Genomic DNA, 288,358 nt, shown 5'->3' with positions numbered 1-288,358 from the left:
GATAAAAGAAAAGAGATGGTAAAAACAAGATAAAAATGATGTTAAAAAAAAAAGCTACTATTGGTGTTACACACAGATCTCAGTTTCAGAGTAGCTAATAATCATCCCTAAGATTTATTGAGCACTTCCTAAGTGCTGGGTTGTTCTGCTTGGGTTGTCATAGGAATAAACTCCTGTAATTCTCACAGCCGCCTATGAGGTAGGTTCTAGGATGAATTGAACTGACTTGGCCAAGGTTAGGCATTGTTAAGTGAAGTCTGGCTAACGTGGAGAAATCCTCCCTTGCCTCAGACGAGGGAGCTGATGGAAGATGTCCAGTTCTTCTCTTAGCGCTGCTCCTGTGGAGACTAGTTCCTAGTCCTTGGCTTTCCATGTCTCAACTGCTGGGACATCTGATGGTCTAGAAGGGCATTTAGGAGAGAATGAAGTAAGGATTCACTCGATCTGCCATTCATTCCACAGGGTCTATTGAGAGCCTGCCAGATGTCAGCCACGCTGCTAGATGCCAGGGAAGAAGAAGAGTAAAATACAGCCCTGCCTTCAAGGAGAGGACATAGTGTTAGTTGTGTAAAAAATAATGACTGTAATATGATAAACACCATAAGGAAAATCTACATAAGTACTGTGTCATTACACAAATGACAGTGAGACAGGGAGAAAATCAGGGAGAGCTTCCAAGGGAGGAGATATTTAAGTTAGGTCTTACAGGATCTATAGAAGTTCTGCAAGCCAAAAAGGTGCAGAAGTCATGAGCTTTTCCCAAGCACAGAACTACCCCAATCTCACACCAGAGCAAACTGACAGGAAACTCTCTCCAGTCACCCCCGTATACCTCGCTCAAAATAAAGACAAAAGTGATGAAAGCCTCTCCTTTTCTCCTGTCCCTCTCGGACACGGAAAGATGCTCCCTGATTCATATCACAGAGAGAATAAAATTCTACCTACTTAGGAGAAAATCACATCTCAGGGCAGCTTCCACAACTGAAATGCTTGTTTTTTTTTTTGTTGTTTTTTTTTTTAATGCAGTTCTTCTGTCTTGTCTACTATTTCCGTTACTTTCCTCTGGTATATTTAGACATTTTTCCTCCATCCTCTCAACCAAAGACCTTTGTCAAGCACAAATTTAGCGACATCCTGAGAAAGTCCTCTATGGGGAGCTATTTTTATTTTATTGATTTTATTTTGGAAACTCATTTGTCTCCCTCCTTTCTACTTCCAGAGAGTAATCAAAACCCTATAAATCATAAATAGATTATTAACACCAACTCACTAAGACTACACAAGAAAGTACTTAGTGCCAAGGTTAGGAAAACTGCACTGCAAGCACCTTAAAGGTAATGGAAAAATGAAACCACCCTTTCTTTACTGATAAAGAGTTGAGCCCTTGGCCTAAATATTATCATGTGAATAATTACTATGACAACAGATGTCAAATTCACTCACCCAAGAAGCATTTACTGAGCACCTACTATGCACTGGGCACAGTGTAACATGCTGGGCTAGTCACTGTTGGGTGTACGCACCAATAGGACAGTAAGATTCTGAGTGAGTAGCTGAGAAGAGTTTTCTGTTCTACCCCCTTTGTCTTCCCGAGGAAAATAAAACCACCTGAATGTCTGCCAAGGCCAACATCTCAAACTAGCCTTGTTTCTCCAACAGCTGATTCCTGTTTTAGATCAACAAAAAGTTCAGCAAACACATGAAGGCTTTATGGGATAGATCCCTGGAGCTAGTCTTTGAGAAGAAATCGGAAACCAACCTGCTATCGAAGGGACAGCCTTGCTGTAAAGGTCAGGGAGATCTTCCCAAAGTCTGATCATTTTCCACAACTTGCAATGGCATGTTTTCAAGTCTGTGGATTTATCTCTGACCTTCTTTCCTCAGCATCTTCTTTTCCTTTTTTCTCTACAGCCTCACTCTGGCCTTAGCAAAGGAGGCAAGCTTGGTCTTCTTGGTCAAGTGGACCCTGACTAAGAACTGAGCAGGAATTAGGAGTTAGGAATCAGAAATCCTGCTCTGTAAACTTGGGCAAGTCATTTTGTCTCTCTGACCCTCAATCTCTTCATCTGTAAAATAGAGGCAATGCCTAGTTCCTGGGTTGTTAAGAGGTTAAATGAGATCATATGTGTGAATGTGACTGGTACCTTCTCTGGCGTGTAGTAGGGACTCAATAAATTTCATTTCTTGCTGCCACCTTTGTAGGCTTTTTCATCCTTAATGACAAATCCTGTTTCTTAGCCTTAACAACTCATGGATATAATGGGAATGTGGGACACATAATGTGTCATGTTGTTATCTTTAAGGTTAAAATGAATCAACTTTAGCTTGGTTTTAAGAATTTCACACCTGGGTGGCTCAGTCGGTTGAGAATCTGACTCTTGATTTTGGCTCAGGTCATGATCTCACAGTTTGTGAGTTCAAGCCCCATGTCAAGCTCTGCACTGACAGTGCCTGCTTGGGTTTCTCTCTCTCTCTCTCTCTCTCCCCCTCCTCCACTCATGCTGTCTGTCTGTCTCTCTCTCTCTCTTTCTCTCAAAACAAATAAATAAATTAAAAAAAAAAAGAATTTCACACCTGACTTTAAGATAATTGAAGATCCCAGGGATGCCTCAGGGGCTACAAATCAAGGCATTATTTGTTCCTTACTACCTCCTGGTCTTAGTATTAAACTAAGAATAACTAGGAGATTATTTCTGTAGTAAAAAAGTCTTTAGGAGCACCTGGGTGTGTCAGTCAGTTAAGTGTCCAACTTCAGCTCAGGTCACAATCTTGTGGTCTGTGAGTTTAAGCCCCGTGTCGGGCTCTGTGCTGACAGCTCAGAGCCTGGACCCTGCTTCGGATTCTGTGTCTCCCTCTCTCTCTGTGCCTCCCCTGCTCTCTCTCTCTCTCTCAAAAATAAATAAACATTAAAAAATGTAAGTTTTCGACTTACATTTAAATGAAATTTGGTGCTGGATACTAGCTAGATATTTATGACTGCTATTTCAGATAATGTATGTAAGAAAGGACAAGGGAATGTACATGATATGGATTTGAAATTGCACTGTTCAGAATTAAGAAAGTTTTTTTCCATTTTTTTCTTAGTCACAGATTAACTTTGATATTTGGCCCTGACATACCCCGTGCTCTCCCGTTTTCTGCAATGACACAGCTCTCAGCCTGGGAACTGACTACTTCAAGGTAGAGCTGATGTTTGTAAAGGGCTTTGAGAATCTTGGCCAGGTCGTGCTATATGAACATAGGATATTATTTCTAAGCCCTTACTATAAGAAGGGAGAGACAGGAGATTAGTCTCCAGTTGCCCCCAGGATTTCAGACAGAGCAGGAAGTGACCAGAAAGCCTCAGACCTCTCTAGCAAGATAGAGGACGGGGGGGGGGGGGGGGGGCTCTGAATCCTCACCCTGACACTGCTGACTCAGCACATGTCTTCTTCTTCCTGGGGCATGGGGCACTGTCAGCATCGTGATGGACACACATCTTGGTAGAAATCCAGGGAACCTCTCCAGATGGATGTGTCAGGGAGAACATTCTGATTTCCCAGGTCTGGTTACAGAAGGACACCCCGTAAGGGGTACAACCAGTACAGGACAGTACAAGTGGAGGATTCAGGGCTTCTGACTCTAGTCCAGTGCTCTTTCTCTTCCAGATACTCCAAGGTAAGCAGTCACCAAGAGTCCCAGCTAGTCCCTTTCTCCTTACTGGTCAGAAACAAAACCTAAATCACTGTAGATCGCTTTATGTGCTCCTCGAGGATTCAACGCATCCCTTACTCATCGTTCGTTCACCCCTGCCCCAGGTGGGAGCCCACACCCTCCTACTTCTCCCTAACCCACACCACCACTCACGGCTGCTCCCTCCCTTTCGGTCTCAGCTTTAAAGGTGGTCTGCTCAGAACTGCCTCCCCTGTCCATCCTGTGGTTCGCTATCATTATACCCAAACGGCAGTGCCTTCTTGTGTGAGGCAGCCCCAGGCCGGGAGCACATGACAGTGGTGTGTTCAGCCTTGGGTACTTGTGGAATGCATTAATTCCCCGCAAACTGTGAGCCCAATGAACCACTACCACTCTGTTATCTCTGGCCACAGATGTTTATCTTGTGGTTGGAGGTCCAGTTAAGCAACACAAACCCTTCTGACTGAAAAGTCCCTCACCCTAGGGCATGCCCCAGTTCCCTTAGAATGGTTTGTAAAACCAGTTATTTGTTTGGTGGGGTTTGCATGAAGGCAGGGGCCCCAGAATTGTAGCTATCCACCTTCTCTGCAAAGTGGAAGCGGGCATAAGAAAAGACAGCTGTGCCTGGAGGAGAGAGGAACCTGGATCCAAGAAGCAGGCAAGTTTGTTCCCAGCAATCTTTATGCTCCAAATGGAGGAAGAGTGAGATTGGACTTGGTGGCTGAGCTCACCAACATCGTCCACTCAAGACGGAGCTAGCACGTAAAAGCACAGTCCCAGCCAATCTGTCTCTTTGTGTCTGTCCCTGGGACTCACTGCCTGCCTGAGACCTGCTCAGATTCTCCCAGGATCACCTGAGAACCTTTTAGTTGCAAGTGACAGAGAATGCAACCCAAACTGGCATAAGCAAAAATAGAACGTATTGGCTTTCACAACCTGGAAAGTCCAGGGACAAGCCTAGCTCTACATGCAGCTTGATCCAGGGACTCAAGCAATATTCCTGGGGCCCAGCGTTCCCTCTGTGTGTCTCTGGGCTCCTCGTCCTCTGGGTTGACCCCATTCTCATCTCAGCCCTCCTCTAATGGCAGCAAGGTGGCCATATGAGCTCCAGCCTCAAAGTGCTTCCTGTGTTCAAGTTCAAGTTCTCTTTCAAGAAAGAGAAAGGCCAGCCTCTTTTCCAGTGGTTCCAGAGGATGCATGGTATGTCATTGTTTCCAACTTGGTTACCTGCTGTCCCTGATCACCGTGGGCAGGTGTGAGGTACAGCCCCATTTCTGGGCCAGAAAGAAGAGTCAGATCCACCCCCAGCTGGTGGGTGACAGTGCAGTGAGGTGGTTCTCCATGAGGAAATGGGGGGTGCTCTTACCGGGAGAAGGGCAGGTGAATTGGAGGCAGCAGGCAATACATATCGACTTTATTTCTTAGTTCATTGTTCTCCTCTTTCTGTGAAGATCTCTTGACATGCCACTTCCTCCTCGAACAAAGCCTTGCATAAGTAGAAGTCAGCCAAAGGCTTCTGTTATTACAGTTCATCTTCATTCCATAATTTCTCTCCCCGTTTGTCACCCAACTTGAACACTGTGTAACATGCTTATTTGTATAATTCCTCCACCTTTTGTCAGATATTTTACCAGTAAGGCCAACTTTTCTGTTTTTATTGTCTTCATTTTCTTTTTTTACCAGAGGAAAATATGGAATAAAGCTAGTTTTAGCCTGAGTACAGAGTCAATAAGCTTTATAGCTATCAGCTATATATCTCTCTTAAAAAACAGAAAACAAAAAAAAACAACCAAAAAAATGAAATACTTAGGTATAAGTCTAAATATGTATGGGGTCTGTAAGTTGAAACTACAAAACACTGATTTAAAAACATCAAAGAAGACCCAAATAAATGGAGAGAGAAATGATATTTCTGGATCAGAAAACTCATATTATGATGTCTGTTCTCCCCCAATCAATCTATAGATTCAAGTCAATCATAATTAAAATTTCAGAAGGATTTTTCTTGTTGATAGCAACAAACTGATTTAAATTTTTTTAAGTTTATTTATTTATTTTGAGAGAAAGAAAGAGAGAGAGAGAGAGAATGAGTGGAGGAGAGGCAGAAAGAGAGGGGGACAGAGGATCTGAAGTGGGCTCCGTGCTAACAGCAGAGTCCAATGCAGGGCTTGAACTCACGAACTGTGAGATTATGACCTGACCTGAGTCGGTTGCTTAACTGACTGAGCCAGCCATTCAGGTGCCCCTGATTTAAAGATTTATATGGAAAAGCAAAGGAATTCGAATAGCCAAAACAATTTTGAAAAAGGAGAATACAGTTGGAGGACTCACATTACATGATTTCAAAACTTACTAGAAAGCAATGGAGATTAAGAGAGTGTAGTACCAGGGAAAGGAGAGACACAGATTAATGAAATGGAACAAAGAACTCATAAATAGACCCATGCACATATACAGTTAATTGATTTTTGACAAATGTGCAAAGGTAATTCAATAGAGAATGTTTAATCTTTTCAACAAAAGGTGCAGAAGCAATTGGACATCCACATGTGAAAAAACTCAAAAACCTCATTCTATATTCACATCACAATAAAAAAAAATTAACCCCAAATAAGGATTTAGATCTAAATGTAAAACCCAAAAAACTGCAAAATTTCTAGAAGAAAATATAGGAGAAATCTTTGTGAGTTAGGCAAATATTTCTTAGATATGACATAATTCCTAAAAAATAAAATTGGTAAAATAAGCTTCATCAAAGTGTAGAACATCTGTCTTATGAAAGACACTGTTTAGAGAATTAAGAAACCACAGACTGTGGGAAAATATTTGCAAATCAAATATTTGATGAAGGGCTCTTATCCAGAATATATAAAAGAAGTCTAAAAACTCAGTAATAAGAAAACAAACAGCTTGATTAAAAAATATGCCAAAGATTTAACAGCCACTTCACCAAATAAGATATATGGGTGACAAGCACACGAAGAGATGTTCAACATCATTAGTCATTAGGAAAATGCATATTAAGAACCATAATGAGATACCATTTCATAACTATTATAATCAAAATAAAAACTGAGGCAATACCAAGTACTGGAGAAGACTAAAGAACTAGAACTCTCATACATTGCTAGTGGGAATGTTAAATGATACAGTCACTCTGAATATATATATATATAAATATATATATATATATATAATACATATATAAAAATATAATACTCTTATTATATGGCCCAACCATCCCACTCCTGGGTATTTACCCAAGAGAAAGAAAGAATGTTTTTCACTCAAAAAACTGCACAAAATATTTATAGGGACTTCATTTGTAATCATTAAAAACTGGAAGAATCCAGGGGCTCCTGAGTGGCTCAATCGGTTAAGCATACAACTTTGGCTCAGGTCATGATCTCACAGTTTGTGAGTTCAAGCCCCATGTCAGGCTCTGTGCTGACATCTCAGAGTCTGGAGCCTGCTTCAGATTCTGTGTCTCCCTCTCGCTCTCTGCCCCTCTCCCACTCACCCTTTGTCTCTGTCTCTCTCAAAAATAAATAAACATTAAAAAAATTTTTTTTTTAAACTGGAAGAATCCAAATACCCTTCCTGGAGAAGGATAATAAATTGTGGTATTTTCATACAAGGGAATACTACTCACTAATAAAAATGAACAAATCACACACACAAAAAATGAACAAAGCACTAATATAACATAGAAGAATCACAAATACATTATGGTCAATAAAAGCAATCTGTATTGAAAGGCTCTCTCCTGTATGATTTCATTTATATGACCACAGGCAACATTATAGGATCAGAAACTAGATCTGTGGTTTCCAGGGGTTGGGAATGGGAGAGTGGATTACAAAGGAGCAACACGAGTAACACTTTTTGGGCAACAGAGCCGTTCTTGTGTCTTGATGGCATCAGTGATTATACAACTGTTTGCATAGAACACCATACACAAAAAGGGTGAATTTTATTGTACGTAAATTTTTGAGAAGTAAGCCAAGTGAGAGGGAAACAAAAAAATGCTACTCTGGGTTCCCTTGAACATTTCTGAGATTCAGACCTGCTGCTGGTGGTACAAGTCTCCTTAGCAGGAGACAAATTATTCATAGGAAGGAAAATGCACTTGCTTTTCAAAACAGGCAGAGGAAGAGTAAAAAGAGAGAAGCCTGTGAGTACCAAGTAAACATGGTAAATACTTTATTAGTTTGGGCTCTTAAACTGTCAATCTTCATATACATGGGTTTCCATAAATAGTCACGCAATCTTTTATCCTTTAGCTTGTAGCTTTTTAATGAGCCATATCCTTTTAAATTTGTTTTCCAAGGATCAAGCCTCACAAATATTGTCTCAGATAGACAATGTCTCACCTGGAGTGTACAGTCTCATACTTTTTCAGGCATCATGCATATTTCAATATGTTACCATCTAGTGAAGTTGCCCATCTGCTGTCTCCTGATTTTTTAATGACAACATTGGCATCACTGGGCTCCAGGAAGCCTCACACTGGGCAGGCACACCCTTGAAATTTTCTGAAATGTCGTTTCATATTATCTGAAATGTCGTTTCATATTTCAAATTTCATTACTCAACTGTCTACATGAGGGACAATGGGATAGAAGAATTTAATTTTCAGGTCAGATTTCATAAGATTCTGGATCCAAAATCTTTTTAAGAAAGTCCACTTCTGCTGTAATTGGATCATCCATACATCATCCTCTTGACCTTCATAAGCCAATCAATTAATGGTCAGGTTTGTTAATCTGGGTCCATTAGCTCCTGTAAAGCATGCTAAATGATTTCATTGTATTATGAGGAAAAATATGTAAGTATGTGAGGAAAAATATGTAAGTATCTGGAGGCTAACAATATTAGGAATATAATTTAAAACTGTAATTGAGTGGTCACAAAATAAATTCAGATCAGAACTTAAAAGGAAATTCTTGGAAAATATATTTTCATTGGGATACAGTTATGTTATCAAGACTAATCAGTGGATACTGGATGTTTCATATTAACATACTGGGTGGATGTTTGTCCAAGACTCGAGTGATATTAAAAATTGTTTGTATCCATTTTCATGAGATTAAAATATTCCTGGGCCAACTCTTCTAGAATAGACTGAGTTAGATCTATCATTGCTTTTCTTTTGTTTCTTAAGAGAAAATAGGCTGAAAAAATAGATCACCAATCAATGGTGTTTGTTGCTCAGACTCTCCATTGGGAAGTAGATATGGCAATTTTGGAAATCCCAGGTAGGAGGGCTGTGTGGGCCTGGGCAAGATCAGAGGTCAGTTGGGCTCAACCTGTATCTTGAGCTACAGATAAGGTCGTAAGATCTAAAATGGATGAATTTCTCTGTTTTAAATAAAGCACTGGATTAGTAAATTCACATAAACTTGAAGATTCCAAAGTCTAATACACTGAATTTTCAGACTAAAATTTCGGTATGCTAATTTAATGCAGGAGTGGACAGACCACAAGTTACGTTGGAACCCTGATGAATATGGTGGAATTCGTTCAATTAAAGTTCCATCAGAATCTCTCTGGCTTCCTGACATAGTTCTCTTTGAAAAGTAAGTATCCCAGAAGAAACATACACTGGTCAGATTAGGACTAGAGATGGCAAAGCCTGATTCTGGCAAAATGATTAAGAGAAACGTACAGATTTAAGAAGAGAACTGATTCTTTTTGAAATATTGTTTGACACCGTAGTAGTAGTAAAGTAATAAATACAAATAGTAGAGGGGTGGGCAAAACCCCAACTCATTAGTGTCCAACTGTTTTTACCACAGTGCAGATGGACGTTTCGAAGGCTCCCTCATGACCAAAGTCATAGTGAGATCTAATGGCACCGTCATTTGGACCCCTCCAGCCAGTTACAAAAGTTCATGCACCATGGACGTCACGTTTTTTCCATTCGACCGGCAGAACTGCTCCATGAAGTTTGGATCCTGGACTTACGATGGTACCATGGTTGATCTCGTTTTGATAAATGAAAATGTTGACAGAAAAGACTTCTTCGATAATGGAGAGTGGGAAATACTCAATGCCAAAGGGATGAAGGGCAACAGGAGAGATGGCACCTACTCCTATCCGTTCATCACTTACTCCTTTGTTCTGCGCCGCCTTCCCCTGTTCTACACCCTCTTCCTGATAATCCCCTGCCTGGGGCTGTCTTTTCTGACAGTGCTCGTGTTCTATTTGCCTTCTGATGAAGGAGAAAAGCTTTCGCTATCAACCTCTGTTCTGGTTTCCCTGACAGTTTTTCTTCTAGTAATTGAGGAAATAATCCCATCTTCCTCAAAAGTCATTCCTCTCATTGGGGAGTACCTGCTGTTCATAATGATTTTCGTTACCCTGTCGATTATTGTTACTGTTTTCGTGATTAATGTTCACCACAGATCTTCTTCGACTTACCATCCCATGGCCCCCTGGGTTAAGAGACTCTTTCTACAAAAACTTCCTAAATTGCTTTGTATGAAGGACCACATGGATCGCTACTCTTTCCCAGACAAAGATGAGAGCCAACCAGTGGTGAAAGGTAAAGTTCTAGAAAAAAGGAAACAAAGACAGATTAGTGATGGAGAAAAAGTTCTTGTTGCTTTCTTGGAAAAGGCTGCTAATTCCATTAGATACATTTCAAGGCATGTGAAGAAAGAGCATTTTATCAACCAGGTGAGTACGCTGGTATTCATTACACTGCTGCCATTGAAATGTGCAAGAACCAATATTCTCACATCTATTTACAATAAAATACTGTCATTTTTAAAATGTGACATTATTAGCTGTCTGCATTTCACGTGTAAAATGTAAAACAAGCCCTGACATGAATAAAAATTTTAGTATGGATCTTTAGGAAGCAGTTCACAGAAACAGAATGGGCAAAAAAGAAGCAAGTATAGATTAAGCACCATCCCTTATAATTAGACTTGACTCTATTTAAAATAATGTTTTATGTTTATTTTTGAGAGAGAGAGAGTGAGCAGGGGAGGGGTAGAGAGAGGGGGACAAAGGATCTGAAGCAGGCTCTGTGCTGATATCAAGGAGCCCAACTCGGGGCCTGAACTCATGAACTGTGAGATCATGACCTGAGCCGAAGTCGGACGTTCAACCGACAGAGCCACCCAGGCGCCCCTATTTAAAATAATTTAATTTTACATTTTAAATTGGTTATCCTGGTCTCTGGTAATTTACCTCTCATTTTTAGTTCAATGGTGGTTATTTCTAGCCATAGTATTTGGAAATAAAAGAACAGAATTAGACTTCGGGATTAATGTAAATATACAATGTTCCAACAGATATTTTGGTGAGGGAAAAGGGTGTGGTTATTTGGCTAACATTAAAAAAAAAAAGTGTGGCACGAGTGTGGATTTCATACTCAAAACAGTTCTGGATTCAGATCTTACCTGATGCTTAAAACAAATTTTAAGACAATTTGTAGGGTTCAATTATTTTACTCTAAAATAAGTGCAAATTAGTGCTAAGAGCCTGATCCCATAAACAAAATTATGGAAGACATTTTTTAAGGAAACATGTGTCTATACTTCATCTAGATACTACCTAGCATATTCTCTTACTATTTGTTGTGTTTTTCACCCATTGCTATAGAACTAACATTTCAGCTATTCTTTTTTTTTTTTTTTTTTTTTAGAGAGAGAGAGAGCACATGCTTGCAAGTGAGCACAAACAGGGGAGGGGTAGAGGGAGAGAGAGAAGCTTAAGTAGGCTCCATGCTCAGAGTAGAGCCGGATGTAGGGCTCAGTCTCACAACCATGAGATCATGACCTGAGCCAAAATCAAGAGTTGGAGGCTTAACCGACTAGCCACCCAGGTGCCTCTTTAGCTATTCTTAAGGGTTGTTCGTTGTTGTTTCTCTATCTTTTAAAAATTTGAATTCAAAGACTCAACTAGCTTTTTTAAAAATGATAAAAGTAACACATGATCAGGGTACAGAATTTGGAAAATACAAAAAATATAAACAGATTTAAAATAATTAATAATCCCACCACTTAAGATCGACACTTTAAACACATCTTTTTTGTGTTTTTCCCCAAGGTTTTATTCCTAAACCTCTATGTGTGCAGAATGCATTCTGGTTCTACATCAGTACCTATGTTCCCTCTCTATAAGTCCTGTTCTAGTCCATCTTCAAAAAACCCCATACAGTAGAAATGTGACATTTCTTTTCCTTCAAAAGAGGAAAACTGGCACCTGTCCTTCAGACCTCCTTGGCCTCTCAACTTGTTGCTGCTTTGACCTTGCTCTTATAGGCTTATTCCCCACTCTCCCCCAACTTCCCTTCCTCCAAAGGGACTAGATCTTCCCTCTCCCTTGCAGATTCCTGTCATCTCATGGTCACTTCTCCTCCACGCAGTTTTCTGGCATTCCAGAGATAATAGCAGCCATACCCACATGTGGAGTGGAAGAAAAGAAGGCTTATAATATTTGGCCATGAAAATTCTTAATTTATAAGCTTATGATTCATTTCATATATGAGGTCAGGAAGATCCTAGTAAGAGATACTGGCTTTTTATTTGTGGAAAAATCAGTCCTTTCCCATTTGGATCAATATTGTTCTACAAATGCATAAATGATTCAGTTGTTTCTATTTTACGTCTTCTATGTTGATGAAAATGTTCACAGGCTGTTTCCTTTGGGCACTGTTATTACGGAAGTCACGGGGGAGAATCTGAGCCTATGTTGCAGGGGATGTGTTAGGTGAATTTGAAAAATGAAGTGCTGTAAATCCAAATATTACTGTTTTTCAATCCCTTGAAATGAATTCAGAACAGTTGCCCTGCATATTGAATGGAAGGCATCTTTTTCTCTTTTGCAGGTAGTACAAGACTGGAAATTCGTAGCCCAAGTTCTGGACCGAATCTTTCTGTGGCTCTTTCTGATAGTGTCAGTTACAGGCTCTGTTCTGATTTTTACTCCTGCTTTGAAGATGTGGCTACATAGCTCCCACTAGGAACACATCTCCAGAGCAATCTAAAATACCATAAAGACAAAATCACACCTTAGAACTGACATCCAGCTAGCATGTACATACAGTACCCAAATGCATGAGCTTTTTGGAAGGGTCAGCGCCGTCCTCAGGGAAACTGAACACTGGTAAATGTGGGTTTGCCCACAGTAAATTCATGATTGCCACTGGAGGGAGTTGGGTTTAAGTAAAGCAGAACCCCCTCAGGTCCCTGCCTTGGCTTCTCCAGACGTTCATGGAGTCATATGGTCCAGGTCTGACATCACAGCCAGGACATGCTAGGGCTGCAGGACTAATGCCCCCAGGAAGCAGGACCAAGGATGCACACCAGGAACTCAAGGCAGTCTCTGAGTCAAGCTGTTTGTGTGCACAGACCTGGGTCTCCTGAATCTACTGGTGTCCTTGGTGGTTTTGCCTGAGTTTGCAAACTGGTGCCGTGTGTTATGCCTTTGTAGCAATGTGTATAAGCAAATCTCAACAACCCTCTGGGGAATCACACTGGTCCAACAGGTCTGGCACAGATCGCTTGTTATCGCAAAGATTCCAAGATGCCTGTTAACTAAAGCCCCTCCCCTTCCCCCCAACAAATGTGGTATTTGTTAAAAACAGTCTCTTGAATGTGGTAACCTTTAAGGCAGGTGGTATTCGTGACTTATTCATAACACTGTATAGTTTTTCTGATGGTGAAACTAGAACCTACTGTGAGTTGTGACTTGCTCTAAGGGCCATATCAAAATAACTTACAATAGAAACACTGTTATCTGTTGCCAAGAGTGCAGTCATTAAAATGCATTATCTTTTCCTAGAAAATAGAAGTACTGAACATTCTCTGATAATGGGTTTTTATGTCCTCACAGCCAGTCTAATCCATTTCAACAGTACTCTCAAGGCTTTCCATTCTGCTTTTTTTCTTCCTTTCTTTCTCTTCCTCCTCCTCCTCCCTCTGCCCCCTCCTCCCTCCTCTCCCTCCTCCTCCTCTTCTTCCTCCTCTTCCTCCTTCTTCTTCAGAACATTTAAGTTCTACTCTCAGCAAATTTTAATTATACAATGTAGTGTTATCAACTAGTCACCATGTGTTACATAAGATCTCCAGACCTTATTTATTTTATAACTGAAAGCTTATACCCTGTTGCCAATCTCTCCCTATTTTCCCTCCCCATCAGTCCCTAACAACCACTTTTCTAAGTGTCCACATGTAAGTGAAACCATGCAGTATTTGTCTTTCTCTGTCTGATGTTTCTCTTCTTAGCACAATGCCCTCTGCGTTCATCTATGTTGTTGTAAATGACAGAATTTAAGGCTGAATTATATTCCTCTGTGTGTGTGTGTGTGTGTGTGTGTGTGTAATCACATTTTCTTGATCCACTCATCCATCAACAGACACAGGTTGTTTTCATACATTGGCTATTGTGGATAATGCTTCAATGAACATGGGAGTGCAGATATTTCTTTGAGAAAATGATTTCGTTTCCTTTGCATACACCCAGAAGTGGATGGATCACATGGAGTTCTATTTCTTGAGAAACCTCCATAACTTTTTTTATAGTGGCTGTACCAACTTAAATTGCCACCAACAGTGAAAAGGGGTTTCCTTTTCTCTACATCCTTGACAACATTTGTTATTTCACATCTTTCTTATGGCAGGCATTCACACAGCTGTGAGGTGATATCTCACTGTGCTTTTGATTTCCATTTCCCTGATGTTGAGCACCTTTTAATGTACCTGCTGGCCATCTGTATGTCTTCTTTGGAAGCATGTCTATTCAGATCCTTTACCCATTTTTTAATTGGGTCATTTGGTTTTTTACTGTTGAGTTATATGGAATTTTTGTATAGTTTGTTAGTTTGCATACTAACCTCTTATCAGATACATGGTTTCCAAATATTTTCTCCTATTTCGTAGGCTGTCTTTCCATTTTGCTCATGGTTTTCTTTGCTGTGGAGAAGTTTAGTTTGATGCAATCCCACTTGCTTATTTTTGCTTTTGTTGCCTTTGCTTTTGGTGTTGAATTAAAAAAAAAATCATTGCCAAGATGCCCTCCTTTGTTTCCATGTGTCTCCCTGCCCCTCTGGGAGCACTCGTCACCCAACTTGCCAACTCCCTCTTGAAGATTCATCAGGAAGAGTCTGTTCAGATGCTTTTTGCCCTCCAAAATTGTTGCTGCCAAATTCTGATTTTAACTTGAAGTAATTGTTCTTTTTTCCAAGATTTAAATCTTAATCCATTCTGGACTATTTGGTTTGGGGCATGTTTCTCATAAACAGTTTACAGCTGAGACTTGGGGTTTAACCTTTCCACATGTATTGTTACCACCCAGATGGTTAGTCTTATTCATGCCATTTTGTTTTGTGTTTTCTGTGTAATGTTTTCTTGTCCTTTTTTTTTGTTGTTGTTCCTTTTCAGCTCTGACTGTATTTGTCTGTTCCTTCCTCTTTACTGGATTGAAAGTTATGCATCCATTTCTATTAATTTATTAATAAACATATTCAAATTTCTTTAATTGGTGTTGGGATTTAATGCCCATAGCCACCACTCTTGAAATGAAACAGTCCCTTTAGCACTTTCCCTTCCCCTCTTCTTTTATCACCTTTTATGTTTTGCTAAATCATCCAAAATTCTAATTCCAGGTTATTAATTTTTTATGTTATGTGTCTCTTTCCTCTGAATAATTTATTGACAATACATTTTGTCCACAACCACATTATAAACAAGTAATTGGTTTACTCATTTCTTGGTTTGCCACTTTTTTTTCTCCTGTTTTCCTCTTTACCTGATTTATTTCATTATCTCAGAGGAATACATCTCCAAGCAATTCTTTCAGAAACTTTTGAGAGTGGTTACCTTTCTGAATCCTTGCACTTCTGAAAGTGTAATGTATTCTGCTCTCATGGGTTGAGCATGGAATTTTGAGTTCAAAATCTTTCATCCTCAGAATTGTGAAGATATTATTCTACAATATCCCATGTTCTAGATTCTTTTTGTGAAAGTTGATTCTTTTTTTTTAATATATGAAATTTATTGTCAAATTGGTTTCCATACAACACCCAGTGCTCATGCCAAAAGATGCCGTCTTCAATGCCCATCACCTACCCTTCCCTCCCTCCCACCCCCCCCCCCCCATCAACCCTCAGTTTGTTCTCAGTTTTTAAGAGTCTCTTATGCTTTGGCTCTCTCCCACTCTAACCTCTTTTTTTTTTTCCTTCCCCTCTCCCCCATGGGTTTCTGTTAAGTTTCTCAGGATCCACGTAAGAGTGAAAACATATGGTATCTGTCTTTCTCTGTATGGCTTATGAAAGTTGATTCTTATTTATAGATTCCTATTTTTACCTTGATGAAACTCTTGGACTTTTCTTACTATCTTTGGACTTTAGAAATGTCACCTGAAATAAAAAAGAAAAAATGTCACCTGAATGCTGTATGTGTCTAAATACAGGGCTCTCTCTCTCTCTCTCTCTCATTCTCTCTCTTTCTCCCTCTCTGTTTTTATCTTGGCACTTGATGACTAATGTCTTTATTCAACTCATGAAAATTTTCTTCTCTAACCTCTTTTATTATTTCCTATCCTCTATTCTCTCTCTCCTCTCTTTTTGAAATTTCTAATAGAAGGATTTTGGTATTCCAGGATCTGTCTTCCATGTTTATTAATTTATTAACTTCTCTCATTACTTTTTACTTGTTTAATTGTTTACATTGTCAGCTTGATGATACCCCTGACTAATTTGATAGTCAGTCATTGTCTTCTCTGCTATGCAGCCCACCTACCAAGGTGAGGTTTTGTTTATTAATGGATGAATCATGGATGGATATTTGCTAATGGATGAATATTTGATTTCCAAGAACTCTAATTCTTATTTTTGGATGTCATATCTTCTATAATAACTTGGAGGGATACTAATTATAGTTACTTTAAAGTCTTCTGTTGTTTGTATTAACACTTTTTCTTCAGGGGTTACTTCTTCTACCTATACTTTTTATGCTTTTTGTGGTAGTTTTATTCCCATGTTTGTTGATTTTTGACATTGTTTGTTTACCTAACAGTGGAAATCATTTCTAATGACAGAATACCAGGCTCCAGTTGCTTTCCTTTACTGTCTATGTCCAAGAAAGCATTTTTCTAGAGTATGTGAGTAGCTCATCTAATACATTCAAGGAACCCTTTTCTTCATGCAGCCATAAATAATCTCGGGCTAAACTATTTCTAAACTAAACTATTTCACTGACTCCAGTGCTCACTCTGGTTTCTCATGTGTCAGAATGCCCACCAGATGGGACAGACTGTGAAAGCCACTATGAAAAGTAGAGTACTGCTACAGCTGTGCTTGGTCCTTTACTTGGTTACTCAACAATTATACCTGAAGTCTCCCCTGTGTATAATCTTAGAATTGTTAGAAAGAAAATAATTTCTTTGGTGGTCCCATCTTTCTTTCATGGGACCAAAATTCCACTGCTCTGTTAGGTTTTATCATAAACCTGATCTGTGCTGCATATTTCAGCTATTCTCCACCAATCTGGTCTGTGAAGATGCCTCAGCCAACTTTCCAGTGCAGTCATGGATGTATTCATTTTACATTTATTTTGATATATCAGTAGGATTTGGAAGACACACACACACACACACACACAAAATGAAACATATCAACCAGCCTTTTTTTTTTTTAATGTTTATTTTTGAGAGAGAGAGACAGAGAGACAGAGAGAGAGACAGAGCATGAGTAGGGCAGGGGCAGAGAGAGAGGGAGACACAGGCACTGGGCTCTGAGCTGTCAGCACAGAGCCCAATGTGGGGCTCAAACTCATGAACTGTGAGATCATGACCTGAGCCGAAGTCAGATGCTTAACTGACTGAGCCATCCAGACGCCCCCAGCCAGCCATTTTATACTGATCTTTTCTAAATCTCAATCCTTAATATATATGTCCAATTGTATATGGAGACTAGGACACTGAAAAATCACCACAGGTGACACTATGCCATGAGAAGAGTGTGGATCTCTTTTAAGGACTCTGATTAATCTTGACTTTACAGGCTGGTGGATGCTGGACACAATAGGAACTGGAGAGATGATTCTCTTAGGAATAAAATTGCTAATTATTGACCAAAAAAAAAAGTGAAGCACATCTTGAAGTCAGTGATCCACATATGTTGTTAGATTTGGCAGGATATCCACTCCAGTGGGGTTCTTCACGCCTTGCTGTCTATAATCTCCTGGACATTTGCACTGGTTTCCAAACTGTTTTTCCTGCTTCCAGTCAGATCTCCATCCTCTTCGTACCAAATAGCCCTTGCCCTTTTCAGACCTAATCTCTCCCTCCCTTGTGCCCTTGATCTCTCCTCCTGGATATGGTTTCTTTAATTACTCTGGCTGTCTTGTAAGGCTCCCTTTCCTAGGCCTAAAAAGTACCCAAATCTACTTTCATTTTAGAACAAACACAGGCCATAGTGAACCGAAATAATAGAATATTTTCAAATAGCCCGGACTGCTTTATTACAGAGATTCGTGCCATTCTAAAAACCTTCAAAAGTAGTTATAAATTCCAAAACAGAAATCACATTTATATATATTTTAAGTGTGTAAGAAATATTTAACACGGGCAGTTTATTTTTCAACATATACCAAATTTTATACCATAGAATTATATTTTTATGTGCTATGCACACACATTGTGGAACATGGGTTCCTTGCTTGGTCTACATATCTATTATTTCTCTGCACATTTTACTGGGTTTTTTAAAAGGGAGGGGCGCCTGGGTGGCTCAGTCGGTTAAGTGGCCAACCTCGGCTCAGGTCATGATCTCACGGTCCGTGAGTTCAAGCCCCGCGTCAGGCTCTGTGCTGACAGCTCAGAGCCTGGAGCCTGTTTCAGATTCTGTGTCTCCCTCTCTCTGACCCTCCCCCGTTCATGCTCTGTCTCTCTCTGTCTCAAAAATAAATAAACGTTAAAAAAAATTAAAAAAAAAAAACAACTCCTTCTTTAAAAAAAAAAAAAAAAGGGAAACAACATGGTGAGGTGGAAAACAAGACACTAGGACCCAAAGGGCTCTAGACCACCTATTAACTCACTCTGTGGGCTGTGGGGCCTTAGGTGGGTCACTTGCCCCCTCGGGGGTTTTAGTTTCCTGGTCAATTAATTAAAGGTTAAGACTCATAGTTCTCTCCTGCTCTAAAATTCTATACTTTGGAGATTTTCACAATTTTTAGAGCACACAACTTCTAATTAGAACTTTGTTTCTTTGGGAAAATGTAATCTTTTTACACTGCTTTAGAACAGGATTTGCAGGGATACATTGTGATGAAAATCAAGGCTTCCCTGCTTTAAATCCCTGACTGGATTGTGGATTCAAAGGGCAAATCACTGTTCTTTCCTTTATTGAGAACACTGTTGACTTTAACTCATTACTTAACTGTATCTAACTCATTAGTTTGCTAGATAAATGACAATACTAATCTTAGAAAAATGCATTTAAATTCAAATTCAGTTTTAAAGTTTGATAAATACTGCATGAAACACTTTCCACAGCAAGCCTCTTTCTGACCAGACACAAATACAGCAAAGGTCAAACATTTATATGTGTACACACAGCTTTTCAAATATGGAAAAGCATAAATATTTAGACACCTCAATAACCCAAAGATAGTAATGACAAAGGATAACTTTAAAGCAAAGAAATTTTAATTTCAAATGTATAACAAGAAAAATCTATGGGAGTAAAACCTTCCAGCTCTTGCAACCGGGGAGCAGGGGTACAAGAGCATGTGGCTCTGGGGGGCCCAAACAGACCAGCGTCAGTCACTCACTGCTGACAAAATCCAAAAGCAGAGAGACTAGTGGCGAAACCAGAAAGGAATGTATTTCCTTGAAGCCAACACCAGAAAGACAGCAGACTGATGTCTCAAAGACTGCAAAGTGCTGAAAATACGTTCAGATCCGTATAAGGAAAATGTGGGGCGAACGTCATGGGTACACGCAGGTAGCCAGTAAAGGTCAAGTGGACCAGTGTCTTGGAGTCTGTCACATGGGGTCTTGCTGGCCACAGAGCAGTCACCATTATTGCTTGAGGGACAAGAGTTTCAGTCCCCATCACGGATGCTGTGCCTGCAGCTAGGTCTTTTGCCTGAGTTAAGAGCTAGAAAGAATTTAATCAGTTAGAAAGTACAGACTGAGGTGAAAATGGAGGTAGATAGTTGAAGTCCCCCTTCACTACTTCCAACAAGTGGATGTTGTGAGACCCGTACAACTCTCCATCACAAGTGTAAGCGTGTGGGACACACACCTGCACAGACCCACAGAGAGCTGTCCTAAATTGTCCTTATCCTTCACATCTCTGCTCACACCCCACTTCATGAAGCCTTCAAAGAACACGTGGCCCAACTAAACTGCCTGTCTCTGAGAGCCTGCGGTGTTTTCAGGCTCTGCTAGAGAGTATAGAATGTAATTGTCCCTTTGTATCTTATCAAGTGAATTTTATTTCCTTAGTTATATCATAGCATATCGTTTGTTACAACCCCAACAGTCTCTCTAATAGAGCTGAGTACATGGTCAAGGCCTAATTAATATCTGTTGATTAATTTTTTTAATGTTTATTTATTTTTGAGAGACAGAGAGAGAGAGCACAAGTGGGGAAGGGGCAGAGAGAGAGGAAGACACAGAATCTGAAGCAGGCTCCAGGCTCTGAGCTATCAGCACAGAGCCCGACACAGGGCTTAAACTCACAGACCATGAGATCATGACATGAGCTGAAGTCAGAAGCTTAACGGACTGAGACACCCAGGTGTCTCATTCATTAATTAAACCAGCACCTAAAATGAGAGCAAACTTGTACTCTTCCTCAGCCTCTTCCAGTATTTCCAGCTGTGTGTGTGTGCTCTTGTGTGTGTAATTTTCAGTGTGCGCCTTAAAGAAACATTTCCTACATTAAAACATTTCTAAAATATTATTATACTTTGAAAAATTAATAATTCCACACTCAAATTTCTAACTAGCTGAAAAACAGCCTAAATTTGTAGCTAGCTTGTCTAAAGTAGCATTCAACCCATAGTGTTATGCCTCTTAAATCTATTTTTTTAATTTTTTTTTAACGTTTATTTATTTTGGGGACAGAGAGAGACAGAACATGAACGGGGGAGGGGCAGAGAGAGAGGGAGACACAGAAACGGAAGCAGGCTCCAGGCTCTGAGCCATCAGCCCAGAGCCTGACGCGGGGCTCGAACTCACGGACCGCGAGATCGTGACCTGAGCTGAAGTCAGACGCTTAACTGACTGAGCCACCCAGGCGCCCCCTCTTAAATCTATTTTAATTTCTTTCTTGTCACTGACTTGTTGAAAAGACCAGATCAGTTTCCTCCAAGAAAGTCTCATTTTGGGGGTTCGTCTGGTTGCTTGCCTCTGGTATCATTTAATGTATTCCTCTGTTTCCTATATTTCCTATAAATTGGAAGTTACGTTATAATTCTGGCTAAATAGTTTTGGCAGAAGACATCGGAGATTATACTGTGTAATTCATATTGTACCATGGGAGGATGGGAGGAGAATACTATTTGGCTATCTCATCATTAGTGTTAAGACTAATCTCTGGATCAAGATGATGACAGTCCGATTGCTCCACCTACCCAGTGGTAAATTTAGTAGTACAGCCTATGACAATAACACACAGCAAGGTTATGAAGTCTCTTACCTATGACCTTGGGCCCCTTAAAGTTGGTCTCTAACCAGCTACATTAGACTACAATTTCCACAAAGTAACATTTTTCCGCTGGCTTGAACCTTTTGGCTGTGTCATAATTCTTTCTCAGAGCACCTACTATTATATATTAAAGTGAAATCATTTCATGAACACCATGGTGACTACCATTTATGTTTAACCTAATATGAATTCTTCCTTTGCATTAAGACTTTCTGTCAATAAAATAATGGTGAAAATAAACGTATCATTACTTCTTTAGTTCATGGACAATCTTGGGTTTGGGAAAACTAGCCAAGAGCAGCAATACATCCAGTGGTGTATATTATCACACTCCAAGCAGAGTGACCACTATTGGGGTATGGCAACCTGGCCTGTTGTACAATTAGATGTGCCTCTGAGCTCAAAGGTAGTCTCAGCTTTGGGCAACAAAAGGAGATCCAGCCAGGCCAGAAGAATGCAGTATAAAAAGGGAAATCATATAAAAAAAAAGAATACACATTATGAAGATTAACTCAGGCAACCTTCTAAACAGCCCTCTGAGGAAAGCACTACCATCATCTCTGCTCACAGTTAAGGTCCTCTTCATGGGCAAAAAGTCAACCCTCAGGAGAAAAGAGTGCCAACAATCAACTTTACTCTTTCTTCTGCTGGGTGTGACAGGTGTGGTGTGTGACTGCCCCTCAAGAAGCCTGCTTAGCATATGCTCCAACCTAATGCCCTCAAGAGGGCTCTGATTTTTCATAGGCGGCCTAATGGGTATTTTGATAATTCTACATTGGCCTGTCCCACACATTGCAGGATACTTAACATCCCTAGTCCCCAGGCCTAAATGGCAATGGTCATTGCAACAAGCAAAAATGACCTTTTAGACATTTCCAAATACCAACTGGCAACAGAATGTGTGTGTGTGTGTGTGTGTGTGTGTGTGCGTGTGTGTAAATGGGGTGCAATAGCATTTCTGGTTCACAATGCTGGATACTGCTGAAGGGTCCAAATGACAGTTTAAGTCAAAAGGGGGGATGGGCAAAGAGAGGTGCTCAGACGTTGTTCCCCTGTTCTTGTTGGCCTATCCCCTCGCTACACACAAGAGGCATACCCTGGGCCCTGTGGAAGGATGGGGCTAGGTGAAGACATCCCAAGTAGATGCTCCCTAGGCCCTCAGGTGGTACCTCCATGCTTCTGAGTCCACTCCTTCCCTTCCCACTTCTCACACTTCCCCCCACCAGGACTTAGCCTCCTCTGGTATGACCTCAACCAACAGAAGGAATCAAGCACCAGTTTGTTCAGCCAAAGCTGCAAACTCATGTCCCTGCTACAAACTCCAGGCCCAGCACATGGGTCTTGTTTGGCTAACATGAGGACATTATTCTTGTTTCTTCATTTAGTTGCCACACTTTAAAACTAGGAGATTTTATATAAAAAGCTGGATTTTCAGCTTTTCTCAAAAAATCCAAAGTTAGGGGCGCCTGGGTGGCGCAGTCGGTTAAGCGTCCGACTTCAGCCAGGTCACGATCTCGCGGTCCGTGAGTTCGAGCCCCGCGTCAGGCTCTGGGCTGATGGCTCAGAGCCTGGAGCCTGTTTCCGATTCTGTGTCTCCCTCTCTCTGTGTCCCTCCCCCGTTCATGCTCTGTCTCTCTCTGTCCCAAAAATAAATAAAAACGTTGAAGAAAAAAAAAATTTTTAATAAAAAAAAAAAATCCAAAGTTCAAGCCCATACCTATATGCCCTGTTGCCATTAAAATAAAGCTTGACCTGACCTTCCCCCAAATAAGAGAGTATGTGCAGCTTCATCTCTCTAGCCTCATTTCCATTTCACTTGCATTACATGTCTCCCTCCTTCTGATTACTGTCCGTGAGAGAGGCTTTCTGCTTTGTAAGGCTAGTCTGGGGGTGTTGAGGGGAAAAGATGGGCCACCTCAGGTGAGTTACTATCTTTTTCTATTCCCTTCTCACAAGAGCGACTGAATTGCACTGGGGTCAGGGAAATCGTTTAAGAGTCAGGAGATGTGGAACCTATTAGCTGTGTGATCGTGGGCAAGCCACTCTACCTCTTGAGATTAAAAAAAAAAAAAAAGAGTTGAGTTAAATAACCTATGAGCTCCATTCCATCCCTAAAAGTCACTGATCTAATAGTTCAGATACACACTGATCTAATAGTTTAGACACTCCCATGCATGTGCACTTGTGTGAACACACACACACACACACACACAAAGATATTGATAATGAAATCATAACCAAGAAAATTCCAGGTCAATCCTAAAAGTCAAAAATCTCAGTTAACAAAGAGTTCTTTAATGTTTTACTGTCTTCATGACCCTTTATGAATTTTCAATCCTTGCTTCCCTTGTTCTTCTGAACAAATGCTGTGACTTCTCTCTAATTCACATGCTTATCTCATTTCTTTTGCATATGCTAGTTTGTTTACTTGTGAACACAAGATCCTCTCTCATCTGAGGATCACTGAGCAAACTCTGGAGAGTTGGGCTGGAAAGTCTGAGGTATGTTCATGTATAAAAGAAATGTAAAGAAGTCAGGATCAGGGTTTCCCTGCTCCTGGCTGGGAGCATTTTCCTCCCATCTTCCTGCTTTGCAGTTCTGGTAAGTCTTGTGTTTATATCTAATAAGAGGTTAATATCCAGAATATATAAAAAATTCCACAACTCAAATGCAATAAAAACTAACCAGATGTTTAAAGAGGCAAAGGACTTGAATACACATTTCTCCAAAGAAAATATGCAAATGAGGAGGAGGAGAAAGAAGAGGAAGGAGGAGGAGGAGGAAGAGAAGAAGAAGAAGAAGAGAGGAGGGAGGGGAAGAGGAAGGGGAAGAAGAAGAAATATAAATGGTCAAAAAGCACATGAAAAGATACTCAACATCACAATGATTAGGGAAATGCAAATCAAAACCACAAAGAACTATGGCCACTAGAAGGGGGAAAAAAGTAGAAAATGGCAAGTATTGGTGAGGATGTGGAAAAAATGGAGGCTTTGCACACTGATGGTAGGGATGGAAATGGTGCAGCCACTGTGGAAAAACAGCATGGCAGTTCTTTAAAAAATTAAACATAGAACTACCATATAACCCAACAATTCTACTTCTGGGTATAAACTCCAAAGAACTGAAACTCAGAGATTCTTGTATGCTCCTGTTCATAGCAGCATTATTCATGACAGCCAAAAGGAAGAAGCAACTCAAATGTCCACTGATGGATCAGTGGGTAAACAAAATGTTGTAAATACATACAATGGAATATTATTCAGCCTCAAAAAGCAAATAAATTCTTTTTTTAATTTTTTTTAATCTTTATTTCTGAGAGAGAAAAAGAGAGAGCAGAGCATAAGCAGGGGAGGGGCAGAGAGAGAGGGAGACACAGAATCCTAAGCAGGCTGCAGGCTCTGAGCTGTCAGCACAGAGCCCGACGCAGGGCTCAAACTCATCAACTGGGAGATTATGACCCGAGCTGAAGTCAGATGCCCAGACAACTGAGCCACCCAGGCGCCCACAAATAAATTCTTATGTCAACTGTACTTCATTTTTTAAAATTTAATTTATTTTTTTAATTTACATCCAAGTTAGTTAGCATATATTGCAACAATGATTTCAGGAGTAGATTCCTTAATGCCCCTTACCCATTGAGCCCATCCCCCCTCCCACAACCCCTCCAGTAACCTTCTGTTTGTTCTCCATATTTAAGAGTCTCTTATGTTTTGTCCCCCTCCCTGTTTTTATATTATTTTTGTCTCCCTTCCCTCATGTTTCGTATCTTAAAGTCTTCATATAAGTGAAGTCATATGATATTTGTCTTTCTCTGACTAATTTCACTTAGCATAATACCCTCCAGTTCCATCCACGTAGTTGCAAACGGCAAGATTTCATTCTTTTTGATTGCTGAGTAATACTCCATTGTATATATATACCACATCTTCTTTATCCATTCATCCATAGATGGGCATCTGAGCTCTTTCCATACTTTGGCTATTGTTGATAGTGCTGTTATAAACATTGGGGTGCATGTGCCCCTTTGAAACAGCATACCTGTATCCCTTGGATAAATAGCTAGTAGTGCAATTGCTGGGTTGTAGGGTAGTTCTATTTTTAATTTTTTGAGGAACCTCCATACTGTTTTCTAGAGTGGCTGCACAAGTTTGCATTCCCAACAGCAGTGCCAAAGAGATCCTCTTTCTTTGCATCCTCACCAACATCAGCTGTTGCCTGAGTTGTTCATGTTAGCCATTCTCACAGGTGTGAGGCAGTACCTCATTGTGGTTTTGATTTGTATTTCCTGGATGATGAGTGAGCATTTTTTCAAAATGAATTTCATTTGATTTTTTCAAAATTCAAAAAATTGAGCATTTTTTCATGTGTCGGTTGGCCATCTGGATGTCTTCTTTGGAGAAGTGTCTATTCATGTCTTTTGCCCATTTCTTCACTGGATTCTTTGTTTTTTGGGTGGGGAGTTTGATAAGTTCTTTATAGATTTTGGATACTAACCCTTCATCTGATATATTGTTTGCAAATATCTTCTCCCATTCTGTCGGCTGCCTTTTAGTTTTGCTGACTGTTTCCTTTGCTGTGCAGAAGCTTTTTATTTTGATGAGGTCCCAGTAGTTCATTTTTGCTTTTGTTTCCCCTGCCTCCAGAGACGTGTTGAGTAAGAAGTTGCTGCGGCCAAGGTCAAAGAGGTTGTTGCCTGCTTCCTCCTCAAGGATTTTGATGGCTTCCTATCTTACATTGAGGTCTTTCATCCATTTTGAGTTTACTTTTGTGTATGGTGTCAGAAAGTGGTCCAGGTTCATTTTTCTGCATGTTGCTGTCCAGTTTTCCCAGCACCATTTGCTGAAGAGACTGTATTCCATTGGATATTTTTTCCTGCTTTGTCAAAGATTAGTTAGCCATACGTTTGTGGGTCCATTTCTGGGTTCTCTATTCTGTTCCATTGATCTGAGTGTCTGTTTTTGTGCCAATGTCAACTGTACTTAAATTCAAATTAATTATTTTTTTAAAAGCAAAGAAATTCTGACACATGCTATAACATGGATGAACCTTGAAGACTATACTTAGGGAGATAAACCAGTTACAAACAGACAAATAGTGTATGATTTCACTCATATAAGGTACCTAAAATACTCAAATTCATGGCAACAAAGTAGAATGGTGGTTGACAGGGGTGACAGGGTGGGGAGAGTTGGGATGAGAAGTTGCTATTAATGGGTTCAGATTTCCAGTTTTACAAGATGAGAGAGTTCTGTGGATGGATGGTGATGAAGGCTGTACAACATGGTGAATGTACTTAATGCCACTGAACCGTATCCTTAAAATGGTGAAGATGGTAAATTTTGTTATGTGCATTTTACGATAATTAAAACTTTTTAAACAATGATATTAAATATTGATTTGGCTTAATACTAAGAAAAATGTATGAAGTAAACCAAACCCATTGTAAGAAAGAAAGATAAAATATAGATATGATCACAAATATGAGAGGCAGTAAACATATTTTAAAACAGAGTTCCAGCTCAAGTTCAAGACCTCTGCCTGGTACACCACAGAGAGCCTTATGCTCCTGGATAAGGTAGACAAGGAAGAACGAACATGAGGTAATAGAAGTTATGGAGTATCAACACAATGGAGATTATGCAATCATAATAAGTATACTTCAATGTAGAGGCCATTTTTGGGCAACGGGCTTGAGCAATGGAAACCTAAGCAAGGCAAAAGGGCCCATGAGGACTGCCAGCCATTAAGTGACCCACCTCAAAATGGCCATAGGCCCTAACTGACCAATGGGCTACTTACAAATAGGGACAGGTACCAAAAAAGAGAAAATTGCATATGTTCCCCATACCTCCTCATCTTCCAGCTTTAAATATGGCCTCTACCCACTGCCTCCTTGCAGACAGTCTCTCCTCTGCTGTCCTGCTCCCTGGCCCTGTATTCAATAAACCTTTATCTCTGTTGTTCTGCCTTGGATGAAAATTCTTCCACTGCCTGCACTGCCAACCCCCACAAAGTCAAGACACCCCACATTCAAGGCTACGTAACATCTTGGAAAAATGTCGCCTGACATGTTTTGAGAAAACAGCAACATACAAAATTAGAAGGTAAAATTGAAGTGTAAAATTATGGGTGCACAGAGAAGAGGATGAGACGAGAAAAGGCAGAAATGAAATTAGTTTCTTTGTTAGAGTAGATTTATTTTTTTCTGCTTTGAAATACATCTTTAAAATTACAATAATATTTATACAACAAATATGAAGATAAATTAGAGTGGAATAAAACAGAATTCCCAAGGTGCTCCTTCTCAGAAACGGTATTGCTCCAAAAAGGTACAAGATCACAATTTCTTGCAGAAGAAATAACTTTATTTGCAGTCTCAGCTACAATGAACATATGGAAACTGCTGGCAAGAACAGACACCTCTCTGACCTGCCGCAAAGCCTGCTTCATGTTTGCATGGCCATACCACATCATGCTCTCCTTATTTTGGCTGCTTTAGTTACATTCCCATGATACCTGGTCTTGGAGATCTTTGTGTTTATGACTTTTCCTAAAAAGCTGCAAGCACTTGGGGACAGAGCCCATTTCTGTTGTGCTTGCAATGCCTAGCACAGTGCTGGGTTACCACTCAAGCTGCTTGCCAGATGAATGCTAACTTGATGCAGCCTGCTGAGATAGACTCTGACTACCTGCTATTACTTTTTGCCAATTAATATATCAAAAAGTGTTGAAGTGTGTGAGTACATCCCAGAGGCACGTTTTAGAAAGCAAGCACATAACAGTTCCCAAGCATTGCAGATGCCAGCAAGGTACAAGCTCCAGAGTTTTGTGTCTGGCATGTGTCAATATACTGACAAGTAGCATAAACTGGAGGTACAAGAGAATGCCTTTTTAGCATGGCTTTGATGTTGATTACACGGCTTGTTGTATTATGGGTTGTTTATGTCCCTGGAAGTCAAACATGTACAGAGAAGAGAAGCCTGTGGGTGCCACCAATTCTGGGCTCCGGTGTTATCAAACATCTTAAATGTGCTCTGTGCTACAAAGGAGGGCATTCAGCCTCCAAATTTGCAATAAAGTCCTCTTTTTCCATCTAACCATCAGCTTCAGTAGATGGGGGACTTAGGTGGAAAGCTTTATGTCCCTTTCCTCATGGAAGGGAACATAGAACAAATACAGCATCTGTAAGTTTCAAAAGATAAAAGGAAAATACATCCTAAGACTTTCCAGTGTTCCCCAGTAGTGGCTGTAGAAATAGCCCTGCAGTTCCAAACACACAGACAATTATAAACACCCAAAGAAATACTCTGTCCACCACCATGGCTACGTATTTCCAGTCGTCTTCTACCTGAAAGGCAAACAAAAAGTCAAAGCAATGTTAAAAAATTGAAACTAGGTAATATGCTCTGTTTCCTAAATAAGCTGCTTCCTTTTCAAAGACTTCCTTGGCAATTTTTGAAGCAAATAGTGGTTTTATCATGGTTAACCCATGTTGCCTATACAGTTCATACAAGAACTTTTGTTTTGTCTGAAGAGGGTAGATACACATGCCCCTTTGGTGCCTCATACAGATGGCTAGAGAGTAAGCAGGATTCCACAGGTGACAAATGACTTTTCCTGCAAAAACCATTCCCAAGAATGCTGCTCAGACAGCTCAACTTTTGTCATTGGCACCACTGGATATTCTGACACCTTGGCAAGTCTGGAAAATGGGTTTGAGGCAGGGGGTATAGGACATGAGGAATGGAGGACACTTTATCAGGAATAGGCAGCCCTCTAGAGCTCAAAGTCATGCTGCTTGTGGAGAGTTCGTTGCATTTCTCACGTCCTTCCAGTTCCTGACCTCCAACTCATGCCTGAGACTTAACATCTCAGATTGTGTCTTGAGGGCCCTACCTGGTGGTGTTTAAGTCAACAACAACCTTCCCTCGATTTTATGAAGATGTTACCATGAAGGCACAGTTCTGGGCTCACTTGTCCCATGATGCATCCCCTCCAGCCCCTAACTTGTGACTTGCAGTCATAGTATCCTCCCCTGCACCAACGGTGTGGACTTCAGGTCCCAAGACATCCTTTCACCAGGAGATATGGATGCCAGCAGCTGCAGTATAAGGTCAAACCCAGACACCTGGCATAAGTTTTCAGATGCCCTCAGCTTAGGATATGGAAAATTGGCATGATTTTCTTGAGCTCTCTTTGTGGAGGATGGGAGACGTTCATGCTGCTATAGTTAGACTCTGGACAGCAAGAGCAGAATATGTTGATGCTAAGAATATGCCTGAGGTTCATTCAATAAACACCTAAATCCCTCTCAAGTAGAATAAGTGGGGTTGGAATTTCAGAGGACTCACTCTGCCTGCCCCCACCAGCCTCAGACTGCGGGCTGCTCTGCAGGAATTTCATCTGTCACTGTATTTAAGAAACAGTTTCATTAACCAAGCCTGTTTTGAATATTTATTTTAACTAGATTTCACCTGAGTTAACATTTCTGGAGGTGGAGATTTGCTCTGAGGCTATACTTTACTCCACCCAACCCCCAGGTCACTTCACCCATAACTGCATAATAATAGAGCTGGGTCTTAGAGTACTGTTCCCTGGCCCTCTTGTGAACAGAACTCCCAATGAAGATCTGATCTTAGGTCTGATCTAAACCAGCTGAGGGATGCCAGGCTAGAGGAGACATGCATTTACCTTCTTTGTTTCATTTTGGTTCTTCATGTTTTCTGCTATGAATTGTACACTGTTAATTACATCTTCAACATCAGACGAGTGCTCTGAATTTTCAGTCATCCATTGTAAAGGCTGATGACTTAATCTTCTCTTGCTGGTGGCAAGCTCACTTGATTTATGACAGTGGCAGCATTCTTTAGGAAGTTTGGTCTCTCTGCAATTATCAAAATTGACTTTGGTGGGCCTACCAGAAATGCCTTTGGAATTTTTATCTGAACTTGTCTCCTTCATCTTGTCCAGAGGCCTCTTCATCATCAAGATCTGGGGTAACAGCTGGAGGAAAACTGTCTTCACCCACTTGGGCATGGTGTGTGTCATTGGGGTGCGATAATGAATGTTCAACACAAACACAGTCACCACAATGGACAGGGTGACAAAGATCATGGTGAACAGTAGGTACTCACCCACCAGTGGGATCACAAGAGACGTGGATGGGATGGTTTCCGTGATTACTAGCAAAAACACAGTCAGAGAAAGCAAAACTGAAATACAAAGTGTCACCTTTTCACCACAGTCAGAAGGGAGGTAAAAGACAAGCACAGTTAGAAATGAAATAAAGAGACAAGGAATGATTAGATTAATGGTATAAAACATTGGCAATCTTCTAATGTAAAAAGAATAGGTTATATCTGTGTATATCTCCTCACAACAATTGTATTTTATGTCATGCTTGTAGCCAGAGGCATCAACAATTTCCCATTCGCTGTTTTCCCAAAAATCATTCATATCCACTTTAGATCCAATGATTAGAAGATCAATTTCGGCTTTGTCATATGTCCAGGAACCAAATTTAAGGGAACAGTTTTGATGATCAAAAGGGAAAAAAGTGATATCCATAGGACAGGAACTCTTGAAAATAGCTGGTGGAGTCCAGGTTATCATGCCATCATATTTAAGAAGAGCTTTTGTCTTGCCTTCAACTTGGAAGTCACCAACAGCACTACAAAGTAAACCAGACACCATTAGTAACACCCCCTTGCCTGGGTCAGCATGTACCAAAGGCAACTTTGGAACAAGTCTACTGCTGTCAGAACCCCATACTTGTTGTAGAGAACGATGTCAGGCTTCCATATCTTATCTGCAGGAACACGAAGAGTCTCAATGCCATCATATTCCATTGGGTCCCAGCGCAATTTATAATCATTCCATATCTAAAGGCAATAGAAGTCAGTTGAATAAAAAATTCTTAGTAACTTACAGGGAACTTTCTTCCCATGTTAATTCTATGTCGGTTCAGTGTTTTGAAAAAAAAATAAGTTCTTATTTAAAGAATACACTGGAGGACACCTGGCTGACTCAGTTGGTAGAACATGCAACTCTTGATCTCAGGGTCGTAAGTCCAACCTCACTTTGGGCTTGGAGCCTACTTAAAAAAAAATAAAGAGTGCATTGGTTTCTATCAAAAGTTGGGATGTTAAATCCATGAGGAATAGGGGGCTAGGCAGCTGGGCTGATTTTGGCAAATATAAATCATCTGACATTAGATAATTAACTATTGATTATTAATTAGCTGACCAAGGTTATAGACTCAACTTCCATGTTCCATAAACTGTATTCACACTGGAGTAGCAACTCATTTCTAATATTAAAAAGATAGTTCAAGTGTACGATAATGAGTTTGTTATAAATCTGTATAAAAGATTAAGACAAGAAGGAAGAATGAAGTGGTATAACTGATAAAAACAACTGGTGGGACTCTAACCCACGTGTTCTCATGCTCAGTTCCTTACTTCCCTTGGCCTGGTGCAGCAGAGTCAAAGACTGGGCAAGCTTCTGACACTGGGGCTCAAGTTACAGATAAAAATAGGAGACTTGAGGGCAGAAACCGGAAGGGACAGGTCTCTATGTCCCAGAGAACTTTATCACTATGTTTTTACACCTGTGAAGTTTGTATCTAGCAGCTGTCCCAGAGCTGAACTCTAGGCTTTGGAGAAAGATTATAGTTTATACTCTGTTATAAGTTGGAGATGGAAAGAAGTAATTCTAGTGGAATTTATCCATTAGACATTGTTAGGCTAACACACAAGTAAGACAGGTCCAAGAGAAGGACATGTGATGCAGACACATACGTGACGTAGCCACAGATTGGTTTCCATGATCTGGTTTACTTCATCCTGGGAAGAAGAAATAATATTTTTAGCCTTAAATGAACTTGCTAATAAAGGTGGCTCTTAGAACAAGAATTACAACAAAAGAGAGCGAAATCTGAGTTATTCATACTAACAGAGGAAAACAAAGAAGACTAAAAAGGCAACTTATAAAATGCATCCAGAAATATGATATTTTCACATCTGGTTCCAACTCTGTTGACTTTAAAAGAAAATGTGGCTTAAAAAAATGTCTTTCAAATCTTAATTAAGTCTCACCTCTTCAGTGAAGCCTTTCTGACCACTGCAGCCCATTAAAGGTGTCTGATTCCATGAAAGAAAGGAGGAAGAGAAGGAACAGTAGAAAGGAGACAGGGAAAGTACTGCAGATGGTGATAGGTATCAGAACTTGGTTCATTGTTTTACTGTATTCTTCCCCCTTCCTTGAAAACCTCCCTCTTCAACTGTGCTCACCACTCTCTAGGCTCTGAGTCCTGAGCCCAGTTGCCTTTTGAAATGTCAGCCTCTGCTCACCATGGAGTTTTCCAGCTGGAACCTGCCACTCCACTTCAACACATCTCAACTCTCATCTAAGCCATGCTGATTGCTTCAATTATTCATTATTCAAATATTTATTGAGTACCTACTATGTGCTCTATAAATTCTGGGACTACAGCAGTAAACAGGATTGAAAAAACCTCTACCTTCATGCATCTAAACTGTTAATTTGGGAGACAAAAATCAATAATAGATATATAATATAATGTGTGACAGTTATAAGTCCCTGTGAAGAAAAATAAAGAGAGATGGAGTGGTGTGTGCATGCATACACACACACACACACACACACACACATCTTTTTTAGACAGAATGATCAAAGAAGGCTTCTCTTAGGAGGTTTAAACAGGTACCTAAATGACTGAAGAGAGTCATACAGCTATCTGGAGGAAAAACATTTCAGGCCAATATCCCAAATACAATGTGTTCCTAAGCAGCTACCAGCCTTCAGTGGGAAAACTACTGAAGACACTCCAGAACCTTCAGCAACCTTACAGCACAGCAGCTTGAAAGCTATTGGGTGTTCCAGTGACCATCAGTGGGTTCCCCAAACTTACCAACGTTGCTTTATAATATACGTGAACACCCTCAGAGTAAATGAACTCAACTGTGGTTGACAGAGCCATGGCCAGGACTGACACCAAACTGCTCTTTTTCACTGAGCTGCTCTGTAGTTCTCCACTCCCCCTGCCAAGCTTCCTCCTTCAAATGTGTTGTGTCTAGTCATGGTAAACCCCAGGGTTTTAAAAGGTCAACAAAGGAGTTACAATCATGGTTTCTTATTAGTCAAGAAAAGCAAATAAATAAATAAATAAAATAAAAAGGCTATACTTATCCATTGGCCAAGTATTACCCAAGCCTAAGGTAATTGCCTTCTGCTCATGAGAGTGTGATGCTGTGATCTATAAATTCCAGCAGGGGCCATGTCAATAGATCTGTTGGCTGTCAATCAAGAATGGACTAGCTATACAGTCTTATGCATCCTCTTTGTATTCTGTGTTCACAGAACTAGTGTACACTGTTAACTAGTATTCAAAGAATTAAAATCTGTTGGCAATATCATCCTGTCAATATCTCTCTCTTTCCCCAACACTTCCACAGGCTGTTGAGGCTCAATGTGGTGTGGACATTCTAGGGGTTGTCAGCCAGCTTTATGGACCAGGACTTGGTCTGGCAAGTCTTGTTCTCCACGCAATTCTGTACCACACTGATGGTCATGAACACTACCATCAGACAACCCACGTGGAGGAAGCAGGGACCTAAAATACCACTCCACATTCCTGAGACCATTGCTCTGTATCTCCTTCTTGGGAAAATAAATTAGTTGGCACCCTGCCTGTATTAAAGGATTGGAGTTATAATTTCAAAAGGATTAGCTTCTGAAGCAGCAGAGATTGAGATCAGAAAGCCAGGTTGGCTACACTTTATAAGCCTTTAAGTTAGTCATTTCAGATAGTGAGGCCATCAAAACACTACACAGGGGCTTTGTTTTGGATCCCTGTTGGGGGGACAGCAGACATACTCTTACACTGAAAGATCATTCACCCAGAAAAACTTCTGGCCAGAGTCATTCTGTGTGTTTGCAGCAAACACACTTCATGTAGAGCAGCAAAAAAGGCCTTTGCTAAGGCCTTTGATAAGGGAGTTGGTAATTGCGCATCCTGACTGTCCTGCATCACAGAACCATCCCCAGAGCTCACCATGGCTCAATGACAATGAATATGACCCTCAGGGACTTCTGGTGCCCCCCATGAGAATAGGTAGCTTCCAATACACCAATAAGAATAGCTATATTAATACCTGACAAAGTAGACTTCAGAAAAAAATTACTGTAGACCAAGGACATTATATAATGATGGAAATATAAAATCACCAGGAAGACATAATGATCCTAACTGTATACACACCAAACACTAGTCTTAAATTACATGAAATAAAATTGATGAAACTGAAAGAAGGAACAAACTCCCAAATATAGTTGGAGACTTCAACACCATCCCCCTCAGCAACCAATAAAACCACTAGGGGGGAAATCAGCAAAATATAGAAGATCTGAAGAACATAATCAACAGGATCTAATTGAAATATATAGACCACTTCTTTCAAAAGCGCAGAATACACATATATTTCAAGAATGCATGGGATATTAACCAAGATAAACCATATTCTTACCATGGGCCATAAAACAAACCTCATCAAATTTAAAAGAACTGAAACCATACAGTGTGTTTTCTGACTATAATGGAATCAAACTAGAAACCAACAACAAAAGACAACAGGAAACTCTCTCAACCCCTAGGAATTATACAACACACTTCTAAATAATCCATGGGTCAAAGATCAAAATGGGCTTAAATCTCAAAGGAGATTTTTAAAAATACATAGAACTGAATGAAATGAAAACACAACATATTAAAATATGAAGGTCATTGCTAAAAACAATGTTGAAAATAAAATTATAGCATTATATGCTTACATTAGAAATGAGGAAAGGTCTCAAATCAATAATCCAAGTTCTTACTTCAAGAAATTAGAAAAAGAAGCACAAATGAGCCCAGAGCAAGCTTAAGGAAGGAAAAATAAAGATAAGAGTAGAAATCATGGGGCACCTGGCTGGCTTAGTCATTGGAGCATGCAACTCTTGATCTCCAGGTCATGAGTTTGAGCCATATGTTGGGTGTAGAGATTACTTAAATAAGTAAATAAGTACACTTAAAAAAAGAGTAGAAAACAATAAAATTGAAAAAGGAAAACAATAGAAAAAATCAATTAAATAAAAAGCTAATTCTTTGGGATGGGGACCAATAAAACTCACAAACTGTCTCAAGATCGACAAAATAAAAACAGAGAAAACACAACTCACCAACATCAGGAATGAAATAGGAGCTATCACTACAGATCCTGTAGCCATTAAAAGAATAGACAATATGATAAACAGCTTTATTATACAATCAAATTTTTAAAAGAAATAGACTAAAACTTCAAAAACCACCAAACTATCCAAATTCAAAGAAGATGAAATTGACAATCTAAATAGCCTATAGCCATTTTTAAAAATTGAATTTGTAGTTAAAAACTCCTGGAAAACAAATCTCTAGGCCTAGTAGGTTTCCCTGGAGAATTCCACCAACTATGAAAGAAGAATCAGTATCAATTTTACACAGTCTCTTCCAGAACATAGAAGAAGATGGAACAATTCCAAATATTTTTTATAAAGCTATATTACCCTGACACAAAATCCAAACAAGATAATACAAAGAAGAAAATTACAGATTAATGTCTGTCATGAACTCATCAATAAAATATTAGCAAAGTGAATCCAACAATGTACAAAAAGTTATACACCATGACTAAATGAGTTGTAAAGCTGTTCAACATTCAAAAATCAATCAATGTACTTTACCATATCAACAAGGTAAGGAAGAAAAATTATCTGATCATATCAATGGTTACAGAAAAAGCATTTGACAAAAATTCAACATCAATTAATGATAAAAACTCTCTGAAAACTAACAAATAAAGGAGAACTTTCTCAATTTGAAAACCTCTATAAAACACCTACAGCTATCATTATACTAGAAGGTGAAAGACTAAACAATTTTCCTTAAGATTGGGAACAGGGCAGAGATGTCCCCTCTCACCACTCTTATTCAAAACAGTACTGATAATTCTAGTCAATACTATGCAATCAGGCAAGAAAAAGGAAAAAATGGCATAGTTTGGAAAGGAAGAAATAAAACCATCTCTATTTGCATATGACATGGTTGCCTATATAGAAAATCCCATGGAATCTATAAAAATACTGAAACTAATAAATGATTTCAGCAAGATCTCGGGATACAACATCAACATACAGAAACCGATTGAATTTCTATATACTAATGATGAACATGGAGAAACCAAAATTAAAGTACATATTATTTTCAATTGCCTTAAATAAAACAAAGCACACATAATAGTACATGGACAATAAAACAATATACACATAATAATACATGGACAGGATCTGCATGCTGAAAATTATAAAATGCTGATGAAAAAAGAGCTAAATAAATGGAGAAATATCTGCATTCATGGATGGGAACACTCAACACAGTAAAGATGACATTTCTCCCCAAATTGATCTACAGATGAATGCAATTCCTTTCAAAATCCCAGCAAGCCTTTTTGTATACATAGGCAGCTTATTTGAAGGCATAGGCCCCCAGAACAGTGAATATAATTTTGACAAAGAAGAATAAGGTGGTAGGATCACTCTGGCCAACATTAAGACTTACTATACAGCTACAGTAATCAAGATTGTGTGGTATTGGTGGAAGGTTCATCACATAGATCAACGGAATAGAATAGAGGACCTGAAATAGACCTGAAATAGACCCATACAAGTATGCTCAACGGATTTTTCACAACAGTGCACAACCAGCTCCATGGAAAAAGGATAGCCTTTTCAACTAATGGTATTGGAGCAATTAGACACCTGTAGACCAAAAAAGGAAAAAGCTCAAGTCTCACATTTATACAAAAATTAACTCAAAATGGATCATAGTCTCAAATGTAAACATAAAATAAAACTTTTAGAAAAAATATATGAGAAAATCTCTAGGATCTGCAATAAGGCAAGGAATGCTAGGCTTAACACCAAAAGCCACACACATAAAGGAAAAAGTGATAAATTGGATCTTGTCAAAATTGAAAAGTTTGAGTGAAGGCCATGTGAAAAAGATGAAAAGAGAAGCTACACACTAGGGTAAAATGCAGCTGACCCTTGAACACACAGGTCTGAGCTGTGTGAGTCCACTTACATGTAGAATTTTTTACACTACAGTGCTGTAAATGTATTTTCCCTTCCTTATGATTTTCTTAATGACATTTTATTTCTTTTACTTTATTGTAAGAGTACAGAATATAACACACGTAACATACAAAATATGTGTTAATCAACTGTTGATGTTATCAGTAAGGCTTCTGCTCAACAGTAGGCTATTAGTAGTTAAGTTTGGGGGGAGTCAAAAGTCACATGCAGAATTTGACTATGCTGGAGGGCCGATGTCCCTAACCCTTGCATTACTCGAGTTAACTGTATTTGCAAACCACATACCTGGCAAAGCATCAGTATCTAGAATATAGTAAGAACTCTCAACACTGAAACAGTTAAAAAAAAAAAAAAAAATCAAACATCCAATTAGAAAACGGGAACAAAAAACATGAGGAAACATTTTACCAAAGAGGATATACAGATGGCAAATAAGCACATGAAAAGATGTTCTATATGATGAGTCATTAGGAAAATGCACATTAAAACTATAATGAGATATTATTATATACCAAACGGAATGGCTAAAATAAAAAATAGTGACAACAACAATACTGGTGAAGATGTAGATAAACTGGATCACTTATATATCGCTGATAGGAATTTAAAAGGGTACCTTCACTCTGGAAAGCATTTTAGCAGTTTCTTAAAAAATTAAACACACAACTACCGTATGAGCCAGCAATTGAACACCTGGGGATTTATCCAGGAAAATAAAGATTTACGTTCTCACAAAACTTGTATCCAAATGTTCACAGCACTTTTATTTGTAACAGAACAAAACTGGAATCAATACAAATGTTCTTCAACCAACAAAAAGTAAATAAACTGAGGCACATCAATACCATGGAATACTACTCAGCAACAAGAAGAAATGAGCTATTGATATAATCAACAACTGGGATGAGTCTTTAGAAAATTATGCTGAGTGAAGGCACCTGGGTGGCTTAGTCGGTTAAGTGTCTGGCTTTGCTCAAGTCATGATTGCATCTTTCATGAATTCAAGCCCCACATTGGGCTGTCAGCACAGAGCCTGCTTCGGATCCTCTGTCCCTTTCTCTCTCTCCCCCTCTCCAACTCGTGCACAACGTGCTCTCTCTCTCTCTCAAATAACATAAAATTTTTTTTTTCAACGTTTATTTATTTTTGGGACAGAGAGAGACAGAGCATGAACGGGGGAGGAGCAGAGAGAGAGGGAGACACAGAATCGGAAACAGGCTCCAGGCTCTGAGCCATCAGCCCAGAGCCCGACACGGGGCTCGAACTCACGAACCGCGAGATCGTGACCTGGCTGAAGTCGGACGCTTAACCGACTGCGCCACCCAGGCGCCCCATAAAATTTTTTTTTTAATTATGCTGAGTGGAAAAGCCAATCCCACAACGTTACATACTGTATCATTTTTATCTAACTTTCTTGAAACGACAAAATTTTAGAAATTGAAGACATATTAGTAGTTGCCACTGGGAAACTGGGCAAAGTGGGATCTTCCTATTATTTCCTACAACTGCATATGAATCTACAAGTATTTCAATAAACAAAAATTCAACTTAAAAAAACTACATTTCCCAAGTCTCCCTTACAGCTAGAAGTTGTCGATGATATAGGAAGCAGAAGATATTAGTAGGACTTTTAAGAAAACACCTTAAGGAAGTCACATATGTCTGTTATGTCCCCTCCTCCCTTCCTCCTGCTTCTTACGAAGGATGTGAATATGATGAGTGAAAATCAGCAGTTATCATGGACCATGAGACAACACTGAGGGAAGAAACCACATGCTGAAATAGAAAGATAGGAACCTTGCTCACTGTCACCATGTATGGTTTATGCTTTTAGCATCGTGGTCTGTGTGATTGGCATCCCCTGGAGTTTTGCAGTGCCCAACCTAAGCAACTGAACACAGTGGTACAATCACCAACACTACAAAGCCACCTGGCGTTAACCTTCTAAACTTTTAAACCTTTAGATTTCTGTTACACAAGAAAGAAATCAATTTGTTTTATTCAAGCCATGTTATTTTTAAGTCTCTGATAGCGACCAAATGCAAATGTCAAAATCTGTATTCCATTATCTCCACACACCATCCTGGAAACAATGTCCTGAAAGGGTGTATCAAACCAGGAATTTGAAGTGATGCTGTATAGTGAAATAGACTGACTTCAGGTGAAACTTACTTTATAATACTCCACAGCAAATTATGGCTCCCAGCCCAGTAGGAGACCAGTAATCAGTACAACACTATTTGGGGGTGAAAGGGATCAGATTAGGTACCAAATAAAATGTTTTTTAAAGAAATGAGTATATCCATCTATACAAAAGAAAACTGTGACTTTTTTATTTTTATTTTTTAAACCAATATGTACCAGTATATACATACTTCCACCGGGTCAGAAGCTAGAGGACCAGGCCAGGGTAACCTAGTCCACCAGGAAGCATGGACCGGAGAGAGAAACATCGTGAGCCTTGAGTTCACATCTGTAACTAAGGTCTTTCCTCCAGTGAACCTGAAGAACCACCACTATTTCCTACAGGGCAAGTCTGGAAAGACAGAAGGTTCCTTCCCTATGCATAGGCTGGGACTGATAAGATGAAAGGGCTCCCTTTGTAGTCTCAGGAGCTCTAGCATCTCTCTCTGGAGATGCTTTAGCCTGCCCCTACTTCCTGAGCCTGCCTATTCCTGGAATTTGGGTCGGCAAGCCAGTGCTGTCCCCTCCTATGCTTTTGAGCCCAAAACCCTGCTCTGTGTTATAAATACCAGGCCCTAATACCTCCTCTCCCGGCAACTAGGGCATGAAGATTATTCAAAGAAAGAACTGTAGTCACTTGTCCTTGAAACATAGTCAGCATAAATTTAAGAACTCCAAATTGCCATCTGTTTTCTCAGGGCTGGATGGAAGCTATATGAAAGCAGGTGATTTTTTTCTTTCTGCATAACATAGAATATTAAAGCAGTTCCTTTTCTTTTTTTTTTAAATTTGTTAATGTTATTTTGAGAGAGAGAGAGAGAGAGACAGAGTGTGAGTGGGGGAGGGTCAGAGAGAGGGAGACACAGAATCCCAAGCAGGCTCCAGGCTCTGAGCTGTCAGCACAGAGCCTGAACCCATGAACCACTAGATCATGTACCTGAGCCGAAGTCGGAGGCTCAACCGACTGAGCCACCCAGGTGCCCCAAAACCGTTCTTTTTCTATAGAGTAAAAAGAACATGAGCTTTGGAGTTGGACAGGCCCCGATTAAGATTTCAGTTCCACCATTTTATAATTGTATGACCTTGGGAAAATTCCTTCCTGAGCTTCCCTTCAGCTATAAAATGCAAATGACAGCCACTAAGTGTAGACACAGTGACTGGTGAATAGGTGCACCATGAAGTTAACTCCCTCTGTATTATCCCTTCAACTTCCCCTTCACCTCTCTGTTCATAAACTGGTTCTGAAAGCACTTCCAGAAAGACCCTGCCTTGATGTGAATAATTACAGCATCAATGTCTTCTTCCCAGCAGGAAGGCTTTGAAGAGCCAGCATTCATGGAGAGTGTGTTTGTTCATATTTTAAAATTTCTATATTTGCCACGTGCAATAACTGGGACAGTGTTCAGGAATTGCTCTGCCCGCACCCCCACCGAGTCAAGGGTTCTCCAGGTACACTGGTGAACTGCAGCACTTACCACATTGGCCAGCTGTGTGATGGCCACTTCAAAATGCACCGTGACCGGTTCAGAAACGTTTTCCACAGGCCTGATGAACTGGTTATAATGAGAAAACAGTTTGTGAAAGAGCCTCTCTTCAGATGCACAGCCTGCAGAGCCTGCATGGCCAAGCAGAGGAAGAGTTAGAGAGGCCAAGAGGGTGTTCACAGATGGGGAGGTTCTGGCAGCTCCCATCGCCAGGCCACTAGGACAGTGGGGTTCCCAGCCACCTGAGCTCTCCCGCCCCTGTGTTCTGTCCACCCACACAGGCTTCCCCTGGTGCCCCATTGTACCTAGCCTCTCAGAGCCCTGAAGATAAGAAGAGTAATGCCTACTCCCAGAAATATTAGGATATCAATAAAATACTATTGTAAGAGCACTTTACAAGTTCTAATGCACCACAAATACAAAGGGACAGCATGAGCTCCAATTTTTGCTTATGTCATTGAAGATAACTCACGATCTTACTGATCTGTTTTTAAGGAAGAGTCCTGCCTTTTCTGTCAAAATGCTGATCCAACCACCTGTTTCTACAACCAACAAGGTGTTTAGCTGGGGGACCTCCACCAGCAAACTGAAATAACTAGTAAGTTTATTAAGACCTTAGCAAGCCGTATTTCTTTTAAAAGCTGATTCAGATTCAATTATTTAGGAGACTTGTGTCAAGTGCAAGGTTTTTAAGGCAAACTTATTTAATTGTTTTAAAGAATTCATACTAGCTCTTAAATAACAGAGTTTTCAGTCACTAAAATCTACACAGTTTAATGTGAATGTCTGTATTTTTCCAAGAATGCATCAAAGCAGATACTTGCCTTCCTTTGACATTATTCATTTCATTAATACCCCTCTATATTTTCCCTTATAGAACTCAAATTTGACATCAGAAAAACAATTCTCCAAATTCCAAAAGGGATTTATATCTTGAAAGACAGAAGATTAAAGGCACTGAAAAACTTCATTCGGCAAAAATGAACAAAAGGATAGCTGTTATATTACTAAATAAAGAGTCGGTGACAAATGCACTTGGAACAAACTCTGAGATTTCATCAGGAAAAAGCAATTTTAAAATGTGAAATAGTACTCTTGCCACCATAATTATAATGCTAGAAATATTTCTGTGTAAATAGACAATAAAAAAATCTCTCCACTACTCCATTACCATTTCCCCCTCTTGAGATATTATAGATAACCCTCTGTGAATCTTGAAGAACAAGTCCCTCTGCAAAGCTAACATGGGAATGTGGTTTTCTGCAGCAGAACAGCACTTGTCTATTTCCAAGTCTTAACTTTTAAAATGAATTATCTTACTCTTAGGACACATTCCCGCATAGTAATATGACATGTTTCCCAAAACAAAGATGATTACCTTCAAAATGGAAGGGTTCATGGACTAAGTCTCAGCTAACAAACAAATCATAGTTGTAAAAAAAAATTAAATACAAATACAGATAAATCAGTTGAATAATCCATACCAGAGATGGATAGAAAACTGCATCACTATATTACCATATTTTTATTGGAACAATAAAATAAGATATGGTTTACAATGTTTCATTGTCTTCCCTGCACCATCTCCAAAATCTCATGTCAGTGTTAAAACCTAACCAGTAAGAAATAGGTTAATTAACAGTTATAACAGTAGTAATTCCTGTGGCAGACCCTCTACATATTTACACAAAGAATATTTCATCTCTGCTCAAACACAACTAGAAAAGAAGAATAAATGTATGTAGCTGAAAAGAGAATATGAGATAAAGCAGAAATAAAACCTACCTTTAAAGAAAGGTATGAACATACACAACCAGAGACACAAACCAAAGTGAAGGAATCCCTGGCCCTCGCTGGTCAGCATGATGAAACACACTTTGATTTCTTTTCTGGTCAAAGGATTGTGGAAAACAAAGAGCTACCAGACAGCCACAAGCATCAGACCTTTAAATCATCAGAGTCCCACTGCAATCCATGTGTGTCTTCCGTGAAATAAAAACATTCACAAACATAACACGGATGTTCCCAATATCAGAGACTGAGGCCAACAAAAGGGCAAATAAAAGGACTCCATCTGATGTCAGATGAATCATCACTTTCCTGTCACCCTAGATCTCTTTCGTGCAAGAACAGTGAAGAAAAGCAGTGAGAGAACGCTAAGCAGGCAGGACAGAGAGAGGACGGAAAACACTGCCTGCCTTTGATCTTCTGTAGTACAGTCTCAGCATTAATCCTTGGGAGAAGGAACACCCATTTTTCGACCTCCAAGTCCAGGTAAAGCACGTGCTAGGTCCCAGACAGTATGGTCTGATTCACTGAGTTGTCTAGTTAATCAAGGCTTACCCTTGTTATTAGAAAACTTTCTAAAATATGAGTCTCTTTTCCTGTCTTAATAGATGTGGTTTAGAGAGAACAGCACTCATCTGATTTTGCCGGACTCCAGGGCTCCTAGTGTCTTGTCTTTCCGAGGTCAGAAATCACCATCCAGGATTAGAGATTAAGTGTCAGAATGAGAAGGATGAATACCAAACACAGGATGCCACCTGGACAGCCCTATATTTATTTAAACATCCCTGTCACCAACTGGTTTTCCTAGAAGTTTCTTCTTGCTTCTGTAAGTTCAATGTCAATAGGATTCTGGTAAGATTTTGGTGTTGGTTAAAGAGAAGTTAGACGCACAACAAAATGAAAAGGCAACCTGCAGAATGGGAGAAAATTTGCAGCCATATGTCTGACAAGGAATTAATATCCAAAATATATAAGGAACTCAATATCAACTCAATATCAAAAAAAGTCCAATTTAAAAATGGGCAACAGACTTGTATAGACATTTTCTCAAAGAAGACATACATATGGCCTACAGGTATGTTGAAAGTGAGTCACTAATCATCAGGGAAATGCAAATCAATCACAATATGACATTACCTCACACCTATTGGGATGGTTATGGTCAAAAAGACATAAGGTAAAAAGTGTGAGGGTGTAGAGAAAAGGAATCCCTTGTGCACTGTTGGTGGGAATGTAAACTGGTGCAAGTGCTATGGAAAACAGCATTGGGGGGAGGTGTTCCTCAAAACACTACAAAGAGAACTGCCAGGCACACAGGGCCCGCCATTCGCTTGGCTCATGCCTTTGCAGCTACCAGAATTGCCTCTGCACCTGAGAGGAAGATTATGCGGGAGCCAGTGAGAACTCTCTTCCTGCTAAGATGTCTTATAGTGTGCTGATTAAAGTCCTACACGGAGGCTGCGGGTCATATCATGACATGTGAGACCAACACTGACAAGATGTATCATGGGAAGCTCAGTGGCAGGGAGGACAACATAAACTGCCAGATGGCCAACATCGCGGTCCCATACAGGGAAGGTCCAGTGGCACAGCTGGAGCAGGTGTACATCCGTGACATTAAGATCTGCTTTGTCAGACAGATACCATATGTTTTCACTCTTATGTGGATCCTGAGAAACTTAACAGAAACCCATGGGGGAGGGGAAGGAAAAAAAAGAAAAAAAAGAGGTTAGAGTGGGAGAGAGCCAAAGCATAAGAGACTCTTAAAAACTGAGAACAAACTGAGGGTTGATGGGGAGTGGGAGGGAGGGGAGGGTGGGTGATGGGCATTGAAGAGGGCATCTTTTGGGATGAGCACTGGGTGTTGTATAGAAACCAATTTGACAATAAATTTCATATAATAAAAAAATAAAAAAAAAATTAAAAAAAACAGAAAAAAAAAGATCTGCTTTCTCACTTCGCCTGACATGCTGACAAATGTGCCCATGTTAAAGAGCATGAAAAATAAACACCAAGGCTCAGGGTCTGGCCGAGGAAAAGCTGCTATGCTGAAGGCCCAAGTGGCTGCAAGAGGAAGAGGACGTAGAATGGGGTGTGGAAACGTCTTCCAGAAATAAAGATAAATTTATCTGTTAACAGAACTTTGTGCTATTTTTTCTTTTAGGTTTTCTGGGTTCAGGGGTGTGTGCACTTATGTATATATTCTAGGTTTTCTTTTTGACATCTTTCACTTTAGATCAGATCTAAATATATATGGTGATGATGGTTGGGTCGTTTTTAATATTTCAAAAACAATAATAAACATTAAAATTTTTTAAAAATTCCACATGATCCAGCAGTTTCATTTCTGGATATATATCCAAAGGAAATCAGTATCTCAAAAAGATATCTGGGGGCGCCTGGGTGGCTCATTTGGTCAGTTGGTTGGTTTCTGACTCTCAATTTGGGCTCAGGTCATGATCTCAAGGGTCAAGGGTTCAAGCCCAAGTCGGACTCCCCACTGACAATTAGGGCCTGCTTGGGATTCTCTCTTTCTCCTTCTCTCTCTGCCGCCCCCCCCCCCCCCGCCGCTTGTGCTCTCTCCCTCGAAATAAATAAACTTAAAAAAAAATTTAGAGAGATCTGCACTTCTCTGTTCATTGCAGCATTATTCACAATAATCACCGTATGGAAACAACTTAAGTGTCTGTCAATGGATGAATAGACAAAGATGTGGCATATATATGTGCATGTGTGTGTGGAATATTGCTCAGCCATGAGAAATTCTGCCACCTGAGACAACGTGGATGAATCTGAAGGACAGTGTGCTAAGTGAAATAAGCCAGACACAGAAAGCCAAATACTGTATGATCTCACATATGTGTGGAATCTAAAAAAGTCAAACTCATAGAAGCAGAGAGTAGGCTGGTGGACACAAACTTCTAGTTATAAAATTAATCAGTTCTGGTGATCTAATGTGCAGAACAGTGACTATAGTTATTACATATTTTAAATGTGCTAAGAGAGGGGTACCTGGCTTGCTCAGTTGGTAGAGCATGTGACTCTTGACCTTAGGGTTGTGAGTTCGAGCCCCCCCGTAGGGCGTAGAGTTTACTTAAAACAATAAAATTTAATTTTAAAAAATGTTTTAAGGGGCGCCTGGGTGGCTCAGTCGGTTGAGCGTCCGACTTCGGCTCAGGTCAAGATCTCGAGGTTTGTAAGTTCGAGCCCCACGTCAGGCTCTGTGCTGACAGCTCAGAGCCTGGAGCCTGACTTGGATTCTGTGTCTCCCTCTCTCTCTGCCCCCTCGCTGCTCATGCTCTGTCTCTCTCTGTCTCAAAATAAATAAAACATTTTTAAAAAATTAAAAAATAAAAATAAAAAAATGTTTTAATTCTTCTAAGAGAGGGATCTTAAGTGGTTTCCTCAACACACACAAACACAGTTGGTTACTAAGTGAGGCAATGGATATGTTGACAAGCTTGACTGTGGTATCATTTCATAATGCATATGCATATCACATCATCACATTGTGCACGTTAAATATATACAATTTTTATTTGTCATTTGGACCTCAATAAAGCTGGGGAAAAAGAAGAGAAGTTAGACCCGAAGATGATCCCTCAGGGCCTTCCCATCCAAACATTCTGTGACATCATCACAAATGTAGCACATTTTGCCATTGTGCAGAGTTCAGACCAATGACTTTCCTCAAAATTCTATTAACCTCGGGGCGCCTGGGTGGCGCAGTCGGTTAAACGTCCGACTTCAGCCAGGTCACGATCTCGCGGTCCGTGAGTTCGAGCCCCGCGTCGGGCTCTGGGCTGATGGCTCAGAGCCTGGAGCCTGTTTCTGATTCTGTGTCTCCCTCTCTCTCTCCCCTCCCCCGTTCATGCTCTGTCTCTCTCTGTCCCAAAAATAAAAATAAACGTTGAAAAAAAAAAACAGAATTGTGTCTAAATTTAAAAAAAAAAAAAAAAATTCTATTAACCTCATATCTCTTGACAGAATGAAAGAGGAACCAACATTTAGCACCAAACTTAGGACCAGGCCAGTGCTGGCTGACTGCTTCAGACATGTCATTTTAAGATGTCACTCAAGCACTTCCTTAGCAGATGGGCTTCTGTCCTTTGCTGAAGTATCCTGTGGAGTTTGGAGAGAATCAAAGGTGATAAAGAGTAGAAGCCTGGACACTTTACCATGAGGGGATAACGTGCACATCACACCCCAAAATAGCACAATGCCTCCCTCGTTTTTTAGAGTAAAACCCATATCAAGTTGGCTGTTTTCCAAAACACCAACAATACCCTCACCGTTTCTATTTCTTAGGCTTTGATTGATTTGTTCTTCACACTTTCCAACAGATGCACATGCAGTCTGTCAAGAAACTGTTGTTTACATCTTTTGTTGTATCCAACAATCCTTCTCTATAGCCATAACCTGTCACTTTAAGAACCACTCCAGGGGAGCAATTCCTCTGGGATGGGCCCCACATCAGCTCTGATTTTACAGGAGCAGTCTGTCTGTCCCATGAACCAAGTGCAAGAGTGGGCGGACCAGGGACTTTATGAGAGGAGGTCACAGAAGAGCCTCACTGGAGGTGAAGAATACAGAGGGAAGAGATTGGACTTTGGAGTCAAACAGACCTGGATTTAGATTCTGGCACTGATGCTTGGGGGATATTTAGACAAGTTATTTAAACTCCCTTAGCTCTGTCTTGAGAAAAATGTGATCAAATTCAGTAATATAAATCATTTAATCTATCCCTATCCATTTTTTCATGTAATTTTTGTTTTAAATAATTCATTTAAGTATCTCTACACCCAGCATGGGGCTTGAACCCAGGACCCCAAGATCAAGAGTCACACACTGCCGACTGAGCCAGCCAGGTGCCCCTCTTGCCTTTCACACTACAAACAGATTACACAATTAAGTAGCTCTTGGGCCTGAACTTGTAGGAAAAATTGGCTGTATTTTAAATGCTTATATAGAATATACATTCTCCTATGTCAAAGGAAATTTTATACTATCCTTTATCATCAGAAAAAATTTTAAGTTTTGTAATCAATTATGGGTTTGCCTCCTGCTTTACATTCTTTCTGAAAATTGCAGGGATCGAAGTTTAAAACAAATACACAGGAGAAAAAAAGTGCAATTTAAAAAAAATTTTTTTTTTTTTTTTTTTTTTTTTTTTTTAGAGAGAGAACGGAACTTGCATGCATGCCCTGAGAGGGAGAGGGGCAGAGGGAAAGAGAGAATCTTAAGCAGGCTCCACACTCAGCATGGAGCCCGATGCAGGGCTCAATCTCATAACCCTGGGATTACGACCCATACCGAAACTAAGAGTCAGACGGTCTACAGCTGAGCCACCCAGGAGCCTCCAAAATTTTTTTTTAAAATTTAATTCAAGAAACAAAAGAATTAAAGACATTTTATCTTTTCCTGGTGTTGCTGGTTGCCATTTCATGTTCACATTCCTGTAATTAGTTTTAGCTGCATTCTTGAACCAACCAAAAGTTTAATGCCGGTCATGGTTTTTGGAGATGAAAAGGCTGAGTGAGAGGTTACCCAACATGGGAAGAGTCCTGTCTTGCCCTCCCCACTCTCAGCCCCTTCATTCCTCTTAGCCTGTTCCAAAAGGAAAAAGGAAGAAGCAATGGAACTTTTTTCAAGGTCCATGAAAACTATGGACCCTATGCCTCTCCTCCATCCCCTATGCATACCAAACACAATTTGACATCTAATTCCTAGAGATTCCTAACCCTGGGGAGGGGGTAACCATAGCCGGTTTTATGGTTTTCCCACTTTCTGTTCCCAGTGACCCCACATCCTCCCTTCAAAAAATAACATTCTAAAGAGCTAATGTGTCAGGAAATTGATAAGCTTCAGAGACTAATTGTTGGGTTCCCTTTATTCGGGAGGGAGGTGGGGCACAAAGCCCAACTCAATCCTGAGATCAAGACCTGAGCTGAGATCCAGAGTTGGACGCTTAACCCACTGAGTCACCCAAGCGCCCCTAGTTCCTTTTTCATTTTTATCTGTAGACGCTAACTTCAATTTGGAAGTTTTTCTGAGAAAAAACCCAAACAAACAGTGATATTGCTTAATATGAAACTTTTAATTATTAATATTTTTAAGCACCCCCCAGTTGCTAAATTAAAGTCATTGCTTCGTTCATTCTAAAAACAAGGGCGACTATTTGAAAAACTCTATAAAATTAGTTATGTGCTTATTTGAAGTCTGAAGGGTTTATGGCGTAGAAATTGCACGGATGAACATTTTGTTGACCTTTCTCCAACTGTCAGTTCGCTTTAAACTCAAAACGAGAAGACTCTTCAGTTGTCCCTAAAGAAATGTAAAGGAAATAACACTTTAAACATGTATTATTTATAAATCCATTGCAGCAAAACATCATCAATAATTTAATGATCCCATATGCCGGTTGTTTTTTTTTAACTACTGTCATTAAAACTGTCACATGTTCAATATCCTAGTCAGTAGTATTTCACATCCACCTCACTTGACATTTCCCACACAGGAAAAATAAAACAGCAGTAAGGTAAGTATTCAAATTAGATGCTAATTTTTAGACCACGAAGAAACATTTAATAAATAGCTCATAAGAGAGACTCGAATTAATCCTTACGATACCTATGTTTTGTCCACCTGATTTTTTTTTTTTTTTTTAAAGAGGAAAGCCTTAGAACCTAGGGTGAGGTAAAGCAGTGAAAGAAAGTTGAAACTGGGTTGAAATGCTAAGATCGTGCATAGCAATGATGGATCCTTCTTAGCAGCCTACATGCCAATCAGCAGGCAAAGTAAGCCCTTTACATTCTCTCTTTTAATCCCCACAGTAACTCTAGGAAGTGAGATTCAATGTCATAGGTGAAGACAATGACACTCAAGCAGGTCCTTGCTTAAAGGTCCAATGGCTGAGTTAGGATTCCAATCTCAGTCTGTCTGAATCTACAGTTATGCTTTCACCTTAAAGCCATATTCAAGTGCTTTTAGATCTATGAATACCTTATAAGTTCAATATATTTTTAGAGGGTTGTTACTGAAATGGACCATGGTTAGCACTAACTTCATTTGCATTCGCCATGGATCCCTCACATAAGACAAAGTTAATATATAAAGGGAGTTGTAGTGGAGCACGTAATGCCAAACAGAAATGAAAGACCAGAGATTGCCCCACTTAAGTCACAAGCTGACATCAGGCAAGTTCCCAACTCTGGAAGCGTGGGTGACGGCAGCCACATCACATCTTCGGGGGTGCTGTTGCTGGCTGTGCTGTGAAGGTCGATAGGCCAAGCACTTACTGGTGAAGGGCATGATGGGCCACACTCTTCCAGCCAGAATGATTCCTACACAGACCTTTGGGAATTCTGTAACTTCCCTCCAGGCTTTCCTCTTCACTAAATGGGCAGCAATTATCTCTGGGTTCTTCAACTTAGAACGGAATGTGCTTAACTCATAAATCCCCTAAAAAAAAAAATCAATTCAAGGTTACCATTGTCCCAGAACCCAGCAGTAATAGAATTGTAACAAAATTTATCACACTTACAGTAGACCCAGCTCTATGGTGGTAAATAGGAATAACAATGCCAATTTGTATCCATTTCTGAGGGCTGTTCTAACAAATGACCACAAAGTTGTTGGCTTAATGCAACAGAAGGTTACTCTCTTGCAGTTCTAGAGGCTAGAAGTCAAAATCAAGGTGTCAGCAGGACCACGCTCCTTCTGGAGGCCTTCAACTGTGGTCTTATTGGGTAATCCAGGATGAACCCATCTCAAGATCCTTAACTAAGTTACATCTGCAAAGCCCCTTTTTCAAAGAAGGTAACATTTACAGCTACCAGGGGTTAGGGCACAGACACATGTATTTTTTGCCCGGGGTGGGGGGGCACTATTCAACCCACCACAGAATCTCACGGGATTGTGGTGAAGATTTAATTAGAAAGTGTATGTAATAGCAGCTACTGAAGTGCTATAGGGGCAAATACACATTCATTTTCATTTTCCAGAGAACAGTGCTCTGACGTGTACAACGGACTTTGCGGACCAGTGGGGAGGCCCAGAAAGTATGACTGCTTTTGAATAGAGTGGGAGATTCCTTGTTCTTTCACCGAAGACATTCTGAAAAGTCCTGATTTTCCTGATTAGTAGTTCAAATGTTAGTGTGCATCAGAATCAAGGGTATGAGGCAATCTTAAAAGACCAGTAGGTTGGGTGTCCAACTCTTGATTTTGTTTGGGTCATGAGCTCATGGTTCATAAGACTGACCCCCTGAGCTGCATGGGGCTCTGTGCTGACAGCGAGGAGACTGCTTGTGATTCTCTCTCCCTCTCTTCTCTCTTGCCCCCTCCCCTGCTCTCTCTGTCTCGCTTAAGATAAATAAATAAACACTAAAAACAAAACAAAACAAAAATAAATTAAAACAAAACAAAAACAAACAAACAAAGATCAGATTCTGGGGGACGTCCTCAGAAATCCTGATTCACCAGGTCCGGGATCTGGAAACCGCATTTTTAAAAAGCTCTGTAGTTGATCCTGACGCAGGTGGGCAGTGGTACACACGTGAGGAGCTCCTCCAGTGAGCTACGGGATTTCCACACGGTCCATCTACGGTGTGCTTCTGTGATATTATAGAGTTAGACGTTTCTAGGACATATGTGTCCCCACAAATGCATAGGTTGTAAAACAGAAATGTTAGAGATATTCTGAAGTTGCTATACAAGCACTGTGTTTTGTGTGGAGAAGCTCATTCAACATAGGTGTTTACTAAGTCCTACTGTGCTTTGGGCACAAGGATAGATGCTAAAACATAGCTGTAGAAAATTCACATTTATGTTTTCAAGTAGCCATGGAATATTTACAAAAATTGACCTCTTATTAGGACCAGAAAAAGTCTCACAAAGTAGCAAAGAATCTACCATATGGAACATTCTCTGTCCACAAAAAAGCAAACTAAAAATTCCAAGATAATGCTCCAAACTTCCCTTTCTTGAAGATGTCAAAATGTTGTATCAGTTTTCTCTTTTTCTAGGGTCAGGGAGGTAAGGCTAACAGTGGATGGGAGTCATGTGGCTCAGGTTTCAGTCCGAATATAACAAGGATCATATCAACCCTAAGGTGCTGATCACACCAGTTCTGCAGCATGCAGCCCCTTCCCAAAGATGCCTTGCTATTCTGGCTGCTGCCCAGGCCTCCGTGAGGCTTGCCTCTGCCCCCAAGCCTTCTTGCTACTTTGCAGAGCATGGCTGTCTTCCCAACATCAAAGCCTCCCTAAGGTCTGAGAGGTAGAGATGAGGAATGGGGGATGGGAGAGAGGATCTGGGCAGGGAAGAACCACAAAGAATCACCAACCCCACAAATCGTGAGGCTGTTTGTGCCCAAAGCCTTACCTGGACTTTATAAACATGACGTTAGGGGTGCCCGCTGGGCCCTCAGGTAGGATACAGTCTCCACTAGCTAAACCCTGCACTCTCAATGCACCCTCTCTCCTGGAGCCCCCACACCAGAACACCTCCTTCTTCCTCAAACTAAAAAGGCAGAGGCCCGAAGACTTACCTATGGATGTGAATTGCTGGGGAGAAGGTTGGCACCAGGAAGCTCCAACGTCCAGAAGCAGCAAGTGAAAGAAGGGAATGAGGAGAGAGGAGTGAGGCACTCCTCACAGGGGCCACTGGGGTGGCTCACTCTACGTGCTGTTACTCATAGAGTTACACGGGGAGGAGAAAGAAAGTCAAACTTGTGGAAAGGGAAGTGTACTGTTGCCTAGAGCTTTGCCTAGAGCCCCATGGCAAAGCAGAAAGTAGTGTGCCAGAGGCAACCATGGCCGTGTCAAGAGACATGGCTCTGCCTCCCCCAACACCTGTGCCCCGTGCACAGTAAGACCCTGATTTTACCTCTCCGGGCAACAACTTCTTCCTTCAAAGGAGGTGAAAGGACCAGAGGAACTCAAGGCCCCAGCTCTTCGTTACACTCAACGAAATATAGCAACATGAGCAGTGGTAGCCTACTGTGGGCAATGTTTTCTTTTTTTTTTATTATTATTTTTAATGTTTTTTATTTTTTATTTTTGAGAGAGAGAGACAGAGTGAGAATGGGGGAGGAGCGGAGAGAGAGGGAGACAAGTAGGCTGTCAGTACAGAGCCTGACGCGGGGCTCAAACTCACAAACTGTGAGATCATGGCCTGAGCCGATGTCAGACACTTAACTGACTGAGCCACCCAGGCACCCCACCAATGTTTTAATTTAAAAACTAGCCTAATATTAGAAGGTGCAGAGAGGTGCCTTGAAAGAAAGCAAGAAAGCATTCATTTAAATGAGATGAACTAAGGGGAGCAGGCAGGGCAGGGGGAAAAAAGAAGTGAGAAAGCAGGGTATCTAGAGATGGTTAGTAGATCAATTTGGCTACTCAACTGAGGAGTGATGATGCCATTGGATGGAGAGCTCGGAGCTAGATTTTGGAGGAACTTGAATGGTAAGCTAACAGATTTAGTCTTTGGGTAATAGGAAACCACTGGAAAGTTTGAATATGGGATTCACATGATGGAAACTGTGTTCTGAGAGCATTAACTTCCACTTTGTAGTGTTTGTTTTGATGTATCAGATTTTTGTTTTCAATAATTTATAAGTATTTTCTCTAGCATATTTCAAGGAATTGAAAAGGATTGAAATGCATTAAACTAATTCTCTTAAGACATCTTAAGACTTTAAAACCCTGTGTTCTTTTCGAGTCCAATGCTCTCATGACTTACAAGAAAAATTTTAGAATCTACTGCAAATACATACGCTACTACAGTTTTTACATTTTGTTTGGGCTTAAGGAATTTATAACCTAAGACTTGAATTATATAGTTTCCGTGTGCTCTCTAGAGAGTTCGAAACTAAGTAGGTTAATTTATCTGATATCTTATAGTTCAGTTGAAATGATTGACAAGGCCATTTTTCACTTTCCCTAACAAATATGAGGTTACACCAAAGGAATTCGGCTGTTTTGATCTGTTTTTGAGCCTAATTTTGTATGGCTCAGCCAATTATATTGTTATATGTTCTGTTATATGTTATATGTTCTAATGTTCTTTTTCCTTTAAAAGTGTCCATAGAGTATATATATATGTATGGCATTGGGGAGAGGGAGAGGTTACTGGGATAAATAGTAATAATCCTTACTCTCATATACCATAAAATCTAGAAGATTCTCAAACTTTCAAGTATATAAGAATTATCTGGAGATATTTTTTGAGGGGGAGATTTTTTTTAATGAAAATCCCCAGAAATTCTAATTTTTACCCAACACATAAAGTCAGAGTTCTCAGACTATCCTCTCTCAAACACTGATCTACAGAGAGAAGCATTTTAATGACTAATATGTGTGGGATGTGGGATAGCTACAAGTCAGAGGAGGACCATTTTCTCCCTGGAACTCTGAGGAATTCACACAACATTTAGAAGCTATTGTCTACTCAATGTCCTCCCAGAAACAGTCAGATGACCTTTGGAGAAAAGGATTAGGTAGAAAGAAGAATCAACTTTGCACTGTTAATATCACCTCCCTTGCCAATGGGTCTCCCAAGTTAGTAACAGTCTTGTTTTCAAAAATGGCCCAGAAATAGATCACTAATCTAACTGTCTCAGCTTGGTAAAAGTATTCTAAATGGCCAAACTTCTATTTTCTAAGTAGAAAGTTCAGATTAGAATTCAGTAGAAATTCAGAATTTTTATTTCCAGCAATATGACATACACTAAAAGTATCGGAAAGCTTTTGAGAACAGAACACTTAAAATGAGATTTAAAATACAAAAAAAAAAGGGGGGGGCACCTGGCCGGCTCAGTTGGTTGAGTATCAGGCTCTTGATTTAGACACAGGTCAAGATCTCATGGTTCATGTGTTCAAGCCCCATGTTGGGCTCTGTGCTAACAGTGTGGAGCCTGCTTGGGATTCTCAGTCTTACTCTCTCTCTGTCCTTCCCCCCATTATCTCTTTCTCAAAATAAATAAACATTTTTTAAATACCAAAAGAAAATCTTTTTAAATTTTTTTCAATGTTTATTTATTTTTGAGAGAGAGATGGAGACAGAGAATGAGTGGGGGAGGGGCAGAGAGAGAGGGAGACACAGAATCCCAAGCAGGCTCCAGGCTTTGAGCTGTCAACACAGAACCTGAACCCATGAACCTTGAGATCATGACCTGAGCCAAAGTCAGAGGCTTAACTGACTGAGCCACCCAGGTGCCCCGCAAAAAAAATTTTTTTTTAAATGTTTATTTATTTGGAGAGAGGAGAGAGAAGGAAAGCATATGTGCATGCGGGGTATGGACAGAGAGGAGGGGGAGAAAGAGAATCCCAAGCAGGCTCCACGTGGTCAGTGCAGAGTCCCACAGGGGGCTTGATCCCAGGAACCATGAGATCATGACCTGAACCAAAATCAAGAGTCAGATGCTTACTCAACTGAGCCACCCAGGTGCCCCCCCTCAAAATCTTTTTAATTCATGGATGAGATGGCAGGAAAGAGAAAATCATGAAAGTCACTGAAAGAGTGAGAGAAAAAGGAAAGGAAAGGAAAGGAAAGGAAAGGAAAGGAAAGGAAAGGAAAGGAAAGGAAAGAAAGGAAAAACATTACAGGCCCCAAATCCAGATAGGTATACCAGCCAAACAGGTAATGAAGCAATAAAGAGAATATTTGCCCTAAGGTAGCATCTGTTGATCCCTGGTTTCAGAGAGGAGACAAAGCTGTAGAGTCCCCACCCCCTCACACCATGAGTTTAGGGCTGGTGCTCACCCTATTTCAGTTACACAGGAAACCCCAAGGGGAAAATCCAGTTTAAAATGCACAGAGTGCACAGGTTGGCACCTGCCCCCTTCCCTGCAGGTACCTGAAAGAAGCAAAGCATATCTTTTTTGGATGCGCCCTTTGAAGCCCAATCCTCAAAAACTTCAGACAGATAAAACTCTATATAATATGAGGAATAGTTTTTAAAAAATCACAGACACATAAGGGCGCCTGGGTGGTTCAGTTGGTTAAGCGTCTGACTTCAGCTCAGGGCACGATCTCGCAGGTTGTGAATTCAACCCTTCACGGGCTCTGTGCTGACAGATCAGAGCCTGGAGCCTGCTTCAGATTCTATGTCTTCTTCTCTGTTCGCTCTCTGTCTCTCTCTCAAAAATAAATAAAAAACATTATTAAAAAATCATAGACGCATAAAAAAATAAGCCACTCTGAGTAGAAGTCCAAAGAAAAAGTAAACTACAGAATAAAGCTTGCAAAGATTTAGTTAAAAATTATTTATCAGATACAGATTCTGAAATATATTTTACATGTTTAAAGAGAAATAAAAGATGGTTATCATAAATACGATAAAGGAACAGGAGACTCTCAAAATAACCAAATGACAGATACGAAAAAGAATCATATAGAACTTCTAGAAAAGAAAAACATAATTAAAATTAGAAACTAAATAGATGGCTTAGACTGAAATTAGACATAATGAAATAGTGATTTGAAAAACTATTTAGAATGCAACACAGAGACAAATAAATGGAAAATATAAGAGATATTAAGAGACATGGAGGAAAGAGAAAGAAGGTCTAAGATTGATACATCTAATTAGAGAGGATAGGCTAGGATCACAAGGGAGTCGGTACGACAGGTGAGATAATAATGGCTAAAGGTTTTCTAGAATTTATTAAAGATATTACATTTATAAATTGGTATAAATACCAAGCAGGACAATTACAATGAAATCCACAGAGCAGTAAAAATACAGAATGCCATAGGAAAAAAAAATCTCAAAAGAAAGCAGGTAGGAAGACAAATCACATACCAAGATATGATTTAGACTGAATATAAATTTACCTATAGCAACAATAGAGGTAAGAAGGTGGCGGAATAGTATCTTCAAAGTGCTTAGAGAAAACTATTGTCAACCTACAACTGTGAACCTTATAACACTGTCTTTCAAAACTGGGGTGAGGGGCGCCTGGGTGGCTCAGTTGGTTAAGCGGCCGACTTCAGCTCAGGTCACGATCTCGCGGTCCGTGAGTTCGAGCCCCGCGTCGGGCTCTGTGCTGACAGCTCAGAGCCTGGAGCCTGTTTCAGATTCTGTGTCTCCCTCTCTCTGACCCTGCCCCGTTCATGCTCTGTCTCTCTCTGCCTCAAAAATAAATAAAACGTTAAAAAAAAATTAAAAAAAAAACCTGGGGTGAAATAAAGACATTTTCAACAGAGATAATACAACCTAAGAGTTAACTAAGAGACCCTCACTGTAGTACCTTCTAAAAGATGTACTTAAGAAAGAAGGAAAGTGGGGCACCTTGGTGGCCTAGTTGTGTAAGTGTCCAACTTTTGATTTCAGCTCAAGACATGATAACACAGTTCGAGGAATCAGGCCCCCCATCTGGCCTTTGGATGATGCCACAGAGCCTGTTTGGGATTCTCTCTCTCCCTCTCTCTCTGCCCCTCTTCCTCTCATTCTCTCTTTCTCTCTCAAAATAAATAAACATTTAAAAAAAAAAGAAGGAAAGAGATCATATTAGATTAGAGAGGAAAGAAGAAATAGCAAGCAGCATCATAAACATGTAGATTTGTAAACAAACATTACTTGACTATCGAATTTTTTTGATACTCTCTAAATTTTGTGTCCAAGGCAAGAGCCTCACTCACTTCACTATGCCCTGGGGGGGGATCTCATCATTCAATGGGAAGAATTTCACTTTATCTCCCTATTTTCAACATGGTACCTTCCTCCCAGCCTCATCCTTGGGCCAGACTCCCTTTGTTTCAATATCTCAAGATAATGAAACTCTAGCCCTCTGCTTGGAAGAAGAAAGGAGATCTGGGGTCCAGTGTTTATTATCATATATCTTCCTGTATTTGTCATACGCATCTCTCATTTCATAAGTATCCAGTGTTTCCAATTCCTGACCTTTCTGGGGATCTGCCAATCAATCGAGGGCTTTTGCCACTGCTGGCTTAGGTTTCAGCTTTCTTGGGTTCATGAAGTCCATTATTACTCATCTATCTCTCTTCTAGCTTCCAAAATTTTGTCCTTTTCTTCCAACATCTTTACCCTGTTTATTCCTAGCATTTTAATGGAGTTTCGGTTGCATGAGAGGCATTTTTCAATCCACCATATTTTAACTACAGCTTTGTCTCCTGTGACTCTTCAGAGAGAGAAGAATCCCCAGAGGCTCCACCAGACTTCCCTGTTCATCTCAACGGTCAGAACTAAGTCACACACCCAATCCTAAGCCAGTCACAGGTTAAGAGGAAAGAACTGTCAACGCTAATTCAAACCTTATTATCTGGGGTGGAATGGATGTTTGAGATCAACCACACCCACAAGAACCTTAATCAGGGAGTGGAAATACCAAAGTCCAAACCACTTACCCAAGCCAGAAAATGACCTCTTAAAGGTAGTGGTCATATTTTTACTCTTTACACCTTTAGTAGTGAATGTTGGTGTTTAGTTGACTGAGGGAATGATCTATTTCATAAATACAATGTACAGAGATCATCTTTATGTATAAAACCATGAGATGGTGAAGGCAAGATGATAAAGGTTATCCACTCAGAAAAGACCTGTAATCATGGAGTGAGGAAAGTTTTAGAGACTGTGATTACCTGCCTGAATCCTTCCAGGCTAACCAGTAACAGTGACTTCCTGTGTAAAGAGGCATTTTAAATGTCAAAGAGCTAAAAGACAGGATTATGGTAGCTCTCAAGCTAAACACAAAATCAAATTACTTCGAGGATTCTAGCCTGAAGGTCATATTATATAACGATGGCCAAATTAGACTAGACAAAAAGTTTGGACTGTTTTGTTTAATGTGGCTTATGTGTATATACATATGTGCATATCTGGAATACTCCCTGTTCTGCAAGGCATTAAAAGTCTCTAACAAATTTTATCAAGTGAAGTTTGGGTCTGAAATTAAACTTTGTCATAATCATAAGGTTTGGCTTAATATGAAATTTTAAGAGAAAGTCAACAATTTATCAGAAAATAAAAGACATGGTTGTATTGGTTGCCTAAAAAATAAGCAAAAACCATGACAAGTCATGTGTTCTCATAATTCTGAATTGTCTGCTACAAAAACCTTGTAGTTTAAGAAAGAATGTATGAAATTAAAGAGGTTTCATTTTTTGTCTCGTAAATGTCTTGTTAGGAGCTGTTTAAGTGAGGGGTGCTTGGGTGACTCGGTTAAACGTTTGTCTCTTGATTTCAGCTCAGGGCATTATCTCATGGTTTGTGGGTTCAAGCCCCGTGCTGGCTCAGCACTGACAGTGTGGAGCCTGCTTGGGATTCTGTCTCCCTCTCTTGCTGTCCTTCACTCTCTCTCTCAAAAATAAATAAATAGCGGCACCTGGATGGTTCAGTCAGTTAAGTGTCTGCCTTTGGCTCAGATCATGATCTCATAGTTCATGAGTTCAAGCCCCACATCTGGCTCTCTGCTATTTTAAAGTCAAAGCCTGAAAAGCCTGCCTCAGATCCTCTGTCCCTCGTTCTCTCTGTCCCTCCCCTGCTTGTGCACACTTTCTCTTTCTCTCTCAAAAATAAATTAAAATACATACATACATACATACATAAACTTTAAAAAAAAGCTGTTTAAGTGTGTTTGTAAATGCATATTTTGGCAAGATTTGGATGCATATTAGAAAAAGAACCTGGGGGTCTCTGAGAAAGATATTTATCTATACCGTTATTTGAGTTTATTGCTAATGCAGAAATCCAAAAAGTCACTGACCACTTCTAACTTCAAGCTGCTGAGCCACAAATTTTTGAAAAATGAAGAAATATAGAAACTACACAAGCACCTTTTAAAGGAGAGTGCACAGTGGATTACATTCAAATTATATACAAATAAGTAGTGCAAATACTTCAGTACTATTTTTTTAGAAATGTGCTTTATACTGATGATAACATTTCCTACAATATCAGTTTTTATGCGCTATGCATATGTGAAAAAATAATACATTTCTAAATATGATGTCCCTTGGGGCGCCTGGGTGGCTCAGTCGGTTGAGCGTCCGAGTTCAGCTCAGGTCATGATCTTGCGGTTGGTGAGTTCGAGCCCCTCGTCGGGCTCTGTACTGACAGCTCAGAGCCTGGAGCCTGTTTCAGATTCTGTGTCTCCCTCTTTCTCTCTCCTCCCCTGCTCATGCTCTGTCTCTCTCTTCTCAAAATAAATAAACGTTAAAAAAAATTTTTTTAAATATAAAAAATAAATAAATAAATAAATATGATGTCCTTTTCCAGTAAATTCATGAGTTTATGACATCATCATGGGGAATTCACTCAGTTTCACAGAAGAAAATATATATATAGGAAATCTTCTAAACTTTTGAAGTCCATGGGTGATATAGCTAAGAAAAGAAGAAAACTGCATCACACTGGTCTCTGATATTTAAAAAAAAAAAACAAAAACAAAGAATTTTAAAAAGGCAACAGAACTGCAGACGTTTGCAAATGCTGATCTGATATTCTCAAGCTGTTCTCATTGTGGATAATCGGGAGAAATAGGAGATGGTGGATGGTGTACATGAAATCCAGCTTCTCCACTGCCAGCCTCTATCCAGAAAGATTCACATGTATGGTGAATACCATACACGGAAATGTATGGTGATGGCGAGAAATATTTACTATTCTAAAAGCAAGCTGCAGCTTAAGACTGTTGCTCTAAGCAAGACCTGCCAACTCAAACACCTTTAGAGCCCAACAAGCATCGGCCAGGAGTAAAAGGGCAGGTGGGGGAAGTTGCCCCCTGCGGGGCTGCCACAGCCCTGTTTGGCTCCAGCACGTGTGGCCATGTGGAATGGCGTTGCCGGGATTGATTTCTCAAAAGAAACACAAACTTTCCATTATATGTGATTTCTCTTGTTTCTTTCTTCTTCACCTTCTCCTCCTCCCCCTCCTCCCCTTCTCCTTCTTCTTTTTCCTTTGTTCAAGTAATCTGTATGTCTAATCTGGGGCTCAAACTCATGACTCCAGGGGCGCCTGGGTGGCTCAGTTGGTTAAGCATCCGACTTCGGCTCAGGTCATGATATCACAGTCCATGAGTTTGAGCCCGGCATTGGGCTCTGTGCTGACAGCCCAGAGCCTGGAGCCTGTTTCAGATTCTGTGTCTCCCTCTCTCTCTGACCCTCCCCCGTTCATGCTCTGTCTCTCTCTGTCTCAAAAATAAATAAAAACGTTAAAAAAAATTTTTTTTAAAAAAAAAAAACCCTCACGACTCCAAGACCAAGAGTCACGTGTTCTACCAACTGAGCCCGCCAGGTGCCCCTTTCTTGATCCTTAATTTTAACAAATTAAAAAACATTTTATTTTATTTTATTTTTAAAATTTTGTTTAAGAAACATTTTTAATAGCTTGTGGCCCCACAAAATATGTCTGCTGGCTAGATTCAGACCATGACCTAGAATTTTCTAATTCTGCTCTAGAGGAAAAACAATATCTGTAAGTAGAGAATTGCAGTGCCCACTTAGGAAAATATGCAAATGGATCTTTTTGCTGAGCTAGTGTGCATTGCTTAGTTCATCCGCATAACAAAAGTAAGGTAAATGTGTAATTTTGGTGGAATTTGGGGGCCAAACAAAAACAAAATTTCTTGGGAGTGAGTGAGAAAGCAGATGTCAGCAGTATGGATGATGGTCTGCACTTAAGCTGAGGGAGATGGCAAGAACCCAGGATAACTGAAAATTTGCCCCGCGCGCTCGAGTTGTGTGTGTGTGTGTGTGTGTGTGTGTGTGTGTTAGAGAAAGGGAGAGAGAGAGAGAGAGACACTGCATTAACCCTCTACTACCACAGACCTTCAGGTCAAGCCTGGTTCACAAAAGCACAGCAGAGGTGGCACTCAATACAAGCCTGAGTTGCCCCACCGTGAAGTTAAGAAGTTTTGCAAGAAAGATCACAGTATAACTATTAAGGACAATGGCTACCAGAATGCAAGTGTGTATGGAAAAGGAAGACACTAGTTTTGGCTACTTCGTTTTAATTTGGAGAGTGACATGTGATCACAAGGACTTTAAAGGAAGCATTATTTTTCTGTGATTAGGGGGACGGAAGAACCTGGGTTTTTCCCTTTTAGACTCTTCAAATACCAAGCTTTCCCTGCCACCTGCTGGTTATTGGTTGCAACTTAAAAAAAATATCTTCTGAATAAGTCCTAAAGTAAAAAAACATCACCACAATGTGCCAGCTTAAGAAATAAAATAGCATCAATGAAGTTTAGAATTTCCTGTATTCCTCTCCCTGATTGCATCCCCCTCCTCTTCCTAAGTACATATCTTGAATTATATGCTTATCATCCCAACACACCTCTTTATTTTTCTGTGTATGTATCTCTAAGCTATGCGGGTGTTACTTTGCATGTTTTTAAAGTTCACCTAAAGAGTATCATTTTGTATAGAATTTTCTATATGAAATCTGCAGGTTACTTTTTTTTTTAAGTTTATTTATTTAGTTTTGAGACGGCTGGGGGGGGGGGGGGGGGGGGTAGAGAAAGAGAGAATCCCAAGCAGTCTCTGCACTTTCAACGCATCTGGTCTAGACCATGAGATCATGACCTGAGCTGAAATCAAGAGTAGAATGCTTAACCAACTGAGCCACCCAGGTGCCCCTGCAAGTTACTTTTTGAATTCACATTGTGTGTATGAGATTCATCCATGTTTGACCAGTGTATTTTCACTGCCATATAGAATTCTGTGTAATGGATATGTCATAAGTTATTTGCCCATACTCTTTTTGATATGTATTTAGACAGCTTCCAATTTTCTTACTAATACAAATGTTGCTGCTCTGATCATTCTAGAATATGTCCTCACATGTAAATGTTGAGTTTCTTAGTTAGCAATAATGCAATTGTTTTGTACTTGATATTGATGGGATTTTGGAATGATGGGGGTTCGATGCTGACAGCCAAGAAACAATTCTTAAAGATGTATTTGCTGCAAAAAGGTGATTTTATGAAAGCACAGGGACAGGACCCATGAGCAAGAAGAGCTGCACTGGGCTTGTGAAGAGTGACTGGTTACATACTATGGAGTTGGGGGAGGTAAAGTCAAGAGGAAGTTTCTTAAAGTGATTTCCATATGCTAAAGAAGACTCCTAGGATACTGGATGCCTTGCTATTGTCAAGCTGAGGTTGTTTTTCCCTCCAGCAAAGCAATAACATTAATAAGACAGTAGGGAGTTCCTAGAGATGAGGCTATTGATAAGATTGTCCTTTTCTTGTAATTTAACCAAGACATTTGTAAACTGATGGAGACTCTATCAGTTTAACCATTTGTTTTCTTTCCCTTTCCTTTGTTTTTGGGCAGGCAGGAGTGCCTGAGGGATGTCACACAGTTCCCGGGGGGGGTTGGGGGGGCGGTGCTGACTTGTGCTTTGCCCTCAGTTTGCCTTATGCTCCTCATCAGTATTGTCAGATTTCTGAATTTTTGTAGTTCTAGTGGGTGTGCAGTGATATCTCTTCGTGGTTCTAGTTTCATGTGCTTGATGGCCTTTTGCACAGGATCTGTGAATCAAGTTTTTTAGGGCATCTTGAATAAAGGTTTATAATTGCCTCTGTAAAGATCTTTCATTTCCTTTATTGGATTCATTCTTAAGTATTTCATATTTTTATTGTAAATGTATTGTTTTTATTTTTTAATTATTATTATTATTTTATTTTAGAGAGAGAGAGCATGAGCAAGAGAGAGGGGCAGAGGTGGAAAGTGAGAGAATCTTAAGCAGGCTCCATGCTCAGCATGGAGTCTGATGCAAGGCTCAATCCCATGACCCTGGGATCATGACCTGAGCTGAAATTGTTAGGAAATAAAGTTTTACACCATAAGATGGCCGACGGGACTAAAACAAGCTCTGGTCTCTAGCTTGGAGACCCCTCTTCTGGGTTCTTCTTGCCCTGTTTGCCAAGCGCGTGAAAACCCCCAGATATGGAAGCTGACAACTATAAATTACACTTCTCACTTGCATTCTGCACTCAGATCTTTGGAGAAACGGTCTCCTCTGAGCCTGCCACTGTTAAATAAATCTACAATCCACCAAGATCTCCGAGTGCCCCTTGGTTTTTCCACCAGCATTCCAGCCTGGTTCTGTAACAAAATTAAGTCAGATGCTCAACCAACTTAGCCACCCAAGAGCCTCTAAATGGATTATTTTTATTTTTATTTTTATTTTTTTATTTTTTTTTTAAATTTTTTTTTCAACGTTTTATTTATTTTTGGGACAGAGAGAGACAGAGCATGAACGGGGGAGGGGCAGAGAGAGAGGGAGACACAGAATCGGAAACAGGCTCCAGGCTCCGAGCCATCAGCCCAGAGCCTGATGCGGGGTCTCGAACTCACGGACCGCGAGATCGTGACCTGGCTGAAGTCGGACGCTTAACCGACTGCGCCACCCAGGCGCCCCTAAATGGATTATTTTTAAATGACATTTCCTAACAGATTTTTTTTTTTTTGGTACTAGGGTATATTAATGCAACTGATTTTTTATATTGGTTTACTGTCCAGTAACATTGTTAAGTGCTTTCATTAACCCCTAAGACTGTATTTGCAGATTCTTCTGGATATTCTATGAAGGCAATTATATTTTCCATGGGTTTTTATTATCTTTTTTCTTTTTTAAATTCTTGTTCTTGTTACCTGTTTTTCTGATCTTATTATACTGTCCTGGGATGTAGTACAGAGTTGAATAGAAATGGTGAAAACCAGCACTTTTGGATAGCCCATGATATTATCAGGAAGTTCTCTTTAGTCCTAGTTTTTAAGAGTTTACTTTTTGTTGTGTTTTTATCATGAATGTGTGTTAAAACTCATCTTTCTAGGGGCAACTGGGGGGCTCAGTCGGTTAAGTGTCCAACTTCAGCTCTGGTCATGATCTTACAGTCCTTGGGTTTGAGCCCCACATCAGGCTCTGTGCTGACAGCTCAGAGCCTGGAGCCTGCTTCAGATTCTATGTCTCTCTCTCTATCTCTCTCTTAGAAATAAATAATTAACTTAAAAAAAAAAACTTATCTTCTTAGCCCTGTGTATATGGATAATCTATTTGGTTTGTCTCTTTTGACAAAATTTGAAGTGGGATTCATGAGCAAACAGCTAAGAAAGAATTCTTGAGATGTCTTTGGTGCAAAAAGGTGATTTTATTAAAGCACGGGGACAGGACCCATGGCAGAAAGAGCTGCACTGGCGTTGTGAGGAGCTACTCATCATATATTTTTAAGTTTGTGGAGGGAGAGGGATGGAGATAATGTTATTTTTCAAGGAATTTCTGGATGCTGAAAGCAGGGGCTCACAGGACCCTGAAGATTTAGCTATTATGAAGATAAGATTGCTTCTATTTTTTAAGAAAGTGTGAACATTAAGGCAGCCATAATGTCTTGGGGAGTGTTACACGCTGCAGGTCTCTGACATCTCTGAATGGGCTGCAAGCTGGAATTTCATTTAAACTATATTTTTCTTAGCACTACAAGAAATTTATCCTAAGGATACAGGAGTGCTGATGCATAGGGGCACATGTACCCCGATGTTTATAGCAGAACTTTCAACAATAGCCAAATTATGGAAAGAGCTTAAATGTCCATCAACTGATGATGGATAAAGAAGATGTGGTTTTATATACAATGGAATACCACTTGGCAATGAGAAAGAATGAAATCATGCCATTTGCAGCAACGTGGATGGAACTGGAAGGTATTATGCTAAGTGAAATAAGTCAGTCAGAGAAGGACAGATATCATATGTTTTCACTCATGTGTGTGGAACTTGAGAAACTTAACAGAAGACGGTGGGGGAAGGGAAGGGGGAAAAATAATTACAGAGAGGGAGGGAGGGAGGCAAACCATAAGAGACTCTTAAATACAGAGAACAAACTGAAGATTGATGGGGGGTGAGGGGAGAGGGGAAAATGGGTGATGGGCATGGAAGAGGGCACTTGTTGGGATGATCACTGGGTGTTGCATGTAAGTGATGAACCATGGGAATCTACCCCCTAAACCAGGAGCCCACTGTACACACTGTATGTTAGCCAATTTGATAATAAACTATATTTTAAAAAATTTAAAACTACATTTTTCTTGCCTTTCTTTCCTTCATCATCTTTCATTCTGTTACTCCAGTAAATAACATTAGCAGATTTTTTCAGACTTAAGCCATTCTTGCATTTGGGGGATAAACTTAACTTGAGTTTATCCCAAAATTAACGAACTCAAGCCTGATATGTTATTTTCTTACATTGTCTGGTTCTGGCTTATTGGCCACATAAATTAATTGGGTCACATTCTCTCATTATCTTTTCTCTGCCAATGAATATTAAGACTTACTAGAAATATTTGTGCCTGAAATCTGAGGCATCAGTGGAAACATTTAAAGAATGCCTCACTTCACTTTGCAAATGTATAGTCTACTGTTAAAAAGAAAGCCACAGGCCCAAAATGGTGTCACTTAGGTTGAGGCCCCAGGTCAGTAAACCAAGATTTAATAGCCAAACTAGAGTTTCAACCCCCCAGAAATGTGACCGTTAGGCTGTCAACATGGGAATTTCCTGGTCAGCTCTAGGAAGTTTACTGATAGACCTCTTCCATTCCCCTTAGGGGGAGGGCAACCTTGCCTAAAACAATGCATTCTTTGCTAATAGTTTCCTTTTTACCCTCCCTATCTACCTTTAAAAATCTTTTTCTGTAGCCCTTTGGGGTTCCTCTCTACTCCATCTAGCAGATACTGCCAGATTCATGAGTCGATTAATAAAGCCAGTTAGATCTTTAAAATTTATTCAGTTGAATTTTTGTTATTTTAAAAATATTTGTTATTTAACAGAGCATATGTCAAAGATTCATTTAACTCCTTCACGAAGGAATCAGCAGCATAACAAAGCTGGTTCAGTGTTTGAAAAAATGAATAGGTACTGAAGCCAGATGTTGGAATATGATGGCTAGATTAGATTCAAAACAGGTTAATGTCTACACAGGGAAATAAAACTATAACCTTTGGGGTTATCTCTTCTACCAGATAGAAGTCTCGTGCATCCTTATTGGGCAAAAAATGTACAGGTTAGCCTGCAACTTCAAAGAGTCTTAGTCCTAATCACTACTACATAGTCAATCAGACAAAGGTATAGTTTTTTAGAGAATGAAATAGTCTTTGGTGAGCCTGTTAGATAATGCTCTAGTAAGACACTGAAGAGACTTGCAGGCATCCTTTGCCCTACTTCCATGTTTTGGCTTTGATTTCTTAACCATTGAATGCCCATGGCGGGCTGAACACCCTATTGGGGACTAAGGTGAATGACTTCAGACTTGTTTTCAGATATCTTACAGTCTAGCAGAGAAAGACAGCCATGTAAATGACTAAGTTCAATACTGTATTATAGGTTCTATAATAAAAAGTCTCCCAGGGCACAGGAGAGACAGTAAGAAGGGATAGTCCTGTGTTAGTAGGAGAGCAAAAAGGCCGGAGGCATTGCCCAGGTGCTGGGGAGGGAAGTCCATTCCAGGGAAGAACAAAGTCAAGAAGATGTAAAAAAACAGTCATTTTTCTTGTCATAACCATTGTTTATAGCCTCTAATTACATGCTGCCCTGAATTGTCATTCAGCTGCTTTCTGTAACAGAAACATTTCAGCAGTATCATATCCTCCTCATGGGGAAACACTGGACAGAGATGGTCATATACTTTTTGAAAAAAGCGAGAAGTCATGGGTAGATGATGAGATTTGTAAAAATCAGGAAAGTTGACATTTGAAACCCAGGTTCAAATCCCAGCACAACCATTTACGAATGCGAGACCTTGGGTAAATTAATGAAGTTCTTTCTGTGATTGCTTTGTGCAAAAGGGTCCCCAAACCACCTGACACTAGCACCACGAGGTATAAATGAAGGAGAGCATTTCCTTGGAAGCTCACAGGTAGAAAGGCAGCAGAGTCCACTCCAAAATAACAATCTAGCTATGTTCAGGGGAGGGGGGAGAGTCAGGGGGAACATTTAGGTGAAGCCATAATTACAAGAACTTCCTAGAGGAGGAAATGACCTTTTTAGAAGGATGAACTTCCAGAGGCGGCCTCTGGTTTCTGCCTATTGGATGTGTGTTCAAAAGTTATACCTGCAGGGGCGCCTGGGTGGCTCAGTTGGTTAAGCGTCTGACTCTTGATTCGGGCTCAGGTCATGATCTCATGGTTTGTGAGTTTGAGCCTGGCATATGGCTCTGTGCTGGCAGTGCAGAGCCTGCTTGGGATTCTCTCTCTCTCTCCCTCTCTCTCTGTTCCTCTCCCACTTGTTCTTTCTGTCTCTCTGTCTCTCTCTCTCTCTCTCAAAATAAACTTTTAAGTTAAAAAGAAATTACACCTGCAGGATTTTAATTCATGAAGGGCAGGACCAAGTGCCAACAGGAGAGGCCAATGCCAGTGAGAGAATTTATCACTTATATTTCCCAAGAGAAGGGGACACACAAGGCCACACAGGGCCACAGGGGAAAGCCAGGATTGGTCAGGTGGGAGAAGACAGGAGAGAGGGGAAAGCTGAGGCCAGAGGTTCTGTTGGGGTTTAGGCAGAAAAGGCAAGGCAGGGCTGGGTTTACAGGTTAGGCTTGGCTAGTTCAGACATGGTCTCCAGTTGTCCTATTTCTGGCCTGGGGGGATTTGGGGCTGGGGAGATACTGGTGTGCAAGAGTCAGAGAAGGGTCTTGGTCTCATGTCTGCCAGTCTGCACATGAAATGTGTATCCTAGGCAAGCTACTCGGGGTCCCCAGGAAGTTGCTAACCCTGGGAAGGGCAGTGTCTCTCCAGGACTGAAAGGTCCCCAAGAGATATCAAAACATAAGATACAGAAAATTAAAAAAGCATAATGAATAACCTGCTGGGACAGCTTCCTGCTAAACTACTCATGCACCTTCAGCATCACCTGGACTTGTCTGTCCTCACCTCATCTACCATACGGGAGCATTCATGTTAACCAACCTCACAAGGTTATTATGAGACTTATGTGTGGTAGCAGACACTTCATAAATGGCAGCTCTGTGACCTGTCTCACCAGCCTGAGCTTCCATATTGCACATCACTTTTTTATTGTAACAAAATATATGTAACATGATTTCTTTTTTACTTTCTGTAATTTATTTATTTTTTATGATTTACATCCAAGTTAGTTAGCACATGGTACAACAATGATTTCAGGAGTAGATTTTTAAGCTCCTTACCCATTTAGCCCATCCCCCCTTCCACAACCTCTCCAGCAACCCTCTGTTTGTTCTCCATGTTTAAGAGTCTCTTATGTTTTGTCCCCTTCCCTGTTTTTATTTTATTTTTATTTCCCTTCCCTTATGTTCATCTGTTTTATCTCTTAAGTCCTCATGTGAGTGAAGTTGTATGATATTTGTCTTTCTCTGACTAATTTCACTTAGCATAATACCCTCTGGTTCCATCCACGTAGTTGCAAATGGCAAGATTTCATTCTTTTTGATTGCCGAGTAATACTCCAGTGTGTGTGTGTGTGTGTGTGTGTGTGTGTGTGTGTGTATATATATATATACCACGTCTTCTTTATCCATTCATCCATCGATGGACATTTGGGCTCTTTCCATACTTTGGCTATTGTCGATAGTGCTGCTATAAACATGGGGGTACATGTGTCCCTTTGAAACAGCATACCTGTATCCCTTGGATAAATAGCTAGTAGTGCAATTACTAGGTTGTAGGGTAGTTCTATTTTTAATTTTTTGAGGAACTGCCATACTGTTTTCCAGAGTGGCTGCACAAGTTTGCATTCCCACCAGCAGTGGAAAAGAGATCCTCTTTCTCCGCATCCTTGCCAACATCTGTTGTTGCCTGAGTTGTTAATGTTAGCCATTCTGACAGGTGTAAGGTGGTATCATTGTGGTTTTGATTTGTATTTCCCGGATGATGAGTGATATTGAGCATTTTTTCATGTGTCGGTTGGCCATCTGGATGTCTTCTTTGGAGAAGTGTCTATTCATGTCTTTTGCCCATTTCTTCACTGGATTCTTTGTTTTTTGGGTGGGGAGTTTGATAAGTTCTTTATAGATTTTGGATACTAACCCTTCATCTGTTATGTTGTTAGCAAATATCTTCTCCCATTCTGTTGGTTGCCTTTTAGTTTTGCTGATTGTTTCCTTCACTGTGCAGAAGCTTTTTATTTTGATGATGTCCCAATAGTTCATTTTTGCTTTTGCTTTCCTTGTCTTCAGAGACATGTTGAGTGAAGTTGCTGCGGCCAAAGTCAAAGAGGTTGTTGCCTGCTTTCTCCTGTAGGATTTTGATGGCTTCCTGTCTTATGTTTAGGTCTTTCATGCATTTTTTGAGTTTTTTTATATGGTATAAGAAAGTGGTCCAGATTCATTTTTCTGCATGTCACTGTCCAGTTTTCCCATTTGCTGAAGAGACTGTCTTTATTCCATTGGATATTCTTTCCTGCTTTGTCAAAGATTAATTGCATGTAACATAAAATTTACTGCCTTAACCATTTTTAAAAATTTTTAATTTTTTTGTTTTAGAAAGAGAGAGAAAGAGAGCACGAGCAGGGGAGGGGCAAAGAGAAAGGGAGACATAGGATCCAAAGCAGGCTCTAGACTCTGAGTTGTCAGCATATAGCCCAACGCAGGGCTCGAGCTCACCAACCGTGAGATCATGACCTGAGCCGAAGTTGGCACTTAACTGAGTGAGCCACCCAGGCACCCCTACTACCTTAACCATTTTTAGTGTTGTTAAGTGGTACAAATATATTCATCTTGTATAGGCATCACCACCATCCATCCACAGATATCTTTTCATGTTGTAAAACTGAAACTACCTATTAAACAATAATGCCTCATTCTCCCCTCCCACCAGCTCCTGGCAACTACTGTCACACTTTGCCTTTTTTATTTTAACTACTCTAAAATACCTCATATAACTGGTATCATACAGTATTTGTCTTTATCTGACAGGCTTATTTTACTTAGCATAACGGAACAAGACTCATCCATTATAGCATATTGCAGAATATCCTTTCTTTCCAAAGCCAAATAGTCGTATGTCCATATCCCATTTGCTTCTCCATTCATACGTCAGTGGACACTTGGATTGTTTCTACCTTTTGCCTACTGTGAATAATGCTGCTGTGAACATGGGTGTACAAATATCTCTTTGAGACTCTACTTCTAGTTCTTTTGGATAATAACCCAAAAAGTGGGATTGCTGAAATATACAGCAGTTCTATTTTTAATTTTTTGAGGAACTGCCATATTGTTTTCCACAGCAGTGTTACCATTTACATTCCCCCTGACAGTGTGCAAGTTCCCCATTTTCTCCGCATCTTTACCAACACTTGATTTCTGGTAGCCATGCCAATGTGAGGTTATGTATATTGTTGTAGTTTTGATTCGCATTTCCCTAATAATTAGAGATGTTGAGCACCTTTTCCTGTGCATAGTGGCCATTCCTATATCTTCTTTGGAGAAATATCTATTCAGGTATTTGCCTATTTTTGAATTGTGTTGTTTATTTTTTTGTTATTGGGTTTTAGGAGCTGTCTATATATTCTGAATATTAATCACCAATAAGATACATGATCTGCAAACATTTTTTCCCATTCTGTGGGTTGACTTTTCACTCTGTAACTTGTGTCTTTTGATCCACAAAATTTCTGAATTGTCATGAAATCCAATTTGTCTATTTTTCTTGTGTTACCTGTGCCTTTGATGTCATAGTCAAGAAATCATTGCCAAATCGAGAGTCATGATTAGGTCTTACATTCAGGTTCTTAATGCATTTGGAGTTAATTTTGTATAAAGTGTTAAGTAAGCATCCAACTTTATTATTTTGCATGCATCTAGTTTTCCCAGTACCATTTGTTGAAAAGACTGTCCTTCATTGAATGGTCTTGGTACCTTTGTCAAGAGTCATTTGACCATCTATGTGAGGGTTTATTTCTGGGCTTTATCTTCATCCTATTAGTCTATATGTCTGTCTTTATGGCAGTACCATACTGTTTCTAATACTGTAACTTTGTAGTCACTTTTAAAATAAGGAAGTGTGAGTCTTCCGGTGTTGTTCTTTTTTTTTTTTTTTTTTTAATTTTTTTTTTCAACGTTTATTTATTTTTGGGACAGAGAGAGACAGAGCACGAGCAGGGGAGGGGCAAAGAGAGAAGGAGACACAGAATCGGAAACAGGCTTCAGGCTCTGAGCCATCAGCCCAGAGCCTGACGCGGGGCTCGAACTCACGGACCGCGAGATCGTGACCTGGCTGAAGTCGGACGCTTAACCGACTACGCCACCCAGGCGCCCCCCGGTGTTGTTCTTTTTCAAGATTGTTTTGGCTATTCAGGGTCCCTTGAGATTCTTTATGAATTTTAGGATGGGTTTTTCTATTTCTGCAAAAAAAAAAAAATCATTGTTTTGAGAGGGATTACATTTAATCTGTAGACTGCTTTGGGCAGTAATGACATTACAACAATATGAAGTCTTCCAATCCATGAGCATGGGATGTGTTTCCATTTGTTTATATTTTCTTTAATTTCTTTCTGTAATGTTTTGAAGTTTTCATTATACATGTCTTTTATCTCCTTGGTTAAGTTAATTCCTAAGTATTTTTTTTATGGTATTGTAAATGAAATTGCTCAACTGTAGCTTCCTGATCAAAGTGTTTATTGTTCATGTATATAGATACACAACTGATTTTTGCATATTGATTTTGTATCCTGCTGCTTTTCTGAATTCATGATTAGGGTTTTTTTAAATGTTTTTTATTTTTGAGAGACAGAGCATGAGTGGGGGAGGGACAGAGAGAGGAGAGGGAGACACAGAATTTGAAGCAGGCTCCAGGCTCTGAGCTGTCAGCACAGAACCCAACATGGGGCTCAAACCTATAAGCCATGAGATCATGACCAGAGCCAAAGTCAGATGGTCAATTGACTGAGCCACCCAGGCGCCCCATAGTTTTTTGTTTTTGTTTTTGTTTTTAGTTTTTTTTAAAAATGTTGTTTGTAGTTTATATATTTATTTTGAGAGAGAGGGTGAACGTGAGTGGGGGAGGGACAGAGAAAGAGGGATAGAGAGAATCTCATGAACCATGGGGCTCAAACTCATGAACCATGAGCTCATGACCTGAGCCAAAGTCAGACACTTAACTGACTAAGCCACCCAGGGCCCCAAGTTCTAACAGGGTTTGTGTGTGTGTGTGTGTGTGTGTGTGTGTGTGTAGTCTTTAGGGTTTTCTACACATAAAATCATAGCATCTTAAAACAAATAATTTTACTTCTTTCTCTCTAATTTGGATGCCTTTTATTTCTTGCCTAATTGTTCTGGCTAGCACTTCCAGTACTATCTTAAATACAAATGATGAAAGCAGGCATTCTTGTCTTGTTCCTGTTCTTAGGGGGAAAAGCTTTCAGTCTTTTACCATTGAATATGATGTTTGCTATGGGGTTTCCATACATGCTTTTTATTATGTTGAGGTAGTTTCCTTCCATTCTTTTTGTTGAGTATTTTTATCATGTGATGTTGAATTCAACATCACTTTTATTTCTGAAAGCAATCAGTCAAATCCACCTTGACCAGATTAGCAGAAAGCTCATTATCTCTTTCTTGTGCTGTCCTGCAAAAGCAAGAACTGGATGCAGGCCCTTGGAAGATAAGGCAGGCCATTACTAGCAGTGAAAATAGACCGCAGGGTAAAGGATGGTAATGGGCACTGCCAGAACAACATCTGTCAACAAACTGCTGTTGGAAGAGTCATGTCCAAAGCAAACTGTGGTGTCTACTCTTTGCAGCCCCCCACAGGTAGTACAAATCCTGTCCCAGCCCCAGTGGTTCTTCACATGGACAATCCTCTCACTCATCTGGTCAAGGCTGCCCCCACACACTTTCCTTTTTGCTCATGTGCCAGGCATTGCTGCCTGGGAACACCCACTGTGAGTTGAGGAGGATAGACCAGGCATTTCACACCCTGCCCTGGGCTTCCAGTCACCAGTCCAGATGAACTATTTCTTCATACTTGGTTCCTCTGGTTGGGGGGGGGGGGTTCCTTAGGGCCTTCCCTGCTAGTAGACATCACTTGGGCTCTCAGAAAGGTTCTAATAATATTAAATCTTCAAAGGGGAGTGCAATGTATCCCTTGAAACTGTCCAGATCATGAATAACAAAGGCTAAGAAACTGCTACAGACCTGAGGATAGTAAGGAGACATGACAACTAAATGCAGTGTGGATCCTGGAACAAAAAAGGACATTAGTGGAAAAACTGGTGAAATCTGATTAAGTTTGGAGTTTAGTTAATGGCAACATACTAATGGTGGTTTCTTAGTTGGGCAAAGGTGCCATAGACTATGTAAGATGAAAACAGGGGAAGCTGAAACTGGGCAAAGCTATGTGGGAACTTTGCAACTTTTCTAGAAATCTGAAATTATTCCAAAGTAAAAAATTTATTTTAAAAAACGGGAATGGCTGGGGTCCCTGAGTGGCTCAGTTATTTAGACGACTGACTCCTGATTTCAGTTCAGGTCATGGTCTCGCAGTTCATGAGATTGAGCCCCATGTTGGGCTCTGTGCTGGCAGTGTGGAGCCTGCTTGGGATTCCTCTCTTTCTCTCTCTTCCTGCCCATCCCCACTATCTCTCTCAAAATAAATAAACATTTTAAAAATAGAAAGAGGGGGTAGGGGATGGGGAAGAGTCAGGTCTTAGTCCCATTTCTCCCAGATGACTCCCTGGTTCTTACACAAATTTATTCACCTCTTTCTTACCCACAAGTTTCTCTTGAAAATAAAATTCTCGGGGTGCCTGCATGACTCAATTGGTTAAGGGTCTGACTTTGGTTCAGGTCATTATGTTGCAGTTCATAAGTTCGAGTCCTGAGTCAGGTTCTGTGTTGACAGCTCAGAGGCTGGAACCTGCTTCCGATTCTGTGTCTCCCTCTCTCTCTGTCCATCCTCCCCTCTCAAAAATAAACAAACATTTAAAAAAATTATAAATAAATAAATAAATAAATAGTTCTTTTGAGGTGCCTGGGTGACTCGGTTAAGCATCCAACTCTTGATTTTGGCTCAGGTCATGATCTCACAGTTCATGAGATCAAGCCCTGCGAAGCTCTGCACTGACCACATGGAGCCAGCTTGGGATTTCTCTCCCTCTCATGCCCCTCCCCAAAAGCATGTGAGCATCTCTCTCAAAATAAATAAAAACATTTTAAAAAATCTTTAAAATAAAATAACAATAAATTCTTTTCTGGCAGGGCAACCTGGTCAAACCAAAAACATGGATATGTTCATCTTTTGCATACAGTAATTATTTTTCTACTAAACGATGCATGATTCTTCACAGATCATGGAAAACCTGCTCTGGAGGACTAAGTAGCTGAAAACTCCTAAATGGCTCCTTTGACTAAGAAAATGTAATGTCTGGTAATCCCTCCTTACAGTAACTACTCTTATTGTTGATATTAACCAATGAGAATAAGATAATCACCATATATTTTAAAAATATAGTAAATGTATCAAGCTACTTATTTACAAGTAGTCTATTTACATCTTGGCCTATGGTGAAGTATCATTAGTATCTTCTAATTGGAAGACATTATCTAGATATTTCTTAGGATAAAATGACCCCAAAATGAGTTCCCCCATGCAGTGCACATGCATTATTTACATTCCGTGTTGGTGTCCTTTGATTGGTGGGAAACATCAAATGACTTAGCTGTAGGTAAGCATGTTAATAAAATGTTAAACAGCTGTCAACTTGACTGCCAACAGCTTATATCATAAGAGTGTGTTCAGTTGCCCCATGGTGGCCAAACTTGTAAATACGAAGGCATATTGTTTCAACTGAATGAATGAATGAATGTGAACAGAGACCTAGGTCCTCCAAAGTCTTACACTGACCTAATAGGGAATCCTGTGCCAAGTATACCACAGGTTCCCTAATGACAAATACTAAGGGGAGGAGAGAAAATATTTTTCTGGACATACATGAAAAACAAAGTTTCCAAAAGATTAAAAAGTAAAAATAAATTAAATAAATAAATAAATAAATAAAAATAAATCGGAGATTTCAAATAAATGACAGAGGGGCTGGCCAATAACCATACAGTCAGGTTGGTACGCTGAAGTCATCCCAGGCCAGAAGCTGATCAGTTACTGAACTTTTCCCCATGTCTCAGCAAAATTTAAGCAAGAAGCCTAAATTCCTATACCTGTTCAACAGACAGGACTATTTTGATGCTTCTGCTTTAGCCCCTGCTCATCATGGTTCCCCCAAGATGGAGAGTCGGGGCCCAGCTGGCAGCCAGGCATCCTACACTAGATGGTGAAATGAGAAAGGGATGGGGGGTGGTGCACATTAATTCCTTCTGAGCACCATATTCCCAAGAGCTCTATTTGAAGGCCCTAGCTATTATGAATGTCTAATTTGAATGTGTGAGTTAGGGAGTGTATCTGTTAAGGCTCTTTGTTTTAAACAAAGAGAAATCAATTCTGGTGAACTTAAGCAGAGATAAAATGACCATATTTTATTGATTCCTATACACATATTGTTTACTTTTAACATCTCTTGAAATCAGGAATATCTTTCAATAGATGGTGTCTTGTAAGTGCTGTTGGCCAGGAGGTAGTTATGATATAGTTGTCACTGCCTGAACACTGATGTTTCCATTGACATGATGGAAAAGTGCAATCCTGGACATTTCTGTCAACAAGTCATTTAAGGTCCATGTGAGGGAAGAACGTGAGCCTGCTTTTGTCCGACAATCTTCTATTAACATCTGTGGTGAGATCAAGAAAGTGTGAGCATTGCAGCTTGAACAACTGGTATAAGGGATGTGGAAGAACCTTGAGTGGACAATAATAGGGCACTCTTTTATTAAATCACCTAAGCTCTTGGTGACATAGAGTGTGCTGTTTTTTAAGGATTCTAAAAGGTCAGACTCTGAATGAGAAGATGTTTTAGGGATACCGTAAGCCATTTGATCTGCTAAGATTTTCCTTTTCATGTATCCACAGGTGATATATAGGAACTATGTCTAAATACATCCTTAAAAAACACCTTTGATGAGTATATAGATTTAACATTCCTGGTGACAAGAGGACATTGTGTCATCAAGGAATTGGCAACCGCTATGAAAGATAGTGGTACATGAACTGCTTGTTCACTGATCATTTGAAGGTTTCTTAGATTTGGTGACAGTTGAGATGGTATTGTAAATAGGAATTATGGAGAGAACCAGAAAACCAAATTGAGGTTAGAAGTCAAGAATAATGCTGAAAATCATTCCAGAAAAATGGTATGGTGTGAACACCGTTACTCCCCTCCCAAGCATGGATACCACAGCTCATACAACCAATAACCTTAGCGCTACAGCATCACAGCCAATGCTGACCAGAACTCAACACTGCTCTATTATAATCCCTACTAGAGACCACGTCTCACTTTTTTTTCCCCACCCCTCCCTTCCCTATGTCTCACCTTTTTGCATTATTAGCTTCTGGTACAAAGACTGAGGTGGGTATTAATGCCCTTACCACAGAAACTGGGAAAACAAGTATCTGGCATTTTGGTCCTTCATAGTAGAAAGTGGACTTGGTTTCTGGCCAGTACTTATAGATAAGAGAATTCTCCAACTGTAAAAACGGGATTCAGATGTGGGGCAGCCAGAAAGAATGACAAATATCCATACAGGGAGGATTGGGATAAGATCTACTGGTGAAATCAAAATGCCCTTCTATGGAAACCCATGGTGAAAACAAAATCATGCTTAATGCTAGGGAGAGGCCAGAACCACAAAAACTCTGATCCCACCCCAAAATCAAAGCCCCAGGGACACCAAGGATCCCCAGGGACTGCAGTTCATGTTTCAGCTTCATTGGTCCTGGTTCTTCCCTCCAAGATAGTAATAGACAAATTATTTCCACTTTTACTTTTGGAAAGCCTTTCATATATTTGAAGATAGTAGCTCCTTAGAAAACATTTCAACAATTTAAAATTTTAAGTTATGAGAAAATAGAAATTGAAAAACCCCAAGCTAGTACCCTCAGACTAAGACATTTTTTTTGCCTTGTATAAAACTTATTATTGCATATCAAGAAAAAAATAAAATTTATTATAGGGCTAAAAACTACCTTTCCAAGTTAAGTGAGAATTACATAGAGAAGAATAACATAAAATCTTTGTGATGATCTTTATTCACCATTACCTGAATCAGAATTTAACTTTGTATTTAGAATAATGTAAATCAAAATAGCCAAAACTTTTTTAAAACAATCTTTTTTTTTTTTTTTTTCAACGTTTATTTATTTTTGGGACAGAGAGAGACAGAGCATGAACGGGGGAGGGGCAGAGAGAGAGGGAGACACAGAAACAGGCTCCAGGCTCTGAGCCATCAGCCCAGAGCCCGACGCGGGGCTCGAACTCACAGACCGCGAGATCATGACCTGGCTGAAGTCGGACGCTTAACCGACTGCGCCACCCAGGCGCCCCAAAATAGCCAAAACTTTAAATGAAAAAGATCTGACTGTATGGAAGTGCTTTCTGCGTGAATAACAATAATAATGATAATAATTTTTAAAGTATTTATGCTGACTTAAATTCATTATCATGCCTTCTTTTTTTCCAGCTTTATGGAAACATAGCTGACATCTAATAGCTTGTAAGTTCAAAGTGTACAACATTGATTTGATACATTTATATATTGCAAACTGATTTCTGTGGTAGCATTATCTAACACCTCCATCAGGTCATGCAGATACATTTTTTTTTAATGAAAACATTTAAGATCTCTTAGCTTTCAAGTATGATATAGTATTATTAACTATAATCCCTATGCTGTACAAAAGATCCCCACACCTTATTGGTCTTATAACTTGAAGTTTGTTACCTTTGACCAACATCTTCCCATTTACTCTACTCCTCAGTTTTTGGTAACCACCGCTCCACTCTATGAGTTCAGCATTTTTAGATTCCATATACAAGTGAGATCATACGATATTTCTCTTTCTCCCTCTGACTTCCTTCACTTAACGTAATACCCTTAAGTTTTATCCATGTTGTTGCAACTGGCAACAAATATTCATAAGCATGTGAATTTCATGTCCTGAAATTTGTGCAAGTAAGTCTCTGAGGTCATCTCCAAATTGCTTTTAGTATTTAAAATACTTCCTCATGAGAGGCTAGAATTCAGAATGTTCAAAATGTGTAACCATTTATTTTTCTTAAGACTCTAGAACACTAGTCAAGCCCTGGTTTTTCAGATTCTTTGCTTTGAAAGGAATAGAAACATCTCTAAATAGGTGTGGATTTCTTTACCATACATTCCTCTCATCCAAAATTAGGACACTTTTTTACTTCTTAGGGAAGGCAATATATCATGATGGCTAAGGGTGCCCATTTTTGAGTCAGCTGCTAGAGTTCAAATCCTAGTCCTGCTTCTTTCTAACTGTGGGATTTCTCTGTCCCTTTGTGGTCCCATGTGTAATGTGAGGATAATAATAGTATCTCCCTGACTGATTGAGGTGTCCTGAGGATCAAATGGTATGAAGTGTTTAGTAAGGTGTCTAATGCACATTAACTGCTAATAGAGTAGCTATTTGTTGCTATTTTTTGTGTGTGTTTGGAACCTCAGGTTACAAAATTAACTGGTTGATCCTTTATTCATAACCCACTGTCATCATTAGTCCACATACAGTACTCTTGTTTTATTCATTTTATTTCATTTGTCGTCATTTTAATTTTTCTACCTTAGCTTGTTTAATAGTATATTAGATACATACCAACCCACTCAACCCCAGAACTATATTATTATCAATAACTTGCATCTACTTAAAGGCTCTCACCTTGTCCTCTCCTTTAGCCTCCCTCCTCCCAGAGATAACCACCATCTTGAATTTGTGTTACTCCTAAATACCTCTGTATTTATTTTATTTATTTTTTTAAGTTTATTTATTTTGATAGAAGAAAGAGAGAGAGAGAGCACTTGAGCAGGGGAGAGAGAATCCCAAGCAGGCTCTGCACTATCAGCATGGAGTCTGACACAGGGCTTAAACTCAGGTACCGTAAGATCATGACCTGAGCCAAAACCAAGAGCCAGCCACCTAACTGACTGAGCCACCGCCCAGGCATTCCTCTTAAATACCTTTTGAAGAAATAAGTTATATACCTGTATGGCTCAACAATATATTATTTAATTTTGTTGGCTTTGTACTTTAGAATAAGGATACAAACTATACATTGTGTCCTAAGATTTGCTTTTATCACACATTATTTTACTACAACAATTCATCCATGTTATTTCATGAGCCCTAATTCATTCATTTTCACTGTTATATGATATTCCAGTGTGTGACTAAACCACAGTTCATCCATTCCTATCAATGGGAATTCAGACACTTCCTTTTTCTTTTCTAACACTGCTTCTATGACCATTCTGGTGGATGCCTCTGGTGCATTATGTGCAACAATTTCTCTTGTGCATATAAGTATAATGAACGTGCTAGTTTATATGCCAAATTGTTTACCAAAATGGGTGTACCAGTTTACAGTCTCACTAGCAATATGTAAAATATCACATTGGTCCACATGTTCTCTAAAACCAAGTATTGTCAGACTTTTTTTTCAGTGACACATTTATTTGGGGGCCTTGTTTGAGAATTATACAAATAAGCAGTTGATTTTCTGTTAATTTGTTAAAAACAGAGAAGGATAGGGACGTCTGAGTGGCTCAGTCGGTTAAGTGGCTGACTCTTGGTTTCTGCTTGGGTCATGATCTAGCTGTTTCTGAGTTCAAGCCTTGCCTCAGGCTCTGTACTGATAGTGGGGACCCTGCCTGAGATTCTCTTTGTCTCTCTGCCCCTCCCCTATTTGTGGTCTTCTCAAAACTAATAAAATAAACACTTTTTAAAAAAATCATATTTAAAAAATAGAGAAGGATTTGAAAATACATATATGGCATTTCAGTTGCTGAGCATCAAAGTTGATCTTGTGTTCAACTCAAAAAGAATAGAATGGAAGCTGTTTTGTCTCAGCATGCTTAATTTTATGGTTGTTCATTCATGGGCTATAATTACACATTACGATTAAAATGTTAGGTTAAAAATACTAAATAATATTAATTGAATGAAAGTTGAATAAGTAAAGTCAACTCTATGTTTTTGTTTCTTGTAAGTTATGATTCAGATTGCTATTCAGTTAATTGACTATTCATTTAACAGATTTGTTTTTTTTTACCTTTCACTTCTTAATTCTTAACCATCAAATGAGTATGAAATTATATTTCATTATGGTCTCTATTTCCATTTCTCTAGTTATTGATGGGATTAAATATTTTCTTATATGGTTATTAGCCAAATGTGTTTCCAGTTCTGTGAAATTCCTTTAAGCAGGCAGTCATATTGGCATTTAATTATTGTTGGTTAGTCTAGCTAAAGTTTGTCCATTTTGTTGATTTTCCCCTACAATAATTTTTAGTTTTTCTATTTTCTCTCTCATTTTTCTATTTCATTAATTTCTACTTTAATATTATTATTTTCTTCCTTTTGCATACTTTAGGTTTAGGTTGTTCTTTTCTCAATGTCTTTAGGTGGAAGGTTAGGTTATTGAGTTGAAATCTTTTTTTAATTTTTAAAATGTTTTTATTTATTTTTGAAGGAGAGAGAGACAGAGCATGAGTGGAGGAGCAGCAGAGAGAGAGGGAAACACAGAATCCGAAGCAGGTTCCAGGCTCCAAGCTGTCAGCACAGCCCCCGACACGGGGCTCGAACTCACCAACCGTGAGATCATGACCCAAGCTGAAGTTGGGCGCTTAACCGACTGAGCCACCCAGGTGCCCCGAGATCTTCTTTTTAATTTTTATTTATTTATTTAATTTTTATTATTTATTAATTTTTTTGAGATCTTCTTTTTTTTTTTTTTTTTTAATTTTTTTTTTCACCGTTTATTTATTTTTGGGACAGAGAGAGACAGAGCATGAACGGGGGAGGGGCAGAGAGAGGGAGACACAGAATCGGAAACAGGCTCCAGGCTCCAGGCTCCGAGCCATCAGCCCAGAGCCCGACGCGGGGCTCGAACTCACGGACCGCAAGATCGTGACCTGGCTGAAGTCGGACGCTTAACTGACTGCGCCACCCAGGCGCCCCGAGATCTTCTTTTTTTAAATATAGGTTATAAATTTCCCTCTAAGCACTGCTTGGGCTGCATCCAATAAGTATTGATGTTATTTGTTTATTTTATCTATCCCACAGCATTTTTAAATTTCTCTTGTGATTTCCCCTTTGTTCCATTGGTGGCATAAGAACATGCTTTATAATTTTTACATTCTTGTGAGTTTATCAAATTTCTTTGTTAGTGATTTCTCATTTAATTCCACTGTGGTTAGAAAATATACATTGTATGATTTCAATACTTCAAAACTTATTGAGACTTTTTATGGCCCATCATATGTTCTATGTGATTTGAAAAGAATATGTACTCTGCAGTGGTTGGGTGCAGTGTTTTATGGAGGTCCGTTAAGTCTAATTGTTTATAGTGCTGTTAAAATCTTCCATATTCTTGCCAATTATCTGCTTAATTGTTCTACTGATTATTGAAGTCTTCAACTATTATTGTTGCATTGTCTATTTCTCAATTTCTGTCACTTTTCACTTCATGTATTTTGGGGCTCTGTTGTTAGGTGGATGTATGTTTCTAATAGGTATCTTTCTGATGGATTGACTTTTATCATTACCAAATATCCTTTTATATAGTAATATATATAATACACATTTTCTGTTTTGTCTAATTAGCATAGCCACTGCAGCTCTGCTGTGGTTGCTGTCTGCCTGGTATGTCATTTCCATCTTTTTACTTTCAACCTATTTTTATCTTTTTTTTTTTTTTACATTTTTAATGTTTATTTATTTACTTATTTTTTTAAATATGAAATTTATTGTCAAATTGGTTTCCATACAACACTCAGTGCTCATCCCAAAAGGTGCCCTCCTCAATACCCATCACCTCCCATCCCCCCCCCCCACCCCATCAGCCTCAGTTTGTTCTCAGTAACCTATTTTTATCTTCAATGTTAACTGTGTCTCTTGTAGACAGCATATGGTTGGAGCTTGTTTTTCTTATCTAGTCTGACAATCTCTGCGTTGTGATTGGATAGCTTAATCTATTCACATTTAATGCTATTACTGATATAGCTGGATTTATGTCTGGCATTTTGATTTTTGTTTTCTATATGTCTCAAGTATTTTTTCTCTATTCCTCCTTTATTGCTTTCTTTTGCATGAAGTGAAGGTGTCTCATTTAAAGTTTTAATTCCTTTAATGATTCTCCCTCTACACTTTGGAGTTATTTTTATTGGTTGCTATAGGGCTTGCCATATACATCTTAATTTATCATAATTTACTTCAAAGGTATACCAACTTAATTCCAGTGAGATATAGAAGCATTACTTTTATGTAGCTCTATTACCTCTTCTCCCATTTGTCTATTATTATGCATATTACCTCTATATATGTTACAAACCCAACAATATATTTTTATAATTACTAAAATGTATATATAATTTTATATCTTCAAAGAAAGCTGAGAGAAAAAAGGAGAGCAAATGTATATTTACAGTTTATTAACCTTTTAGTTATCATTTTGTTTCTCTACATGTTCTTATACATTCAAGTTACCATCTGGTTATTGCCTTACTTCAGTATAGCTTTCCCACCCACTTCTTATTGTAAAATTGATTACATTTCTCTATGTTATAGGCTAACAATTGTACACATAGATTTATGCAATGTTTTTTTTTTTTTTAACGTTTACTTATTTTTGAGAAAGAGAGAGACGTAGCATGAACGGGGAGGGTCAGAGAGAGAGGGAGACACAGAATCTGAAGCAGGCTCCAGACTCTGAGCTGTCAGCGCTGAGCTCGACAAGGGGATCGAACTCATGGACCTCGAGATCATGACCTGAGCCGGTGTCAGATGCTCAACCGAATGAGCCACCCAGGCGCCCCTATGCAATTGCTTTTTAAATCAGAGTGAAAAATGCAGTTATATTGTCTTTTATGATTACACTATTACCTTTACTGGCAATCTTTTTATTATTCAAATTACTGTTGGGTGTCATTTGCTTTCAGTGTGAAAAGCTTCTGGTATTTATTTTAAGGTGGGTTGGCTAGCAACAGATTCAGTTTTTGTTTACCTGAGAATTTTTACTTTATCTTCATTTTTGTAGAATTATTTCTCCTTTCAGTTGTGCCAAATTTTTCTTATATTTTGGTAGTCTATTAATAGGTATGTGAATGTTTATAATTGTTATATATCTTATTGCTGTGTTGAAACTTTTGTTAAGATAAAATGTTCTTTTTTGTCTCTTGTGAACTTTTTTATCCAAAGCCTATTTTGTCTGATAGCCACCCTTGCTTTCTTTTGGTTACTGTTTGTAGTGACTCTCTTTCTCCCATCCTTTCATGTTTAACCTATTTGTGTCTTTGAATCTAAAGTGAGTCTCTTAGGGACAAGCATATAGTTTGATCATGTTTGTTTGTTTAAAAAAATTTTTTAACCTTTATTTTGAGAGACAGAGTGTGAGTGGGGGAGGGGTAGAGAACGAGGGAGACAGAATCCAAAGCAGGCTCCAGGCTCTGAGCTGTCACCACAGAGCCTGATGCAGGGCTCGAACCTATAAACTGTGAGATCATGACCTGAGCCGAAGTTGGACGCTTAACCGACTGAGCCACCCAGGTGCTCCTGTTTGTTTTTTAATTTTTTTTTAATGTTTATTTATTGTTGAGAGAGAGAGACACACACAGAGTGTGAGTAGGAAGGGGCAGAGAGAGAGGGAGACACAGAATCTGAAGCGGGGTCCAGGCTCTGAGCTGTCTGCACACAGCCTGACTCGAGGCTAGAACCAATGAACGGCAAGATCATGACCTGAGCCGAAGTGGATTCTTAACTGACTGAGCCACCCAGGCACCCTTGTTTGTTTGTTTTTTAATCCATTCTGCCAATCTCTGTCTTTTGATTGGAGAGTTATTCCATTTACTTTTAAAGTAATTACTGATAGGGGCACCTGGGTGACTCAGTAGGCTAAGCAGCTGACTTGGGCTCAGGTCATGATCTGGCTGTTTGTGGGTTCGAGCCCCATGTCAGGTTCTGTGTTGACAGCTCAGAGCCTGGAGTCTGCTTCAGATTCTGTGTCTCCCTCTTTGCACTCCACTGCTCATGCTCTGTCTCTCTCTCTCTCTCTCCAAATAAATAAACATTAAAAAAAAGTAATCACTGATAAGGAGGGACTTACTTTTGTCATTTAGCTACTTAATTTCAATATGCTTTATAGCTTTTTTTGTCTATTTCTTGTACTATTGTCTTTTGTGTTACATTGAATTTTTTTATAGTGAAATATTCAAATTCTTTCTCATTTCCTTTTGTGTGTATGCTTTAACTATTTTCTTTGCAGTTACCATGGTGATTACATTTCACATCTTAAAGTTATAACACTATAATTTTAATTTATACTATTTTAACTTCAGTGACATAGAAAAACTGCTCCTTTACTGTTTCATTCCTACACCTTTCAATATTGATGTCACAGAATTACACTGTGTGAGTAAAAACATAAACTAATACTTTTGTTAATGTATTAGTCTCTTAAATTATGTGGAAAACAACATGTGGAATTACAAGCCAAAGTTACAATACCATCTTTTTCGCTAATTGTTTTTTTTGTTTTTGTTTTTTTTTATGTTTTCAGCATTTCTTGCAGGCAGGACTAGCAGTAATGAAGTCCCTCAGCTTTTGTTTATCTGGGAGTGTCATAATTTCCTTCTCACTTTTGGAAGACAATTTTGCCAGCTGCATAATTCTTATTTACAGGTGATTTTTGTTTTTGGTTTTGTTTTTTTCTTTTAGCACTTCGAATTTATCAGCCCACTGCTTTCTGGCCACTAAAGCTTCACCTGAGAAATCTGCTGATAATTTATTGAGGATTCCTTATATGCAGTGATTAACGTCTCTCCTGCTGCCTTCAATATTCTCTTTGTCTCTTGACAGTTTGGTTATAATGTGTCTTACTATGAGTGTTTTTGAGTTTGTCCTATTTGGAGTTTGTTGACTTTCCTGGGTATTTATATTCATGTCTTTCATCAAACTTGGGGGAATTTTCAACCATCGTTTCCTCAAATATCTCTCCAAACTTCCTCTTCTTTTCTCCTTCTGGGACTCCCACGATGCACATGTTGGTCTACTGATTTCTGTCCCACATGTCTCTTAGGTTCTGTTCACTTTTTCCTTCTTTTTTCTTTCTCTTCTTCAGATTCAACAATTTGAATCTCCCAGGCTTCATGTTTGTTGATTCTTTTGCCTGTTCAAATCTGCCTCTGAACCTCTCTAGTGAATTTCTCACTTCTGTTTCTTTTCAGATCCAAAATTTCTTTTTAATTCCTTTTTCGTTTTCTGTCTCTATTTTGTTCATACATCATTTTCTTGACTTTCTCCATGTCTTTCTTTAGTTCTTGAGCTCACATCTTTATTAAAGTTGTTTTAATAGTAAAGTTGTCTAGTAGGTCTGCCAACTGTTCTTTCTCAGGAATTTGCTTTCGATTTATTTTCTTCCTTTGAATGGGTCATATGTTCCCTTTTTTTTGGTATGCTTTATGACTCCTTTGTTGAAAACTGGAAATTTGAATCTAATAATGTGGCAACTGAGGAAATCTGATTTTCTCCCCTCCTCAGGGTTTGCTGGGTTTTGTTTTACTTTTTTTGTTGTTGTTGTTATTGTTGTTGTTGTTTTTATTGCTTTAGCCTATCTACTAAGACTCTACCAAGGGTCAGTATAAAGTGTGAACTTAACATCTTCTCAGGTCTTCCCCAAGATTTTATTTTCCCCTGAGTATGCACAATGACTAATGTGTGGATGTTTTAATGCCTCGGCCCCCAAAGGGGAGGGGAAAAAATGAAGTAGGGAGGGGAAGGTACCAGCCTTTTAAATTCCCTGAAGTCACTTAGGTCAGAGGAGAGGGCTTGGAGAGTGAGGGGGATGCAACAATGACTGCCTAGTCTGTGTTTTCACCTTTAGGATAAAAATAGTAGTCACCTTTTAGAACACAGATCTCTGATATTTGGAGGACAGGATCCTTATCGTTCATCATAGGTCTCACCAGCTGCATACAAATTTCTCCTGCAACTCCTCCACTGCCTGCATTGGGGCTGGGGGTGGTAAATGGGTCCTTGCCACTGAGCTAATAGTTGAAATTCACTGATATTAACCACAGTTTACCATCCAAACTTTCTTCTGGAAGTTGCAGGCCCTCAATAGATTCCAGAGTTCCAAATATTTATATCAGATAGATTATGTCAGTGCCAGCATGGCCTAGGTAAGGAGACAGATTTCCTGGTGGTTTCTACTGCACCTTCTTAGAAACCTCCTTCATTTTTGATAGTTTTGCTACATATAATATTCTTGGTTAACAAGTTTTTCTTTCAGGACTTTGAATGTCATCTCACTGCCCCCTGGTCTTATTATCTGATGAGAAATCAGATGTTAATCTTATTAGGGTTCCCTTGCATATAATGTCATTTTTCTCTGGTTTTGATCTTGATAACTTTACTATGATATGTCTGGGTATGAATCTCTTTATCTTCCTTAGTACTTGGTGAGCTTCTTGAATTTGTAGATTCATATTTCAACTGAGCCAGCTAGGCACTCCTCTTCAAATATTTTTCTGCTCCTTTCTCCCTCTCCCTGTCATTTCTATTCTACTCTCCCTTCTTCTGGTACTTCCATTATGCATATATTGATGAGTTTAGATGTATTATTTTTCTCTTGGGGCTTCTGGGTGACTCAGTCAGTTGAGTGTTCAACTTTCAGCTCAGGTCGTGATCTTGTGATTCACAAGTTGGAGACCTGCATTACACTCTGGGCTGACAGCTCAGAGCCTGCTTCAAATTCTGTATCTCCTTCTTGCTCTCTGCTCCTCCCCCACTGATGCTCTATCTCTCAAAAATAAAACATTAAAAAATATAAAATATATATATTTAAAAAATAGAGGTATTATGTTTCTCTGAGCCTCTGTTTATTTCTCTATTCCATTTTGTCTCTGTCTCTTGATCTATCTTCAAGTTCATTGATATTTCTTCTGCAAATTCAAACAATTGTTGAGCTTCTCAGGGCTCCTGGCTGGCTCAGTTGGGGGATTGTGTGACTCTTGATCTCGGGGTTGTGAGTTTGAGCCCCACGTTGAGTGTAGAGATTACTTAAAAATAAAATCTTTAAGGGCGCCTGGGTGGCGCAGTCGGTTAAGCGTCCGACTTCAGCCAGGTCACGATCTCGCGGTCTGTGAGTTCGAGCCCCGCGTCAGGCTCTGGGCTGATGGCTCAGAGCCTGGAGCCTGTTTCCGATTCTGTGTCTCCCTCTCTCTCTGCCCCTCCCCCGTTCATGCTCTGTCTCTCTCTGTCCCAAAAATAAATAAACGTTGAAAAAAAAATTAAAAAAAAAATAAATAAAATCTTTAAAACACAGAAATGTTATGCTTCTCTAGCAATTTTTTGGTTTTGATTATTGTACTTTAAAACTCCAGAATATCCTTTAAAAACAAAATTGTATCTCCTTGATATTTTATTTTTTAATTTTTTTTTTCAACGTTTTTTTTATTTATTTTTGGGACAGAGAGAGACAGAGCATGAACGGGGGAGGGGCAGAGAGAGAGGGAGACACAGAATCAGAAGCAGGCTCCAGGCTCCGAGCCATCCGCCCAGAGCCTGACGCGGGGCTCGAACTCACGGACCGCGAGATCGTGACCTGGGTGAAGTCGGACGCTTAACCGACTGCGCCACCCAGGCGCCCCGATATTTTATTTTTGATGAGATATTGTCATCATTCCTTCATTTCTTTTTTTTTTTTTTAATTTTTTTTTTTCAACGTTTATTTTATTTTTGGGACAGAGAAAGACAGAGCATGAACGGGGGAGGGGCAGAGAGAGAGGGAGACACAGAATCGGAAACAGGCTCCAGGCTCTGAGCTATCAGCCCAGAGCCTGACGCGGGGCTTGAACTCACGGACCGCGAGATCGTGACCTGGCTGAAGTCGGACGCTCAACCCACTGCGCCACCCAGGCGCCCCATTCCTTCATTTCTTTAAGCATGGTTTCCATTAGTTCTTTGGAACTACTATTTATATAGCTTATTTATAATGGCTGCTTTGAAGTCTTTAATTCTGATATCTGCCCCTGTTTCGCTTGCTTGCTCCCTGCCCAACCCCCTCCCCATGTATGAATTACACTATCCTGTTTCTTTGCATATCTCATAACTTCTTTTTATAACTGGACATTTTAGGGGTGCCTGGGTGGCTCTGTTGGTTAAGTGTCCAACTCTAGATTTTGGCCCCAGTCATCATCTCATGGTTTGAGATCAATCCCCTTACGGTTTGAGATAAAGCCTCATGTTGGGCTCCATGCTGACAGCATGGAGCCTACTTGGGATTTTCTCTCCCTCTGTCACTCTCCCCCACTCTCTCTCTCTCAAACGAAATGAATTTTAAAAACTTAGAAACAAAACACACAACATTTTAGATTATATCTGTTGTAGGATCTTTGGACCTTGACCCACCCACAACCCCCTCCCAGGCTTGGATTTTTTTTTTTTTTTTAAATTATTTGAGTTGTTAGTGAAGTTTATTTCCTCTCCAGGGTGAAGTCTCTGATTTCATTTCTTAGAAAGTGCAGCCTTGGGCATGAACATTGTCACTTGGAGTGACAGAGCTTTTAACAGGTCCTTCTCTATCTTCCTGATATCTTTGTTAAACTAGCCTTTGCTGGTACCAAACTCAGATGTTAGTTCCAACTGCCAGTTAATGGCTTTTTGAAGATGTCCTAGAGCTTATATTGCTCTGTAGCCTGATCCACTTAGATTCAGGCCTTTTGCAAGGTAGGTTTTGAGGTTGGTCTTCAAGGCTTGTTATGACCCCAGGAGGGCTCTTCTTTCCCTGTTCTCTCTGGTAAATTAGCTAGCCTAAAAATAACAGCTTATTACTCTGGTGGAGCTATTAGCCTCTTTTAATTTTTTTACCATTAAATTTTCCATTGTCCTTGAGAGTTCCCTTAGTCTTGAACTTCCCCAAACTCTTCCAAATAAAATTAGTTCTTTTGGGGTGAGCTTCAGAGCTCTCTTCTTATGGCCTTCTCTCCCATGGGAAAAAAGTCTATGCCACTCCACTGTAGTTACAGGTAGTAGATGACATGATCTGCTTCTTTAGGATTGATATGCTTGTTTTATGAGAACTCAGTTGGGATGGTAGCTTCTGGTCTTCTTGGCGTACTTCTCCTGGCATGAAAACCTTGCCCTATGAGCATCTAGGATGAAGGTGATCAGAGTCCTGGTACTCTTGGCCTGCTGCACCTAGGGTAAAGTTCCACCTTGTGAGTGGGAGCTGGGTGGAGGGAGTCCTGACCGTTTGGCTGCACTTACCTGCAGTTTAGCCTTTGCAACACAGATCTAGGGGTGTATGAGAAATATTGGCTGCCTGCTCTCCCTTGGGAAATACGACAGGACTTAATTGGGTACTGGGAGGAGAGTGACCATTGTCTTCTTGGCTGTATCCACTCAGAATGGAGTTCTGTAGCACTGTGCTGTGTGTGTGAGAGAGTGGTGGTGGACAGGTGGTTTAGGGCAAGAATAAGTTGTGGCATAAATGCCACAGACTCTCTTTTTTTAATGTTTATTTATTTTTTTTTTTTAATTTTTTTTCAACGTTTATTTATTTTTGGGACAGAGAGAGACAGAGCATGAACGGGCGAGGGGCAGAGAGAGAGGGAGACACAGAATCAGAAACAGGCTCCAGGCTCTGAGCCATCAGCCCAGAGCCCGACGCGGGGCTCGAACTCACAGACCGCGAGATCGTGACCTGGCTGAAGTCGGACGCTTAACCGACTGCGCCACCCAGGCGCCCCAATGTTTATTTATTTTTGAGAGAGAGAGAGAGAGAGAGAGAGAGAGAGAGAGAGAGACAGGATATGAAGCAGGCTTGGCACGGATGGCAGACAGCCTGACATGCAGTTCGAACCCATAAACCATTGAGCTCAGGACCTGGGCCAAAGTTGGACACTTAACCGACTGAGCCACCTAGGCGCCTCAATGCCACAGACTCTTAACACTCTTTCAGAGATTTAGATGTTCTTGAATGTTTCTTCATTTGCTGTATGCCCCTAAGACAACATGCAGAGAATTTAAATGGTTGTTTAAAAAAATTTTTTTAACCAATCACGGTAGTTAGGGTGAACATGTAGCCAGTCCAGAAGTCATTTGTCTATTTATTATTAATATTGTACAGTTTGTCTCATGAAAAACAGTTTAAAGCAAAGGAAGTTTATTCATATCCCTTAGGATATTTTAAAAATGAAAATTTAATAATCTCAAAACACCAAATAATATGAATTTAGAAAAGAATAAAAATTCCCAATATATTTTTTGAGCTTAAAAAATATTTATCATTCAGAAAAAAATCCCAATAGAATAAAACAACATCCCAGGTTAAAAAAAAAAAGTTATCAAGACATGGAATTGTAACTTTTTCTGTTATTTTAAGTACAATAATTATAACTGCTTTTTTGCTTGTTTGTAAATCATTGTTTGCTTTTTGACCACACCAAGAATTGTATTTTAATGCACAATATAAAACATAATGCCCAGAAACACCAGTTAACATCATCAATGCTCTTCATTCATTGGTTATCTAATTCACATGGTTGCCAGTATCAGGAAGAGTAATAGCCAAGCAGATTTGTAAGCCTGCTGTGATTCTTTGTTATTCATCGATGGCTGTCTTTTAAAAATCCTAGAACATAAACGGGAATTTTCTTTTTATAGATCATATGGACTTTTACTAATTTATGTTGCTTACCACTGACTTTATAAAAGTCATAGGTGTTGAGTATGTGTATGTGTGTATAATTTTGTAATAACTAAAGATGGCCAGAGAATATTAATTTCACCAGAAAACCCCGCATCAAATGAAACTTTCATTTGCTTTCACCCTTACTATTACACTTCTAAAAAAGAGGAAAAAAAAAATCTTACGTACTTGGACTTCCAAGTAAAAGTTTTGCTAATAATTTTAAACACCGCTGTTTCTTTACTGCAACAACAGAATTATTTTTAGTTCACAGAACAGGTATACAATTACTAAACATTTAAATTATTTTACAAAATTTTAAAACTTCTTTAACTTGGAATGTGATGGTTCAAACTATGCAGCAGTTCAAAGTGAAGTTTGTATTTCCACTATAAACAAGTAAAAAAGAGTGGTAACTAATTCTTTCCTAATCCAGAAGCCCATTTTAAAGAATCTAGTAAGAATAACTGCTTAAACAGAATAGATGACCACTTATCACGGATATTTTACAAACAGATTTCTGTAGGGTTTAGAGGTTAGGCTAGTGTTTAATCATGTCTAAGTCCCTTCTAATTTTAAAATTCTATGAGTCTATAGTTTTCCTAACAGTTCTATTAAAGAAGTTATTTCTTCTCACCATTATCGCCAGATTATGTCATTATACATAGATGGAAATTTTAGTATGTTACTGTATGTGCTTAAATGTCACCTTTCAGAATATGCTGCAGTTCACATGAGTCTTCCCCCTATTTGTTCCAGATTGAGACTTTGTCCATTTGTTTCAGACTGAGTTTGACTATACTTGAACAGGACCTATTTTAAGGACCAGTTTTCCTTTACTTGGCAATGTAATAAAATACAGTAGACAGAATGAATTTTGAAAGCATTCACCAAATGTTACATCTCATATTCAGAAATAACTACTTGTAAACCTCAAACTCCCTATGTTAAACTATGGTAATTTATTGAAATGCAAACAGTTAGTATACATGCTGCTTGCTCAGTTCTCTCCAAATAGGATTTACGTTTGTTAGGAAAAGAATGTAACTCCAGGTTAAATCATAATAGTAAGATGCTAAGTAATTAGGATTGCTACTTTTACAATTCAGTGTTGGATTCTTGACTGTGGGAATACACACGTACACCCACACCATACACACATACACACCCACACACACTTCCTTTTATGTAGATGACAATTTACATAGATTTATACTTTGCAAGATGTTTACCCATATATCCTCCAGGAATTGCTAGTGAGATGGAATGTAAAAACAAACTACTTGGAGATTTCATGGGTTTCCAAACCAGGGATGAGATTCATGAATAACTAGAGAAAGTCTTCTGATTCATTAGAGCTAGTTCTAAATGTTATCAGACAACATAAGGTCAAGTATCTTTTGATCATAATTTTCTATTTTTGAAATACTGGTTCATAAAAAATCACGGTATTATCCACTGGCAGGACAGTAGTAAATTACATTGGAATCCACATCTACAAAAGACACTTCTGAATGTCATTGTTTCAGATTTTTAATACTGCCTTAAAAAGGCCTGTTACTCTTCAACTATCTCAGTATACTTTTAAATATAAATAATTATAATTGGAACAGTTATTGTAAATCTAAGTAGATAATTCCTAAGGCAGTATTTGTTTAATCAGAACATATTTTCATTTCAAATATATAACTAAAACGTCTCACAAAGTCAGAACACAACTCATAGTTTGAACAGAAACTTCGTGTTTAAATCTCAACATTCAGTAAAATAAACACTACACATTAAGTTCCTCTGGAATACAAATCACTCATTTAAGTAAATGGGATATAATTTCTAACTTGTGTTAAAAGTGAAGAAATCCTTTTTTATGTGAAGACTTGACCAAAATCAATTAGTCCTATTACGGTACAAATCAAACTCTACTGACACAACACATTTTTAGAGATTTGGATACGGATATAACTACAGTTGGAAACTAGATGCTCCTTAGCTTGGGGCAGTGAAAGAAAAAGGCATACTATGGATCAGGCCCCCGTTTTATTACTTTATTAACAACAATGCTTACTTTATTTAATGAAGAATGTCTCTTCCACTGGAAATACACTTCTAATTTAATAATGCTAGACAGTGGGGAAAAAAAAGATGGACCCACTTTTTAAAAAATTCATCCTTTATAAAGTTATGTAACAATATTGATTAGGTATAGAATGATTCTTCATTTTATGCTCTGAAGACAAGCAATTTTTTTAAGTATTGACTTGTCAATTTATCTTTGACAAGTGATTAAGAAAGATAAACAAATCTTCTGACTTTACAAATAAGAATATGTGAATAAGAATATATATTCTGAGAAGTTATGTCCCGTGATCTGACTTATACTTCTGATTTATAATGTAACTAAATTCTTTTAATAAACTGCATTAATTTTACATTTTAAACTTAAATCATCCTTGCTGTACTGTTCTCATTCACTTTACTTTCAATTTTTGCATTTCTATAAATACTCAAAAACAAAACTCCTCAATTTGAAACCAACTTACATTGGAGTTCTGAGTTAGATTATAACTTTTAAGATATTTTGTTAAAATGTAAAACCCTGAAATTACAAACAAAAAATTTACAATTTTACAGTATATATCTAATTTATTTTTAAAAAAATATTCTGATTGTTTTATACAAGTAATCAAGTGTTATTTTTTCAAATTAAACTCCTTTATAGGCTAGAAGAAGGTATGTGGTTTTGCCCCATTAAAACCAATACAAATATCATTTTTTTTATGCTGGCACTTCAACTATTCAAAGTAGTCATTTGGTAGAATCACATAACCTCTCTCTGATATGTCGTCCTTCTCCTTCTGGAAGTGAACAACCTCCTTTAATTTTTCAAGTTGTCGTTCTTGTCTTCTGCATCGCTGCTGTGCGGTCTTAAGCTTCTTTCGGAGTTTTTCAACTTGTTGTTCTAGCTGATGAATCCTTTTTCTCTGGTGCATTGTATCCTCCACAGTATAGTTGTGGTTCACAGAAAACTGAGAGTTATCAGGGGTCTGAAGGGGAGGCATTAGTAATCCAATGCAGCATCAACCTGTGGAAATGGGAGGTGTTAAAGGAGGCGGGGGAAGCGTTCTTGTGGCTCCAGAAGGATCTTCCTTCTACAACGATAATGAAGAGTATGTTCAAGTTTAGTAACTACAAATAACAGTTTAAAGAATCTACCCAGGTGCCTGGTGCTCGTTGGTTAAGCGTCCGAATTCAGCTCAGGTCATGATCTTATGGTTCGTGTGGTTTGAGCCCTGCACGAGCTCTGTGCTGGCAGCTGGGAGCCTGAGCCTGCTTCGGACTCTGTGTCTCTCTCTGTCTCTCTGGCCCCTGCCCCACACATGCTTTGTCTTCTCTCTCTCTCAAAAATAATCAACATTAAATAAATAAATAAATAAATACATACATAAATACATAAATAAATAAATGAATCCACCTGTGGAATTTAAGAATGACTTTTACAAACTGGACAACCTAGAAGAAATAGATATGTTTCCAGAAACATACAGCCTTCCAAGAACAAATCAGAAGAAATAGAAAATCTGAAAAGACCAATCATTAGTGACAAAATTGAAAAGGTAATCAAAAAATTCCCAAAAGACAAAAGTCCAGGACCAGATGGCTTCACAGGTGAATTCTATCAAATACTTAAAGAGTTAATATCTAAAAAAAAAAAAAAGAGTTAATATCTATTCTCCTCAAACTATTCCAAAAAATACAAGAGAAAGAAAAGCTTCCAAATACATTCTATAAGGCCAGCATTACCCTGATATCAAAATCAAAGACACTACAACAAAAGAAAACTATAGGGACAATATCCCTGATGAATACAGATGCAAAATCCTCAATAAAATGAGCATATTAGATAATACACTAAATATTCAATATACATTAAAAGGATCATTCACCAAGATCAAGTGGAATTTATTCCAGGGATGCAAGGATGGTTCAATATTCATAAATCAATGTGAAACACTACACCATCAAAATAAAGGATAAACCCATATGATCATTTAGGGGTGCCTGTGTGGCTCAGTTGGTTGAGCGTGTGACTTGACTTCAGCTCAGGTCATGATCCCAGGGTCAAGGGATCAAGCCCTGCATCCGGCTCTGTGCTGAGCGTGGAGCCTGCTTAAGATTCATTCTCTCTCTCTCTCTCTCTCTCTCCCTCTGTCCCTGTCACCCTGCTCATGCTCTCCCTCTCTAAAATAAAATAAAATAAAATCATATGATCATCTCCATAAATGCAAAAACAGCACTGGACAGAATTCAATATCCATTCATGATAAAAAGTCTCAATAAAGTTGCTTTAGAGGGAACATACCTCAGGGCAACTGGGTGGGTCAGCTGGTTAAGCATCCCACTCTTTGTTTCATATCAGGTCATGATCTCACAGTTCATGAGTTTGAGTCCCACATTGGGCTCCAGGCTGACAGTGTGGAACCTGCTTGAGTCTCTCTCTCCCTCTCTCTGCCCCTCCCCTACTCACTCTGTCTCTCGCAAAATAATAAGTTAATTTAAAAAAAAAAGAGGGAACATACTTCAAAATAATAAAGGCCATATATGAAAAACATACAGTTGCTATCACACTCAGTGGTGAAAAACTGAGAGCTTTTCCTCCAAGATCAGAAACAAGACAAGATCCACTCTTGCTACTTTCATTCAACATAGTACTGGAAGTGCTTGCCATTGCAATCAAGCAAGAAAAACAAAAGGCATCTAAACTGATTAGAAAGAAGTAAAATTGTCACTATTTGCAGATGGCATGATAATACATACAGGAAACCCTAAAACTCCAACAGGGGCGCCTGGGTGGCGCAGTCGGTTAAGCGTCCGACTTCAGCCAGGTCACGATCTCGCGGTCCGTGAGTTCGAGCCCCGCGTCAGGCTCTGGGCTGATGGCTCAGAGCCTGGAGCCTGTTTCCGATTCTGTGTCTCCCTCTCTCTCTGCCCCTCCCCTGTTCATGCTCTGTCTCTCTCTGTCCCAAAAATAAAAAATGTTGAAAAAAAAAAAAATTTAAAAAAAAAACTCCAACAGAATACTACTAGGAATAATAAATGAATCCAGTAAAGTTGCAGAATACAAAATTAATATATGAAATCAGTCGTTTCTATACACTAATAATGAAGTAGCAGAAAGAGAAATTAAGACAACAATTCCATTTATAATTACACCAAAAAATTAAATATCTAGGAATGAATTTAACCAAGAGGGTGAAAGACCTGTACTCTGAAAACTATAAAACACTGATATAACAAATTGAAGATGATGCAAATAAATGGGAAGATATACCATTCTCATGGATTGGATGAAGTAACATTGTTACAATGTTTATACTACCCAAAGCAATCTACAGAGTCATTGCAATCCCTATGAAAATACTGACAGCATTTTTCACAGAACTAGAACAAATAATCTTAGAATTTGTATGGAACTACTAAAGACCCTGAATAACAAAGCATGCCTAAGAAAGAACAAAGCAGGAGGTATCACAATCCCAGTGTTCAAGATATACTACAAAGCTGTAGTAATCAAAACAGTACAGTACTGGCATAAAAACAGGCACATGGACCAATGGAACAGAACAGAGAGCCCAGAAATAAACCCAAGATTACATGGTCAATTAATCTACAACAAAGAGAATAAGAATATATAATGGGGAAAAGACAGACTCTTCAATAAATGGTGCTGGAGAAATTGCACAGTTACATGAAAAAAAAAATGAAACTAGACCATTTTCTTATGCCATACACAAAACTAAATTCAAAATGGATTAAAGACCTAAGTGTGAGACCTTAAACTATAAAAATCCTAGAAGAAAACATAGGCAATAGTTTCTTTCACATCAGCCTTAGCAACATTTTTCTTTTCTTTTTTAATTTTTATGTTTATTTTTTTTGAGAGAGAGAGAGACAGAGAGAGCGGGGGAGGGACAGAGAGACGGGGGGACACAGAATCTGAAGCAGGATCCAGGCTCTGAGCTGCCAGCACAGAGCCTGCCGCAGGGCTTGAACTCACCAACCAGTGAGATCATGACCTGAGCCGAAGTCAGACATTTAACCACCTAGGTGCCCCAGCAACATTTTTCTAGATACGTCTCCTCAGGCAAGGGAAACAAAAGCAAAACAAACAACTGGAATTAAACCAAAAGCTTCTGCACAGTGAAGGAAATCACCAACAAAATTAAAATGCAACCTACTGAATATGAAAAGATATCTGCAAATGATATATCTGATAAGGAGCTAATAATCAAATATATAAAGAACTTATACAAGGCGCATCTGAGTGGTTCAGTTGGTTAAGCGTCTGACTCTTGATTTTGGCTTAGGTCATGATCTCACAGTGGGATCGAGCCTGTCAGGCTCTGCACTGACAGTATGGAGCCTGCTTGGGATTCTCTTTCTGCCCTTTCCCCACTCATGTGCTCTCCCTTTTTCTCTCTCAAAATAAATAAATAAACTTAAAAAAAAAAAGAAAAAATTAAAAAAAAACCTTATACAACACCAAACAAACAATCCAATTAAAAAATGGGCAGAGGACATGAATAGACATTTTCCAAAGACATACAGATGGCCAACAGACACATGGAAAGATGCTCAGCATCACTAATCATCGGGGAAATGAAAATCAAAACCACAATGAGTTATCACTGTATCTGCCAGAGTGACTATTATCAAAGACAAAATAACAAGTGTGGAGAAAAGGGAACCTTTGTACACTGTTGGTGAGAATGTAAACTGATGCAACCACTATGGAAAACAACATGGCATTTTCTCAAAAACTAAGAATGGAAATACCATATGATCCAGCAATTCCACTTCTGGTATTTATCCAAAGAAAATGAAAACACTAATTTGAAAAGATATATGCACCCCTATGTTTACTGCATTAACATATTTTTTTTACAATAGCCCAGATATGAAAGCAACCCAAATGTCCATTAATAGATGAATGGATACAGAAAATGTTGTGTGTGTTTACATATATATCTATACATACATATATATGTACACCCACACACCCATATGCACAATACAATATTACTCACTGTAAAAAGAATGAGATCTTGCCATTTTGTGACACATGCATGGACCTAGAGGGTATTATGCTAAGTGAAATAATTCAGATAAAGATAAATACCATGTGATTCCACTTATATGTGAAATCTAAAAAACAAATGAAAAAAAAACAAACAAAAGAGCAGAAACAGATCCATAAATACAGAGAACAAAGTGATGGTTGCCTGAGTGGAGGGGATAGGGGGAATGGGCAAAAGGGTAGAGGGGAGTGGGGAGATACAGGCTTCCAGTTATGGAATGAACAAGTCGCAAGTATGAAAGGTACAGCATGGGACAATGGACAGTGGTATTTTAATAGCCTTGTATGGTGACCGATGGTAGTTACACTTGTGGTGAGTGTAGCATAATATATAGATCAGTCTATTTAGTATGCTTACATTTGAAACTAATGTAACATCATCATGTGTCAACTACACTTGGATTAAAAACAAAAGAATATTAGATTTTTATAAATCCTTGATATGGAAATATTCTAAAATAAGAAAAAAAGTTAAGTTCTAATAATTACACTTTTCCACTGGAGTAGAAATGGGATCCAAGAAAGAGAAAGAATGACTGGTGAGATTTAATAAAATACTAAGCACTTAAAACTGAGGGGGAAAAACTTTGAAACTGAACTGTCACTGATAAAGGAAACCCAAAACTTACTAACATATATGTAGGGGTAGAAAGTGATCTTCAAGTAAGTTACAAAACTAAATTGACTTCTTAGTGTGAGGACGTTTAACTTTTAATAAACTGCATTTTGTATTTTTAAATAGTATATCATTGCTAACAGTGGTTATGTACAAGTGATGGCTTCCAGGTAACATTTATTTTCTAACACTGATCTGAATTTTCCACAATAAAAACAAATTAATTTTATAATAGAAACCCAGTATTTTAAAACACATATTACCTTGTCATGTGGTTCAGTACAGAGAAATATCGTGGGCACTGCATTCTCTTTCAGCAACTTGTTGTTGCACTCCCTCTTAAAGCAGTCTGGAGTAAAGTGTTCTGAACAAATACTGCTATACTTGGTGGGTTTAAAGTTTTTTCTTCTGACAGCTGCCTCCCATTTTTACAAAGACTGGGTCTTGTAAGAGGAAACCTAAGAAGAAGAGATAATTCAGTTCTCTGACTTTACTTAAAAGAAAAAAAAAAGGCACATCTCGACTTTCCTGCTTAGAAAAAAACTATCTTACATTGGCATTAACAAACTAAGGGGTATTTGATTAAAACACTAGCTCTGCTATCTTTTCTTTTCTTTTTTTTTTTTTTTTGACAGTTTTAGTTGTGCTTTTATTCACCTTAGTTAAAAATGTACTTGTTTAAAGATCCTATAAATAAAGTGACCATCCACTAATGTGGGATGTAAACCACCCCTCCCAGCATGGAATTTTTGTTTTTTTTTAAAGCAGTATTTGTTAGGGGTGCCTGGGTGGCTCAGTGGGTTAAGCACCTGACTTTGGCTCAGGTCATGATCTTAGGGTTAGGGAGTTCGAGCCCAGTGTCAGGCTCTTTGCTGACAGCTCAGAGCCTGGAGCCCGCCTCAGATTCTGTCTTCCCCTCTCTCTGCCCCTTCCCCTGCTCGCATTCTATCTCTCTCTCTCTCAAGATAAATAAGCATTTAAAAATAAAAACAAAAAGAAATACGCTTTAAAAAAGAATTTTTTTTAAATGTTTTTATTTGTTTTTGACAGAGAGAGAGAGAGAGGAGCGAGCATGAGTTGGGAAGGACAGAGAGACAGAGAGGCAGACACAGAATCTGAAGCATGCTCCAGGCTCTGAGCTGTCAGCACAGAGTCCGACGCAGGGCGCAGACTCGGGGCTCAACTCGTGACATGCGAGATCATGCCCTGAGCCAAAGTCACACGTTTAATCAACTGAGCCACCCAGGCGCCCCCAAAAAGCAGTATTTTTTATAGGAATCTTTCGATCACAGAGTAGTTACGAGAATGTCAGATACAATGATGATACAATTTGAACAAGATAGGCTGATAAAAATTTACAAAATGTAAAAAGATGCATATTAAAAGTTAGCCATGCAATGGGAGGAGGAGATGATGGGAGGTCGGGGGTCAAGAGAAATATGTAGTAATATTGCTTGTCTCTCTCTGTTACAGTAAATGACTTTCACTAATTGTACAGATATTACACACACATCTAAATACACAAAGATAAATCATGTAGCTCCTCTCTCATTTATTAATGTTTAACTTTTTATGTCAAAGACACTAAGAGTTTCAAGTAAAATACATACTATGGGGTGAATTTGTTACTAATTTTTTTTAACCAATAAAAATAAAATTGCATGTTTATATCTACATACTGCAAAAAAGGTTTTAGTTCTCTTAGGATCAGTCTGACATAATGAATTAATCAAATCATAGTCAAATCATAATGATAAATACAAGATTTTATGTATGTATGTATGTATGTATGTATGTACGTATGTATGTATGCATTTGGAGAAGACTGGAACTGAAATGGGGTGGTCTATTAGTGTCATGAACTTGGATATCCAAGTTTCTCCCCAGGTTTGGGAAGTCTTTATTTTTAATTTTTAAAATTTGTATTTATTTAGTCTTCCAATTGTTTTTTAATTCCAGCATGAGAATATTATTTATCTGAATTTACCTTGAACTCAACTGGAATATGTCTCTTAGGCCCAAATAAGGAGGGTTAAGAAGAGTTTAAATTATTGTGATTTTACTTTTCCAAGTCAAGTATTTAGTGAACTGGGGAGACTGGAAAGAAGCCAAAAGATGTTTCAACTATATGTTCCAGTTTTCTCTTCCATGTAAGGTATGCTACAGCCTGACTCTGCTATATTCTGAAGACCTAACCAATCCTGGGACAGTTCTTCTCTTCGCCCAGCATAGTTGCTGCCACTGGGCCACTGTGTAGAAACTGGGAAAATAAGTACTCCTAGAAGATCCTGCTGGAAATGGCCTACAGAAATACAAACTATGTTAGCAATTACTGGTACAATTCAGCACCTTGGGCCTCCTGTCTCAAGGACTACAATGCTCGGGCTGTTTATGAGATTCTGTCAAGGTATTCCCATCTACTCTCAAAAAACCGTTCTTTATAGGTAAGAATGGGAGGCAGATCAGCCCTTCTTCTGATTCAATCAATTGTTTGACAGCCAGAAGAAACTATTTCTGATGTGTGAATGCCATCCCTTAGTTTCCAGTACCAATGAAAGGTTTTCCATATTTTTAGATTTCTTTAGATTTTAGATTCCTTGCATATTAAGAGGACTTTGTCTTACTTAGCCTTGTAACCCAGCAGCTTGCAGTGTTTGGCATAAATAGAAATGTGGTTGTGGGGAGCAAACTGTATGTAACCATGTCACCATCTTCTGACTTATTCCAACACTTTCAAAGAACCAGAAGTCAATTCATCAGCTTTCAGAATTCCAATAAATCAATTAAGTAATACCAGGAAATACTCAAGTAAATCTTGCAAGTGTTAGTGTTCTAGCTCCTCCTGGAGGTGGGGGCCAGGGATGTTGGTGGTGGTGGTACATCAACACTCAAGATCTTTCTATGCTGCAAAGCACTCATTTCTATAGGGTCCCTCTCATATGAAACATAAAAATGCATCTACGCTCTGTTAAACACAAAACGAATCCTACCAAAAATTGAAGGAATACTTAATTTTGCTTTTGTAATTATTTACCTATGAATAATTCCTATAATTGACCACTGGTTCTAGTTTCTTAGCTACCATCTATTCAGGGTGGGGAATTTTCGCAAAACAAAGTAACGTAAATATAATAAAATTTGTATTTGGCTGAATAAAAATACCATCGTGTCACATTTTGCAGACATCTGATTATCAGTAAGTCGTTTCCATTTTGCAGTTTTCTCTTCGTATTTTCAAAAGAACATTTTCCCCTCTAGGCCTCTAACTGCAGAGCTTTTTGGATAAAACAGCCCTGAAAGTTGTGGGGCAGGTTCTTTTCCAAGGGCTTCCTATAGGTGCCCATAAGAACTCATATTGACCTTTATTATGACACTTCATTATGACCTGTGTTATTATCGTCCAAGTTATCGTTATTGTCCGCTGAAAACATTAAGTATTCATCCTGGTAGTACCAGAAGCTTTCTCTAAAACTTAGGGGTCCTTAAAAGTTAGTTCCTAGAAACTGGGTGAAGACATCCTCCCTGAAATTCTGGCCAAAATCAATCCTTAATTTCTGTGATGCCGGCCTCCCATCCACAGCAAGAACGAAAAAGAGTGACTTCGGGATTTTAAAGGTTTTTGTTTCTATTTCAAATTTACTTCTAAGGCGTTATTACCACCTGGTTTCTCTATTACCCCAGGAGTGAAATCCAGATGCCTCTCGGCTTGGAGGACCTCACGACCTGCGCTGGGCCGTGAGACATAGCTCCGAGGTCCCGAACACTCCAACCGCAGGAGGCGGGCGAACCTCACGCAAGGGTTCCAACCCTCGAGCACGAGAAACGGTCGCCACGGCGACCTGCGCCGAGAACGCGCAGCCCAGGGCGACATTGCATGAACTTCTACCAGAGGCGGGCACACCCACCGCTCGCGGCCGGGACGGACTGTGAGGAAGATCCGGTCGTGCCCCGCCCCTGTCCCGCCCCCCTTATTAGTCTCGCGCGGACACGCGCCTGGCTCCGCCCCCGAGCCTAACCGGCCGCGCGCCCCCAGCCCCAGCTGGGGCCAGCCCCGCGAGAGGCGCAGGGTACTTACTTGTGGAAAGAAACGGGCTTATCCTTATCATATCGGTTCTTGCAGCCGTAGGCGGAACAGGACTGCACCATCCTTCCGGTTTTCAGTCACTTCACTTCTGCCTCTCCAGCAGGCAGGAGAAGCTATCAGTGTCGCCGCGCTGGGCTTTGACACCCTCGCTTCTTGTGTAGCTTTGGTCACCAGATACAGTGATGATAACCTCTTTCGGGTTGACTAATGTGCCCGTTTTGTTGTTTGCATTAGCAGAAGAACCACAGCCATCGCCCGTCTCCCATCTCCAAGATGGCGGAGGCAGCTTCAACCTCACCTCTCGCGAGGAGTTTGTCCCACTGTCTCTGATTAGCCCCGAGGTCAGAGGTAACGTTCCTTGGGAAGCAGGCCATTGGCTAAAGCCCGGCGTTGCGGAAGTGGGTGGGGCCTCCTAGCTTCCGGAAAGGAGAAAGGAGGTGCTTGGGCGAAGGGAGACATGCGTGCGGAGGAGTGGGGAGGGGAGAGCAGCGTGATTGTAGGGCCAGGTTTTGCAACGTGTTGGGTTTACTTGTGTAATATTTTCTGGGACGGTTTAGGGTGAGGAACAGTACGGTCTTTGGATCTGGTGGCCTAAAGGAGGACAGATGTAAAACTGAGGTCGTTGGGTAATTCTTCCCATTTCTTTAAAAGGGCAGCCACAGATGGTATATGATTTGTGAAACTTTGTGGATCCCTTTCCCACATCGCCAGTCTTCATCCCATTATCTGTCGTTCAGGTATCACAGGCTTTGTGAGAACTCAGCTGCCAGAATTTTAACAATGAGAAAACATTCATTCTCACTTCTGAAGGCTTTCATTGCTGTAATGATCTCCAGGTGCTGTGTTGGAACTCTAGAACTGGTGCAAGCTATTTTCACACCATTTGCCTCCTGTTGTGTGCCCTTCCTCTTTATGCAGATCAGTCTGGAAATCCGGATAGCGGGATGTTGACAAATTCCAGTGCTCTATTAAACTTTTTTCTCCCTCCCCCACCCCCGCCAAATCTTGTTGCTTCCCCAGGGTTCCATCCTCTGTCTTCCTCTCACTCAACACCCTGCTGCTTGAATTCAATAAAATGCTATGATCTACCAAGTCGTCTATTTCTTATGTAAAATTTTCTGCCTTCGGATTATGGTCTGAATTATCTATTCAGTTGCTTAAACCGGAACCTTAGTTTTCTCACCCTCTACATCCGTTTGATGACGAGGATAATATAGAATAAGTAAATAGTTATTAAATCCATCCCTTTCCGTCTCTCTTACTGTTCTTGATCAGGCCCTCATGGCCTCTTACCCTCAAAGGCAGTAATTTCCTCCATGGTTTGCTGTGCAGGAAGTATCAGAATGTGATAAGTGCTTGTGAACTGAAGTCTATTTTAAGAGTTCACTGAAATTCTTTACTCATCAGTTGATTCCCACAAATATTTACTGAACACTTGTTTTATGCACAAAGGGCTTGGGATACATTAGTGAACAAGACAAAGATTTCTGCCCTCATGAAGCTAATATTCTAGTGGAGGTTGGAGGAGGCAGAGAAGTCTGACCATATAAAATGTTGTAAGGTGAAGGGGGCTAGGTGGCGATGAGGGGATTGCAATTTAAATACAATGGATGGGACAGGCCTAATAGAAGAAGGGACTATTGAGCAAAGATGTGGAATGGGTAAGAGTTAGCTCTGAGGACATCTGGGGGAAGGGCCTTGCAGGCAGAGGGAATGGCTAAGGCAAAACTCCTGAGGCTCAGTGTCCCCAGCCTATACAAAGAACAGTAAAGGGTCAGTGTGGCTGGAGCAGAGTGAGCTAGGGGGACAAATATAAGGTCAGAGGAAACAGGATGCAGTCCTATGGGGACTTGTACGCGAGGGTAATAAGGCTTTGACTTTTACTCTGAGATGGAGAACATGCTTTAAGCAGAGGAGTAGTGACCCAGTCTTTTAAAACGATCACTCTACTGTGTTGTATATAGATATCAGGGGGCAACTTAGAGGCGAGGACACTGGTAGGCAGGCTTCTGTAGTAACCTAGGTGAGAGATGATGGTGGCTTACACCTGGGTGGTAACAGTGAAGGAGTAAGAAGTGATCTTGTTATCTCTTCCTTATTCCCTTCCATTTCTTTATTAACCTTTATTTATTGAGTACCTATTATGGTGGCAGGCATTATGCTAGGTCTGGGAATATACTGGTGAGCAAGACTAACATTACCTATCTTCATAGAGCTTATCCTAGTGAGGGGAAGCCATACAATAAAAATGTGAATAAAATAACATTGTGCTGAATACGTTACAATGTTATAAAGGTGAATGAGGTTAGAGGAGGGGTCACTACCTACTTTAGCTGGGGTAGTTAGGTAGTCTTTCTGAGAAGGGAACATTTTACTGAAAACCAAAGAATAGAAAAAAATCTAGTAATGTGAAGAATGAAAATAGGGAGGATGGGAAGAGCATTCTCCAGACAGGGACTGTGTACTGGGGCCTGAGGCAGTTGTGAGTTCAGTATTTCCTGGGAACTGAATGGAGGCTATGGTGTGAGCCAGGAGAAGAAGGGTATAAAATGAGGTTGAAGAAGTAAGTGTCTTGTTAGTTTGGATTTTAAGTGCAGCAGGACGTCAACAAACCTTTTTAGGCATGGTAGAGACCTGATCTAAACATTTTTAAAGGCCATTCTATTATGTGAAGAGTTTATCAGTGCAAGTGAGTAGCAGACCAGTAAAGAGGCCATTGCAGGCAAGTAAGATAAGTTGGTAACTTGGACTTAGGTAGTGGCAGTGGAGAAAGAATGACCAGGATTTGAGAATATGTTGCAGGTAGAAACATCAAAACTTGCTCACAGATGGATATGAGAATGAGGAAAAGAATCAAGGTATTAAGGTTGACTTGTACTTGAATTTCTTCTGGCTTGAGCATTTACTGAGATGTGGATGGCCTTTAAGAAAGAGAACAACAACTGCCAAACTACAAAAAATAAAAATAAATATATATTAAAAAAAGAAGAAGAGAGCAATGTAACCCCCACAAAACAGGAATTGTGAGATGGGAGCAATTTAGGAAGCAGGGTCATCAGCCATGGGGTTGTAGGACTGGGGAGTGCCAGAAGAGAAAGAATGTATAGTTCTCAAAGGTTGGTAATGCAAGTTACTAAAGAAGCATGAAGGATCACCAGCCAGTGCAGAGTGCCCTTCTGAGGTCTGTGATTTTTTTAAGTTTATTTATTTATTTTTGGGGGGAGGGGTAGAGAGAGCAAATCCCTGAACCCAAGAACCACGAGACCACGACCTGAGCCGAAATCAGGAGTCTAATGCTTAACTGACTGAGATACACACACCCTGGTTTGTGATCATTTTTAATCAGTGTAGAGTGAAACTAGTCAATTAATTATTTGGTTAGATTTCCTTCCATGAAGTTCTCCTTTGCTCCCCATTTTTTCTGTTTTCTTTCTTCTAGCTATCTATAATTTGGAAGTGAAATCTACATTTTTATTATTGAATATAATCCTCATTTTTCCTTACTTCAAAATGGTAAACTGATCATGTAAATTGTATATAATTTTTAAAATATTAATTGAACTGAATGTTGAATTTTTCTTTCTAAAACACCCCCAAATTAAATTTTCACTCTGCATGGCTTAAAAACTATTTACTTAATACAACAATAATTTTCACTTTTTCTAAACTAATTTACAACCATTGTCTGGTTTCCTTCTCTCCTTTATCCAGTTCTCAACATTTCCTAAGGCTCACATAACTGTTCTCAACTTGTCAAAGGGTGACTGTGAGGAAACATTTTTACTTTCAAAGATGACCATCTGCCTTTTTAAAAAGTTGATAGAAACTATCCAAATGCCTGTTAATAGTTGAATGAATAAATTGTGGTATAGTCATATAAAGGAATACTATACAACAGTCAAAGTAAAGCTATGGCCCACAACAATATGGATAGTTTTTACACCCATAATATTGAAGTCACACAAAAGTAAATATGGGATCCTATTTTTTTGTAGAGTAAAAAAGGTAGGTAAAAGTCAGTAAGTTGTTATTTGGGGGAGAGAGGCAATGAAAGGGGGCTTACCGGATGGTGGTAATGTGTGTTTTGACTGAAGTGGTGGCTAAATAGTGTGTTCACTTTATGATACTTCATCATCTGACCCTGATGATTTAGAAAATCTCTGGTGTTTATTCTACTTTAATAAACTAAAAGTTTATTAAGCAAACAAGGGCTATATAAAATATGTAAAATTGCCTTTCTTTTAGAGAATGGGAGATATTTATATGCTCATGTGATGTCTTCATTTGGCTCCTTACATAAGTATCAAAAATAAATTTATGTCTTAGCTTTATATGACCATTTAAGGGAATGAGAATAAATACAGGTAAGTTGAGGAAGGTTGGTTAGAAGTTTGATGTTTTTCAAAGTCTTAAAGGCCAAGAGCTGGTTCACTTACTAATAGGCTTTTTAAGGAAATAGATAAATACAGTTTTGTTTTTTTTTTAAATGTTTATTTATTTTGAGATTGGAAGAGAGAGAGAGAAAACAAGCCAAGGGACAGAGAGAGAGAGAGAGAGAGAGAGAGAGAGAGAGAGAGATGGAGGGAGAGAATCCCAAGCAAGACCCGTGCTGTCAGCACAGAGCCTGACATGGGGCTCGAACTCACAAACTGTGAGATCATGACCTGAGCCGAAATCAAGAGTCAGACGCTCAACTGACTGAGCCACCCAGGCACCCCGATAAATACAGTTTTTAAGGAAAAAAGAAAACCCTTGACATTAAAAGGATAAGTTGTGTCACAATTATTGTAGAAGGCTTAACTTTGTCTTCTTGTTTGATAAACTGGAAAGAAGTAAGCCACTTGTTTTGACATAAGGACTGAACATGTTTTAAACTCACTGATCTCAAACAGTTTAGATTTTAATTTCTATCTAACTATGCTTTCCTTTTCTATAAACTTTTATTAAAAATACCTAGCATTCATTCTCTCTGGTTCTCATTATCCTTATCTGTAGAATAAAAGCTATGGGACTAAATGAAGAATTTTTAATTTGAAATCCATGAATGCCAAGGTCTTTGAATCCTCTGAAAATGAAAGAAAATCATACATAGGTGTGTATATATGCATTTTTCTAGGGAGCTATCAGTAGCTTTCATCTGTTTTTGTAAGGTCCCTTCCACTCTGGTATTCTAGAATTAGTGAAACAAAGATTAATTTTCATGTAGATACACAGATTTTCTCTAAGACTGATTAGAAGGGTTATTAGTGTTTTGATCTGAATATCAGGTATTTCAAAAATTTGTTTTTAAACAAATTGAAATGTAAACTATTAGATACACGTTAAAAAAATTTTTTAATGTTCATTTATTTTTGAGAGAGAGAGAGAGAGAGAGAGAGAGAGACAGAGACAGAGAGAGGGAGTGGGGGAGGGGCAGAGAGGGAGTCACAGAATCTGAAGCAGTCTCCAGGCTCCGAACTGTCAGCACACAGCTAGATCATGACCTGAGCCAAAGTTGGATGCTTAACCAACTGAGCCACCCAGGTGCCCCTATACCAGTAAGTTTAAAACATCATTAGCCCTTAGCCCTCTCCTACATCACATAAACTATATTCCCCTCAAAAGGCCTACTACAGCTACGGGTGCCTGGGTGGCTCAGTCAGTTAAGCATCTGACTTTGACTCAGGTCATGATCTGATGGTTTACAAGTTTGAGTCCACTTCGAGCTCTGTGCTGACAGCCTGCTTCAGATTCTGTGTCTCCCTCTCACTGCTCCTCCCCCACTTGTGGTCTCTCACTCTCTCGCTCTAAAAAAAAAAAAAAAAAAAAAAAAAAAAAGGCCTACAGCTAAATACCACTAGTCTGAAAGAATAGGGACAGTGTCCAAACACATTCAATGTTTCTAACAAGGTGTTTACTCCTCTCGTGCACCCTTCTGGGACACAGAACAAGTCAGGAGATGCAGGTGGATGATAACACTTCAAATTTGCTTGCAGTCAGTATCTCAATGCTTAAAACAAATACTAATGCCATGAAGATGGTCTGGTTTGGGGAGAATAACAAAAGCTCAGTGATTGTCTTTATTTCTATAATATAGCTTCCTATCAGTAGCCTTTAGAGCCCACTGGCCTGACCCTGGGAAACTCAAGTCTTAGAGCCATAAAAACTTGAGTGCCCTTTCCTATTCTGACCCACTCCGAGGTTTTTGGGTTGCTGTTTAGCAAAATAGAAGAGCCTGGAGTACATCAGTACATTTAGTATTTCAAAGAGTGGTGAAGGAAAGTGTTGGTGCAAACATAAAGACACAGACTCAGAAAAGAACATTTCAACATCACAAGAGAGGACAAAAACATATGGATCATTTCAATAAATGTACAAAAACCATCTGGCAAAGTACAACATCCATTCATGATAAAAACCCTCAACATAATAAAGGCCATATATGAAAAACCCACAGCAACATACTTAATGGTGAAAAACTGACAGCTTTCCCCCTAAGGTCTGGAACATGATAACGATGTCCACTCCCACCACTTTTATTCAAAATAGCACTGAAGTCCTAGCCATAGCAATCAGACAATAAAAAGAAATAAAAGGCATCTGAATTGAAAAGAAAGAAAACTGTCACTTTTTGTAGATGACATATTACATATAGAAAACCCTCAAGACTCCAATATACTACTAGAACTGATAAATGAATATAATAAGGTTGTAGGATACAAAATCAATATACAGAAATCTGTAGCATTTTTATGTACTAATAATGAGGTAGCGGAAAGAAATTAAGAAAGCAATTCCATTTATAATGGCATCACAAAGAATGAAATACCTAGGGATAAATTTAACCAAGGAGGTGAAAGATCTATACTCTGAAAACTATAAAACATGGATGAAACAAACTGAAGATAACAAGTAAATGAAAAGGTACACCATTCATGGATTGGAAGAATTAACATTGTTACAATGTCTGTACTACCCAAAGCAATCTACAGACTCCATGCAATCCCTGTGAAAATACCAACATCAGTTTTCACAGAACTAGAACAAATAATACTAAAATTTGTATGGAACCACAAAAGGCCCAGAATAGCCAAACCATGCTTCAGAAAGAAGAACAAGGCAGAAGGTATCACAATCCCAGACTTTAAGATATACTACAAAGTTGTAATACTCAAACAGTATGATACTGGCATAAAAATAGACACATAGATTAGTGGAATAGACAGCCCAGAAATAAACACACGATTATATGGTCAATCTTCAACAAAGGAGGCAAGAATATGCAATGGGGAAAAGAGAGTCTTTTTTTTTTTTTAGTATTTATTTTGAGAGAGAGAGAGCGTGGGGGAGGGGCACAGAAGGGAGAGAAAGAGAGACCCCCAAGTAGGCCCTGTGTTGTCAGTGCAGAGCCCAATGTGGGCTTAATCTCAGGAACTGTGAGATCATGACCTGAGCCAAAATGAAGAGTCAGATGCTTAACTGATTGAGCCACTCAGGTGCCCCAAGACAGTCTCTTCAACAAATGGTGTTAGGAAAACTGGACAGCTACATGTGACAGAATGCAACTGGACTACTTTATGTCAATATATACAAAAACAAATTCAAAATGGATTAAAGACCTAAACACGAGACCTGAAACCATAAAAATCCTTGAAGAGAGTGTAGGCAGTATTCTCTCTGACATGAGCTATAGCAACATTTTTCTAGATATGTTCCCTAAAGCAAGTAAAATAAAAGCAAAAAAAAAAAACAAAAAAACAAAAAAATTATTGGGACTGTATCAAAATAAAAAGGTTTTTTTCTTTAAAAATAAATCTAACAAAATAATGCCCCTCTCCCCTGCTTACGCTCTCTAAAAATAATAATAAAAAGCTGCTTCTGTACTGCAAAGGAAACAACCAACAAGAAAAAAACCTACTGAATGGGAGAAGATATTTGCAAATCATCTATCCAATAAGGAGTTAGTACCCAAAATATATAAAGAATTTATACAACTCAACACCACAAAAGCAAATAATACAATTACAAAATGGGCAGAAGGCATGAACAGACATTTCTCCAAAGAAGACATACAGATCGCCAATAGACATGTGAAAAAATGTTCAACATCACTAAACATCAGGAAAATGCAAATCAAAACTGCAATGAGACATTACCTTACACCTGTCAGAATGGCTAAAATCAAAAGCCTGAGAAACAAGTGTTGATGAGAAGGTGGAGAAAAATGAACCCTCTTGCACTGTTGGTGGGAACGCAAACTGGTGCAGCCGCTATGAAAAACAGTATGGAGGTTCCTCAGAAAATTAATAGAATTACCATGTGATCCAGCAATTCCACTACTGGGTCTTTACCCAAAGAAAATGAAAATACTAATTCAAAAAGATATAGGCACCCCTATGTTTAATGCAGCATTATTTACAATGGCTAAGATATGAAAATAACCCAAATGTCCACTGATAGATGAAGAAGTTGCAGTGTGTGTGTGCGTGTATACATATGTATATGTATACACACATACATGTATACACGCACACACACACCAACTTCTTCAGTGTGTGTGTGCATATATATATATAGTGTATATATATGTACATATATATATATGTATACACACACACACACACACACACACAATGGAATATTACCCAGCCATAAAAAAGAATGAAATCTTTCCATTTGCAACAATATGGATAGATATAGAGGGTATAATGGTATGTGAAGTTAAGTCAGAGAAAGACAAATACCATATGATTTCACTCCTATGGAAGTTAAGAAACATCTAAGAAAGATACAGGCATCCCTATTTAACCAGAACTCTTAAATATTACATATCTATATAAAATATAGAGAACTGGTGGGGAGATGGGTGGGGGGATGGGTAGAATAGGTGAAGGGGATTAAGAGTACAGTTATAATGTTGAGCCCTGAGTAATGTATAGAATTGTTGAATCACTGTATTGTATACCTGCAACTAATATAATATTAACTGTATGTTAATTATACTGGAATTAAAGTTAAAAAAATAAGTTAAAAAAAAGAACCTTTCAGTTATCAAATATATACTCAAAAGAAACAGGAGTGGGGAATCAGGGTACAGGCCTAATTTCTAATTCACCTGTATTGTCCAGAATAGATTGTCCAGATTAAAGAATTTTCCTCAAGAACAAAACATTTCTGCTTTTTCAATTTAACAATATCTAAGCATAATTAATTAGAAATGTGATGAGGTACACTTGCGTGGCTCAGTCTTAACTCTTGATTTTGGCTCAGGCCATCATCTCTTAGATAGTGAAATCCAGTCCTGCATCAGGCTCTATGCTGACAGTGCAGAGCCTGTTTAAGACTAGCTGCCACCCCCCCCACCCAACACCTCCCCTCCCTGCTCTCTGTCCCTCTCTCACTTGTGCATGTGCACTCTTTCTCAGAATAAACATTTAATTTTTTTTAACGCTTATTCATTTTTGAGAGACAGAGACAGGGCATGAGCTGGTGAGGGGCAGAGAGAAAGAGAGAGGAAGACACAGAATTGGAAGCAGGCTCCAGGCTCTGAGCTGTCTGCACACAGCCCAATATAGGGCTCAAACTCACGGACTGTGAGATCATGACCTGAGCTCAACCAACTGAGCCATGCAGGCACCCCAACAAATAAACATTAAAAAAAAATAGAAGAAATGTGATGAGACATCAGACGTCCATTAGTGGAAAAGGAATGCTATTTCAGGAGTTCTGAATTTTAAAGCAAATATTAGAAGAAAGGAATATAACACAAGTTTTTAATTTTAGATATGTTGCTTTTATTCAAAAGAATATCCGCTTGACAACTTAAATCACAAAATTTGGACCAAACCACGAGTCTGCTGAAATAGTCCTGTGAGGTATGTATCTGCACAGCCACAGGGACTGACAAAGTCTTTTCGTCTCTTGTTGCTCTCAAATGCTGAGAACTGTGGTAGCTGAAACCACTGTTCTAGTGGACAGTTATAATAATTATTTCTTCATCTTGTTCCCTACAGAGCTGCCCAAAGTTATCTTCTGCTCCTGGGGTTGGACCGTGTTTTTGTGAAAGTTACAATATTGCTATTTACAAATATCCAAATAGTTCTTTTGATTTATATGATCTAACTCTGAATCATAGAAGTATTACTATGATGTTTAAAACACTGATTGACTACTTACTTTAAATACTCTCTCAGATCCCTTACATGTTTATTACCAGTGATCAGTAAAGAGGACATAATAAGCAGGTCTAAAATTCTGAGATGTCTACATGTTCCCTTTTTAGTTTAATAAGACTTCACTTTATATAGTGTTTTTGTATGTTACAAAGTTGGTACAATACACCTCTACCAGGAAAGTCTTAGAAGGAATTCCAAATATTACAATAAAATTGTAACTAGAAACATGACACACGAAGCAGAATACATGCACAGAAAATTAAATCCTTTCCAAAAAATGACACTGCTGTAGCCCTACACCAAATCTGTAATTGGTGAAAAATCCATTTCTAGTCTGGTAAATGGTAGTATAGCAACCTCTTAACTCATTAGCTTTTCAACTTGTGACTGCCGCTGAAATGTTTTCTATGAAGCATGCCACTGTCTGTATTAGACATTTGATTTGGAAGTGTAGAATTAGGATTCATGAAGTCTTGATATATAACCTTTCTAGACCTTTCCTTTAGGATCACCTAAGTTATGGTACTCCAATGTGTTCTGAAAGACTTCCCAAGGATCCCACTTTCTCTCCTGCTTCCCCTCTCCATAACCTTCAGATCTACTTGAACCCATACTAGGGAGTCTACTAAGAGTATAATACCTGCTCAGTCACTTATTTGTGTGTGGCTTCAGGCAAAAAAACTTTGACCTGTAACATATGGGTTTCATCTGTGAAAAGGAAGGCCTTCACATAACTATCCTAACGATAAAAGTATGCAAGAAATGCTTTAATTATAATGTGCTATATTTAAGCACTTTTTCTCTATGACAAGCAGCTTTGGCCTAGGCCCAAATTAGAAAACACTGTTACTGATACTTCATTCAGCATCTCATTAATTGATGACTAATTAGTCTGATGAACTTGAGAGAATGTGATAGATTTGGTTTTCCTCTCCCTATCACTACATAATGAGGCTCACTAATACATGAACGGACAGTATGACTATCAGTGACTGCAAGTAACAGATCCAACACTAACCCTTAGCATCAAGGACTAGTTCACAAATGAGCAGTTCACAAATGAGCAGTGCCACCTGAGGGAGTTACGATTTCATAACACTTGTGGCTTTGAATATTCTAAACCAGAAAATTGCAGATGAGAGCACTGGGGACTTAAGCTGTAGCTATCAAAAAAGCAAGATAACTTTCTTACTGAATTGCCTCAGACATTTGCGCATTCGGTTAGACCTGAGGAATCTGGGCTCTATGCTGCCATCTAGGGACAGTATTGCAAAAGTTTTCTGACCAGAGAAAAGCAAATTTGGCTGTTTTGTTGGTATAGCTCACCAGTAATTTCTCTTGTCAAATTTAAATAGTGTTCCTTTACCCTCCTAATGTCTTTAATGCTCATTGCCATGAAAATCTACTTTCCTTAGAAATGCATCAAACTACTATGTGTTTGCAGTATTATAGAGGTTCCTGAAAAAAATTTCCCTTTACAGTTACTTGTATATACTATTCTTATAAAAGGACCAAACTCTTGTTTAAATGTCATAAGTGAGAAAATCAAGAGTGCTGACTGGAGATAAACGTCTTATATCTTATTAATTCTTCTATTGATTAAGAAGTGTCTTATAAGCTAGTATATGAAATCAAATTATAAACTTCAAGTTTCTTCTTTCACTTTTAGCTGTTAGCAAACAATTATATCAGAATGGAAAAGCACAGCTGCTCCAAGTACATAAAACTTAGCTAGTACTGAAAGAAACACTGACTTTCCCCCAATATTGTACAATATTTTATTGTAACAAAAATATTTAAACGTATCTCATACCAATATATTACCATATAGGTACTCACTGAGAAGGATAAATTGGATAAACTGTAAAACAATATCTTACTATATACATCCAATTAATCTGAGTAATTTTTGGAAAAAAAAGATATAAAAATCATCCCTTTTTATATAATTCCATATTTTTTCCAGATACTTCATAGACAACATAGAATCAGCATATAATTGTAAATTATTATTATAATTCTAACCTTAATATTAGAACCTGTACATGTAAAAATTCCAGTCATATATTGCTAGACATTTGCCAAATGAAATCAAATGTTTGTCATACAGTGGTTTTACGCTCGTATAATAATATTCAAATGCCATATGCTGCCATGGGTCCTTCTGTTTGATTTCACGTATTAGCTGAAATATTTTAGTAAACTCACATTTTTTCACCTGTTTAGTCTCTGTGTTATCACCTCTCGATACATAATAGAGATGTAGATGAGCAACAAAAAGATGACAAAGAAATCATCTAGAAAGCCTAGAATTCCAAACAAGGCTTCAGGTACAAAATCTAGAGGTGATATAAGATAGAAAAAAGCTCCCATTAAACAAAGTATTATCCTGATGCGGAACATCCAGAAAAGGCCCCCGACTGAAAACATTTCCCTGAATGCATGCCTCAGTAAAGTAGGTAGATCCATAATTCTTTCCATAATCTGGCAGAGGAAAGAACAAATATGATTTGTCATCTAATATGTCAGACTTCAAAATAATATAATTTTCTTACAATGTGCAAACTCCGTTAACATGAGTTAGGAGTTTCATATATTTTCTAGTTACACATTTTACTTCAAACAGATCTTTCATTACTAGGTTCTTATAAAATAGATCTTATTGCAGATAACTGAAAGGCAACTAAAATGTCCACAAACTTGAAAATAGAGGATACAGTGAGGCAAAACTCAAGTCCTCTATTATTTGAATTAATAAAATAAACGAAATGAAGAACTTATCAAGTCTCAGCTCTAAAGTCAGACAGGTCTGGGTTTAAACTCCAAGTCAATCACCTTGGGGGAAGTTGTTTAACCTACTAGAGATCCAGCAACAACTAATGGAGTATGATATGCCACAAGGACTAGTAAGAACTAAAAGAGATATTGTATACAAAAGATCTTTATAAATTGCTAGACAATATATAAGTAGTATACGTTAAAGACACGGTAACTCGGAGGACTCTGACAGTCTAAGAACAGCAATGAAAGGGACTCCATCTTAGGATGTTTATTCGGCTTAACTTGAGTTTAAGTGAATTACTAACTGCCACAGTGATTTTTGGAAAGCCAGACCCTACCTTTCTGAAAATGATTAAGTTTCTGAATATGTACAGAAACATCAATTACTGGGATTTTACATAAGAGAGCATAATTTTCACAGCTGAAATTTTACAAATTATATAGATTTTTGAAAATTGAGGGATTCAGAGAAATTAGAACCCTCAGACACTACTGGTGGGAATGAATGGCCTCCTTGGAAACAATCTGGCAGTTCCTCTAAATGTTAAACATAGAGTTATAATATCAAGCAATTCCATAATGAATTACCCAGGAGAAATGAAAACATATGTCCAAAGAAAAACTGGTACACAAATGTTAATGGAAACATTATCCATAATAGCCAAAAAACAGAAACAATTCAAATGTCCATCAACTGAATGGATAAACAAAATGTGATATATTTGGCCACAAAAAGCAATGAAGTTCTGATAGATGTATTACAACATGGATGAACCTTGAAAACACTAAGTGAAACAAGCCAAAGACAAAAGGCCAAATACTACATGATCCCATTTCAATGAAATGACGAAATATTCAAAGTAGCCAAATCTATAGAGACAGAAAGTAAATTAGTGGTTGCCAAGGGCTGGGGGTAGGGAACAGGAAAGGGGACAATGGGAAAGGATGGCTAAAGCTTTTGGAATGATGAAAATATTCTAAAATTAATTATGGTGATAATCCAATTATATTTACTCTGAATACATGAAAGACCATTGAACTGTATACAGGTTGCACTTTATGACATGTAAAATACATCTAAATAAAGCTGTTAAAATAAGTACTAGTATCTATTTGTATTGCTTCGAGCGAGTTAGTTTATCCTGACTGCAAACTTCTCATTTGTTTTGTGTAGTTTGTTTGTTGACTACATGATCTAGAAGGTCCTGTGTGGTAATGAACTACCATGACTTCTCAATATAACTTCTTTCTTTATCTCATTTCTCAGGGGCTAGGAGATGCAGAGAAACTGACCAAAGGAAGAAAGTCACTTCCTGTGGTCATTCCACTGTAACAGTTCAGCTATTTTTTAATAATCTGTATAATTCCTATATATCCAAGTCTAGGTATGTATCTTGTGTGTTTAACAAGTACCAAATGAGAGGGAGGGGGAGATAAAAATGGGAAGAACTATTTTCTAAGCAAACAGTTTTATAAACTCCACCAGATTATCTTATAAATCCTTTTTGGAAAACTGGTCACAAAAAACAAAATGGTCTTTTTAGAATCATTCTAAATGTTAATTTCCTATTCTTTATGGGAGAAACTAATATTGAAAGCAAGACAGGTGCACAACTTTCACAAAGTCTATAGTCAGTTACTTTAAAGAATTTTTTTTTTTTCAACGTTTATTTATTTTTGGGACAGAGAGAGACAGAGCATGAACGGGGGAGGGGCAGAGAGAGAGGGAGACACAGAATCGGAAACAGGCTCCAGGCTCTGAGCCGTCAGCACAGAGCCCGACGCAGGGCTCGAACTCACGGACCGCGAGATCGTGACCTGGCTGAAGTCGGACGCTTAACCGACTGCGCCACCCAGGCACCCCTCAGTTACTTTAAATATTCTAGTGACCAGATAGGATATCTTTTGAATATTTTTCTGTCCTTTATCAGAGCTATTTGTTCACTTCTCAGATGGTGTCATTTATATAAAATCTATAATAAATAGATAAGAAGTATGAAATGGGTTATTAAGAAATGTTTATATATTAATCACAATCTTACTTCAACTTTGGAGGTGACAGAATATCAAACTAAGAGCTAAATGTTTCTATTACACTATAATTTCATAACCTACAAAGATTTCTTATTTATTAAATATCTGATATGTACCAAAAAAATAATAATTGAGCAATGGTATGCTTCACACTTACAAATATTAATAGATATCTTAAAATGATTTATTTTTAAGGTCAGTGGTAGTCTTGAATTTGGAACATGTGAATTTTCAAAGAATCATCCTATAGATGTTACTGCAGAATATGTAAAAAAAAAATTGCTGGATGAAAAATAGCAGAAGAGGCTCCCAGATAACTGTGGATTAAATTTTCTTTCTGTTTAAACATCTAGAATATTTACCCTTTATCCACATGGGTATGCCTTTAAAGGTATATGACATCACAGTATAAGGAACATGTGCAAGGGTGCACAAGAGCACACAAGTGTTTAATATTGAAGCATTTTAACAGCTTATATTCTTTTTTTTTTTAATTTTTTTTTCAACGTTTATTTATTTTTGGGACAGACAGAGACAGAGCATGAACGGGGGAGGGGCAGAGAGAGAGGGAGACACAGAATCGGAAACAGGCTCCAGGCTCTGAGCCATCAGCCCAGAGCCCGACGCGGGGCTCGAACTCACAGACCGCGAGATCGTGACCTGGCTGAAGTCGGACGCTTAACCGACTGCGCCACCCAGGCGCCCCTTAACAGCTTATATTCTTGATGGAAAGTAGTAGTATCAATTCTTAAGGATAGCTTATTAATCTATTCAACAAATATTAAGGGCCTACTGTATACCAGGGCACTGAAATTGGCAATGAGAATATAACAGTGAATATATAAACATGGTCGTTGCCCTTATGAAGCTTTTAGTTTACTGAGAAAAGGATACTGAACAAGATTTGAGTACTGTTTGTAATAAATGCTACAAAGGGAAATGTATAGAGGACAATAATAGAGAATACCTTAGCTGATCAGGGCAACCCTCTTTGAAGAAGGTCTATTTAAGAGCGACCTAAAGGATAACAAGAGCAGAGGGACAAGCACCCCAAACCAAGGGGTCACATGTGAAAGCATTAGATGGAAAGACTTGGAGTGCATTTTGAGAGCTGAAAAGTGACTGGTGGAGGTGAAGCATTTTGGGTGAGGGGAAGGGAGGGACCAGGTCATACAGGGCTGTGTAAGCACAGTAAGGAGTTGGAACATTATTCCACAACATTGGAAGTTTTAAAATATAAGAATATCATGGTCTTACTTATGTTTTCAAAATATCACTTGGGCTGCTGTGCAGAGAAAAAAGTCACAGTGAAGAGGCTACTTGCAGTTATTCTAAGCAAGAGATGATGGTGGCTTGGGCTAGTATGATGGCTATAGACACAGGACATTTTTATGAAATTAAAATGACAGGATCTCCCAAAAAGAGAGAAAAAAATGATACAACTTATTTATAGATCAGATGAAGGGAATGAGGGAAAGGAAATCAAAACAATTAAGACTGAAAAAAGAGTAAACTGAGTTGAGGAGACAAGCAATTCAATACTGTACATGTCACGTTTGAGGTGCCTATGGAACATCCAAGTGGATATAGAAATGTATAGTCTAGAGCTCAGAGGAGAGGTCTAGGCCCTCCATATAAATCTGTACTTAGAATATTCTGATTTTTGAAGTACATAGTCATGCACATGTTTCTAGAATTGTTAGATTTTGAAACAACTGGAATGAGTCAGTAAAATGTGACAGTATATAATCTATCAAACGCCTTTTTTGGGAGGAGGAGGTAAACTGTAAAATGAACGTGTTCTTTAAAAATCAAATGTTTTTGAGTAGCTAAAATGATAAACCAAAAAAACTGCCTAACACCGAGGGTTACTTAGGAAAACATTTCAAACAGGAAACCAGGGTAAGTAAAAAAGAGGAAAACACAACTGTAAAATTTTTCAGAAGATCCCAAGTTATAAGCCTCTTTTATAAAGACTTTTATAATCCTTTTTTTTTTTTTTTTTAGACAGAAAACTGTAGTTCTTGGGAAAGCTGTAACTCAGTGATTGACAACAACGATGAAGTTTGTTAAAACTTTACCTAAACACATAAACAATGAGATTCTTTTACAGTCAAAGAATACTTGTTGGTAAATCTCACCTTATCAAAAAGAAGTATCATTATACTGTAACTTTGCACCTGCTATAACATTACTTACAGATCTGGGCTGCCCTGAGAATCTCCGGTTATAATCATTAATATCTTGACGCAATGATACAACATCCTGAGACTGGTCATTTTCACCAAATACTGTTAGCAGTAAAGTTACCTGTATATTACAAAAAACAAACAAAAAAACACTGTTAAACCTTTCTACAGCATTAATTTTTTCATTTTGTGTTATTATTCAACAGAATGAGAAAAGCTTCTAAATTTATATTTCACTCATTTCCTTTAATAAAGGCAACATGGGGAAGAAAGTAAGTTATCATTGCCTTACAATAAAATCCAATGCAAAATGTAATCTGAATTCCTATAAAATCAAATGCGTACCTTAACCAAACACGGGTTCTAATATGTTCCAGTTCACACCAGGGATAAAGCCAGTAGTTCTCTGTTTGAACTAACAAATATTTGAAGATACGAGAACTGAAAAAAATATTCAGGGGCAAAGTGACATAAAAATATATATCACTCTGAGAGAGAAAAATTAGGGAAGTTGGTTTTTTGTTTTTTTTTTTTTTTGAGGAGGGGGGGTTCACATGCAGGGGAGGGGCAGAGAGAGACAGAGAAAGACAGAGAGAGAGAAAATCCCAAGCAGGTTCCGTGCTGTCAGTACAGAGCCCAACATGGGGCTCGATCCTATGAATGGTGAGATCATGACCTGAGCTGAGATCAAGAGCAGGACACTCAACCAACTGAGCCACCCAGGTGCCCCTGGAATTTCTTTTTTTTGATCAAAATTATTCTTCAACCTCACTGGTATTTGAAATATCTTTGAATACTACCAAACAGAATACAGAGATTAAGTTATTGCAGGGACCCACTCTCAAGCACCCATCCCTACTATAATCAAAAAGGGTAGGGGCACCTGGGTGGCTCAGTTGGTTGAGTGTCCAACTTCGGCTCAGGTCATGATCTTGTGGCCTGTGAGTTTGAGCCCCGCGTCAGGCTCTGTGCTGACAGCTCAGAGCCTGGAGCCCACTTCAGATTCTGTGTCTCCCTCTCTCTGCCCCTCCCCAGCTCATGCTCTGTCTCTCTCTCTCTCTGTCAAAAATAAATAAACATTAAAAAAAAAGTTTTTTTTTTCTAAAAAGGTAATTTGTGACACTGTAATATAACACAATATTTTTAGCCTGGTTCCTCCATGGTAGAGGTGAGTATACACAAATATCACAGGAACATAACTGGGGTAATCTGAAGATGACAGTACCTTGAAAAATCAGTATATTTAAAAATATAACAATGTCTATAGAAATGCTAAATGTATGATGAGATACAAATGGGAAGGAGCAGTAACAGATTTAGGTTTAAATCATCTAGGTGTTTTTATCCTTCATCAGTTCAGCTTTCCAAACAGATGCTTTCCAAACAAAGGACTGACAAAGAACTGTAGGTGGTAGGAAAGCAGGTACAGCCTGTTTTCACAAATATGTTAATAAAAATGCATCTTTCAGTAAATAATAATTGAGTACCTATTGTGGGCCAGGCACTGTATTAAGGGCTACATGTACCCCAAAATGAAGACATAGCCCTGCCCCTTGCTAACCACAACACCCAAGATAGAAGGGGAGGCAGACCTGTTCAACAGCCTGTTACAAGGCACTATGGTGGGGGTTATAATGATGCTTCAAAGGAAGGACTTCTGCTTGGGGTGCTCAGAATACTGGAAACATAAGCTGGCCCTTGAAGTGCAGATAGGACTATTGGTATGTTAGCGTATACATTCAGGAAGAGAAGTGGTGAGTATGTTACAGTCGGAAGCAGCAGCCTATGCACTATTTCCAGCGAAACAGGATGGGGAGCAGGTATCTGCCACCTGTCTTGCTTCTAGGATGAATTATTCTACAGTTAGGGAACCAAAAGCTATTATATAAAAACAATTTTATCTCCACCTCTTTAACCTCTAGCAATTTATGGGTGATCCAAAGGATATCACCTGCTAATACATATATACCCTATGAAAAGCCATGGATAGAGCCAAGAAGGGGACAGGTGGTGGAACTAGCTCTTTAATGCTAGACCTATGGCCTGGTCTCAGTGTTGCTGGCAGATAGCTAAAGATTATGAGAGGTGGTACTGGCAAATAAACTTCAGTGTTGACTGCTTGTGTCACATATTAAATCAGCCACAGAGGCAGTGCCCAAAAAAAAAAACAAAAACAAAAACAAAAACTATTTTCCTCCTGCCATGTGCTACAAAGTCAAATGTGAAAGACGCAGAATTTGGGAATGTACAAGCAAGGAGGAAAAAAGATAAAGCCCTGAACCTCTCTCTCTACACCAAAAAGGGAGGCAGTAATGGGGGTAAGTGGATGGCCAGAACAAAGGTTGAAAGTATCTGTGCATGTGCATTCATATAACAATAAGTCCAAAAATCAGACAAAATTAAACAATAATCTTAGAGATGCATGCTAAGGTAATAAACCTATAAAGAAAATCAAGGAAATGCTTATCATAAAAGTCAACAGTAGTTGCCTCTAGAAGATGTAGGAGAGAGTAGAGATTTGGAAGGGGTCCCGAAGAAATTTCTGGGGGCTGTTGGCCAGTTTCTACTTCATCTGAGTGGTGATTATTGAAGTGTTGCTTTGTGGTAATTCAATAAGCAGTACTTCTTTGTTTTGTGTATGTCTGTTATATTCTACCAAGAATTTTTCAAAAATTGTCACCTCTTCTATCATTTTGTTTATTTTCTGATCTCTGTGGGTTTATGCCTTTACAAAATGTCTTGTTCTTTTAGTGGGGTGGCAAGCAATAGTAAATATATGTGTTCAATTTGACATCTTAACTTGGAAGCTCTCTATCCTTTTCAGGACTTCATTTTGCACTTTGGAAGACTTCCTAAGGAGCTGCTGTCTTTTTCATGTTCATAACTCATTACTAGAAAGGTATTTTTATTTTAATTTTCTTAATGTTTATTTATTTTGAGAAAGAGAGAAAGACAGAGTGTGAGCAGGGGAGGGGCAGAGAGACAGGGAGACACAGAATCCAAAGCAGGCTTCAGGCTCTGAGCTGTTAGCACAGAGCCCTATGCGGGGCTTGAACCCACAAACCATGAGATCAGGACCTGAGCTGAAGTCAGACACTTAACTGAGCCACCCAGATGCCCCAATATTATTTTAAATGAGAAACAAGTATATAGGAAATTATGAAAAAATAGTATACAACTGTTAGAATGTTCTGTTTTACTACATTTGCTAATTAAAAAACTAAGACTTAATTTTCTCGGGTTTTTCAGTATTTTGTTTTTCCAGTTTGTCAAAGAAATTGAGAAAATGTGGCACATATCATCTGTGCTAACATTTCAGTCTTCAATATATGTTTATAAAAACTGTCTCCCTCCTGAAGTAGCTTCTGTACTAACTATAACGGTCTGATCTGTTCTGGATAATGTAATGTGGTTATGTCTCCAAAAGAGACATTTTATGAGACTGACGCGCTGCCCGCTGCGCTAAGAAGGCACCTTAAAACAGACATTTTAAAAAATTATTATCCATCATAGAAAGCTACCTACACCCTCACTGGAGAAGGGCAGATTAAAAATAAATAAAAAAGGAAAAATATTTTTTTCAAAAGAAGTATATGTAGGGGAAATATCTGTTTAAGCTTGATTAGCTAGTTCAGTTATTCCTTTGCTAGTATTATAATAAAGACTTATTAGAATTTTAGGGAGGATTCATTTAGCAGCTGTTTTTTATTACAACTAAAGGATTTCAAAGGGAATTTCTTTCTTTTTTTTTTTAGTGTCTGTAAGACACTAAAAAAAAAATAATGGAGGGATGCCTGGGTGGCTCAGTCAATTGAGTGTCCGACTTGGTTTTGGCTTAGCTCATGATCCCAGGGTTGTGGAATTGAGCCCTGCATCAGGCTCTGCACTGAGTGTGGAGCATACTTGAGATTCTCTCTCTCCCTCTGTGCTTCTCCCCCACTAGTGCTCTCTCTCTCTCTAAAATAATAAAAATAAAAATAAATAAGGGGGTAACATTATAGAAGTTTGGAAAAATAGAACTACCCTATGATACAGCATCTGCACTGCTAGGTATTTACCCAAAGGATACAAAAATACTCTAATAGCCAAATTACAGAAATAGCCCAAATGTCCATCGACTGATGAATGGATAAAGAAGATATGGTATGTATGTACAGTGGAGTATTACTAAGCCATAATAAAAAATGAAATCTTGGCCATGTACAATGATGTGGATGGGGCTAGAAAGTATTATCTATGTGAAATAAGTCAGTCAGAGAAAGACAAATATATGATTTCACTCATATGTGGAATTTAAGAAACAAATGAGCAAAGCGGAAGAAAAAAGAGAGAGAGGCAAACCAAGAAACAGACCCTTAACTATAGAGAACAAACTGATGGTTGCAAGGGGGGGGGGGACGGGTAGGGATGGGTTAAATACATGATGGGATTAAGGAGTGCACTTAATCCCAGATGAGCGCAGGGTGATATATCCAAGTGTTGAATCACTATATCGTACACCTGAAACTAATATTACACTATACGTTAATTAACTGGAATTTAAATAAAAACTTTAATAAAAATAATTCAAAATTTAGATACAGAAATTATACAAATTTACAAAATAAACTAGCATAAATGATGCTTTCTGGATACAAACATTACCGTTTGTCTACAGATTGGACAACTGATTGCCCCAAGCCATGAACCGTATCGCCAGTATGCAATAATGCAGGTACCTAATGAGAAAAAAAACCATTAATACTGATGTTTTAAATTTTAAAGCCCATGAGTCCTCAGAAAGTTTCAAATTTGAAATATTTTTATAGCATCATCTTATTTTAAAATATTTTTATTTCATTTCATTTCAGGCAAATTCAAATCTGGTAATAATTCCCAGCCATTAAAAAATATTTTTATTTGAACTACCAATTAAGATAAAATTATACAATCCAAAGCAAGAATACATTAACTGCTTCAATACTGTGAGGCTTAATAGAAAATACTGCATTTCCTATGTAAAATAAATGAACATCACTGCAAATATGATAACCAACAAATCACAGCATAAATTTTCTGTTCCAAATGGTATATATGTTACAAAAACATAGCTTGTATTTTTTAAAAAATTTAGAATGCCAAATTACAGTAGTATCAATAATAATAATAAAGTACTATGAATAAGGAACCAAAGGATACAAAAATTACATGCTACCTGACCTAATAAAGTTTATAATCTAGTTCAATAATTCAACCAACTTTTGTACTGGATAGATCTGATTTTTCTGCCTGAAGCTGTTCATGAGCAGCAAAACAACTAAACACAGCTTAAAGGAAGAGTTTATAGACCTCAAAATTAGCAGGTAAGCTAAGTGTATAAGCACTAAAGTTCAGACCAGTAACAAATGAAGAAGGAATATTTATTTTATTTTATTTTATTTATTTATTTATGAAGAAGAAGAAAGAGGAGGAGGAATACTTTAAAATCCTATCTGATGTTTAAGGGCCCAATTCATTTCTTCTCTGCAGGACGCCTGTTTCTCAGACCATTCAGGTCCCATTGTGAATCTGAACTAAGTGCTTCCAGTCTCATTTCTACCTCCAAGATCTTTTCTGTATTCTTTAAAAAAAATTTTTTTAAGAAGAGTTTTTTTCTAATGTTTATTGATTTTTGAGAGAGAGAGAGAGAGAGAGAGAGAGAGAGAGAAAGAGAGAGTGCGAGCAAGGGGCAGAGAGAGGGAGGGAGACACAGAATCTGAAGCAGGCTCCGGGCTCTGAGCTGTCAAGATAGAGCCCAGTGCAGGGCTTGAACTCATGAACCATGAGATCGTGACCTGAGCCGAAGTCGGATGCTTAACAGACTGAGCCACACAGGCGCGCCCCATCTGTCTTCTTATCCTTGTCTTAGCAACCTAGGTTAGCCCTTCTGCGTTCCTTATTCTGATTCTTCCAGATCAAATAAATGTCTAGAATTTGGAATAAGCAATGACAGTCAAATTGAGAAGTCCAAGGTGACATACTGAAATCAATCAGAAGGTAGTTAAATCTCAAACTATGTAATATTAACTTTAAGTACAAAAGGTATGTAGGAGAGAGAATTCTGGGATATATCAGAGAGTCATTTGTAGATGAGAAAGGATTCGAACTGAACTTTGTAGGATAGGTAAGATTTAGAAATAGAAAACGGGAGGGAGGATGCTCCAAGTTTTATGAATAGCAAAGAGCAAATACCAGAAGTAGAACTAAGTGGTATTTAAAGAGACTGGTGAGCATCCAACGGGCTAAGCAAAGGCTATCCAAATTGGACATTACAGTGACTGTGGGGAAAAACTGGTTCAGTGATTTAAAGATGAATTTAAAAGCTAAAGAATTTTTATCTGATATCTTTTCCTACTTGCAGAGTGCTGTGTTAGCTAATATTTATTAATTTGAGCAATCTAATTTCATATAGAAACTATATGAAAGCAAAACTTATAAATCTTGTCAGTATTAACATCTGTAATGATGCCTTAGTTTTATCTATGACTTTTTCACTCAAAAGTTCAATGTGTTTTGACATATGTTAACTTATTTAATCCCACATCTCTTTTCTACAAATTGGGGTACAGATGTCCTTGTTTTGCAAATTATGTAATGGCCACTGCCTGCACAGAAAAACTATGGTCCAGCAAATCAAACACTTCAGTTCACATACATCTGCTGTGATATGCTTAATGTTTTCCCTTTTCTTCAACCTTCCCCCTGTATAAAAAGAGAGATCCACCTAAATAAGATGGTGGGAGAGACAATGACATTAATCTGGGTCACAATCTCTCTCAATGTATTTATTTGTAAAATGGGAAAAACACCTCATAAGACTGCTGGAGAATTAAATAAAACAATGTGGGTTACAAATGCAAGTAAGATGAAGTCTGTTGCTGTTATTATTCTTAACACACTGTAAAGGAACAGAACTGTAGTTCCATATATAGGAACCAAGCTAAGGTGCTCTGGATATATACGGTATCAGTATACTTGAACTACCATTCAAAGAAACACATTTCTGTTTGAGAAGCTGAGTAACAAGTTTTTTGAATCTTTGAACCTAGAGACAGTAAATAAGTGTCTAGCAAGTACAGCAGGATATCAGAAGCAATCTACCCAATTACGTCAGACCCAGAAACCAAGAACACAATACAGCCATCTTTGAATTGACTAGGTTATCCACTCAGTGAATTACCTAAGCCTGGGCTGGCAAATAGAGTTCATCTAGCTTGCCAAACCGCACTGATTCTTAACACCTGTCCAAAGTATTGTGTTAAAGGATGGCCATTTAGGCCATATCCAGACTCAGAAAGAATGTCCAATTGATTAGGAATATCTACCAGAGGTTCGAGAGGGGGAAAAGTATCTGCTTTCTCTGTGGTCATTTAATTCCCTGTAGCTGATCTTTCATAATTTTGCTGCTCATTAGCATTCCCAACAGACAAAGACACTGAAATAAGTGTTTTATAATTTGTTAGCTAATTTAGACAAAACCTTTAGGGAAGACAATGAAATTAATGGATGATGCAATAATAGGACTGGTCAGGTATAGAAAAGGTATAGAAAACCCTGCATTGCATGATATGGATTTCAAAGTATTTATGCCATCCCTGAGAGCATAAATAATAGCACTATATACCTAATAATTCTATATAATCCCAAACAAAAGATACAATAGGGAGAAAGAAACTTAAAGGATCATTGTATGCTATATTTTAAATTAGTCTTAAAATGGAAAATGGGTACATTTTGGGAACAATTAGAACCCTATCTTGAATATAGCCATTGGAACAAGAAAGAAATACTACAAATAAAACAACAGGTCTAGTGAATGGATAAATGTTAAGTAGAGAGTAGTTATGTAAGCCACTAATCACGTAATAGAATTGACCACAGGGTTTGAAGTAGACCTACATTTAAAATCTGGCTCTTTCTCTGGCTGGGTTACCCTTTATAAAATTTCTTAGCTCAGTTTCAGTTTCCTCGTATCTGGAGTTTGACACAATGAAGTAACTTAAATGTCCAGCACATAGCAGGTATGTAGTAACTGACTCTCCTCAATCTCATAGGAGCACAATAAGCAATGACTATATGATACCTCGTTCTCTATGAAATCTTTCTGGAGGAAAGAAATGCCCAGAGGTAGAAAGCACCCCTTACTGATACTAAGTAAGTGTGAAATTGGTGTTCCCTTCTTGTCCTACTATATGCTCTGTGTTCTTATTCTCTCTTACAAACCCTCCTAAGGTCACACACACACACACACAACAGGCTAATAACTTTTGTGCTGACGCAGGATAAAAAGGAGGTAGGAGAGCTAAGGGCAGGTCTTGGGCAGGGTCCTTGAGAGAACCTTCCTGCCTTGGGAAGGACTACCAAAAAGTGATAAACAATGAAGGATTCAATGAATCCCTCATGGTATTCATATACTTGAATTACCATTCAAAGAAGCACATTTCTGTTTATTGAGAAGTTTAATAATTAGGTTTCTTTTAATCTTTGAGCTCACAGATACTAAATAAAAGTGACTAACAGGATATCAGAAGCAACCTACCCCACTTGTGAAATATAAAATGTAAATTAGGAATAATTTAATAATAAATAAAAAGTAAATTAGGAATCCAGCCCATGTACATTTATGGGTCTTGGTCTAAATAGTCACTTTTATCAAATATAGTATTGTTTGCTTACCACAAAAAAGATGTCCACAGTTTGTTTCAACAGGGAAGGAGGCTTGATGTAAACAGATTGGACAATACATGTCAGTGTAGAACTGCTGTCGAGCAGCAGCAGGGGCATCCTGAGGAGAAAACAGGGATTCATAATTACACAATGCACACAGGCTTTCAAAGTTATCTCTTAATTATACTTAAGAACACAGTCAATAGTGTATAATCCTCATCAAGTTTTAGATGTGCATTAGCTTAAAATCTTATAAGTTTGATAAAATTATGAAGCCAAATTGTTGTTTTATTAAGCTCCACGGTCTCTACCTTCCTTCCTGAGCACATTTTAAAGACAAAAACCTACACTGACTCAGGAGTTTCTCTTTCACTGTTAGAATGACTATGTTATTCTGAGAAACACAGGCTGAGCTAATGCAAAAGCTAAAGATATATCAAGCGGTTTCCCAAGTAATAGCTTTTAATCATTTCTTACATCTTTTTCATTCATACATTCCTGGTAAGTGTTGCACGTGTGCCGTGCCTCACAAAGGGACCAGAATTAAACTTGCAAAGAATATTGGTCATTTTGGAAGAAGGAAATTTAATACCATTGGTACCTTGAACTTAATCTTCCACATGGTCAGATTAGTAAAATTTAATGTTCCCCAGTTACATCACTGTTATGAGATTGTAATAGGAATGTTGAATAGAATCATCACTACAAGAAGCATCCAGATATCAAAGAACCCATCAGAATGTAAGTGCTATTGGGGCGCCTGGGTGGCGCAGTCGGCTAAGCGTCCGACTTCAGCCAGGTCACGATCTCGCGGTCTGTGAGTTCGAGCCCCGCGTCGGGCTCTGGGCTGATGGCTCAGAGCCTGGAGCCTGTTTCCGATTCTGTGTCTCCCTCTCTCTCTGCCCCTCCCCCGTTCATGCTCTGTCTCTCTCTGTCCCAAAAATAAATAAACGTTGAAAAAAAATTAAAAAAACAAAAAAAAAAAACATAAAAAAAAAAGAATGTAAGTGCTATGAAGGAGCACTTTACCTATAGGACTCGCTGCAGTGACCCAGGCACTGGAAGGAATCTAGCACAGTATGTAATGTGTACCTTTGAAGATACTTATAAAAAACTATATTCACAGCACCCAGCACACCTCTTATAAAGTAGCCAGCATTAAAAACGTCAAATACCAAAAAAAAAAAAAAAAAAAAAAATTATAGAATTCACTAAATATGAACTATTCTTAGTTGTAAACCAAATCAAAGATTTTTGTCACCTGGGTGCCTGGGTGGCTCAGTCAGTTGAGCATCCGACTTTGGCTCAGGTCATGATCTCACAGTTTGTGAGTTTGAGCCCTGCGTCAGGCTCTGTGCTGACAGCTGGGAGCAGGGAGCCTGCTTCAGATTCTGTGTCTCTTTCTCTCTCTGCCCCTCCCCCACTTGTGCTCTCTCAAAAATAAATAAACGTAAAAAAAAAAAAAAAAAGATTTGTCACCTAAAACTAATAAACATAACCAAAATCTCCTATTTCTTATCAGTCCTAAAATACTAGAATATTCTATAAGCTATGGTCATATCTTGATGTTATAGTCTTTTATATTATTTAAAACAGAAAAACAGAAAAACACATAGCACTTAATTAAGTCTCCCTCTCTACCTTTTATCTTATTATTCTTTGTAAATTAACTAAAACAAAACAAAAACAATTACCAGTTACCAGTGCTGTCCAACAAAACTTTTTGCAGTAATGGATATCTCCTTTATATCTTTGAGTATTGAGTCCTTGAAAGGTGACTAGTGTAATTAAAACATACTGAAATTTAAATTGTATTTAATTTTGGTCAATTTAAAATTAAATGGCTACATATGGGTAGTGGTTACCATACAGACCCGCACAGGAAGGGCTAAGTCACTAGCTTTATTCTAACTAAAGCTACATGCCATGTGTGAGGTAGGTGAACTGGAAAGTGGTGCAAAGAAATCTGGAATATCCAGCTCAGTGTAGGACTTCTGGATAGCCAGATCTATTCATGTAATTCCAGTGTGCATTTAAGTAAATCTTAGTGATCTAACATGTCAGATGGGAATGATACTTGTTGCCTTACTTGCGTTTCCAGATTAAATAAGATAGTTGTAATGTGAAAGCACTCTGTAAATTATAAAACACTATCCCAGTATGAATTATTAATAACAACAGCCCTTGAACAGAGTACTATTAACATGCTTAAGCTATTTTTACATCAGTGAATTGAAATTTTATGAAGGCAGGAATTCTTGTTTGTTTAGCTCACAACTGAATCCTCAAATGCCCACAACAATGTCTGACATATGGTAGATGTTTAATAAATATTTGGTGAATGGATAAATTATAAAACCCTCTTTGGAATTAAAATTTAATTGGTGGGAAATCAATTTTTAAGGGTTGTTTTTTTTTGATATTAGCTATCTTGGCATGCAGGTGTATAATATCCTACTTATTCCAGCCTTCATGAAATACATTTCTGGTTCGTAGAGAGTCCATTTGGTTAAAAGCAAAGAAGAGGCAGAAAAGTTTTCTTTTTTTGCCTAACTAGTTTTATTAACTTTGACCACTGAAGAAAAAGAAGAGGAAAAAAAAAAGCCACCCCTTACAGTCATTTCTTTGTAGGTCTTAGATATTAGAAAAATAGCTTATCTAGGGTGCCTGGGTGGCTCAGTTAAGCGTCTCACTCATTTCAGCTCAGGTCATGATCTGATGGTTTGTGAGACTGAGCCCCTTGTCAGGCTCTGTGCTGACCGCATGGGGCCTCCTTGGGATTCTCTCTCCCTCTCTGACCCTCCTTTGCTTGCATGTGCACATGTGGTCTCTCTCTCAAAATAAATAAATAAACTTAAAAAAGAAAAATAGTTTTTCCATTACATTTCATTAAAGCCCAATTAGATAGTTATTATTTCCTCACAAATAACTAATAGGAAAACTGCCGGGTTTTTTTTTGTTGTTGTTGTTGTTTTTTTTAATGTTTATTTTTGAGAGTGAGAGTGTAAGCAGGGGAGGGGCAGAGACACAGGAAGACAGAGAATCCAAAATGGGCTCCAAGTTGTCAGGGCAAAGACTATGTGGGGCTTGAACCCACAAACCATGAGATCATGACCTGAGGCAATGTCTGATGCCCAATTGAGCCACCCACACACCCCGGAAAACTGCTGTTTTTAAAGCAGTTTTGGGGCGTCTGGGTGGCTCAGTTGGTTAAGTGTCCAAGTCTTGATTTCGGCTCAAGTCATGATCTCACAGGTTCAGGAGTTCAAGCCCCACATCCAGCTCCCGCTGAAAATGTGGAGCCTGCTTGGTATTCCCTCTCTCTCCCTCTCTCAGAATAAACAAACATGCACATGAAAACATTTGAATAGTTAAAACTAGTCATTTGCCTAATCTGAAAATATACAATCAATAGAATCACTTAAATTAGTAAAGCAGGAAAACACCCCATGTTTCCAAACAGTAATTTATTGTTTCATCACCATTTCATATGTAAGGAGAATAGCAACATCTACCCCTTACATAAATACACATATTTATATAATAGCAATAGTACCTGTTCTGTTTGAAGTTGCTCCCGAAGCACCCTTACTAATTCTTGGTTTTCTGGGTGAATGTTTTGATGGGCGTTTCTGTTAAATAAAATATAATAAGCTTTGAATACAAAATATTGCCAGATGAATCCGTTTTCTTTATGGGTCTAATTTTCAACCAAGAACTTCATAAACGTAAATGATGGCACACAACTGTACTCCAATTCCAGGACTGAACATTCCAGGCTACTCTGTGAGGCGTTCTAAGGTTACCGAATACAGCTGATTTCAGGTTCAGCTGGCAAATGATGAAATCCAGAGGCCTAGCACCTTGTAGATTTGATGTAACTGCAGGCTTACAAATCATCTGAAGAACGATTAACACGTTTATTTCTTCTGCAAAATTCCTTCAAAATAAACTATATAATTCTAGATATTATTATGCATTTGAACACTTTTGCATATCTAATTAGATCTTTCTCCCATAGAGCTTTTCACAGATCTTCATAGAGCTTTTATGAGGAAAGGGGGACAAAACAACAGAAAATAAAACTATGTCATACAGGAAAACCCAGACGTAACATACCACTTATACCTTAACATTAACAATTAAAAGGGAGATTCAAAGGCAAGAATTTAGTGGCTGATACACAAGGATGAGATAAGGTATGTGGGTATTGGAAATTGGAAGGGGTGGTTTAGGTTGGCAGGGTGGGGTTTAAGATTTCCATCTGAATCACAGCTTAATTCCATTTGGCTGTAACAGTTTCTTCTAAACTTAAACATTTTTTAACAGCAATATTTTAAGTCCACAAAATACCAGTGTTACTTTATATAAGAGCCTTTATTCCCTGGGTGAGCTAATACCCAACAGTGATAAAAACTCTAAATCAATAACTTAATGGGACATGGAAAACTTTTTAAAATACATCTTACAATTATTCAATTTTTAGTAAAAAATCCAAATTTTAGGAAAAAAGCTGGCAAAAAAGAACCATTAGTTTTGAAGAACATTAAAAAAGTCAAATTTCTTTTTTGTTTTAATTTTTTTAATGTTTATTTATTTTTGAGATAGAGAGACAGAGTGTAAGCAGGGGAGGGACAGAGAGAGAGGGAAACCCAGGATCCGAAGCAGGCTCCAGGCTCTGAGCTGTCAGCACAGGGCCCGATGCGGGCCCCACGAACCACGAGATCAGGACCTGAGCCGAAGTCGGACACTTAACCAACTGAGCCACCCAGGAGCCCCCAAAAAAGTCAAATTTCTAATCAGAAACTAAACATAAATGTAATAAAGCTACTTGAACTGTTTAAACATCTTAAATTCTGGTGGATTATTTATTTTAAATATTACCTTCTTATGACTGAATAACGATCTCTGTGGTGGAAACAATCTATCCGGAACAGCACAAGGAACCATCTCATTTAAGTATCAATAACTACCTACCTAAACAGCATTTCTCTGTTCTTTGACAGTGGAAAACCATTCCCTTCTCCTTGAAAGAAAGACAGTTACTACTTTTCAGAGTACACATATAAACCATGTAACTGGAAGGTCTTTCTTTTGGTTTCTTTCCATAAAAGAAAAGATACAAGATTGTAAAATCTAGTAGTAGAATGTTAGAAAAGTCAAAGTATAACCAAAGAACAAGATAAACAGCCTGAGATGTTGAACGCAGCCTGTAGTTTGGGCAATTAAATGGGATTAGCAACTGTGAGTCCAGAACCAAAAATCTAGAAAATAATGGGATAATTAAGACAGACTGAAAGTGAGATTAGAAAACCTCAAGATGTGATCACTTCAGCGATGAGAAAATGACAGCATTTGACACTAGGTCTAAAGATGCCGAGGAAAACAATGGCTCTAATACAGAAACAAAATATATCATTTACCAATGATTTATGGTCCTTTGTTATTCATGAAAGGAGAAACCAAAATTATCAAACCAGTTATGTGGCTCTGGAAAGAAGTCAGGAATCTCTGATAAGAGGAAATAAATGATATCCAAACTCTGGGTCAAGAAACAAAGTCTGAATCAAAGTTCACAAATGTGCAAGAGCAAATCTGTGGTTTATAGGTTAAACTGCTTACCAAACCCTTTGCACTGGTTTTTAGTATGTCAACTAATGGCAGCTATTCATAACAGCTTAAGAAGGGAGGACAAAAAGATTTAGAAAGAAATATAACTGTAATACACTGCTGAAGGAAATTAAAGAAGACATAAATAAATAGAAAGACATCTGTGTTCATAGACCAGAAGACTTAATATTTTTAAGATGTCAGTACTACCCAAAGTGACCTATTTACAGATTAAGTGCAATCCCTGTCACATCCCAACAGGATTCTTTGCAATATAGAAAAACCCAGATCTCAGGAAGATGGCAGAGTAGGAGGATCCTGAATTCACCTCCTATGGACACATCAAGGCAACAACTACATACAATACAATTCACTCTGGAACTGAAGACTGGCAGAACAGCTCCTCCGCAGCTAAAGATATAAAGAGAAGTCCACATCAAGAAGGGTAAGGGCAGAGATGTGGTCAAGAACCAAACCCTCTACACAGTATCCCACAAGTGGGAGGGATATCACAGGCATGAAGGTCAACTCTGAAAAGGGAGATAAAGCTTAACATTGGGCATCCCCAGCCTTGGGGAACTGCACTGCATTCGGCCTATGTAGCCAGATGCTTATGGGAGACAGTTCTGATACTCTCTTTCTACCTTGCTAACCTTGTTAGTCCTGCTCACCCCATCCCAGCATTCACCTGTGGAACTGCCCCACCCAATCATTCTACCCTGGCAGGCACCCTTTCAAAGTGGTTCCTGCCCTGGTGCACCCAGCAAGCAGTCCTGGTTAGAACTGGCATCTGCTCCAAAGCAATTCCTGCCCCAGAGAGGGAGGAGAGCCAGCCCCGCACACCAGCATGGCTGCAGCAGATGTGGCTAGGACGCTCAGCCGGTGGTGCAGGAACCAGCCCCACCCACCATAGCAGCAGCAACACACATGCCCAGGCACAAGCAGATAGCACCTGCAGCCTACAGAGAGGACACCATTGGAGCACCTGGTTCTAGTGATGGAGGTATGGGGGGTGGGATTGTGCTACTGGGCCCCAAAGCACACTTTCTACAGAAGGCCAATATCTTCAAGACTAGGAGACTTAGCTGACATACCTAATACATAGAAACAAACACAGAGAATCAGAAAAAATGAGAGACGGAAGATTATGTTCCAACCAAAAGAACAAAACCAAACTGGAGAAAAAAAGAATTAAACAAAACAGAGATTAAATAGTCTACACGATGAAGAGTTCAAAATAATGGTCATAAACATTTTCACTGTACTTGAGAGAAGACTAGATGAACTCAGTGAGAACATTACAAAGAGAAAACATAAAAAAAAGAACCAATCAAAGCTGAAAAAAATACAGTAAGTGCAATCAAAAATACACTAGAGGGAATCAACAACAGAAGAGAGGATACAGAAGAACAATTCAACGAATGGAACACAAGGTAGGGGAAAGCATCCAAGCTGAACAGAAAAAAAGGATTTTTTAAAAAATGAGGATAGGTTAAAGGATCTTTATGACAATATCAAGCATACTAATATTCACAATTATGGGGGGATCCAGAGGCAGAAGAAAAATAGAAAGGGGCAGAAAACTTACTTAAGAGATAATAGCTGAAAACTTCCCTAAACTGGGGAAAGAAACAGATATCCAGGTCTAGGAAGCACAGAGAATCCCCAAAAATATGAACCCATAGCAGTCCACACCAAGACACATAATTAAAATGCCAAAAATTGAAGATAAAGAGAGAATCATAGAAACAGCAAGAAAAAATAAAATAGTTATATACAAGGGAAACCCCATAAAGTTATCAGCTGGTTTTTCACAGAAACTTTGCAGGCCAAAAAAGGTCTGGTATGATATATTCAAACTCTAAAAAGAAAACGCCTATAACCAAGATTACTCTATTTGCCAGAGTTGTCATTCAGAATTGAAGGAGATATAAAGAGCTTCCCAGACAAACAAAAGTTAAAGGAGTTCATCACCACTAAACCAGCCTTATAAGAAATGTTAAATGAAACTTTAAGCAGGGGGAAAGAAAAAAGTCAAAACTATAAGTAACAACATTATGAAAGGAAAACATTTCACTGGTAAAAGCAAACATACAGTAAAGTTAGTAGATCGTTCATTTATAAAACTGCTATGAAGGTTAAAATACAAAAGTAGTAAAATCAATTATATCTACAAAAACTAGTTGAGATACGCACGCTCACACACGACAGGGGTGCCTGGCTGACTCAGTTGGTAGAGCATATGAATCTTGATCTAGGGTTGTGAGTTCAAGACCCACATTGGGTGTAGAGCTAACTCAAAAAAAAAAAAAAAAAAGATACACAAAATAGAAAGATGCAAAATATGACATCATATACATAAAACATGCAGGGAAGGAACAAACATGTATTGCTTTCAGAATATTTTCGATCTTAAACAACCTTCCACTTAATGTAGACTGCTATATATACATAGGATATTACATATGAACCTCATGGTAACCACAAACCCAAATCTGACAACAGACACACAAAAAATAAAGAGAAAGTAATACAAGTAAACACTAAAAAAAGTAATCAAATAACAAGGGAAGAGAGCAAAAGAAAAAGAAGGAAAAGAGAACAAAAACCAGAGAATAGCTGACAAAATGGCAATAACTTCATACCTATCAATACTCACTTTTTATTATTTTTTCATCATAGTAAGTACACTCTTTAATCCCTATCAGCTAATTCACCCTTCTCCCCACCAATCTCCCCTCTGATAACCATAAGTGTGTTCTCTATAGTTTTGTCTTTCTCACTCTTTTTTCCTTGCTCATTTGTTCTGTTTCTTAAATTCCATATATGAATGAGACCATATGGTATTTGTCTTTCTCCAACTTATTTCACTCAACATTACACTTTCTAGCTCTCTTCATATTGTTGCAAATGACAAGATTTCATTCTTTTTTATGGCTGAATAATATTCCACTACATTTGTATACCACATCTTTTTACCCATTCATCTATAGATGGACACTTGGTGGGGGCACCTGGGTGGCTCAGTCAGTTGAGCATCCGACTTTGGCTCAGGTCATGATCTCACAGCCTGTGAGTTCGAGCCCCGCGTCGGGCTCTGTGCTGACAGCTCAGAGCCTGGAGCCTGCTTTGGATTCTGTGTCTCCCTCTCTCTCTGCCCCTCCCCTGCTCATGCTCAGTCTCTCTATCAAAAATAAATAAACATTAAAAAAAATTATAGATGGACACTTGGCTGCTTCATAATTTGGCTATTGTAAATAATACTGCAAATAAACACAGGGGTATATGTATCCTGTTCATTAGTGTTTTTGTATTTTGGGGATAAATACCCAGTAGAGTGATTACTGAATCACAGAGTAGTTCTATTTTAAATTTTTTGAGGAACCTCCATACTGTTTCCCATAGTGGCTGCACCAGTTTGCATTCCCACCAACAGTGAACAAAGACCCTTTTTCTCCACATCCTTGCCAGAACTTGTTGTTTCCTATGTTTTTGATTTTAGCCATTCTGACTGGTGTGAGGTGATATCTCATTATAGCTTTGATTTGTATTTCCTTGATGATGAGTGATGTGGATCATCTTTTCATGTGCCTGTTGGTCTCTGGATGTCTTCTTTGGAGTAAATCTATTCATGTCTTCTGCCCATTTTGTAATTGGATTATTTGTTGTTGTTGTTTTTAATTTTTTAATGCTTATTTATTTTTGAGAGAAAGAGACAGAACGTGAGCAGGGGAGGGGCAGAGAGAGGGAGACACAGAATCTGAAAGAGGCTCCAGGATCTGAGGTGTCAGCACAGAGCCTGACGCAGGGCATGAACCCACGAACTGTGAGATCATGACCTGAGCTGAAGTCCGACACTCAACTGAGCCACCCAGGTGCCCCTATTTTTTTGGTATTGAGTTGTATAAGTTCTTTATATATTTTGGATACTAACCCCTTACTGGATATATCATTTGCAAATATCTTCTCCCATTCAATAGGTTGTCTTTTTGTTTTGTTGACTGTTTCCTTTGCTGTACAGAAGCTTTTTATTTTGAGGTAGTCCCAATAGTTTAGTTTTGCTTTTATTTCCCTTGCCTTAGGAGACATATTTAGAAAAATGTTACTACAGCTGTTGTAAGAGAGATAGCTTCCTGTGCTCTCTTCTAGAATTTTTATGGTTTCAGGTCTCACATTCAGTTCTTTAATCCATTTGGAGGAAACTCTCATAAACAAGCTAATGTTACACATACAGAAACTAGAAAAAGAATGAACAAAGTCAAAAATTAGTAGAAGGAGGGAAATAATAAAGATCAAAGTAGAAATAAATGAAATAGAGACTCAAAAAAAAAAATACATCAGTGAACCTAAAAGCTAGTTCTTTCAAAAGATAAACAAAATTAATAAATCTTAGCCAGACTCGTCAAGAAAAAAAGACAGAGAACTCAAATAAATAAAATTAGAAAGAGAAGTTACAACCAACATTACAGAAATACAAAAGACTGTAAAAGACTACTATAAAAAATTATATGCCAACTAAATTGACAACATAGAAGTGGATAAACTGCTTATAAATATACAATTTTCAGGGCACCTGGGTGGCTCAGTCGGTTAAGCGTCCGACTTCAGCTCAGGTCACGATCTCACAGTCCGTGAGTTCGAGCCCCGCGTCGGGCTCTGGGCTGATGGCTCAGAGCCTGGAGGCTGCTTCCGATTCTGTGTCTCCCTCTCTCTCTGCCCCTCCCCCATTCATGCTTTGTCTCTCTTTGTCTCAAAAATAAATAAACGTTAAAAAAAAATAAAATAAAAAATAAATACACAATTTTCCAAAACTGAATCAAGAAAAAAAGGAAAATCTGAACAAACCAATTAATAATAACAAAATTGAATCATAATCAAAAAACAACCAAGAACAAAAGTCCAGGACTAGAAGGTTTCACAGATGAATTCTACCAAACACTTAAAGAAGAGTTAATACTTATCTTTCTTGAACTACTTTAAAAATATAAAAGAGAAAGAAATGCTTCCAAATTTATTCTATGAGGCCATCATTATCCTGATACCAAAACTGAACACAGATACAATAAAAAAAAAGGGAGAGAAATTACAGACCAATACTCAACAAAATATTAGCAAACCATATTCAGCAATACATTAAATGGTTCATTCACCATGATCAAGTTGGATTTATTCCAGGAATACAAGGATAGTTCAATATCCATTACTCCATCAACATGATACACCACATTAACTAAATGAAGGATATAATTCATATGATCACCTCAATAAATGTAGAAAAACATTTGACAAAATTCAATATATATTCATGATAAAAACTTTCAATAAGGTGTGTTTAGAGGACACATACCTCAACATAATAAAGGACATAGATAAAAAACCCATAGTTAACATCATAGTGAATAGTTCAAAGTGGAAAGCTTTCCTTTAAGAGCAGGAACAAAACAAGGATGCCTATCCTTGCCACTTTTATTCAACACATTACTAAAGTCCTAGTCACAGCAATCAAAGAAGAAATGAAAGGCATCCAAATTGGTAAGGAAAAGGTAAAATGGTCACTATCTGCAGATGACATGATACTACATGTTGAAAACCCTAAAGACTCCACCAAAAATTATTAGAATAAGTGAATTCAGTAATGTTGCAGGATACCGAATATACAAAAATCTGTTCCATTTCTATATATTAATAAAGAAATAGCAGAGGGGCACCTGGGTGGCTTAGTTGATTGAGTGTCTGACTTTGGCTCAAGTCATGATCTCCTGGTTCATGAATTTGAGCTCCATATGAGGCTCGCTGCTGTCAGCACAGAGCCCATTTCAGAACCTCTGTCCCCTCTCTCTGCCCCTCCCCTGCTTGTGCCCACTCTCTCTCTCTCAAAAATAAATAAACATTAAAAAAAAAGTAGCAGAAAGAGAAATTAAGAAAACAATCCCATTCACAATTGTACTGAAAAGAATAAAACACCTAGGGATAAATTTAACAAAGGAGATTAAAGACCTGTACTTTGAAAACTATAAAATACCAATGAAATAAACTGAAGACAACACAAACAAATGAAAAGATATAACATGCTCATGGGCTCAAAGAATTCACATTGTTAAAATGTCCATACTACTAAAAGCAATTTACAGACTCAATGTAATCCCTATGAAAATACCAACAGCATTTTTCACAGAACTAGAACAAATAATGTCCATAATTTGTATGGAACCACAAAAGATCCTGAAGAGCCAAAGAAAGAAGAACAAAACTGGAGGTATCACAATCCCAGTTTTCAAGATATACTACATAGCTATAGGAATCAAAGCAGTATAGTACTGGCACAAAAGTAGACACATCAATAGAACAGAGAGCCCAGAAATTAACCCATGCTTATATGGTCAATTAATTTACAACAAAGGAAGCAAGAATATACAATGGGGGAAAAGGCAATCTCTTCATTAATGGTGTTGGGAAAACTGGACACCTGCATGCAAAAGAATGAAACTGGACCACTTTCATATACTATTATACACAATGGTAAATTCAAAATGGATTAAAGACCTAAAGTAGAGCATGAAACTATACAACTCCTAGGAGAAAACACAGGCAGTAAACTCTTGGGCATCAGCCTTAACAATATTTTTTCTGGTCCTCTCTCCTCAAGCAAGGGAAACAAAAGCAAAAATACACTATTGAGACTGAATCAAACTAAAAAGCTTTGGTACAGCAAAGGATACTATCCACAAAGCAATAAGGTGATATATTGAACAGGAGAAGACAATTGCAAATGATAATAGCCACCAAGGGGTTGATATCCAAAATATATAAGGAACTCATACAACTCAGCACCCAAAAAACCCCACAAATAATCCGATTAATAAATGGTAAGAGAACCTGAAAAGACGTTTCCCAAAGAATACATACAGATGGACAACAAACACATGAAAAGATGCTCAGTGTCACTAACCATCAGGGAAATACAAATTAAAACCACAATGAGATATTACCTTACACCTGTCACAATGGCTATTACCAAAAAAAAAACAAGAAATGGTAAGTGTTGGCCAGAATGTAGAGAAAAGCAAACCTTTGTGAACTATTGGTAGGAATGTAAATTGGTACCACTGTGGAAAACCAAGTGGCAATTCCTTAAAAAATTAAAAATAGAAATATCATACAATCTAGTAATTCTACTTCAGGGTATTTACCCAAAGAAAATGAAAACGCTAATTTGAAAAGATATATGCACCCCTATATTTACTGCAGCATTATTTACAATAGACAAGATATGGAAACAACCTAATTGTCCTCTGACAGATGAACTGATAAAGAAGATGTAATATATGTACACAATGTAATATTACTCAGCATAAGCAAGAATGAAATCTAAGGGCACCTGGGTGGCTCAATCGGTTGAGCGTCCAACTTCGGCTTAGGTCATGGTCTCACAGTTTGTGAATCTGAGCCTCACATCGGGCTCATTGCTGTCAATGTGAAGCCCACCTCAGATCCTCTATCCTCCTCTCTCTGCCCCTCCCCCACTTGTGCACGTGCTCTTTCAAAAATAAATAAACATGAAAAAAATATTTTAAAAGAATGAAATCTAGGGGAAGGAGGATGAAAGAATGAAATCTTGCCATTCATGACAACGTGGATGGACCTAGTTGGTATTATGCTAAATGAAGTAAGTCAGATAAAGACAAAAACGCCATATGATTTTATTTATATCTGGAATCTAAAAAACAAAACAAATGAGCAAACGAAAAAACAGAAGCAGACTCATAAATACAGAAAACAAATTGGTGGTTATAAGAGGGGACGGGGATGAGCAAAATAGGTGAAGGGGATTAAAAGGTACAAATGTCCAATTATAAAATAAATAAACCACAAGTGATTAAGTACAAAATAGGAAATACAGTGAATACTTTAATTTTTTATGTTGACAGATGGTAACTATACTCATTGTGGTAAGCATTTGGTAATGTTTATAATTACCTAATTACCATGTTATACACCTGAAACTAACATTGCATGTCAATTATACTGCAATTAAAAATAAAAATTGAGGGGCACCTAGGTGGCTTAGTTGGTTAAACATCTGACTCATGTTTTGGCTCAGGTAATGATCTCACTGTCCGTGAGTTTGAGCCCTGTATCGGGCTCTGTGCTGACACTGCGGAGCCTGCTTTGGATTCTGTCTCCCTCTCTCTGTGCTCCTCCCCCACTAGCTCTCTATCTCTCTCTCAAAATAAATAAAAAATAAACTTACAAAAAAAAAAATTTTAAAATAAAAATTGGAAAAAAAAAATCATCAACTCTAAAAAAAAAAAAAAAGAAAACTCCTAATGGGGCTCCTGGATGGCTCAGTCAGTTAAGTGACCAACTTCCACTCAGGTCATGATCTCGGGGTTAGTGAGTTCAAGCCCCACATTGGGCTCTGTGCTGACAGCTCAGAGCCTGAAGCCTGCTTCAGATTCTGTGTCTCCCTCTCTCTCTGCCCGTGTCCCGCTCCCACTCTGTCTCTCTCTTTCTCAAAAATAAATAAACAATAAAAAAAATTTTTTTAAATAAAAATTTGTATGTTATGTCAATGGATCCCAACTAGCCAAAACAATCTTGAAACAGAGTGAAGTTATAAGACACACACTTTCTGATTTCAAAACTTACTACAAAGCTATAGGAATCAAAATGGTATGGTACTGACATAAGGACAAACATATACTAATGGAATAAAACACAGAGTCCAGAAATAAACTCATATAAATGGTCAAACTATTTTTGGTAAGGATGCCAAGACCCTTCAGTGGGGTAAGGGTGGTCTTTTCAGCAAATGATACTAGGAAAACTGGATATCCACATGCAAAGAATGAAGATGGATCCTTACCTTCTACCATACACAAAAATTAACTCGAAATGAATCAAAGAGCTAAAACTGTAAAAATCTTAGAAGAAAACACAGGAGAAGATCTTTGTGACCTTAGATTTGTCAATAATTACTTAAATATGACACCAACAACACAGGCATCAAGAGAAAAAACAGAAAAATTGGGCTTTACCAAAGTAGTGCACCATAAAGAGAGTAAAGGGGTGCCTGGGTGGCTCAGTTGGCTGAGTGTCCGACCCTTAATTTTGGCTCAGGTCATGATCTCATGGTTCATGGGACTGAGCCCTGCATTGGGCTCTACGCACTGAGAGTGCGGACCCTGCTTGGGATTCTCTGTCTCCCTCTCTCTCTGCCCCACCCTCTGTTCCCACTCTCTCTCTCTCTCAAAATAAATAAACACTTTTTTAAAAAAAGAGAGAGGGACACCTGGGTGGCTCAGTTGGTTGAGCATCTGATTTTGGCCAGGCCATGATCTCAGGGCTCACGAGTTTGGGCGCTGCATCAGGCTTGCTGCTGTTAGCATAGGGCCCACTTCAGATCCTCTGTCACCCTCTCTCTCTGCCCTCACTTACTCTCTCTCTGAAAACTAAAAAAACACTTTAAAGAAGAGTAAAAAGGGGCACCTGGGTGGCTCAGTCGGTTGAGCATCCGACTTTAGCTCAGGCCATGATCTCACAGCTCCTGAGTTTGAGCCCCGTGTCAGGCTCTATGCTGACAGCTCAAAGCCTGGAGCCTGCTTCAGATTCTGTGTCTCCCTCTCTCTCTGCCCCTAACCCACTCACATTCTGCCTCTGTCTCTCTCAAAAATAAACATTAAAAAAAATTTTTTTAATAAAAATAAAAATAAAAAAGAGTAAGACAACACACAGAATAGAAGAAAACATCTGTAAATCATATAGTTGGTAAGTGATTAATGCCATAATATATTAAGAACTCTCACAACTTTTGTGTCAACTATACTTCGATAAAAAAAAAAACAACAACCAACTCTCAGAGGGCACCTGGTTAGCTCAGTTGAGACAGCATAAGACTTGATCTTGGGGTCTTGACTTCAAGCCCCACATTGTGGGGACAGTCTATTAAAAAAGACTCTCATTACTCGAAACAAAAAGCAAGCACCCAATTCAAAGATGAGAAAAGAATCTGAATAGACTTCTCTTCAAAGAAGATACACAAATAGCCAATAAGTAAATGAAATGACGATCAACATCATGAATGAAATGCCAAATCAAAGCTCCAATGAGATACTACTTCATACCCATTCGGATGACAATTATAAAAAAAAAAAATAGAAGGTATCAAGTGTTGGCACAGATATAGAGCAATCAGGGGCACCCGGGTGGCTAAGTCAGTTAGCATCTGACTTCAGCTCAGGTAACGATCTCATGGTTCGTGGGTTTGAGCCCCGTGTTGGGCTCTGCACTGACAGAGCTGAGCCTGCTTGGGATTCTCTCTCCCTCTCTCTCTCTGCCCCTCCCCAACTTGCTCTTTCTCTCTCTCTCAAAATAAATAGACTTAAAACAAAAAAAAAGAGAGAGAGAGATAGAGAAATCAGAACCATTGTGCACGGCTGGTGGGAATGTAAAATGGGCCAGCTAGTGTGAAAAACAGTTTCCTCAAAAAGTTGAAATAGAATTACCATATGATCCAGCAATTCCAATTAAAAGCACTTGACAGACCCAAATGTCTATCAAAAATAAATGGGTAAACAAAATGTGGTATATACATATGGTGGAATATTATTCAGGCATAAAAAGAAATGATATTCTGATACATGCTAGAATGTAGATGGACCTTGAAAGCATCATGCTAAGTGAAATAAGCCAGATACAACTGGGCAATTATTTTATGATTCCACTTTATGAGATTCCTAAAACTGGCTAATTCATTGAGATACAAGGTAGAATAGAGGTTACCAGGGCTTAGGAGGAGGAGGAATGGGCAGTTATTGTTTAATTGGCATAGTTTCCATTTAGGATGATAAGAAAGTTCTGGAAATAGATAGTGGTGATGGTCATGCAACATTGTGAATGTACTTAATGCCACTGAACTGTACACTTAAAGTGGTAAATTTTATGCTGTTTATTTTACCACAATACAAAAAAAATTATGACTCAAAACATCAAAGAAATTACAGAAAAGAGACAAAAGTTTCCTTTGAATTATAAACTACACATGCTACCCCTCTCCCAACTCATCACTAATTGATAACTGCAGTTGAAGTGACAGGATTACAAATGCCAAGTGAATTTGAATCTGAAGAGCTGGACAGAAACTTAAACTGACCTCCCACTCAATCAGATGACAGATTCAAGACAATGTCTAAATAATGGAGCACCTTACATAATTTGAAAAGTGACTCAGGCTGATCCAAAATCTATCATTTATCTTTACTTACTGGCCTTAGTTCTGTCCATGAAGCCACATGGAATAAATCTAATTCTTCTTCAATAAAACAAGCACTGATCAGGGCACTTTGGCGGCTCATTTGGTTAAGTGTCCCACTTTTGGTTTCAGCTCAGGTCAAGATCTCATGCTTTCATGAATTCGGGCCCCATCCCCTACTTGGGATTCTCTCTGCCCCCTCTCTCTCTGCCCCTCCCCCACTTGCACTGTCTTTCTCAAAATAAATAAAAAACTAAAAATAAAAAAAAAAACCACTGATCATTTTTAAAGACAACTTTTATGTCCAACAGTATTTTCCACTAAGCTAGATATCCCCAGTCCCTTCAAGCATTCTATATGGTTTCCACAGCTTTATCCATTCTGAAAACTTCCCCTGAAATGTTTACTGGTTTAAAATTATTCACCCCCCCAAACATAAAATTAAATTAAATTAAAATAAAATAATTCACCCAAGCTGTATATAAGCCAAATGTGACCTCTTCCTGGTTATTTTGATTACTGCAGCCTAATACTGTTAAGTTTTTGACATCTCCAACACACAATTTTATATATTAAATATAAAACTTTTAGTTTGGGCTTCATATCTTCCCAGTCTGTGGGGAAAACACTCTTATTATATAAGTAATAAATACCCATAGTAGGGAAATTAGAAAAAAAAATAAGAGGAAAAGTATTTTAAAATAAAATTAATTTTATCAAAAATAATTTTTAGACAGTATGGTTTACTTGACTTACGGTTTTGTGATGTCTTTTAAATTTTTTTGTTTTTAGAGAGAGCACAAGTGGAAGAGAGGGGCAAAGGGGGAAGGGGAGGGGAGAGACAGAGAAAGAGAGAGAGACAGAGAGAGAGAGAGAGACAGAGAGAGAGAGAGAGAGAGAGAGAATGAATCTTAACCAGCCTCCATGTTCAGTGCAGAGCCCACTGCAGGGCTTAATCCCTCGATCCTGGGATCACAACCTGAACTGAGATCAAGAGTTGGATGCTTAACCAACTGAGCCATCCAGGCATGCCATGATGTATCTTTCAATCAACAATTCTCACTCAACAATTTATCATGAATACTTCAACATGACAAAGTTCTATCTTCATCCCATTCTTAATAAAAAGCAGATACTTCATTTGTATCTGCCAAGTCATGACTCATTTTTAAACAGCTTTATTGAAATATAATTCACATACCATACCACACAATTTACCCATTTAAAATGTACAATTCAATGGTTTTTAGCATATTCACACATATATACAAACATCACTACAGTCGATTTTAGGACATTTCCATTACCTCAAAAAGAAACCCTGTACCCCTTAGCTATCATTCCTCATACCCCCATCTTTCACTCCAGTCCCAAGCAATCACTAATCTATTTCCAATCTCTACAGGTTTCTCTATTTTGGACATTCATATGAACACACTCATATATATGTGGCCTTTGTATCTAGCTTACTTCACTTACTATATGTTTTCAAATTTCGTCTATGATGTAGCATGTATCAGTATATTATTCTTTTTATAGCTGAAAAATATTCTATCGTATGTGTGTGCCACATGTGTTTATCCATTCATCCATTCAGGGACATTTGGTTTTTTTCCTACCTTTTGGCTATTACGAAGAATGCTTCCATGAACATTCTTATAGGAGTTTCTGTGTGCAAAAGTGCTTTCATTTCTCATGGATATATATACACTTAGGAGTGAAATTGCATATTTAATCATTTGAAGAAGTGATAGTTTTCCAAAGAGGTTGAATCATTTTTAGATTTCTACTATCAGTGTATGAGGGTTCCAATTTCTCCACATCCTCAACAATTGTTATTATCTGATTTTGTGATTCTAACCATCCTAGTGGGTGTGAAATTGTCTATCACTGTGATTTTGATTTCTCTGATAATTAACAATGTCAGGCATATGTTCATGTGCTTATTAGCCATTTGTATATCTGCTTTGAAGGAATGTGCATTCACATTCTTTGCCCATTTATTAATTGCATTATTTGCCTTTTTATTATTGAGTTGTAAGTTCCTTATATATTCTAGATCCATGTGACATATGGACATATGATTTGAAATGTTTTCTCCTGGGGTGACTGGGTGGCTCAGTTGGTTAAGCATCTGACTTCAGCTCAGGTCATGATCTCTCAGTTCATGAGTTCAAGCCCCGCATCAGCCTCTGTGCTGACAGCTCAGAGCTCAGAGCATGGAGCTTACTTTGGATTCTGTGTCTCCTGCTCTCTCTGCCCCCACCCCTGCTTACGCGCTCTCTCTCTCTCTCTCAAAAATAAATACGCATTAAAAAAAAATGTTTTCTCCTATTCTATGGGCTTTCCACTTTCTTGATTATGTCCTTTCAAGTACACAATTTGGTAACTTTGATGAAGTCCAGTTTATCTATTTTTTTCTTTTGTTGCCCATATTTTGTGTCATATCTAAGAATCTTGATGTTTAAGAACCTTTTCTATAATTTTTACAACAAACTCATTGATTTGTAATTTTTGAAATTAATCTTTTTTTCTATTTAATACTTTTCTCAAAAACTTTTTAATGTTCATTTATTTTCAAGAGAGAGACAGAGTATGAGCAGGAGAGGGGCAGAGACAGAGGGAGACACAGAATCCAAAGCAGACTCCAGGCTCTAAGCTGTCAGCACAGAGCCTGATGTGGGGCTCCAACTCACGAACCGCGAGATCATGACCTGAGCCGAAGTTGGACACTTAATCGACTGAGCCACCCAGGTGCCTCCGTACCTTTTTTTTTTTTTTTAATGTTTATGTATTTATCTTGAGAAAGAGAAAAAGAGAGCTTGCAAGCAGGGGTGGGGCAGAGAGAAAGAGAGAGAAAGAATCCCAAGCAGGCTCTGCATTTTAAGTGCAGAACCTGATGTAGGGCTCGATCCCAGGAATTGTGAGATCATGACCTGAGCCAAAATCAAGAGTCAGACACTTAACTGACTGAGCCACCCAGATGCACTTCTATTTTATACTTGTATACTTTTTTTCCATTTCTGTTTTCAATTTTATATATATATGTGTGTGTGTGTGTGTATATATACATGTATATATGTGTATATATATAACATATATATATATAATTTTATTTACCTTTGTGTGTTAACACTTAAATTTCTAGTTTATATCCTAGTATGTGTATTGGCATATAAACATCTGAGGCTTTTAAAGATTGTTCCTGATTCTATAGCAGTAACTTTAATCTTTTTTTTTTTTTTTTTAACATTTATTCATTTTTGAAAGACAGAGAGAACGAGTGAGGGAGGAGCAGAGAGAGAGACATAGAATCTGAAGCAGGCTTCAGGCTCTGAGCTGTCAGCACAGAGCCCAATGCCGGGCTCGAACTCACAAACTGCAAGATCATGACCTGAGCCAAAGATGGATGCCAAACCACCTGAGCCACCCAGGCACCCCTAATCTGTTTTTAAGTTTATTTATTTTTGAAAGAGAGAGAGAGAGCACGATTGCGGGGGCGGGGGTCGGGTGGGTGGGCAGAGAGACAGAGAGATCGACAGAGAGGGCTGTCAGCAGAGAGCTGGATGCAGGGCTTGAACTCACAAACCGTAAGATCATGACCTAAACTGAAATTAAGAGTCAGATGCTTAATTGACTGAGTCACCCAGGTGCCCCTAATCTTAATCTTAATTCCCTACATACTGTCCAACTTTTTTTTTTGCCTGTTTTTCCATTTGAAGACTGAAAATATTTTGCACTTATTGTCTGCATCACTTACAAACTGAGGGATTCAATTATGAAAATTATTATCTTAAACTGTGATACTTCCATATAAAATATTAATATTTTATTCAAAATATGGTGATAAGTTTAAATTTTATCTCATAAGACAGCTGAGGACAGGAAAAATATATAGTAGCATTTAGAGCCTAGTGGAAAATAAAATACCTTAGTAAATATATACAATCACTGAGCTCTATTACTCACTTTTTAAATGAAGTATTAAAAATTACTAGAAGCAGTCAGAAGGCAGTGGCCCTTGCAAATATATATTATTTCAACTCTTTTGTCCTTTAGTCTCACCTGAAAAGTGCATATACCAGGGTAGCAATCAAAGCGAAACTGACCACAACTGCCACAAGTACTTGGTCACTTACTCCTTCTATGACTGAATCATCATCCAGTTTCAAACTTTGAACCTCACTGTGATATTTGGCCATTCCAAGTCTAAAATATAAAGAAACAAGACGAAAGTTACGAATGACACAGTAAAAATGAAATATACTAATCAAAACAACATAAATATAACTGACTTCTAAGGTTTTTAAATTTTCAGAGTGCCCACTTAAGGGAGGTTGTTGCATTAACTACAACTCCAGTGAGGATTCTCCCTTTGAGTTCTGTAAAATTTGCCAGACACATTATTTTGAGGAAAAGAAAATTCTACTTCCTTTAAGGTAAACAATTACTCTAATTTGTCATCCATTTACAGTTTTTAAAAACAAATTAAAAAATACCGTTTCTTCTTCAAGCTCAGTTCCTTTAATCTTAAAGGAAAAAAAGACATTCCTCATGCTCAACAGCTCTTCTCATTCTTGAATACCAAATCAATTCTCCAAGTAAATCAGATCCCTCCTCTCCCTTACAGCACTAAATGTGTCCTGGAATGCACCATGTATAGATAAGGAAAGCAATATATTCTCTTCTTATGTAAATATTCTTATATTATCTAGCTTAGTGCTCTGTACACAGTAGGACCTAATAAATACATGTTTAAATAAAAGTGACTTACCTTACTTACAGTGTTAGTAATTTGAAAAGTAAAAGACATTTAGGCTATAGCACATTTATATCTACTAAGATTAGTTGAATTAATGAAAATTCTGGTGCTTGAAAACAATTAGCCTCACCTGGAACTAAACTCAGCTTATGGTTCAGAATTCTTTGAACTGCCTGGAATATGGAATCACTCTGAGGCTGCATTTCCTTATGAAGAGAAGAGGGAGGATATGAAACTCTGCTTCCCATACACTAAGCTAGAGAAAAATGGTAATATTCAATTTCTATAGGTATGAAGGGAAATAATCCTACCACATCAGAGTCCAAGTATCATAGGTAATTCTTATTTTTTATATGGCAAAAGAGAAAAATTTAGTCTCATAAGACACCACAAGGAAAATAAAGGAAATATTCAATTAAATATATATGACTATTCATAATTAAAATAAAATCCTGTAGGGGCAACCGGGTGGCTCAGTTGGTTAAGCATCTGACTTTGGCTCAGGTCATGATCTCGCAGCTCCTGAGTTCAAGCCCCGTGTCGGGCTTTGTGCTGACAGCTAGGTGCCTGGAGACTGTTTCAGATTCTGTGTCTCCCTCTCTCTCTGTCCCTTCCCCCTCATGCTCTGTCTGTCTCTCGCTCTCAAAAATATATACACTTAAAAAAAAAAAGAAAATTAAAAAAAATAAAATAAAATTCTGTATATATGTACCTTATTGCACTGATAAGTTTTATTCATTAATCTAGTGAGTCTCTGTTAAGAGGAAACTGTGAAAGTCTAACACCTTTAAGAGAATCTGAACTAGCAGCTAAAAACGAAATTACCTTATGGAAGCAAACAAACAGATCAAGGTCAGTTTCCATCGGCTTTACACATAATAACAGCCTAATATATCAGGAACTTTCTAATGATAGGTTTCAAATAACCATTATGAAGGCCACACACCAGGAAACTCAGAAAAGCAGCTGTAACTTCATTATTTTCATTCAAAAGAACAGTTAAATGAACTGCCAAATGAAGGTGAAAAAACAGCCTCAAGTAGTGTAGGGGTGGGTCATGTAGTATTTAGATATTTATTTTTTCAGGTTTCCTCTTCTTATAATTTATGTTTTAAAAGATTTAAGTAATCTCTACACCCAACGTGGGCTCAACTCTACAAGCCCAAGATAAAAAGTCACAGGCTCCGGTGACTGAACCAGCCAGGTGTCTGGCTCTTTTTAGAGATGCTATGTACAGCTGTATCAAAAGTCCTAAGAACAGTCAGAACTATTTCTATCTGCAGAAAGATAACCAAAATGCTATCCCCTTGTGTCAAGATTTCCCACCTCTAACTACTGAAAAGTGAAAAGATTTTTCCCTGTGCTATACATTTAGGCAATTCACTACTGAATAGGAGAATTTGTCACCCCAAAATACGACTTTTGGTTTAAGAATTACTTTAGACTGGTTATTAAAAACAAACAGCAAACAAAGGAAAGGCTCTGAAAACTAAGCAGAAGCTATCCTATTTTTAAGAGCCATTTATGAGTAAAATCTCCATTTGTAAGGGTGTCTCTCTCTGTACCGGAAGAGGAGGACTAAATCTCTAGAAATTTTTATGAATGGGGCAGGGACTTAAATCTGCATAACATTACCCTTGTTTGCTGTGCTTCTCCTGGGAATCTCTCATAACTATGCTCCCTCCCTCCCCCAACATCTTTCTTTGGTCTTTAGCTGAAGGTGGTATATAATGTGATGGTTTGGGACATTTTGGAGTTACTCAGTTTTCCTGGGTACCTCCCATGTACGCAGAAGGTTTATAAGTTATTAAACTTCTGGGGTTTTTTCCTGTTGTCTTTTATTACAGAGGAGTCTCTGCCAAGAACCTAGTAGAAAGATAGTTATTTTTTTCTCCCCCACACTCCTTGTATTTTTTTTTTTAAATGGGTTACACTTGTTTTTGTGTTCTTTCAAGTGCAATCAATGGTAATGTGACTAAATTCCACTGTACAAATTATCTATTCTTTTAATCCTACTGTATATTTAACCTCTATGCAACTAAGATATTGCTTATGATATTGCTTCAGGCACATTTCCAAGAGCTCAGAGAGCCAGGATACTCTAACTCTTGCATGGCCATATGAAGTTATTTGCATAATTTTACAGCAAAAGTTCCCAATGTTATTAAAATGAAGACACAATACCACAAATTCTAGTATCTCCAAAGATGTTTGGGCTTAGAGAGGAGAGGTTGGGGGGAGAGTGCTGATAAGTTTCTGAGAGGAACAGAGAGGTCAGCTGCATTTTCTGGTTACATGGAAATCCCAGCTAAACCTAGAGCTTTCATATGGAAAACTACTAATCACTGACCTAATTGTTGCGGGCTGCCAATAGCTCAACTTCCACCAGTAGTTTTTCTTATGATCAGAGTTAAAAAACAAAATAAAACAAAACTGCAGGAGCTAATAGCTCAAAAATGGGGTATTATAACATCACTCTGTTTGGAAAGAGGCTGATCTAAGATTACAGAGGATAAACACTAAAAAGAAAATTTTCTACTTAAGGAGATGACATAATATCTCAATCTCGAAAAGTCAATCTTATCTGAACTTCAGTTCAACTTTTGCTTTTCACAGTCAGGTCTTGTCTAGATCAGAACAGTGCTCCTGGTTTTGTTCAATGGCACTGGCTCTCAACTCAAGCCTAAGCACTGCTACTTGGACATTAACAGTCCTAGATTTTAGTTCCAATTCTACTACCACAAACTGTGCCCTACATAAACTCTAATGACCTCTCATTTTCTGCAAAATGTAAAAACTGCGCTTGAGGATTTCTCAAGTTCCTTCCCGAATTACATCTCTCTGATTCAGGGTTTTTTGAATTAAAACAAAACAAAACAAACAAAAAAACCTCAGAAAGATAAATACAAGTTAAAAGTGGTTACACGTGGGAAATAGACCTGAGAGCCAGCCTTTCACCTTTCCCAGGACACAGTTCTATAGTATTCCTTTAACCATAAAAATAAAAGCCAGTGCCTAACTTCCTCCCTTGAGTGATGAAAATTAGGCTTCAGTGCTCAAAGACAAAATGTCTGTGTCCAGTCCCATTCTTACCTATCACCCTAGTCACTCTATTTCCTGATGGTCGTCTTCCTTCTAAAGGTATCTATCAAGGGCACTCTAAGACACTCACAGAGACATCTTATTCCTTAGAGCAGTGCACAGGGAATATTACATGTGTTAGGGGCCACTAAATGCTGCTTACTTGAAACCCAGAAATAAAGTTTATAAACTTATAGAACATGATTTCTAATGTATTTCAAAGAATCCTATCAAATATGAAGATAAGAGTTACCAGTACTTCATTTTTGTTTGAGATTCACAGAAACAACACACCATAAATCTTGGAGACAGTGTGGTATAATTGATAGAAGCCTGAAGAGGAATGGGTTTCTAGCTTGGGTTTTGCTATTGATTAGCTGAGTCTTATTAAGAAGTGGCTTCATATATTAGAGAAGCATAAGCTTTGGAGTCAGGCAACTGTGTACTCATGTGAAGTCTGCATCTCAACTCCCTCATATGTAAAATATGTAAAAATAATTTTAACCATATCAAATGCCCACTTTTTTAAAAAGCAATTTCCACACCCAATGTAGGGCTCAAACTTACAACCTTGAGATCAAGAGTTGCATGCTCTACCTAGTGTGCCAGCCAGGTGCCCCTCAAATGCCCACTTTTTGACGAAAAAAAAAAGCTCCTTGTTTTATGGAGTTTATAATGAGATAATGAAGGTAAAGCATTTAGCATATCGCTTGTTACACCATACAAACTTTCAGTAAACAGTTGTAATACTTTGATTATTATTATTTTTTAAAAATTTTTTAAAGTAATCTCTACACCTAACGTGGGGCTCCAACTTACAACCCCAAGATCAAGACATGCATTCTCTACAGTTTGAGCCAGCCAGGCAGCCCTTGGTTACTATTATTAACAACTGTCAAGAAGAACCACTCTAAAACTTAGCCATGCATTCCCTATAGCTGCACCATGGTGCATCTCAAACTCTTTAATCAAAGCTCTAAGTATGTATTCCCTGGGAAGACTTGGGAACATGGCCACATAGGACACCCCCATGTTTATCTGAATCTGATAAACAGCTATAGATGACAACTAGTCTCCAACTAACCAAAGTAAGGAGACAGCTAAGGCAAATTATACTCACCTCTCAACTTGGCCTTTTACAAAATTTTCAGAAAAAAATAAGTAAATAAAAATAAGGGAAATACAGGAAATTCCATAACTTCCAAAGGAGAAATCCTTTGTCTTTTTACCCAAGCTCATGTAGAAACATGATAGTCACATGACTTCCACAGTTACATCCAAGAAGCTTTTAATATAATGTCCTTCATCGAGGATAATAGGAGCCACAAATGAAATCTTAAGAACACAGCAGTATCATGCATAAATGCATTATGGGTGAGCAGTCAAGATTGAAAAAGGAGGCTTAGGTCATCTGTGTCAAAGCCTTAAAAACCTGAGCAGCTGGAGTAAAGGTGTTCCCTACACCACAGTCCCTCCAGAAAAAGCTAGAATTTGGTTCTCCACATCAAAACACAAGTTGTGGGTGAGTCAGGCTTAAGTCAATGTAACATATACTTACTGACTTTACATGTCTAAGAAGGCTAATGGTCATTAAAGTGCTGGGGATTCGACAGAAACAACCTAGTATGGAATGTAGGAACTCTGGTTAGACAGAGATCCAGAGGCAACAACAGAAGAAACAAAGGCAGTCAAGATACATATTTATCATTTCTAAAGATTTCTCTGCCCTTGGCATAGGGAAGAACATTTTTTAAAAAGACCATTGAGAAGACTTCAGGTAAGATTTTTTCACATTTGCAAAATGATAAATCATCACGTGTCAACTGTTAACTGGTACTTTGTAAGGCGTCCTTAAAAACTCACTGCAATTCTTAAGGCTCACGGACAAAACCTACTCCTAATGGGAAAAAGGGGGGCTCCAGGAACTGACAAACCAGAGTAAAGATGGGCTCTAGGAAGTTAAGTTTGCTGCACTCCAAATAAAAGTTTGGCATTATCTTATTAAGTTAAGCATATTCTATGACTCAACAATTCTCCTAGGACTCCAAGGCATGTATCCTAAGGAAATCCTTACACATTTGCACTAGTATCCAGGTGTAAGAATGCTTACAGCACTGTTTTTAGTAGCCTCAAACTGGAACAAAAAATGTCCATTAACAGAACGTGTACACTGTTATAATCATGCAACGGGATACTAGACAGCAATGTAAATTACCTACAGATATAAACAAATTTACTATTAATTCAAAGCCACAAAATACACTGATCCCACTCGTTAGAATTCAAAAACACGCAAAGTAAAACTATATTGTTCAGGCATGCATATAGTAAAGCTCTACGGAAAAGCAAGAAAGTGAGTATCCTAAAAGTCAGTCTAGGGAGGGAATTGTTCTCAGGAAGGAACATTATGTGTGGGTAGAACTTCTGAAATATGGGCAGTGTTCTTTTGTTTTTATCTGGGTGTTTATTAAATATTTTTCTTTAACCATGTACATTGTATGCACTTTTCTGCATGTTATGTCGCATAAAAATATACGGTACCCCAGCAGAAATCCACAACTCTAAAAAGGTGAGAGAACTTGAGGACAATCAAGCAAGCCATTAATTAAGACGGCCAACTCCTAGCTCTGCGCTAGGAGAAACAGGCCCTAAAAACTATCGGGGTCCTCACGGACTAACTGGCGCACACCCTCTCCCTAAAGTAGCCTAAGTTTTCAGGGAGTCGAGGCTCACCGCGACCCAAGAAGGAACGGCTGGCTCTCTTCACCCGGCCAAGCACCTAGAACCACCAGACACCCGCCACGTCGGCCCTTCCGCTGTCTCCGGAATTCCGGGCGGGAGCCGGGCGACTCTGGGGTTTAGCCCCGGGCTTCCCGAAGGAAGGCGGAACCCCTGAGTCCGAGGCAGCAACTCCCCCCGCCCCGAAGCCCGAGGCGACCCCTAGGGCAGTCCCGCCCTCGTCCGAGCCCCGCCGGCGGCTCCCGCGGGCCCGGACGCGGGTGGGCGTGGCCGGCCGCGGCCAGGCGGGCCGCCGAGGGGGAGGGGGCGCGTACCTCTCCACCGCAGAGGATACCTCGCCAATTCCCGGTGACTGAGACTAGAGATTATTTCCGGGCACGGCCCCCGCCACCCTCCCAGGCAATCACTAGCTGTCTCTTTTTCAATTTGGAGTGCGGACACTGGCGCACGCGCACTGCCGAGCTTCCGTAAGGGTGCGAGCGGACAGGCGAGGAGGACCCGCCGCCGCCGCCGCCGCCGCCAGGGCCGGGCGCGTGCGCGCCGCGACACGCAGCGGGCCGGCGTCGGGGCGCGCGCGGCGGCGGCGGCAGCGGGGAGGCGGGCCGGCCGGAGCGCGATTGTGCGCAGTGGCTCGTCGGCCGCGGCTCTGGCCTGGGCCGGCGCTCTCCGGAGGAGGGGTGTGGGGGCTGGGGGCGGGGACGCGGGGCTGCGGGCGTGGCCGGGGGCGCGCGCGGCGGGCGCGCGGTCCCGAGTGAAAAGAGAAGGAGGGGCAGCGGGGTGACGGTGCTGGAGCCGCTGGCAGCGCGGGGAAGGTAGTCCGCGGCCCGGGCGGGAGGAGAAGGTGGGCCAGAGGCCAGGCCAACTGCCCGGACCCTCCGACGCAGCCCCAGACCGAGCGGCAGCGGTTTCTGGAGAGGTGGGGAGGCGCTGCCAAGCCCCAGCTGGGGAAGATGTTCAACGTGGAATCGGTGGAGCGGGTGGAGCTGTGCGAGAGCCTTCTCACTTGGGTATGTGATGACTGGCGGGTTGGGGGAAGACCCCCTCCCCCAGGCCTCCTTTCCGGGATCCCCCACGCTTGTCGCGGGGGGCGAGCGCCGAGGGCGGCGGTGCCGTCACATCCGGGGCCTGGGGCGGGCGGAGCCGGGGGACGCCGGTGCGGGCCGCGTCTACCCCGCGGCCGGGTGGGGCTGGGGGCTGCGCGGATCGTCTGGGCGCTGGGGGCTCGGCCCCGGGTCCGAGGGGAAATTTGCCAGGCTTGGGGTTTGAGGTGTTGGCTGCGCTCCGAGAGGAAACCGGCCCTATGGAGGCTAATGATGGGGTGCAGGCGACACTGTGATTAGGATTGTTGTTGTTTGCAGCTGATGAGGCGCTGGTGCTTCCCTCTCGCGCTGCCAGGGACACCGAAGTGTTGGCTGGTCCTGCGCCCCGCGCAGCCGGTAGAGGCACTCGGGACCCTTGGTTACGACGCTCCTCGCCTTTGTTGTAGCGTTCACGGAGGACGGAGGGTTAGCCCCTTGAGGGATGAGCCAGGCCCACTGGAAGAGAAAAGTACTTTGAAGGGAAGATAGGAAAAATATGAAAAGGCACCCCGAGACCGTATTTTAAGTGAGAGATGCGCTTCAGCGATTAGAAAGTAAGCGGTGTGGAGGTACTTGTTAAAGGTATAAATATAAAAACAAATCTGGAAGATATGTGGGGATCAGTAATGGAACTCGACATTTTGGGAGCAACGTTGTGGGATTCTGATTTTAAATTATTAAACTCTTATTAAAATGGTCACGTTTTAAAGTCACTACATGCTCAATCCTGATGCTAACAATTGTGCCTTTAGCAGCTTCTTCGCGAGCTGGACTCAAAACCCATGCTGTGTGTGTCACTAACTCTGGTGTCAGTTTTTGGTGTGTGTGTGTGTGTGTGTGTGTGTGTGTGTAGAGGTCTGCAGACCCACGGGATAAACCTTTTGCTTTTTCCCAGAGTGTTACTCATTGCTAAAAATGTTAAACGTCATTTCTAGAATAGGATGTTGATTGAGGTGACTACAGCATTTGGGTTCATGTTAAAGGTAAGACGCGGATGGCAGAGATTCTGTTCAGCGGTGCCTTGAGTTACAAGTTCAAATCCTTGAAGTATAGATGTCACTCTCCTGTGTGGGAGCACTTCCGTAGAGGGTTTAGAGAAGCATTGCCTTAGGTAGGTTGTAACAAAGGTGGTGAAAATACTCTTAAGGTTTTCATAATGTGTTTTGTGTCAGGATTCAGATTATGTCTTCTGATATAATACATACAATGGTCGGGCTTGATACACTCTGTAATTTTTTTTTATGTTAGGCTATTGGGATTTCAAGGGCTTTGTTTTTGTTTTCTGCAATAATACAGTTAACATACAACTTACAAATGTAATGGGTTCCAGCTTCAAACGAGGATGTGGATTTCACTGCTGTATTTTAGAGGAGAGAAAAACTGATAAACTGCATAATGTGGCCAAGGCAGGGGAGAGATAAAGGAAAGAATGACCACATTCTTTGGTACTGTGGAAGAACTAGATTTGGCAGAGGTTGTAAACAGAAGATTGAGAATCTTAAGGTGTGCTTTTTGAGTCTATACAAGTGCCTCCCTCAATGCTAGAAAAAGAGGCAAGAGGGCAAAGATGAGGAAGCTAACTGAATCTGAAGTAGGGCTACATTGCTTAAAGTCTAGAAAGACAAGTCTTGGAAGTAGAGGTGTATTTGAAGAGCATCCACAAAAAGATGGTAATCGGTGCAATTATTTGAGTGAGAAATGCTAATAAAAATAGAGAGGAAGAATCATAAAGGGAAGTTTGAAGGGATACTAACAGAAGCACACAATATAAGAGCATCTATTTAGAATCTGGTAAATATAAAAAAAAAAACAGGTATCAGATACTAGAGAGGTCAGGGAATATGGTATTGTAGAAAAGGATTAAAATATTTTTTTTCAATGTTTATTCTTGAGAGGGAGACACACACACAGTGCTAGCCAGGGAGAGCAAGAGAGAGAGGAGGACGCAGAATCCGAAGCTGATTCCAGGCTCTGAACTGTCAACACAGAGCGGGAAGTGGGACTCAAACCCGCTAACCGTGAGATTATGACCTGAGCCGAAATCGGACACTTAACCAACTCACTTAAAAGGATTTTTGAAATGTCACTGGAAAGCTCATCAAGGAAAATTTCTGGAGAAAATAAGATTGGAGATTGTCGGGGTACCTAGGTGGCTCAATCAGTCAAGCATCCGACTTTGGCTCAGGTCGTGATCTTCTGGTCTTTGAGTTCAAGCCCCAGATCAGGCTCTGTGCTGTCAGCAGAGAGCCTGGAGCCTGCATCCTGATTCTGTGTCTCCTCCTCTCTCTGCCCCTCCCCTGCTGGCACTCTGTGTGTATCTCTCTCTCTCAAAAATAAACATTAAAAAAAAATTTTTTTTTTAAATTAGAGATTGTCAACAAAACTGGAGAGCATAGTCTACACAAAGATTTACAATTCTGAGATTTTGAAACATTTTAAAACCTTGTGCATTGAAATGTTTTCAAAATAAAGTTGAGTTTAAATGCTGGATTTGTTTTCTTTAACTTGTCATTATAAAAAGTAGAATAAATGTGCAGAAAATGTTTGAGGTAGCTGAAAGTGTACATTTAGTCTAGTAGGTCCCCTCATATCTGGAGGCCAGCTTATGCTGAAAACAATTCCAAAACCAAGTGTAAGAGAAAAAAATGTATGCAGTACACTCCAAAGACAAGACTCCCATTGTAGCACCTAGCAGGCTCAAATCAGTAGACCCATGTGACTCTCAATCTCAGGGTCTTGAGTTCAAGCCCCATGTTTGGCATAGAGCCTACTTAGAAAAGAATAAACTCCCATTTAGACTGATTTGCTCTATTTTACGTAAACTTCTAGCCGCCTTGGTCACGTGGGTTCTGTGCACACAGAAGGTTAGAAGGTAACTGTAATATTAGGCAAGATACAAGACAGCTGCTAGTGACCTAGAAGATCCAAGAACTGAAAGTTCAGTCTGGGTGATTCACCCTTTGAACTGACAGCCTTATAGAATTCAAGAGCCTCCATGCTCAGTTATTGAAGATCATAATTATGATCTTGAATATCAAAAGTTTATTTTCACTACATAGCATTTAGTACTAGATAGGTGGTATATAGTATACTTCAAAAATTCTTCCACTAGGAATAGTTAAAATAATAAAACCTCAGGTGTCTAAAGGGATGTATGTTAGTCGCCTATGCAGAATTCATTTCTGTGGACATGGAATTGCTTTAAATGCTGGATAAATTGTTATTGTATCAAGGAGCCTACTAGCTCAAGAACCAAATGTTCCAAATTTTTGTTGAAAGCGGAATACTTAGGAAAAGACAAGGTATCATCCTACCAATGGAAAATACTTTAAACTTAAATTTCCTATCAGAGTTTATGCAGCAAGCAAGTTCAGCAGGATGTGCTTGAAAATTTCCACTCTACCTCCTCTCCCCACCCTCTGAGTCAAAATGTATTCTTACCTGTTAGAGAAATCTGCCCTGCCTATTACACCTGTCAAGCCTAATTTCTTGAACTTCACATGAAAAGATTGTGCTTTCCTGGGTTTTAGAAACTGAAAAACCAGAAAAAATCTGGAACACTACCAGTTAATGGCAAGAAGCTGAGTGGGAAAAGAATCGTCACATAGGCTCACATTTCTTCTGGGAAACCCAGCAATATTAACATATCCTTGTAATTTTCATATTACTTAGCAGCCAGTGAAATGTGTACTAGTGTGTAGACTTGAGGAAGGTATAATTATTGTGATGGTATCTCCCACATTCCATTCTCTCTGCTCTGCCTAACTCTCTTCTACCAACAATTTTTGTCCTTTGATGGAGGAATAGGAAATCCATGTACAAAAGTTAAAGCACACATTTTTTAAAAGCTTTAATTTTCTTTCTTTTTTAAAACTGAGGGTCAACATAAAATGGTAGGCAAGAGTATAGGTTCTGACATTAGACTACCTGGATTCAAATCCTATCTTTGTCTCATATTAACTGTTGGTGACTTTGGATAAGTTACTTTATCTCTGTGTTTGATCAGCATCATTGGAGTTTCATTAAAACACTGATGGCTAGGCCCCATGTCCAGAGTTTGTAATTCAGTAGGTCTGGGCTGGGACCTGAGATTCTGCATTTCTAACCAGCGTCCAGGAGATGCTATTGTTAGTGACCTGCGGAACCACACTTTGAGAACCACTGCTCTAGAACAGGGATTTTTAACTTTAACATTACTTACATTTGGGGCTGGATAATTCTTTGTTGTGGACAGTACCCTGTTTATTTGAAAGTAGCATCCCTGGCCTCTACCTACAAGATGCCAATGGCACCCACTAATTTGTTAAAAACAAGAATGTCTCATAGGGAGCAAAATCACCTGTGGTTGAGCACTGCGGTTCTAGAGATACTAATTCCAGGTGATTTCATGTTTTACTTTTCTCATGCTTTTGTTGAGGAGGGTGAAGTGGAGGTTGGATAGTGTTAATACAGCTTTTTGGAACTGAGAGAGAGATTATGACCTTTCCCATAGAATTTCACATCTTAATGCTTTTAGGTGTAATTATCTTTAAATTTTACTGTACTGCTATCCCAAAATATGCTGTAGATGTTAACTCAGAGGTTATGAGAACTGGTAGAGGAGAGATTATTTTTTAAAGTACAATTCACATACCATAAAATTCATTCTTTTAAAATGTGCAATTCAGTGGTTTGTAGTATGATGACCAGGTTGTGTAGCTATCACCACTATCTGATTCCAAGAACATTTTCATCATCCTAAAGGAAACTCCATAAAAACAGATTTTCTTTGGGACTTGCTCTACTTTATCTCAGAGCAGAGATGAACATCATCTACCCTCATGATCAATTATTTACCTCAAGACCCAGTACAGAGAAAGCCACATTTAAAAAATCAGGATGAAGATAGTTTTTTCTAAATCCCAAGACAGAAACAGAATTTTAAAACTAAATTATTTTTTTTTTAATTTTTTTTTTTCAACGTTTATTCATTTTTGGGACAGAGAGAGACAGAGCATGAACGGGGGAGGGGCAGAGAGAGAGGGAGACACAGAATCGGAAGCAGGCTCCAGGCTCTGAGCCATCAGCCCAGAGCCCGACGCGGGGCTCGAACTCACGGACCGCGAGATCGTGACCTGGCTGAAGTCGGACGCCCAACCGACTGCGCCACCTAGGCGCCCCAAAACTAAATTATTTAAGAAGAATTATTAAAAAATTGAAGAATTATTGAAGAATTGCCTGCTTTATTGAGTTTTTTCTTCTGATTGGCCAGAGGAAGTTTTTTAATCTGCTTTGGATCAGAAGGATTCAAATGCCCAGTGCCCCACCACATAAGAATTATTTGGTAAGCTTGTTAAAAGTAGATTCCTAGACTTCTGCAACTTCCCAGATGATTCTGATGTATACCAGGTTTGGGAATCACTGCTTATAAGTTTAAAATACCTAATGTGCATTCATTTTCTCATATATTCTTTTAGCAGCACATCTCCCCCTAATGTATTTTTCCCAATTGCTAGATTGAAAAACTCATAATAAGAGAAGTAAAGTAGCACACCCAGGTTCACACAGCAAATTAGGGGCAAAGCTGGGGATAGAATTAGTTTATTACATTCAAAACATACTGAGGGCTTGTTCTGTATCAGACATTGTACTAAGATTAGTGAGAGAGATGAATGAGATGTGGTTCTCACTGCTGCTTTTTCATTCTAAACAAACCTACAGGAAAGATTGATGTATCAACTGTAAAATGAAAGGTGCTTATCTCTTTAAACTACATTGTTGTTACCATATTACCATTGAAGAGGCAACTAGAGATAGTATGGAGTAAACTTTAATCTCAGTTCCTGCAGAGGTATTTATTTGTTCCATTTATTCATCTACTAATTATTTATTGAACCCCTACCATCTACTAATTATTTATTGAACCCCTGGTAGGGGGTTATGTCCGGGAATGACTTTGGGACTTGCGGTTAGTGTCCGGGAATGACTTTTCATTGCTTCTCCCAAATGGATACCTAGATAAAATACACTTGCCGTATGCTTTAAGGTAATTCCCTTAGTTTTTGTCACCATAACCACCACCGCCCACAAGACTCTCCTATATAGAAAATATGGAAAAGCCACTGACTGCACTTGTCAGCCTTTTTATTTTTTAAAGGTTTGATAGATGATACAGTACAAAGAAGTAGACACTCATCTTCTGTTAGCAAGAGACTAAATTACTAGACTATTTGTTAAGGGCAGTTTGTCAATATTTATCAAAAACCTTAAAATGTACATACACTTTGACTAGTAATTTCACTTCTGAGAATGTAACCCAGTAAATAAAAATGTGTGAGAAGAACTGTTATTCCCGGTATTTCCATTGTCACTACTTAGTTTGATCTCATCGGTGTTCATAATGTAAACTTACTAAAATAAGTCTCTGTGCCTGCCTCTTTCCCTCCAATCCTTTCTTCATACTGTAGCCAGTGTGGTTTTTATGCAGTGCAAATCTCATTTCCTGCTTGGGGTCCTTTGCTTACTCCCCATTGTTCTTAGGATAAAGTCCTAACATGGCTTATGAGGTTTTGTACAATAATGCTTCCTTCTTTAGCCCCATCTTTCACCATTATACTCTTTTCCTTGTTCCATCTCTTCCTCCTATTCTTGCCCCCCATCCCATGGTAAGCAAACGTTTTTCATTCCTAGACTGCATCCCACTCTCACTTCTAATCTTTGTGTTGCTCTTTCTTTTTGCTAACCTATAAACTGCAAGAGCATGGCCTACCTCTGTCTTTTCTCAGTGATTTTTTTTTTTTTTTTAAGTCTTGGTTGCACTATTGGGTATAATCATTGTTGGCTTGGCTGTATTATCTTACTCGTGGAAATACTTTCTACTATTTCTCAGCCTTGTCATGTTGACTAGTACAAAGTTAGTTTTTGGGGGTTTTTTTGCAAATTTCTAATTCAGAATACATTTTTTTGAGAGAGAGAGCACGCCTGCGCACATGCACACAAGTGTGGGGGAGAGGGAGAGGGAGGGATAGAGAGAATCCCAAGCAGTCTCCACGCCCAGCAAGGGAATGAGATCTCACAACTGTGAGATCATGACCTGAGCTGAAATCAAGAGTCACTTAGTCAACTTAGCCACCCAGGCGCCCCTAATTCAGAATACATTTAAATTCAAAAGTAATTGAGGGGACAAAACATAAGAGACTTAAATATGGAGAACAAACAGAGGGTTACTGTAGGGGTTGTGGGAGGGGTGATGGGCTAAATGGGTAAGGCGCATTAAGGAATCTACTCCTGAAATCATTGTTGCACTATACACTAACTTGGATGTAACTTTAAAAAAATAAATAAATAAAAATTAATTGAATATTTAACCTACTGCAGTGAATGTAACTTCTACATCTGTATAAAGATATTTTGGTTTTAAGTAAAAGAAGTCTCAACTTGGCAAGGCTTAAACAAATTTATCTCATATGCTTTGAGACTTCAACAGTTTTTAATTCAGTGGCTCAGTTTTGGCCTCAGGGACATAGTTCTTTGTATCCTTCTTCTGTCATACACTGCATTGGCCTCATCGTAAAATGGATTCCATTAAGAGCCAAGATGACTGCTTGTGACCATTGAGTCAACATACGTGTTCACATCAAGAGGAGATTGGCTTTGGGGTTCCTGACTGGCTCAGTCAGTAAAGCATGTGACTCTTGATCTTGGGGTTATAAATTCGAGCCCCCTGTTAGGTGTAGAGATTACTTAATTTAATTTAATTTAATAGATTTAAAAAATAGATAGATTAAAAAACCACTAAATTTAGTTTAATTTAAAAAGAGGAGATTGGCTTTTCTTTCCCAAAAGCTCAAGTAAGCTCTTTGGTTCAAATTGCCTTTGCCCTGTCAATCTCAGAGTCTGTCACTGGTAGAGGAGATGAAGATATCAGGACTTGCTTAGATTGATTATCTGTGGTGAGAATGAATGCTGGGAAGTCACCAAGTGCCCAGCACAATTTCTTTCCTACCCAAGGGAAAAAAATTACAGTAAGAACCTGCAGGAAATTTCCCACAAGGGAAAATGTTTCCAACTCTTCCACTTTTTAAAATTTATTCCTACTCCCAAGGTGAGATAATCACAAAAATAAGCTAAGAAATCTTCTGTGTAGTTAATCATGGAATCCACCGAACTCAACTCCCCCACCTCTCCCTTTTTTTTTTTTTTCCCAGATCCAGACATTTAACGTGGATGCACCATGCCAGACCGTAGAAGATTTAACGAATGGGGTTGTGATGGCCCAGGTTCTTCAAAAAATGTAAGAATAAATTGCTTTGTCTTTTTGTATGTTCTTATATGTGAATATTTATTAGATTGAAAATATGGACAAAAAATAAAGGGTTCATATGAAACGTGTGTTGGATGTAGAATAAGAACTGTGTCGGTGAAAATTTTGATGGCATGTACTCGTTTAGGTACAGATTGACTGGCTGAAAGTTCAATTAGGGCTTTAATTGTTATAACACTCCAGTAGTTTTAGCAGAATTATTTGCTCTTGTGTTTTTCAGCATAAGCTTGGCAGAAATTTTCATGTTAGTGATGAGATTTTCTCATTGTATCAGAATCTAGAGACTTAATCCCTCTAAAGGATTTTGCTCAAATGTTATCAGTGAGGCCTTCTCTGACCGCTCATATAAAATAAGTGACAACCATTCCCTTTTAACCTTTTGTGTTCTTTGAAGTATGTAACACCATCTTATATACCACGCATTCATTTGTTTTATGCTGCTTCCTCTACATCCATGTACACACAGACACACACACACACTCACACACAGTGTAAGCTCCACACAGAGGCAGGGATTTGTTTTGTTCACAGTTGTATCCTAGCACAGTGTTTGGTTTTTGGTTGAATCATATGAAAATGCCCTATGTAGGTCACAAATATCATAAGTTTTTCAAGATTCAGTTTGCATCATGGATACTCATGTCTACTGAATGACTGAAAGAAGGACATACTTGTTTGGGATATACAAAACATACCTGATTCTTTCCTTCTAAGTACTTGAAAACATAGTAGTTGTAAAACTGATGTTGTATGGCTATCTTCAACTTTTGATCTGGGAAATTTTCAAATAAATCATAACATGTAAATTTAAAAAATCATTAGGTTTGATGTGATTTGAGAGAGATACTTTTTTTTAAAATTTTGTTTATTATTGAGAGAGAGTGAGTGAGAGAGTGCACACAAGCGAGCAGGGGAGGGGCAGAAAGAGGGGGAAACACAGAATCTGAACAGACTCCAGGCTCTGAGCTGTCAGCACAGGGCCCGAAGCAGTGCTTGAACTCATGAACTATGCCGAAGTCAGACCTCTACTGACTGAGCCACCCAGGCGCCCCATAGGGAGATACTTTTGTCTTTGAAGCACTGAGCACTTTGAGGCCTCATGATATTAGAGATTTGCATATCAATAAATGGGATTTCCTGCAGTTGTGTTAAGAATTAATATCATCAGTAAATGAATTTTTGCTGTTGTTCACTTTGCAGTGGACTATGTAGAGTTGCCCATCTGAAAAGCAGTTCAGATGCCTGCATTTCAGAGAATCTATCAGTGTGCCTTTAGTACTGGGGACTCATGCTTGAAAACTAGCTTGCTGTCACTTTCTTCCAGAACTACGTGACACATCTCTCCAGATACATAGGCGCATAGACTTCTTGATGGAGTGTGAGAAGGCTCATTTGAAACCTTGGATCAGGCTTGGTTTTAGCACTCTGAGAAGAGTGAGCTTGTGATTTTCATGGTCACCTCTGAGTGATGCCCTAATAAGTTTTAGAAGTTGAATGGTCTAGAGAGTTTCAATGAAGCTAAGCTTTCCAAGTATATGTCACTAAATGGATTTTTTGTTTAAGTTAATTAGGGTAGGATTTCTGTCACTGCAGAAACCAGAAGGGCTGTATGTGTATATTGTTTTGCCAAACCAAGATCATAACATACAGTATTTTAATTTACCAAAGTCTTGTAGGCATATTTTTCATCAGTACTTAGTTTTTTTTTTTTACCTTTTTCCCACAAAATGCCTTCCGTTTTTCCTATTGTTGTGGTATAACATACACAGAAAAGCATAATAAAAAAAGTGAATTTGTGTATGTACATGTTGTATGTATTTGTGTGTGTATACACATCTAAGTAACCACCACCCAGATGGTTCCCTCATGACCCGTCCTAATCAATAACCCTTGCCCCCAAATAGTCATGATTGTGACATCTACACCACTAATTAGTTTTCTCTGTTCTTGGGCATCTTATAAATGGAATCATACAGTATGTACTCTTGTGTCTGACTTCTTTCACTCAACATAATGGCTGAGATTCATTCATATTGTTGCATGTTATTTATTTTTAATAACTGTATAATATGTATGATTTCAAGGAAGTTCAGTTCCTCCTTGTCCCTGTGGTACTTATTGAATGGCTACTTTGTGTCCAGCACTGGTGATACAAGGGTAAGCTACAACCCACAGGGCAGGTACCTTCAGAGAGTTTATAGCCTTAGGAAAAACAGAGTTTAAATAACTATGAAAACAAAATTGCTATTATAACCAGTGCTCCAGGGCAAAAATACACAATGTTATGAAAGTTTGTAAAGAGGCTTATTTAACTTAATCAAAGAAGACGCAAACATTTACCTGAATAAAGAAATTAAATCTGCAAGATGATTGGTAACAGATTTCTTAGCATGTGGAAGAGCATACACTGAGGCCTCATAGGCTGATGGAGCATGGTGAACACCACCACGGAGAGAGGGTTTGAGTGATTAAAGCAGAGACAGGGGAGCATGTTACAAAATGAGATTGGAAGGATAGATATTGCCAGATCACGTAGGGCTTCATGTCTTTATTCCAAGGGCTGTGAAAAGCAATTGAGGGATTTGGGGTCAGGGAAGGGTTAACAGTCAGATTTACATTTTTTAAAACTTTTTAAAAAAAATTATAGTTAACATAGTGTTATATTTGTTTCAGGTGTACAGTATAGTAATTCAGTACTTCTGTACATCATCTGGTGCTCATCACAACTGCACTCCTTAATCCCCATCACCTATTTAACCCATTTCACTCCTCCCCTCTGGTAGCCATCAGTTTGTTCTTTATAGTTAACTCTCTTTTTTTTTTTTTTTTTTTTTTTGGTGCCTTTGCTGGTTTGTTTTGTTTCTTAAATTCCACACATAAGTGAAATCATGTGGTAGTTGTCTTTCTCTGGCTTATTTCTCTTGGCATAATACACTTCAGTTCCATCCATATTGTTGCAGATAATAAGATTTCATAATTTTTTGTGGCTGAGTAATATTCCACTGTGTGTGTGTGTGTGTGTGTGTGTGTGTGTGTGTGTATGTGTATCTCAATGTGCACCATATTGTCTTTATCCATTCAGTGGATATTGGGTTGCTTCCAAGTCTGGGCTATTATAGATAATGCTGCTATAAACATTGAGTGCATGTATCCCTTTGCATTAGTATTTTTGTATTCTTTGGATAAACACCAGTAGTGTGATTGCTAGATCATAGGGTGTTTTGTTGTTGTTTTTTTTAACATTTATTCATTTTTGAAAGAGAGAATGTGAGCGGGAGAGGGGGCAGAGAGAGAGAGAGAAAGAGAGAGACACAGAATCCGAAGCAGGCTCCAGGCTCTGAGCTGCCAGCACAGAGCCCAATGTGGGGCTAGAACTCACGAACCACGAGATCATGACCTAAGCTGAAGTCAGAGTATCAACCAGCTGAGCCACCCAGGCACCCCAGGGTGTTCTATTTTTAACTTTTTGAGGAATCTCCGTATTGTTTTCCAAGAGTGGCTGCACCGGTTTTCTTTCTTTTTTAAAATTTTTATATACTTTAATTTTTTTTTTTTTAGAGAGAGAGAGTGCATGCAAGAAGGGGAGAGGGACACAGAGAGAGAATCAGGCTCAGCATGGAGACTAAGGCAGGGCTCAATCCCACAATCCTGTGATCATGACCTGAGCTGAAATCAAGAGTCAGACACTCAACTGACTGAACTACCCAGGAGCTCCTCTCTTTCTTTCTTTCTTTTTTTTTTAATGTTTATTTTTGAGAGAGAGTGAGAACAAGGGAGAGAGAGAAAGAATGAGTGGGGGGAACAGCAGAGAGAGAGGGAGACATAGAATCTGAAGCAGGCTCTAGGCTCTGAGCTGTCTGCCCAGAGCCCAATGTGGGGCTTGAAACCACGAACCTCAAGATTATGACCTGAACCAAAGTTGGACGCTTAACCAACTGAGCCACCCATATGGCCCTCTTTTTTTTTTTTTTAAGATTTTATTTGAATTCTAGTCAGATTTACATCTTGAAAATATTCTGCAGGTGTAAAATAAATTAGAAGAGGCCATAATGATGAGGGATGATCAATTGGAAAGAAATTTGTAGTAAGTCAGAAGGGAGATTATGGTACTTTGGATTAGAAGGTAGTGAAGGAGATGAAGACAAGTGGGTGAACTCAAAATAGTAGAGAAAGCCAAATGTTGATGATTGGTATGGGAGGTATCAAAATTGACTTTTAAGTTTCTGACTTAAGCAAATACATAGAAGAAGGTGCAAATGACTGATGTGGGAACGTTGAAGGGTGATCTGCTATGGAGGAGTGCTGGATGTATCATGAGTTTAGTTTGGGGGACACTGACTTTGGTGTTGAGACATAAGAGAAAATGCCAAGTTCGCAATAGATCACATAGATCGAGAGGGTAGAAGAGAAGTCCAGAATCAATTTGGCTATCTCTTATTGAAGACATTATTGTGGGTTAAGTCACTTGGGGAATAGTACAGCATAAGAAGAAAATATGTGTAGCCTGAGCCTTGAAGAACTTTGACATTTAATTCTTGGTTGGAACCTCAAACAGCAGAAGTGCCAGAGAGGTATGAGGAAAGCCAAAAAGGTGGGTGCCAGGCAGAGAGTTGCATTGCAAATTGCAAATCTTTTCATTTTATCTGAGCTGGTAAGTGAAAAACTGTATCTTACTGTAGTTTAAGTAGAAATTTTAGCAAATATAAATGGATGTAAGTATGTTTCTTGTTACTGTAATTTTTTTCTCTTTTTAGTCTTTTAAATCATTTCCTATTAATCTGCTTTCCAGCTTCTAAAATTTTGTTGCTGTTGTCTTCTTTCTCTTTTTTTGTCCATATAGGTTCATGTCCCCCTCTTTAAAAGACACGTTTTTTTAAGAAAAGTTTTGGTTTAACAGCAAAATTGAGTGGAAAAGAGTTTCCAAATGGGATGATGAAAAAGTTCTGGGGATGGATGTTAGTGATGGTTGCACAACAATGTGAGTGCACTTGATACCACTGAACCACACACTTTAAATAGTTTACATGACAAATTTTATGTATATTTTACTACTTTAAAAAAAGTTTTTGCAGATTGAGAGAAAAGTATGGCAAATTCCCACATACTCCTTGCCCCACTATACACAGAGCTTCCCCCACTATCAGCATCCCATACCAGAGTGCTACATGTGTTGCAATTGATGATCCTGTGCTGACACATCATTATCACCCAAAGTCCCTAATTTATTTATTTTCTATTTTTTTATTAAAAAAAATTTTTTTTATGTTTGTTTATTTTTGAGAGACAGAGAGACAGACTGTGAGCTGGGGAAGGGCAGAAGAGAGAGGGAGACAGAATCCAAAGCAGGCTCCAGGCTCTGAGCTGTCAGCACAGAGCCTGATGTGGGGCTCAAATTCATGGACTATGAGATCATGACCTGAGCTGAAGTTGGCTGACTGAGCCACCCAGGTGCCCCCAAATTTATTTTAAGTTTTTTAATTTCTTTTATAAATTTATAGTGTGAGCAAGGGAGGGGCAGAGAGAGAGGGAGAGAGAGAATCCCAAGCAGGCTCCAAGGTGTCAGCACAGAGCCCCGATGCAGGGCTTGATCTCACCACCATGAGATCATGACCTGAGCCAATATCAAGAGTTGGTTGCTTAACCAACTGAGCCACCCAGGCACCCCTAAAGTCCCTAATTTACATTAAAGTTCACTGTAGATACGTGTAGATACAGAGGAGTTTTACTGTCCTAAAAATCCCTTTTGCTGCACCTAGATATCCCTCCTTCCCCCTAGACAGACTCCCAGCAACCCCTGATCTTTTTTACTGTCTCCATAGTTTTGCCTGTTCCAGAGTGTCAGGTAATTGGAATCATAATCATATGTAGTCCTTTCAGATTGGCTTCTTTCACGTAGCAATATTGCCTTTAAGATTTCTCCCTGTGACTTGATAGCTCATTTCTTTCTAGTACTTCCCTCCCCTTTTCTGCAGCTTCATTGAGATGAAATTGACATATAGTAAATTGTACATTTTTAAAGTATAGCATTTGTTAAATTTTCACCTAAGTAGATACCTGTGAAACTATCACCACAGTCAAGATAATGAATGTGTCAATCACTCCAAAAAGTTTTTCAGTCCCTCCTTTTTCCACCCCTCTCCCATCTCTAGGCAACCACTGATTTGCTTTCCGTCACTATAGATTAATTAGCAATTTCTAGAAATTTATATACGTGGACTCACAATATATTCTCTTATTTGAGGGAGAAGGTATGGCTTTCATGCAATATAATTATTTTAAAATTCATTCATATTATTGCCTGTAATAGTTCATACATATTTCATTGTATGGATATACCATGATCTGTTCATCCATTCATCTGCTGATGAACATGTGGGTTATTTTAGTTTAGGACTGTTACAAATAAAGCAGCTCTGAACATTAGTGTACAAATCTTTGTATGGAAATATGCTTTCATTTCCCTCAAGTAAAATCCTGCCTAAGAGTGGAATGGCTGGAACATATGGTTAAGTGTGTTTAATATATTTTTTTTTACATGAAATTTATTGTCAAATTGGTTTCCATACAACACCCAGTGCTCATCCCACCAGGTGCCCTCCTCAGTGCCCATCACCTACTTTCCCCTCCCTCCTACCCCCCCATCAACCCTCAGTTTATTCTGTTTTTAAGAGTCTCTTATGGTTTGGCTCCCTCTCTAACTAAGTGTGTGTTTAATATTTAAGAAACTGCCAAAGTGTTTCCAAAGTGGATGTGCCATTTGTGGTCCCACAAGCAGTGTATGAATGTTCCTATTGCACCACAGTTTCACCATCACTTGTAAGGTCAGTGTTTTGTGGGGTGTTTTTTAAGATTTTATTTTTAAGTAATTTCTATAATCACTGATGATGTCGAGCATCATTTCAGGCCATATGTGTATCTTTTTTGGTGAATGGTTTCCCGTAATCTTCTGCCTGTTGTTTATTTAGATTGTTTGTATTACTGAATTTAGAGTTCTTTATATTCTAAATACAAGTCCTTTTTCAGATGTATATTTTAAAATATTTTCTCCCAATTTGTGGCTTCCCTTTTCATTTTCCTAATAGTGTCTTTGAGAGGCAAAAGTTTTCAATTTTGATAAAATCTAATTTATTTTTCTTTCATTTTTTTTTTTTATGTTTTTAAAGGTTTTGTTTTTAAGTAATCTCTATACCCAGTATGGCACCAGAACCCACAACCCTGAAGATCAAGAGTTGTATACTCCACTGACTGAGCCAGCCAGATGCCCTGTTTTTTGTTTTTTGTTTTTTGTTTATTAAGAAATGTTTAGCAAAGCCAGGGTCACTTAAGATTTTCTTCTACATTTTCCTTTAGAAGTTTTATAGTTCCAGTGCTTATATTCAGGTCTATGATGCATTTTGAGTTATTTTTTGTATAGAGGATTGTTTTTTTTTCTTTTTTGCGCTATTTATTAAAAAGATCCCTTTCCCATATTTTCAGGACTTTTGATTATGTTGATTTGCCTAATGACCAGACAGACATCATCCATAGATGATTAAATTCTTGTTTAAATATTTTTTACTAATAGATCAGTCACCAGAAACATTAAGGTGTTCAAAACGAAAACCTATTTTTTCCCTTAAGTCTTGAGGGAACTGTGACTGTTAAATGAATTTTCTATTTTCAACCCACTTCAGAGAGCACAGGATTTAAATTGACTGTGCTGTTAAGCCTGTGATTCTTGGTTAACCTGCAGTATGTGTGCCAAAGAACAATCAGCACTTTTCCTCATCAGCTTTGGCTCTGAAAGAAATCTGGTTCTCCCCTAATGCTACTTGTGCAGGCTTCTCAAGTGATGGCTATTTTTACTCCCACAGGCTTTAGAAGTACACTTAGCCCAGAGGCGGTGCTCCTCAGTGCTGTTCCAGACCATTCTCCTTCATCTTCCCTAAAACCCTAGTTTTGAATCTTATGATATCATCCACTACCCTTCATTGTTGCTATCATTTCTTCTTGTTTCTCAACAGTTTTGGATCCTGGCACACGATTGGCTCTTTTCAATACTACTCTTATCTAAATTCTTGGTGATTTGGATATCCTTGCCTACCAGTTTCTTGAACTCTTCTCCATTGATCTTGTCTTCTGCTAGATTTCAGCCACTCATCCCCATGGTCATACCCCGTACCTTATAATTAGTGATAATGTGTAATCCCTCCATAATCTCAGTTTTCTCATTACCACTGTCTGATTATTGTTTCCTGTCTTTCCACCTCACTTCCTCTGGTATCAAGTGTCCAATAATTCTTTGATTTTCTTCTGCCAGTGGGATCTCAACATTGTCCACCTTCATCTCTTTTTCGTTCCTCTTATTTAGCTGAAATTATATGGTCAATCATAATCACTCCCTTGTGTATACTTTTAGCCTTGCTGCCCCCCTCATATTTGTTTGGCAAAACCACAACTCTGCTTAAATCTACCGTCCCACCAGTTTTACTTCTTACCTATGCAGCCGAACCCAGCTGAAAAATAAAAGCAAACATGCTGATGGATCTCATTTTAAATTTCTCACCACAAAATTGCAAGTGTTACCTTATGGAATCCCACAGTTGTACTGCGTTGCCCTAGTCTTCCCATTCCCCCAACCTTCCAGATGACTGTCTCACACTTTTCTCTCTTCAAACCTCCAGTATCACCTTCTCTCTCATCTGATCCCCTTAACAAGGTAGGATACATCCTACTTCTCAGGAAGTTGAAACAAATATAAAAGAATTTCCGTGGAATCCCATGACGATGTGTACCCACCTACCAGCATCAGTTTGACTTTGCCTTGCAACGTGTTGTCTACACATGAGCTGTGGGGTTGGTAGGGAAGGGTTCTATCTTAAAGTCAGTACCTGTACTTTGTATTTTGCACCCTATTGCCTCTCGCCTACTCAAGATCATCACTTAACCAGTTTGCCTCTCTTTCCTACATCATCACTTTTCCCTTCTCTGCTGGATCGTATCTATTAGCATGTAAGCACACTGTTACTTCTTTTCTCTTTAAAAATACTTCTCATGATCTCACCTCTGTCAATCAATTTCTCCTCCTTTTGTAGGAAAAACTTCTTTAAAGCATAGTCTGTATCCAACCATCTCAGATTCCTTTATTTCTTCTCTCTTTAAATGTACTTTTCAGGCAGGGATTTTTTTTTTCCCAATCATTTTATTAAAATTTCACTTTTTAGGGGCGCCTGCGTGGCTCAATCAGTTAAGTGTCCAACTTCAGCTCAGGTCATGATCTCGCAGTTCATGAGTTCGAGCCCTGCATCGGGTTCTGTGCTGACAGCTCAGAGCCTAGACCCTACTTCAGATTCTGTGTCTCCCTTTCTCTCTGCCCCGCCCTGGCTCATGCTCTGTTTCTCTGTCTCTCAAAAATAAATAAACGTTAAAAAATTCTTTTTAATAAAACGGCACTTTTTAGGACCACCAATTATCTACACATTGCTGATTCTCATGGCCCATTTTCAATCCGTATCTGGACCTGACAGCAGCATTCAAAGTACTTACCTCCTTGTTACCCTCTGGGGTTTTGTTTGTTTGTTTTAATGTTTGTTCATTTTTGAGAGAGAAAGAGAGTCACTCAACTGGCTGAGCCACCCATGCGCCCCAACCTTCAGGGTTTTTCTCCTGTCTCACCAGATGATCTGCATTTCCTCTACTCATTTTCCTTTTCTATCCTACTTCCTCACACTGGAGTGCATAAGAACTCAGGCCTTGCTCCTCTACTCCTTTCTGTGTTCACTTCCTTGATGGTTTCTTTTAGTCTCATGGATTTAAATGTCATCCATGTCTTAATGACTCTCAAGTTTGTGTATCCAGCATCAATCTTTCCTTTAACTTTTAGACTTAGCTCATTTTCTACTCAATGTCTCCATTTTAGTCTAAAAGATATCTCAAAGTTATATATAAAACTAAATTCCCTGTTTGCTACCCAAAAGTCACTCAGCCAAAAATCTCATTTCAGTTGGTATTTCTTGCCTTCCAGTTGCTCAAACCATAAAACTTTCTTTTTCTCCCCATCCCACATCCAACCTATCAAGAATCCTGATAACTGTACTTTTAAAATGTATCTATAAAATATATCTAAATCTAGCCTTTAGCTCTAACTTCCATTTACAGAAAAGTACAGAGGCTAGAGAAACAAGTTAAATTAAATCATGAGGAAACAATTAGGCAAATCCAGAAAGTAAGATATTTCCCAGGGCAATTGACCTAGTCTCCTCAGTAAGTCAGTGTCATGAGAAAAAAGGAAGGAGGTAGACTGTTTTAAATTTTTTTTTTTTTCAACGTTTATTTATTTTCGGGACAGAGAGAGACAGAGCATGAACAGGGGAGGGGCAGAGAGAGAGGGAGACACAGAATCGGAAACAGGCTCCAGGCTCTGAGCCATCAGCCCAGAGCCCGACGCGGGGCTCGAACTCGCGGACCGCGAGATCGTGACCTGGCTGAAGTCGGACGCTTAACCGACTGCGCCACCCAGGCGCCCCTAGACTGTTTTAAATTAAAGAGCCTGAAGAGGTGAGACAGAGACACTAACCAAATGCATTGCATGGTTCTTGGAAATACTGCCATATGCAACAATGTGGATGAACCTGGAAGACATTTATGCTTAGTGAAATAAGCCAATCACAGGACAAATAGTGCAAGACTCCACTTATATGAGGTATCTAAAATCATCAAATGCATTGGAAACAGACATTAGAATGACAGTTGCCAGGAGCTAGCAGATGGGGCAAGTGGCAAGTAAATATACTTGCTGTTCAGTAAGTATAAAGTTTCTGTTATACAAGATGAGTAAGTTCTAGGGTTCTGCTGTACAACATCGTGCCTATACTTAACAGTATTGTGCACTTAAAATTTTGTTGTGAGGGTAGATCTCATGTTAAGTGTTCTTTCCACAATTTTAAAAACACAAACAAATGCAGTGCATGATTTTTCTTGAATCTCATTTGAACAAATCAACTATAGCAGATGTTTTAAGGATAATGTAGGAAATTTGGAAATAGGTTGAATATTGGGTGGTATTTGGAGAGTGTTGTATATTAGGTGTATATCAGAACTATAAGAAAGTGCCTTACTGATTAGAGACGTATAGTGGAGTTTTTAGGAGTAAAATGTCAAATCAAATATGGAGCAAATGTTGGGAGAATGTTAAATCTCTATGATTGGCATATGGTTGTTCACCATGATATTTTCCTTCTCTGAATGTTTGGAGAAGTTTTATATTAAAAATTATTACCTTTACTGCTACCACATTGACCACCATTATCTCTTCCTTTTATCATGTTAATAATTCCTGACTGGGGTGTTCTACACTTGGCTGCCCACAGTCTAATGTGAACCCAGCTACCAGAGTGATTTTTTTAGTTAGCTTAGAATTCTCATTGGCACCCCGTTTCACTCAGGGTAAAAGCCAATGTACTCATAATAGTATATCCTAAGTGATCTGGACGACTTGTTACCATTCTGATGCCTTGTTTACTCGTGTTCTTTCCCACATCAGTTCCCTTGCTCATCCTTATGCACATCAGGCAACTCCTGCCTTAGGACTTTTACATGATCTCTCATAAATCAGATGTCCACACAACACTCTTCTTACCACCTTCCAGCCTTCACCAATATTTGCTGGTTTTTCAATATATCCTGCCTTGACTACCTGTTTAATATCATCAGCGCCCTTACAGTCTAATCCTCTTATCCTGCTCCATAGTAAGTATTTTGGAAATATTTATTGAATGAATGAATATGGACTTACAAATTTTGGCTTTGAAATTAAAGCAGCTTTTATCTTTTGTATCCAAGAAGAGTTTACCACTACTCTGTCATTTTCCATCAACAATTTCCCTGATAACAGCTGGATGTCCTGCATTTCAGTTCTTTTTTTTTTTTTTTTTTAATTTTTTTTTCAACGTTTATTCATTTTTGGGACAGAGAGAGACAGAGCATGAACGGGGGAGGGGCAGAGAGAGAGGGAGACACAGAATCGGAAACAGGCTCCAGGCTCCGAGCCATCAGCCCAGAGCCCGACGCGGGGCTCGAACTCGCGGACCGCGAGATCGTGACCTGGCTGAAGTCGGACGCTTAACCGACTGCGCCACCCAGGCGCCCCTATCAGTTCTGATGCTAACTTCTGAGTTAGCACAGACTCCACAAGTTAAGGCCTCAGTCCCATAAAACTGCCCCCACTTCAGATGCCAGGGGGACATGGGGTCTTCAGTGCATCCATACTTTTTCCTGGCCAACTACAAATTCAGGAGTTCCTGTGAACTCCCCTCCACTGCCACCCCTTTCAGTAATTTTCAAGAATGACACAAAACTCAGGAAAGCTTTATATTTATGATTACAATCTTATCATGAAGGATAAAATCCAAGAATAGCCAAATGAAAGAGATGTATAGGGCAAGGTATGGAGCTGGGGGCAGCGCAGAGCTTGCATGCCCTTTCCAGGCATACTACCCTCCCAGCACACTGATGTGTTCACCAACTTAGAAACTCCCTGAACCCAGTTATTTAGGGGTTTTATTTGGGGTTTCACTCCATAGGTATCATTGAAATTATGAACTCAATCTCCAGTCCCTTCCTGGAGGTCAAAGTGGGGCTGAAAGTTCCAACCCTCTATGTGTTTTGTTCCTTTGGAACAAGCCTCCATCCTGAAGCTGTCTAGGGGTCCATGATGAATTACCTCATTAGCATAAACTCAGTTATGGTCAGAAAGTGCTCATTATAAATTACAAAGGACACACTCCTTCTGAGGACATTTTAAGGGTTTTAGGAACTCAGTGCCAAGAACCAGGGATGAAGACCAAATATATTTTTTATTATACCACAACCACATATTGATTGAAAGAGTAAAATCAGAAGTAGTAAGTTGTGCCTCTGAGTGCCTTTAGTTCTAGTTTTCAGAGTTTTAGAAAGAGGGGAAAGTAAAATAGGAGACCAAAAGAGATAAAATGAAGGTCAAGCTGTGCACAATGGTCGCAAGCCTCTTAAATGGATACTTTTCAAAGAGCCCTGAGTTGTTGGTCCTTGGCTCAGAGCCTATCCCTTATGCGCCTTTATTGCTTATTTTGATACAGTAGGGGCTAAGCATAATTCCCTATATTTTTATTGTTACCATAGATGTGAAATTTAATTACTATAGCTAACTCTTGAATAGACATTTAACGTCAGGGGACCAAAGTGATTGTTTTGGGTAATTAAAACATAGGAAAATAGACCTAAGAATCAACATATCTAAAAAAGTACTAAGGTTTGCTAATAAAAATGCCATATTAAGAGAGAATCAAAATATAGTGTTGGTTTTGGACCCGTCTCGATTTGGCTGAGTTCAGTAAGAATATTATGGTGCTTAAGTAATTTTAGCAGTACAAATGAAATTTAATATGTTTATTTTTGTTAAGGTAATTAACTGCAGGCAGATAATATATTTCTGGAATTTTATTAAGTATTAAAGTCAATGAGCTTTTTTCTTTTTTTTTATTTCTCTGTCTCTCTTTTTTTATTTTTTAGCTTAAGAAGCTATGACTGGTACATAAGTTAAAGTCAAATAGATGTGCTACCGGAAAAATCTAAGGAAATGGTTTTGTACGTTTCATAGGTTCTTGTTTTTTTGTTTTTCTTAGCAAGAGACAGGACATAGTAAGAAGCTAAAGATAGCTTCTTACTCATGAAGAATGCTCCAGTAAGATTATCCGTTGTTGTTTACATGTCTGTGCAGAACTATGATCTATTAAGATCTTGGGGAAAAGTACCTTTATATTGTTTGATCATAACCTGAGAGCATTAATTAAGGGGTATTTAGAAAGCATTGCTGAAATTGTAAGCTACTTACAGAAACAGAGTTATGGCTAGATGCCTGCATATTGAGTCAATATTTATTACTCGGAAAAGTCACATCGGATATAAGAAGACTGGACTACGGTTCTTGCTATGTTCTGTGCAAGTAGTAGATTGGAGGCTTATGGATAGCTTACAAGTTCACTTTCCAAATTTATTTTATTTTTTTTAATTGTCTATTCATTTATTTTGAGAGAGAGATAGAGGGCATTCATGTGTGAGCAGGTGAGGGACAGAGAGAGTGAGGGAGAGAGAGAATCCCAAGCAGGCTCCATGCTGTCAGTGCAAAACCCAACACGGGGCTTAATCCCATAACCACGAGACCATGACCTGAACTGAAATCAAGAGTCAGACTCTTAACCAAGTGAGCCACCCAGGTGCCCCCCCCCCAATGTATTTTAGTCCACAGATATTTAAAAAAAATTTTTTTATGTTTATTTGTTTTCGAGAGAGAGACAAAGAGTGCGAGCAGGGGAAGAACAGAGAGAGAGAGGGAGACACAGAATCCAAAGCAGGCTCCAGGCTCTGAGCTGTCAGCACAGAGCCTGATGTGTGGTTCAAACCCACAAACTGCGAGATCATGACCTGAGCCAAAGTTGGACATTCAACCAACTGAACCACCTAAGCACCCCATATTTTAGTCCACAATATTTATTGAGAACTTGCTATGTGTTAGAAATGAGGTATGGGGAAGGAGTGGGAACAAATACCTACCCTTAATGAATAACATAGAGTGCCATGAACAATATTGGTCTTTCTCTTTGGGATCTAGTTTATTGAGCATGCATGAAGGAGATAATTAGACACAGGACCTTTAGTGTTGTTTGCTGGAACCAGTTTTGTGTTGAACTCTGCTGACTTAAGATAGATAGATAGATAGATAGATAGATAGATAGATAGATAGATAGATTTATTTATTTAGAGAAAGAGAGAGCAGAGGAGGGGCAGAGAGAGAATTCCAAGCAGGCTCTGCACTGTCAGCAGCGCAGAGCCCAATGTAGGGCTCGAACTCATGAACCATGATATCACGACCTGAGCTGAAGTCAAGAGACAGACGCTCAACTGACTGAGCCACCCAGGTGCCCCTCTGCTGATATAATTTTTAACAAAAATTATTCTGTCAACTTTGCTGCTTAATTATCTGATAGAACTTGTGGAAATTATTTAATTTCTGAGTATGATATTCTTCAATGGTAAGAGGGATAATAATACCTTCCTTGCAATGTCATTGCGAATGTAAAGTACCTGATTCAATGACTGGTATGTTTACTAGTCCTTAGCAGTGGTTTTTGTGTTTTCCCTTCCTAACTTAGACATAATCTTTTAAGGAATAAGCAAACTGTATCATAGTGTTTGATTTGCAATATTTTATTCAGATATTCTTTTAGTTACAATAAGTATTGTTCTAAATTGCAAATTAAGTATCCCAGGAGTTCTTAGAGTATATAATTTTCTTACACATTTTTAAAGTTAATTGTTTATGTAAACTATATCCCCCAACACAAGGCTCAAACTCATGACCCCAATATCAAGAGTCATGTGCTCTACTAACTGAAACAGCCAAGCACCCCTTCTTACACATTTTAAAGCATTCTTTTCTATAAGTTTATGAGCTTGCTGGTGAAGTGTATTTTTAAGCAGTGTGACCCTAAATTGCCACTCAGTAAATTCAGCATCTTTGGCTTTGACTAATCATCAGCCAAATAGCACCAAACTCAGATTGTCTTCCTTATGAGTCTTTTTTTGGTTGGGAAGACTAACATTTAATTGGCAATGATTATGCTCTTTAGATTATTCAAGTATCAAAAAATATTGAATATTTTCTAATTTCTGTATTTTTATAATACTTTGGTATTTTAGAACTCAATTGTTGCTTTTCTTTGCATTATCTGTTTTTTTTTAATGTTAATTTTTTGAGGGGGGAGAGTGCACATGGGCGTGAGCAAGGGAGGAGCAGAAAGAGAGGGTACAGAGTATCCAAAGTGGGCTCCGCAATGATAGCAGTGAGCATGCAGGGCTTTAATTCATGGACTGCGAGATCATGACCTCAGCTGAAGTTGGACGGTTAGCTGACTAAGCCACCGAGGCGCCCCGCCTTATCTATTTTTACAAGAGGTTTTAAGGGACAAGGACACTTTTGGGGGTGGTCTGCCCATTTTTCACAATCACTTTCTCTGAAAACTCACTTTTATCCTGCCAGATGTGGTCATTCTTCCCCTTAAAGTTGTGTGTGTCCTAATTGCAGCCCTCAATCCTTTTGGTTACATATAAATCGGATTAGGGATGAAAAAGAGACTCTAGCTGAATTATTTGAAACGATCTGGGAATTTAGAATTGGGACTGAATGATGGCTGGTCTTTAAACTATTTGCTTGAACTGAAGTGGTGAAGACTTGGAACATGTCTGCAGTTATCTTCAGCATTGTATGTGGAGAAACAGAAAAATGTTGGTCTGCAGAGAGAAACGGTATAGATGGACAGAAACAAAGATGAAAGGAGAGTACTGTCTGGATTCCTAACAGCTTTCCAGATCCTTATTCCAGTACTGTGTGAGGCCCAGTTATTTTTCAGTACCGTAACATACCTCAGTGGTCTTCCAGTAAGTTTCCTTTTTTTGTATAAGCTTGCTCAAATTAGTTTCTCTTCATTTTTATTATTCTTTTGTTGAATTCTAAAGAAGATGAAGCTTAAAAATAAAAGGGGTATATGACTATCCACATGCTGAAGAATGCATTTAGACTACTCCCTTACACCATACACAATGGGTCATAGACCTAAGTATAAGAGCTAAAAGACTCTTAGAAAGTGAAAGGACAACTCACGGAATGTGAGAAATTATTTACACATTTTATGACCGAAAAGGGGCTTTTATCTTGAATACTTAAAAACAAAAACAAAACCCCAAAAGCAGCTCTTAGAACTCAATAATAAAAAGTGAACCCAAATTTTATTTTATTTTATTTATCTTACACATTTTTTAAAATTTATTTATTGAGAGAGAGCAAGTGAGGGATGGGCTGAGAGAGGGGGTCAGAGCGTCTGAAGCAGGCTCTGCGTTGACAGGCTGACGGTAGTGAGCCTGATGTGAGCAAAAATTGGATGCTCAACCGACTGAGCCACCCAGGTGCCCCAAAGACAACCCAATAGGCAAAGACTGAATAGATTTTTCCCCAGAGAGAATATACAAACAGCCAGTGCTCAACATGATTAGTCATTAAGGAAATGCAGATCAAAACCACAGTGACCTACCACTTCACATCCACTAGGATGCTATAATTAAAAGGACAGAAAATAACAAGTGTTGGCAAGGCTGTGGAGAAATTGGAACCAACATGCATTGCTGGTGAGAATGTAAAGTGCTGCAGCTTGACCTTGCTTCAAATGTTTGAAGCAACAGTTTGACCTTGCTTCAAATGTTAAACATCGAATTATTACGGGACCCTGCAATTCTACTCCTAGGCATATACCCACATGAAACCTGTCCACACAGAACTAGTACATTCAAAGCATGATTATTCATAATAGCTAAAAAGTAGAGACAACCCAAATGTACAATGGCTGATGCATAGATTACCAAAATGTATTTTATCCATAAATGGGATATTGTTGAGCCATAAAAAGGAATGAAGTGGTGATACATACTGCGATATGAATGAATCCTAAAACCATACTAAAAGAAAGAAGCCAGACACAAAAGACCACACAGTGTATGATTTCATTTATATGAAATGTCCAGAATAGGCAAACCCAAAAAGACAGAAGGGTGAGGAGTAATTCCCAGGGACTGGAGAGAGAGAGAGAGGGAAATAGGGAGTTACAGGTAGCTAAGGATTTCTTTTTGAGAAGATGGAAATGTCCTGACATAAGATTGTGGTTAGGTTGTACAATTCTGTGAATGTACTAAAACCCATTGCATTGTATATTTTAAATGGATGAGTTGTATGGTATATGAATTCTAACTCAAGCTGTTTTTAAAAGTAGGTACAAAGTTAATGTTCACTTTGATACAAGCTTTAAAACAATCATAAAATAATTATAAAAAATAAATAAAAATTTGAAAATAAAAAAATAATAGATTTATACAGAGGTAACTTAGTTGTAACTGTTTTTTCATAAATTTTATACCTAAATAAATATATTTTTCTTTCTTAACAGTAACATTAAACATTATAAATAACATGTGACTTCATGTAAATATATCAACAAAATTTAGCACAGATTGTACTTTCAGCTTGAGTGACAATATAAGTTGAAATGTAGTTTTTTTTTTCCTCTAACATATTTCTTTCATTGCAATTATGTTTTTTGGGTAAATGGAGACAGTTGTGGTGTTATGGAAAGATCTTTGGACTTAGCATTTGCTAAAGCAGGATAAACATAGGTATTCAGTCTCTGGTCTTGAGCAAATAATGTCATAGAGCATTGGTTTCAAAAACCTTAAAATGAGGATCATGCTAGGGTAAAAAAATTTTTTTTTCTACTATTTATCATAGTTTGAGAGATTTTCCTAAGAAAAATAAGTATAGGTATATTCACAGGTGTTTTAAATATGTCCACGTGACACATGTCCACATATGTCCAACATGTCTAATGCTTAGTATTACATTGAGAAAGTGGTTCTCACTCTATACTGTTTAAAGGAATTGAAATTTTAATAGCATTTATTATTTATTGGTGAGCTTCAAATTATTAAGTGATGGAGGTCATTGAAATATTAACTGAAAGGCTAATGTTAACTTTTTTCTTGATATATTTCTTTTGTCTGTTTAAAATTGTGTCATTGATTTTGACTTTTTAGATATTATTGGTATCTAAACATTATGTTAATTCCAAGGTAGCATATTCCTCTATAATTTTTTTTTTTTAAATGTATCAACCGTAGGGGCACCTGGGTGGCTCAGTTGGTTGAGCGCCCAACTTTGGCTCAGGTCATGATCTCACAGTTCGTGGGTTTGAGCCCCGCGTCAAGCTCTGTGCTGACAGCTCAGAGCCTGGAGCGTGCTTTAGATTCTGTGTCTCCCTCCCTCTCTGCCCCTCCCCCACTCATGCTCGCTCGCTCGCTCGCTCTCTCTCTCTCTTTCTCTCTTTGTCTCTCTCTCTCTCTCTCTGTCAAAAATAAACATTAAAAAAAAAATTTTTTTTTTCCCCTGTAGGGGCACCTGGGTGACTCAGTTGAGTGTCTGACTCTTGATTTCGGCTCAGGTCATAATCTCACGGTTTGTTGGGATCAAGTCCCACGCTTTGAGTGTGGAGGTGGCTTGGGATTCTCTGTCTCTGCCTCTCTCAAAATAAGTAATTTATTTTTTTAGTTAAAAAAACAAAATAAATATATCAACTGTATGTTACAACTTTTATTTTTATTTTTTTAATGTTTACCTTTAATTTTTTTTAACGTTTATGCATTTTTTGCGAGACAGAGAGTGAGTGGAGGAGAGGCAGAGAGAGAGGGAGACACAGAATCTGAAGCAGGCTCCAGGCTCCGAGCTGTCAGCACAGACCCCAATGTGGGGCTCAAACTCATGGACCATGAGATCATGACCTGAGCCAAAGTCAGATGCTTCACTGAATGAGCCACCCAGGCATCCCAATTTAATGTTTACCAATGGAGAGAGAGTGTGAGCGTGAGTGGGGGAGGGGCAGAGAGAGAAGAAGACAGAATTTGAAGCAGGCTCCCTGCTGTCAACACAGCCCGACATGGGGCTCGAACCCATGAATGTGAGATCATGACCTGAGCTGAAGTTGGATTCTTAACTGCCTGAGCCACCCAGGCGCCCATTTTTCTAGTTTGTTTTTTTGGGGGAAATGTATGTATATATACATAATATACACTATATATGATGTATATATAAATATATGTGTGTATGTATGTTTGTATATATATGTGTGTGTATGCATATATGTATATATACATGCATATTTTATGATGCTCTGGTAATAGGTTGATTTTAGAGAAATCTGTGAAAATTGCATCCAATCTCCAGACTGAGTTCTTTAATTGCTTGGTATGTGGTAAATAGATTTTTATGTTGCAGTTAAGGGATAGATTTCATTTTTTTTTAAGCTTGATAGCTGCATGATCTTAATATGCTAGCTTTTTCTGATTTGCAGAGATCCTGCATATTTTGATGAAAATTGGCTGAACAGAATCAAAACCGAAGTAGGAGATAATTGGAGGCTAAAGGTATTTTCTTTTTATTTTTCCATCTGTTAAATAGTCTTTTAGTAGTATGTGTGTAATATTTGTTGGAATTTTATCTGATGTGTTCAGTGAGCTTTAGAAACCTAGACAGCCTGTAGTGAAATAATCCAGAATTAAAGATTGGAGGTAACCTGAGGTTGCTCACAAAGATACATAGTGTGAGTTAGTAAAGCACCGTGACTAATGGCATGGACTCTAGAGCCATAGTGCCTGTATTCATATCATAACTTTACATTTACTGTCTGGGGAAGTCCTCCTAACTGTTCTGTTCAGATTCCCCATTTGTAAAATGAGGATAGTAAAGGGATCTACCTCACAGAAATAAATGAGTTGGTATATATAACGTACTTAGGATAGTGCACATGTAATGTTAGTTGTTGGTGTTGTTACTAATAATGAGAAAATACTGATTATAGTTGACTGAGTCCAGAGCACTCACAGAATGAAATATTTTCATTTTTATCCTAGTAGCCTTAAGTTCCATTATTTCTCAAGCTTCTTTGACCAGAACCCACAGTAAGAAATACAGTTTACATTGCAGCCTACTGTCAACTAAATGTATGTGCAGATATAGTTCCCTTAATCTGTGCACTGATGTTTTGATTTTAAAAAACATTATTAGTTGCAACCCACTAAATTATTTTTTTAACTTTATATTTTGAAATAATTCTAGAGTCACAGGGGATGCAAAACAAAATGTGCGGAGAAGTTCTGTGTACCTTTCACCCAGTTTCCCCAGTGGCTACATCTTGCGTAACTATAATACAATATCAAAACTAAGGAACTGACATTGATGCAATCCAGTTCATTCAGCTTTCACCAGATTTATCTATGTTTTTTCGTGTTTTTGTGTACAGTTCTGTGTAGCTCTATCGATATGTGGTTTCCCATAATCACAGTGAAGACACAGAGCTGTTTTATCTCTGCAAGTCTCCACGATGCTGCCCATTTCTCTTTGATATAGACAGGTAGAGACTCAGAAATGCAAATGAGTAAGCATGTGAAGCCCCTGGACTTAAGATATGTTAAGCTTAGGTTGTCATTTTAGTTCTTTTTTTTTTTTTTTTTTTTAAACATTCATTTTTGAGAGAGTGAGACAGGGCGTGAATGGGGGAGGGGCAGAGAGAGAAGGAGACACAGAATCCTAAGCAGGCTTCTGAGCTGTCAGCACAGAGCCCGATGTGGGGCTCGAACTCAAGAACCGCAAGATCATGACCTGAGCTGAAGTTGGACGCTTAACCGACTGAGCCACCCAGGCGTCCCCTTTTTATTTCTTTCATAAAACACATATTTGATGAACAATATTCACTGATTGCTTAAATATTGAGTCTGCCAACATTTAATTCCCTTTTTTATTTTTTTTTTATTTATTTTTTTTTTCTTTCCACGTTTTTTTTTTTTTATTTATTTTTGGGACAGAGAGAGACAGAGCATGAACGGGGGAGGGGCAGAGAGAGAGGGAGACACAGAATCGGAAACAGGCTCCAGGCTCTGAGCCATCAGCCCAGAGCCTGACGCGGGGCTCGAACTCACGGACCGCGAGATCGTGACCTGGCTGAAGTCGGACGCTTAACCGACTGCGCCACCCAGGCGCCCCTAATTCCCTTTTTTAAACTAAGCTAGAGTGAATGAACACTGTTTAAGCCACTGTTTTAATTTCTAAATACTCTTTCAAGAAGAGGCAATTAAATGATTACTTTTATATGGTATAACATGTATAAAACAATTGTGGATGTTTAAAATAATGCTACGAATCATTTTGTATTTGCTTGCTATCTTGACCAAAGAGGGAGTTCTTTACCCAACTTGCATGCACAGAACACACACATAAACATACATCCTGTCTTCATCTTTAGTATCATTAGTGTGGCAGAGACAGTAATATAGAGAAGGGGAAAAACTTTATCATATTCTTAATATTCAGAACTGGGATTAATAGGAAATCAACTACCATTTTATTATTATTTTTTTAATGCTTATTTATTTTGAAAGAGAGAGAGAACAAGTAGGGGAGCAGGAGAGAGAGAGAGAGAGAGAGAGAGAGAGAGAGAGAGAGAATTCCAGCAGGCCCCACACTCAGTGCAGAGCCCGACGTGGGACTCGATCTCATGAACCAGTGAAATCATGACCTGAGAGACCTGAGCCGAAATCAAAAGTTGGACACTTAACCAATTGAGTCACCCAGGCGTCCCTCAACTATCATTTTAAATGAACACATTGATTTTTAAGACGTGTTAATTTTAAATGTTAAAATATGAAAAAAAAACCAAACATTCTAAAATAAAGGAAATAAAGTATATTGTATATTTGCCATGTCCCCAAATCTTTCTAGAAATATGAACATATTCGTTTTCTTTATGAGTTTTTTTTAAATAAGTTTTCAGTTTATATTCTCCCTTAGAAATAAGTACATCCGATTGCACTGGATTGCACTGCCATGATTGAGTGTCTGTTACTTGATAGTCACAGGTTCTACTGTGACTTCTGTCCTACTGTGTACTTCTGTCCTAGGACATCTTCAGCTACTAATGTTGGGTAGGGACAGTTAGGGTCAACAGAATCCTGTCGTATACACATTTAACTTAACACAGTATCAACCGAATGAGATGGGTCAAAAAAAAAGGAAAAAATAACAGCTTAAAATAGTGCAGGTGATCGTGCCTGTCATTTCACTCAGATAACATATAAGCCAGTGAACCCTTACTTTAGAGTGGCTGAGTGATAGGAAACATGTTGGTCCCTCACCCTCTCTTGCTTCTAGAGGATGCTTCTTGTACCACAAGTATCTTGCAGTGCCGAGTGTTGTACTAGCATTTCAACATAGTATATTTTTAACCATATGGCTCCTCAGTATTTACTTTGGTGCTCAACTGAACAATCAGCAGTCTTTTCTGACAGTGAAGAAAATTTGGAGACATTTCCAACCCTGATTTTGACTGTAATTTTCTCTTAATGCTCTAATTTTAGAATTTAACCTCTATGTGAGATGCAACTCCATTTTTCTAGGGAAGACAGTACTAGAGGATGTTTTCAGTAAGGATGGCACATTTTTTTCTTTACTTGCGGAAAATCTGATACTTTTAATCGTACTGTTAAGTGTTGTTCAATTACCCTCCAGTTTCTGTCAGTGTGATCATAACATTGAAAATTTAGCATGTTGGAAACTTAATTTTTTTATTATAATCTCTTGAGATCACATAAATTAAGCCACTGATAGTCCTTTTTTGGTGATTATGGAATTCACATATGCTGTTGAGTTTTATTTTTTATATTTATGATTAACTAGAATGATTAGTTGGTTCAGAAATTTTTTATGTTAAATTATATTTTGATCTATGCTTGACTTTTACCCAGTTGTTTTATCTCTCTCTAAACAGATAAGCAATTTAAAGAAAATTTTAAAAGGAATCCTGGATTACAATCATGAGGTAGGAACTTTTTTCTCACTCTGCTTAGAAGTATTACTATAGGAAATTTAATTTTACAATATTTTACAGTGGTTTCAAGTAAAGGAAAATTTACCTCAAAATTAAAAAGCAGCTTATCTTCCATTGTTTTAGATGTTGGTTCAAACAACTATCTGTTAGGTGGTTACTAAATAGAGGCTCTTTTTCACTGTAACGTGGATAGTGTGTAGATGATTATTAATGTTATACTTTACTTTCTGCCATATATGAACTCTCTCCTCTTCTCCTCTTATGAAGGTAGTTTAGAATCCAGGCATTATAGCCAACTCCCTTGCTTATATTAGTTTTATTCCGTGGCAAACCTCCATCCCTAGATTAACTCAGTTTATCCTCTGAGTCTGCATCAGAACAGTCAAGGTATTAAAAATCAGGCAGTGGAACTAGTTTTACTTTAAATTTCATGATCACAGATAATCAAATGAACACAACAAAGCATAGACGCCTATGTTATTTTCTTAACTGTTTTTACCCCATGAGCTTACCTTCATTTATACCTACGTCTATACTTGTATCATTTATCTTCACAACTTAGTAAGTGGTCCAAAACCTATAAATCATCCTATAGTCCTTCCTTTTTTATAATATTGTCATAAGACCTAAATCTCCAAAATAAAGCTTTTTTCCTTCTTTACTGCCACTACTTTATACCATGCCATCATTAGCTCTTGCTTATATTTCTAGAGTAGTCTGACTGGTAACCCTGATTTCACTCTTGCCCCTCTACAGTCTGTTCTTATTCTTCACTCTAAAACCAAAATGATTTTTAAAAATGAAAATTTGATTGTCATTCTTCTCAAAAGTTTTTCATGGTTTCCTATTGAGAATCAAATTCATAGCTCTTACCGTGAGCCACCAGGTACTGTGCTCCTTGCCCTGCTCACCTGTAACGCTAGTGCCTTATTCATCCTGCTTGTGTGCTTCTAGGATTTTCTTTATTCACTGTAGGGTTATTAGATACGAACCTACCCGTTTGTCTGCATATATTTCATTTCATTTGGGACCAATTTCCCCATAAAGGAATCCTCTGTTTCCTTCCTGATACAGGTATTTGGCTATCAGCATTTTGGAATTAAATGATATTAAATATAGGCATGAATCTATATTGAATCTCTGCTCCTTCTGGTGCTCCCTTGTTCAGAACCTCTCTGGCTCTACTTTGAACTTCAGAGAATTTTTCTTCTGGGAGCTGGTGAAGGAATCAAAATATTCAGTTTCTTTTCTCAGTGTTCATACCATATACCAGATTGGGACTAAATTTGTAAATCAAGATCATTATAATTTAGCTTATAGGAGGTAAAAATAGAAATTGAAAGTGAAATTGACATAATAGCTCTGCCCTTAGCAATGAGTTTCTGGTGCTGATGAGCTAATTTGTATCAAATATTTTATTTGGACATATAAATGTAAATGCAGTTCTAATCCTTTTGTCTCTATTCAGATTTTAGGACAGCAAATTAATGACTTTACCCTTCCTGATGTGAACCTCATTGGGGAACATTCTGATGCTGCAGAGCTCGGAAGGATGCTTCAACTCATCTTAGGCTGTGCTGTGAACTGCGAACAGAAGCAAGGTAATTTATTTGATGTTAGGGTATGCATTTAAAATAATTAAGCAAAGGAATACATATTGTATAGATTATATATAAATCACTAGTACAAACAATAGCATCTTCGCAAGGCCACCCTCAAACAATGTCATTTTCTATGATTTTGCTAGTACTTTGTTTGCAAGCTTAAAAGAGTTTTGCAGCTTAGAATAAATTTGATTATGAGGATTCTCTCCCTATCTGCAGGACTATATAATTCTTTGAGTAGATTAGTTTTAGCTACAGTGAATGTGATGAAATTTACTGTTAATTGGAAAATGTCCAGCTAAATTAATCTCAGTAATAATGGTAATGTTATACTGGATCAGTTTAGCTCTGGGAACTTAAAATTGGATACTTTAGATTGCAAGTATGAAGGATTTATTTCACAAATATTTACCAAACTCCTGCATTATGCTGGGGCTAGGAGCACATTGCCAGACAGCAGACATGGTACCTTCCCTTGTGGAACAGGTTGGTGAGTGGAGGGAGGGCAGGAAGCATTGTCACACATAATAACTGTGTGGTCTGAATGGGAATGAGTGCTGTGAAGGTAAAGTGTAATGGGCCAGGGAAGTTATTTAAGCAAAGATGTGGAGATGGATGAAGAGTAATCTGAGTAGTAGAAACTGAATGTCATAATGACTTAGGTTATCTTTGAGAGACTGAAAAAACCCACCACTATAATTAGAGAGTAGTAAGGAAGGGATGAGGGGTGATGAAATAGAAGAAAGGTACATAGGGACTACTCCAAACAATGAGGGCACAGCGTTTTACTGTTACTGTATGAACTTCGTAGAAGACGGAGGTTTTTATCTTTTTAAACCCAAAGATTTTTTTTCTTATTCCTTCTTCTTCACTCCTGGTAATGCAAAACAGATTTTTATTTAAATTGTCTATACCTTTTCGGTGTTCTAATGTGATAAGTTTAATAGCTGTCAATATTGTTTTCTTGAAACTGTGACTAGTTTTATTGGTGTGTGATCCAGGAATTTTTTTCTAACAATATATTTATTTCTCTTTGTCCTCATTCCTGTTAGATTTTAGTATGCATGCTCTTACAGTAAGTTTTAGTTTTCTTTATTCAGTTTAACAATTAAAATGGAGAACTTTCTACATTTGTGATTTTTATATATTACTAAGATGTCTAAAAGTTTTTTGCCAAAAGTTAGAAGATTGCTATAAATAAGATTCCAGACACATTAAATTTCTAAGTAGATGCTTTGATTTTAAAAGGTGTGTGAAAATTATTTAATGTAGTTGACTGAATTCAGATAATGACCTCGTATGTGCTTATTCTGTTAGGAGATTCACCTACTCTTGGAAGCAGCATACCTGTTAAGAGTTGACCAATTATATTTATCACAGGAAAAGACAAGAATGTTACCTATATCCATAGTCCTATGGAAAGCAATCATAATATTTATCCAGATTCTCACACAGACCAAGAGTCCTGTGTAACACCTAGATTCATTTTTTCCCTTGAAATTGTGTATAAATGCTGAAACCTTTGAACAGGATTTTAACATCTTATTTATCCAGAGGGCATTCCCTGTTTTCAGAAACATAGTTGAGAACCAAGAATCAAGTAAATGAATTCCTGAGTTCAGATTTTCAGTGTAATGTGAGGCTTACTAAAGCGGCGCTGCCATTTACTACCTGACTGACTTTGGACTAGGTACTCAGCCCATTTCCACATCTACAGAATGAGGATACAAAACCTGATAGTCGTGAGGAGTAAATGAAATTGTATATGCGTATTTGCTTTGTAATCCATAAAGTGCTATACGGATAAAAAAGCTTTTATGTTTAGATGAGTTTTTCAGTTACTAAAAGTAAGGAGCAATTGCTCAGAACATTGACTTAACGTACATTTATGTTGGCCATCTGTCTTCCTAAACAGGGCAAATAAATGGTGGTAAAATTGAAAAGGCAAATATTAGTACTATAAAACATACTACTAATCATTTCTAAGTGTCTGTCTTCTGCCTGGTACTTTATTAAGTACTCATAGAACAAAAAAAATACTTTATACACATGAGGAAAACTAAGTATTACGTGATTTGCCCAAGGTTTCTGGTTTGTAAAAGGCTAGGCAAGGACAATAACCCATGTTTCTCCATGTTTAAATCATGCTCCTCATACTCACCTGCTATAAATTTTGGCCTTAAAAAAGCTGTTTTCAGGATGAACTCTGTGACATAGCACACCTCATTCATTGCCTCATAGATCTGCACCAAATAATCATATATATTTATATTTTGGACACAAGATTTGTAAATTTTTTTTCTCTTCAAAAATTGTACATTAACGTAGTTGTCATCATCATTTTATCATGTAGCATTTTACGGTGTTCGCGGGGAAGGGCCTTGACGTGGCAACACCGCTTCTTAACTAACGCTTCCCCTCTCACACCTTACTAACTTCCTTACCTCCCTGTTCCCACTGTTAGTTTCTTCACTTCCAATAGGCTGTCATTAAGTTTCCTTCCCCATTATCAGTGCCACTGCTTTTTCTTTTCCATGTTCACAGTCTTTTATTTTGAAGGCTGTTAGTCATCCTAGCTATGCCATTTTCTCCATAGCCCTGGGATTCTGTGTGTAGTAGCTTTGAACAGAACATCTACAAGCACTCCCTTGCATTCCAACACTTAGAGGATGCTCCTCATTAACAAAACAGAACAGGAAACGGAGCTCAGACTAAAGAATTTTTTTTTCCCCAAATAGTGGTTCTGATACATTCCTACTATTGTCCTAAGAAAATACCTGTGATTAAAGTGTGTTGTGTATGTTTGTGTCACCACACATTTGATTGGGTACAAGTATTCTAAGAACAACACTTGCTTAAAAACATGTTTTTAAAAATCTTTGACATCAATAACCAGGATGTCAGAATGTCACAATTTAGTAGTGTTGTCAAAATACTTTGGTTTTGTTTGTTTGTTTTTAATAAGTTGTCTGTCACACACAGCTTTATACACCTTGGCATTCCAAATACATGAGTCTCGTAAGTTCACTTTAACAATTTCACAGTAAGACTCCCATCATGTAATACTTGAAGTGCAGAGACAAGTTTTTGGTATACATATGGAGAGGATTTTTTGGATGTATGTGGAGAGGCAGGTTGAGACTAAAATTTCCTAATTATTCTTTTAAATGTTTCTTATTAAAATGTATTTACCATGTTTGTTAGAACCCACCTGTTGATTTTATTTTATGCTTAATGCCACTTTTTCCATTCATTGTTGGATTTGCAAATAAGGAAAAGTACTTCTAGGGCTTTGTTTTTAGGAGACAAGAAATAATTTTTTTCAGCTTTTTCATTACTGACAGCTGAGAGATCCTTCTCTTTTTTCGGCAGTGGCGAGGGTAAGATTGATGAAGTTGGTACTTCAGCTTATTAGAGATGTGTGTATTTTAAAGTCCAGGGTTATGCAATATTTATTTTTTTATGGTATCAGTTTCTATCTTAATTTCGTCTTAATTCATTGTCCTAAGCAACTCTCAGGTTTATTAAGATTTTTCTATTCTATAGCAGAAAATATTAAGGTAGAAATTGTACACAGTGCAGTGCTTTGTCACACAAGCATAAGGCACAGACTTCAGAGTTATTTTTTTTTAACTTGTAACAAAGTATAATGTGAAAGACAGATTTCTAAATTTTAGAAATAGCAATAAGGAGTTCTTTCCATCCTGGCTTTAGGCTTTACCAATTCATTGTCTTGCATTCCTGAGATACTGTATTCCTGTGACCTTTAGCTTGTAGCCTCAAACTTTGTAAATTAATGGGGTGGTGGGTGTGGTTTCTTAAAGAAAGAACTACTGTAACTTTCAGCCTGTACTTTACCTGTGGTGCAGATATTTAACCACTTATGAAGAATTCCTGGGAAGAGTCAAAACATGGGAGACTACTTATAAGAATTCATGAAGTGTAAGCCTTTTACTCCCTTGAGTATCTTTAACTTGAACAGTGACATTCCAGATTATTCTTGTTTTCAGAGTACATCCAAGCCATTATGATGATGGAGGAATCTGTTCAACATGTTGTCATGACAGCCATTCAAGAGGTACGTTGGAACTTTATGTGTGAGAAATTAAATGAGCAAATAGGAATATGAATAGCAGAAGTAAACATTTTAAAAAAAGATTCTCCTCATTTTTTTTTGAGAATTTTTTTCTTACACTTACAGTATAGCTTGCCTCATTTTTATTTTAAAAAATCATACATTTTTCTCATTTTTATTTAAAACTTAAACATTTGTCTTTAGGTATATTCAGTAACTATTCCTAATTTTTAAAATCGCTCTACTGAACTAGGAATAGTAGACTAATTCCTAAAGCCATTATAAATACATATCTTTTTTTTTTTTTTTTTTAAATTTTTTTTTCAACGTTTATTTATTTTTGGGACAGAGAGAGACAGAGCATGAACGGGGGAGGGGCAGAGAGAGAGGGAAACACAGAATCGGAAACAGGCTCCAGGCTCTGAGCCATCAGCCCAGAGCCCGACGCGGGGCTCGAACTCATGGACCGCGAGATCGTGACCTGGCTGAAGTCGGACGCTTAACCGACTGCGCCACCCAGGCGCCCCATAAATACATATCTTAAACCAGCAGTGTACCTCACACTTAATTGTTAGTTTCTTGCTTGGCAGAAAATACGCCTTCAACTCCAACCATACCCAGAGCAGTTTCTAGATGAATATTTATACTGAAACTGTGGGGAAGGAAAAATATCTTTTTCCTCTACCCATCCAAATTCGCAGCTGGGACCTCTATTAACAAAAGACAGATTAACAAGAAAAAGGGTACAAATGCATTTAAAGGATGTTTTACATTACACCAGAACCTTCTTAAGGAAATGAAGACTAAAGACGTGTTTAAACCTGAGTGTTTTGATGCTAGGTTTGAAGAGTGGAGAATCATGGAAAAATGTGATAGGGCAAGAAAGGTTTGAGCTAAGGATAGTAACCTGGGGAAAACAGCATATCCTATTCATTCAGAATCCTTTCAAAATCTATCTTTGGAGATAAGGATGCTTCTTTCATCTGAGTATAGGGAGAGCACCTCTCACATGAGGGTCTTATGACCTGCTTCAGGAGAAGGTAGAAAATCTTTCCTGTACCTACTCAGATTCCTTCAGCTTGAAATATTCAGTATGCCAGGATGCCACATTTTGGGATAGCATGTCCTCAACTCCATCATATGTGAAACATAAAACTATAAAAGTAAAAATAAAATGTAGATTAATATAACCAGTTTATCTCAGGATGTGAGAATGTTTTTGATCATAAAAGGGGAACGGATCGTTAGGGGTACTAGAAAACAATATAGGATGTGAATGTGCAACTGACAGAGAAAAAATATAACAAACATGAAAAATGCTAAATGCAAACTAAGTAAAGTTGTGGTTTTTTAAAAATCTGACCAAATGACTATAAATCTGGAGGTTCCCATTACCCCCTCAGGTTGCTGATTCACAGAACTCAGGAATGATGACAGTATTATAGCAGAAGAATACAAACCAGAACCAACTCCCCGTACCCCCAAAATGCATAGAGTGAGGTCTAGGAGAGTCCTATATGCAGAGTTTCTGTTGTTACCTGTCCATAGTATCAAGGCATACCACCACTCCCCCAGCATATTAACATGTACTGCCAACCAGGGAAGCTCACCTGAGTTTTCATGTCCAGAGTTTTCATTGGGGTTTCATTATGAAGGAATGATTGTTTGGATCTGTGACCATGGGGTTGAACACAGTTTCTAGCTCTCCTCCCCATCAGAAGTCAGGCTTATTATCAAGTGATAACCTGATACATCTGGTCTTCCTGGCATGACCAGCCCCCAACTGGAGTCATTCATCTTTTTAGCTTAAGCTACCTAGAGACCCACAGATCATAGATACTCTTTATCAGTTAGGAAATCCCAGAGATTGAGAGGCTACTTGCCAGTAACGGGACAAAGGCCAGCCAAAGTCATTACTACACAGGATGTTTCAAAAAAACAAAGCTTTGAAAAGATCACTTTAGCAGTCAGCTCTGATGGTAGGAAGATAAACTGATACATCTTAAAGTCATGTCATATTCTTTTATATCATGTAAGATATTAAGTCATGAGTATTAAAGTATCAAAACAATGATCTCTTTTAAAAAAAGTTTTTTATGTTTTTCTTTTACTTTTGAGAGAGACAGAGTGTGAGTTGGGGAGGGGCAGAGAGAGAGGGAGACAGAGAATCCAAAGCAGGCTCCAGGCTCTGAGCCCTCAGCCCACAGCCTAACGTGGGGCTCGAACCCACAAACCATGAGATCATGACCCTAACCAAAGTCAGACACTTAACTGACTGAGCCACCCAGGCATCCCTCAAAACGAGTACCTCTTAAGCAAGATAGAAGATTTTGCTCTTAAGTGGTCCTGGACTTTGCTCTATCGTCATGAGGGATCTAGCTTTCTTGTTTCTTATTGTCTGCCATCCTTAATATATGATTCCCAGGTAGTGGGAGCATCTGTGGGAGTGGGAGTCATCTGTGGCTTCTCAAGTTCCATCTATCACATTCACATTTCCAGCCATCAGGAAGGATTGAGGGGATAGTTATTCACTTCCTCTAAGTAAACTTTCAACAATTCTCACTCCTATTAGCCAGATATTACTCACACAGCTACACAGGGAAACTGGGAAATATGGTCTTTTTTAATTTTGAGATAGAGAACAGGAGAGGGACAAAGAGAGGGAGAGAATCCCAAGCAGGCTCCACGCTGTCAGCACGAAGTCCAGCGTGGGATTCAGTCTCTCAAACCATGAGATCATGACCTGAGCTGAAATCAAGAGTCAGTTGCTCAACTGACTGAGCCACCCAGGCACCCCTGAAATGTGGTCTTTATTCCAGGTAGTCATAGCCCAACCACAATTTGAGGAGTCTGTTATTAAGCAAAAATAGGAAAAAGAATAAGGAGCCACTAACAGTTCTGCCTTACAATAATTGATCCTACAATTCTGTTTTTAGGAATTTATCCGAAGGAGATCTGAAATACAGAGGTACATAATAGTAATAGCAAACATTCATCTAGCACCTACTATGTGCAAGATAGTGCTGGTACTTAGTAAATACAATACATCTATTAACTCTTTTAAAATTATAACTAATACTACTGAAATGTACACTTAAAATTTTAAATGGCAAATTTTATGTTCTACATATATGTTCATACATATAGTATGTTCTACATACTACTACATGTAATAGTTCTACAACTACATGTGGTTCTACATACCACAATAAAAAAATGAAAAATTAATTGTAATGTTTTGAGGTATATACTGTTATTATCCCCATTTTATAAAAGGGAAAGTGAAGCATAGAACTCAGCAGTAGGGAGACAGATAAGTAAATTATGGTAGAATAATACTTTGGCATAATATGTAGCATTGAAAACATATAACAACATGGGTCAGACTTGTCTAGGGAAACAGAGCACATGAGCAATAGAATCCCATTTCTGTTAGAGATTAAGATGAGTGAAAACAAACTTGCAAAATGTTAATTATCTCCAAGTGGTTGGATGTTCTATATTCTTTTCTATATTTGCCAGTTTATAATAGGTTTGCATCTATAATCAGAAATATTTTTAAAATTAAAGTCTATGACCAAGCGATTTTTAATTCTACATATCTAGCCCAAGGAATTATTTAGAAATTCAGACCAAGATTGGGTACAACAGTGTTTTTCCAACTATTTTATTTATTTTATTTTTTTAAGGTTTATTTATTTAATATCTACACCCAGCATGGGGATTGAACTCCCAACCCCAAGATCAAGAATCAGTGCTCTTCTGACTGAGCCAGCTAGGCACCCCCAAGCTATTTTATATTAATAGAAATATGAAAATAATGTGCATCCATTAGTAAGCAAGTGTTTAACTTAGGGTACCTCCATCTCATGGAATATTATATAGCTGATAAAATTTTTAAAAAGTATATTATGACAAAGGGAAAACATTTAAAATGTCACGTGAACAAAGTATATAAAATTATACATACAACTAGATTTTAAAAATAGATTATATGTCTTTCTGTGCATATTCCTTTTATCCATTTAACACATACTGTCAAGCCCTTAATATGCACCAGAAGCTACAGATACACCAGAAGCATTCAGGATACAATTGTGAAAAAGACAGACATGGTCTCTTGCCCCAGAAAGTCTAAGTCTCATGGGAGAAATGGCTAACCAAGCAATTCACGTACATTTAAAGCATTCAAAATGAAAAGTACCATGTTGGGGAAAATATTAAGAGGACCTCCAAGAAGTAGCTAACTCAGCTTGGGTACTTAAGGGAAGGCTTCTCAGGGAAGGTGGCATCTCATCTGAGCACAGAAGGATGAGATGACATGAGGAAGGGGTAAAAATTGTTCTAAAGTCCAGGTGGCAAGAGAAGCAAGACCTGCATGGAATGTTGGAGGTATTGAAAGAAGGTGCCTGTAGCAAACATGGTGAGGTAGGAAGTGCTTAGAAATGAAACCAGAGACCTAAGATCATTAGAATATTGAGCAGTTTCATTAGAGATTTGGGACTTTGGAAACCAATGAATAGATTTTAAGGAGAAAATACACTGAAGTCTGTATTTAAGAAAATCCATATGATGAGAAGAATGGTTTGGAGGAAAACCAGGTTAGAAAATGGGAGAGCAGTTGAGAAACCTTGATAATTATCCAGCAAAGAATGACGGAAGCCTGAACTAGGTTATGGCAGGGTGGAGACAGGTGGACAGATTTGAAAATTGTTAGAGCTTGAATCAATAGGCTTGGTGATTGATTGGACCTAGGGGGGAGAAGGTGTAGCTGGATAGAATAATACAGGTAAGAAGGGCTTTTTTTTTTTTTTTTGGCACATTGTATTTGTATTTCTTTATTCAAGTACTAATGACTTAGACTTTTTTTTTTACCATGGTAAAATACATATAACAGAAATTTGCCGTTAGTAACATTTAGTGTGCTCATAATGTTGTGCAAGCATTGTCACTGTTTAGTTCCAGAACTTTTTCCATCAGCACAAAAGGAAACCTTGTACACCCATTACACAGGCAATTCTCATTTCCTCCTTGCTCCAGCCCCCATCAACCAGTAATTTGCTTTCTGTCTCTATAAATTTCCCTATTCTGGATATTTCATATAAATGGAAACATAGGATATGTGACCTTTTGTGTCTAGCATTGTTCATTTAGCATAATATTTTCAAGGTTATTTTATAGCATGTATCAATACATATTCCTTTTTATGCTGAATAATGCATTGTATGGATGTGTAGCATTTCGTTTATCCATTCATCAGTTGATAGACATTTGGGTTGTTCCTACCTTCTGGCTATTGTGAATAATGTTTCTGTGAATGTTAGTATATGGGTTGTTGTTTTTGAGAGGGAAAGAGAGACAGCTGGGGAGGGGCAAAAGGAGAGGGAGAGAGAGAGAGTCTTAAGTGGGCTCTGCGCTGGGCATGGACGTGGATTCAATCTCACAACCATGAGATCATGACCTGAACTGAACTCAAGAGTTGGATGCTTTAGGAACTGAGCCACCCAGGCTCCCCAGGTTTTTGGGTTTTTGTTGTTTTTTTTTTTATAAAACACCTATTCTGCCTGTGTTGAAATTGAATTGCTTGGTCATATGGTAATTCTCTGTTTAACTTTTTGAGGATGCACCAACTTCTTTTGCATGGGTGCTGTAGCATTTTACATTCCCACCACCAGCACTAGGATTCTAGTTTTTCCCCTTTGTCAACCCTTGTTGATGTCCATCTTTTTTATAATAGCCATCCTAGTGGGTGTGAAGTGGTATCTCCTTGTGGCTTATTTGCATTTCCCTAAAGGCAAATGATGTTGAGAATCTTTTCATGGGATCATTCTTTGGAGAAATGTAAATGGTGGTCAAGTAAATGATAAGTCTTTTAATTCTTTGAATGCTAATTGGAAGAAGCCACAAGTAAGAGAAGGACAGATGTTGATTTATAAGAGAGAGGATGATAAATGGTACAGGGTCTGTGAGAAGCTGGGAAGGGACTGGGTCAGGGAGCACAAGTGAAAGGATTAGCCTACTATGGGAAGAACAATACTTGTATTACAAGATTGGAGAAGGAAAGGATGGGCATGAATGTTGCCAATTTTGTGGATTAAGACATGGTAAATTCTTGGGGCGCCTGGGTGGCGCAGTCGGTTAAGCGTCCGACTTCAGCCAGGTCACGATCTCGCGGTCCGTGAGTTCGAGCCCCGCGTCGGGCTCTGGGCTGATGGCTCAGAACCTGGAGCCTGTTTCCGATTCTGTGTCTCCCTCTCTCTCTGCCCCTCCCCCGTTCATGCTCTGTCTCTCTCTGTCCCCAAAAAAATAAACATTGAAAAAAAAAATTTAAAAAAAAATAAAAAAATAAAAAAAAAGACATGGTAAATTTTTATTTGAAGACAAAGATTTTTTTTTTTAACTTGTTTTATTTTTTATTTTACATCCAAATTAGTTAGTATATAGTGCAACAATGATTTCAGGAATAGATTCCTTAGTGCCCTTTACCCATTTAACGCATCCCCTCCCCCCACAGCCCCTCCCGTAACCCTCAGTTTGTTTTCCATATTTATGAGTCTCTTCTGTTTTGTCCCCCTCCCTGTTTTTATATTGTTTTTGTTTCCCTCCCCTTATGCTCATCTTGGAGACAAAGTTTCCTGGTGAAGAGTATGGGGGTGTTGGTGAGGTTTGAGAAGTAGGAAAGGTTTAGAATAATCTCTGAAGGGAATAAAGAGACTGCTGACTGGGGAAGCATAACTATACTTTGGGGACAACTTTGAAGTCCCAGTTGAAATTGGAAACTATGTATTAATAGTGTTTTAGGATTAAAATATTTTTTGTTTACTTTCTCAGTACTTAGCAGTCAGGATTTATGGTCAGAACAGACAGGTATTTGGATTGATTCTAGATTGAGATTTTGCCAGGAAGAAGAAGGAATGGACGTAAGAGAAGTGATGATATTGGCAAGAGTTATCAACATAATAGACCGTGAAAAATCTAGGCTAGAAAGAGAAGGTAGTTGGTTAAACAAATGATGAACCATGGAAGCTAAATCAGTGGAGGAAGATTGCAGAAAATAAGATGATGTTAGCAAAATAAAGAAGAGTAAATGTGAGCAGACAAAAACAAGAATGTTTACTATAAAGTCTAAGCAGAATAAGAAAGTGATGGGTTCCGACTGGAAACCTGGGAGAAAGGAGGGAGGTAGAGGGCCTGGAAACCTCAAGCGGAGAAGCACGTAAACTAAACATAATTGAATGAGAGAGCAGGGATGACAAAAGGTTGTGTTCAGAGTGTAGGACACCTAGGTTTTTATTCAGAAGTGTTGCTGTGTTATGAGGAGGACTTAACTGCAATAATGGGAAAAGGAAAAAGATGGGGAGGAGATCACTCCTAGTATTTCTGCCACCTGCCTCCAAGTCAGATACCATCTCTCTGATAATCTGTCACAGCCCTTATCACACTGTGATGGTTTTTTTCACTTGACCTGTGCTACACCCATGGTTGGTAGCTTCTTAAATATTTCAGAATTATAAAAGGTGATTATTGTAGATGGTAAAATAATGATTTTTCCTTTTTATATTTTTAATGAATTATATCTTCTCTACCATGGGATTATTTTTTCAGTTGGAAGAAGTCTTAAAAATCTTTTGATTAATATTGTCACAATAAAAGCATAAACATTGAAGCCAGTATTTTTTGCTCTTCCTAAGATTTTTCCCCCCTAATTATGCTAAGGGACTTTGAACTCTTCTCATCCCATTAATATAGAGCAGTGATTCTTAAACTTCAGTATGCATCAGAATCAGCTGGAGGACTTTATTAAACATGTTGTTGAACCCTAACCCCAGAGTTTCTGAGTCAGTACATCTGGGCTGGGACCTGGTAATTTGCATTTCTGATGAGTTTCCAGACAATGGTGATGCTGTTGTTTTGAGAACTTCACTTTGAGAACCACTGATAAGAACAAGGTACAGCTGAACATAACATTTCAGGTCACTCCAGATTGGGATTAAAGGCTGAAATTATAAAATCTCTCAACAGAACATCCCCACATTTCTAATTGTCCCCCTTTCTTTTGTCCTTCAGACAGAACATAAGAAGGAAGCAACAGAAAATTGAGACCATTTGGGTCTGCCCCTGACTTTTGTCACAATCAGATTTTATCTTTTTCTCCCCTAGCCCCTCACACTTTATGGATCCTTTCTCTTTGCAACACAAGGGTGAGAGAGGCTAAGACATAGATTTGTGTGTGCATGTGTTATAAACATCAGCCAATTCATTTTGGCTTATATTGATTTATATTGATGTTGACCATATTTATTCTTTAGAAATAGTTACTTGTGTTGCTGCTTTTTTTTTGTTTTTTTTGTTTGTTTTTTTTTAACTGAAAAGTCAGTTTTAAAATATTTAGCCACTTCTTAAACTAAAAGACTTGTCTTTTTAGTGATAAGAATACTTGATTCTTATGACTGGGCCTACAGTGAAAATGAGCACCAGAATTTAGACCTATAATTTTATTTATTTTTAATGTTAATTTATTTATTTTGAGAGAGTGTGAGCGTGCACACGAGCGTGGGGGGAGGGGCAGAGCCCAGCTGTCAGCCCAGAGCCCAACGTAGGGCTTCATCCCACAAACCATGAGGTCATGACCTGAGCTGAAATCAACCAACAGAGCCACCCAAGTGTCCCCTAGACTTGTAATTTTAAATGAAGGCATTATTCTAGAATGAAAAAATATTCCAGACTGAAAAGTTTTAATGTGTAAGAAAATGTTCCTTTTATGTTTGTGTTTTCATTTTCATTTTTATAGTTTTATGGTGATTTGGGTATTCGTGTTGTTATGTAAGTACATTTTATATGATGTCTTTTTTGCCACATAGTTACAATCATTTAAATCTTAATTTCAGCTGATGAGTAAGGAATCTCCTGTCTCTGCTGGAAATGATGCCTATGTTGACCTTGATCGCCAGGTATCTCATTTTGCATTGTTTTTATCCATGCAGAGATTGAAAAGAATAAACCTTATACATTCACAAAAAGAATGTTTCATTTGAAATTGCTTATAGAATATATTGGTTTAATTCGTTGTTTTTTACTAAAATTCAAGAGCTTAAGCTACTTTACTAGTGGATATTACACATTAGTAATTACATTTGTAATTTGTAATTAAAATATTGCATAACCCACTTTAACTTAAAGTCATTGTAATTCGTATTTCCTAGTCATGATTTTTCTTTTTCCATTAGTGATATCTTTCTTCATGCTACATTTAACACACAGCATTTTCTGGAAAATGGCATGCATTTAATCTTATGATTTATTTATAATACAAAATACCTTTTATTTCACATTATTCTTCCTTTATCTTTGTGAGAAAGACCATTTACCCTTTATCTTTGTGACGAACAGTCAACAGATACTTAAATACATTAAGGAATGTACTATATTTTTAAAGGAACTCTGTGGTGTATTCTTGTGGTTTTAACCAAAAGTTATTTTGTAATTTTAATTACTACTTTTCAATAGAATACTCTTAGTTACGTTGTCAGTTTCTATGTTCCAACTATCCTGGGACATCTGTCCCAAAGGGTGAACAGATATCTTCACATTACCCTCTCTCATTTCTTCCCCATGGTTTCTAAATGTTTTGTAGGAAAATCTTTGGACATATAATTTTAACCCAAGTTGTAATTTGCTTCCCTTACTTTGTGATGTTAGGTTTTAAAGGTGTTACTTTTTTTTAAGTTTATTTATTTTGAGAGAGAGAGAAAGAACGCATGTGTGAGCATGTGAGCAGGGGAGGGGCAGAGTGAGAAGGAAAAAGAGAAAATCCCTTAAGGGGGGGGTCCGGGCTGGGGGGGGGAGGCTGGAACCAGAGATCATGGCCTGAGCCTAAATCAAGAGTCTGACTCTTAACGGACTGAGCCACCCAGGCACCCCTAAAGTTTGTTACCTTTATGAATTTTTTTGTATCTATATTACACAGAAGTTTGGTCATGTGAAAGGAAAAGCCACTATAATTTTTTAGCCAATTTTTCTTTTTTTAAATTAAGTAATTAATTTTAATTAATTTTTTCATGCTTTGCTAACTTAGAGTTTATATAATAATGGGACACAACTTAGAAGTGTTTGGTTTGTGTTGAGAATCAGAATAATAATAATTTAAAAACTGTTATGCAAACTAAAGGTTTAATATGACTGAAGAGCTTGGGTTGAAATACATCGGCTATATATTTCAACTATTGAAACCCCTATCCTCTAGCACATGCATATTTTATCAAGGTAAAATTTCTCACTTATTACAGAATCAACATTACCAAGAATCATGTAGCCCAGATAGGCAAATGTAAGAAAACTTGTTAAGAGGAAAGTACCAGATTCAGAGTACAGAAAAAACAAGACTTAGGACTAGAAGATACTCAGTTAGAAATGCCTTCTTTTGACTCTCCAGAAGGATTCTCCATTTCTCCCTGCCCCTCAGAAAGAAATGGGATGGAAATGTTTTAATTCTTTATTGTACCTATGTAATTATTAACTGTTGCTACTTCATATTGAAATGTTTATTGTATCTCTTTGTTTGTAACTAGTTGAAGAAAACTACGGAGGAACTAAATGAAGCTCTGTCAGCAAAGGAAGAAATCGCTCAAAGGTGCCATGAACTGGATATGCAGGTAAGAGATCCGTTCTGTGTACTACCTATTTGAAATGCACCATTATAAGTAACACCAGATATACTGTGTACTACCATGTAGTATAGTTTGGCTGTAACACAACCCTAATTAAAGAGAAAAAAAGGGAAAGCAGGTTTTTGATTAAAAATAGACTAATCAAATATGTTAGTTTTCCTTCCTTCTTGCAACCCTATTAGATTGATAATAACTGAATGAAAATGGCATAAGGACCCAAGAAAAGAAAGGAAGGATATCAGTGCTAGCTTTAGGGAGGAGTGGAGATTTTTTAAAAGCCCTGATTGTAGTGTTTTCCAGTATCCATAGTATAAATACTCTAATTTACATGCAGGCCAGCTTCTTGTAGAGCATGTGACTCTTGATTTCAGGGTTGTGAGTTTGAGTCCCATGTTGGGTACAAAGATTACTTAAAAATCTTAAAAAAAAAAAAAAATTAATAGGGTAGGTAAATTTCAAGAAGTCACCAATAAAAAGACAGAAAGTAAAGTGAAATTAGAGAAAGACAAAAATCATATGACTTCACTCATATGAGGACTTTAAGAGACAAAACAGATGAGCGTAAGGGAAGGGAAACAAAAATAATATAAAAACAGGGAGGGGGACAAAACAAAAGAGACTCATAAATATGGAGAACAAACTGAGGGGTTGTGGGAGGGGGGATGGGCTAAATGGGTAAGGGGCATTAAGGAATCTATTCCTGAAATCATTGTTGCACTATATGCTAACTAATTTGGATGTAAATTTTAAAAAATAAAAAAATAAAATTAAAGAAAAAACAAAAAAGACAGAAAATAAGAAAAAAAATATTTGGGATTTACCTCATAATTAAGGAGGTTGGGGGCATGGAGAGAGGTACAAATAAGACATAACTGACCATGTTTTGATGCTTGTTAAAGCTGGGTTATGAATAATACTTAGTTCATAATATTTTATAATAGAAGCACTTTACTTTGAAAGGCATAGGTGTTGGTCATTGCTTTGGATGCACATAGGAGGAAGTATAATCATAGCACACTTGTTGGGTTCGAAGGTAAATAATATTATCTGGTCACAATAACATTAAAGTTATACACTGGGATTGGTAAACTACACCTTGTCATCTGTTTTTGTAAGTAAAGTTTTATTGTAGCACAGCCTTGCTTTTTCACATCTTGTCTATGACTACTTTCATGCTGTAAGGACAGAGTTCATGCCACAGAGACCTATGGCTCTCAAAGCCTAAAATATTCACTGCTTGATTCTTTACAGAAGAGTTTACCAAACTTGGTATAGACATACTGCAAAGTGAATGGCAGGGTTGCAGACAGGTTATGAGAATAGAAGGGGTTGCCCAATGACACACTTAGTTCTGCAGAAAATAGTAGTAATACACTTGATACTCGGATTTCTAATGTAATAATATAAACCAATTTCAACATTTAGAATTGTCCTAGAGAGAAATGTTATTGTGAAAGTAGAGGTGCAGGTGATAGTAGTTGAGAAGTAAACTAGGATAGGAGCCATGAGGAACACTAATGTTCTTGTCTTACCAAGAAGTCAAGAACCACTTCTGTGGCACAGCAGCTATTACATGGCTGGCTCCTTCTAGTCATCCAGTCTCAGCTCAAAATCACATGATTAATTTGGCATAAAATATGTATTGGGCACTTAAATGTGTGAAGTACTAAATTAGGCCTCCCGGAAAGGCTTTCCATGGTCCTGTGGTCCGTGGTGCATATAGTAGGCAGATGAGTGAGTGCATAAATGGGTGGGGGATTGAGTGGAAGGAGTTAATAAGTAGTTAAGATTGCAGAGGTGACCAATGAAGGAAACAAGAATAGCTGTTTGTGGAAAGGAAGGATGGCACAAGTTGCTATAATTTAACCTGTCAGAGGAGAAAGTCACTAGATAATGTCTGATGTTGATAAATCAAGAAATAGAAGTGTAAAACATTTAGAGATGTAAAATAACAACCCAAGACAGTAAAATTAGGAATAGTTAAAATTAGTTGTCTGTTAGAAGCAGAAGCACTCTGCGGGAAACTATAGCTTTTTTATGATAAACCCCTTTTTTGTCTGATTTTTTTCTTAAATCATGTTTAAGTATCATTTTTTATTACAAGCATACTTAGGAGTTATTGTTCCATACTGCTGCAATAATGCTGGTATCCCAGTAAAATAAGTCAAATGAATTATCTGGCTTCCTAGTGCGTATAAAAGTTATGTTTATCCTTTATTGTAGTCTGTTAAGTATGCAATAGCATTATGTCTAAAAATGTAGGGGCACCTGGGTGGCTTAGTCGGTTAAGCGTCCGACTTCGGCTGAGGTCATGATCTTGTGGTCTGTAAATTCGAGCCCCACATCGGGCTCTGTGCTGACAGCTCAGAGCCTGGAGCCCACTTTAGATTCTGTGTCTCCTTCTCTCTCTGCCCCTCCCCTGCTCACTCTCTCTCTTTGTCTCTCTCTGTCTCTCTCTCTCTAAAAAAAATAAACATTAAAAAAATTTTTTTAAATAAAAACAAATGTATATTCTTTCTTTCTTTTCTTTCTTTCTTTCTTTCTTTCTTTCTTTCTTTTTTTAACAAATGTATACACTTTAGGAAGACTTTATCGCTAAAAATTGCTAACCATCATCTTAGCTTTTAGTGTATCATAATTTCTTTTGCTGGTGGAGTGTTTTGCTTCAGCATTTATGGCTGCTGATAGACTGATCAGGATGGTGGTTGCTGAAGGCTGGTGTGGCTGTGGCAGTTCGTTAAAATGAAATTTGCTCCATCAATTGACTCTTCCTTTCACAGATGATCTCTCTGTAGCATGTTATGCTGTTTGATAACTTTCGCCACAGTATAACTTCTTTCAAAATTGGAGTCAGTCTTTTCAAACACTACTGCTGCTTTCTCAACTGTTTATGTGATACTTTAAATCCTTTGTTGCCATTTCAACAACCTTCACAGCATCTTCACCCCAAGTCACTTTTCTACCCCAAGTCACTTTCTTTGCTTGTCCCTGTGGAGCAGCTACTCATTTATTAAAGTTTTATCTGAGATTGCAGCAGTTCAGTCCCATTTTCAGGCTCAATTTCTTTTTTGGTTGGTTTGTTTGGTTGGTTGGTTTTGTTTTTGTTTTTTTTTTTTAGAGAGAGCGCACATGCCAGGGAGAGGGGCAGAGGGAAAGAGAAAGAGAATTTTTTTTTTTTTTTAATTTTAGAGAAACAGCATGCAAGTGGGGGAGAGGGGCAGAGAGAGAGAGAATCTTAAAGTCTAAGCAGGCTGCATGCTCAGTGAGGAGCTGGACGCAGGCTCCATCCCGTGACCTGGATCATGCCCGGAGCCAAAATCAAGAGCCAGATGCTCAACCCACTGAGCCACCCATGTGCCCCCGAGCTCCATTTCTAATTCTAGTTCTCTTGCTATTTCCACCACATCTGCAGTTACTTTCTCCACTGAAGTCTTGAACTCCAGAATCATCCATGAGGCTTGGGATCAGCTTCCTCCAAACTTCTGTTAATGTTGATTTTTTTTTTTTTTTTAACCTCTTCCCATGAATCATGAATGTTCCTATTGCCATCTGGAATGGTGAATCCTTTCCAAAGGTTTTCAATTCATTTTACCCGGGTCCATTAGAAAAAGTATTATAATCTGTGGCAGCTACAGTTTTACCAAATGTGCTTCTTTTTTTTTTTTTTTTTTGATGTTTATTTATTTATTTTGAGAGAGCCACAAGCACAAGTGGGAGAGGGGCAGAAAGAGGAGGGAGAGAGAGAAAATCCCAGGCAGGCTCCATGCTGTCAGTGCAGAGCCCAACTCAGGGCTCGAATTCACGAACCGCAAGATCATTACCTGAGCTCAAATCACAAGTTGGACGCATAACCAACTGAGCCACCCAGGTGCCCCCCAAATGTGTTGGTTAAATAATAAGACTTGAGAGTCTAAATTATTCCTTGATCCATAGTCTACAGAGTGGATATCGTGTTAGCAGGCTTGAACATTAATCTCATTGTACTTCTCCATCAGAGCTCTTGGGTCACCAGGGGCATTGTCAGTGAGCAGTAATATTTTTGAAGTCATCTTTTTTTCTGAGCAGTAGGTCTCAACAGTAGACTTAAAATATTTAGTAAACCATGTTGTAAGCGGATGTGCTGTCATCAGGACTCTGGCTCCATGGGTAGAGGACAGGCAGGGCAGATTAAGCATTAATTCTTAAGGGCCTTAGGATTTTCAGAATGGTAAATGAACATTGGCTTTAACTTAAACTCACCAGGTGCATCAATGTTTAATAAGAGAGTCGATCTGTCTGTTGAAGCTTTGAAGTCAGGCATTGACTTCTCCTGTCTAGCTGTGAAAATCCTAGATAGCCTCTTCTTCCAATGGAAGAGAATTTCTCATCTACATTGAAAATCTGTTTAGTGTAGCCACCTTCATGAATTATCTCAACTCCTTAATTTCCTGGATAATTTGGTGTCTGTCGCTTCTATATCAGCTCTTGCTACTTCATCTTGCACTTTTTGTTATGGAGGTAGTTTTTCCCTTTTACTTCATGTACCAACCTCTGTTGGCTTCAGACTTTTCTTCCGCAGTTTCCTCACCTCTCTCAGCCCTCATAGAGTTGAAGAGAGTTAGGGCCTTGCTCCGGATTAGGCTTTGCCCTAAGGGAATATTGTGGCTGATCTCTCCAGACCACTAAAACTTTCTCCATGTCAACAATAAGGCTGTTGTTTCACTTTCTTATCATTTGCGTGTTCACTGGAGTAGCTTTAAACCTTTAATTTCTTTCAAGAATTTTTCCTTTGCATTCACAATTTGGCTACACTGTTTAATACAAGAACCCTGGCTTTCAGCCTATCTCGGTTTTCAACGTGCCTTTCTCACTAAGCTTAATCATTTCTGCCTTTTGATTTAAAATGAGAGATGCACAGCCTTTCACTTGAACACTTACAGGGTATAGTAGGCCTAATAATTTCAGTATTTTTGTGTCTCTGAGTATAGGGAGGCCTGAGGAGAGAGATAGACTAGTGGGGGAGGAACAGCTGGTCAGTGGAGCAGTCAGACCACACTCAACAGTTACCAACTAAATTAACCATTTTATATGGGTGTGTTTGGTGGCACCCCAAAGCAATTACAATAGCAACATCGAAGATCACCATAACAAATACAATAATAATGAAGAAGTTTGAAATATTATAAGAATTATCAAAATGTGACAGAGACATGAAGTGAGCAGTGCTGTTGGAAAAATGGTGCCTATAGACTTGAGACTGGATTGCCACAAACCTTCAATGTGTAAAAATGGCAGTACTGAGGAGTACAGCAAAACAAGGTATGCCTGTAGTCTCCGTTTTCCGTGTGTGTGAAAAGGACTTTTGCCAAATACACAGGCATACATCATTTAAAAAAAAAAAAAAAGGAGGAAGGTGCAGAAATGGATGAAATAGTCCAGTGACATAGAATAGAGCCACTGCTCTCTTCTGAGACAAGACTCACGCATTTACAGAAACCTGACAAATTATAGAGCTGGCATTTTAGCTTCATTCATTTATTTAACAAATGTTACTGAGTGCCTTCTGAAGAGAGTGTGTGAAGTGGATATCAGTCTGAAGAGGCCTTAGAAGCCTTTGTAAAGATTTTGACTTTGAATAAGTGGGAAGTCGTTGGAGGATTTTGAGCAAAGTAGTCATGTGAGCTGACTTTGTTTAAATGGATTATTGTGACCGGTGTATGGAGAATAGACTAAAGGGAGGCAAGGGCCAAATTTAGAAGACTAATTAAGAAACCACTGCACAAATCCAGGCAAAAAAAAAAAAATTATGTTAGCTTAGATTGGAATTTAGGGCTTGTTAAGAAGTGGTCAAAATATGTTTGAAGGTATAGCCAATGATATTTTCTTACAAATTGGATGTGAGTATGAAGGAAAGATGTTAAGGATTATGACTGAGCAACTGGAAGGACAGAGTTCCTTTTCACTGAAATAGGAAAGACTGGAGGGAATGAGAGTGAGAAGCGATTAAGAGCTCCACTTGGACAATTTAAATTTGAGATGCCTGTTAGACATCCAAGTGTAAATGATGTCCAGTTTAGGCATGCAGGCTAGAAATAGAAATGTGCAAGTTATCACTGATCAAGGACGTTTATAGCCATGAAACTGGAAGCCATCACTGTATGTAAAGAAGAAAAGCTGTAGGGTAGTCTAATGGCAGGGAAATAAAGAGGAATTGACTAAGGAGACAGGGAAGCCTGGTAGGCTGGTATAGAAACCAGGAGAGTAAGGGGTCCTGGTAGCCAAGTGAAGGAAATGCTTCAAGGAGGAGTATGTGATCAGTTGCTTCAAACATTGATTGATCGCAGTGACATGGAGGTGTCAGTAGTGATCTGATGAGCAGTTTTGTAGAATGGTAGGGCCAATAGCCCAGCTAGAATGAGTTCAAGAGAAAGTGGAGGATGGGGAGCAAGAATTAGAAATGGCAGTTAACTTTTGTTATTACAGCTTTATTGAGATAAAATGAACGTATAATAAACTGCTCATATTTGAAGTGTACATTCAAAACTGTTGACATATGTATGAATGTGTGAAAACATTACCACAATTGATATAATGAACCCATCACCCTCAAACGTTTTCTCATGACTGTATTCCCCCTCCAGTCCCCAGCTCTGCTTTGTCACTATAGATTTGTTTGTATCTTCTTGAATTGTATATAAAAGGAATCATACATTGTATACTTTTTTGTCTGATTTTTTTCATTATTTTGTGATTCGTTTATGTTGATGGTATCCATAGTTAATTCTTTTTCATTGCCAAATAGTATTCTCTTATATGCACATACTAGAATTTATCCATTAACCTGTTGATGAACATTTGTGTTGTTTCTAGTTTTTCTCTATTCCAAATAAAACAGCTGTTAACATTCTTTATAAATCTGTGTGGCCATGTGCTTTAATTTCTCTTGAGTAAGTAAATACTGCCTAGGTCATGTAGTAGTTGCATGTTTAATTTTTTTTGAAAACGCAAAGCTGTTTTCCAAAGTGCTTGAAACATTTTACATTGTCACCAAAAGCGTATGAGACTTCCATTTATTCTACATCTCTGCCAACACTTGGTATAGCCAGTATTTTTTATTTTAGCCTTTCTAGGAGTGTATTGGTAGAACATTGTGGTTGTAATTTACATTTCCTTAATGATTAATCATGAGTATCTTTTTGTGTGCTTAGTTGCCATTTACATATCTTACTTGGTGGACTATCTTTTCAGATGTAAAGAATGAATTCCTGCTTACTCTTATATATTGCTCTGCCTGTGCAGTATTCAAAGGTAGTGTAAATGTTTGCAGTGGAGGTTGATCAAAACAGGCTTTAATTCATAATGGTAATTCACAAGTGATTGTGCTGATGCCAGTGTAATTGGAAGAAATAATTGGTGTCTTCCTATATTCTAACAGGTTGCAGCATTGCAAGAGGAGAAAAGTAGTCTTTTGGCAGAGAATCAGGTATTAATGGAAAGACTTAATCAATCTGATTCTATAGAAGATCCGAACAGTCCTGCAGGAAGAAGGCATCTGCAGCTCCAAACTCAATTAGAACAACTCCAAGAAGAAACATTCAGGTAAAAGACCCCTCACTAAAGTCTATCCGTTAAAACATTTGGTAATTGTCTTTTAAAGTTAAGAATATAGTGTTAGGACTATAACACTAGGTGGCTGCAAACCACAGGAGGATGTAAAATAAACAACTTCCCCAAATCTTCCCATGTGACACGAAGGTAACTTCATACCTAGGTAAAATTCTATCAAAACCACACGCTCAATATTACCTGAAAGACAGTATGCCTCAGCTGTTCTTGTGAGAAAAGCAAACAAGAACCACACATCCCATACACCTGTCCCACCCCATCCTGCTAGGTGCTTTGAGGCAAGTAAAAGGCAGATTAACAAAAAATTAGAGGAAGACAGAAAAATACAGGGCCTGAGGGTAAGGTAAGTTGGAGAGATCATCAGAAAGATTAAACTCACTCAAAATATTAAATCAGTTTTAAGACAAAAAAGAGATTAAACCACAAACTGCAGGGAAAAGATTTCAAAGTCAAGTGAGTTGCCTTAAAGGACCAGATACCCTGAAAACATAGTGGCACTAACATAAAGAGATTGGTGCCCTTTGCAGGTACTTGGTTTAAAGGGACACAATAAAAAGGCCAGGTCCATGATTTATAGAGATAGGCTTATTTAAAGGGCAAGCTAATTTAAAGGGACTGTTTTCTAAACACATCTTCTGGGAGAGGAAAAGGCTAAGAGGAAGGGAGAATCACCCTTTGGCAATTGGATGGTGAAAGGGAAAAGGAGAAAAGGAAAAATTTGGCATCCTGCCAGATAAAACAGACCCACGCAATTGAAGGATTTAGCAGTAAGACATATATTTTGCTTTAACAGGAAAAAACAAAAAACTATATTTAAGTCTTTTCTGAAACCTTAGAAATAGTCCATCCCCTGTGGTCTACATGAGCAATTCAGGATATGGTCTGTGGGCCCCTGCAGGTTTGCAGAGACCCTTTCAGAGAGGCTTCCAGCCCATCCCTTTTCTACCTACATGTCTGTGCAAGGGTGGATTTCCTTCATACATTTCAGCCAAAAAGGTGTCACAACAGGTGAATATAGAAATAGCTGTGACAGCCCAGCTGTCTCCTGTGAGACTGGATTATTTGAATCACAAAAATGTAAAACATCACCACTCTTCTCCCTATTTTTGTGTTTTAAGATATACAGTTATTTTTCATAAATGATGTGTTGTCTATATTGATATAATAGTTTTATTACTGTCCTTTTCAATATATTTAGGTGTTTCTGTTTTAAGTTTTAAATATGATAAGTAAATATCGATAGATAAAACCTACGTAAACAAAAGTTCTTTGAAATGTCAGTAATTTTAAGAGTGTGAAGAGGTCCTGAGACCAAAAAGTTTGAGAACCCTTCATCTTAATCTTGACCTTCTAAGACAGAATTGGTAGATAGTAAAATCTAAGTATGACTGTACCCTTTTGTTTCTAAATTATGGCTAGTTTTTTTTCTGTTTTGTTTTGTTTTGAAAGGGGGTTGAGGGGTGGAAGGGGGGTGGAGAGAGAGAGAGAGAGAGAGAGAGAGAGAGAGAGAGAGAGAGAGAATGAGAATATGAGAATGAGAATGAGAATGAATCCCATGCAGGCTCCGCACTGTCAGTACATGGAGCCCAACGCAGGGCTCTAACTCCTGAACTGTGAGACCATGACCTGAGCTGAAAGAAAGAGTTGGATGCCTAACCAACTGAGCCACCCAGGTGCCCCTAAATTGTGGCTAGTTTTTCAAGTATGGTTTGGGGAAGTGGTATTTAGAATTGTCCTGTGTATTCATTATGAAGGATATAGTGTCTAAGTCTTTTATTTGTTCCAGAATACATGTTGTAGTACATATTGCAATTATTATTTTGAAGCGCTTAAACAATTCAAGTACTTATCAGCACTACATATTTATACCTCTTAGTATTTATTATTCCTTATAGTCAAATATAATTCTTCTGGGTTATCTGTATTATAACCTTGTATCTTTCATATTTTTTCTTTTTTGAGCATTGATACGAGCTTTAAAGTTTTTTTTTTTTTTTTTAATTTTTTTTTCAACGTTTATTTATTTTTGGGACAGAGAGAGACAGAGCATGAACGGGGGAGGGGCAGAGAGAGAGGGAGACACAGAATCGGAAACAGGCTCCAGGCTCTGAGCCATCAGCCCAGAGCCCGACGCGGGGCTCGAACTCACGGACCGCGAGATCGTGACCTGGCTGAAGTCGGACGCCTAACCGACTGCGCCACCCAGGCGCCCTAAAGTTTTAACTCTCATAGATTTTTTTTGAAGAAATTATTAATTTTAATATATGTGATAGTGGTATTGTGCTTTTAATTTTTTTAATGTTTTTATTTATTTTTGAGAGAGAGAGAGACAGAGCATGAGTAGGGGAGGGGAGAGAGTAAAGGAGACACAGAATCAAAAGCAGGCTCCAGGCGGTCAGCACAGAGCCTGATGGGGGGGCTTGAACTCATGAGCCGTGAGATCATGACCTGAGCTGAAGTCAGATACTTAACTGACTGAGCCACCCAGGCGCCCCTCATGGATCTTTTTTTTTAATTTTTTTTTTTTAACGTTTATTTATTTTTGAGACAGAGAGACAAAGCATGAATGGGGGAGGGTCAGAGAGAGGGAGACACAGAATCTGAAACAGGCTCCAGGCTCTGAGCTGTCAGCACAGAGCCCGACGCGGGGCTTGAACTCATGGACTGCGAGATCGTGACCTGAGCCGAAGTCAGCCGCTTAACCGACTGAGCCACCCAGGCTCCCCTCATGGATTATTTTTAATTACAAAAGGGGCAATATATTTTTCTAATGGAGGGATCTGGCAGTTACCATTTAATTAAATCATCAAACTAAGTAGCACCACCCACAGGGTACACAGTGTCACTTGTATAGTATTTTTGCCAGATATTTAACCTGAATGTAATCATGAAGAAATAATCAGAATAAGGAATATCCTTAAAGATGGGTAAGACTACTCAAAAAAGTCAATAAAATAGGAGTTTATTTTTTCTCTTTTTTTTTTATGTTTTTTAAATGTTTGTTTATTTTTAAGAGAGAGACAGATTGCAAGTGGGGGAGGGGCAGAGAGAGAGAGAGGGAGACACAGAATCTGAAACAGGTTCCAGGCTCTGAGCTGTCAGCACAGAGCCCGACCTGGGGCTCAAACCCACAAACTGCGAGATTATGATCTGAGCTGAAGTCCGACACTTTAACTGACTGAGCCACCCAGCCGCCCATCAAAAAAGTCAATATTATAAAAAACAAAAGGAAGGAAATACAAAAGGGATAATAGAACTAAAGATAGTGAAAATTTTTCTTTGGATCCTGGATCAAAGTGGAAAGAGGGAACATTTTTACTACAGTTGGATAAATATGGACTACATATTAAATAAATTAATATTAATTGTCTTAGATATAATGATGGTATTGCGATGATGAATAAGACTATCCTTACTGCTGTAGTATTTAGGGGTGAAGGGTCATGACCTCTGCAGCTTCCTTTATGATAGTTCTCAAAAAAAAATGTACGTGTGTATTTTATGTATGTGTTTACCCATAAAATGAGAGAAAGCATATGAGGCAAAATGTTAACAACAAGTAGATGAATCTAGCAAAGGGTGTGCAGGTATTCATGAACTAGTCTTTCAAATTGTAGATTTCAAATATTTAAAAGTAAATAGTTGGTGGGGCAGTTAAATCCAGTTTTCTAGACAATGATAACATTTGGAGCATAAGAATTTACTTCCACTTTCCTTCCCTTACATCAAACCCAACAAAAATAATTTTAAAAAATACTAACATCTGATATATGAGTATTTTTTAAATAATCCTAAATAAACAACAGCAACTTCAATTGGTACTTTATTACAATAAACTTTATCCCAGGATCGTTAACCTGTTATTAAGTCTATTACAATAACAATTTAACAATATTAAATTTCTTATTTTAGCTCTTTCAATCCATAAGTTAAAGGAGAAGGAATAGTACAAAATAAGGTTGGTGTGTGAAATTCTCAGTAAAGAACAAGATGATAATTTGTATTAATCTAGTATTTGAGTTTTTTTCTAGACATTCCAAAAATCCTGGCTTTGCCACTTAGTAGCTGTGTAACTTTGGGCATGCCTCCATTTCATTCACTGTAAGATGGTCTAATAATTACCTACTTTCTAGAATTTTTGTATTAAATGAGTTAACATGTGAAAAGTACTGAGAATATTGCCTGGCACACAGATACAATTTAGTTATTTCTAGAAAATGAAATAAAAATAAGATAAAATTTTGGAATGACAAAAAGTAAATGATCATTATTTATGGATAATAGGTTGGTCCACCTAGAAAATGTGAAGTGAATCAACCAAAAGTTCTCAGAACCGGTAAACACTTAATGGGAAGAGAGTAACTATAAGACATTTGTATAGGTCATAAGATGTTCTAGTAATAACTAGGTAGGATCATCAGGAAAAACTTGCTTTTGTAAGTTTATAAGTACCCAAGGAATAATAAAATTTAAAAGGAATATGAGGGACTTGTACAACAAAAACTTCTTAGTCGTACATAAAAAGTATTTCAGTATATGGAGAACGATAACATCTGTTTGTTTACTTGGGTTTTTTTACACGTTTTTAACGGCGCATTGTAAGAATGCCATTTTCTCTTAAATTATTATATAATTTGAACTTGATTCCAATTCACATTTTGTGTTCAGCCAGAAGTATTGATGAGCAGGAGATTCCCAGAACATTTACACTCAAAATATAATGAGGGAGTGCTTGCCATGTCCATTGTTGAAATGTTACACACCTGTACTAATTTTGGTATTGGTGCAGCAAAGTAGACAAACCAGTAACAAATGCAGATCCAGAAAACTGACCCAAGTGTATACATAAATTTCTAATATGACAAAGGCGGCATTTTTTAATCAATAGGTAGAGATTAAATTATTTGTTAAATGGTTTTGGGATAGTAGGTAAATATTTTGGCAGGAAAAGTTTGATTCCTGCATTACATCATATACTAAAGTTAATTCCAGGGGAAATTGAGAATTTTAGTTTTAAAAATGAAACCCTGGGGGTGCCTGGGTGGCTCAGTCGGTTGAGCGTCTGACTTCAGGTCAGGTCATGATCTCGCGGTCTGTGAGTTCAAGCCCCACTTCGGGCTTTGTGCTGACAGCTCAGAGCCTGGAGCCTGCTTCGGATTCTGTGTGTCTCTGCCCCTCCCCCGCTCATGCTCTGTCTCTCTCTGTCTCTCAAAAATGAATAAACATTAAAAAAAAATTCAAAAAAAAAAAAAAGAAACCCTGTTAAATACTAACAAGAAATATAAAATATTTTATAATATTTTATTATATATGTGTATATTTAAATTTATTTAAATTTGTATTTATTTATAGTAAATTTATTCATTAAATTATTAAAATTTATTTATTAAATTTATTTATATTTAAATATATTTTAAAATATTTGCAATATTTTTATGTTTTATATAAAAGAAAAAAGCTTTATAATCATACACCAAAAGTGAAAACTATAAGGTAGAAAATGCATCAATAGAATTACCTAGAAATTAAGAATTTCTGTTAAATTGAAATACTTCTATAAATAAAATTGAAAGTAAATAAAGGAACACCTGAGGGGGCGCCTAGGTGGCTCAGTTGGTTAAGCGTCCGACTCCTGATTTCTGTGCCGGTCATGATCTCGTGGTTGGTCAGGCTCCTCACTGGGCATGGAGCCTGCTTAAGATTCTCCCTCTCTCCCTGTCTCCACTCTTTCCCCACTCAGGCTCCCTCTTTCTCTCAAAAAAAATTTTTAAAAGTTGGGGGCACCTGGTGGCTCAGTCAGTTGAGCATCCCACTCTTGGATTTCAGCTCAGGTCCTGATTCTCAGTGTTCAGGGGATCAAACCCCACGTCAGACTGCCCTCTTCTGCCCCTCTCTGCCACTCGTATGCTCACTCACTCTCATTCTCTCTCTCTCTCTCTCTCAAATAAAAAAAATAAATAATCAACAATAAATATTTGTGACATTAGAGACAATCCTGTAAATCAAAAGGAAAGATTTATGTTAAAGCAAAATAAAATAAGAGGTATGAACGGTATTATCCATATTGAGAGGGGAAAAGACCTATGAATAGCAACCAGACTAGAGGATATACTCAAAAATGTTAATTAACAGTATTATCTACTTAGATTAATACATATTTTTTTCTTGCTTTTCTGTATTATAAATTTTCAACAAGGAACATCTGTTAATTTCATGGTCACAAATAAAACTTTAAATAAATTTTATGTTCTGTATTTGGAAAAATATTACGTGATGTCTAACTTTCTGAACAGAGGAGTGATAATCAGTTGTTACGTTTCCATAAGCCTTGGACCAGTAGAATCCATTTTCAGGATAGTTAAAACTTGAAGATAGAGCTTATGGTCACAGAAGTAGGAGACAGGTTCAAGAGTGTATTCTCATGTTTTTTATTTCCTTTTGCTGTCCTAAGGAGAATTATTAGACAATAAATAGTACTTTCTTGGTCTATTTTGATTACAGACTAGAAGCAGCCAAAGATGATTATCGTATACGCTGTGAAGAGTTAGAAAAGGAAATCTCTGAACTCCGGCAACAGAATGATGAACTAACCACTTTGGCAGATGATGCTCAGTCTTTAAAAGATGAAATAGATGTTCTTAGGTAAACAGTTTTCCCATGTTTGTGACCTCTCAGGCCTGTCATCACCCAGAACAGCTCTGCCACTCATGTTATAAACTCTAGGATCTCTGAGCATAGCAGGGTGTTTAACTGGGTTCAGATTCCAGTGCTGTCATTTATTTAACCTCTCATGTAACCATTTTCTCATCTGTAAAATGGAGATAATACACCTCCCACCTCAGATTTAGATGCAGAACTAAGTAAGTTTTTATTTCTAAATCGTTGGAACAGCATCTGTCAAGTAAGTAAGTGCTGTATAAATGTTTGTTAAATAGAAACTAGTCTCTGACCATCACTAAATACTTGTGTAGCTCTGGAGCTTTTCTTATTATGACTCCTTTTCTTTAATTTCAAGTCCTCTGCTCACTCAGTCTTCCTCTTTCTCGGATACTGTCACACCCCATGAGGCATCATTTCCTTGCTGGACCAGTTTACCTGCACCGAGACTCACTTAGTGAGAGAACTAAGTGCCTTCACTCTCTGCCACCTCAATTTGCCACCATTCCACTTGTATAATCTATCTTCTGTCGGATCATTGCAGCCATTTACACTTTTGCTCTTTGAATACTGAGAATGAATAGAGAAAATCACATAGTGATACAGTTTTGTCCTACTACAAAGCCATGATCTTTACTCTTCCTTGGGCTCTTACCTGTGGTCCACCATTCTGCTGCTCATGATAGATAGCTCTGTCTCCCATTTCTCTCATAGCTAGCACCTATTTCCATAACTCTTTTCACCTGGACACCCACCCCCCACCCCACCCCCCCACCTCTCAATGCTTTAGTCTCAGTAGATGACATTGTTTCCTACTGCATCAAGGAAAAACCATGAGCTGTGGAGACTCTCCATGCCCTGTACTTCCTGCACCTCTAACTGTCCTGCATTCCCACCTATCTTTTCATTTTTGCTTTTAGAATGTAGACTTGTCATTCTTTCTCATGTCCAGTGCTGATTCCTTCTTCAGTGCACTGGGTCTCAATACTTCTTGCTTACACAAGGACTGTGTTCCATCTGTTATCATTTCTCTTTGCATTTGGATCTCCCACTTTAGCATATATTTATATGTTTAGGTCTCTCATCTTAGAAAAAAGACTTACTCCTCTCTCCTTCCCTCCAGAACAAATTTAGATTACACAAGGTAAAATTTACATTCTCTCCTTAACTCCTTAAAATGTGCCCTCTCCTACCCCCACTGCTGCACGGAAATGGCTGTTCCTTTGGTCACTAATGTCATTCTAATTGCCAAATCATTTGGACACTGCACAATTTATTTTGCTTCTTTGCTACATGTCACTGTGCTGGCTACCCCCCTACACACACCCCACCACCACCACTTGCTTTCCTGAAATTATATGACATTCTCCATTACAAGTTTTGCTGTAATTTTGGTCATATTTTTTAGCCTGAACAAAACATTAATCTAGAGTCACCTTTGGTCTTATAACTTCATTTGAATGTGTTCTTTTCTGGCAGTCCCTCTTGGTTTAGCACTATTAAAACAGCTTTACAACTCTGGATGTGTTTCTGATTTCTGATTTCCCATCTCATTCTAGACATTCTTCTGATAAAGTGTCTAAACTAGAAGGCCAAGTGGAATCATATAAAAAGAAGCTAGAAGATCTTGGTGATTTGAGGCGTCAGGTTAAACTCTTAGAAGAAAAGAATACTATGTATATGCAGAACACTGTCAGTCTAGAGGAAGAGTTAAGAAAAGCCAATGCAGCTCGAAGTCAACTTGAGACATATAAGAGACAGGTAAAAAGAATAGTAACAAAGTTTCTTAATGATGTTTTCAAGCAAGCTTTCCATTATAATACTGTGGCTTACCAAAAATCCACTGACTTTTGTTTTCACAGTATTCTGTTTTTTACCTATGGAAACTTCGTTCTTTTTTTCTTACTAAGTTCTTAATTTTAATTCCAGTATAGCTAACATTAAAACTTAGTTCTTATCCAGAGGTTACCAACTAGTCTCTATAGCAAATCTTTTTATTGTTTTTTATTTTTAAGTTATTATGTAATACTTAAGAAATACACAAAAGTAAAAGAATAATATAAATATCTATGCTTAAAAAAATAAAACATACTCTTCCCCTCTTCATTATAGTAACCACTATGCTGTTTTGTAGTTTTCTTTCCCGTGCATCTCTTTATTCTTTTGGTGCATATATATTTACTCATGTATGTGTATATGTATGTATGTGTGTGTATATATATATATATATGTGTGTGTGTGTGTGTATATATATATATATATATATAATGTGTAACATTTTTGACATGTTTCAGAACTATATAAATGATATAGTAAAAAGACTCTTCTGTGATTTACTTTGCTCAGTATATTTGTGAAATTTGTTTATGTTGACAGGTATAGCTTTATTCGTTTCATATGTACTGCTATACAGTATCCTGTTGAGTCACGAAACCACAGTTTATCCATTTTCCTATTGAAGGACAACATAGGATGTTTCAACATTTCTTTTAATTACAAGAAATATCACAATGAATAGTATTGAATATGTCCTCTTCTATGCATGTGTGAAAGTTTTACAGGTATAAGGAATTTCTTCCTAGAGTATCTTCATTTAATGAGATACTGCTAAATTGCTCTTCAAAATGATTGTATTACTAACCAGAAGTTTGTATGAATCCCTGTTGTTCCACATCATCACGAACACATAGTATTGTCACACTTGAAATTTTGCCAGTTGGTTGAATATGAAATCGTGTCGCCTCATGATTATACTTTGCATTACCCTAATTACAAATATATTTACTGATTACATTTCTTTTGTGAATTGCCCATTTTTAATCTTCTATTCATTTTTAAAATTGTGTTATTTCTTGCTGATTTCTGAAAGTTCTTTATATGGTCTTGCTATTAATCTTCTGTCAATTACACTTGCTATTTTTATTTCCTACCATTCTGTGACTTTTCTCTTTACCTTTTTTGAGATTAACTTTAAATATCTTTTTATGATATTGTCTTAAATATTTTGTCTTTTGTCTTAAATAATTTCCTACATAAAGATGTAAGACTAACCTCTGTTTTCTTAACAAAGATTTAAAGTTAGTTTTGTGCACAATTAGTTCTTTAAATCACACATAATTAATTTTTGTGTAGGATGCTAGATTAAGGATCCATTTGAATACTTCATTGTCTGTGTAGGCAACCAGTCAACGTAATGGCATTTATTTAGTAGTCCGTTTCTTCCACAATGACCTGCAAGTCCATCTTATCACATACCTAAAGTTTCCATCTTAAATGTGAGTTTGTTTCTGGGTACTCTCTTCTGTTTCATTGGTTTATATGTCTATTCTGACACAATACCCCACTGTCTTATTATTTATAAATTTTTAGTAATTTAATATTTGATAATACACCTTGTTCTTTTTCAAAACTGTCTCTTAGAACTTTTCCTTACCTAAATACCCAAAACTTTTGGGAATTATAATTGCATTGACTCTTGTTGGTTAATTTGGGGAGAATTGACATCTTTATGACAATGAATGTTCCTATTTGATCAATATATCTTTCCATTTATTTAGATCTTCAGTGTCTTTCAGTTTTGTAATTTTCTTCTAAATGTCATGCACATATTACATTTACTCTTAGGTACCTTGTTCAGATTTTGTAACTGCAATTAGCAAAAGAAAGGATACCATTTTTAGTTTGTTGTTTATTTATGCAATTGAAATCGATGTTTATGTCATTTTACAACCATGCCAGATTCTCATATTACTTCTAGTAATGTCTGCAGTATCTCTTGTCAGAAGTCATATAAAATACAAATAAAATAGTTTTGTTTCTCTTTTTCTATTCCATACCATTTTTTTCCTCCTCAGTCAGCATGTTTGACCTGTAATACAACTCAGAATAGAAGTAATCATATTAGGCAACCATTTCTTGTTGATTTTATACAGAATGCTTTAAATGTTTTGCCAGTGTATTAGCATATATTGTTCAGGGTGTCTATTTTAAATGGATATTAAACTTAATCAGCTCCTTTTCCTGCACTATTGAGATACTCCTATTCTGCTCTTCCTTTCTATTAATGTTGATGAATTATATTAATGGATTGTCTCTGCTTAAGCTATCCTTGCATTCCTGAATCAAAACTCATTTAGTCACTGCAGATTTATTGGTTTCACATCATTAGATTTGCTTTGTTCATTTTATTTAGAATATTTTGCCTCTATGATTCACTTGAAGGTTTCTATCTCATACTTTCCTTATCTGATTTTGGCATCAAAACTATACTAGCTTAAAATGAGTTGGAGAAGGGGCGCCTGGGTGGCGCAGTCGGTTAAGCGTCCGACTTCAGCCAGGTCACGATCTCGCGGTCCGTGAGTTCGAGCCCTGCGTCGGGCTCTGGGCTGATGGCTCAGAGCCTGGAGCCTGTTTCCGATTCTGTGTCTCCCTCTCTCTCTGCCCCTCCCCCGTTCATGCTCTGTCTCTCTCTGTCCCAAAAATAAATAAACGTTGAAAAAAAAAAATGAGTTGGAGAAGATTTAGTAGAACAGCTCTGTGCACCGTGAATACTGGCAAGTTTTTTGCTGGGTATATTTCTCTTTATTTTTAAAATTTATTTTTTAATGTTTATTTTTTGAGAGACAGAGAGCGTGAGCAGGGGAAGGGCAGAGAGAGAGGGGGACACAGAATCTGAAGCATGCTCTGGGCTCTGAGCTGCCAGCACAGAGCCCAATGTGGGGCTTGAACTCACAAACTGTGAGATCATGACCTGAACCGAAGTCAGACACTCAACCGCCTGAGCCACCCAGGCGCCCCCTGGGTGTATTTCTTCCCAACATTTTATTACTCAATTTTCAACATACACTAAAGTTGAAAGAATTAGTTAACTTGAATGTGGACTGAGAAACTACCCAAAATAAATGTAGCCCAAAGAAACTATATGTGACATTAAAAGATGTTAAATTAAAATCAGATGATCCAATTAGAGTTCCAGAAAAGAGAACAGCAAGAAATATAAAAAGATGTTATTTGAGGAAAAGGATGCGTGAACATTGTTTTAGAACTAATGAAGGACATCAGAGGTAGTATTTACAGTGAATTCCAAACTAAATAAATAAGGAATCTACAACTAGAAATATTACAGTGAAATTCTGTAATACACTAATTCTCTCCACCTATTTCTGATCTGGAGCTTAATACACTTTGTTTTTCAATAATATTTTTCTTTCCAAAAGTTCTCTTTGAGTGTTCTTTCAAACCTGCCTGATCATCTTCCTTTCTTAATTTAGATTTCCATCTTTATTTTTTTTAAGTATTAAACCTACTATTTTATAACTAATAATTCCAATCTGAAATCCTTTCAGGTCTTATTCTACTAATTTGTTGTTAGTGTTGTTAATGTTAATGGTGTTCATGGTGGCTTCTTTATGGCCTTTGCTCTTTCATTTGGCTCCTCTTTATCTTCAGGAATACTAGGAGGTTTTGGTTGATGTTGTATTCTTCCAAACAATGTTTTGTATATGCCAGATTTGTCACAGCACTACCAACCAGGACAACTTTAAAGTAATTGCCTGGGTTAGGATTTGCTGGATAAAGCCTGTGGTAAAAATGGAAACACAAATCTACATGTTAGTAGGCCATAGTTACAAACTTTCAAGTTATACTTGTTTAAACCCAGAGCACTCACTTTATGACAGGCAAGCTTCCTTACTGATTTTTTCCAGCTAATGGATTTTTTCTTAACCTACCTGTTTACTGACTCAGTACCTTTTAGAGCCCAAGATGGTTAAACAACTGGTCTTCCTTTACATTCAAAGCTCTAGTTTCCTGGTATTAGCAGTTGGTGCTTCCTGGAACCTGTAGCTTCCATACAGACTTCCTACTCATTTCAGGCCCTGTAGCTTTCTCTTACTTTCTTGTAAGCACAGCTGTGCAATCAGGTTTTTTGTTCCCTAGCATTTCTTTTGCTTTGTGCTGAGTTTCAGGCCCCTCTGTTATGTGTAGTACAGGAAATGAAAGTCTATACTGTACATTCTTTGTAATTTTGTACATTGCTACTTTGGATAATCAGATTTTAGAACCCATAATGTCTGAGCAGATTTTTGTTACTTGTTCTCTGTTGGGTTAGGCTGCTATATTGTACACTTTTTTTTTCTTTTTGATATTTGTTGCTGGAGGGGGTAGTTTTCATAGCTCTGTGGAAGAAAATAGTGATAATTTCCAATGTTTCAAATTTTAAAAATTAATGGTACCTTTCTGTATCAGGTAGTAGAACTACAAAATAGATTATCTGAAGAATCGAAGAAAGCAGATAAATTAGATTTTGAATATAAGCGGCTAAAAGAAAAAGTTGACAGTCTTCAAAAAGAAAAAGATGTGAGTATATATGTATTAGGCACTTTGGTTTTGAACATTGCTAAAATTAAGACAATGACATTTAATTCATATTTGGACTATAATAATTCCTTCTATTTATAAATTTAAAAATTAGAGATCCTATTTGTTTTTAAATTATAGAAGATTTACATTTGTGTTTCAGAAATAAATGTAAAATAAAAGATTAAAAGAATGTTTTTACTTCCACTCTAATTTCTTTTGTATACTTTTATGTTTTCTACCACTTTTGTTTCTCATACATTGTTCTGCTCATGACTTTCTATAAATTTGAATAGCTTTTCTGTTTTCTGTATAATTGAGAGGACACAATTCTTTTTGTTGTTGTTCATCATATCTTGAATCTTTTAAAAATATTTTTACTTTGTCATGGTTGATGAATATTTAGTCTTAGCTCTTTGATCTTTTTATGTCTCATGAAAAGAATGTTATAGGGGCGCCTGGGTGGCGCAGTCGGTTAAGCGTCCGACTTCAGCCAGGTCACGATCTCGCGGTCCGTGAGTTCGAGCCCCGCGTCAGGCTCTGGGCTGATGGCTCAGAGCCTGGAGCCTGCTTCCGATTCTGTGTCTCCCTCTCTCTCTGCCCCTCCCCCGTTCATGCTCTGTCTCTCTCTGTCCCAAAAATAAATAAACGTTGAAAAAAAAAAAAAAAAAGAATGTTATATAATGTACTTTATATAATGTACTGGAGTAAATAGTTTTGTTTCTTATGTTTAACTGTGTATAACATATTGCCTTGCAAATAGTAGATATTTAATATTGTTAAATATTAAATTTGTTGTAATTTTGTCCTTTTATGATCTTTCTATGGAAAATCAAAACATGAAACATGTCCACGTTCCCTACTGTTCATCACTCTCTTAGGTAAGGCAAAGACCACTGATGAATAAATTCATAAAACGTAAAGCTAACTTTCCTTATTTTTGATGTCCCTCCAGAGGTTAAGAACAGAAAGGGATTCTCTGAAGGAAACCATTGAAGAGCTTCGTTGTGTACAGGCGCAAGAAGGACAGCTCACAACTCAAGGTAAAAACATTTCAGTAGCTCAAGCAAGATCATTTATTTTTTACAGTATGAGTAGAAATTTTTGATTCATTTTAAGATGCCTGCACCAGTGGATGAAAATGAAAAACTGGTGAAGAGGCATGAAGTTGATATAAACTGTTACCCAGATTTTGTGGCAAATAGGCTATAGTTAATAAGACCAGATTTACTTGGCTTATTTTGTATTTTAATTATATGTAAATATTTGAATTTTATTAGATCAAAAGCATAAACATTTGTTAAATCATCTGTGTTAATAAACCTGGAAAATTTTATTCTGGAAAGTTTCTTATGACCTCTTTTAAAAGTCAGTCAGTGGTTTTTTTTTTTTTTCGCCTGAGATGTGAGGTGGATATCAATGCATTACAGGACTTCTGTACAAAGTAGAACTCTGCTCTTCTCACAGGGAAGGAGCAGCACTTAGCTCGAAGTTAGTCCCTTCCACTTTTGTCATCATGCTGGCAGATGTGGAGCCTGAACGGTGACTTGTACAGCTTCACAGTTTGTTCACCCCTGTTCCAGTAACCTGCCCTTGGCTTTTCAGTTACCCAAAACTGGAATTCTTCCTCTCCTCTGACTACAGCCTCCTTTTTCTCCTCCTCATTCCTTCTGCCTACCGCATTTCACCTTTAACCCCCTCTCTGTTGTTGCTAAAAAAATTTTTTTTTAATGTTTATTTATTTTTGAGACAATGCGAGAGACAGAGTGCAAGCAGACAGAGGGAGACACAGAATCTGAAGCGGGCTCCAGGCTCTGAGCTGTCAGCCCAGAACCCAATGCGGGGCTCGAACTCACGAACCGTGAGATCACGACCTGAGCTGAAGTCGGACGCTTAACTGACTGAGCCACTCAGGCGCCCCCCCGTCTGTGGTTTCTATTTCTGTTGATCAGCTCTCTTCTGGCCTCATTTTCCAGCTTACACAGCCCACCTCACAGCCATTTAACTGTGTTCTGATCACCACCATCTTTCCTTAATGGTGAAAGCTTGTCAAACACCAGTTCAGATTGCCTAAAGTTTTTTTTCTCTGTTCCAAATTAACCAGAGCCAGCTAAAGACAGTTATATATCTTTATCTTTTTTTTTTCCTTTTTTAAATTAAGGTATAATTGACATAACATTGTATTAGTTTCAAGTGTACAACCTAATGATTCAATATTGGTATTTATTGTGAAAGGATCACCACACGAAGTCTAATTAACATTCGTCAACATACACAGTTACAAAATTTGTTTTCTTGTGATGAGAACTTTTAACTTATTCTCAACAACTTTCAGTATGCAATATGGTGTTATTAACTATAGTCACCACGCTATACATTATATCTGTGTGACTTATTTCTTTTATATCTGGAAGTTTGTACCTTTTGACCCCTTCACCCATTTTGCCCACCCCCTCATATGTCACCTCTGGTGATCACCAATCTGTTCTCTGTATCTGTGGCTTGGTTTTTTTGTATTTTTTATTTTGTTTTGTTTTGTTTTTAGATTCCACATATAAATGAAATCACACAATATTGGTCTTTCTGTGTCTGAGTTATTCACTTAGCATATTGCTCTCAAGATGCATCATATCACAAATGGCAAGATTTCCTTCTTATGGAGTTCATATATACATGTGTGTGTGTGTGTATGTATATATATATATAAAATCTCACAATTCGTTTATATATCAATTGATGGAAACTTAAGCTGCTTCCATGTCTTAACTATTGTAAATAATGAGGGCACAGGTATCTTTTCAAGTTAGTATTTTCATTTTCTGTGATTAAATTCTCAGAAGAGGAATTGCTGGATCATATGGTAGTTTTATTTTTAATTTATGTTTTCCACAATGGCTGCACCAACTTACATTCCACCAACAGTGCACAAGGGTTCACTTTTCTCCACATTCTCACCAACGCTTGTTATCTCTTGTCCTTTTGACTGGTGTGAGTTGATAGCTCATGTGGTCTTGATTTGCATTTCCCTCCTGATGAGTGATGTTCAGCATCTTTTCATGTACCTGTTGGCCATCTGGATGTCTTCCTCAGAGAAATGTCTATTCAGATCCTCTGCTCATTTCTTAATTGTTTTTTTTGCAGTTGAGTTGTATGAGCTCTTTAAATGTTTTTATATTAACCCCTTACCAGATGTATTGTTTGCAAATATTTTCTTACATTTAGTGCATTGTCTTTTCATTTTGTTCAGTTTCCTTTGCTATGGAGAGGCTTTTTAGTTTGAAGTAGTCAGTAGTAGATTTTTGCTTTTGAGAAAATTCTATATCTTGCTTGTCTTCACCAAAAATTATTTCTGAACATAATTGGATACTCATTGCTGCTTGGTAATCCTTTCATGTATCTCTAATCTACTGTATAAGTTTTTCCCAAATTTTAAGAATCAGCCTAAACCTTAATTCCTTAACTCTCACCCCTCATATCAAGAGAGGCTATCTCATGTAAACTTACACTTTTGTTTCTTTGCTACCTATAAGCCTATATGTTTTAACCTTATTTATGTATATGTCGTTGACCTAGCAAATTTGCTCAAAAAATTTACCCTAATGAATTAAATCGTCGTTTATAATAGTGAAATTTAGAAACAACCTAAAAGTCTCATTCAACTGTAAACTGTAGAGCCATTTAAAAAAAGAACTATATCTTATATGCCTGACCTGGAGAGATATGTATGTTATGTCATTAAGTTACCGGGCGCCTGGGTGGCGCAGTCGGTTAAGCGTCCGACTTCAGCCAGGTCACGATCTCGCGGTCCGTGAGTTCGAGCCCCGCGTCGGGCTCTGGGCTGATGGCTCAGAGCCTGGAGCCTGTTTCCGATTCTGTGTCTCCCTCTCTCTCTGCCCCTCCCCCGTTCATGCTCTGTCTCTCTCTGTCCCAAAAATAAATAAACGTTGAAAAAAAAAAATTAAAAAAAAAAAATGGTGACACCATTTGTGAGAAACACTCTCAGCAAGCTTCAATAGAAAGAAATTTCCTCAACCTAATAAGGGACATCTATGAAAAACCTACAGCTAACTTTATACTTAATGGTGAATACTAAATGTTTTCCTTAAGATCAGGAACAAGGCAAGGATGATCACTATTTTTTATGTGTTATTATTTATTAAACTCCAGCATAGTTAACATACAGTGTTAAACTAGTTTCAGGTGTACAATATAGTGATTCAACAATACTGCACATTACTCAGTGCTCATTCTAAGTGTACTCCTTAATCCTCTTCACCTATTTCACCCACCCCCCACCCACCTCCCTTCTGGCAACCATCAGTTTGTTCTTCATAGTTAGCAGTTTGTTTTTTGTATTGTTTCTTCTTTTTTTTCCTTTTGTTCATTTGTTTCTTAAATTTCACATATGAATGAAATCATATGATATTTGTCCTTCTCTGACTTATTTCACTTAGAATTATACTATCTCACTCTATGTTGTTACAAATTGCATGGTTTCATTCTTTTTTATGGCTGCATTTTATATATATATATATATATGTATATATATATGTATGTATATGTATATACATATATATATATTGAATATCACATTTTCTTTATCCATTTATCTATCAATGGACACTTGGACTGCTTCCATAATTTGGCTGTTGTAAATAATGCTTCGGTAAACATGGGGGTGCATAAAGGATGTTCACTCTTGCTGCTTCTTTTCATTGTCGTATCAGAGGTTCTTGCAGTCAGGCAAGAAAAAGAAATAAAACACATTCAGATTAGAAAGGAGGACGTAAAAAAAAAAAAAATCACAGAACTAGTAAATGAGTTCAGCAAGGCCTCAATATATAATAAGATCAGTATATAAATACCAATTATATTTTTGTGTACTATGAGTAAATTATCTGGAAATGAAATTACAATAGTAGCATAAAGAATAAAATGCTTAGGAGTAAGTTTAATAAAGAAGCATAACATTTGCAACAATGTGGATAGAACTAGAGTATATTATGCTAAGCAAAATAAGTCAATCAGAGAAACACAAATATATGATTTCACTCGTGGCATTTAAGATACAAAACAGATGAACATAAGGGAAGGGAAGCAAAAATAATATAAAAACAGAGAGAGGCAAACCATAAGAGACTCTTAAATGCAAAGAGCAAACTCTGCATTTGCTCCAGGGTTTGGGTGCGGGGAAGGGCTAAAGGGGTGAAGGGCATTAAGGAGGACACTTGCTGAGATGAGCACTGGGTGTTACATGTAAGTGATGAATCGCTAAATTCTGTTTCTGAAATAATTATTACACTATATGTTAACTAACTTGGATTTGAATTAAAAAAAAAAAATACAAGCAGAAGACCTGTACACTGAAAACTATTAAGTCATTGCCAAGCTAAAGATCTAAATAAATGGAGAGACAATCCATGTTCAGGTATCAGAAAATTCACTCTAGTTAAGACTGCAGTCCTCTTAATATTGACTTTATTGAATAATAAAGATTCAGTGCAATCCCAATCAAATTCTAAGCAGATTTCCTTTGTAGAAATTGACACACTCATTCAATTTATGTGAAAATACAAAGGAACCAGTATAACCAAGAAAAAAAATCTTGGAAAGGAAAAGGTTGGAGAAATCACATTCTGATTTCAAACTTACTATAAAGCTACTGTAATTGAAAAACATGAAATTCACATAAGAGTAGACATACAAAGATCAATGTACTATATCACATTAAGAGAATGAAGGGAGAAAAATCACATAATCATTTCAATTGATGCAGAAAAGGCATTTGACAAAGTCTAACACCATCATTAAAGGAAAGAAAAACATAAAAAACTTCAATAAATTAGGAAGAGTGCTAGAAAGGGAACTTCCACAACATGAAGTCCATATGTGAAAAATCCACAGCTCACATCAACTCAATGATGAAAGACTGAAAGCTTTTCCTCTAAGATCAGAAGCAAGACTACCAACTACCACCACTTCTGCACTTCTATTGAACATAGCCCAGCAAGTTCTAACCAGACCAATTAGACAAAAGAAAAATTTTTTAATGTAAATTGGAAAGAACTAAAACTATCTTTCGAGTTGGCATGATCACAAAAAACAAAAAACACCCGTTAGAACTAGTAAAATGAATTCAACAAAGTTGTAGGATGCAGCTCAGTTACATTAGCAGCAAAAATATATATGCAAACACTAATAATGAAAAATCTAAAAAGGAAATTAAGAAAATAATTTTATATATTACAGGATCAAAGAGAATAAAATACATGGGAATAAATTTAACCAAGGAAGCAAAGACTTGCACCCTGAAAACTACTGTTGCCACTTCTTACAAAAAAATGAAAAACCCATCCTAAAATTAATATAGAATCTCAAGGGATCCTGAATAGCCAAAATAGTCTTAAAAAGGAAAAAAGTTGGAGAACTCACCCTGATTATTTCAAAACTTAATATAATGGTAGCAATCGGAGTAGTGTGGTATAGGCATAAAGACAGTCTCATAAGGCCAGCAGAATAGAACAGAAAGCCCAGAAATAAACCCTTCCTTATGTCGTCAGTCGATTTTCAACAACAGTGTCAAAACCATTCAGTGAGGGAAAGGAAAGTCTTTTCAATATACTGTGCTGGAAAAACTGGATATCTACATCCAAACTCATGTTTTAAAAAATGGACTCAAAATGGGTAAAAGACCTAATGTAAGGGCTAAACCTATAAAACAGAGGAAAATTGTCATGACTTTGGATTTGGCAATGATTTCTTGGAATTGATACCAAAAGCTAAGTCAACAAATGAAGCAAATTGGACTTCATCAAAATTAAAACTTCTGTGCATCGAAGAACACTATTTTTTTTTTAAATTTTTTTTTTAACGTTTATTTATTTTTGAGACAGAGAGAGACAGAGCATGAACGGGGGATGGTCAGAGAGAGGGAGACACAGAATCTGAAACAGGCTCCAGGCTCCAGGCTCTGAGCTGTCAGTACAGAGCCCGACGCGGGGCTCGAACTCACGGACTGGGAGATCACGACCTGAGCCGAAGTCGGACACTTAACCAACTGAGCCACCCAGGCGCCCCTCGAAGAACACTATTGACAGAGTAAAAAGCAACCCATAAAATGGGGAGAAAATATTTGTAAATCATATATATATATATTTGATAAGTGATTGAAATCCAGAATATATAAAGAACTTACACAACTCAACAATAAAAAACAGCTAAGCTTACAAATGGGTGACTTGAATAGATATTTCTCCAAAGAAGATGGCAAAAAAGCATATGAAAAGATGCTCAATATCAAAGTCATTAGAGAAATGCAAATCAAAACCATGAGAGTTCACAGCCATTTAGATGGCTACTACCAAAAAATGAAAGGAAAATAAGTGTTGGGGGCATGTGGAGAAATTGGAACTCTTGTGCATTGCTGTTAGGAATGTAAAATGGGAGGCCACTGGTAGAAGAGTTTGGTGGTTCTTCAAATGGTTAAACATAAAATTACCACATGATCCAGCAATTCCATTCCTACGTAAATATGCAAAATTCAAAGCAAGGACTCAAGCATATACTGGTTTAACAGTGTTGAAAGCAGCATTATCCACAGTAGCCAAAAGATGGAAACAACCTAAATGTTCCTCAATAGAGGAATGGATAAAGAAAATGTGTGTGTGTGTGTGTGTGTGTGTGTGTGTGTGTGTGTGTGTTTGGCTATGAAAAGGAATGAAGTTCTGATAAATTCTACATATGTGAGTTTTCAAAACATTATGCTAAGTGAAGTAATATAGGCACAAAAGGTTAAATATTGGTATGATTCCATGAGGTATGTAGAATAGGCAAATTCATTGAGACAGAAAGTAGAATAAAGGTTATGAGGAGCTAAGGGAGAAGGGAATGAGGAGTTATTGCTTAATGGTTACAAAATTTGTGTTTTTGGGTAAGGAGTTTTGGAAATAGTGTTGATGATTCCACAGCATAGTGAATATAGTTATTGCCACTCAATTGTACACTTAAAAATTGTTAAAATGAGGGGCACCTGGGTGGCTCAGTTGGTTGGGTGTCTGACTTCAGCTCAGGTCATGATCTCACTGCTTGTGAGTTCGGGCCCTGCGTCGGGTTCTGTGCTGACAGCTCAGAGCCTGGAGCCTGCTTCAGAGTCTGTCTCCATCTCTCTGCCCCTCCCCTGCTCGTGCTCTGTCTCTCTCTCTCTCTCTCTCTCTCTCTAATATAAAAAATAAAACATAAAATTTGTTTTAAATTGTTAAAACGATAATAACGTAAGGCAACTGTGATACAGTCTTTTACTTGACTAAAACAAAGATTTTAGATCTTACAATTAATGCTCAAAGTAGTGTTTCATATAGAAACTAAAGATCAATATACTCTCTCTTAAACCTTGCATCCATGTTTGTGTATTTGTAGGGTTAATGCCTTTGGGAAGTCAAGAATCTTCAGATAGTCTGGCAGCAGAGATTGTTACACCTGAGATAAGGTAAGGAGAATATGACATTCAGTCGTATTGAAACTTACTCCTCTACAGTATAAAAAGGAGTTTCTTACTCATTATTACTAATAATTTCAACATGAACTCAGTATTAAATGTCCATGTTTTCAGCCTGTTAGAAGCTTTCTTCATTTGGCCCAAGAGACATTTTCCCACTTGGGTAGGACAGTATTTCACACATTCACAGCAAACTAATATATCTGTGCTTGGGTATTCTTAGCAGACATTTAGCAGTGAAACCACTTGGCCTAAAGATAAAGGTTATGCCTACCCAACAGCCTGCAAAATAATTAGTCACTAAGATTTATCTGTCTGGGAAAGATATATTACAGTAGACAGACGTATCTTCCCCTCTCTAGTATTCTTCCTTCAGTATTAACTTACAGTTTTATTTAGGGATAGCATTTTTATTTATTTATTTATTTATTTTTAAATTTTTTTTTTCAACGTTTATTTATTTTTGGGACAGAGAGAGACAGAGCATGAATGGGGGAGGGGCAGAGAGAGAGGGAGACACAGAATCGGAAACAGGCTCCAGGCTCTGAGCCATCAGCCCAGAGCCTGACGCGGGGCTCGAACTCACGGACCGCGAGATCGTGACCTGGCTGAAGTCGGACGCTTAACCGACTGCGCCACCCAGGCGCCCCGGGATAGCATTTTTAAAATTCCATTTATTTCAATATATGCCTGCCTTGATGTGTAAGAATGAAAAACTAGGGGAGAGGCACCAAGTATCTGACAGAAGGAGAATGATTAACCCTGTATATTGCATTTACCTTCTTGGGGACTATTTGCCCCCTTTTAAAATTGACACACTGGCCCTTGGGAATGCAAGCTGGTGCAGCCACTCTGGAAGAGAGTATGGAGGTTCCTCAAAAAACTAAAAATAGAACTACCCTACAACCTAGCAATTGCATTACTAGGCATTTATCCACGGGATACAGGTGTGCTGTTTTGAAGGGACACATGCACCCCCGTGTTTATAGCAGCAGTGTCAACAATAGCCAAAGTATGGAAAGAGCCCAAATGTCCATCTATGGATGAATGGATAAAGAAGATGTGGTACATATATACAATGGAGTATTACTCGGCAATCAAAAAGAATGAAATCTTGCCATTTGCAACTACGTGGATGGAACTGGAGGGTATTATGCTAAGTGAAATTAGTCAGAGAAAGACAAAAATCATATGACCTCACTCATATGAGGACTTTAAGAGACAAAACAGATAAACATAAGGGAAGGGAAACAAAAATAAGATAAAAACAGGGAGGGGGACAAAACAGAAGAGACTCATAAATATGGAGAACGGAGGGTTACAGGAGGGGTTGTGGGAGGGGGGATGGGCTAAATGGGTAAGGGGCACTAAGGAATCTACTCCTGAAATCATTGTTGCACTATATGCTAACTAATTTGGATGTAAATTTTAAAAAATAAAAAAACAAGTAAAAAAAAATAAAATAAAATTGACACTGGCCTTGATTCTTCATAAAATCTTTGGGAGGGTATTAAATGAAATGATTGTGTAAGGGTTTCATAAACTTTGAAAGTTACAATAGGCATTCAGTTACTTGTTGAATAAATGAAGACAGTATTTATTGTTGGCATTTATTTAAGGAGGATAAAAAGGAGAATAATGTAGCACCAACACAGGAAGCATCTTATATGCCTTTTCCTTTTCTACCTTCTGATGTGGTACTTTATTATTGGACCAATAAAATTTGTAGAATGAATCTAAATACAGGGCTATATCAAAAAAAAAAAAAAGAAAAACCATAGTTTTTAAGGAAGCTTCTAGATTATGCAGTTGGATTTTTAACCTGAAGAAAAGGAACAATGATAAAGATTCAACAAATAAAATGGCTTTTTTGAGTATGACTCATCACAAAGTCAAATATACTCTGTCTCCAGAAGAGCCATCAAGAAAATGAAAAGGTAAAAGAGATGAAATATAACATTGTATTAGTTTCAGGTGTACAGCATAATGATTTGAAATGTCTATATTGTGAAATGAGCACCACAGTAAGTTCAGTTAACATTCATCACCACACATAATTACAACTTTTTTTTTCTTGTGGTGGTACTTTTGTTTTGAGCAACTTGACGGGATTGTCATATTTTTCTAGAAATTAATCCTAAGGAAATAACCAATAAAGCTGATCGCTTTGATCACATCAAAACTCAAAATTGATAACAAATTCCAAATAATTGTGCATTGATTAAATAGCAATTCATCTGCAGTATGTTGTTTAACATGTCATTTAAAGTGTTATATTTATCATTAAGGTATAATATTTAATGATATGAAAAGATTGTGCAAACTTAAGTATGAATAGCAGATGCAGCTCTGAGAACATGGCTTGTTAACAAGAATACAATTTCACATATTTATAGGAATGGGTGGACTGCATATATTGAAGGCTTTCTTTGTTGAATGTTATGTCTTGACACCAAGTGATTGGTAGTTCAAGAGCATAGCATTAGAGATTATGTTTTTTGATGAGAACTGAAAAACAAATACATAAATTCATTCACAGCTTAAATATTTAAACCAAAAAGGAAATAGAATTTTGAAGTATCGTTCATTACAGTCATGATGTTTGGAGATGCTGTTATCTTCAGATTATCCATTCTGAAAAGAAAGTACTGAAGACCTGAATGTAATGTCTTAGCCAATTACAAGAGCTAAATTCTTTGCGGTATTTTGATTTTCATTTCTGTTCTATGCATTAAATCTGTAACTGTGAATAGCTGGATTTTGGTAACAGTATTGCATCAGTGTACTACATAATCAGCTTTTCTTTTGTTCATTCAGGGAGAAACTTATTCGTCTTCAGCATGAGAATAAGATGTTAAAAATTAACCAAGAGGGTTCAGACAATGAAAAAATTGCCTTATTGCAGAGTCTTCTGGATGATGCAAACCTACGCAAGAATGAACTGGAGACAGAGAATAGGTAAGGATGTATGTAGATGACAGCATTTTGACACAGGTTTTCTCTGTTTTCCTTGATTTTGATTCCCTTAAACAAAGATTTGGATTGTATGTTGAGTAGTGATAATGTGTTATTCCATTTCATTTTAAGAGTACCTTAATCCATTTTTCTGCTTACAGATAGACTTGCATAAAAGTGTTGTGCCTCTTTATAATAGCATTCCCCTCTTTATTTCTTCAAGCAAACTGATACCAAACCCCCCCACCCTTTTCCCTTTCTAGTTACTAATTAAAACCAGAAGATTAAAAAAAAGTCTGTATTAATTCAGTCTTTCACAATTTTAGTTCTATTCATTATCAGAATAATACAGTTTACCCTGTTTTTATAAGCTAATGTGTTGAAGGATCAGTTTTGAGAAAAACAGGATCCATCAGAACTGAATTGACAAGAGTTTTTTTTCTTTTTTTTTTTTCAAACCTGTTATTTCTTGTGACCCTGAAAAGAAGTCATTCATTTTATAAACAATTCAATTATGAGAATTCAGAATCTGGAAATTTAACAAGAAAATCATTATGTAGTCATTCAAAGCAACTGTACAGCAGTAGCTTACTCTGGAAAGAATTACATTTATATTTTGTTGTGACAGTCTTTTAGTTCTTTTCCTTTTTGGAAATGTTTCTTAGATACCAAACATGGTGTCTTTTCCTTTTCTTAGTGTTGTGATATTATGTCATTTTTGAGGGATTTGACATTTTCATTAATGGTTTCATAGTTTGCTTGATATTACAGTTTCTTTATTATGCCTGATTGATTGGGCATTTCCCAGGTGTGAGTCAACAATGTTATGACCATTTTACATGTCCTGCCCTTCTTGGCACTTTAATTTTATTTATTTATTTATTTATTTATTTATTTATTTATTTATTTGTCTATTTATTTATTTAAATGTTTATTTATTTTTGAGAGAGAGAGAGACAGCATGAGCAGAGGAGGGGCAGAGAGAGAGGGAGACACAGAATCCGAAGCAGGCTCCAGGCTCTGTCAGCACAGAGCCTAAGTGGGGCTTGAACTCAAGAACCACAAGAGCATGACCTGAGACAAAGTCAGACGCTTAAACGACTGAGCCACCCAGGCACCCCTGCAGTTTGATTTTTAAAGCTGCTATGGTAAAATCAGCAAAAAGCATAAATAACAGAGTGATTATTAGAGCATAATAAAGCATAAAAAGGAGGACAGTTTTATATCAATTCTTAGAGCATAGAGAATGAATACTTTTTTAAAATACTTAGAAAAAGTTTAGAATGAAAAGTGGAGAAAAGGGACTTGCAGAAAGCAGCTTGGCAATCATGCAGCCCCATGGGTGAGAGCACTTGTGTTCATCTCCATCGTCCTTTGCTTCTGGGCTATATTTTAGCCATCTTTAGTCAGGAAGGTCTTCCCTGTACCCTAATTTTTTTCCAGTGAATCAACACCCATAACTTCCTTTATAATGCTTTGCATTGTTTCTCACAGATCTTATGGCCATTGGTCTTCTCTGATCAGAAAAAAGAACAACTACTTGTCATTTACACAGCATTCATGTTGTAGATGACTGATTGCCTCCCAAGTCCCAATGCCATTTACAGCTGTTTACACTTTAGTATTGTGTTTGTTTCTTTTTTTTAAATCATTTTATTTTATTTTTTTCATTATGATCAGTTCACTCCATCCCCACACCCACCTCCCCTCTAGTAACCATCAGTTTGTTCCTTATAGTTAAGAGTCTGTTTCTTGTTTTGTCTCTCTCTTTTTTCCTTTCTTTTGCTCGTTTGTTTCTTAAATTCTTTTTTTTTTAATGTGTATTTATTTTTGAGAGGTAGTGTGTGAGAGTGGGGGAGGGGCAGAGGGAGAGGGAGAGAGGGAATCCCAAGCAGGCTCCATGCTGTCAGCACCAAGCCCGACACAGGGCTTGAACCCATGAACCCACTAACTGTGAGATCATCATCTGAGCCAAAATCAAGTGTTCAGACACCCAACCCACTGAGCCAGCCAGCCAGGCACCTCTTATTTCTTAAATTCTACATATGAATGAGTTCATATGGTATTTGTCTTTCTCTGAGTGACTTATTTTGTTTAATATTATACTCTAGCTCTATCTTGTTGCAAATGGCAAGATTTCATTCTTTTTTATGCTTAAATAATATTCCAGTGTGCGTGTGCATGTGTGTGTGTGTGAATACATCTTCTTTATTCATCTTTTGATGGACACTTGGACTGCTTACATGGTTTGGCTGTTGTAAATAATGCTGCAGTAAACATAAGGATACATGTATCCTGTTAAATTAGTGTTTTTGTATTTTGGGGGTAAATATCTGGTAGAGCGACTACTGGATCATAAGGAAGTTCTATTTTAAAATTTTTGAGGAATCTCCATGCTGTTTTCCACAGTGGCTGTGCCAGTTTGCATTCCCACCAATAGTGCAAGTGTTCCTTTTTTTCCAGCTCCTTGCCAACACTTTTTTCCTGTGTCTTTGATTTTAGCCATTATGATATTGTAGTTTTGATTTGCATTTCCTTAATGATGAGTGATGTTGAACATCTTGTCCTGTGTCTGTTGGCCATCTGTATGTCTTCTTTGGATAAATGTCTATGTTTTCCACCCATTTTTTAGTTGGGCTATTTGGGGTTTTGGTTGTTGAGTTGTGTACGTTCTTTATATATTTTGGATACTAGCCCTTTATTGGATATGGTATCTGAAAATATCTTCTCCCATTCCATAGGTTACCTTTTAGTTTTGTTGATTGTTTGCTTTGCTATGCACAAACTTTCTATTTTGATGTGGTCCCAATAGTTTGTTTTCTTTGCCTCAGGAGACGCATCTACAAAAGTGTTGCTACAGCTAATGTCAGAAAAATTACTGCCTGTGCTCTCTTCAAGGATTTTTATGGTTTCAGGTCTCACAGTTAGGTCTTTAATCCATTTTGAGTTTATTTTTGTGTATGGTATAAGAAAGTGGTCAGGTTTGGGTGCCTGGGTGGCTCAGTCAGTTAAGCGTCTGACTTCAGCTCAGGTTATGATCTCACACTCTGGGAGTTCGAGCCTTGCGTCAGCCTCTGTGCTGACAGCTCAAAGCCTGGATCTCACTTCAGATTGTGTGTCTCCCCCTTTCTCTGCCCCTCCCCTGCTCATGCTCTCTCTGTCTCTCTGTCTCTGTCTCAAATATAAATAAAAACATTTAAAAAAAATTTTTTTTTAAGTGGTCAAGTTTCGTTCTTTTGCATGTGGCTGTCCATTTTTCCCAACACCATTTGTTGAAGATTAAATGACCATATAATTGTGGGTTTATTTCTGAGTTTTCTGATCTATTTTGTGTATTTTTATGCCAGTACCATAAAGTTTTAATTACTGCTGTTTTATAATGTAACTTGAAATCTGGAATTGTGATACCTCCAGATTTTTCTTTTTTAAGATTGCTTTGGCTACTCAAGGTCTTCTGTGGCTCCATACAAATTTTAGGATTTTTTTTTAGTTCTATGAAAAATGCTATTGGCATTTTTTTTTTTTTAATTTTTTTTTTTCAACGTTTATTTATTTTTGGGACAGAGAGAGACAGAGCATGAACGGGGGAGGGGCAGAGAGAGAGGGAGACACAGAATCGGAAACAGGCTCCAGGCTCCGAGCCATCAGCCCAGAGCCTGACGCGGGGCTCGAACTCACGGACCGCGAGATCGTGACCTGGCTGAAGTCGGACGCTTAACCGACTGCGCCACCCAGGCGCCCCACTATTGGCATTTTTGATAGGGATTGCATTAAATATGTAGACTGATTTGGATAATACAGACATTTTAACAATGTTCTTCCTTTTAAAAAAAATTTTTTTTAAACATTTATTCATTTTTGAGAGACAGAGACAGCGTGAGTGTCGGGATGGGGGCAGAGAGAGAGGATGACACAGAATCTGAAGCAGGCTCCAGGCTCTGAGCTGTCAGCACAGAGCCCTACGTGATCTCACAAGATCATGACATGAGCCAAAGTCGGACACTTAACCGACTGAGCCACCCAGGCGCCCCAACAATATTTTTTTTCCCAATCCATGAGCATAAAATGTTTCTCCGTTTCTTTACTTCATATTAAATTTCTTTCATCAGTATTTTACAGGTCTTTCACCTCTGGTTAAGTTTATTCCTAGATATTTTATTGTTTTTGGCGCAGTTGTAAATGAGATTGTTTTCTTAATTTCTTTTTCTGCTGCTCTATTATTACTGTATAGGAATGCAATAGATTTCTGTATCTTGACTTTGTATCCTGCGAATGAATTTTTTTTTATCAGTTCTAGTCATTTTTTGGTGGAGTTTTCTATAAGTGGTACCATGTCAAGTGCAAATAGTGAGAATTTTACCTCTTCCTTACCAATTTGGATGCCTTTTATTTCTTCATGTTGTCTGATTGGTGTGGCTCAGATTTTCAGTACTATATTGAATAAAAGTACTGAGAGTGGACATTCTTGTCTTGTTCCAGACTTTAGGGGAAAAGCTCTGTTTTTCACCATTGAATATGATGTTGGCTGTGGATGTTTCATATAAGGTCTTTATTATCTTGAGGTATGCTCCCTGTGGATCTACTTTGCAGAGGGTTTTTAATGTGTTAATGGATTTAGTTTCCTGATACTTTGTTGAAGATTTTTGCATCTATATTCCTAAGAGATATTGGCCTATGGTTCTCTTTTTTTGTGGTGTCATTATCAGGTTTTGGTATGATCAGGGTGATGCTGGCCTCATGGAATGAATTTGGAAGTTTTCCTTTCTCTTGTATTTTTTGGAATAGTTTGAGAAGGATAGGTATTAATTTCTCTAAATGTTTGGTAAAATTCATCTGTGAAGCCATCTGGTCCTGGACTTGTTTCTTGGGAGTTTTTTGATTACTGATTTAATTTCATTGTTAGTAATTGGTCTGCTCAAATATTCTATTCCTGCTTTAGTTTTGGTAGGTTACATGTTTTCCAGGAATTATCCATTTCTTCCAAGTTGTCCAATTTATTAGCATGTAGCTTCTCGTATAATACTGTTAAAATTGTTTGTATTTCTGTCATGGTCATTATTATTTCTCCTCTTTCATTAGTGATTTTATTTATTTGGATCCTCTCTCTTTTGTAATAAGTGGCTACAGGTTTATCAAATTTGTTGATAGTTTCAAAGAACCAGCTTTTGGCTTCACTGATATGTTCTAATGGATTTTTTTTTTTTTTAAGTTTCTATATAACTTCTATCTGCCCTAATCATTATCATTTCATTCCACTTGCTGAGTTTGGGTTTTGTTTGTTCTTCTTTTTCTACTTCCTTTAGGGATACGATTAGATTGTTTATTTGAGATTTTTCTTCTTGATGTAGGCCTGTATTGCCGTAAACTTCCTTCTTAGAACCACTTTTGCTGCATCCCAAAGATTTTGGACTATTGTGTTTTCATTTTCATTTGTTTCCATGTTAAGTTTTGATTTCTTTGATTTCTTGGTTGACCCATTCATCGTTTAGTAGCATGTATTTATGCTCTTTGCAGATTTTTTTCTTGTGGTTGATTTCTAGTTTCATAGCATTATATTCAGAAAAGATGCATGATATGACTTCGATTTTGTTGAATTGGTTAAGAGATTTGTTTTGTGGCCAAATATGTGATCTGTTCTGGAGAATGTTTCATGTGCACTTGAAAAGAATGTATATTTTACTGTTATTTTGGAATGTTTTGAATATTAAATCTAGTCTAGTATGTCATTCAAGCCACTGTTTCCTTCTTGATTTTCTTTTTTTTAAATTTTTTTTTTTTCAACGTTTATTTATTTTTGGGACAGAGAGAGACAGAACATGAACGGGGGAGGGGCAGAGAGAGAGGGAGACACAGAATCGGAAACAGGCTCCAGGCTCCGAGCCATCAGCCCAGAGCCCGACGCGGGGCTCGAACTCACGGACCGCGAGATCGTGACCTGGCTGAAGTCGGACGCTTAACCGACTGCGCCACCCAGGCGCCCCATCCTTCTTGATTTTCTAAGTGGTTGGTCTGTCCATTGATGGAAGTGAGGTGTTAAAGTCCTCTACTATTATTGTATTACTACAGATTAGTTCCTTTATGTTTGTTAGTAATTGTTTTATGTATTTGGGTGTTCCCATGTTTCATGCATAAATATTTACAGTTGTTATATCCTTTTGTTGGATCATCCCTTTTTTATTATCTTATAGTCTCTCTCTGTCTCTTATTGCAGTCTTTCTTTTAAAGTCTACTTGTGGGGCGCCTGGGTGGCTCAGTTGGTTAAGTGGCCGACTTCGGCTCAGGTCATGATCTTCCAGTCCGTGAGTTCGAGCCCCGCGTCAGGCTCTGTGCTGACAGCTCAGAGCCTGGAGCCTGTTTCAGATTCTGTGTCTCCCTCTCTCTGACCCTCCCCTGTTCATGCTCTGTCTCTCCCTGTCTCAAAATAAATAAAACGTTAAAAAAATAATAATAATAAAGTCTACTTTGTGTTTTAGAAGTATTGCTTCCCTGGCTTTCTTTTGACATCCATTTGCATGATGAATGTTTCTCTGTCCCCTCACTTTCAATCTGCTGGTGTCTTGAGGTGTGAAATGAGTCTCCTATAGGCAGCATATAGATGAGTCTTGTTTTTTTATCCACTCTGTCACCCTGTGTGGTTTGGAGCATTTAGTCCATTTACATTCAACGTAATTATTGATAGATTTGTGTCTGTTGTCATTTTGTTACTTGTTTTGTGGTTGTGTCTATAGTTTTTCTCTGATCCTTGTTCTCTTTCATCATTTATTGGCTTTCTGTAGTGATATACTTGGATTCTTTTCTCTTTATTCTTTGCATATTTATTACTGGTTTTTGATTTGTGGTTACCTTTAAGTTTGTATATAACATCTTCTGTATATAGCAGTCTATCTTAAGTTGATGGTCGCTTAAATTTAAACCCATTCTTTATTCCTCTGCTCCTTGTTTTAGGTATATAGTGTCATATTTTGCATCCTTTTCTTTTATGAATCCCTTCACTGATTTTTATAAAAACATTTATTTTTCCTACTTTTGTGTTTTTTACTTTTCATATTCCTTTATGATCTTTCCTTTCCAAAGAATCCCCTTCAGTATTTCTTATAGGGCTGGTTTAGTGGTCATGAACTCTTTTAGTTTTTGTTTGAGAAACTCTTTCTGTCACCTATTCTGAATGATAGCCTTGCTGGATAGAGTATTCTTGGCTGCAGATTTTTCCCTTTCAGCACTTAAAATATATCATGCCACCCCTTCTAGCCTGCAAAGTTTCTGTTAAAAAATCCACTGATAGCCTTGTGGGGTTTCCTTTATGTAACTGTCTTTTCTCTTACTGCTTTTAAATTTTTTTCTTTATCTCTGCTTTTTGCCATTATATTACTATGCGTCTTGGTGTGAACTTTTTTGGGGTTGAATTTTAGGGGGAATCTCTGTGCTTCCTGGATCTGGATGTTAGTTTCCTTCCCCAGATTGGGGAAGTTTTCAGCTATTATGTCTTCAAATAAATTGTCTGCCCCCTTATCTCTCTCTTCTTCTTCTGAGATCCCTATAATGTGGATGTTATGTTTGATGGAGTCACTGAGTTCCCTGTGACTATTCTCCATTTGCTTAATTTTCTTTCCTCTCGTTTGCTTAGCTTGGTTATTTCCCATTACTGTGTCTTTCAAGTCATCTAGCCTGCTATTTATTCCATCAAGTGTATTTTTAATTTCATTTATTGTATACTTCATCTCTGATTAGTCATTTTTTTAAAAAAAGTTTATTTTGAGAGAGAATCCCAAGCAGGCTCCATGCTGTCAGCACAGAGCCCCGCACAGGGCTCGATCCCACCACCTTCCAGATAATGACCTAACGTGAAATCAAGAGTCAGATACTTAACTGATTGAGCCACCCAGACACCCTTCTGATAAGTCATTTTTTTATCTCTTTGTTAAGGGTCTCACTGATGTCCTCCATGCTTTTCTCAAGTCCAGTGAATATCTTTATGATCATTACCTTAAATTCCCTATCAGGCATATTATATGTGTCTACTTTGCTTTGGTCTCTTGCTGTGGTGTGGTCCTGTTCTTACATTTGGGAAACATTTCTCTGTCTTCTCATTTCATTTTGTTTTCTGTGTCTGTTTTTGTTCAGAAAGTCAGCTACTCCTCTTACTTTTAATGATAATAGCCTTATGAAGAAGAGGTCCTGTGGTGCCTTGCAGTGCAGTGTCCCCTGTTCCCCAGGGCTTGGCACTTCAAGGAGTCTTTTGTGTGTACCCTGCTGTTGTGTCTTGACCTTTTTGTCCTTCAGTCATTTGTCTTGTAGAGGCTCTCTTTGCATATTGTGGGCAGTGTTTGGTCCCCAGCAGGGGTGGGGTGCATTTTAATGTGCAATGGTGTGCTTGGAAAATGAGACCTGCCCCACAAAACATGTGGGTTGGGAGATGTGGTGTTGGCAGGGTTTGCACTATCTTCTGGGGGAAGGGGACCTACAGTGTTGGGAGGGACTAAGGGGAGCATGACTGGGAAGGGCAGAACATCAGGAGCAGTGCTTGGTGCGAAGAAATTAGGTAGGAGTGGTGATGTGTGTTTATGTTCTGGGACAGGGAAAGGGAAATGGTGACTACCAGCTCCTTGTTCCTGGAGGGGTGTCTGCGTGATCCGTGTCTCTCTAGGCCACATTCTGAGATGGACAAATCACTCTCCCTCTCATCTGCCCTCAAACTGCTGGTTCTCTGCTGTATTTACTTACACTGCTGTTGGTCATGCTGTCTGTTTACAGACTGGGGCACCACTTCCTAATGCACTCAGGTCTCTACCAGAACCAAGCTCACCAGTTTTTAAAATTCCAGGCTTTAAGTCCTGCTGGTTTTAAGAACTCATAAAATTTGGCCCCTCTAACTTTCAAAGTCAAATATTTTGAAAGTCTGTTTTCTGCTCTTTCTGGCTCCCTCCCCGCCACAGACAGTCATGGTCTGTTTCACTCCCAGACCGTGGCTTTGCCCTTGCCACCTTCTTCCATGTGGCCTCTTCCCTACCTTTAGTTGTGAAGTTTGTTCTGCCAGTCCTTGGGTCATTTTCTAGGTTATTTACACTGATGTGAATGTTACCTAGTTGTAGCTGTGGGCCACAATGAGCTTAGTCATGGTCCTCCTACTCTGCCATTTTCCTAGCAGAACTATTTCCTGAATTACAGTACTGATAACTTACATTTATAGTATGACCATCTGTAACCTATAACAATAATAATATTAATAATAGCAGTTAATGTTTATTAGCTTTTGTCTGTTCCAAACATTGTGCTATTTATTTTAAATATGTAGTCTTATCTTTATTAAAGTTTTATTGGTGAGGGAATTTGGGCTTAGACCCAGGCTGCCTGAATTCAGAGCCTCTATCTAATCCTGCCTTCCTTCCTTCCTTCCTTCCTTCCTTCCTTCCTTCCTTCCTTCTTTCCTTACTTCCTCTTTCTCTTTCCCTTCCTTTCCCTTCCCCTTCTTCTCCCTCTCCCTTCCTTCCCTTCCTGCCTTTCTTTTTTAAAAGATTTTATTTAAAAAAAATAATAAAAATAAAAGATTTTATTTTTAAGCAATCTCTATACCCACTGTGGGGCTTGAAGTCACAACCCAAGATCAAGAGCTGCAGGCTCCATTGACTGAGCTAGCCAGGCACCCCATCCATACTCTTTCTTGCCAAGTAATCTTTTTCCGTGTTTGCAAAACTTATTTTTTCTTTCTCCTGCAGAGCATTTTTTTCTCTTCAGGATTAGTTAGTTCTTACTGAGTTTAATAAGTAAGTAGATGACCTTGTCTCTAACTTAATCTCTTACAAGCATACAGCATTAGACTAGTACAAAGAAACTTGAGTTCCACGGAATCTTTTAACTTAAACACAATTTGTTCAGCACCGGTACATTGTCTGTCAGAAGGAAAGGTTTATAGTAAACCTCCAAAGTCCTTTCCAATTAGTTTTCTCAGCAAGTTGGCATTTTAAAAATCTGTAATACCTGCTGACCCTCACTCAGGGAGCTTTCTCAAAGCATACGTGACCTTGTTCCCTTCCTGCCCAGAGTATATTGTGATTACAAGCTCATCCTCTTTCTGTACACCCTTGAAAATTATATGTAAATAGATTTTAATTAATATGTTAACTAAACTTCTGAAGGGGGAGAAAATAAGTAGAAGCAATTCACACTTATAGAGTGCCTGCTCTGTACAGGTACTGCACTAGACACTATATAATACCTTACTTTTCTGAACAGCACCATGAAGTAGGTATTAGAGTCCTCATTTATTTTGGCTTTTTGAAGTTTGCATTTTTTTGAAAAAAGGTGAGCTCATATGTTTACATAGCTTCATACTTGTATGTGTGTAAATACTTCACACTTTTGTTTGTTTATTCCCCATTAATGTTTGGGGTATTTGCTTGTCTATTCCCCATTACTGAAAATTTGTGTCAAATACTTCCAAGGAACATCTTGGTAGACTTATTATATATGGCATTTACCAAGGCCTAATAGGCTTACAGTATTTGTTGACTAAATAATTTCAAAAATGGCCAAATGGATGGTTGAAATACTCTAATGGTTTGAAATATATTTCCATATTACTTTCTGAAAAGATTGAACAAAGTTACAGTGTCACTAGTAATGTATTTGTATATCTCCCCATATTGAATATGGATTTTCAGATAATTCCTTCACTATTTAAAAAACACCGAGGGGTGCCGGCGTGGTTCAATTGGTAAAGCATCCAACTCTTGATCTCAGGTCAAGATCTCACGATCTTAGGTTGTGATTGCACAGTTATGGAGCATGGAGCCTGCTTGGGATTCTTCCTCTCCTTCTTGCTCTGCTCCTTCCCCCCCAAAAATAAATAAACTTTAAGAAAATAAATAAAATAAATAGCACCTAGATTTTCTGTTCCTTGATGTGAAAAACATTAGTTATTATCATAGATTTGATTGAATTTTCAATGTGATTGTCACTAATTATAGAACTGTAACATTTATGGGAAGAATTTCTTACAGTTTGTTTAGTAAAAAAAAAAAAATGCTTATTGAATTTTCTGGCTGTTTAGATTCTAAATGTTCATTGCCCTGTTTTGTCCTTAATTTGAGATAGTCTGGCTTCTACCATTCCACTAAAGTATTTCCTACTAAAATAACCAGTCATCTTGTAAATGGCCAATCCAGTGGGAGCATTCAAAATTTTATCTTTCCTCGTGTCTGTTGTATTCATTGCTGTTGATCATCCTCCCCTTCCTTAAACTTTTTAAAGTTTCAGTTAAAATACCTCTCTTATGTTTCTCCTACTTCTCTTCAGGGTGATGTTTCTCTTACTACCCTCTGGTTGGTGATCTGCCATGGACCATCTTTGTTCCTCTTTTCTACTCTTCTTTACATTCTTTCTAATCGATATTATTTTTGTTCAAGGCTTCTGTTAACTCCAAATGGCTCTCACATCTATCTTTTCAAGTCAGATTTCTCTTTGTGCTTCAGATGCAGAGATACAGCTGTTTGACAGATAACTCAAGGTGCTGCATTTTCAACAACTACAAAATGAGCTTACCTTCATTTAGCAACCTGCTTCTCCTATATTCTCCTTCTCAGTAAATGTTTTCCAAAAGCTCAAACCAGAATTCTGAGTGTTATTTTTTAATCCTTGTATTCTTTTGCCTTTTAGATATATTTCATCCTTGTTCCCTCCTCTTTCAGGCATATTTAGTAATAATTGTAGTAGTCTCCTTCCGGTCTTCATGCCTTCACTTTGACCTTTTTAATAACATCTTCCATCCTTAAATCAATGTTATCTTTGTAAACTATTTTTGATTAAGTCTCACCCTCTGGCAATCCTTCAAAGATTCCAAGGAGGAATCCCAAGACCTAGAGAACCAGGCTGGTATACTGAGTGTTGCATCATAATGACTTAGAGGATGTATGAGGTCCAGAATCAACATTCTTAAAGGCGGAGTTATTCAGCCAGATTTTAGGCCAGATCATAGGATAAGTTCTAAATACACATTTCATGTAAGGCTGTACTCAACAACCTCTCCTCTTCTCTGGTTTCATCTAGCCATTGTTCCCCTCATAGATATGCCATTCTTAAGGAATTTTTTTTATTATCTATTTTAATTTTAACTTTACCTATTTTAATTTTAATTTTAATTTTAAGTAGACTCCAGATCTAATGTGGGGCTTAACTCACAACCCTGAGATCAAGAGTCACACACAGTACCAACTGAATGACACCCCCATACTTAAACAATATTGGGGAGGGGGACACCGGGGTGGCTCAGTCAGTTAAGCATCTGACTTTGGCTCAGGTCATGATCATGATCTGATGGTTTGTGAGTTGGAGCCCCACGTCCAGCTCTATGTTGACAGCTCAGAACCTGGAGCCTACTTTGGATTATGTGTCTCCCTTTCTTATGGCCCCTCCCCCTGCTCGCACTCTGTCTCTCTCTCTCTCTCTCAAAAATAAATAAACATTGAAAAAAAATAGAATTTTTTTTTAAATTTTAAGTAGGCTCTAGACATGCCATTTTTGAACTCACTGTGTCCCCTCATATTTCTGTGTGCTTTGGACATGATGAATTCTGTCTTAAATCCCCTTTCCATCCTTAATCACTTAAGTGTTTTATTTATTGTTCTAGTCTCAGTTCAGTCAAGCCTAACTCCCCCATACAATTAGATTTAATTCTTGCTGCTTTGAGCAATCATTATTCTTTTTTGTACCTCTGTGTGATATGTTAAGGTATTTATCTTGTATTTTAACATTTTGCTTCCCCACTAAATTCCTTGAGTACAGGGATCTTTTAACACCATGCTGAGCATGGTGCATGACACATAGTGGGAATAAACATGTATTGAAGTGAATTTCAGATAATTAGATATGCATAAGTATACTGGTATGACAAGATATGTCCACTAAAATACCATATTTGAAATCATCATAGAAATTTCAAGTAAGGGGCACCTGGGTGGCTCAGTCATTAAGTGTCTGAGTTTGTTGCTCAGGTCACAGTCTCATGGTTCATGAGTTTGAGCCCTGCATCAGGCTGTCTGCTGTCAGTGTGGAGCCTGCTTTGGATCCTCTGTACCCCTCTCTCTGCCCCTCCCTCACTTATGCACAAACACTCTTTCTCAAAAATAAACTTTTTTTTTTTAATTTCAAGTAAAACAAAAAATAATCTTAACAGTGAGCTGCACTACTATCTTAGCTTTGTGTTGCTAATTATACTGTGTCTCTAACCAATATGAAAACCAAGGGAGAAGGTATAAGTAAGTCTGAACTTGACAAATTAATATATGTTTGATTTCTAGGCTGGTGAATCAAAGACTTCTGGAAGTACAGTCACAAGTTGAAGAACTGCAAAAATCTTTACAGGATCAAGGCTCAAAAGCAGAAGATGTAAGTTTTAATGTGAACTGAGCATGGTCCAAAAGTTTCACAATGTTAAGAAAAGCTATAACTTTTTTTTTTTTTATGGTCTCTGTCAAAATAATTTATAATTATATTCGTTATAGAAAAAAACAACAACAGTGTTTTCCTTTTACTAATGTTCCTTGTGAAAAGGACCAGACAGTACTTCATTGTCTGTTTTGGAATCCTTCTGCTGGGAATTAGAAGTTTATTTGTAGTTATTAACTAAGGAATTCACTTCGTGGGGTTTTTGTTTGTTTGATTTACAGAGTAGAGAAGCTAGGATTTTTTTTTTTTTAAGTTTTTATTTATTTATTCATTTAAGTTGCCTCTATACCCATCGTGGGGCTCAAACTCACGACTCTGAGAACTAGAGTCACATGCTCTTCCGACTGAGCAAGCCAGGCTCCCTGAGGCTTTGTGTTTTAAATGTACTCCTCTCAGTATTCAGAGTACAGGGTTTTTCCCTCTGGTCAACAACAACAAAAACGCTGTACAAATTTAGTATGTTCAAATAGAAATTTTTTTTTTTAATTTTTTTTTTTAACGTTTATTTATTTTTGAGACAGAGCATGAACAGGGGAGGGGCAGAGAGAGGGAGACACAGAATCTGAAACGGGCTCCAGGCTCTGAGCTGTCAGCACAGAGCCCGATGCGGGGCTCGAACCCACGGACCGTGAAATCATGACCTGAGCCGAAGTCGGACGCTTAACCGACTGAGCCACCCAGATGCCCCAGAAATTTTTATGTATAATTGATATTTTTAAAAATAGTGTTATTCCTAGAAATAACCACCTCTGGATTTCTGAATCCCTCTTACTATCCCCAGCACTGCCCCACTCAATATAAGTTCACTGACCTTCTTTTTATATTCTCTTATGCAGAGTACTGCATGTCTGTCATAGCCTTGCCTGCTTGAATGGCACGCTCACACTAGAATATCGTAAATGCATTAAGCCAGGAACTAGATGGACTTTCATCTTCTCATGCTCACTGTCTATCACAGTGCTTCTGTAGCACATAATAGTCAGTCTCTGATGAAAGTGCAAATAAATTAAATTTTCCACATCTTTTACATTTAATAAGCAGTATACAGTAGAATTACAACAATAAAGTATTCAAAAATAGTTTAATCTTTGCTTCAGTCAGTTCTTTTTTATTATTGCTGGTATAATTTGCTATAAACTCTGGCCTTTGAGTATAAACCTACACAGTTGCTTCCATTGGTAGTCTTTTTGGAGAATGTCAGAACTACCGATCTATCATTTCTTTCCAGCCTTATAAATATAAGAGGGCATAAAAACAAAAGGAACCAAAAAAGGGGTATTAAATCTGTATATTACTCAAAACCTCCAAATATTAGATACAAAAAGCTCATTATTGACCTAATTTTAGGAGTTTCATAAACATGTATCTGTCTTCTATTGACAGTACCCTCTAAGATCGGTGGTTTTAGTTTATCCTTTAATTAATGTGTTGATAGTCTTTCTTAGATCCCAGATTGATTCCTAGTTCCTAAAACTGTAACCAGCATCCAACCTACCTTATTCCCTTATTAAAATAGAACTAGTTTGAAATGTCATAAACATACTTGATTAAACATACTTTTAATCCAGAATGCTAAACCAGGAAGAGGTGAAGCAAAACCACCATTAGTGTATTAAAGTATTAGGAAGCCCAGCTAAGTTCTTAGAGATGAACCAAAGTGATTTCTTCAGTGAAATCACTGGGTCCCTTAAACTGAGGTAAATGTAGACTTTGTTTTGGTCTCTAAAACTTTGAGGAGACTTTTTGTTGATTTGTTATGGTAGAAAGGGGAAGGGCATGTGGTACATAGGAAGTAAGAGTGGCAGAACATCAGTATTAGCTCTACTTTAGTGTTATAGCGATAGCCATTGTACAGGCTTGATTCTCTTACTCAGAGACACAGAGGAAATTCATTCTGTAAAAAATAATTTTGTGTAGCCTGATTTAGATATCACTGTGGTAAGCAAATCTAATTAAATATGCTCTGTGCCATCACTTTAAGAGAACATATTTCAGAAGTGAGATCCTGGCCCTAAAAGTACTATTTGCATAAGTTAGTCCATTTATTTGACTGCCCAGATTCTAAATGTCTTGCTCTAAATTCTTAGATATTTCCTCAGAGTTCCTATTCCAATAGGAACTTTCTCTGATAGGCCTCAAAATGGTGTGGAGAAAGTATGTGGTTCTTTCCCCCAGCAAATGTTTGATGCTTTCATCTTCTCTTTCACTACCTTACGGCATTGCGTCTCCAGAGTATGTAGTATGTAGGACAACCTGCCCAGTGGAACTGGTCCTCTCTGGAGAACATTATAATTCCTGCCTATTTCTGTTATCAAAAGCACAGTCCTTTCATGTGACCTTAAGTCAGAGTAGGATGGTTTACACATTTTTATTATTATTTTTATGTCATTTATTTTTAGCATGGAAGCAGAAAAACATTGTTATATCCAGTCATATGGATAATTTGAGCTAGCCACATTGTATAAAACTCCAGAGAACGAGACAGGATGAGGACACCATAGAAGAAAGAAAACTGTACATTTTTGAAAAAAAAAATGCATAACTTTTACTTCTATTCATGAATTACTAAATCGTTCCTTCTATTGGCTGCTGTGTTTGCTTCATACTAATATGTCCTCTCTGTCTCTTGGCATGGTTTCTGCTCAAAAGGCTATTGTAAGTATGGCTTCCTATTCATTTCTATATATTGAGCAACTTTTTGATTTATGTACATTCTCTTCCATCACAGTTGATGGTATTAAATTTTTAAGTGATGCAAATTTTATGGAAAATGAATATACCAATATTATTGCCTTATAGGTTTATGCCCTTTACACTTAAGATATTTAAGAGGATATTGAAAACAAGTCAAACCAAAAAACCTCTGCTCTTATTTTTTTACCATCCCACTTCTGTTCTACCCCCTTTTATAAATCACATTGAAGCTATTTTCCTATGGCAAATAGTAACTGGCCTCCTGCCACTACTTTAATAGTAACAGTCTTTAGTGGAGAAGTGCTGGAGCATCGAAAACATGGAAGTAAAGACCATGTATAAACTTTGGAGTCTGGCCGACCTGGGTGTTAATTTTGGGTCTGCCACTTGAAATCACTGAATGTCTCCCCAGTCTTACCTCCCTCACCTATAATATGGGGCTAACATTGCTCACATTGTGAGATTAACATGAGACTGCGTGCGACAGTCTGTACACAGTACACACTATACACAGTGTCTAGTATATTAACCATTCATGAGGTAATTATTGTGTATTATCTCAGTTAAAACTAATTTTGCTAAATTCCAGTCAAAACACAAATGCAAAGTTGTAGTTAAAGTATTTAGAAAATATGTTCACTTTACTCTCTGTACTAAAGAAGGAACAAGCAATAATTGAAAGTTAATAGGTTAGTCCCTTTTTTTTATATTTGGGGGAAGCACTGATAGAGGACCTTATAGTCCACTGATCTTGCTCTAGTTAATATACTGAGCAAAGAAGCGAATTGGATAAATTCCAGAGCTGTGTTACAATGGACTTGAATGAATAATTATAGTAATCGTTATTAATTAAGGTGACTGAAAATCAAAGAACTTAATGTGAGGTTTTTTCGCCCCTCACTGCTGCTATTGGCTGATTGGACAGTTTGTTTTATAAGCTGGGTTTGTTTTATTAACTGGGTTTGGCTGAATTTATCTCAAAATGGAATGTTTGATAGAATTCATTAATAATATGTGCCCTACAAGTATAATGAAACCTAGTGGTCCTATGTAGAATGCCATTATTTTTTGTTTTTAGGTCAATTCTGATCTGCTTTTTAGGAGAATTTTTAAAAAATACTCAGCCAAAGCCGTGTTCTTCAGTCCATTAAATTCTGTGCATATGCCATCCTTCACATTCCCATACCATCACATAAATTATTTGTGTGCATATTCAGAAATCTCGGAGTGAGTCAGTATTTATGGAAGTTAATCCCAGTATCTATCATGATACAAGGAAATTATACAGTAGATAAAGAATATGTTAGGGAAAAATCTGTTATTGGGTGTTTTTTTTTAATGTTTATTTATTTTTGAAAGAGAGAGAGAGAGAATGCATGTACGCAGGCAAGGAAGAGGCAGAGAAAGAGGGAGACAGAGGATCCAAAGTAGGCTCTACACTGACAACAGAGAGCCCCATGTGGGGCTTGAACTCATGAACCATGAGATCATGACCTTAGCCAAAGTCAGATACTTAACCGACTTAGCCACATGCCCTGGGAAAAAATCTATTAGAGTTACTAGAGTTCTAGCTACCTGCCTGTTGACTCCAAGAATATTAGGTCTATATATAAATGGTCTTCTCAGTCATTTCCTCCTGACCCTCATGACTATAGAGATTTCAGATATGCAGTTCCTGGGTATTTTATACCAATTGCTATCAATCAGGGGCTGCTCTCTCTCTAACCAAAAAGAAATAGACCTAGGTACATTGTGTGTTTTGAGCTCTTTGACAAGAGAACTTACTGAGAATTTATTCAGAGTTGGTTACTACTGTACTCTTTATTTTAAAAAAATAATTTATTAGTTAAAATGTTAAATAAACTTCTTTATTTTCCATTTTCAGTCAGTTCTTCTAAAAAAGAAGCTTGAAGAACATCTGTAAGTATAAAAGCTGTTGAGTCTCATTATCCTATTTTCTAGTGAAATAGAAGTATTTTGTTAGATGGTTATGGAGTGTCTAGGCCATGGCACAGGTGGCCCCTGAAGATAAGGGAAATTATAAGACATGTTAATAGTGTCTAAAGGGTCATCTCAACCCAAGGTCCTTAAATCAAAGCAATTACTGCTTTAGAACTGTTTTCTCAAATAAGATTCCTGGGTTTTACATCTTTGTGATAGTATTTATAACTAACTATAGTGAGGAGTTTGAGACAGTCTAGATCAGGAGGCAGAAACCTTTTTCTGTGGCCATGGTCTGTGCCACAACCACTTAGCTTTGTAATCTGAAAGCAGCCATAGACTGACTATAAACTGATGTGACTATTCCAATAAAACTTTATACTAAAACAGGCAGCAGGCTGAATTTGGCCCACAGACTGTAGTTTGCCAGCCCTAGAGTATAGCCAGCTGAATCTTTCTTTTGAAGTAAAGTTTTAAAGTAGTGCAAAGCTATCAGTAGCAGATTTGCAAACATATCCTTCAATTGCAAATACATCTGAAAATGACTTTTTAATCTAAAGATGAAATAAATTTTTTCAAAAATGTTTTGTTTATTTATTTATTTTGAGAGAGAGCCAGCGAGCAGGGGAGGGACAGAGAGAGAGGAAGAGAGAGAATCCCAAGCAGGCTCTGCACTGTCAGCGCAGAGCACGATGTGGGGCTTGAACTCACAAACCGTGATATCATAACCTGAGCTGAAATGAAGAATTGGAAGTGTAACCATCTGAGCCACCCAGGCACCTCCAATTTTTTTTTTAACATGTGAAAAGTGAGATAATCCTAGCAATGGACACTTGCTGGCAAGTCTAACAACGGGCAGATTCTTAATGTACTAGTAGACAGAAAATGGTACCTTCTAGCCATTGTGAGGTTACCTAGAGCCTGAATTCTGTCCTTTTCTTATTCCCATTTCTTTATTGCAAAAAAAGTGGAGTACCTGTTGTTTCATAAAACTGACCATTGTTCTGTGTTCATTTACATGGTAAATATCTTCATCTAAAAGAATTTATTAGTGATAATGAGGCCTATGTTAGTTTCCTGTGGCTGCCACAACAAATTACTACAGCCTGGGTGGCTAAAAAAAGCAGAAATTTATCCTCTACCAATTCTTAAGACTAGAAGTCTAAAATCAAGGAAGTGATTCCTTCTGGAGGTTCTAAGAGAGAATCTGTTCCATACCCCTCTTCATGATGGCTGCTAGCAGTCCTTTGTGTTCCCTGGCATATAGACACATCATTCTATCTCCGTCTTCACATGGCATTCTTCTCTCTGTCTGTTTTATCTTCACATGGCCTTCTAATAAGGACATCAGTCATTGGATTTAGGGCCCACCCTGATTCATTATGACCTCATCTTAACTAATTATATCTGCAAAGATGGTATTTTCAAATGATGTTACATTCACAGGTACTGGGAGTTAAGACTTCACTATATCTTTTTTGGGAGATACAATTCATTCCACAACAGGGTCCATAGACATTTCAAATGGTCATTCTCATGCACATTTATACCTGCAATGGAGGCTGATTTACACATACCAAGTTGGTAAAATTTAAAAGTCCGACATACTAAGAATTGCCAAAGCTGTTCGGTAATGGTAGTTCTAATCCACTGATGGTAGGACTATACATTGATTTACTTAGTAAACTGAACATGCACCTATCCTGTGACCCATCAGTTCTGCTCCCTGTATAAGCCCTAGATTCCTAGAAATGCTGTTACCATCTATCAGGAAACATGTAGAAGAACGTAAGAAAGTACGTTGTAATCATAGAAAAGTAGAAACAATACAAATGCCACCAATTGTAAAATGGTAGATAGAATGAAGTATATTCAAACAATGTGGTAAAATATGTAACTTAGGGCCAACACACCAACATACATGAATCTTGAGAGCACAGTGTTAAAGATGGAAGTCACAAGAGCAATACATACAGTATAATGTATAAAGTAAAATCGGGCAAAATTCAGCAGTATATTGTTCAGGAATGCACACAAAGTCTTACACAAAAATCAGGAGAAAGGTGAAAATTCTGGGCTTGGGTTCCCTAAGGTTCTGTGATAATTTGTCTCATAACCTGTTTCTTTACTAGGTTAAATTTTCTTATTCTTTAAACTATATATTTATTATTTATCTAGATATATCACATTCTCAAAGAATTTGTTTAAAAGATACTGATTTATTGAAGTATTATACGTAGGAAAAACAGGAATAGACTTAACATAGTGCTGTTTTCTTCTTAGCTTTTTTTCCCTGTATTTTCCAATTTGTGCAGCCTTTTTTCCCCTCTCATAAAGTGCCAGAATTATGCATATTATATAACTACCAGGAAGAAACTTTCTGTTCACTTTTTACTTTTGTTTTGGAATATAACTTACATAAAGTACACAAGTTCTAAGTTCCTAAGTCTAGAGCTTGATGAATGTTTTCCTACAATATAAAGGTAACCCAAATCAACATGTAGAATACTTCCAGCAACTCCCCGGACTCTTCGTTTTCCCGTCTAATTGATTCCATCCGCAAACTAGCCACTATGCTGCTCTTTTAACACCTTTCATTAGTTTTGACACTTTCTGAACTTCATATAAAAGGAATCCTACAGGGGCTTCTGGGTGGCTCAGTTGGTTAAGCATCCAACTTTGGCTCAGGTTATGATCTTGTGGTTCACAAATTTGAGCCCTGCTTCGGGCTCTGTGCTGACAGCTCAGAGCCTGGAGTCTGCTTCAGATTCTGTGTCTCCCTCTCTCTCTCTGCCCCTCTCTGGCTCTCTGTCTGTCTGTCTCTCTCAAAAATAAACATTAAAAAAAAGGATCCTACAGCACTACCCTTTGTATCTGACTTACTATGGTCACCATTATTCTGTGGAATCTATCCTGGTGGGTGCATGTATCATTAATTCTTTTTTATTGGAGGATTGTGTTCTTTCTGTTAATTTTTATTTTTAGAACTTTACTTTTTAGAATAAGATTTTGCATTGTAAAACCTCTGTAAAGTTTTAAATTAATTTTTATAATATACTTACTCCTAGAAGATGAAGATCACTAAATTCTTTGTACCTTCTTGTGCATGTTTCTGTAAAAGAAATGATAACTTTCAAAGTCTGAGATTTTTGTCTCTATTTTTTTTGCCTATTTTGTGTGTGTGTTTTAATTCGTGTTGGATTACGCTTTTTATCCTTTTTTGTTTCATAGCACTTGTGTGCTATGCAAGTGTATCCCAAGAATAAAGAACTTAAATCTTTCAAGTGGAGAAAAACACGAACCAGTAGTAGGTGACAATGTGTTATATATTTTGTTGCAGGGAGAAGCTGCATGAAGCCAATAATGAATTGCAGAAGAAGAGAGCCATTATTGAAGATCTTGAGCCACGATTTAATAACAGCTGTGAGTTTTTCCTAATTAGCATAGTTGTTTTTAATTGAAGTATAGTTGACATATTACCAATTAGCATAGTTTTAAATTGGTTAGCCAGGCATTACCCTAGTAATAAGTTTATATAAAATTCTTTCAGAAATAGGTCCTGTTACATATCCTAGCAATTAAAAAATTTGTCTTATTTACAGAGTATATAATCATCTTCAGATTATTTCTGATTATACTTTTGAGTTTTTCCTTAACTATGGATGCTAATGAATATTTTATGAATTAGCTATTTTCATAGTAAAGTTGCATGTAAGTCAGCCAGATTTTGACTGCTTTTGATATTTACACATGTAGGTAGCCTATTAATTCTTTTGTGTGGAGCAGGACACAGACTTTTTTCTCCCCACTGTGGTAAAATCTACGTCACATAAAAAAAAATGACGAATTTAACTTTTCTTAATTATATAGTTCAGTGACATTAAGTACATTCACATTGTTGTGCAACCAATATTTCCAGAACTTTTTCATCCTCCCAAACTGAAACTTTGTGCCCATTAAACACTAATTCCCCCCACCCCCCATCTGTAGCCTTAAAAATTGAAGAACTGCAAGAAGCTTTACGAAAGAAAGAAGAGGAAATGAAACAAATGGAAGAACGATATAAAAAATACTTAGAGAAAGCCAAAAGTGTAAGTATGAGTGTCTGGGCATCTCACTCCACTTTCTTCTTTTTTTTAAGTGTTTATTCTTTCTTTATTTTCTTACTGTTTATTTTTGAGAGAGAGATAGAGTGTGACTGGTGGAGGGGCAGAGAGAGACAGGGAGACACAGAATTCCAAGCAGGCTCCAGGCTCCAGGCTCCAGGCTCCAGGCTCTAGGCTCTGAGCTGTCAGCACAGAGCCTGATGTGGAGCTCGAACTCAAGAACCACAAGATCATGACCTGAGCCAAAGTTGGACGCTTAACCGACTGAGCCACCCAGGGGCCCCATAAATATTTTATTTTTGAGAGAGAGAACAAGAAAGAGTGAGTGGGAGAAGGGCAGAGAGAGAGAGAGACAGAAGATCCGAAGCAGCTCTATGCTGACAGCAGCAAACTCATTGTGGGGCCTGAACCCACGAACCCCAAGATCATGACCCGAGCCAAAGTTGGACGTTCAACCGACTGAGCCACCCAGGTGCCCCTCCACTTTCTAATCATGTTTCACTGGTCATCCAGTTTAGTGCATATACAGTGACTTCTCACGCCGAGAGCTATCAGAAGAACAAAAGAAACCTTTGACAAAGAAAAAGCATGAGGTAGAAGCAGTGATCAAAATAGATCATCCCACAGAATAGTTATTAATTACCAAGAGGAAAATGTTCCTTTATGTAGAAAATAAGTGGCAGTCACCTCCTTAAGTAGTAATCAAAATTAGCTACACTAATGGTAGGACAGCCAACATCTTATGCCTCCTGATGGAGTATCATTGTCATAATATTTAACTTGAAGCTAAGCAACCTATTAAACCTAACTCAGTTCCCAGGGAAAATGAGTTTATTGGAACAAATTAAATAACACCTTCAGGAAATCATCAGATAAATCAAGAACTGGGGATAAAAGTTAATGTTACAAAAAACAAAAATAGGCATTTGAGTATGGGGGGAGGACAAGAGGCTGTTCTAATTTAAAAGAGCCCAAAGGGATCTAAGTACCAAATGTAATGCGTTAATCTTTGAGTCCTATATTGGTGGTGGAAGGAGCAGTTATAAAAGACATTTTGGAGACACTTGTGGAAATGTGGATTTGGAACCCATAGTGATGACTTCTAGAATTGTTCATTTTCTTACAGATGATGATGATCTTGTGATTATGTAAGAGAATATCCTTAGTCTAAGAAGTATTAAAGGGTTACATGTCATGAGGTCTGCAGATTATTTTATTCTGTTTTTTTTTTTTAATTTTATTTTAGAGAGAGAGAATCTTAAGCAGGATCAGTACTCGGCACAGAGCCTGACACAGGGGTTGACACATGGCTTGAACCCATGAATTGTGAGGTCATGACCTGAGCCAAAGTTGGATGTTCAACTGACTGAGCCACCTGGGCGCCCCATGCTGATTACTTTAAAATAGGCTCCCAGGGGTGCCGGGGTGGCTCATTCGGTTAAGCATCTGACTTTGGCTCAGGTCATGATCTCACAATTCATGGGTTCAAGCCCCACATTGGGCTTTCTGCTTGCAGCACAGAACCTGCTCTGGATCCTCTTTCTCTCTCTCTTTCTCTCTCTCTCTCTCTCTCTCTCGTAAATAAAATAAACATTTAAAAAAAGGTGATGCGGGGGGAGCTCCCAAACAAGCAAGTTGTCTGTGTGTGTGGAGACAAAATGTGGCAGTGCAGCAGTTGGCGAATTAGGGTTAAAGGAAATGGGTTTTTATTGTTCCTCTCTTTCAAGTTTTCCCTAGGTTTTTTTTTTGTTTGTTTTTTTTTTAACGTTTATTTATTTTTGAGACAGAGCATGAACAGGGGAGGGGCAGAGAGAGAGGGAGACACAGAATCTGAAACAGGCTCCAGGCTCTGAGCTGTCAGCACAGAGCCCAACGCGGGGCTCGAACTCACGGACCGCGAGATCGTGACCTGGGCTGAAGTCGGAAGCTCAACCAACTGAGCCACCCAGGCGCCCCAAGTTCTCCCTAGGTTTGATCAGTTTTGATAGTAAAAGTATTGGGCCAAAAAGCAAAAAGACCTTCCCCAGAAGACTGCTAGTAGGCCAGCTAGAAGTGCATCACATGCCCATGCCTAAACCAAGCCACTGGCAGAGTAGGAGATCGGGTCACAGTGACAACCATCAGGATCAGCTCTCTCAGAGACAGAAGGTAGCTAAGCCACTTTAGAAGAAAGGGAAAGGGAACACAGCTGTCAGTAATGTGTGTTGTAGTATTCTTTATTAATTTTAAGCCAGAATTACTTCTTAAAATTGATTCTTTACATAGATAAAAGTTTTATATAATTGAAAGCTACAATTGAATAGTATTTCATACATTCAAATTTTAAAGTATCCTTGTAAGATAGCTTTATGATTCTCACAAGGTTTGTCCTTGATTTTTTCTTTTATATAACTGCTTCCTTAGATGTTACATTCTTGCAAGTTTGAAACTTCAAATTTTTTTCTCTTATTCCTTTTTGCAGGTTATCCGTACTTTAGATCCTAAGCAGAATCAAGGAGCAGCACCAGAAATACAGGCTCTTAAAAATCAGCTCCAGGAACGGGACCGACTGTTCCATTCTTTAGAGGTAGGTAGTTTGCTATACTATACAATAACAATAAGGTATTCGATTTTTGATTCTTTATTTTCTAGGAGCCTTGCTGTATACAATTGTGTCCATGAATTTAGCTAACTAATTACATTTTATTAATATTGTTTTTCATCTTTACATGTTTACATGTGCTTATTTTTTAGAAAGAATATGAGAAAACAAAGAGTCAAAGAGAAATGGAGGAGAAATATATTGTTAGTGCCTGGTACAATCTGGTAAGGAAATAACACTTCAAAACATATTGCAAAGTTCAATGAATATGTAATAATTATTATAGTACCTTTATTATAGAAATAATTCCACTAAATGAATCTGAAAGTAATTGCTATCCTAACACACACTAACAAAACCTAATGCTGATCTTAGGACTGAAAAGCAGAAATGAGAACCACTATAAGCAGGGTTACAACGTTTTGAACACATCATTATTCCTACAGCATAGAAAGATAAATGATGTTGATTTCTATCTCTCGGAACCATTTTATTCCAGGGGAAGGGGACTTTAATAACATCTAAACACAGATGCAGTAGCTTTTATTTTGTGGAATGATTTCATTGCCTTTGCAGGACAACAACATTCTGGGCTTCAGTAACACTTTCTGGATATAAATAGCTGTGAATTTTGAAGAATGCTGTACTTTTTTTTTCAATATTTTGTCCTAGACTGGTCTTTTTTTCTTCTTTGTATTTCTTCCCAGTAAGACCACTTCTGCCTTGTCAAAATGTTAGTTGCCTAAGACAGGAAATTGAGCCAGATTTTTTTTCATCATCCCCCTGTGACCCTATAGTTATGTTATTGTTGTTTCTGTTTTACAGTTGTACCTGATAGTGTGTGTTCAAGGGTAATGCCCCAGGTTTCCTAATAATGTGATTTTATGTTTGTCAGAAACTCAGACAATTTCATGATTTGTCTATATTTGCCTTGGTTAAAACTACATATTTCAAATCTTATCATAATTTACAAAAACAAAGGAAGAAACCAAATTAGTTTAGAATACTATTATTAACAAATATAGATTTCTTAAAAATTAAAAAATAAAAATAGGGGAAAACTACCTAAGGAAGTTCTCTGGGAATTAGTTCTGAGTCCACCTCTTCTGTGTCCCCTTTGTCCTCTTTAAAGGTTGGTGTTAGTGATCTTGGAACTCTGCCCCTCAATACTTAGTAGTCATTTCTTAAGTTTTGATTGATTTATATGACTTCACATATTGTGGTTATAGAACCAAATTTATTTATTCTTTGACATGGCATTAAAGAACATTTTTAGCTCTCCAGAGAGTAAAGGAGTAACTCCAAATAGTCTCACACAAGTTATGTTCTAGTGAGGTAGCCACACATACATTCAGAAAATTCTACATCTCAGACTACTGAATGGAAGGGGAGGTGACAGGCACTGGGAAAAGGCATTAAGTATCTCAGAGAATTGCCCAGTTGTGGCTATTGAGGTCTTAAAGGTGTCTGAAGAACTTGAATAAGTTGCTTGAAATGTGAAAATGGAAAAAAAAAAAAAAGTTTATTTTAAATAACTTGTTAATATATGTAGCCAAATTAATAAATTAAAGATTACCAATAGATATTTGTTAGTTTTCTTCAGATTCTTAAATGCTTTGATTTCAAATTGAGTAAAAAAACACGTTCTGGGTTTTCTCATTGGGAAAATGGAGAAGTGTTATGTATTTGGGTATACATGACAGATTCTGTTAAAGATACACAGCCATGGCCAGTGTTTTCCCTAGAAGCTAACTAGTGATAGGAAGATTGATTGTTTAGTCTTCTGTCTTCTGTGCCAGTCTTTCCTTTCTCTAGGAAAGCCCTAGGACTTTTCACATTGCTTGGCATATGTACCTGCTCTCCTTTTAGTTCTCAGTTGCTTATTTCTTACTTTCTTCCTTGTTACAGCGTCCACTTCCTCCCATCAGTTTACTTGTAGCCAATCACTAGTGAGATTAAATAGCTCCTCTTGTTTCTTAATGTTTCCCTGGCCAAGGTTCTTTACTGGCTTATGAAATAAGTACCAAAACCACTATTTCCCTGATCTCCTCATAGACTAACAGTTGAAAGGGTGCGCTCCCAGAGGTTTCCTCCCCCCTGGTAAGGTGCTCTGGGCCCAGCAACTCTATATCCTCTCCCTTCTAAGCTAGTAGACCATCCTACTCCAGTATTCAAGAAAGACCCCCAGCTCTGGTTTGGGGCCTCTGTTGTGGGCTGTCAGGAACTTTTCTTAATTTGCTTGAGAATGCAAGCCTGCCTGAAGTGAAGAAAAACACCGTGGAGGTATGTATTATACCTAGTGTGGCTTTCCTCCTTAAGAAACAACCTGTGCTTTTCACTCAAAATAAGTAAGCCATGTGATTTCCACAACCACGTGTGAATCAACTCCTACCAATCAATTGCACTATTTGTTCTTGGGAAATCACTTTATACATTTGATTTGAGAAGGAAGTATATATGATTATGGGTAATCTATTGTTTTGATTATTGTAAATTCAGAAAATTAAGGCTTAATTTTTCCAAGAGAAAGTTTGTACTTAATTATTGGAACAAAATGTCTCTGTAAGATTTTAATCTGAAATGAGCAGAATTAACATTCCTAATTGTGCCTTATGATTCATTGTGACAAATACTGCGTGAAGAAATTTTCTTTAGTGAGAGTATGTTCTACTTTTTTTTATATTGATTTTTTTTTTTTCCTGTGTTATATAGGGAATGACCCTGCATAAAAAGGCGGCTGAAGATAGACTTGCTAGTACAGGTTCAGGGCAGTCATTTCTGGCTAGGCAAAGACAAGCAACCAGCACAAGAAGATCTTATCCGGGCCATGTTCAACCAGCCACAGCAAGGTAGACAAGTCTTACCATCAGAATAAAAAAACATCCTACATTCAAAGCATACTTCTGTTACATATGACAACATTTCAGGAAATTCAGCCAGCTTATTTTTTGTCTCTTTTATGTTGATATTTAGTTGTTTCTCATTTGAGGACTTTCTCTCTCCTATATCTATAATATTTTAGTTTCTTGGTTCTTTATTTTGTAGTCCTTTCAGTTCCTTTTAATGTGCCAAAAATTTTTAAATGCCCAATTAAAAGTGTTGTATAATAGTGTAGTACTTTTCTTTGTATGAAAATGTCCTTTCCCCAATGGTGTAGGCTTTGTAATGAATTAGATTTTCTGCCAATAATTGATATACAATTTATATTCTTTATTGTGCCTCTGTGTTACCATGCTTTATAAGAATGTCTTTGTTTAAAGGGAATTAATCTTTTTATGATGTATTAATCTGTGTTTTCAATTGTTTTCCAAATGCACTTCAAATAACTTGCATATTTACTATATAAAATGGTTGGTAAGTGCACTTTTTGCAAAGACATAAATACATTGGCAGAGGTGCTAATCCGATGTTACCTAAGGCACCTGATAGATTTATTCAGAGGGAAAAAAATAAGTTTTCCACGTTGTTTTATAGGAAATTAAATTTGTCCGAAGATTTGGAAACTATTTTTAAAACATACATAAAATTTCATTATTTCTTGCTATCTTGTTTGCTGACAGAAGATAATGGATTGGTTAGGTTATTTGGGGGGAAATTACAGAAAAAAAAATCAGGCAGTGCATTCATTTTTTTCTTGTTTTGAAATATCATAGTAACTGAGGATCAGATTCTAGCAATGCGGCTGACATTTACAGTTTCAGTTACCCTCCACATCTAAAAGATTTATTTTTCATATACTTACTAGTAACAGGTAGCCTTACCTTTTGGGCAATTTCCTTGTTGCACCTCATTTTACTTATTCTTTAATATAAACCCTTCTATTTCTCAATTCCTATACCTAACATCGTAGTATCAGTCCTTAAGATCAATAAGTGACTTCTTGTATGTGATGTTATGACAGGTCTTTTAACATTTTTTTCTTAATTCTATGTACTAGTCCAAGAATCAGCCACTGAATAGATTCTCTTGGGTATTTGGTTGCCTCAAAGTTCTTAGATTTGTTGACAGATTGTAAAGCACTTTGGCTGTATAAGGTGCTATATAAATGTGAAACAACATTCATTTGAAAATGAAATGCCTCTGCCTGGCTTTCCATATTAAGTATTTGGTCCCAAATTATATCTAAGTTCCCCTCCAGCCTTTTTCTTGCACCATAGCCAATTTTTTTTAAGCATAAAATTATTGAAATTAGGTTGATTGGTTGGTTGGTTGGTTTTGGTTTCAGATACGTCACCTAAAAAGATTTTATTTCATGTACTTGCTATTTGGAAGTTCAGGTTTCATTTAGTCTTGTATATTAAATACAAATGAATAACTCTAAATCAAGTTAAATATAATTAAGAACTTTCAGAAACTATATTCAAGTGTTTGATTTTAAATCCTTACTTTCTTTTTTGTAAGAAAATTGACCTAAAAATTAGTAGCGTTTTCATTTGTCTTCAGAAACCATTCTTGAAGAAAGCTATTAGAGTATACACGGAAATGACTCCATACACTGTGCTAATTTTTTACATTACGTACAGAGGTCTGAGTGCAGTATGATTGCTTCTGCCTGATAAGACTATAAAGCAGGAAGAATTAGTAATAATGGAGAGAACCACGTGAGTAGAATGCATTGTGAGGTTTCAGGAGGCTAAGCAGACCTCATCAACATAGGCAATTTAACAGTACAAGATTAAAAACTAGTTAAGATGGTTCTTACCCCTGCCCCCTTATTTCACAAATAACATAAGGATTTAGCTGTTTTAAAACAGGGCATGAACACTAACCTTGGTAACATTAAAATTGTTTGAAAATTATACTACCTGCAGAATAAGATAGATGAAAATAAAAAAAAAAAAAAGAGTCTATGATCTCTTTATTAGATGGATTATATCCTATGAGACGAGAGGTTTTAATTTTAGTTCTTTGTTTACTGCTCCAGTCCTGGTCTTCTGGTCTACCTGGTAGGTAGGCTACCAGGTGCCAGGCTTTTAGAAGCAAGTTTTACTCATTTTTCTTTGGCATCTGTTGCATGCTATTATTTTGGTGTTTACATTCATAACTTTCATGTTCCTTTACTGTACCTGTATGGGTTTAGTATATTACTTGCATTACATAGCAGAAATTATATTCCTAAACATTCTGATATTTTTTAAAAAAGCAGGAATAAAACTGAGCTGTAGCAGTGACCACCTTGTTTCCCTTGCCCAGCTTTGGGCGAGATTTATAAATCACTATTTCTCCAATAATGATTAATAATTTTTCAGGAGGTTTGTGATGATGCATGGTTTGTCTGGAAGTTAAAAGCCATTAGGCACTTTATCTAGATGTGAGCTATACTGTGCTATATTCTTACAGACTCCCTGTATACAGTAGCTTCAAGAAGCCACAGTTTGCTCGAACAACAACAGAGCTGTAGCCCTGGCCTCCACAATGGAGTAAGTACAGTGTTACTGCATTAGCTTGGGGTGACCCATCCCCGCAGTGTTGAATTCTTATAAACAAAATTTTATTTTCTGTTTTCCTTCTAACCAGGGTAAGAAAATACAAAGTAAATAACTAAAAAAATTTTTAAGAGTAACATTTATGTTCTGCAGTGTGCATTTACAAAGTTTGTAATCAGAAAAAATCCAACAGCTATTGTAGTTTTACCACCTAGAAACAGAGAATAAATAATACAACTGTACATATCTGAAAAGAGCTTCAAAAATTCAATCATATCTTTTTATCATTTGTCTAATTCCTTGATAATAACCAAGAAAAAAAGTCCCTAAATAAAGGACCCATGTTCCAAAATTGATTAAGATTGAATTATTTCTATTTGATAGTCCTAGCCTGGTAAAATTGGCTTGGTGGGATGTGAGATGAGTAGATTATAATAAGGATAATTTTGCATTTGTAATTTTGTTGAAGTTTTATTGTTTTGTTTATACAGTAAAGCTCAATTGTAAAAAATTAAGCTAGATGTTATCCAGTCAGACATTGGCCCTGACATTTCATTAACCCTGCACAGGTGTGAAAATCCACACTATGTAAGCACGTCAGCAGTAAGTGATTGTTCAGTGAGAGATGAGTTAGGCTAAAGAAAAGATCATTTTATTAGCTAGTTTAGTCACGTCTCCTTATAATAGCAGTTTTGTTTATTTTTGTTAGCTAATGATACAAAATATCTTCCAGGGCCTCTTGCTCTCAGACAAGCATTCATCTTTTCAAGCTAACATCATGTTAAAAACTTGAAAATCCCTATCCCAATAATGAGAATTATCTTGAAACCAAAGTCTAAATTTTTAAAATGATCTTAACTCTCTGCATTTAATTTCCAATTGTCCAGATCTGACTCTGGAATGTTATAGTTATTGCCAGTTGAACATGTGAGATTATCTGAAAAAGCACCCACAACCCACAGCTACTGCACACCTAGCTAGTTTCCAGCCCTGTGGGTAAGAACACTGTGACCCTAAAGTGAGAGGAAAGTGCTTGGTGTTTTGCTTTTTGCTAATTGCAGAATAACAACATTAAGGCAAAATGCTTTTTGTTGTCTATTTCTTAAATTATGGAAGGAAGCATTGACTTCTCCCCCTTGTATGATGAAGGGACTCATTGTGCTCATGTAGCATATTGATTATACTTCAAAGTCAAACCTGTGTGATGCCCTGAAGTAGATGAAGGAGTGTGTTAACAAAAGAAATGGGGCATCATAATCTTTGAAAATTATTTTAGCATGCCTTTTATTTTCCCTTTTTCTAAGTTAAGAGGGTCATTCAATAATGATAATCTCTTTTTCTATAGTCCCAACTGTCGAAATGGCAGCTTATTTTGGTACATTTGATTCATTACATTTAGAAAGTGGTTTCAGAGCTTATTCTTTGTAACTATAATGATTCTAATATTTTATATCATGAAGTTTTTATATGAGGAAGGCTATTCTCAATGTGTCTGTCATCCAATTTTTTACTTTCTATAAAGCATATTTAAATAATAATTGGTGTATGTTCCTTTTATTGAAAATGTTTTATTGTCCAGTTTAAGCACAATAATTTTATTCTTCTGAAGTTTTATAGTAAATACTGTTCATTTCTCAGAACCTAAAAAACAAAATAATTTTCTGCTGACACAGCTAATTTCTGCCCTTCCCTATTCCCCCAAATCATAGAAATATTAATATTTAGCTTCCTTTTTATAAAGCGAAGGATAGCACAAACGTGATGATATCCATCTCTTCTAAATCACTGAATATGTTCTGGAGAAGAATTTATTGATTATTTTGTTGCTAAACAGCCCTTTATCAACCCAATCCAACTCATGCGTGTTATCTATGAATGTAAAAACTTATGAAGTTTATTAAATTGATAGAGAAAGGGACATTAGTTTATTTGAGAAACAAGAGACCTGAACCTAATTATGGCAAGTATATGAGTTTGAACAATTGTAGGGGGGGTCTATACATGTTTCCTAATGATTACATATCAACAATTAATGTGATGTCTCTCTTCATTATTTTTCTATTTTCCAATAATATTCTGTAAGATCAGTTTGTCTGCTGTATTTATATGTGAGCATAAAAATGTGAGGAAGTAACAGAAGACTGTGAAGGCAAATCCATTCCTAGAAATTAGAATGTATTATTGGGATAAGAAATGGCCTGATTATAAACAAATATCCAGGCTGATAGAAGTACTAATACAATTAAAAATAACATTGTCTTAACAAATGTTCCTCAAGTGATAGTTTACATAAAATCTTCTGACTCTCTTACATGATCATTAAATAAAGAAGAGTAGACAAAAATGTAATTTAGTTTCTAACTGTCCCTCCCTTCAGTGGGCATTAGCTGGCATACAATATTAACTATACGTTTATCAGTGGAAGGGAAAGCATCTATTTTTATTTTGAAACTGTTAACCCATTACTAAATCTAAGATAGTGATTTGAAGCCATTGAGGATACTTGGATTTGATCAGAAGAACTCTGTGGTGGCTGAAAATTACTACTGACTTCTCTAGATCTGCTGCTTTATCTAGTTTATACACCTTAGGATCAATTTTATGTTCCCCCCTAATTAGACATAGTAGCCCCCCCCCCACAATATTTTGTTTAAATTGAAAGCAGGAGTAGAGATTTTTAAAAATATATTCAAGAGAGTCTTTATGTACCTGATACGTTATCACCAGGCTCTGAATTAGATCTTTAGGATCTGAAGATGAAATCATCAGAAAAAGTGTCCATAGCCTCAAAATTTCAGGCCCAAAGGGCTATCAAATGTCCTAAATTCTACCTACTCAGAGCTTAAAGGAAGAATTAAATACCATGACAAGAATAATCTCAAAATGAGAAAAAGAAAACTACCAAAGCATGTTGAGGCTTTAATGTATGTGGGAGACTTCTGAGCAGGTGTTATCACTTTAGATATCTCTAAGGTGACAAAGGAAAATAATTAGTTTAGCAATTGTTAAAATTAATAAAAGGGATTCATGTTTATTCTTGGTGTATTTGTCAACCTATGGGCAGTGCTTACTGTATACATTCTATAGTGTGTATATGTCATTATTATAGATGAGTGTCTTTTATTTACTGTTCTATCTAATCATTTATTTATACTTTACTGCAAGGTTCACAGCACTTTACTAATATTAGATAATTATTTTTCTTCTACTTTTCTGTGGCATTTTCTATTTATGTCTTTTCTGCTAGGGTCTTTTCCTTATTTTGGAGTACTCACTAAGAAAAATGTAAAAGATCGCCCAAAGAAATGGGCTCTGTACTCTTCCTGAAATGTTTAAAGTGGGATCTGAAAATCCAAGTCTAAAGATCTATTTGAAGCTGGATTGGGGCTATTGGGCATAAATTGCATTTTATATTTCACATTAATAAGACTTGTATAAGTCAGTACTCATGAGGCCAAATTCTCTCAAATGCCAACACCCTTGAAACCTTTTGTTTTCTGGAGTTATATTAGTAAAAAGTAAACAATCTTCTAGTTAATTAGAGAATACCAGAAGGCACCTAGTCCCATGGCCTGTGTGTACCCAATTTTGAGAGACCAGAATAGTCCAGTTCTTGGGCTTAGACGAACCCTTTAAACCCAGCTGAATTGGTCTCAGCAGGCTTCCTGATAAAAGGGGAAGTGTCCACTGGCCTGATAACTAAGTCACTCCTGGTCCTCCCGACTCCCAGAGAGATGGACCATTAGCCATGGGGAGTTCTCACCTTTGTTGTGCTGTTTCCTAAAATACAAACCTACCAGTTGCCCTTAACTCATAGTTTCTTCATCATTGCCTATACCCAAAGACAGGAGAAAGAAAGCCAGGTTCCAGGAGCCATAAAGTTGGAAAATCTGGGAAATGGTGGGAGTTAGTTGATGAGAAAAGGTAGCAGAACGCTCCAGAAATATCCTTCATTCTGCTATAACAGATGCTTAATGAACTTGACTGTTCTTAAGTTCAAAAGTAGCTAAGTTTTCAGCTTGTTCTCTTCAGAGATATTTTTAGAAATCAGGACTCTTCCATTTGTAACTTAAAAAATGTTAATACTCAAATCATAGTCAAAAAGTAGTGAAATATTTGTTGTTATGTAAACATTGACACATGATTACTGCCAAAGAATAGGGAGATTTGCTCATAAGAACATTCTCTTAGAGTTTTGTTTTGTGCTTTCACATGAGAGAAATGCCTTTATATTGTGAAAAGTTTCTGTAGTATTTTCTTCTGTATTACCCCCTGTTCTACTGATGTGCTTTGCTTAAGCAAATCACCTAGAAGAGAGCAACACTGAAATAAGAGAAGTCTAGACCCTGACCTTTGAGAGAAGAGCTGCTTTTGTCCCCCTAAAGTAAAAAATTAAAAAAGAAATATGCTCATACATACACACACACAAAGACAGAATATGATGTTTTGAATATCTATTAATTTAGTTGTTGAGTGAATAAGTTCCCTTCTAAATGTCTTTACCATCCGGTGGCTTTTGCTGATTTAGATAAGAGTAGATCCTGGGCCTACATTGTCCAATTTATTAGCCACTAGCCACATGGTGATTTACATTTAAATTAAATAAAATTCAAACTTTGGTTCTCTCTAATCACCAACCACATTTCAAGTGCTCAGTAGCCGCACATGAATAGTGGTTACCATATTGGACAGCATAAATATAGAACATTTCCATCATTGCAGAAAATGCCTTTTTACAGTGCTGTCATGCCCAAAGAGAAAACAAGGACAAAATGAAAGTTTTCAGTTAACTTATAATAACTATTAGATTTTACTGCCGTAGTTGAAGAAAGCTGTTTTTCATATAAAAATTAATACCAGCCCTTTTTAAAGACACTGGAAAAATCAAAACCCCATTCTTTGAAACTAGTTTTCAATGTATTTTTTTAAACAGGTTCTTAGCACTTTACTTTTCAAGTGATTAAATTAAATCATTTCATAAATCATAACTTAGTATCTTCAGGCTTTTTTCTCCTTGTTTTGTAGTCCTCAAATTGATGATACATAGTTTCTAACACACATAGAACAAAAACCAATGAATGCGTTATTTATTCACAAATAAAAATTGCTAAACATTTATCCTTCTGTTATTTTTAAATCTGTATAGATCTAATGAAAGTGGCAACAGTTTTTGTTTCTGTCCCTTTAAACATTTCTCCCTAACATCACATTTGATTGTTTCCCCCTTAAAGGAATATCAAGATCCAAATAATTCCTTGGTTTTCTTCATACTTTCTTGCTCTTAATAACTTGGATTACGTGAATTAAGTTCAGTTTCATATACGAAGCAAGAATTTTATTCCAGTGACTTAGTTAATGAAACATTTTTTTGTATTTATTAATTTACTTTTTAACATAACGAAAAGGATGCACATGGATGCATCTTTGACTTTTTTAATGAAAATAAGGGACTTAATCATAACTCTTTTCAGTAGGCTTGGTACTTAGTTAAAACCGTCCTGTTAGGAAGTCATGATGCTGATGCTTTCCTCTTCCGTTTTAAATGTTTTAAATCAGGCAACAGACTCAATCCAGTAGGTCAAATTCCAAGCAAATTATGAAATTCTTATCATCATTCAAGTACAGATCGGTAAATGGTGTGATTTGAGTTTGTGTTATTATTTTCTTGTTGGCCTAATTTAATATGTGTTCTACAGAGATTCATGTTAGTTAAGGGAAATTTTCATTATGCTTGAAATACATAGTATTTTAGTATAAATACAGGAAAAGACTGTACACAAATGCCAATCAATGATTTGAGGCCTTTTAATTTTTTTAAATAGTAGCCTTTTGTTTTTTAATAGCCTTAGTTATTTAAAATTTAGATGCACTAAAATGTCATTGCTGTCACTAACTTTGCTGTGAACAGGTTATGTGTAATTCAGAATGCTTTGCACCTAGAATAATTTCCAGATTTATTTTGTTTTGCAGTTTTCATGTTTTGACAATTGCCCCACCATTTATAACACCCAGTTTTTGGTTGTGTAATGAATGGTAAAATTCAAACATATCTAATAATTTAATAATTTGCCTTATTTTGATTAATAAATTCTATCAAAGATTTGAGGATAGAAAAGGCTTTTTTTTTTTTCCTATAGTATTTTTTAAACTTTTCAGATGAGCTGGAAAACACCTTAGTACATTGGAGTTGGAATTGTATTGATTACAGTCCCAGCTCTAAAGCCTTATACTCATGTCTTAAGTATTATTGATTGTTCTATGAATTGTTGTTAGTTTCCTATTTGGCATCACAGTTATCCACCTTGCAGTTAAGCTTTGGCAAAAAGGATATTACTTGGTATATTCTTATTTCTGGTTGACTATTGAATTTATAATTCAACAACTTCATTCTTTGTCATTATAATCCAAAAATGAAACCACATAGAACTCTAAATTTGTCACTTCACAATGGAATCAATACAGATTTAGCAACATAGTACATAACAGCATCCAAGGATTTTTCCACATGTTTACCAAGTTTACCAACCATTTACTGTATATTAGATCGGTGGATTTTCTGTTTTTCTGAGGTGAATGACTTATTAGCCTCAGTAAGAAATTTTCACTAAAGTCACAGAAACATTAAGTCCAATAAACCACCAGAAGACAGATTTTTAATTTTTTTGAAATCTTATATTGTATTTCCTTTTGATATCACTTATTCATTTTAATTTTATGACTGCCAACTTGTTATGGTATTAATTATATGTATATGTTTATATGTATGCATATAATATATGTATATGTATATGAAGAATAAAGTTAAGATTTGGTCAAACTATATTTTCCCATTCAAGTACAAAAATGTTTTCAAGGCTGCAAAAAGTGTACAGTTGTTAAACAAGTTGTAAATAAAGACTTGTATAAAAATTCAGTGTAGATTTTTCTTCTTACTCTTAAACCATGACAAACACATACTTAATAATTATCTAATACTATTCATCCACTTGCCTTTGGCACTTGCCATAGTGTACTATCAATTTAAAGACTATGCCATTGGGGCACCTGGGTGGCTCAGTCGGTTAAGTGTCTGACTTTTGATTTCAAGTCAGATCATGATCTCATGGTTGGTGAGTTCGAGCTCACATCCAGCTCTGCACTAACAGTGCAGAGCCTGCTTGGGATTCTCTCTCATCCTTTCTCTGTCTTCCCTCCCCTGCTTTCTCTCTCTCTCTCTCTCTCTCTCTCTCTCTCTCTCTCTCTCTATCTCTCTGTCTCTATTTATCTCTCTCTCTATCTCTCTTTCTCTCTCTCTCTCAAAAATAAATAAATTTTGGGGTGCCTGGGTGGCTCAGTCAGTTAAGCATCCAATCCTTGATTTCAGCTAGGGTCATGATCTCACAGTTTGTGAGTTCGAGCCCCATGTCGGGCTCTGTACTGACAGTGAAGAGCCTGGCTTGGGATACTCTGTCTCCCTCTCTCTCTGCCCCTCCCCTGCTTGTTCTTTCTTTCTCTCAAAAATAAACATTAAAAATATTTTTTTTAATAAATAATCTTAGACAATAATAAAGTTTATGCCATTGACTTATTGTAAATTACTAAATATTCTTTGAGGGTTTTTTCCAGTACCTATCAGAGATTTTGTTTTGATTTAGTCTGGTTCTTAATAGTTGTAAGCTGATTGTCCAAAGTTCTTAAGGGATAAAAGCTAAACATTACAGCTTCTCCCCTCTCAGAGTTACCACATTAGCACCATCAACCTTACTACCGACAGTACAGCAATAACCAATGGTAGAGTAATTGCATTCTTTAATAATATAAAGCATTATCCTTTTTTTAAAAAAAAGGGTTTTTTTTAATGTTTATTTTTGAGAAACAGTGCATGAGTAGGGGAGGGGCAGAGAGAGAGAGGGAGACACAGAATCGGAAGCAGGCTCCAGGCTCTGAGCTGACAGCACAGAGCCTGATGTAGGACTTGAACCCACGAAATAAGAGATCCTGACCTGAGCTGAAGTCCGACACTTGACCAACTGAGCCACCGAGGTACCCCTAAAGCATTATTCTTGAAGCATCCCATTTAGGTGATTAGAGCTCCTTTTCCTTTCCTTCCTTTTCCTGCTCCTTTTCCACCCTTAAAATTCACCCTTTTTCTCATCTCCACCCTAAACCTTACTGGAATATGACATCTTTAGTGTTGGATAAAGTGGCAGTGGCAGTGTGGAAATTGATTGTATTTACATTAAAATAATCAGCTAATTAATTTCAAAGTGAAGTTAGCACCAAGATAAAAAATAGCTATGTAGTCAAAATAGTGCCCATTTTAATGTCAGATAAGTATAAGTTTTCTTCACTCATTACCATGGAGATACCATATATATTTAACATTTTCTGAGTGTCTCTCCTAATGCTGAAGTGAAGGACAAAGGTAGGTTGAATCAGAAAATAAGCAAAATATTTTTGGCCTTCAAAGATTTGGTTAAATGAAGCACAACACAGAAAAGTTCCCAAATAGAAGCATCACTCAGGTAAAACCTACCAGTTTGCCTTAAATACATTTATATACTGTTCAGGTTATTGCTGCATCACAAACCACTCCAAACCCTAATGGCTTTAACAATATAATCTCTCTCTTGCATCTGGAGACGGGCTCAGCCCCTCATTGAGCTGCAGATAGATGATGGTTGAGGCTGGAGCCATCTGAAGGCTTTCTGTCACACATCTGGTATCCAGACTGATACAGATGGAATACCTGAGGGCTGATCAGGCAACTCCACACACAACCTCCTGACATGACTAGTTTGGACACTCACAAAATGGAGTCTCAGGGTAGATGAACTTACACACAGCTAGCTTCCTCAGAGTGAGTTCTAAGAGACCCAGGTGAAAGAAAGCTTCACAGCTTTTAGGACCTAGGCCTGGAAACTACATAGCATCATTTTTATTTGTCAAAATTGTCACAGACTAGAGTGGGTTCTGAGGGCTGACCAAAAATACACTCCACTTCTCAATGGAGGAATACCAAGTTACCACAGCTGCCATTGGAAGGAAGATTTCTATGAAGATCATACTTCTGAAGCCAGAATCTTTCCATATCTTTTAAACCCTGTGCCAAGCACAATCAAAGTGGTATACAATCAGGTACATAATTTCAGTATGAGCAAAACCTGAGGTAAATACTACATAAAACTCCACTAAATTTGAAGCCACAAATATGCTCATAGTTCTTTTATCCAATTGTATATAAAATGAGCTAAGGGGTGCCTGGGTGGCTCAGTAGGTTGAGCGTCTGACTCTCGACTTCAGCTTAGACCATGATGTCACCGTTAATGGGTTCGAGCCCCATGTTGGGGGATGCACTGACAGTGTGGAGCATGGTTGGGATCCTCTCTCTCTCTCCCTCTCTCTCTCTCTGTCTCTCTCTGCCCCTTTCCCACTCCCCCCCCAAATAAACTTTAAAAATGAGCTAAATGTTTCTACACCTTACTGTAATAGTTAATTTCTATGACTATGTTTTAAGGAAGTTGTTGAGAATATGAATATCTGCGTCTATATTCCTAGCCAAAGTTCACTGCCTTTAAAGAACATGTTTCCAGAGATCCCCACCCCTTGCATAACAGCTGGAAAGGATGAAATGGAAGTACACTATTGAAGGTTCTTATGCTATACTTGTAGGAATATAATATCACTTGAGGGGTGCCTGGGTGGTCAGTCGGTTAAGTGTCCAACTTTGGCTCAGGTCATGTTCTCACAGTTTGTGAGTTTGAGCCCCATGTCAGGCTCTGTGCTGACAGCTCAGAGCCTGGAGCCTGCTTCGGATTCTCTGTCTTCCTCTCTCTCTCTCTCTGCCCCTCCCCTGCTCGCTCTCTCTCTCTCTCTCTCAAATAAATAAATAAACATTAAAAAAAAGGAATATAATATCACTTGAAATTAGACCATGTTAAGAAATGTAGTATAAGTCTTAAAGCATGCACTAACAACACAATAAAGTTACAACAAATAAGTCCACAAAGGAGAGAAAATGGAATAAAAAATACTCAATTATTCCAAAAGAAAACAGAAAAAGAAATGGGAACAAAGACCAAATAGAAGACAGATAACAAGAATGTGATTTACACCTCATCCTATCAGTAATCATATTAAATGTAAATGGCTTAAACACAGAATTAAAAAATAGGATATAGGGGCGCCTGGGTGGCGCAGTCGGTTAAGCGTCCGACTTCAGCCAGGTCACGATCTCGCGGTCCGTGAGTTCGAGCCCCGCGTCGGGCTCTGGGCTGATGGCTCGGAGCCTGGAGCCTGTTTCCGATTCTGTGTCTCCCTCTCTCTCTGCCCCTCCCCCGTTCATGCTCTCTCTCTGTCCCAAAAATAAATAAACGTTGAAAAAATAAAAATAAAAAAAAAGAATAGGATATAAAAGGAAGACCTAACTGTGTACTTTCTACAAGAAACCACTTTATTTTTTTTTAACATTTATTTATTTTTGAGACAGAGAGACAGAGCATGAACAGGGGAGGGGCAGAGGGAGAGGGAGACACAGAATCTGAAACAGGCTGCAGGCTCTGAGCGGTCAGCACAGAGCCTCACGCGGGGCTCGAAATCACGGACAGTGAGATCATGACCTGAGCCGAAGTCAGACGCTTAACCAACCAAGCCACCCAGGCGCCCCGAGAAACCACTTTAAATATGAACACAGAATTACTTAAAAGTAGAAAAGTGGGAAAAAAGTACAAAAAAAAATATAAAGATATATTGGGGCACCTGGCTGGCTGTTGACAACTCTTGATCTCAGGGTCATGACTTCAAGCCCCATGTTGAGCATAGAGGTTACTTAAAAAATATTTTTTAAAAGATGTATCATGTCAACACCAATTAATAGAAAAGTGGAGGGCACCAGGGTGGATCAGTCAGTTGAGTATCTGACTCAATTTTGGCTCAGGTCATGATCCCAGGGTCATGGGATCGAACCCCATGTCAGGCTCTGTGCTGAGCGTGGAGCCTGCTTGAGATTCTGTCTGTCTTCCTCTATCCCTCTCACTCTCTCTCTCTCTCTCTCTCTCTCTCAAATAAGAAATAAGTAAAAAGGTAGAATGTCTACAATAATAACAAAGGGGCTATAGTTATCTCAAAGCTGGACTGGGGAACAATGTACATTCAAGTTTACTTACATAACTGTTAGTAGGTTTTGGGTCTTACTATTGGCCAGCAACATCAGTTTCTTGCCACATGTACCTTTCCATAGCACAGCTCACAACATGGCAGTTTGCTTCCCTCAGAGTGAGGGAGAGCTCTGAGAGACATAAAGGTGCCCACACCTAGTCATGAGGTGCAGCCCACATTCAAAGGGAGGGGATTATACAAAGGCATGAACACCAGGTGGAGTTATTAAGGGCTGTCTTTGAGGCTATCTGCCACACCTTCCAGTAAGAATCTGCTGTCATCCTTGCTTGTTCTGTACATAGTGTATCTTTTTACTGTGGCTGATTTTAAGATAATCTCTGTATCACATTTTAAGCAATTTGATTTTGATTTGCCAGTATATATTTTTCTTCACATTTTTTAAAATGTTTATTTATTATTGAGAGACAGGGAGAGCATCAGCATGGGAGGGGAAGAGAGAGGAGGAGACACAATCTGAAGCAGGCTCCAGACTCTGAGCTGTTAGCACAGAGCCTGATACAGGGCTCAAACTCAGAAACCAAGAGATCATGAATGACCTGAGCCAAAGTTGGACGCTCAACCGACTGAGCCACCCAGGGGCCACTTTTTCTTCACATTTCTAATGCTTGCAGTTCATTGAGATTTGTGGATCCATAGATTTATATTTTTCATCCAATTTATAAAAATTGCAGCCATTGTTTCTTCAAATAACTTTTCTGTCTCTTCTCCTTTGGGAACTCTGGTTACATTATTAGTGAACTGAAGTCCCATAGCTCACTGATTAATCTCTTTTCAGTTTTTTTTCTCTGTTTCATTTTGGATAGTTTCAATTGCTGTCTTCAAATTTACTCCTTTTTTCTTCTGTAATGCCCAATCTGCCTTTAATGCCATTCAGTGTACTCATCACTTCTAGAAGTTCCATATATTTTTGGTGTTTTGGTTTTATGTATATCTTCCACATCTCTACTTAATATGTTTAATCTTTCCTCTAGCTTCTTGACAAATATGGAACACCGTTATAATTGTAGAAATGTCCATGTCTGTTGACTGTACTGTCTTTGTCTGTTCCTGGTCAATTTTGATTCATAGAATTTTTTCCTCTTGATTACCAGTCGAATCTTTCTGCTTCTTTGCATGCCTAATAATTTTTAATTGTATACCATAGATTATGAATTTTATTTTGTTGAGTACTGAATTTTTTCCTATAATAATCCTTAAACTGTTTTTATGGGATATGACTAAATTAACTGGAAACAGTTTTATCCCTTTGCATCTTACCTAAACAGAGCAGTGCTTACTCTAGGATCATTTTGTCCCTCTTTTTCCTGTCTCCATAGTTTACCTTTTCCAGAATGTCATATAGTTGGAATCACACTATACTATACTAATACTATACTGTACTAATACTATACTGTACTGTACTATACTATACTATACTTACTATATGTAATCTTTTCAGATTGGCTTCTTTCACTTAGTATTTGTATTTAAGTTTTCTCCATGTCTTTTTGTGACTTGATAGTTTTTTTTAGTACTGAACAATATTCCATTGTCTGTATGTACCACCATTTATCCATTTGCCTACTGAAGGACATCTTGGTTGGTGGCCAATTTTGTCAATAAAGCTGCTATAAACATCTGTGTGTGTGGAATTTAAAATACAAAACAGATGAACATAAGGGAAGGGAAGCAAAAATAATATAAAAACAGAGAGGGAGGCAAACCATAAGAGACTCTTAAATACAGAGAACAAACTGAGGGTTGTTGGAGGGGCTTGGGTGGGGGGAGGGGCTAAATGGGTGATGGGCATTAAGGAGGGCACTTGTTGGGATGAGCACTGGGTGTTATATGTAAGTGATGAATCACTAAATTCTATTCCCGAAATTAACTAAAAAACAAAACATCTGTGTGCAGGTTTTGTGTAGACATAAGTTTTCACCTCCTTTGGGTAAGTACCTAGGAGCACAATTGCTGGACTGTATGACAAGAATATGTATAGTTTTGTATGAAACCACCAAACCATCTTCCAAAATGGCTGAGCATTGTGCATCCCCACCAGCAGTGAATGAGAGTTCCTGTTTCTCCACATCCCTGTCAACATCTGGTATTGTCAGTGTTCTGGATTTTGACCATTCTAATAGGTGTATGGTGGTGTCTTGTTTTAAGGCAAGACCTTTTTGATTACTCTACCCAATGCCCTGTGGATTATGTGATTTCTCACTTTAGATGGCAGTATTCCTGACCCTGTATGAGCTTTGGGAATTCTATCTAATCCTTTGTGCAATACTTTCTCCAGCCTTGGTTACTTTCCTTACACACATACACTGATCATTATTTAACTGAAACTCATATACTATTCAACTGAAACACATTATTCAACTGAAACTCAACTGAAAACTTCTGCAAATCTTTGGAGTTCCCTCTTGGTAGCTGTCTCTTTTCAGGCATTCTGCCCTTTAAAATATAGCCACTTTGGATTCCTCAGACTTCCAGCTCTGCCTCATTTCAGAAAGACGACTATGCTCTGTGTTTCCCCTCACTACATTATGATGATTTGGATTTTTTTTAATGTTTATTTATATTTGAGAGAGAGACACATACACAGAGCACGAGCAGGGGAGGGACAGAGAGAGAGGGAGACACAGAATCCGAAGCAGGCTCCAGGCTCTGAGCTGTCAGCACAGCACAGAGCCTGATGAGGGGCTCGAACTCACAAACCGTGAGATCATGACCTGAGCCAAAGTCAGCACTTAACCAACTGAGCCACCCAGCAGCCCTGATTTGGAAATTTTTTATAGGCTGTTAAAACAATTATAGGATTCACCTTACTTGTTTCCCACTGCTCCAGGATCAGTTTCATTTTTCTGATGTCCAGTGATCTGAGAACTGTTGTCTCATTTTTAAAAAATGTTTTTATTATTTTGAGAGAGAGAGAGAGAGAGCACAAGCAGGGGAGGGGCAGAGAAAGGGAGACACAGATTCCGAAGCAGGCTCCAGGCTCCATGCTGTCAGCACAGAGCCTGATGTGGGGCTTGAACCCACGAGCTGTGAGATCATGACTTGAGCCTAACTGAGACGCTTAACCAACTGAGTCACCGAGGCGCCCCTGTTGTCTCATTTTTTGATCCAGTTTTTCAGTTGTTCCAGTCCCTGATACTCCATATTGGCAGTAACAGAAGTCTTTATTATTATAAATGTAGGCAGGATAATGGTAGTAGAATTATACTCTTTGTATTGTAGTAAAATTATATGATGTTTTAGATTTCCTTCAAAAGGATCCAGTAGGTTGGGAGATCAAGTAAGGGATATTGATGAAATGAGTATCCATAAATTGATGATGATTACAGTATTTGACTGACAGGTGAATGATAGTTCATTGTATTATTTTCCCCATATTTGGGTGTATTTGAAATTTTCCATTATAAAAAATAAATATAGAGTATTTATACAAATCTATAGTAATCAAGCTAGTGTGATACTTATATAGGGATACACATAGATTAATGGAATAGAAGTGATAACCCAGAAATAACCTTTACTTTTATGGTCAATTGCTTTTTGAAAAGAGTACCAAGACCATACAATGGGGAAAGCATTCTTTTCAACAAATCATGCTGGGACAAGTAGATAGCCATATGCAAAAGAATGAAGTTAGACCCCTATGTCTCACACCACATACAAAAATTAACTCAAATTAATGATAGACCTAACTGTAAACGCTACAATTTATAAAACTCTCAGGGAAAAAAAAAATGTACATCTTGAGGTTGATCCCTCTCACCTTTGTCAAACTCTTTATTTGACTTCCAGGGCACTACATCTGTCTTCATTATTCTACTATTACCATCGCTACAGCTATTCTTTTTTTTTTTTTTTTTTTTTTTTTTTTTTTTTGGTGACTTTTGCTGGATCTGCCTTTTCTCTCCAACTTCTAATGTTTGAAATGCCACCAGAGTTCAACCCTTCCTCCTCTACTCTTTTCTATCTACACTCACTACATTAATAATCTCATTCAGTCTTTCATTTTTATATAACAGCTTTGGGCTAAAGACTCCCATATTGGAGTCTCCAGTACAGACCTGACTGAACTCCAGACTCATATATTCAAATGTTTACTCAATTTATATTATTGAATATGTAAAAGGTAGCTCAATCCTAACATGTCCAAAATAACTCCTAAATGCCCTCCCAATCACACACACACACACACACACACACACACACACGCACACTTTCTCCTATTGCAACAGAATTCCCTATATGTGCACATGTCAACATCACTGCCCAAGCCTAAAGTCTTGGAGTCATCCTTGACCCTCCCTTTCTCTCACCCAAACCCAATATCCAATAGCTTAGCAATTCCTGACAAGTCAATCTTCAAAATTTAGCCAGAATTTGGCCTCTTCTCACCACTCTCACTATTCCTACCCTAGTCTAAGTCACTATCTCTCCTGGATTACTGCAGTAGGCTGTCTGGTCCTCCTCATTTTTACTTTGCCCTTCCATGCTACTGTATTTTGAATGGATGAAAGACAATCCATTCTCAACACAGAAGACACTGACCTGTAAATGCATAAATCACATCACTCCACTACTCAAAATCCTTCAATGACTCCCCATCTAACTCAAGAGTAAAAGCCAAAATGCTGTAAGGCCCTATGTTATCTGCTCTGCCTTAACTCTCTGACCTCATCACCTCGTACCCTACCCTTCAACCACTCCATTGCACCTACACTCCCACACTAGCCTCCGAGATCATGAACACTTTCCTCAGTGTTTTTGGACTTCTGCCAGAAATGATCTTCTGGAAAGATATTTACATTGATGCACTCAAATCTGTATTCAAATGTCACCTACAAAATGAAGGCCTCCCTATCGACATCAGTAGTAACCCACCTCTACACTTTCTCTCTTTCCTGCCTATTCTCCTTAGTATTTGTTACTGTCAGCATTCAATAAATACAACATGTTTATCTTCTTTATCTCCCTCACTATAGTGAAAGTACCATAAGCACAGATGTTTTTTGTTGTTGATTTCTTTTCATTGCTGTTGAGAACAGTAACTGGTCCACACTGGTCACAAAATGAATCCTTATTAAATCATGGATCATGTTTATTAATATGAAGATAGTCATTGAATGAAATGTAACAGTGAAAAATTATAAATGTTAAATATTGAATGATGTATGAATGATTAAGTACTATATAAAGTACAGTATATAAAAGGAATATCATGCAGTCATTAAAAACTATCTGTTTCTAAGAGGAAGCCAGCCTACACATTATATTTGGCAATATATTTTAACAGTTGCTTCAGAGTGTTCAGACAGAAGCAAGCTGCCTTGATAAAACTGAAATTGTCTTTCTTTTTTACAAAATTTCACACGGCCTTTATAGAAAGATGAGCTACAGCTTTCGTTAGTCTTGATGGTGGAGTTAAGCAGCCAAAAGACAAACATAGGTTCCTCGTTCTGGCAACCAGAATTAACCAGTAATCATCTACTTTACCCCTCTTATTCCTCCTCCCTTTTTCCTCCCCCCTTTCTACCAGGTACTAGCTCATGGAGTGCAATCAATGTCCTGAAGCAGTGTAGGTATCATCCTTTCTGACTGTAGCCAAAGAGAAAATGGTGAAGCCTAGAGAGCACTGGGGGGGAACTGGAAGCCCAGGCATTTAACACAATCTCTAGGCACCTAATAACTACCAAACTTCTGGGGAAGACTCTGGAAGAGTGCAATCAAATTAGTAGTATCATGTGGTAATAACAGCTATACCAATGAAAAACTCTTATCCCTAATTCCTGAAAATAAAAAATTAATTGATGATGAACTATACTTATGAAAGAGGTAGATTTTGTGATATTTAAAATATACAACAATAAAGCTGTTAAAAATTGATGAATAATTTGCACTACAACTTCTATCTTATTTTATTTATACACACATTGTGATTTATTTATATTTTAAAAAGTAATATATTTTAACATTTTTTTATTGATTGGTTTATTTGTATTTACCATGACATAGTGGTTGCTTTTCAACTCTACCTAGGCCTGTCTCCCCAGCAGTTGTGACACCTTGATATCCTTAGGAGACTTAATGACTTAATGCACCATGGACTGAAAGAGTAGAGATTCTCAACCTGGGCTGCATGTTAGAATTATAAGGGGAGCTTTTAAAATATACTGTTGCTGGGGCGCCTGGGTGGCTCAGTCAGTTTAGTATCCAACTCTTGATTTTGGCTCAGGTCATGAACTCACTGTTATGAGAATGAGTACTGAATTGGGCTTTGCACTAAGTATGGAGCTGCTTGAGATTCTGTCTCTCTGATTCTACTGCTCACCATCTCCCTCTCTCAAAACAAACAAACAAAAAGACAAAAAACAAAAACAAAAACAAAAACCAACCCACAATAAAACATGATGCCAGGGCCTCACTCTAAACCAATGAAATTAGAACCTCTGGGGGTTGGGGGAAAGTTCCTCAAAAAATTAAACATAGCAGGGCATCTGGGTGGCTCAGTCGGTGAAGCAACCACCTCAATTTTGGCTCAGATCATGATCTCACAGTTCATGAATTTGAGCCCCACGTCGGGCTCTGCGCCGACAGTATGGAGCCTGCTTGGCATTCTCTCCCACTCTCTCTGCTCCTCCCCCTCTCACTCTATATCTGTCTCAAAAATAAAGAAACATTAAAAAAAATAAATATAGAATTACCATATGATCAAGCAATCCCACTTCTGGGTATGTCCAAAAGAAGTGAAAGCCAGGGACTCTAAGAGATATTTCATTATTCACAACAGCCAAAAGGTCAAAACAACCCAAGTTGTTATCCATTAACAGATGGATAACAAAATGTGGTATATACATACAATGGAATATTATTCAGCCTTAAAAATGGATATTCTGCTACATGCAACAACATGGATGAACCTGGGGGCCATTATGTGAAGCAAAATAAGCCAATTACAAAAGGACAAATACTATTATGATTCTTCTATGAGGATTACTCTTTGATTAGAGTAATCAAATTCATAGAGACATGAAGTAAAAGCTGATTATTAGGGGTTAAAGGGAAAAGGTGTTCAGTGACAAATATTCAACCAAGTAAATTTTAAAAATAGAATTGGCTTTATTAATTGAGTCATGAATTGGGCAGCATCCCACATACCAAATAGAGTGGTGCTCCATCAAGTTGCAGAAAAGGAAAGATTTTTAAAGGTAGAGAAGGAGGATAAAAAAGGAATTTAGCAAAGAATCCATTGTGTAAGGCATGGTCACCCTCCTGATGGTAACAGAAGGGGTCTATCAGTGAATTTCCTCGTACTGACCAGTAAATTCCATGTTGGCTAGTTAAAGGTTACATTCCTGGGGGTAGGGATGGGCAGAGAGGTTGAAACTGCAGTCAGGTTAGGTATTAAGTCTTGGCTTGCTGATGTGGGGCTCTTAATATAGTGGTTCCATTTGAGGTCTGTGGTTTTCTTTTTAACAGGGAATGGGGAGTTATTTAATGGGTATAAGAGTTTCAGTTTGGGAAGATGAAAAATTCTAGAGATGGATGGTGGTGATGGTTGTACAACAATGTGAATGTACTTAATGCCATTGAACAAGTACACTTAAAAATGATTACAAAGAGGAGTGCCTGGGTGGCTCAGTCAGTTAAGTGCCTGACTTCAGATCAGGTCATGATCACATGGTTCATGAGTTCAAGCCCCACATTGGGCTGGCAGCTCAGAGCCTGGACACTGCTTTGAATTCTGTCTCCCTCTCTCTCTGCCTCTCTCCCACTTGTGCGTATGCTCTCTTTCTCTCTCAAAAATAAATAAACATTAAGAAAATGATTACAAAGATAAATTTTATGTTATGACTATTTTACCATGTACACTCACACACACTTCAAATTCTTACCATGGCCCCTGGCTTCTTCTTTAATCTTATCACTTACCAATTCCTTCCCCTCATTAACAGGACTTCAGTGATATTAGCATCCTTGCTGAGCCGAGAACACACTAAGCATGTACTCCCTATCTGCTCTACATGGCATGCATTTTCCTGTTTCAGGCCTTTGCTCAAATGGGCTCCAGAAAAAATCTAGAGGGTGAAAAATAATCTTCCCTCTACTGTTCTGAGTCCTGGCTGTGAACCCTGCAATAAAAGATTAACAAGAGAAAAACAGATTTATTAACATGTATGCCTCATGTATACATGGAGGATATTTAGAAAAAATTAGTAATTCACTGAGGTTGCTTAGAATTCAGGCTTAAATATCATCTTAATAGGGAAAGGGAAGTGGGAATGTAGGCCTCTCAGGGAAGAATGATTTTTAGGAAAGATGAATGAGCCCTTAGAAGAGTAGATGGGATATGATATTTTGACAAAATTTGTCTGGATGTGGTCTCCACTTCTACTCTGGAAACCCCAGTGTTGGGGTTTATGACAACAGAGATTTTTTTTAGATTTTTTTTTGTCTTTAGGCAAATAAAGGGAGCTCAGAGAAAGCTTCTGACCGCATTTGCTGTTTTTCAAGTGCCTACAGCTCAGAAATAATTAGTATACCAAAGCAGCAGATTTTGAAATGGCATGTCCTGAATACCTACATATTTTAGGGTGGTATATTGTTACCGTTCATTACAATGTAAACTTCATGACTACAGAGACTTTATTTACTGCTGTGAAAAAGCCACATAAAACAGTTGTTCAATGAATGTTCACCTTTTCTATATCATATACACAGTACCTGTATAATTAAGATTTTAATTTCGAAAGACAGAAAACCCTGTATTACTTAAATTCTTCGATATCAACACTTAACATTCAAAAGAAAAAAAATGTGCAC

At 38.0% G+C, this 288,358-nt stretch overlaps 5 protein-coding genes across 16 annotated transcripts in view; 2 read left to right on the top strand and 3 right to left on the bottom strand.

Annotated features, from left to right (window-relative positions):
• Positions 1–12,649, top strand: part of CHRNB3 (cholinergic receptor nicotinic beta 3 subunit) — a 31,448-nt gene extending 18,799 nt beyond the window's left edge. Inside the window, exons 4-6 of the mRNA XM_030312539.1 lie at positions 9,142–9,251; positions 9,471–10,353; positions 12,515–12,649. Coding sequence (XP_030168399.1) covers positions 9,142–9,251; positions 9,471–10,353; positions 12,515–12,649 — 1,128 coding nt within the window. The remainder of the gene's footprint in view (positions 1–9,141; positions 9,252–9,470; positions 10,354–12,514) is intronic.
• Positions 12,650–28,562: 15,913 nt separating this feature from the next.
• Positions 28,563–43,066, bottom strand: CHRNA6 (cholinergic receptor nicotinic alpha 6 subunit). Of its 2 annotated transcripts, XM_030311866.1 has the most exons (6): positions 42,988–43,066; positions 41,194–41,333; positions 32,146–32,190; positions 31,118–31,227; positions 30,038–31,016; positions 28,563–28,694 (listed from the first exon to the last, which is right to left on the bottom strand). In XM_030311866.1, exons 1-6 carry the CDS (start codon positions 43,064–43,066, stop codon positions 28,563–28,565), a joined length of 1,485 nt encoding a protein of 494 aa, XP_030167726.1. The 2 variants fall into 2 exon arrangements, with proteins under 2 accessions (XP_030167726.1, XP_030167727.1); XM_030311867.1 differs by lacking the exon at positions 32,146–32,190.
• Positions 43,067–50,169: 7,103 nt separating this feature from the next.
• THAP1 (THAP domain containing 1) lies at positions 50,170–104,449 on the bottom strand. Its single transcript, XM_030314463.1, is given in 5 exon segments — positions 50,170–50,451; positions 94,539–94,943; positions 99,809–99,972; positions 99,975–100,003; positions 103,621–104,449. Coding segments are annotated over 5 exon segments (951 nt in total). The 5' UTR covers positions 103,692–104,449.
• Positions 104,450–113,378: 8,929 nt separating this feature from the next.
• RNF170 (ring finger protein 170) lies at positions 113,379–157,405 on the bottom strand. Of its 6 annotated transcripts, none has more exons than XM_030312526.1 (8): positions 157,230–157,405; positions 151,226–151,301; positions 150,399–150,542; positions 133,029–133,104; positions 129,482–129,590; positions 125,432–125,505; positions 120,798–120,908; positions 113,379–116,267 (listed from the first exon to the last, which is right to left on the bottom strand). In XM_030312526.1, exons 3-8 carry the CDS (start codon positions 150,533–150,535, stop codon positions 115,998–116,000), a joined length of 777 nt encoding a protein of 258 aa, XP_030168386.1. In that variant the 5' UTR covers positions 150,536–150,542; positions 151,226–151,301; positions 157,230–157,405; the 3' UTR covers positions 113,379–115,997. The 6 variants fall into 6 exon arrangements, with proteins under 6 accessions (XP_030168386.1, XP_030168385.1, XP_030168387.1 ...); XM_030312525.1 differs by lacking the exon at positions 157,230–157,405 and adding an exon at positions 156,910–157,114; XM_030312527.1 differs by lacking the exon at positions 157,230–157,405 and adding an exon at positions 156,910–157,113 and having other exon boundaries at positions 150,473–150,542.
• A 250-nt stretch (positions 157,406–157,655) lies between these two features.
• On the top strand, positions 157,656–275,297 carry HOOK3 (hook microtubule tethering protein 3). 6 transcript variants are annotated; one of them, XM_030312517.2, is made up of 25 exons: positions 157,658–157,922; positions 166,181–166,266; positions 173,019–173,117; positions 186,258–186,330; positions 189,726–189,776; positions 191,254–191,386; positions 195,400–195,467; positions 204,353–204,415; positions 206,033–206,116; positions 213,546–213,709; positions 220,238–220,378; positions 221,953–222,154; positions 226,640–226,750; positions 227,706–227,793; positions 235,166–235,235; positions 238,062–238,202; positions 251,492–251,579; positions 254,289–254,294; positions 256,219–256,253; positions 259,615–259,697; positions 260,265–260,365; positions 262,842–262,946; positions 263,114–263,185; positions 265,674–265,810; positions 268,302–275,297. In XM_030312517.2, exons 1-25 carry the CDS (start codon positions 157,866–157,868, stop codon positions 268,360–268,362), a joined length of 2,319 nt encoding a protein of 772 aa, XP_030168377.1. In that variant the 5' UTR covers positions 157,658–157,865; the 3' UTR covers positions 268,363–275,297. The 6 variants fall into 6 exon arrangements, with proteins under 6 accessions (XP_030168382.1, XP_030168377.1, XP_030168378.1 ...); XM_030312518.2 differs by lacking the exon at positions 254,289–254,294; XM_030312519.2 differs by having other exon boundaries at positions 265,674–275,296.
• The last annotated feature ends 13,061 nt before the right edge of the window (positions 275,298–288,358 follow it).

Source organism: Lynx canadensis, chromosome B1, assembly GCF_007474595.2.
Source record: "Lynx canadensis isolate LIC74 chromosome B1, mLynCan4.pri.v2, whole genome shotgun sequence".
NCBI lineage: Eukaryota > Metazoa > Chordata > Mammalia > Carnivora > Felidae > Lynx > Lynx canadensis.
Note: the sequence above shows the minus strand (reverse complement) of the source record. Positions and strands in the feature narration are given on the sequence as shown.

Coding starts and splice junctions, on each gene's coding strand:
- CHRNA6 (XM_030311866.1), bottom strand. CDS start 43,066: ATGCTGACCAGCGAGGGCCAGGGATTCCTTCACTTTGGTTTGTGTCTC. Junction 31,228..32,145: donor CCAATCTGTGGCTACGTCAC/GTATGTGTCTGC, acceptor TATTGCCTTTAG/ATATGGAATGATTATAAATT. Junction 31,017..31,117: donor GACATCGTTCTCTACAACAA/GTATGGGGTTCT, acceptor TTTACTTTGTAG/TGCTGTTGGTGACTTCCAAG.
- RNF170 (XM_030312526.1), bottom strand. CDS start 150,535: ATGGCCAAATATCACAGTGAGGTTCAAAGTTTGAAACTGGATGATGAT. Junction 133,105..150,398: donor CTGGTATATGCACTTTTCAG/GTGAGACTAAAG, acceptor TTTATTTAACAG/AAACGCCCATCAAAACATTC. Junction 116,268..120,797: donor TCTCAGGGCAGCCCAGATCT/GTAAGTAATGTT, acceptor TTCCTCTGCCAG/ATTATGGAAAGAATTATGGA.
- HOOK3 (XM_030312517.2), top strand. CDS start 157,866: ATGTTCAACGTGGAATCGGTGGAGCGGGTGGAGCTGTGCGAGAGCCTT. Junction 186,331..189,725: donor GAGATAATTGGAGGCTAAAG/GTATTTTCTTTT, acceptor CTCTCTAAACAG/ATAAGCAATTTAAAGAAAAT. Junction 238,203..251,491: donor GAACTGGAGACAGAGAATAG/GTAAGGATGTAT, acceptor TTTGATTTCTAG/GCTGGTGAATCAAAGACTTC.